At 36.8% G+C, this 288,358-nt stretch overlaps 1 protein-coding gene across 2 annotated transcripts; it reads left to right on the plus strand.

Moving 5' to 3' along the window:
- The first annotated feature begins 13,122 nt into the window (after window positions 1-13,122).
- Window positions 13,123-206,464, plus strand: Sema3d (semaphorin 3D). 2 transcript variants are annotated; one of them, XM_040728654.1, is made up of 19 exons: window positions 13,123-13,493; window positions 20,141-20,285; window positions 82,715-82,902; window positions 101,525-101,685; window positions 122,055-122,117; window positions 132,564-132,683; window positions 138,563-138,656; window positions 140,955-141,083; window positions 152,471-152,613; window positions 165,782-165,896; window positions 166,945-167,014; window positions 170,946-171,090; window positions 180,294-180,516; window positions 182,173-182,261; window positions 184,534-184,575; window positions 186,499-186,656; window positions 189,058-189,122; window positions 195,550-195,689; window positions 202,437-206,464. In XM_040728654.1, the coding sequence occupies exons 2-19, from the start codon at window positions 20,215-20,217 to the stop codon at window positions 202,860-202,862; spliced, it is 2,442 nt and encodes an 813-aa protein (XP_040584588.1). In that variant the 5' UTR covers window positions 13,123-13,493; window positions 20,141-20,214; the 3' UTR covers window positions 202,863-206,464. The 2 variants fall into 2 exon arrangements, with proteins under 2 accessions (XP_040584588.1, XP_005083642.3); XM_005083585.4 differs by lacking the exon at window positions 20,141-20,285.
- The last annotated feature ends 81,894 nt before the right edge of the window (window positions 206,465-288,358 follow it).

Below are 288,358 nucleotides of genomic sequence, written 5' to 3' on the forward strand. Positions count from 1 at the left end.
TCCCTGCCAGAAGCTTGGGACCTGCCACAGTTACAGTCCCCAAATAACACACAGGAGGCTATATTAATTATGAAGCTGTTGACCATTTGCTTGTTTCTTACTGGCTAACCCATAATTGTTAATCTAAGTATTTCTCTTACAGGAGAAAAGGGTCCAGACATCTTATGTCTCTGGTGGGCTACAGTGTCTCTTTCTCCCAGAATCCTGCTCAACTCTTAGTCCCACCTATCTTGCTTCCCTATTGGCCAACAGTGCTTTATTGACATATACACAGGACTTCTCCATCATCTCCTCTTTTACCTTTAACATAGTCAAATTATATATAACAGAACAGTTATCAAATAAGAACATAGATACAATATTGTGCCCATTAACATTTAGTAAGATTTAAAGAAAGTATCATATACCCTATCTTTGTGAGGCTAAAGTCTTATATGTAACTTATCTTTTATCATAACAAGAAAAACTATGATTATAACTATCTGCCTTCAACTCAATCAAAGACCACAGAAGGATAATATATAAACACTAGAGTTGACAGAGACAACTTGCTACCTGGACAGTCACCCCAAGTTCCTCTGTAACGTTGGAACATCAATCTTCAGCCCATAGGCCACATTGTGTCTGGAAGACTTCTCAGCATAGCAGTAAATTTCAAGCTGTCCATCTGCATTGGTAGTCAGTCTGTCAGTCATTTTCTGTGTCCTGCAGAAAGTCTGTCAGACTCTTCCATGAAGCAGGAACCCTGAAGGACTGTTCAGCAGTCACTTTCGTGTGGGTCCTGCATGTCCAGTTTACACAGCAACAGTCAAGCAGTCTAGGCAACAGCATTTCTTGCCCAAATGGCTAACTTGCCATGTTGAAAGCAAACTCCATTATGAGTTTCTTCGATGCCCATCTTCCTCTCAGATGTAATTGATATTCCCAGGAGCAGACGTTTCTCATTGTCAAGAAAAACCCTAAACTATTTTAAATGCCATTTTATGAAGGTCTTTGAAAGGTTTGAAGACTGTCTATCTAGCTCAACTATATCTTTATATAGCTAGAAAACCTGACTTACCTAACTATAAGTTCTGACTGTTAGAAGTAACTATGTATAATCTGTATTTAATTATGTATTCACTTTAAAAGATTAGTATAAACACAACACTTATTATCAATAAATGAAAAACCATACCATACCATAATTCCCTCTTTACCATTTAAAAGAGTTTGGCTGTGATCATTAACCAATTATAAGTAACCCCATTTAAATGAAAACAAAGGTTTATAAACAATATGGGAATTTGCATGTCGCTTATTCCAAACTGCTTCCTGCTGGATGGGGGAGCTGTTCATACCATGGGGATCATGACAAAACTCAGAAACCTTAGACAAGCCCGTTTTTTGTAGTCTGTAAGGCTGCATCATCTTAGCTGTCTTAATGGTTAGAACACCTGGCCTACTACTTCTGGTGGGTCTTGGTTCATCAAACCACAGAAACCTGGAAGGAATCCACAGCTTTCCATTTTCTGTAGAAACAGAAATAAAATATCTTTTCCAAAGTAACATATTCTTATACTTAAATTTTAAAGTCAAGGCATTTTCAAAAGATATAAGTTGAATTAATTCAGCAGCATTTATAATCAAGTGTACTTTAGCAGTTGTTCCTTCCTTAGCAATGAAAAAACTGAAAAACACAATAGCATACAGTATCCAGACTCTCTATGTATTTTCCATCTTTATGTGGTGTCATGACCGCCTCGACCAGCAAGGAAGACACAAGCTCGGACTCTTCTTTATGCAGTTTATTCAGGAACCTTGACCAATCTTCTGACCCTGAGGAGTGCCCTCCCACAGCTTAAAAAGGCCCTTGGGCGACCAACCCCAGTAAGCCATGTGGTGGCAGCAGATAGGTCCACATACGAGGAAGCAAGCCTGATATGCAGCACTTCGCAGCTCTGTACAACGTGGCTTATTTATTTATCTATTATTACTCTATTTCTTTTACATTTATTTATTTCTCTGAGGCAGGGTTTCTCTGGAAATCTGCCTGCCTCTGCCTCTGGAGCAAATCCTACCTGCATACACCACCACAGCTTCTCTATTGATTTACCACTATGTCGTTTTTTTTTTCTCTCTCAATCCTATGTATATTTTTAAACACACTGTAAACCTTTAGAGATTTTTCTTCATCCAAGTCTGACTTTACTCTAAATCTTTATGTTTTTCTGGCCACATGTCTTATCTGTTAAAACCGCGGCTATTTAAACTGCAGTTTTTTCCAAGATGTCATGCGTAAGCGTGAATCCAGCGCACTACCTCTGTCTATGCTGACATCCAGCAAAAGCTGCTGGCTTGAAGATAAGGTCACTGCCACTTCTAGCTGTACATACACACTGTTCAATTGTTATCAGAGCCTCTTAAAAAAAAACAAGTTTTTTTTATTCTGAGCCAGGAAGACTGCCTTAAGTGAGCAGCATGAGTCTCTGTTTGTCTCTAGCATAACAGATAAAAATGCTGCTACCAAGAAGCTGTGCTTCTCTCTGTTCTTTTGTTTCTAAGATCCCTTTAAAGCTTTTGTCGTTCTGTGTGGAAATTCAATCCCACATGCTGACACCTGTGGAAAAGAGGGTGAGAGGCTCTGCTGTTCAGTCTTTTATTCTTTCCCCTGTATACGCCCCCTAGCCACGCCCAAAAGTAGGCATGGCTAGTGGCATAGTTCACTGCCCTGTCTCTAGTCATACCCAAAGTGGGTGTGGTTAGTCGCAAGGTTCTGCCCTTTTGTTACCACATCTGTATGCATCTTTAAAGCACCACGTGGCTAATGGCGGGGTCCTAAGTTTCTGCCTACACATTCTGAATGAGTTGGTCAGAAGATACACTGGGGTTAATAATGCAATGGACATTGAATAGAAAGGAAAAAGAGATAGAAACTATGCAACAACAGAGTGGTTTTAATATCTTCCCCTAAGAAATTCCTGCTAAAATGTGATGATGAAAAAGGTTATAGGATATTTTAAAGGAGATCAACCCATGTAGGTAGTGTTCATGAATGAATTAATGGTACTTTTCTGACCATATTAAGTCTGTGAAACCTTTACATATGCATACAATGCATTTTGATGACATTCAATCCATACTCATCAACTAACTCTTCTCATATGCACCCACCCCCCACCACTGAATCTAATTCATGATTCTCATATGCCCATGAGATTGGTGCCTTCCATTGGAACATAGTTCTTCTACCAGAGACCTCATCTTTCAATAAAACTTGCTTTCCTGAAGCAGTCATCATCTATCCATACATCAACAGCTGGGGATGGAAAACTTGAGCCCCTCACCTCTCCATGCTGAAATGTTTGCTGGTTGATCTTGGGTGGGTCCTATGTGAGCAATGACAGCTGCTATGAGTGCATAATTTCAGAGGGCTTGTCAGTTCCTTTCAGTTTCTGGTTTTATGGTCTTTATGTCCTCTATTTTGAGATAGTCCCTGAGCATTGGAGGAAGAGAGTGTAATGTAGATGTCCCTTTCTTTGTTTAAGACTCCACATGCATGTGTTTTTTTGACTAGTAATGAGTTTCTGCATTAGCTGGTGCACACTGACCGTCTCCTTCTTGTGTGGTTAGATTAGACACAATGAGAACTGGTTGTATAAAGGAGGCTCTTCCCCTAGTCTTTCTCTGTTCTACATGTGTTTGCTTGCTTTTCTTATTTCTTATATTTTTGGTTGTGAGCCTAGCCTTTAACGGCTGAACCATCTCTCCAGCCCTGCTTTTCTTATTTCTACATAATGAGGAACACTAAGATACTATAAGGTCACCCCCATTCAAACTCAGCAACTAAAATATAAAAAAAATGTCAAGGACAAAACAAAAGAAAAGCATCCAGCATAAGGAAAACATTGTGGAGTAATATTATACATGCGGAGAGAACACATGAATGGCTGAGGTTTGTCAAATACATCAGTCTTATTAAATGTAATGGGTTTAAACCACCCACCAAAAGATAAACATTTTTAACTGGCTCAAAGGAATGCTCAATTTTATGCTGAATACATGAAAGAAACTGAAAACAATGGGACCTTGATAAAGGACAAAGAGATGTATACCAGAAAAACATAGCAAATAAAATACAGGTTGAAATACTGTTGACAGAAAAAGTAGAATAGTTTAAAAGGCATTGAAGGTATGACTTAGAGTGTTAAATGCTCTTATATCGAAGAAAAATATGAAACTCTATGTGAGCTAGTGAACAGCTAACTTTTTTTCTCAATTTACACCCATATTAAAGGGGTCTGGATCAGTCCCATGCTGACCTCCCAGCCATCAGTCTGGAGTTCAAGAGCTCCCCTTTGTTCAGGACAGCTGTTTCTGTGGGTCAAACCAGCCCAGTCTTGACCCCTTTGCTCATCAGTCCTCCCTCTCTGTCACTGGGTTCCAGGAGTTCAGCTCAGTGTCTGCCTCTGCTTCCGTCAGTACCTAGATGAAGGATCTGCTTCTCAGACCTCAGACTCTCTGGTAATGGGATTGTAGGCTGGCACTCCCATGATCCATATCTAAAAATCCATATATGAGTGAGTACATACCATGCTTGTATTTTTGTGACTGGGTTACCTCACTCAGGATAGTTTCTTCTAGTGCCATCCATATGCCTGCAAATTTCAAAATTCCATTGTTGTTTTTTCTGCACTGAATAGTACTCCATTGTGTAAATGTACCGCATTTTCTCTATCCACTCTTCAGTTGAGGAGCATCAAGGTTTCTTCCAGGTTCTGGCTATTACAAATAATGCTGCTATGAATATAGTGGAGCAGATGTCCTTGTTATATGAATTTGCATCTTTTGAGTATATGCCTAAGAATTGAATTGCTGGATCTCTGATAATGGGCAGGACAGGTATTAACTACAAAAGAGAAAGAAAAGCCACTAATACTGGGAAAGTTGAGCACTACATTACCCATGAACTACATATTAAGAAGTCAAGTATGTATGTATATATGTACATATACATATATAAACAAAAATATGTATTTAAAAGCTTTGTGATTTAATCTGTTGTGGTAGGATAACATTGTAATTCCCTTGATCTCAAGTGCACAGATATCATAGAAATCAAACTTATGTTTAATCAGACAATAACCTCAAATCGATTTGAAGTTATATTCCCAGCACTTTTTATGTGACTATGATCGATTTTAAGGAAATACAGCTTAAAATGAAAGACAGTTTTAAAAAAAGAACCTCTTCCTCAGAGATTTATTTTTAATTACAGGACTGTAAGGAGGTTAAGTAGTTACCTTTTATTTTTGCATTCACTTATGACTTTGGAGGCTGCATGAGTATGAAGCTCTAAAGACAACTCAAAGGAGTCTGTTTTCTCCTTCCACTGTGGTTTCAAGTTTTATCTACTGAGCAATCTATCTGGGCCCCCTCTTGAGAATTAATATTTGTCCATCTCTTGTAGAATATATACAAAAGAGAGAAAGTAGGAAGTAATGTTTCAAAGGAATGATAATCTAAGCACTATATGTCAGATGTCAGACATTTTTGGCTGATTAGTGACCTAAGAAGAACTGCTTAGATATATAATTTTATATTAACTTCTTAAATTTTTCTTTTCTTTTTTTTTGTTTTTTTTTGGTTTTTATGAGACAGGGTTTCTCTGTATTGTTTTGGAGGCTATCGGTCCAGCCCGGCCTGGAACTCACAGAGATCCTCCTGCCTCTGCCTCCCGAGTGCTGGGATTAAAGGCGTGCGCCACCACCGCCTGGCAATTTTTCTTTTCTTTATTTGAGGGAGTTACACACATGTGGAGATCAGAGCACAGTTTGTTGGAATTGGTTACCTTGTTCAACCACATGGGGCCAAGGAACTGAATACAAACCATGAGGTTTGTTAGCAAGCGCCTTGCCCTCTGAGCCCTCTCATGAACCCTACGCTTTAACACAATTTCTATGGAGGATGTTGAGTAGAGGACTCAGAGAGAAGCTGTAAGGTGAGACACCATGTAGCCAAGGAAGGACCAACAGGTCCTGACCCTTCTCCAGTAGCATAAGACCACATGGAAATACTGATATTATTAGAAATTAGTCAATAATTAAATGACAACTAGCCAGTGAGAATCCCTAGTTGTCCGCCAACAACTTCATGATTAATATGTCATTTTGTTTTTATTTGGGGATAATCCAATGCCGGAGTAAGTGGCACAAAAACATCCATCTTCTAAAGAAAATGTGGTACATTTACGTAATGGAGTATTACTCAGTAGAAAAAAAAATGGGACCTTGAAATTCACAGGCAAATGGATGGAACTAGAAGAAACCATGCTGAGTGAGGTAACCCAGTCACTAAAAGACAAACATGGTATGTATTCACTCATGTATGGATTTTAGATATGGATCAGGATAGTGCCAGTCTGCACTTTCACTGACAGAGAGTCTGGGAAACAAGGAGGACAATAAGAGAGACATACGTGGTACCCTAGAGAAGGGAAAAGGGACAAAATTTCCTGAGCACATTGGGAGCGTGGGGTGGAGGGGAGAGGGAGTTAGGAGAAAGATAAGGGGAGAAGAGGAGGGGAGAGGAAGACGTGAGGGAGCAGGAAGATTGAGTCGGGAGAAGAATAGATGAGAGCAAGAAAAGAGATTCCATAATAGAGGGAGCCATTATAGTTTTAAAGATAAATCTGGCACTAGAGAAATGTCCAGAGATCTACAATGTTGACCCCACCTAACAATCTAAGCAATAGTGGAGAGGCTACCTTAAATGCCCTTCCCCAATAATGAGTTTGATGACTACCTTATATATAATCCTAGAGCCTTCATCCAGTAGCTGATGGAAGCAGAAGCAGACACCCATAGCTAAACACTGGACTGAACTCCTGAAATCCAGTTTTAGAAAGGGAGGAGTGGTGAGCAAAGGGGTTAAGACCAGGCTGGAGGAACCCACAGAAACAACTGACCTTAACAAGGGCCAGGCTCATGGACTCCAGACTGACAGCTAGGAAACCAGCATAGGACAAACCCAGACCTCTGAATGTGGTGTCAGTTTGGAGGCCTGGACAGTATCCAAACAGAGGGATACTTTCTCAGCCTAGACACACAGGGGAGGCCTAGGCCCTGCTCCAAAAGATTTGGCAGACTTTGAAGATCCCCATGGAAGGCCTCACCCTCCCTGGGGAGCAGAAAGGGGATGGGATAGGGAGTTGTTGGGGTCAGGGGAGGATGGAAGGGAGAGGGAACTAGGATTGACATGTAAAACAAGGTTGTTCCCAATTTAAATTTTAAAAAGGAAAATAAAAAGAAACCTCCATCTTCAATTGAAGTGCAAAACCTTTGTCTTCAGGAGTTTTTCCACATTCTGGAGTCTTCTACTTCCTTCATCAGCTGTATTATCTCTTAAGAAGTACAAGTATAATAAAGTTAGAGACAAGTTTTTCATGGTATGGATTATGATAGGCCTTTCATGTAGATGCTTCTTTGACAGTTTCAAAAGGAAATTTGGAAAGCAGCATGTTAGCATACAAAATGATAATTTTAATGATGTGTAAAATAAAAAGAGAATAGGATTTGTAAATGGTATTATAATCATGTTATTATTCATTAAAAAATCCTTACCTATTTCATTAACATTCTTTGCAGATAGTAGATCAATTGGATGTACATCTGTTTAATGAAACTAAATAGAAGAAATAATTTTGTTTCCCTGTAGATTAGAAGAGAAGCAACAATGCTTCCAAACTGTCTTTATTATTTCATATCAGCAAGATGTCGATAATTTTTGCATGGCTTTTCCAAAGCAAGGATATAGATTAGGCATGTGCACTGCCCTACTACTACCCAAAGCAAATCCAGTCAAGAGGTGCGATTTTAAATTATTTTAGTTTACTTGAATAATAATAATAGTACTGTTAATAATATTTGTCACTTTTGTAGATTGGCATAGGGATTGAGCAATGACATCCACTTAGCTATGAAATTACTCCATCATAGTGTGTATACATCAGTTCTTTTAAAACAGCTGAAGCCTCATGGTGTGGTTAGCTGATGTTTCCCTAAGGCTCCTGGGATAAGGGCTCGCTACTGTGCCCCTGAATATATCTGAGGCAGGGAAGTTTTCTAAAAGTACAGAATTATGGAAAGTCTGTTGGTTCTTGCGGCCATGTCGTCAAGGGGATTGTGGTACTCTGGTATCTTCCTCACCTGCCTTTTCAATTCCTTGACATAAGTTGGTAAGAACTAGGAAACAGAATAGCAAGGTTTCTGAAAATCAATAATAATTTAAGCATGACAGTAAACATGGGGCTGAAATTAAGGTAAATAAGCTTATGAGTTTGTTCCATTGCGCACTCCTGCCCCACATGCTGCCCATTCACTGGCACCAGAGAGGCAGAGGAGCAGAGGTGATTGATCAGTCATAGGTGGGAGCCTCCCAAGGTAGGAGACAAAGTGTTCCCCTTATCTCATGTATTTGGTTAAAGTGAAAACAAACCAACTAACGCAGGCACCATTTCCCATTAAACTTTGTCTTGTCTTATCTTTCTGAAAACATTATAAAACTATACTTTAAAACCAGGGCCTATACTACACTTGTTACTTCCTTATTTAAGAATAAACTAGTGTGAAAAGAAAAGGAAAGAAAGAGAATGAAAATCACTATGCTCAAAATTGCTTCATTACATATTGTACTATTTTAATGGAAAAATAAGCATGGTTTCAGAGTCAAAGAAAGAGTAGAGTCACAAACCCAGTAGTGAAGGAAATCATGTATTTTCTCCTATTTGTGGAAACTGATGGTTCAACTTCATCCAAAACAAACCTTGAAGTATAAAGAGAGAAATTCTATCTAATACACATACATGGAAGGCATTTTGATCATATCTGTACAAATCTGGGGTTATTTTGGAAAACCATTCCCTGTTTTTTGTGGATACTGATTTCTTTGTGGTTGAGTAGCTGCCTATGACCTTAAACAAAGCAAAAGTTGTGGAATGCCAGCCTGCTGTCTGAACTGACCTGTGCTTGCTAGTTTGCACAAAGGAATAGTTTCATTCCACTTGGGATATAGGTGTGTTTGGGTTTGGGCAAATAGCAGAGCTCTGTCGATTAGTTTTGAACCAGAACAAATAAGCCACAAGAGGGCATATTTTTCTTCATTTTATCACCCTTGTACAAATAAGGATTACTTCAATTAGGTATCATATGAAACCATCTCACCAGTTTCCTAAAAGTATACAGTGGCCTCAGACAGACTTGAAATGTAAAAGGATGACAAAATGGGAAGTAAAGCAATTGTAAAGAAATACTTAAAAGTATTTCTTTTCAAGTAGTATATAGAAAAAATATTTTCCTTAAACTCTTTCCTGGGGGATTGTTTATTTATATAAGTACACCGTTACTAATAAAAACAAGGTATCATTTATCTAATTTCAAAATCCCTCCTTCTACAACATCCTATGTCAAGTGTGGAAAACATACCCAGCTTCTGATGAATTTCAAAGTCAAAAAGGTTTTTCTTTCCTGAGGTCTCAGGGTTTGTGCCAAAGGGGCTGGACTGTGTTTTTATTTTTATTTTGAAGAACATTCCTACTGAATTTAATTATTCACCACACCCCAACCCAGCTAAGTAAATATAAACCTAAAATTCTGGTCTGGAAAGACTTGAAAAATAGCTGATTTTTTTAAAGACCTTATAGCATAGTGATACATTCTAGACAGGACATTAGGACAGGAACCTAAAGGATTTGGGTGGTCATTCCATCTCTCTTGGCTCTGGTCTCATCATTAGAAGATATCTTACTAGGTGGTCCCTGAGGCTGCTTCTACTTTGAATGTTTGTGATTACTCATGTTATGGGACAGTTCAGAGTGAAGACTTAAAGTGAGGTTTAGACAGCTTTGCCTTCCAATTAACTAACCATAATTATCTACTGTCCTTATCTGATGGTAAGAAGCAGTCGTGTATGTGTAATTAATATGTAAAAGATAAAAGTTAGGTGTGCTCTTCTCAACTACTAGTTAAATGTATGTAATGATTTGATGTTGTAAAAATCTAATGAACTGATAATGAGTGAATTTCTACCATCAAATGAAATAATGTGTGTGTTTGTGTGTGTGTATATACATGTGCATGTGTGTGTATGTGAGTGTGTGTGTGTGTGTGTGTGTGTGTGAGTTGGGGGTGCTTGATACTTATTAAGGAGAAATACCTTATATTATATAAAGTACATGAACCACTTTTAGCTCATGCCATCACTTGTTCTAACTAAACATACATTATCATATGCCCCAGTTTCAGTTTTATCTTTCTGTATTGTCATGTTAATATATGAAAGAACATCCATAAATTAGTATTTATTATAATGTTTTATGTATGGTCACTTTAGAACAAGTTTTATATACATGAGTACTATAGGGCCTGTTTGTTTTTACACTCCATTGTCTTTAATTGTCTCTGGGAATAAATTTTCCAGTGCTACTTTCATCCCTTTTCTCCTTTCAAAATCACTGAAGATCCACTGGTGGAGACAGTACGTTTGATGAAAAAAGTCACAATCTGGCACCTTCAGGGAAGACATCCAAAAGATGAGATCTTGTTAGGTTGACCTTCTAAGCCCAGTAATATCTTCTGTGTGTCACTGTACAGATAGATTCTCTATAGACAATTTGCTTAAACAGTTTTTTAAACACCTGAAAAATGTGTTTTCCCTACCCTACATTTTCCCTTCAGCCTGAAGCAAACACACTAGATAGATAGTTCTAAATGATGATATACATTTCCCATTGTGACTAAGGATTGCTTGCTGAATCCTGAATATCTATCCCTGGTCTCAAGCTAAACTACACAATGAACCATATATTTCAGCAAAACAATGTAAGTGGTTCCCCTTCTCCTAAGTGTTATTGCAAGGATTAAGATAGTGTGTCACTCCATAGGACAGAGAGCCAGTGTCTTTTGATGACAGTAATCTCAGCATTTAAAGCTAACCTGTTGGAGCACAGTACAGTTAATACAACAGAAAAGTTCAGCAACTGAGTGCCCTGGTCATCTGCACTGTTTTCACCAATATGTCCATATGCGCAGATGAGCTGAACACCTAGCAGGTTCAGGATATTATAGGAAGAACTTGAATGCTTAGTAAGCTACAAACTGAGACCATTTGTCATAATTTGGAACCCTGCTTCGTGCTCAAAGTAATTAAAAGGAAAGAAAGCACAGAACGCATGTCCCAGATGTTCTTTTCTCATGGTACGTTCAGAGGCTCTAGCAAATTCAACCAAAATTTAAATTGAGGGTACTTCAAGTTAACAGGGTTCAATGCTAATTCATGGGCATTGTATTAGAGTCTAGGGAAATAAACATACAAACAGCCAACAGGCTGTATTGAATGCAGACACATGCCAAACTTATTATGATATAACATGAAAAGGGTTTCTAATAATACTGAAATCAAAGTGCTTTAGAAAAACAGGAGGGAGTGATTAATGCTAGAGGGTCTTTGTGAAAAGAGTTGAAATGGTAGCAATGAAGAAATGTCCTTCAGTGTTAGGACATTAAACTGGATGGTTTAGGAGGGAGGGGGAAATCCAGAGTTAACAGCAGTTCTAGTTAGATATAGTATTTCAGCCATTAATACAACAAAATATTCAAGAATTAATTAATAATTTGTAAGTGGAGAACTACTTACCATGAACACTCCAAGAGAAAAGGCCCAGCTGTGTTTGGGAAGTTACAAAGAGGTCCACACAAGGAATTAAGAGTTTTGATGAATGTTTAATGATGTAATCAAACAAAACAATACAAACCTAGAAGATAATGCAAGAAACACGCTAAGGTTATGGTTAATTATGAGAGGAATGGCACATTGACAGGGAAATTTCAGAAAGAAGTTGCTATGGGTTGAAATAGTCTGGGAAGATTTCAGTTTTCCTATATGCAATGAGAAAAATTATGGGGTTGGCTGGTGACAGGGAAAGTCAAAGATACAGAGACAAGCAGCATGCGACATAGTAGAGAAACTTGGTCAGAGTTAGGAAACCTAAGCCCCTCATTAGACCGACTCTGCCACCAGCCACCTACAATGTGAAGTGACTCACTTAGCTTCTGTGGTCCCGTTTTCAGCTGCTAGTGGGAGGCTGAATTAAGAGTTTGTTTCATTCCCTTGATTTCTTCCATTACATTGCTCTCGTCTTCCAACTATCCCCAACTAACAAACAGACCCCTTGTCATTTGCTTCAGTTGCACAGAAACCTTGAAGCATCTATTTTTAAACTCAGCACACAGGCAGGAACCGCTGGTTGTTTGGTTTCTAGGGGACTACTTCAAGGGAGCTCTATGTGGCAACTAAGGTCATGGTTAGGAATGGAATTCTATTCATGGTAGGATTTGTCGTGTCGCCGTCTAAAAGACTCAACTGTACAGACCTTCTGCGTGTCCTTGTGTATGGCTCTACACTAGCCTTTGCTTTTTAAGAAATTCATCAAAGTAAGCTATTTATATGTGATTTTCTTGGGATTTCACCTCTAAATTTGGGAGCTTTAGTTTCCACAAAACATATGTCCAGGATTTGTGTTAGTATTCCTCCAAATTATTCTTGTGTGATTAAGGTTTGCAAAAATGTACAAAAGAACGGGGTGGGGGGAAGAGCGAGCACGTTCCCCCACCTCAGGCCAGTTTTGAGGAAAAGGTGAAGATTCCATGTTGTAAACCCTGGTCCTTCTGGGTGCCAGTCACCGAGGAGGATTAATTCGCTCAACCCTTGAGGGCCACTAAATTTAACTGGAGATTTACAAAGAAACACCTGTACTTTTCCAAGGTGTCTGGAGCATTTAGGGTGGCACTGCCCTTGTTGTGTCTTAAGGTATTTTCTGAAAGAGAAGGGAAGACAGGGCTCTCTAAATCACCCAGACCCAGACTGAGACGACACGGGCTGTTTTACTGATTGACAGAATACTCCATCCTCCCCAAAACACTCACAGATCCGGCCGGAACTACCTCCAAGCCCACCCTGGACAGCCCAGCACAGACTGGGAAGGCCTGCGAGGTCTGGAGGAATTGCCAGCACATCATCGGAAGGGGCCGGGAGCTGGGGGAGGAGACTGGAGGGAGAGGTAATCCCTGGCGTTTTGAGCATCCCCTTTTTAGAAAGACGGAGTCTCTCCCAGGACAGCTGCTGTGGTCACACCACAAACTTAAAAGCCGCCCTCCTGCTTGGAGCGTGCCTTTCCTCACCAGGCTCACCGGCCAAAGCGCCAACTGGTGGGTCACAGTCTGCCCGGAGAGACGCTCGGGGGACAGGAGCGCCCCCTGCCTTCCCGCCGGACAGTAGCCGCCGCCTCCGCGCTCCGCCAGGGCCGCCCGCGCCCTGCGGTTCAGCCTGGGCTGAGGCTCCCAAGAACTCGCGCCTGTCTCCGGCGGTCCCGTAGTCTGGGTCACCGCCGGCTGTCCTTTGCTCTCTCCTGAACCAGAGTCGCAGGGAAGGGAAAAACGACCAGAGTTGCCGGCAGAAAGGTAAGTCTGGGTCCGCGTCACCTGCTATCCCAGTGGGAGGGTGATCTGAGGACTTAGTGTTGAGCGAGGATGGTGGCATGTGAGACTGACTGTGGATCCTAAGTAGAAACCCTCAGCGCCTAGCATGTGGGGACCTGAGTCTGAGAAGGCTCCGGAGAGCGCTTGGGGATCAGTTGCGCTATGGGACAGGCTGGGGAGCCCATGGATCCGCTTCCGAGAGAGTGCGACAACTGGGGCACAGTGCCACCAAGCTGCTGTGCTTCAGGGTCTCACTCTGAAGCTCCGGCAGCCAGCACCTCTGAAAGTTTGCTTCCCCGGGGCGCCGCGCCTGAGAAATTTGCCCTCTTCTTGGATACTCCCTCCTGGGTCTAGGCTGGACAGGCAAAGGAACTTAGGGACTTGCTTCCCCAGTCCCTATTATTACAGGTTCATTCAGAGCGGCATTGGTAGGGGCGGTCCCGGATGAATTAAGCAAAGTGCAACTGAAACCAGTTCGCCCCTTTTCCTTTTAGCCCGGGGACACAGATGAAACCAAGGTGGTTGTTTTTTGGTTGTGGAACTTTGGAAAAGGCAGAAACAATGCCTTTTATTCTTTCAAAGAAATCGAGATAAGCGTTATGTTAGAAGTGCGCATCGCTCTTGCTAGGGTGTGGAGGATTTGAAGCCAGATAGCAGCCAGGAAACCTGGCTGGCTGAAAAGAGGCTGTGGTTAAGTGTTCTGCAGCCCGGGAAGCCTCTGTGACCTCAGACATGACACCTACTGGGCATTTAACCCCATGAGCAAGGGCACTATGGAATGTCCCACCAAGTCTACCTCACAGTGGCACACTGCTCTGGCATCCTCGAGGGCTGTTTTCTGAACCAATATGCCTTTCCTGATGACTTGTGCTCAACCTCGTGGGTTGAGTCCACGCCTTTGGAGACTTGACCGGAGGAGGAGACACCCCTGTGTTTTGGCAGGGTTATCTGGAATGTGGGGACTGGGTTAGAGATGCATGTCTGGCAACTGGGGCTGCTGACCTCAGCCATTAGGTATTAACGTTGTCGAGTTAAATTGGCAAACTTTTCACCATTTAGTGTCAAACCCTCATAAAATGCAGTATCCCCACGTGGACCCTTCTTTCTCCACCCAAAACATTCATGTCACATTCCCACTAGCTGGGAGTTCCTATTTGCAGGAGAAAGAAGAAGCAGGAACTATCAGGGAAGGGGTAGGGCAGTCTCAAGATGGAAGGAAAAGGTTTCTCTTAAATATATGCACAGGCACTGGGAAGATGGAGAACTCAACCTACAGAAAGGAGTTTACATGATAAAAGATCCCCAATCCCCAACCCCAGCCCCGGGGTACCTCCACTACTTTTGTGTAACCCATGGCAACTTAGGCCAGGGCAAGAGCAGTCAGAGCCCTCTCCATTTGCCTTATGGAAAGAGGATACGGAAGGGAAGAGAGGGAGGCATATGTCATCACTTTATGGAAGCCTATGCCCCCCCACTCTTTCTAAAGCCAGAAGATGTGCAGTAATGATTAAAATTGGGAGTGATCAGCCATTGCTGGAAGTTGCTTTAGCCTCCTGTTTTCTTGGAGTCCTGGCTTGTGGGGCTTTCACTGACAGACTACTAAGTGATGGCCTGGCCAGGGTCAACGGATGGGAACAGACCTTGACCCTTAAAAGAACAGCCAGGAAATGATGTGCTATGAGATAAGGAGAGGACCAAGAGGTAGCCGAGAGACAATGAAATAGGACTGATTTGGACTGCCAACATTTTGCATGGAATTTATCCACTTATGAAATGGAAAATTGTTGGCAAAGGGAAGTGACATTTATCGGACATCCATTGTGTCCATGTGCTCTATATACTGTTTGAATACACTCAATATTGTGCAAATGGTCTCTTGATGATTAAGAAAGGAAGATTAATATTGTTGCATTTGGCTTTTATGTGGTTAATGAATAAACATACTTCTAGTACATTGAAAAGTGAATGTACTATATCCTCACTCTGTTCATTTTAGAGGTGACATTAATGAGTTAAAATGGTGTTGATATTTGTGAAAAAATAGACATTGCAAAGAGTAAGGCTGTTATAGGGGCTCTTTTGTTTGGTGGTGGTGGCTCTTCTTTCAGGAACCTAAGAAAGCTTCCTATGACTCTACAGAAAGAAAAGTCTTTTCCAAGGTCTATATGAGTAACCATTTATATGTGAAGAACACTAAAGAAATTGGTTGAAGATGGGTACAGAAAAACTAAACTACAGACCTATAGTGTTTACAATATATTCTAGAAAGTATAATGGCTTTAAAGTATTTTTAAAAGAAAAATGTATCCTTATTCAACAGCAACTCTGAAGCTGAGTATACTTGTTTTGATGACAGACCCCTCCCCCAGGAGCTACACTTCAGAAATCTTCAAATTTTGACAATTATTATACTGCCGTATGTGTCTGCTGCTCATTAGAAAGAGGGCTAAAAGTTAGACTCTAGGTTCCCTCTTGCTTATTTCCTGAGGGAGAAGGCTGGTGAAAACTGTCTGTCAAGGCAAATATCTGGGACTATCAGGAAACTAATTAAGATCAGTTGAAACTCCAGGTAAATGACAGAAAAATAATTGCTGGGATTTCCCTGTCACAGAAGTACCTTCACCGGCATTTTTGTAAATGGTTTTTCGTTTTTTGAGACAGGGTTTCTCTGTGGCTCTGGAGGCTGTCCTATACTAGCTCTTGTAGACCAAGCTGGTCTCTTACTCACAGAGATCTGCCTGCCTCTACCTCCTGAGTGCTGGGATTAAAGCCGTGTGCCACCACCACCTAGCCACAGGCAAATTTTACATCATGAACTTGTTCTACATTTTGTAGGGGTGCGTTGCTCAAAGATAAACTGGTTGTTATTACTGTTATCATAGACTTTCATTTTGTATGGGCACAGCTGCAATATGTCAGAGTGAAGATTATTTTTAGTGTCAGAGAAAGTCAAGTGTATTCACAATGACAAAGGCAAAGGAAGAAAATCTGACAGGTTGACACGGTATCACAGGTTTGAACTTGAGTCACTATGTTGTATTGGTTCGGTACCTTCTTTTCCAGACTTGAGGTATACTTATTTGTACTTGTAGTTAAATTAAGGCAGAATCTTTCATGATGTCCAGTTCTTTCCTTTCATATGGTTCATTGCATGGACATAGCATGTTAACTGTCACACAATTTGCAGAAATCACCAGGTGTCTCAGTAGATATCTCCTAGGATTAGTAGAAGCTCTTGGCCCAGCATTCATGTCCTATTTAATAAAGTTGCTGAGCTAAGTTTCCACTATGTTTTTGTGGGTGTGGGCTATCAATTCATCTCAAAAGGAAAGCCAGTGATTGTATTGTAAGAAGTAGTAGCATATCTTTAGATTATTTCAAACAGCTTCGCTTTTTTGGATAAAACAGATGTTGTCTAAATTTGGTCTTCCATCTGGAAGGTCTAATATTTTCATGACCTGTTCATTGGAAATTATCCTTTTAATTTAATAATGTATTTAATAAGCAAGAGGAACTGAAGATCTATTTTGTTAATTGTTATTACTGGCATTTTACTATGATCATATGGAGCTTCACAGATTATCCAAGGAAGGTTAAAAAGTCTTGAAGTCTTTCATATCACAAACCTTGAGACTGAAACAGAGGAAGCTGTCACAGTTAGGGAGTAAGTAGCAGCCACAGTAATAACTATTGACACTTGGAAATATTTGGTGACCACAAAATTAGAATTTTGGGTTGTTTTTTATTTTTTTCAAAATTTTGGCTTTTAAAATTTCTCTTCCTCTAGGAAACTTTGGCCAAGCCCTTCCTTAGAGTTATGTATTCGAAGTTCCATCCCTATTATAGTCAAACAATTCAATTGTTTCTTTGTTTATGTTATTCATAATCCCTGGCTAGGTCATAAGAGTCTGAAGGGAGAAGATCTGTCTTCTCTTAACTTTTAATATCTTTAGTTAATACAGAACAGAGCATACATCACACATTATTGAAATCTAATTAATTATTCTATAGACACTGGCTTTCATTATCTATAATGTTGACAGAATGACTCTAGTTTCATCCTTTATTGTCTTGGTTATAGCAAGGAGGTATTATTCTTGCATTTAAATTTTCCCTTTCATTTAACATATTTAGACACTCGGGGATTAGTGATAACTCAGTAACATAATTATCACACCGGCACTTGAAAGAGTTATATACTACAAAAAATTATTAAATTCTTGAACCTTTTGGAAGAACCTAATTAATTAGGGAAGACCTAATCTATTACATCTGTGAACAGGTTAGTTTAAATTTAATCAGTCAAATATATGGAGAAAAATAGTCAAATAAATTTATTGTAAATAAAATTATACTGATAAACTACTACAATACTTTGGAAGCTATTTTGACTTTTGGTAATGAGAGAGACTAATTATTAGACATTTACATAATTTATCAAGAAACACATACACAATTGTGTTTAGGAAGATTGTACATGTACTAAAATATACCACTCATAAATATTTTGATCCATCACTATCATTATTTTATTATACTTATGTTAAACCATTTTAATAGGAGTGAACCACGCATTTTCAAGCAGCTTACTAGCCTTCTATTAGTAAATCCATTCAGTGTGCTTATTCAATTGTAATACCACATAAGACATACATACAACCTTTAATCTGAAAGGAAGGAGTAAAGGAAAGTGTGAAATGACTCATTGACCATGAGAGTCTTCTCTGGATGATTCTGGTCTTCCCAAATAGACCATGATTCTTAACTTGCATCACCTACTCTTTTGGAAAAGAGAAGCAACCCCCTTTCCATCCCTTGATTCTGGAGCAGCGTTAGTCTAGAAACTTTAGAAACTGCACGACATTAATTACTGGCATTAATGTGGAAATGTTCTTGTAGTTAATCGACAATTATTCTAATGGAACTATTGCACCCTAAAGTAGTGAGACAATAATACACACACACATACACACACACACACACACACACACAAGCACATGCACACGCAAGCACATCCAAATGAAAACAAAAACAAAAACTTAACTATTCAGCTTCTTAAAATAAAGTAAGTTTACTTATGTGGCAAATAAAGTTGTTTAAATATATAAAAGTAACACTGATAATCTATCATCAGGTGGCTGACATTTTTCTCTCTTAAATGAATCATGCACTTTAACTACAACTCCTTAATATTAGACTCTTGAGTACTTTAAACAGACATTAAGGATTATCATGCTGCTTGTAATCCAGGTGAGTTTCCCAACTCCCATTAAAATAAATGAGATAAGTACATATAACTACAACTACAACTATATTGCATAGCTAAAATTACAAGTGGTACATTTCTCAGTAGATATATCCTCTGGACTTACTATAATAAAGAGACTGAACAATAATATAGGCCATAAATTTATCTTTAGCATATATAAACTATTAAAAATGGGACTCAGAAGTTCACTCTTACTCCTGAAATCTCAAAAATACAGTTGCCTAAAACAAGACCTGTCAATGTGCCAATATAGACTAGGACTATTTCATGAGTGCTCAATCCGGGATGAAGAGCTACGGGCACTCAACTACTGTTGAGAATGGGAAAATAGGTTTTCTCCAGGGTTTGAAAGCTCCCAAGTGAGTTATTTAATCCCAAGTAGTCATTTGTAAGCACATATGTGTATGTAAAGTGTGTAGCATTAATTAAAGAAGAGGTAACAAGAGTTAGAGGTAATGAAGGAAGTGGGAAGCTGGAGCGAGTATAGTAAAAGGTGGAAATGATATAAATAGAGTATTCATGTATAAAATTATCAGATATTAAATAGCACAGCTGGATCCATTCCATGTACTGAGGTAAGAACGAGAAACATAATGGCCTTGGAATGAGAAGGACTTCTTTCCAAAAGAACATGGGATGTAGGGGGCAAAGAAAGACTCCACTGTGCAGTAGTAAATTCCCATGAACACTGTCTCACTCTCAGTGTCAACCATGTTGTCAAATTCAACAATGACATTCACAAATCACAAGGACACTATGTACCCTTCATGTGAGTGGATAAAATGTGTATATTGTAAATTGGGCTCTTTCTTAAATCTATAGTCCTGTGATAGCCAGAGGAAAAACTGAAGACAAATTACAATGTTGGAAAATTTAGAAACCTCATACCTACAATAGCATCAATAACTAGGAAAGTCTGAGATATCATTAAACCTTGAAGTGTATAATGAAAATATACTATAGAATTCTTGTGAAAAATTGTGAATAAATTTGGAACTCAGTAATTGATAGTTTCCTTAATGGTTTATTAGGTTGTATTGATTGTCCATATTGATGCAAAATATAGATCATGCAGAAATCTAGTGTGAGTTTTATGGAAATTGCTCTATTTTCTGAATGTTTCTAGAAATGTAAAACTCTTCTAAAGCGTTATGGTTAAAGCATACATTGAGAAAGCATACTGAAGGTGAGCCATTCTGTGGCCATCAGAGTTAAGATCTTTCTCTCTGCCTCTCTGTCTCTGTCTCTGTCTCTCTCTGTCTCTCTGTCTCTCTCTCTCTGTGTCGGTCTGCATGCATGTGTGTTTGTGTGTGTGTGTGTGTGATGTGTATGGGAGTTTATTTTACACACGTCTGTGCAGGAGTCATATATGCTTCCAAGATGGTCAGGAGAAGGCATCAGATCTCCTGCAGCTATAGATGGTTGTGAAATGCCATGTGGTGCCTGGAAACTGAACATGGATCCTCTGAAAGACCATCAAGTATTCTTAATCGCCAAACCATCTTGTAAGTTCCAAGATCTTTTAATTAAATGTTTAATTATTTTTTCCAATTCGAATGTCCTATTGATACTGCTAGATTCTTCTGTTAATAATAAAGATAATAAATCTTATCATCAAGAAGCAAAAGCAGTGATTTAGCTATCCTTATAATTATTTTTTTCTCCAAGAAAGACAGAATACTGAATTGCCAAAATCTTCTAAATCACATTATGGCAGTTTGTCATGAAAATAAAGCTTTATATTAGCAATCAATGAATCAGTCTTAAATGACTGAAGGAATCAGTGCTTTTTCTCTGTATTTCTGCTGCACGCTGACATTGCTGAGATACATCATCATTCCCAGATGTCTTCAATTCTTGACAAAGGCTAGCCTTCCAAAATTCTTATCAATCTCACTGAATGAATACCTAGACTTTTCTCTGTCTTTCAACCACAGGAAATCTACTCTGTCAAATACATTAAAGATTATTATCCATCAAAGTCTATATGGTAATAACTATGCATGACTATGTTGAATGTCAAAGGGTTCCTAGGAGTTTCTACCTTCCATAAAACTTCTTAGAAGCTGCCAGATGGTGGTGCACACTTTTAATCCCAGCACTTGAGAGACAGAGGTGGGTGGATTTCACTGAGTACAACACCAGCCTGGTCTACAAAATGAGTTCCAAGACAGCCATATCTGTTACATGAGAAACCTTTTCTTGAAAAACCATAAAAAAGAACAATTGCCTAGAAGCATAGGCATATTTGTATTTCTGCTGATACATATAGTTGATAGCAAAGAGGGCTTCCATCTGCTACTGGATCAATCATATTTAATGTATACATATATGTATAAGTACTCATGTGTATACATTTTATGCATTTGCATATTATATAATTCTATATTATACATTCACACATTTCTACATGCATGTGTGCATTCATACACATGTATACATTTGTCTTTCTTATCTTTATTTCTTTCTCTAAGAAGAGAGATTTATATATAAAACTTCAACATATCATGCAATGTTCGTGTCTAAAGTTGATATATTTTCTTAAGTTGTTGCTTTGAGTGTCGTTTCAAACATAATTGTGAAATGTGGTGGCACATTCATGGAATCACAGTGAATTGAGAGGCTTAAGGCAGGAGGATGGCAAATCTTGAAGCTAGCGTTGGCATCTTACTAACAAGACTCTATTTCATATCAAGATAGAAGAAAAAGCACTTGTGTGGCCTGCGTGAGACCATATATTCAATCTCTAGAATCACAAAGTGAAACAAGCAAGCAAATGAACAACAGCAACCAAACCCGTGAACACCTGACTTATTGTTTTGTAGGAAACACCTATTACAGTTGAGCCAAAAGCCTTGTCATTTTGCCATCTCTGTTGTTCTACTCTTCACCGTTCTTCATGTTTATAATCATTCAGAAGTGGCCTCTGTTGAACTTGTGTTATACCATGCAATATCTGAAATTTAGCATTGCTTTTTTTTTCTTTAATCGTTTCCCTCTGGTTTAATTTACATGAGTCATTACATAAAACGCACGAGAGATTTTTCTGGGAAAAGTCTGATGACCGGGTTGCAGGATACATGACTAAGAGCCTACCTCTGGTGACATCCCACTGTATTACATGAACGCTGAAACTTGTGAAAAACATTGAAATCAAATGGCTAATTTGATTTGACTCTCACTGGAATTTTAAATTCAGGCTTTCCCTGTTGCAAAAAAATGAAAACTTTCTTAAAATTTTATATTGATCCATGATTGTACATGCTTGGAATCCCAGCACTCAGCAGCTGGAGGCAGGAGGATCAGGAATTCAAGGTCAAACTATGATATATAGTAGATTCAAGACCAGTTAGGTACATGTGACTGTGTCTTAAGAAGCCAAACAAAAGCTATCTGACATGTGATAACTTAACTCATTCAAAATGAGGAATAAAACAATGTAGTATTGTAATGAAAACTTCTTAATTTCAATTGTGGAGACATGTTTAATTCATATTTTGGAAAATCATGTAGTTTTTCTTATAGCCTGTGAACATATTTTAAGTAATTGATGGCTTCTGAATACTTAATTGTAACCCAATTAGTTTCTTTTTAAAATGCTTATAAGTGAAAACATAGCATAAGGTTCTTTGTCCTGACTGGTTCCCATGGCTCCTTCAGTCCCAAATAAACACACAGATGCTATATTATTTATGAATCTGTTGACTGGTGGCTTGGGCTTCTTATTGGCTGTCTTTGTCTTAATTATTAAACCATTTCTTTCTATCTCTGTATTGACACGAAGCTGTAGCTTACCTTGTAAGGCCCCAGAATGGTGTTATTCCTCAGGAAGCATCAAGACTCTGTGTGGTAGGCTCATTCTGCCTATCGTTTCCAGAATTCTCCTTGTCTCCTAGACCTGCCTATCTCCCTACCACATTAACCAAACCGTGTTTTATTCATTAACCAATAAGAGAAACATATATACATGAGGACAACCCCATCATGAAAATAATCTCCAAATATTATTAATTTGAAATCTGACTTCATACACCAGAAGACAAATTCTCTGAATGTTAATACAATTACTGATTTTGGCCTTGATATATTTTTGAATATAGAGTTGATTTTGGCCACATTAACGTCTACCATTTCTTTTTGTTATATTTCCATATGATAAACTAGTCAATGTTTATATATTGTTTTTAATGCAGGTTAGTAGACAGTAAAGGTAGTCAAACTCTTTTGAGTACAATGCTATCTGCATGATAAAAGAATATCAGACACATAATTTACATCTTAAACTGGGAAGTCAATTCAAATCAAGAGGCTTACACTCTGTTTGAAGTCAGGGCTTTTATCACCTGTAAAGTGGCTGTTCAAAAGCACCAATGCCAGATATACAGATGAATAAATAACATCTCTCTGTCTTCGGCTGTATTCACTTTTTGCAGAGTCGTGGGGATTGTTGTCTTAGACTTTTCTGTGATGAGGTTTGGCAGAGAACATTCATTGTTCAGGTTTTTAAAAGGGCAAACTTTTGGCAGGGATAACTTGCATAGAAAAAGAATGTTCTGCTTGCACATGTGTACTCAATAAACCTTCAGAGCGCCTGGGCTAACATATTGTGGGTTTGCTTACCCCAGCCTCCACCCAGGCTCAATAAACCTTCAGAGTGTCTGGGCTAACATACTATCGGTTTGCTTACCCCAGCCCCCAACCAGGTTCTGCACCATGATTGTTTAAAAGCCTTCTATTGATGTACCCCTATCAACACACTTTGTTTGTTATTTCTAGAAACAGTATTTTATTCATATTTCAAAAGTTATTAGTGTTCAATGAACAGTCACTTCATGTCCTGTGTTCTTTCACTCTAAAGTTATTAAAACAGCAGCTATATTGAGGTTTACTTGCCTCCAGTTTTTAGTAGTCACACAATCATAATGTCCATGACAACCATAATGTTTTTCTATATCCATAACTGGGTTCTTTCCAATAGTCAGAAATGAAGATACTGAATTGCCATTAAAGAGAGGCAAAAATTGCCTCTCTCCCTCTCTCCATATATATGGAGAGGAGAGAGGAGGTGGGGGGAGAGGGAGACAGAGAGAAAGAGAGCTGGTGTATGTGTTCATTAGCGCTTTAATAGGTATTAGGATGAGCAACAATCTTTCTCATTTCCCAAGTCAATACACAAAATGAGACAATGTCAGTCACTTGGACCAAAAAATATGAGACTGTGATGCCTGTCTTCTTTTCATATGAGGTTTTTTCTGCATTTAATTCTCTTTTTACTTTAAATGCTTTTGTCTTCTTATGTTGTCATTATAGATTCCAGCCCCTAACCAAAGGTTCCTTCCAATGTTACCCTTAAACTATGACCACTTACATCCAATAAATATTGTCTGAAGAATAATTTTAACTCCAATCCTACTCACCTGTCCAGAAGATAATTCCCTGTCTCCAAGTTCTTCTTGGACTCATTGGTGATTTGCTTTATATCTTTTCTCCATCATCCTGACAGTATTTCTCCACAGCTTGGGCTTGAAAGTTTCACAGTCTCTTATCCTCCCAGTGAAGGTGATTCATTTTCAATCTACTAACTTTCCTTTATCATGCCATGACTGTTTGAATATGGAATGCATCACAAAGCATAGTTTACAATACACTACTTCATTACAAAGTGTATCCCACATATATGCTTCCTATGTGTGTTTCTTCACACGAAATCCAGCTGTTTCTATTGCCCTTTCATTTTTTATTTCAGGAAATATTGATAAACTGAATGTCTGCTATACATTGGGCATGTTATGAGAGTCATTGATGCAAAAAAATGTAAAAGCATAGTTACTGTCCTTAGGTAGATATTCACAAGCATGGGCCAAGGCAAACTTTTCTATCAAATCCAATAAATGGGTTATATCTTCTGAGTCTTTGGCTAAAGTGGTCCTCTAAACTTCCTTAATACTGAGGATTATTTCCAATAGTATTTGTTATTCCTCACAACCTGATTTTAAGACATCACATACATGTGACATAGATCATGGACAAATCTAGCTCCTATTCATCTTGAAGCTTCACCACTACTATATAGTGTTCATAGTATTAGAAGGTGCTCTACAGACTACAAGAGAAGAAAAGTAATCTGTGACAAAAACGCAGTTATGAACTGTTATTAAAAATTGTAAGCTTCTAAAAGATATACTCAACAGTTAAGCAAATATTAGAGTAATCAACCACTCTTTAAAATTAGATTTAAAACACACTCCATGAGAGGGAACCCATACACACGATGTTAATGAGGCTACACCAAGAACCTCAGGTTATATACATCATGGGTCCAGGAGAAAACCTACTTCTATTATTCTGCTTAATGAATATAGAAATAAAATTACTCCACATGGCATAGATCTATATCTATAGATCAGTGCATGCTCAGCCCTCAGCAGAGAAAGTCCTATGCTCTGTTTAATTCTGTCATCATCTTCCTTACCCTCTACTATGAGTTAGCCAGAGTTTTCTTCCCCATGCTGGATTATTTTTGGTCCCAAGGCATTTAACTATAGAACCAAACACCCTAGCTCATCATCTGAAATTAGTCTTGGTTGGTTAACACTTTTATTATAAGGGAAGAGACTTTGTTTGGGAAATGTAAGTTTTAGAGTCTATCATCAGTATAATGTTGAATTATGACCAAAACTAGTCTGAGTTCATTTCCTAGATATGTCATCCACATGGGTTGAATGATGTCTTAGTTTGGGGTTTGGATTTTTATTGCTGTGAAGAGATACATGACAATGATCAAGGCAAATCTCATAAAGAAGACATTTATTTGGGGTGACTCCCTTAGAGTTTCAGAGGTTAAGTCCACTATAACCATGAAAGGGAACGTGGTGGATGCAGGCAGATATGATACTGGAGTGGTAGCTGAGAGTCCTACATTTTTCAGACAACAAAATGTCAACTGGGACACTGGGCAGTATCTGAGCATAGGAATCTTCAATGTCCACCCCACAGAGACACACTTCCTCCAAAATTTCGCTACCCACTCCAGTAAAGCCACATCTTCTAATAGTGCCATTCCTTATGAGATTATGAGGGGCAATTATATTCAAATTACTACCTATGACTTGTATATTTCTCCATTTCTTAGGATTCATAAATCACACAAATCTCATAGAAATATTTTTAGAAATAAATGTTTTTTTGACAAACCAAATGCTGTGTGTCCCATTACAATTGTATCACCTTAACTTGTCTTACAGGGGCTATATTTGTTTATTTTCCATTTCATCTATGTCTTTTACTTTAATCTGACAAAATAGTTCAAGGAACAGTCTTTTGGTTGCCAATTCAAGTATACATTTGGATAACAGAATAATATTTCAAAATTGATTTTCTTCCTCTTCATCCTTTTCCAACTGCAGCTCATGTTCTTGTTTATTCCTTTCTCAGTAGTCTGAAGACCACATTATAGACAATATGATATGTAAGATATGTGTTACAACAAGGAAATGGCTCTATACAAGTTGTTACAGAAGAATCAGATAGTTATAGACACTAAATTTCAACTAACAGTGTCCTAAAACATCCCCATTTTGGTTTCCACCCTGTTTTAATGACATTACTCTATTTTCCTTTCCACTGTTGGGTTTGTAACATTGCCTATTTCCTTGATGTAGTTTTCCATCCCCAAATACAGATACAGATTGTTCAAAAGGCTGCTTGAAAAATCTATGCTTAGATGTCTCTTTTCCTTCTAACACGTGCCAGCTCTCATTTCCATCCTTTTTCCTAGAATATATTCAATGTTTGGCCACTATTTTGTCTCTTTACATCTTCCTGTCAGGTATTGTTCTTGGGACCTTTTATTAAATGGTCTCACTCTCATGACATTCCAGAATATTCTATTTTAGTATGATTTATAAGAAAGTGAAAGGAAACAAAATGATCTAATCCACTGCTCACTCACTTGAAGACCTGGAAATAATCCCAGAATCAAGTAGTCTCATGCCCAGAGACTAGATCGTTTCTAGACCACACACCAGTGCTGAACTAGCCCTACTTGAACTTTCTGGCTATGAAGGGACTGCTGGGGCTGTTTTCATCTACTAAATGTCCAGGGGACTCTGCAAGAAGCCTCAGTACTGTCCTTATGGAATCAAGATCCTAAGGAAAGTTATATCCTCATCTGCCAAGGATCAGGATCAGAGAGAGCTCAGAGATGAATCTCAATCTGTTGGATCTCTGAAGACTTTAGTAGCAAAAGCATGTCTCTATCTCATGCTGCATCATCTTCTTGGCAATGCTCTGGTGTAAAACTAAATAGCAGTGGCAAGTATGTTAATCCATGATATTATTTAATACTTGACTTTCAAGGTCATCACAATTTCTGAGCAAGTGGGATTGAAACTAAATAGTGTTCTGAATTGCTATGCGAAAATATTTTTGAGTGTCCTCAATGTAACAAGCTAAACTATTCTCACAATTATCACTTTTGCTTTTAGTGCTTATCAGTATAAATTATATAACTAATTTTTTAATGTACTCACAAAAGTTAAAATATTTTACAAACAAGGTAAATGTCAATTCTTCTCTAAATATTTTCCAAATAACACAGACCTCATTGCCACGTGGTTCTCGTGGGTATATTCAGTATTGCCCTCTAATTACTGTGATATTATGATACATATGAACTGAGTTTTAACTTATGTATTTATAGCTATAACACTTTTCACAACTCAAGTGATAGAAATGAATCTCCTGTTGCATAGAAAGACATTTCTGAGCTGCCATGTCAGATAGCAGTGGTATGACTCTCTGCAAACAATAAGGATCATAGCTTGGAAAAAGGAATTCTGTGCAGAGAGACCAAAAAAGAATCAGAAGCCATGGTGATAGGCATGGTGGTTTATATTTGTACTGTACACAAAAGAGGTAGCAACAAAAGCATCATGAGTTCAAGACCATCTTTGTATATACAGTAGACGGTGTATTTGATGCTTGCTTGGGTTACGTATGTTCTTGTCTTTAAAAATATTCAGAAGAGGAGGAAGAAAGAGGGAAAGAGAAGACGTGGGGGTGGAGATAAGAGAGACCAGAAGATACACGCCTTCCATCCTGAGTTCCCTTAATTTGTCTATTAGTTCTACCAATGCAATGGAGTCTTCACAAAGTTCCAAGGAACAGAAGTTGGGCAACTAGATAGCTGAACACATGGGGGTTCTTGGTGGGTCGTAAGCAGAAAGTACATGCTCTATGACCCTTCCAACATACCCACTGCATGCATTTCTTTTCATTTATCTTTCATTTATATAATCCTTAATATTAAATCAGTCAGTGTATGGGCCTAAGGTCTATTCATGGTTCAAGAAAACTAATTCAGCTCGTGAAATTTTTGTAAAGGATCTAGATTTGTAGATTGTTGATCATGAGCACTGGGAACGAACTTAGTTTGCTACTGGCATCTGATGTATGTGAGATGACTGCAGTTTTGGAAATTGGACCTTCAACATGTAGGATCTGACACTGTCTCCACACCTCTGTGTTAGGAATGAACTTACTTAGATGTGCTCACTATGGTATTGCTCGTCTGTTAGTGGAGAGAGAGTCCTGTAACTTCTCGGTTAACATAATTGATTTGCTTGTGAATATATAGAGAAAATTTAAAGGTTTTGATGTAGTCATGAGAAAAGGATTTTCTATTCATTCAGAATATATATGCATATATATATATTACATGTCCTATGCATACATATATGGTAGATACATAAGTTTATAGATATGTATTTGTATATGAACTTTATACAAATCATATATTAGATGACACCCTTTTACCGTAAAAATTTTAAGGATAATGTTTGTTGAGGAGTGTCAGAGAAATAAAGAGTTTTAAAGACTGAAGTGGTTATGTAGGTATGATGATGCACACCTACAATCTTAGTACTCTGAAAGAAGAGGATCAAAATTTTAATCCCAGCCTTAGTAACATAGCTTTGTTAGGTCCAGCCTGAGCTACATGAAATGAAACACTGTCTCAAAAAATAAACAAAAGACTGAAGCAGTCAATACAATGTCTGTTTAGTTTTACCCTTCTCTTCCTTCTCTCCAATCCTTTTTGGTCTCTCTCAAACTTACTGTCTCTTTCCATACCATAATGTTATGGTATGGAGTTATCACACCATGTTGATCATTGCTGTGGTTCATAAGCATCCTGGGATAAGACAACTGGTTACTTCCTTCCCTTGGAAGCCTATATGGTAACTTCAGAGTCTATGAAAGCCAATTCTCAAGAATGAGGTGTATAGGTCAGATTCTGCACCAATCCTCTGGCTTCTGTCCTTTGGAGCCAAGACCAAGGTACATAATGTATTTAGAAGAAAATAGAAGCTTGTGTTCAACATCTGGAAGGTGAGCAAATACTACAACAATAGCCTATGATGTCTTGCACAACCCAGACCAACAATCCAAAAGAAGGTTTCTCATGCCTGGTGTTGGGTAATTTTAGTTTGTGGCTCTTTGGGGATAACTGTTAGCATAGATAGGAAAATTTCATTTAACTATGTATGCAAATATATACACAGACTTTTATGTATAATATATGTAACTTTGAGTGAACAGATAAAAATATGATGCCTTATGACTTGTCAGTATCCTTCCTGCTCTTTTCTTCTAAAAGATAATTGTACTATTTTGTGGTATTTTATTTATCATCTAGCATACTAGTCTGTGTGAATTTGATGAATTGTTCTTCCAAAGGTATTTTCAGAAATGAGATAAATCATACTGATTTTCTAAGTTTTTAGAATTTTCCTTGAGGACTTGGCAGGCTAATTATAGGGCTGTTGGGTAGTTATAGAGTCATTAACAAAATACTGCTATTGATCAAGTTAACAATTCTTGCTCCACATCTGTCGCACAGGATTAAAAGCAAATGGGAAAGGTGGGCACAACAAGCTAACAAGTAGGTCTGACAAGAGGAAATCCTGTACTTGCTTCCTTATCCCCAGTGCCTCCTTTCCTTGCTCTTCCATCACTGACACATGATAGGATGATAAGTAGCCAATGTTGTCTGATCCCATGGTGTGTCGTCACTGACTCCCTTACCATATATTTAGTTTGTAAAATAATGCCAAATTGGTTCTAGTAATAAAATCTTGGGTCCACAGTATTGATTCTGATTGGAATTTGTTCCATCCTCTCTGTCTTTGTGTGGTGATATCCTGTCTTTCTAAAGCCCATTCAAGCCTCCCTTCCTCCTTCAGTACACAATCCAGAAAACACATATCCTGAACATTGACCTTGACACACATGCAAGCAACATGCACTAAATCACTTCGCTTTTAACTCCTGTAAATGGGATTCATTTTGTGTGTGTTTCCAAAAGGCTACTGTCTCAGAGACACTGAAGATAAGTCTCTTAGCTAACATTCCTGTCTTGATTTTTAAAACGATCATTTATAAAGTTTTCAATGTTATCTTTTCTATTGGTAAGTTTTTAAACCATGAAAAATATTTAAGTACTCTATTTTACTTCCTTTCTCATCAACTAATTTTCTCTGTAGACTAGAATGTTCAAATGATACAAAATGTCAAAACTGTGAAAGTCAACACAGTCCACTCAGCTCTCAGAAGACAGAACCCTGGAAGTTATTTTATGCCTGCAATTCCAACTCTTTAGAACTCCTCCAACAGTGCACATTTTGTTGAACTTTGTCAGATGAGTACCAGAGGCTTTTTGTTTCTCCTCGTTTTTTTAAAGTTCTAACCCTGGCAATGATTGGAATGTCGGCTTAGTAACACGTCAATCTCAGCACACCTATCTGGCGGTTTTCTAGTTAAGAAATGATGATTGTAAATTTGTCTAAATGGATTCATGTAACTGTTGTATCATAGATCTAAGAACAAATCAACCTGATCAACGGCCTACTCAAATATTTAATTCCACAGAGCACTGGAGATGCGATGATGGGAATTCTTCCCCTTGCTGTTTGCCACCCTCTCTTCTTCCTTCCCGCTGCTCCCTCTCCCTTCCTTCCTTCCTTCAACATGAATGGGTGATTTGTCTATTTTAAGATCACTGCTGAGAATCAAAGCGGAATAGCCCCCGGCTTGAAAAGTTTTTGATCTATAGCTATGGCACACTGGCTACAGTGTGCTCAGAGGTACACACTGGGAAGTCACATGGTAAGTTTCAACTGGAGTCTCTTCACATTCTAGAAAAGGCCAACTTTCTGCTCCTTGGTGATGTCAACGTGTACTTTAGAAATGTGGTGTGTTCTGCAGGACTTGTTGAAACTTGAAGCCAGGTAAGATTGAACTAGTGCACACATGTCAGCAACTACTTCCAGAAGAAAAAAAAATTAGCTTCCTGTCTTACATTCATGGATTGTATTCAGCTACAATTAATTCCAACTACAAATGATTACAATTAAATGTGTGTGATTTATTAATTATATGAAGATTTCTAATTAATCTAACTCTATGTCCTTTTCTGTTTAGAATATATGACTATGTAGACTGTACATTTTATATAATTTTGTGTGTTTATGTGATTATGTATACTATAAATTACATAGAAGATATTGTTGTACATTATAGGTTTAATGGGTTATATTATAGATAGAAGGTAGTGATAATGTTTTGGAAAGTTAAGTAAATTTTTAAGGAAAATATAGTTCTGGGGAAAAAGAAAAAAGCTCTATTGTGCCTTAAAATATATATATATATGTATATATATATATTTAATTACATTAAATGGAAGCAACATACAAGCTAATTTAGAGTTGCCTTTTCTGGTTGTATACTTGGTCTTGGAATTTGCCTGCTTCCTAGTCTGTGTCATTGATTATGCACTGAGTTCTAGGGCAGAAGTCACAACTCTGGCTTCTCCTCAGACACTACCCTGAAACACTTATGGTAGACTCACAACTTGTACGTGTTGAAATATTCTATCACCAGATGCGCATCCCAGGTGTCTTTCATGGTGTTCTGGATAATATCTTAGGATATTCAGAAGGATTCTTCTACAAAACTAGCCAATGTGAACTTTTCTTGTATTTTCTGTCATATGTAAGTATACTCTCATTCATTACTTATCTATTAGTTTTATAAAATTTTCTTCATCTAAGAAACTAAAAATAGAAAAAAATTAGTTTGAATTTAAGTATCATTTGATATTAAATATTGATAATAGAATGTATCTTGTAGAAAAGATGAAGTTGCCTAGAGACTCATGGTCAACTGCATCAATTCACCCTCCCCCCTCCTAAATATGAAGTAATGTGTAACATTTACATGATCACAGAAGTAGATCTTTTGTCACATAGATGTTGGTTTTGTTTTTGTTTTCAACTGTACTACATATTGATTCATAAATTTTTGCTGTTATACTATGACAAAAATGTAGAGAATGCTTTCAAACTATTCTAGTACAGTTGTCCTTTACTTCAAAATAAATGGCCTCATCACAAAAAGCATTTCATCATTTGCCTGGGCAGAATGTACCCACAGTATACTCTCTGTAGGCCTTTGTCTGTGGGAGGTAGAGATTTATCTAAAAAAGTTTCTGCTTTTCATTTCTCATCTGGGTGTGAACAAAGAAAAAGATAACACACAATATCATTCTTTCTTGGTGTGGTCAGCTTTAATAATAGAAACAAAAGATGCATTTCCCAGTGTGCTCATCATAATCCTGCCAGGAAGCAGGTGTTGAGTTATATTTTTCTTTGAAATCACGTACTTATTTATTGCATTATGTCTTTCAGTTGTGGATATTTTCCTGTAGAGGGAAATTCCATCCTTCCTGGAATAATAATCTCCTAAATTTTAAATGAACTTTAAAAGATGTTGCTGAGATGATAAGAGACACACTCTTCTACATAGTTGTGTTTTTATTTTATAGCTACATAGGGACTTGACTGGTAAACTTCTCAAGGGTACTTATATTACACAAAAATAACCCAAGTGGATTTTAAAATAGCAATCACATTCTCACAAAATGAATAGATCTATGTATATTCAGCAACAATATCAGTTCCACAGGTAATTATATTGAAAGAAGAAAATTTATAGTAATTTTTCACCTGTCCCATCTTTCTCATCTGTTTATTCATAACAAAATGCTTTGTGTCTCTATTAGAGTACTTTCACTTTTGGCCATTCTCCACATTTCTAGGAACTCATGTCCTCACTTCATCTACCTAGCCAAAGCTTCTGGATCAGGCATATGGAGTACAAATTTTGAGCTCATTTTAATGCCTCAACCCCTATCTTTTCAGTTTTTACAAAACCATGGGGTTTGTGCTTGATCTCATTCTGGCCTTGGGATCACAGGCAGGTTGTGGTTCACATGTATCTTAAAATCACAGACTGCTTTACACACAGCCTATGCCAGCAAATATTTCTCCAAGACCAGTCCTTCTGTATTTGTTTTCAGACATTTCACTCACATTTTGCAAAAAAAAAAGGAAATTGAAAATCTATGTACATATGCCAGGACTTGCACTGTCACTCAGAGCCTTGCTATGGTCTGGTGCTTGGGGCATAACCAAAAATAACCTGCACACAACACCCTACTCATATTTTCTCACCAACTTACATGTTCTCCATGGAATTTTAAAGCAAAATGGCAAGAATAAACCAGTTGTATGCATTTGTTTGTTTTAGTGCTCCATTTGATATCCTTTGTTTCTGTAATTACCATATAATGAGTGATCTGAAGGATACAAACCAACAAGTAAGACAGTACCCTTCCACCCCAGTTTCTGCTATTTACCAGATTTCAGCCTTGAAAAACTTACCATGGCTCTCTATGCCTGCATTTCAACATCAGTAAAATGACAGTAGCAACACTGTTGGACATCTTGGTTACCAGTAGTATATGAGTCAATGTGTGTTCACATTCAAAATAATGCTTGATTTCTAGTAACCCATCTGAATTTTAGCTGTTGATACCACCACTTTCATTTGCTCTCTATTTTCAGTTAGTTCAGAAAAGTTTTCTAAATTTCTCTCATTTCCATTATCACTGCCAGTACTATATTCAAACCTTTGCAATCTTTTGTCTATGCTGTTTTAGCATCCTTCTAACTCATATTCTAGTTGATGCTTTCTCATTAGACCTGTCTCATTTGATACAGCACATACAACTCATACTCTAGTTGATGCTTTCGCATTAATCCTGCCTGATTTGACACAGCCCAGTCCAGAATCTTTGTCTTTGTCAGGATTGCTTCATTCATAATGCTTATGATCTCATATAAAGTTACACAGTTTAACAAAACTGAGAATGGTAATGAACTGTTAGACATATGTTTTAATACAGGTTTGCATGAATATGTATATGGGGATACAAAATTTGTCCTGTTGAACAATGAAAGTTATGTCTGATAAAGCAATTAATACTGATCATGTGATTAGCCATTGCCATGACTTATCTTGGTTGTCAACTTGACACACTTTGGAAACATAAACCTTAATCTAGCTGCCTCTATCAGTTGGCCTGTGGGCATATCTGTTAAATAGTTTCTTGATTGCTAATTAATGTAGGTGGGCCCAGCCCACTGAAGATGGTGCTATACCTGGGCAGGTGAACCTAGGATATATAAGAAAGCTAGCTAAAGAAACCAGAGGAGGAAAGAAACTGAGCAACTTTCCTTTGTAGTTTCTACCTCTGCTCCTGTTTGAATTCCTGCTATGATTTCTCTAAATCAATGGTTCTCAACTTGTAGGTCTTGACCCCTTTGGAGGTGAACAACACTTAAAAAATGACTGCATGCCTAAGATGATTGTAAAACACAGAATTACATTAAGATCCATAGTAGTAGAAAAATTACAGACAGCAACGAAGATAATTTTATAGCTGGGGGTCACCACAACATGAGGAACTGTATTCGAGTGTCTAGCATTAGAAAGGGTGAGAGCCACTGCTTTAAAAGATGGAATGTTTTCTGGATGTGTAAGACAAACAGACCTTCCTTCCCAAGTTGACTTTAGTCATGATATTCATCAGAGCAACAGAAAGTAAATTAGAACAAACATCTTTTTAACACCTTAGGATTTTTTTAAGTTGTTGAAGTATGTAACATACTGCAGTTGAAGTTCACAGCATAATATCATATTTTATGTTAGGAAGACCACAAGTGGATGTCGCTCCCTTTCAGATTCTCGTACTTTTGGGAGTTCTTTCTTGTTTTTACTTAATAAATCTATGTTTGCTCTGTTCAAAGCATGAAGAAAAAGAGAAGCCCATGTGTCCATTGGAAACATATGCTTCCTTGCTTCTTTTGATTATAAACCAGTGTCGTCTCTAAGTATTTTTGTGAGAATCTATTCCTTACACAACATCTACAGTCTTGTAGGTATGTTTCCCTCAGCTCCATCTTCTGTCCACTAATTATGAATCTCTACTCTACATTTGTTTCTGTTTCATTCTAAGGTGTCAGGAATACTTGATGTCATTTTTTGACCTTCGATATATTTAAAGATATATATCATGGGCTTTTACAAGTCAGCTTATATCTCTTTCAACTTACTGAAAAACCATGGTGGTTTTGGTGCAGTGATGGTGGGTAGTAGGTGCTTTCCTCCTGCTAAGTGGATTCCTTAGTAGGTCGGTAGCCTCATTTGCACATCATTGTCATTATTTGCTCCTACATGGGTGATGGCAGAATCCAATATAAACACCTTGACTTGTCATGACTGGGCTGAGAACTGGCTGTTCAGTCTGACCATGCTTATCTTAGCCTTATGAGAGCATTACATCATTCCTTTCTCATGCCTAATCTCATATGCTTCTTGAAGTATTACATAGTCTCACACTCCAGCTAAAATGGCATCCTTACTATGAAACAACCCTTGATTTTATTCACCCCATCCCTTCTTCATAAGTCACAAAACTTATTATTATTATTATTATTTCATTTATGTTTTGTGTATCTTGTATAGCACTTACATTCTGCTTCAATTTTTGCCTCTTCACTAACATGTTTTATTTCAGAGTATATTATCTATTTGAGTGAATGGCCACATTTACTCACCAGCTATAAATACGATGGAGTTGAATCTTCCATAAGCTTTCTTTTAAAGTCAATATTTAACATTAGAATTGTACACTGCCAAAAATGTCCTGAAGAGTTCCTAAGACAACAGAGAGCAGGTACTATCCATTATTTATGCTCCACCCTGGGGACTGATAGCTAGTCTCTCCAGAGAGTGCACTGGACATTTTCCTTCTGCAGTACATCACTGTAGCCACAGATGAAGTAACTGGCTTGACTTGAGAGGCTGTGTTGTATGAAAAGATCCATGTGTAATTAAACATGAAAATCAAATGCAGCTTGAGGGGACGCTCAGATTGTGAGAACTGAGAAAGAATAAGAAAACTTTATTTTATTAAAAATTCTTAAGGTTACATGGTTCAGAGTCCCGCTTTCTGTCAATGGTAGTTTTCTCAAATCTTGTCTAGCCATTGAGTGGTCAAGAAATTTGGTTTCTCGAGTTTTACAAGATTTTAGAAAAACAGATAGATTGATCCTCACAGTTATAGATTGAAGTATGAATTAAAAAATAAATAACCAGCTGACATAGCTAGTTTAACTCCTGGATAATGAGTGACCACTTGATGAAAGGATATAGGGGTTCACTTCAAGTCTTTCACTGAAGACATTACCTTTGCTAAAACACTGTCTTTTCCTCAAACAGACTTCCATTCAGGTCTCTGCTCTGTATCAGAAAGAGGCTTAAGTTTCTCTGAGCATCAGTCTTAGTACAAGCTAATGGAGATTGAAAAGATATCTATCCCCCAGAGTCTGAAATGAGGCGTGGAAGGTTTACCTTATAGTAGGCACCCCCGAGTTTGGCTATTAATGTCATTGTTAATTGTTAGATCCACAAAGTAAACCTTTAAGGCCACTGGTGTTACTTTATTGGGAGATTAGAAGGAATCATTTTGCTGTTTTTGAATGGCATTCAGACATGTATTGCTTAGTTACTTATTTGAACCACGGATGAAACACTTGGCTGTTTAAAGGCAGTTCTGGGAATGAGAAGAAGGGAACCTCTTTGAGGGAGTTTTGAAGATGGTTTTCTGAATTGGGTCTTTCAGGAATAAATGACTTCTTTGCCCATTTTCCACAAATTTACATTTTTCATAGTAAATTATCTTGGATCTAATGCATTTTAAGTAACATCTCTCAATTTAGCCATCAGTTTTAAATAGTGCAGCCTTTAATTTCTACTCCCCTTTCATCTCTCCATTTTGGATACTTAAAACACAATACTAATTTTGCATTATTTTTCCTCTTATATCCCATTTCACTCTTTCCAGCATGGTAAGTGTTCTCATGACTTTCAAAATTGACCTTTTATCTCAGGCTTTACTCTATGACAACCTCTGGACTCTTTGTTTTAAGATCTTAATTCTCTTACTGAATCTGTGGCAAGTGGTACAGTGTTCTGCTTTTCACTTGTGAAAAACTAAGACATGGAGGGGGGTTAAATAGCTTTTCCATAGTCCTCTTGCCAAGGCCTGTGAGGGGGACTGACCTGGGCAGTTCGATTTCAGATCTCACTGCTCGACACAGTGACTGGCTTTCATGGAGGATTTTAAACAGATTTCTACTTTTATTTTCTACTTGTATTTTGTTTTATATTGATCTATGGTTCAGATTTCTATATGTTTCATTTGTACTTTTGTAATTTCCTTGTCCCCTTCAAGACAGAATTTCGTATTTCTGAATGCACCCACCCTTCGCTGTCCCACATGGTACATCCTTGTCTCCTGTCGTTGGCTCAACACATGGGAAGTCTTTGGCCTCCAAATTCCTGCTGTCCAATGTCCAATGCCTGACTCAGTCTCTTTACTCCTGTCTTTTATTTAAATGCTCTTTTGCTTTCTGCCAGTTCCAACATGCTGTTTGCCTCCCGCTACTGGGACCTTCTGTTGTGCAGATTGCTTGCTCCTTGGCGAAGCAGAGACGTTGTTGCCAAGTGTCTTTTTGAGCTGCTTGTTTTTCAGTGTCTGGAAACTTGACAGGACTTCCTCTATTTTTCCACGTTCCTCCTCATGTTTTGCCACACCCTCCTGGAACACCTTTTCCAGATTATCTTCCTTTTCCTTTCAGCTCCACTCAGCTGCTGCTTCTGTGTCTGCTTGTTCTTAGCATTTCAATCACTTATTAGGGTCAGGTATAGGGTGTCTTTTCCCATCATGACAAGATGTGCATTTTACTCACCTATGGTATATCACTATATGGGAAAATAGTCTTCCTGTGAAAACAAATATTTACTTATGCAAATAAGTGTGACTATTATTTTTGTCACATCTGCTTCTTTATGACCTTTAATAACTGTGTGTAGCAAAGCTGTGGTTTTGCATATGAATAGTTATGCTGGCATGGTGATCAAGTTTATAAATCATGTAAGGATCAGTGTGCAGGGAAGACACCAGGCCCAATAAGCAGAAGATTCAGGTCTTTAATATTTTTGGTTTTCTTGTCACCTTGACCTTGTCTCAGCTACTTATTGGATCCTCAGCCCCATTGTTTGTCCAATGGAGAATGTCTGATAGGGAACTAGAGGAATGTGTCTTAACAGAGATGAAAGGCATGTGTACACTTTTATAAATTATAAGCATGTACATCACAAGTGCAGATTATTATATCACGGGTTCTTAATGCCCCCAAATAATAGTATGTCAACAAGTAAAATATAGAAGCAAAATATGTGACAGATCAATATACCTATTTCAGTTCACTTTTTTATGGTGTATATGGTGTGGCCCAAAATACTGAAAACTGAATTCTACTGGGAATATGGGTAGCTATTAACATAATATCATAATCAAAAAAATATATGTATGGGAAGTTCAGGTTCCTCCCAGGGGATGGACATTACAGAGTAATTTGTTGGAGAAACACAATGACTCAGGAAGTCACACAGCAGCATGTGTTAGTGGGGGTGAATTTCTGCCCAGGAACCCTCTGTTTTCTCTTGTCTTGCACCATCTACTCTTACAGATAGGTACTTCAAGGTTTGATATCTACCCACATGTCTGATTATATATGTGATTAATTTATAATACACTATTTTAAAGTACCCCACTACAAACCCACATAAAGAATCATTGGGAGTGTTATTAAAAGGGCCTACCTCCATTTTTATTTATTTCCTTCTGGAAAATGATGCACTAATTTACCAGCTCAGGCTATCAGTTAATAAGGACTCTGTACAAAGAAAATATGGGGAACAAAGCTCAATTTTTCTTTTGAATTTCCAGTGTTATATTTACATCCCTACCAGAACAGTCCTTTCAGCACTTTGTCTTCCTCATGTTGGGAGAAGAGATTCATCTCTTGTATACTCCCTTTCCTAACATTAGACTAGCCTTCTTTATTTGTTGTTATGCAATTATTATCTGTAACTATTCTCCAGACACCAGGTTAAATATTGCCTTTTCTCCAAAGTGTGTAAATTGTTGATTATTCACAGATAAATTCTTTGCCCATCAACTTGTTGCTCAGTCTGGCTATCTTGTCTAGTGCTTTGATCTTTCATCACAAATCATCTCTGTCTAAATCTTAATCATTCTTCTCTCCAGTCTCTGAACTCCTTCCAGCTACTCTGTACCTCTGGGATAATGAGGTGCCACTTCTGAACACCAGGTGCAGTCCCACCATTCCTGCCTAGGGGGGAGGGTCCTATTACTTCCAGTGCTGCTGCAGGCTTCTTGATCCCAGAGGTGCTCATTAGAGAGGATGCTTGTCTCTACAGGTAGGGATAAGCATGGCTGCAACACTTCTCTCATTCAACTTGCCGTCTGTCTAATCCCTTTTCCAGAAAATAAATCAGAAATCACTTTCTTCCTCTTCCTCTCCTCTCCCCACATGTGTTAATTTTATTTATTCATACTTTCATGATCAAATAGATGTAACTCTGTTCATTACCAATCATTTATCTTGATATGGTGCCAATATCCTCTGAGTTCTACAGTTTCCCCATGCTGATGATAGCAATCTTTCCACTCTACCCACACACACTTTGTAGGCATATCAACCTCCTTTGTTCCTTCTCTCTCTCTCTCTCTCTCTCTCTCTCTCTCTCTCTCTCTCTTTCTCTCCCTCCCCCTCTCTCTCTGTGTGTGTAGTGTAGTGTAGTATATGTACATATGTGTGTATGTTTTAAATGAATAGGTACATAGTTTGACTTTTTATTATTATACCTGAAACTATCTATGAAAATTGCTCAAACAACTGGGTTGTAAATTATTTTTGTTTGAAAGAGTAACAGCTTATTTTTTATTCATAAATTACATTGTTTGTGGGAAGATAGGCTTTATGTGATGTCTCTGAAATAGGCACCATGCAAACATGACTTGTGGTTTGGGTTTTTTTATACCAGTTTGTCAGTCTTGCATTCTCCCTTTTCTCTCTTCTATCCTCTTTTCTTGCTCCTTCATTAGGGTCTTAGATTTCCTGAGATTCCCCAAGTGTGCAAATAGTGGCAGAGAATGAATGTAACATCTATATTCACTATCCTCCTCCCAAGTGGTTAGTTTTATAGCCAAAATGAAGCACAGTCCTGTTGTCACTTGTAACCCCATTTGTGACAAGAGCTGAGTTTAACAAAATGACCATTAAATGAGGACAAGTCTGTATTTTCTTCATGAATAAAAGATTAATAGTTAAGAGAAGTCTGGGAGCAAATTTAGAAAGACCTTGGAGCTTGAAAATGTTTAATTTTGATAGCTAAATCACCTAGCTCTCCCAGTAGTGTACCAGAACATTCAAGCAAAGACCCTTCACCTTTGAATGTAGTTTCTTTGTGATTGGAAGTCTAAAGTGATGGCGGGTGGAAAGGAGCTAGGAAAATATTGCAATGTAACAAACTATGGATAAGGAAATAAAGCATGCAAGGATGAGAGTTTGGAGGAAAATTTGAGTCTTGTCCTACAAGCAAGGTTCCAACTTTAAAATTGGTGATTGGTAAAAAGGTTTTGATTGGGTCTTCCCATCGTGTGTAGATTCATAGTAAATCATGCCTCCTGGTCATCCTTCTGTGGCTGTTAAATGGGCATTTGTAAAGAGTAGCAGGGAAATTTCAGCTTTAATAGCACCCATATTTGCTTTGTACACTTGCCGCTGATTATGGAATTCGGAGCTAAAAGATAGTTACTGCCAAAATAACCAAATGCAAATATTAGGGTCAAGAATAAGTAGGAGAGAAGAAGGACACAAAAGTCGATTTCTGATTTCAATGCAGGGTCTGGAAGGAGAGATCTGCCCCTGAGATGAAGGGGATAGGAAGTAGTGAACACAGAAGACACATAGGATGTCAGAGGTGAAAGAAGCAAAAGTAGGAGGATTATGTATGGAAGAGCATAATAAGATTTTTAATAAGATTTTCTGATCTTATTAAAAATGAAAATGCTAAACAGTAATAAATCACTGTTCCTCAGGACACTGAGCTAAGGTACTGGGCACCGACTGCTGCACAGGTGTTTGAACTCTAGATAGCGCAGCCCCTTAAGCCCACTGCCTTTGTTTTCATCTGATCATGTGCATGTCTGAGAAAATAAAAATTAGATGAAAAATTGGAAGGTAGCTTAAGGAGTATCAAAAGAGTTAAACATGAAGGGATTAGAAGGAGCACTCTATGTCTGTTATATACAGGGTCATGTGTAAAATAAGTCTGTTTAGAGACAGAAAATCACACACACACACACACACACACACACACACACGCAAATGTATTTTTTCAGGAACTTATTCTCACTTGGAAAAATGAATCAAAAGTCTGTTAGTGTTTTCAAGACAACTAGAATCTTTCATTTGGTTACTCTTATTTTGCCGTGTTAGTGTTTTTACAATAATGTCTAAATTTTTAGCTTTTTTATGTGAACAGAATCTGTTTACTGACTGCCAAGATTTAGTAGGTCTTTATTCATTGAAACAAATGAGAATCAAAATTTAACATTGCAAAAAGAAGAGTGGAAAAACTAAGATGTATCTATTTTTTTAATCTGCTAAAATGGCAAGTCTATGTCAGGTACAGTGAGACTTTTTATATTATCTTTCAAAGTGGTTTTTATTCATGAAGTGTGTTAGCCATTCTGAACAGTGAACTACTGTGTTTATCTTTATAAAGAATAAAATAAACCACTATTCCATAGCACTTCTATTTGGGAGCTGTAGTGCCAAGTGTTAATGGCATTGCTATGCTACACAAAGTCCATTTAGAAGCATTTTTAAAAGGCATGCTCTTGTGGGAATAGTCATGAAGTATCCAGAGTCTATGCAATGTTCACTTGGAGCATCTACTGTCATATTATTATCTGCCATATTAGTGCTTTCTCAACAACTACCAAGCAGGCTGGCTAATTGCTGGTCAGCATTTTGTGCACATGTCTAGTCAATCAGTGTGGATGACTTAAAGCTACTTATCATGTGGAGAAAAATAAAATGTCCCCAGCAAAGTCAAGTGTTCATAAGTAATCTGCCTTCTAGAAATGTTTCAATGTTGCATGGAAATTCTGGCCAAATCATAGGTCTAAAGAGACTAGTCATTATCAAAAGACACAATTATTTATTTAGCTTGATAAACAAATGTCTCATATTCTCTGAATTATGTTGGTCACCTTATAATCTTCAGGATAACTGCCTCTCTCACCTCATCTGAAATATTATGTTAAAGTCTATTTTTCAACTATTAAAATTTCATAGACTCCACATATTTAAATACAAACATCCATTCACACACATGCACACACACTCATATACATGTGAGGTGATTAAAGGCCACAGATTTTCAGGAGAAAATTCAACATAATTTAACTTCATGTATATTTGTCCATAAAAATACAACAGTTAAACCTAAGAGCTTTATTTATCTGTAAGTTGTTTATCCAGATCTTTAACAGCTGGGTGTTTAATTTCTGCAGGTTAAGGTGACATGTTCTTCATAGAAGTCTGGGGTAAGATTGGAGGTTTCCATAATTTATTTTCTTCATCCAACCTTCACTATAAATATACATCTACATTAAAATAAGAAATATTTATCTATAGATATTACAACTACAGAAGGTCATTGCTCTATTATTATTCCATTCCTTTAAAAATAATAAAATTGTACCTCAAATTCTATATACGCGATTTATTTACAAATGCTTAATTTGTATGACTCACTGTGCCTTCTCACTGAATCCTGTTTCCCAAGGATTTATGTATTCACACATGTTGCTTTCTTGTCAGAAATGCATACAATTTTACTATAGCTACTGTAGGGGCATAATATGCACCCTAGAGAAGACAATAATATCAAATTACACCACTAGCAAGATTAAAATTAAGATCCTGTACTAGGGGTTGTGTTTAGAGCAGAGCTCTTACTGCTTTTCCAGGATATCTAGGTTCAGGTTCTAGCATCCATATGTAGGACACACTCTCCTTACATCCATTTTCAACCACTCCAAAGTCCTATTCTGGTTGGCATGGGTACTAGACACCCACAAGTTGCATGTACATGCCTGCAGGCAAAACACTCATACATGTAAAATAATACAACCAAACTGAAAATTCCAGTGAGCACTACATTTGCGATTTACTACATTTGAAATGGGCAGTAAGATATGTATTGTTTGTTATTATTAATGTACCCTAATAATATAGTTTTGAATTGTATTTCAGAATGCAAGTGTTTGGATCCTACTAAAATATGTAGAATTTATCCTTGGAAAGATATTATTTTTGTTTTAATCACATGTGTTGGGAAAGGGTGTACAGATGAGTGATTTTTAAAAGGTACAGGATGGGCTAGCCAGTTGGATAAGAGAGTAATGAATTGTCTTGCCAAATCTGATTATTTGAGTTTGACCCTTGGCCCACATGAAGGAAGGAGAAACATCTCTTGCAAGCTGTTCTTTGACCCTGCATGTCTTTCATAGTACACAAGTGCCCCCACACACTCCCAAAAAAAGAACTAATTAATATAAATATACAAACAGGTTGGTTACAGTATCCTTATACGGGTATACAAATGTTTATTGCACACTTCATATTTTCTGTGTCATGAACATTCCAATAATAAAACTTTGAGGAAATGTTTGTATCATCAGAAAGATTATTGCATTATTTTTAAGATCAGTCATCCAGGTAGAATGTGAAGGGAGATGACAGGAGTAACGTGGCATAATACAGTACCAGAAAAATACAAGGTAGTCTGTCTTTTCAAAATAAATACTCTTGAAATTTTAAAATAAGTGAGTTGAGAGTTTACCCAAATGCCTTTCAGATTTGCACACTTTTTTTAAAAAAAGACTTTACCCTTTTCTCTAGATTACATTTTCAATCCTAATTACTTTTTATGGTTGTCTATTACATAGGACTAACCTAAAGTTATCACCTTATGCTGTAATGTTGTCAAAGGACTCATTCTTCTTCACAGAGCTTTCTGGAGCCTTTATGAAGTGCTCTTTATGCCATGCTCTCACTCTCCAGGAAAAGGGAAACAATCTTAGTGCTGTATTTCAAACCATTGACATCCTGACCATGACTTCATTTGCAATAAAAATCACATACTGTGCAAATGCATTTTATAACTCCCCATTTTTTAAGCTTTAGTAAGAAAATGTCTGGTCAACTTTGTGTTGAGAAAGTCATATTCTCCCCCACATAATGGGGTCTGTGTGAGGTTGGATAGCATAGCAAAAGGACAGTCCACAGCTCAATCTTGGAGTTTTCTTCCTTTGAAATCTCCATGCTTTATTCCCTCATATTCTTTTAGTAAAATATTTATGCATTCTGTTGAAAGGCAAGTGTTAGTAGTTGTTAAGTTAAAAAGTTATTATTTAAGCAATGTAATGTCCCAGCCAGTCCTGAGAAAACACACATGAACAGAGAAAATGGCATTAGTTTTTTCTAATGTTTGTAACCTTGGAGAATCCTTCAGTTTGATAGATACAGATGTCTGGAACACTGGGAGTTTCAAAGGATCAAGATGCAGGCAGCATAGAGCAGAAAGAGGAATAAGCACTTCTCTGATGATTATGTTTTGACTGAACTACTAAATTACCAGACATTTGGCCAAACGTTGCTCTGAGTGTATCTGTGAGGTTCTTGTGGATAAGATTAATGTTCCAGTTGGTAGACTAAGTAGAACACATTGCCTTTCGTAATGTAGGTGGATTCATACATCTATCTGAAGATCCAGGGAGAACAAAAACACCACCAGTAGGAGGGAATTTCTTTTTTCATGAATCACTTGAGCTGGAATGTTTATACATATAATTTTCTTATTCTTTGCCCCATGTACTTGAATTGAACCATCTCATTTTGGATCTGGAACCCACACAAATGAAAGTAGAACCATATTTTGGTTTCTTGATCACAAGCCATCAGACTAGGAAGAATCTACATGTCTCTTGCCTGGATGTGAGATACTGGCTTAAAATAGCTGTCCACTGTCAGTTCTCCTGAGTGTCTGGCTAGTAGCTGGAAGTCCAGGGAATATCATTAGTCTCCATAGTCACATGAGCCAGCACATTGAAGCAATCCCCTATTCTATCTCTTCCTTTCAGTACATAGTAAAATAAACATCTAATTGTTTCTCTGGAGAAACCTGGCTAATACAGTCTCTTTGGGTTGTAGTAGGAAAACATACTCCATATGATTTTCAACACAAGTTTTGGATGAGTTGTCCATATCACATGCGAAGTTTTTTCTAGATGTGATCATCTAAGAAATTCTGAACATAAATAATAACTCAGTCTTTGCTGTATAACTTTACTGATTATTTGAAACAGTGAATTTGTGACACAAAATGGTTGTAATGTTCCTTTGATTTTGTAAATCATAAACATGAAGATGTTTTTACTTAGTTCAAAATCACCTGGATATGGCTCTCTAAAAATCAAGCTGAATTGGCAATGCCTAGTTTTTAACAATAGAAGAGTTCCCTTGTCTAAGCCTCTATACTTTAACTCACATCCCCGTGAAAGTTACAGATTAAAATTATGATCTCCCATCTTGTTTTTAGATTAAGAAAATATGCCATATTGGTAACAAGTACATGATAAGTTTTAATCATGACATACATTGATATGTTTTGTAAAATGCATTGTGGGTAGGAATTATATACTTATAAACAGACACACACACACACGCATAGATATATTAAATGTGTTTCAGCTACATAGCCTTAGCAATTTTATATTATTATATTATTATCAGATATGGAAAATTAGTACTGCATGTTATGTTCTGTCAATTTTATTTTTTCAGTATCTTAAAGGCATAGAAGTTACTCTCAGTTTTCTTTCATTGTAAGGTCGTGATTAGGCTTTAAAACCTTTATTTATACTGAACTCATTTCGCATTTTCGAATATTCCTTACATGCACCATGTAAACAGCAGGATTCAAATTTTGCCAGGAAGAAATATATAAATTGTTTATCAAACCTTCTAACTTGGTGATACAATATCAAATTTAGATACAGAAACCTGATTTCTCTCTGCTCCTCATCACAGAGAATGCCCCATTCACTTGCAATATTGTTTATATTTTCTAGTAACAAATGAAAGGAAATTCAACTATAACTCCCTGCAGTAAAATTTGTGTAACAAACAGTTGTTAGACAAAATATTTATAAGATTTGACAGGTCTCACAATGAGTAAATAAATGAATGTCCTAAGATGTCAGCACAGGTGTAAAACAAAATAGGGGAGAGATTAACATGACAGTGGGTAGTTAATCACCCAGAAACTGAAATACAAAGTGACTAGAAAGCACTGTGTATGAGGTCAGAAATACGTTCCTATCTCTTATATATTCAGGGACAGAATCCATAAGAAAAAGCAACTTTATCTGAGAAAATAAAGTAGACCTGTCAAGTGGCCTATTATACATTGATAAGTGAAGTTGTGGGTGAACAAGAACCATGGACTATTTTGTCAAGTAAAAAGCCTAAACCAAACAAAACAACTTTAATTCTTTTTATAGATACTTTAAAAGTATGGAAATTTTCTTAGGGACTTTTAATTTCTCAGTATCTTTGCTTTAAAAATCTAATATAAAGCTAAGATATTCTTGAATGCTTCAGTCAGTCTGATGCAACCAAAAGGAAAAAAAGTTAGTGCTCCAAATTTCAGTGGTACAAGATGTTTTAAGGACATCGAAAACATAGTTGTGACATTAACCATAATAAATTATAGACTAATTATCTTTATCTATTGAATTCTCTCTCTCTATGTCTCTCTATGTCTCTCTCTTTCTCTTTCTCTCTCCCTATGTCTCTCTCTCTCACACACACACACACACATTCATACGCACACATCAATTTTAAAGTCTAACTTTTTATTTCCAATAGAGAAACATACTCATATCTTAATAGAAGCTTTCATTATTATTTCATATTTCTTAAATGAGTCAATTTGTTTTTGTTAAGGCTGTTACTCTACTTTTGCTTGATTTGTTTTGTTTTAATATTGGCATGATAAAATATTTTTAAAATACATATACATGCATAAACTTGGGAACATTTACCTAAGTTATCTTCAAGAAAGAAGAAAGGAAACAACATCCATGCCACCATACCAAAAGGAAAAATAAGAAAAAATGGTTTTAAGTAACACTTTTGCCACTAATCAGTTTGCCATAGAGTTTCTGGAAAAATTACTGTTGTGTGTAACATAGCTTGCCTTTCATACTCACATCCTGTATTATATGAGATGTGTTTGTATGAGTGTCTGGAAATACAATTGTGATCAGAATGCTATTTAAACATTACATTACTTAGCAATTGAAGAACATTCAAGATTCATAGTAAGCTTTTAAATATTATGAGTCAGTTAAGTAGTTTAAAACTTTAGAAACATTATTTCATGTACTATTTTATTTGTCTCCCATATATAATGGAAGGAATTTACAGGAGTAAAAATAACACTGTTCACCTAAGAGCAAATTCAGTGTAAGACAGGTAAGCCCTGGGCTCTTTCCAGTGGAACTTAATAGTAGAACCACAATGAGGACATTGTTATCCAAGGTTTTACCTACCTGGTGCACTCATACATAAACACAGAAAAGTCTAGTGACTTTTCTGGTCATAAACCTAACATGGGCTGCACACAAAGAAGACATCAAAATGAGCATTAGAATTAAGGTAAGAAGTTCACTGGTACATTTTGTACACAAAGTCTCCTTAGAGGTTAACTCTATGAGTGATCCTAGTTGCATAGATATTTCTCTTTTTTATTTTCAAAAGGATGAAATGGAAGGTCTTAGAAAACTTTTAGAATTTTTTTTAGCAGTTCAGTAGTTTGTCTCCATGACATAAGCAGGCCAACATAAAAGGACCAAATGGCTTACTAAGCATTGATGTCCCCATAACCTATTGAAAAACACAATTTAATATATTAATTAATTCTTAAATTGTGATTAAAATACTAAAAAGGTGTGTATGTCTATGGTACATGATTCAACTACTAACATCGTGGATCAGAAGGAAAACTGTGAACTTCATGACCTGTTTAAATAGACCTCCAGGAAACTCTTGGTTTTATTATATTTCCTGCTGAGAAGATACCTCCTTCTGCTCGCAGTTAAGATGAGTTGGAAAGCAATGTGGTGTGTAAACTGAGTTAGCCTGAGCAGTTCATTTAGTGCCTGACCAATGGCCAACCTTGGTTTTAACTTGAACACTCAAAGTTTCTCACTGGATGCCTAACAAAATCACTCATTACTACTGAGTTGCCTTTTGCAATCCAGCTTAGAGTCACAGTGTACACTACTCACTGCCACCCGGACTTACAGTCCTGCTTCTAAAACTTGAGAAGCCAAAAGGCCCATGAGACCAAAGGTACATGGGAAATGTGGTAAAGCAACCATAAAAGTTCTGAACCTTAATATTTAGTCTTGGTATCGTTTAATTCTTCAACGTTAAATCAAAACAAATTTTTCTGAGGATTTACAATATAATAATCTCTTACTCCATGGTGGGTAGGGGTGTGGAGAGGATCTGCAACGAGTTGGAGGCAGGGGAAAGCATAATCATAATATATATTGTATGAAAAAAAATTAAATACAATAAAAAAACTGATGTTAACCTAGAAACAGGCCACACGGGTGGTGCAGAGGGACAATCATCATGTCTTCAGACAATGGGACCTGTGGACTTTTAAGATGTATTTCATTGAAAGGCAGATTTACCTTCTTTTGTGTATAACCTAACACATGACCTTGCAGTGCTCCCAAGAAGGGATTTTGAATGTGTTTTCAGTTTATCTCAATTTTACATTTAAGTAACCCAGTTAACTATACAAACACAGTTTCCCCTTAAAAACAAATATCTTATAGAAATGTGTATTTACTCTCAGCTCATGACCTTGGTGGATTTTCACCCATACTAATAAGAGAATTCAAATATGAGAGTCTTTAAACTAAGTAGTGTTTGCTATCTATTGCTTGTTCAATAAGCCATGAGACCAGGAACACATGCACTGAAAACTCACAATAGAAAATTAAAGCAATGTAAAATGATGAAGAGTCAAGAAAATCAGTTGATTTTTAAGTATTTAAAAAAACAAATGGGATGACAGAAAAATTCTGTACAAAAACTTCAAAATATTTTAGACAGTGTACAATACTGCTGATCATTAACACTGATACTACCTCTCAGTAGCATTCTTGCAACTTTACATTCAAAATTTGATATTCATTTGCCCCAATTATTTCTTCTAAACTGGATTTCCAACAATCTACTTTGCTCCTAGGTGTCCAGAGCAGGGAAAATACTAAGCCATGAGCTCAGTTACAATTGGACACTAGCTAATTTTAACTACAGGTATATTTAGTTTCATTTCAGTTTTTCAGTTTTTCAGTTTAAATCCTTCTCACTAACCATGCAGTAAGATGGCTGAGGTACTGGAATGCCCCACACAGGTCTGAAGAGAAGGCTCAGTGATTAAGAGCACTTTGTTGCTCTCGAATAACCATATTTTGGTTCCCAACATCCACTTGATGGTTTACAAGCATCCTTAATTCTAGTGCAGGGTGTCTGATACCGTCTTCTGATATCTTAGGATGTCAAAGACACACAAAGTACACGTTCACACATAAAATAGAACAGATCTTTCAAATGAAAAAAACCACACAGCCCTCTTAGTGGGAAGGTAGGTGCCTATGGTGTTGTGGTATCTGTTGAAAAACTTCCTCAAATATACATGTATATGAATGACCTTCCTACAAATAAAGGCTCCCTGTGGTTAAAGAGGACATATTGCCTGGATTGTAAGACACAGACTTGTGAATTCTTGTGTATGCATGCAAAATACAAAGCCCAGAAAACAATCAATTAGCCTATACATGCTGAGTGAAAACAACATACATGAAAACAAAAATAAAAAAACAAAGAAAATAACTCATATGAAAATTGAAAATAACAGAAGAAAATTAATGTGCTTTTCAGTTTTCATATAATTTATACCCAGATCTTAAAAATATGATGTATATTGCACATACACATGTATATATGTAAATATATATATGGATATGTGCATGTTTGCAAAATTTAATTCTGAACTGACTGCTGCATTCTTTATTTCACAATCATAATAAATTATTTTCTGAAGTTAGAGGCATGTCTATAGGTAGAGAAGTATTTTCAGTGGGAAATAGAGATGCTTGTAGGGAGACATCATCTCTTCCTCAGGACCACCACTGTGAGTGAACAGTGTTATTACTGTGGTGTTTACTGAAATGCACCTGTTTACCAAGGGCTGAACTCAGTTGCCTACCCTCCTTCCTCTTATTTCGTTTTTTGTATATGTCAAAATATTTTATTTAAATTAAAATCAATCTTATTTTACATACCAATCCCAGTCCCCTCTCCCTCCCTTCCTCCCATTCCCCCATCATCTCCCCTTCCCACCACATCCCCATTCACTCAGTAGAAAGTGTGAAGCTTCCCATGGGGGATCAGCAAAGTCTTTAGCATGCTTTGGGACAGAAACTAGGTCCTCCTCCCTGTGTATCTAGGCTGAGAGTGTATCCCTCCACAGGGAATCGGCTCACAAAGTCCCTTCATGCAATAGGGATAAATTCTGGTTCTACTGCTAGAGACCCCATAGACTGTCTGGCCCGGCAACTGACAACCACATTCAGAGGGTCTCATTCCGTCTCATGTTGGTTCCCCAGCTGTCAGACTGGAGTCCTTACACTCCTACTTGCTCAGATCAGCTGTTTCTGGGGGTTTCCCCAGCGTGGTCATGACCTCTTTGCTCATCACTCTGCCCTCTCTTCAACTGGATTCCAAGAGTTCTGGTCACTGATTAGCTGTGAATCTCTGTTTCTGTTTCAATCAGCTACTGGATGAAGGCTCTATGATGTCATTTAAGGTAGTCATCAATCTCATTATAGGCCGAGGGGAAGTAAGGTACCTTCTCAACTATTGCTTAGATTCTTAGTTGGAGTCATCCTTGTGGATCCCTGGCAATTCCCTAGTTACAGCTTCCTCATTAAGCTGGTAATGGCTCCCTCTATAAAGGTATCTCTTTCTTTGCTCTCCTTCTCTGACCATTCTGATGCCTCAATTTCTCCTTTCCCTTCCCCATCTCCCCTCCTCTTTCTCCTACCTCCATCCTACCTCCCTGTCCTCCCAATTAACTCAGGAGATCTTGTAGCTTTCCCCTTCTCCTGGGTCCATGCATGTCTCTCTCTCTTAGGGTCCTGCTTGCTTCCTAGATTCTCTGGGTTTGTGGATTGTAGGGTCATTATCCTGTGCTCTATGTCTAATATCCACTTAGCAGTGAGTACATACCATGCTTGTCTTTCTGTGTCTGCGTTACCTTACTCAGGTCGGTTTCTTCTAGTTCTATCCATGTGCCTGTGATTTTCAAGATGTCATTGTTTTTTTACTGATGAGTAGTACTCCACTGTGTAAACGTATAATATCTACATTGCTTTATAGAGTGTTTTTTGGGACTTTCTATTCCAATGACAAGGCTTTTGAATTTCCCACAGCAATAAGCTGATGCTGTAAGTAGCTCCTATGATGTTATAGCTAGCAACCAATAGAAAGCAGTTGAAGGGTTTATTTTGTCATTATCCACAAATAAACATTTTTATTGGTTGTTTCTTATTTTACTCCTCCATTTCTTTCAGCTGGCATATCAGTCACTAGGCCAGAATTTTTCCTTCAAACTGTGACTACATTTTTGTCAATATATTGACATATTTTCTCAAATACACTCCTATTAATTAAATTAAAAAACTTTAAATATTACTGTATATGAAATGTGATACTGTGTGTAAAGATTTATATATGTGTATGTGCACACACAAACATACACACAGACAAACACACAGTGAGCAAGCAAGGGAATAGAAAATGAAAATGAACTATAAAGTATTACCAAATATGAAGTCGTTCATTTACAACAGTTGGGTTTTTTACATTTTTAAAATCCCCCAAAGTTTTGTATTCATGTAATAAATAATGTCTTATTTAAATGTTTTATAATTCCCCCTACATATATTTTCATTATTAGATTTCAATACATTTGTTGTTGCATACATTTCTATTGTTTTGCTTTAGTGAGAAAGTTTACATCAGCGTGTTCTATTGCTTTCATGCAAGTCACTGAATTTTTAGCACATCAGTTTTCTTGTAAAGAAGCGTTTAATGAAATAGCAATTTTCTCATTGGCCATATAGCACTGACCTATATAACTAAAAGTAGTCAGTCACTTATTATTGTTATAGCAACAAGTTTTGTCTTTATAAGATACTTAAGTAATAAATATTGACATTATCACCTTTCAACAATAAAAAATATGCCTATATTTGCCCCATGTCTTTATGATGAGAATACCTATATTTTCTATCCCTGGGTAGGGAGATGAAAAATATGATTGTCCTTTTTTAATTCTCAATATTGATTTTAATTTACCATTTTATTATACCACATGTATAATATTTGATTTGGCTATTTAAATATCTTAATTTCATTTTTAGTATGTTTGTATACAATAAATTTTGATGATATTCTCTCCCTGTACCCAACCCCTCCCATATCTTCCCCTGCTCTCTACCTACCAAACTTCATGTTCTCTCTCTCTAACTATGAAACATAAAATAAATAAGAACAAGGTAAAAAACATGCAACCAACAACAAGACACTTCATTTTGGTACATAAATATTTGAAGCTTCTTTTAAATTTAAGCTTGAACTTTACCTCTTAATTTACTTTTAAATTCCACAAGACCTTGTATAGACCAGTTATGTCTGTCTTATCAAACTGAACACTCAAGGCTGGACATTTTGGCTCTTTCCTCGTCAGGGACAGGCATAGCATCACTTTGTTGCCTACACCAGGCTAGTCTTTTAGCAACATCAACTCAGGTAAAACCAGTTCCTTAGACTGGACGCAGAAGAGAGTTTCAAGTTATGCAAGTATAAAATAGAGTTGGAGTTTATCAAAAATAGAAAAAAAAGTGGTGCTTAGAAAAAGAATAAAGCCTGGGTGTGGGATTTTCAGAGAGCAGTTGCAATTAGTGTCTGGAAGGCACATATAAATCATTCTTATGCTTCTTCAGTTATATCTGAAAGGCTTACTGAGAAATTTTTTCTTCTTTATTTCTTTTCCCTTCTCCTGTAGGGTGGCTCCAGACATGCAATCATGGTTGGGATTAAGTCTGATAAATTGAGGAGCCACTGTGTTTGTAGAAAGGAATTAGACATGTCCTTTACTGTGAATGGCTCTTCCAGCCAGATTTTATGAAATTCCAGGTTTACAGCTGGAAAAAGAATCAGTAAATATTGTCTCTATTGAAAATCTTTATTCGACACTAGCAAGAGTCTTCAAACAGACTACACTTGAGAATATTCTCTTCTTCCCACGACTTCATATTTTTCCTTATTTTTCTAGCCTACCTCAGCACAACTGTGTCATACCACTCAGAAACTGGTGGAATGAGGCAGTGCACTGTGAGTCTGAGGTCAGCATATTCTGTATTACACAGAAAACTCTCATTTCACACACAAAAATACCCCCACAAAAACAAATAAACAGAGAGTAACATCTGCATGAAGAAATTATAAAAATGTATATTTGATTTTTTAAACCGAGGCTGAAAAAGGAAATTACAGATCATTTTCATGTGATATTTTGAGGAGTAGGAGATGGCTCACTAGGTAAGTGCTGCGGCATAAGCATGGAGATCTGAGTTTGAAGATTTGCCAGCTGGAACCCCAATGCTGTAATCAGGGAGAAAACTTGCCACTCACTCTCCTGAAAATAAAGTTTGGTTTTAGAGATAGCCTATCATAGTGATGATGAAAACAATAGAAGGATACACATGGTGTTTGCCTCTGGCCTTCATACATGTATACACAGTTGAGAAAATCTGCATGCATGTTATAGACACACACATACACACATACATATGCATGCATCCTTATGCATCTGAGCACTTATACTAAAATATAAATAAAATAAATAGAAATGGTGATCTATGACTTTATTTTTCTCATTTTGACTTAGGAATGCTTTAAATTGCATATCACACATTACATTTGACCAGGAAGTATAATAATATATCATGCAGCAGTGTAGCATACTATATTTATACCATGTATTTATGGTACTTATTTGTTTTACCTGCAGACATCTACTTTGACGAGACTTATAATTTAATTATTATCATTTACTTTAGAGTTTAGAGACAGATGTTTCATTTGTATGGTCTGAGTTTTGTTGTCCTCTGTGCCATTTCAATTCTACTCCTAATTGAAAGTTGCAGAAGCAAGTCATCTTCTTATGACACCTAAGATGAACTTGCTAGAAATCATCTTTGCTGCATGCTAAAGCTGTGTGCAACAGGTAATATGCAAAAGGAGAAAGATTTATCAAGTTAATTGGAGTTGACATATTTTTGATGTCACTATTGTGAACCAAGGTAGCACTGTCTTAACCTCTGTCACTTTCTGAGAGAGCCATCTCAGATCATGAGTATGGTTCAGGAAGAAACATTCCGGAAAAGAATGTATAAGATACATATTTATTTTGAGGAGCTGTCATCAAGCCAAGATAGAGAGGTTAGCCTATTCACATTATATTGTGTGTGGGAATATTTCCAGGGAAAAGGCAAAGAAACCATAAAATTAAAGAAAACATCTATGGGGCTTTCAGACACGCAACAAATGCCATCTCCTTTTCCTTTCTTCTAGAATCTTTCTTTGTGTGTAAACTCTGGGATCTCTAAAATGAAACAAATACAAAAATCCTTTTTTCCCTACTTTCTAAAATTTGCCTGCATTTGCTCTTGAGGTTCAAGTCCAATGCAAAGTGAGTGGAATGCTGCTTTACCATGGAGAATGATTAAATTAAAATGGGACCACCATGAGCTGGATTCCTATTCCCTGGATGTAGTCTGTGTCTTTTATAAATAAATTATGACATCTTTAGAAAGTTTTCATGAAGAGTTTAAAGCACTGCTGTAATTCCTAATCTAGGGAAAGAAAATTGGACTTTAAAACAATCAAAGTCACATGGAGTTAACTGTCGATTCCAAAGTAATAGATAAATTTAAGTACTTGCAAAATTCTTTACTAGAAAGTTACAGTTCACGAATGTAATATGTTACATAAAAGAAAACAACTCCATAATCTCCAACTGAATAAAACATTTACTTAATTTAAAAATGAAGGAGAAATTACACTTATTGGGATACTGGTGTGTAATTGCTTAGAAATTCTACCATGCAAGAAAACAGCTACGATGTAATGCCTATGTGACACATAGATTTCTTTTTCCACCTTCCTTTCTTGTGATGAGGGTTCCCTATGAAATTTAAATAGTATATGCTGAAGCACTGTTTAAATGTGTACTTTGTATTCTTTTCCAATTTTCTTTCTTTGAGTGCAAAGTGCATTCCACACATCATAAATTAATACCGAGAAATCTGAATGTACCCCAATAGAGTCTCTCAGTGATGTCTGGAAAGCCAGGCCCTTGTTGATTCTGTGTGTGGCCACTTTGGTTATTAGTGGGGGTAACTCTGGCCGCCTTGCCCCAGATTTATGAGACTTGGCAAAGGGCTTGAGAAAACAGAGCCCAGTTTGTCTCAGCAGAAAACATTATTAGATACTAAATAAACATTAATTTAGGTAAACTGGTACTACTCAACCCAAAGGAACACGATCTTATTCAGATTTCACTCTGATGGATGAAAAGGCTACATGAGGGGATTTCGTTATAAAAAACCACAAAGAAGGTCCATTTAAGTAATAGCTAAAGCTGTGTCCTAAGGACACCTTCATGATCCTTCCTGGAGAACCTTGATCCTCTGCCAGGGATGGCATGGCTCATGTCTTCTCCCATGGGGGAAAGATCAAGGGAACAGTTGATCTTTTAAAAATAGTTCAGAATACCCAATAGTACAATGATTGATTTTCTCAGGATTCCAAGGAATCTTTGAGAAATAAAGCATATTGGCCCTGAAATAGATTATGGACTGTGACAATTTTGAGATTGAACATGAGGAGGTTAAAGCACTACCAAGAATAACTTGAACTATCATCAAGAAATGAATACCATGAAAAAGATGGGAAAGTGAGTGGCTGATTTGCATGTTAGTGTAAAAAAGAGCACTAAAGTGAGTCCAGTATGACATATTGCATTGGATCCTGGGTTAGGAAAACCAGCTCTGATAGACATTTGAGATAATCTTGAAAATTAAAGTAGATGAATTGCTAAACAATAAAAGTATTTATTAAACATGAAGAAAATTAATTTAGTAAAGTTATAAATTTTGATATTTACTTCAACTACTCCTGAAAAATATATCTTTATGTATGAGTACATAAGTGAAAATATTTGAAAAGATCCAGGAAAATTGCACAGTAACAATTTATATTGGGGTATGGATGAAATACGTTATTTCTATTTTCTTCTTTTTGTGTATCTGTAAATTCAACCTCTCAGTTTTAGATTTGCTGAGCAGTATCTAAGTTGTTTACAAAACATGTAACTGGTCAAAACTAGTTCCTTTCTTTGTTTTATTGATATCAATGAATCTTGAATTATTTTTAGGGTACTAAACTTAAAACAAAGTTTTAAAGGAATGAGTATTCCAAGTCCTCACTATGACTAATAGTCTTTCATTATTAAACCTTTCCCATGAGGGAACCAAAGGAAACCTGGTTTAAATGGATTTTGCTGTTAACAAGGAGTCCTTGGTAATTAAAACTGGTTGATAATGTGGCTTTGCATGCTGTAAGCTATACATTAGAGGGAATAAATAATAGATGTCAGAGTCAGGAAACAAGAATGACAGACTCTGCTGTAGCCTGTCAGACAGAATTGGTGCTGTGGTTGAAGTGACTATGATGAATCTTTTCCATTTTGTTTGTAACACTCATCACATTCTTACACTCTGTGATATAATCTGCCTGCCAGGTTGTTTTCTGGTTCTTACTACTCTGTAAAGTGTATGAGGTATCTCTTCATGTGCTCCTTGTGATGTTTAGAGTACTGAGAAGGGGTTGGAGCAGTTAAAAGACATCCAAGTAATATTTTCTTGAATGGTACAAAAGGAATTAACATTCACAGTACTGGTTTATAGTTTAGTTTTCCACAATAGTTCACATTTATTTTTGTTTGTTTGTTTAAGGTGGGTATGGTACCACAGCTCATGTGTAGAAAGGTCATGGACACCTCTTTTAGAGTCAGTTCTTTCCTTCCACACTGTAGGTCCTATCCCTGAACTCAAGAAGTCACCCTCAATGGCAAGCACTGCTGTCATAGCTCTTGCCCTGTTTCTTTAACATAAACTCTAGTGAAGTGAATATTTTTATCCATATTGAACAACTAATATAAGCTTTCCTATGAGACTGAACTTTGCCTATGCTAGTAATACTTCCATATACACGTTTTAAAATTATAAGACATTCATTACCATTAATCTATAATACACTAATTGTCTGATATTATTTGCAACATATAGATGTATCTAATTTATATTGATTTAATGTTTCCTGTTTTTCTTGTATTCAAACATAGTATTTAATCTTCATATATAGAAACGTCATATGTATTCATTAAGTATATGTGCTATTGTATTTTTGAAATACTTGTTTATTAAAATACTAGACAGATTTTCTATTTTGCCTAGTTCCACAACTGTTAAGTCCCAAGTAAACATACAGAGACTTACATTAATTATAAACAGGTTGACTGATGGCTCGGGCTTCTTACTGAATGGCTCTCTCTTAGTTACTAACCCAATTATATGTATATAATATATTATACATTTTAATTATTAATCCATGTATCTCTACATGGTCTTGACTTACCAGATAATGCCCAAGTATTCTACCTTCCCAGTGACTACATAGCATCTCTCTGGAAGCTTCTATCTGCCTGTCCTCTCCCCAGAATTTTCCTTTTCTATTACCCCCACCTATAATTCCTGCCTGGCTACCAGCCAACAGTGTTTTAGTAAACCAATAAGAAAAACATATATATAGAAAAACATTCCCCATCATCTCCAATTTTCTGTCTGAATAAAAAATGAAGATTTAACTTTAACAGTAAAATTATATATAATGAAACAGTTACTAAGCAAGAACATAGTTAACAATATTTAGTCAATTAATATTTGGCAAAATTTAAAGAAAATATTTTATAATCTATCCTATCTTTCTGAGTCTAACTTGTATTTTATTACAACTAAGGAAAACCATAACCATAACTGTATTTCTTCAACCCCATCACAGACTTCATAAGGATAATATATAAACTCTAGAATTGTCATTTAGGATGTGTATCTTGTTATACAGAAAATAATACAATAATGTCTCAGAAATCTGAAGACTGACAGTTTCCCATTTCTACAACTATGAAGTCGGTAACACCATTAATTTAGGACATGTCATAGTTTCAATAACATCCTCTTTTCAATAAATGTAAAATGATGATGATGGGTACTAATGTGACAATTTCCACTAAATGTAAAAACTACACAATAAATACTGTCAATTGGATTTTTGTAATTACCTTCAGAATGATTTAAAAACTTTTATCTTTAAAAATAGCAGTTATCATAATAGTTTATGAAGAAAAATCTTACATATTAGTGATATTAATTTCAAGATCCTTAAGACTTAAATTTAAAGCATTTACTGACATAATTGTATCTTTATTTTTTACTATGTAAGATAGATTTTTATCTAAATAGGGATTGGTAATTTTGATTAATCTATAATTTTTAGTACTAATTACGGTTAATGATTGATGCTAACATCAAATATTACTTACACATTAATAATAATAAGCACATTGAATAAGTTAAGTTTATTGCTTCATTTTCCTCCTAATATCTCATATAAAGCAAGTGCTCCTCATACACCTGATCAACTCTTCCATCACCTGGGTCTTGGTCATTGGTGTTTGCTCTGTTTTTTAACCTTTGCATAATGGATTGAATCAAGGACCACCGTTCTTGTTGTTATTCATTCAGCTACTTGGACTCCTTCTCCTGCCAACCTCACCTCACTAGTCCTAATGCTTCCTAGGGGCTGCCTACTAAAGTTAGGCATCCAGTAACTTTAATTGTCAAACGTAATCCATTATGGCTGGTGTCTTCTTCAACTTTTAACTTAGCTGCCTTCTCACTAGTTTCACCATGATATCCATTTGACAGATAAATCATATCCAAACCTCCAATCTTAGTCTTCCAACTATCTCCTTTAACTGTTGCACCATGAGAAGCATATGTCTGAATTCTCTATTAATGGTGTCATCTTTGTATCACATGAAGAATCTACCCTTTATTTTTGCCCCCTCCATAGTTAATGCTCTTTCATCAGCTGTGTAAGGAACTTCTCCATAGCTTTATTCTAGTTTAATGACTTAGGCAAATATTTCTATAGACATTTTGTGAAACTAAACCTGAGGTAAAAGTAGTATCAAGCCACTTTGTACAATTTTACAATTAGCTCTTGTCACAGTTTGGAAATGTGCTTTGCTTGCTGTGTGACCTCGGGATCATCTAAGGGAGCAATACTGGAGTGGGGAACTTTGTTTTTAATGTTTATCTTTAGCATATAAAAATCTATTTACACTATGATATGTGTGTGCATATATATACAAACATATGCATATATATATATATTTAACATGAATTTAGAACTGCCAAATTCCTCTCATTAAACTATTTCTTAACATAGTATTTTCCTTAATTTACAAACTCTTTTTTTCTTGCAAAATTTAATTTGTGGCCCATGTAGGATCTATGGGTCAAAAAATACATATTTTGTTTCCTGTATCCCTAAACTCAATAAAACTTTTCACAAAGTATTCGTATATGTCTTTGTTCATGATATATTTAAAAATATTTCCATAACATTCTTTCTAGGATGATTAGAGCATATTAGGTTGGATACTTTCTAATAAATTTAACTGTTTACAAATACATAATAAGTGATAGTGATTACACAGTAACATCATCACATTCTTCCATAAAGAATTCTGTAGAGACTCAGGTTTAAATTTCTGTGATGCTAGATTTAAAACATGGCAGCCATGAAATGCATCTGGGTTCTGCAGGTGTCCCTTCCTGTCTAAACTTCTAATCAGTTCTGAGCTGATTATTGCTATCATATTTATTTTATCTTCTCAGGTTATCCACTTATTACTTAGTATTTTAACTATAGCACTATTATTAACATTGCCATTGGAGCACACACCTGTTAAAGACAGAATATCATTTCTAGTTAGAAGGTAAGACAGAAACAGAACACTTTATTACGTGGTGTTGAAATGTGTTTGGTCAAGAGGTTTACAAAGACTAATCTAATGTGTTAAATCGTATTCTCTGGTCAAAAGAAAGGCACTGAAACTTTACATTCTTATGACTGTAAGATAAACATTTGTGTAAGGTTGCCTTCCTGTTATAGAATATCTGAGAAAACCAATTAAAAGATGTAAAGATTTGTTTTGGCTCAGAGTTACAGATTTCACTTGATGGTCAGTTGCCTCAGCTCTTTGGGGGCTGACAGTGGAACATCTCATGGTGGCCTTGGCCCAAGGATTTCCTTACATAATGGCAACCTTACATTTGAGGAAGAAGAGGGTCTGGGGTCCTATATTCCTTCAAGAATATATTCCCAGTAGCCAAACTTCCTTCAAATAAGATGTATATAATCATAACTGAGAGGTAATGACCTCTCAACTTCATCACAGAATACCAGAGACTAATGCTTCAACAGCTGGCCTTGGAAGACTCTTTAGACCCAAATAGAACAGTATTCAGTAGCACACTGTATTGTTGGTGTTTTATTACACTTTTAGAAGGATGAAGGGGTTTACAAAATGTTTATGATTTTTAAAGTTAACTAATAAGGAAATTTTGTATGCTTTCAGCACACTACAAAATAAAAATCTCAGATGAAGTGACAAGGAATAGATAGAAAAAACCCTGTCTGGAAAAGCCAAAATAAATGAATAAATACATAAATGAATAAATAAATTAATTAAATACAATTTAAAAATTGCATATTTAATAGCCAAGCATGTGCGCAGCATAAGCAGATGCATTTTCTGTGAATTCAAAGCCAGTCTGGGCTAAAGAGCAAGTTTCAGAACATTCAGGAGTACACAGAGAAATCCTGTCTCAAAAAAAAACCCAACAAAACAAACGAAATGAAGAAGAAACATAAGCAGGAAGGAAAAAGAAAGAAGGAGGAGGATGAGGGAAGGAGAAGAGGAGGAAATGAGGAGGAAAGGAAGAAGAAGAAGAAGAAGAAGAAGAAGAAGAAGAAGAAGAAGAAGAAGAAGAAGAAGAAGAAGAAGAAGATCACCCCATTATCTTGAAGTCTTCAGAGTGTCTTTCTCTCAGCTACTGAGTGGTCACAGTTGAGTCACAGGGATCTTGTTCTCTTTACAGCCTTCTTGATTGGGGGTAAAATGGAAATGGTCACCGAAATTTAATTTATGAAAGTGTTAAGTGCAGTTCATGAAAACTTATTGATTTTTACCCACTATGTGGGTGAAACATATAGCATCTATGATATGCTCTGCTCAAATATGGGACTAGATCATTCCTGACATGAAGGAGAGGGTTGCTCTGAGTTTGTCACATTTCTGCCTATTCCATAATAAGATGAAAAAATAAAATCTTATAGATATGTCATTGTTAAAAATACCATTTTATCTTTTACTATCATTTTATAACAGGTTTTCAATTGGTTCATATCTTACTAAAAAGTTAAAGCAATTTGTTCAGGTCACAAGCATATAAATCAGACTTACCTTGCTGAATATCTGTTTTTGATTGGTTATGAACTCTTTGGAAAATCTTAGATTAATAAATTCATTTGAAAGGTCTTTTGTCTTTTGTACAGTTATTTTGAACAATTTTACTCTTCAACAATGTCACATACATATATACCACATTGTGGTGATATTTTCCTCCCCCACCTTCCTTTATTCCCCCATCCCACATTCACCTACATCCATTAGTCATCAACCATATGCCCACTTTCATGTTTATTTTTATTTTTGTTTATACTATACAACCTCTGAGTTTAACCATACCTGGCAGAATGAGCATGAATGTGGAGCTATCTACAAAAGCATGAATAAGTCCTCAATAGCTACATCACTAAAGACAATGAATCCCTCCAATTCAGTAACCCCTAAATTCCACTAGCTCCCCCTAAGTGGGGCTAGATTAACTGATGGTGTTAATGGAGCTCATCCTCCATCCATGACTATATGTTTATAGGTTTAACTGTGGGCAGACAACTGTAGTTTCTGTGAATTCACGCATTCACAGTCATGTTACACCTATAAGATAGCATTTCAGTTCTTTGTTTCCTATCATACATACATCACTCATATTGGTTTGTCTGTTGCACTTCAGTGCTCCCTGACCATTAGAAGACCTTATATGTGCTCCTTTTAAAGCTGATGCTTCAACAATCACTTGCCTTGTTACTTTTCCCACCCATCACACTCTGCACTAACGAGACTTCACCACAAAGGGATGATCCTTTGACTAAGACTTATAATGCCACCAGCCTATGGTTAGAAGGATAAATATTTAGATGACATTTTGACAACATAACCATTTAGCAAATGGGAGTCTCATTTTCCAGTTTTCAAAACAGAAATGTTCATGGCATTGCACTACAGAAACATCTCCGTGGTTACAAGCACTTTCTGCTTTTGTAGATGCATGACTTTGATGCCAGGACACATATGGTGGTTCACAACCATCTGTAATTCCAGTTCTATTGGATTTCATACCCGCTTCTGTCCTTCATGGACACCAGGCATGAGCATGCTATGCTATGCATTCAGGCAACACATTCACATACACAGATCCAGCGTGCGCACACGAGAGAGAGAGAGAGAGAGAGAGAGAGAGAGAGAGAGAGACAGACACAGAGACAGAGACAGAGAGAGATAGAGACAGAGAGAGATAGAGAGAGGCAGAAAAAGACAGAGAGAGACAGAGTCATTATTGTAGATGAAAGTCTTTAGGAAATAGAAAATATGAATAGAAAAATGTTTTCAGCAATGCTCAGACCCTTGAAAAACAAAATGCTTCTCTTCCATTCCTTAGTATGTTCTATTATTCAAAGCCAAATCTCTCAGATTAATTGTTCTCATCACTAATTATATTTTATCAAGTTCTCTCTAACAAATTTTGATGTTACCAGTTAATTAAAAAGATCATTTTAATGAAAATTTCTACAGCCTTGTATTTTCCCAAAGTTTAGTGTTTATTGAGTCATGAGAGAGAGTGGATGCTTGCTATGTCTCCATTTCATTATTTGGGGATTTCCTTTCTATACATTAGTTAAGTTTTTGTTTTGAGTCTAACAAGCTATTATGAGATATTTGAGGTAAATAAAAGAAAAAGCACAATTTCAATGTCCAAAAATCATCTACTGCCTAAAAGTCAAGTATATATTGTGGTTTCCAATTTAGTGTTTTTATGGGATTTCTGAGTGTGCAAACAAGTGAGCCTTTTATTCCTGTGAGTTCTCTTGGGCTATTCCTTTTTTTCTTGTCCAAATTCAATGTGATAATTTCTGTTTTATTTGATTATATTATATATTTTTAAATGAATGAATGAAAACTTGTCCAAAGGAATAAGGTCAACAACTGAACTGTTTCTTGTTCTTTCTTTCTTTCTTTCTTTCTTCCTTCCTTCCTTCCTTTCTTTCTTTCTTTCTTTTTTTGGTTTTTAGAAACAGGGTTTCTCTGTATTGTTTTGAAAGCTGTCCTGGAACTTGCTCTGTAGACCATGCTGGCTTCGAACTCACAGAGATCTGCCTGTCTCTGCCTCCTGAGTACTGGGATTAAAGACATATGCCACCAATGCTCGGCTTGAACTGTTTCCTGTATGTTAGGAGAAGGAAAATCAGTTTTCTACAATGGGTATTTCAACTACCTCAAGAGAGTCCTCACGTTCAGTTGTAGTTGACCAACATATTATGGACTTCCCATATTTTTGTGTGTGTACTGTTATTTGAATACTGTTTTGGTGAGGAATTTTTATTGTTTGTGAGGGGAGAGCAATTTTTTGCATTTGTTTTTTTTTATTTTTTAAGGAAGAAAAGGTTACGTGGGTAGGAATGGAAAGAGGATCCGGAAGGAAACATTGGCACACAAAAAACTAAGTTTTTTTTTTAAGGAATAGGTTAGTCTTTGGATTTGTTAATTAAGGACAGTTGATGTCAAAACTAATCCCAAATTTTAACCCTAAAGATAAAGATAGCTGATTCTCAGAGTGGGGCAGGAGGAAGAGCAAAGGTAAATGCAGCTTTATTTATGATCTAGTTAGGTCACAAAACGCATGTTTTAACTAAGAGCATTGTACATTAGAACTGTACGTCATATATTTATCCTAACAGCCCAGCAGCATAGTTTATCAGTATAACTCAAGGAAGTGCATTGCTTGTTTGCCTCTGTGGTTGGTGGTGAACTGGGATCTGTTGCTTGCTGCCACTGCCCAGCATAGGGAAATAGTATCATTCCATAGACTCTTCACCTGGGGAACGACCCCAGTTCCAAGGTGATGCATGCTTCTACTGAATGTGTAACACATGCTGGTTGAAAAGACAAGAGTGAGAAATTCCAAATGTAAACATCACAAGGTGAAGAGTATTTATGAGATTTTTCCTAAATTAATGAAGTAAAGAAAAGCCTACTATAGTTGTCTTGACAAATACTGAATCAGTGCTTTGACCTGAAACTTATCCAGAAATGCTTTTTAGATGCGATTGGATCAGGGTGAGTAGAACATCCCTCCAGGGAGAATGAAATGAGCATGATTTGGATGGCATGCATTCACTGACCATTTTGTCTGGGACAAGGAGTGCATGCTGAAGAACAGAGAGAAAGCAATTTGTGTAGTTAAAGAGAGAACTTGGATTTCAAGCTGAGGAGTTTATATTTCAAATTAGAAATGCCATTTGGACAGAAAACACATAAAATATCTGGAAATAGTAAGCAATCTTTGGATTCGTGTATACAGAACAAATCCAGAATATCAAATTAGTAAGTCACATACCCAGACAGAGCAAACCTCAGCCTCAGGCCTAGCCTTGAAAATGGAGCAGCATGGCTCCATCAGTGACAGCCAGCTACATACCTCCTTACAGGTGACAGCCTTGGTAAAGAAACTATTTTCTCTCACTCTCCTTTCTGTGGTTTGTATGTTTGTGCATAACTGTGAGTTGCTTCTTGGATGAAAACAGTTTACAATAAATCTGAAGCAGGCTGTCTGTAAATCACTGTACTTGATATGTTCTAGTGGTATCTATCACAAAGAGAGCTACGCTGAGTTGAAAAATTAGTATCTTTAAAAAACCTTATTGGACAGTATACATTCTTCATTAAACAATTTACATATATTTTACATAATAACAATGTGATGCTGATGATACCTGTCTGCATAACATACAGATGCTTCCCAAAACTGAGGGATTAATTACATTCCAAAACTCACATAGATGCTTGTACGAATTAAACTCAGGCCTTCAGCAAGGTTTTTAGTCTATTTAACTCATTATTCTTTCACCATGGCACACATTATACTTGCTTGTTTCTCTTTTTCTCTGTAATAAAATTGGACTAGAGACCCTAGTATAAATTCAAAAGTTTCACTGTTAATGTCAAGATGTATGATGATGGAAATCAGTAAGAGAACTGCCTCCCTCCACCCTGTTTCTGTTCCCAGTTAATACAAGTTTTTTGGAAGCAGTAAAGTATAATTTGCTTTCTAACCAGATGATTTTGTTTTCATCATATTTGAAAGGGAAACACATGGCATAATTGTCCTAAACTCACATAATCATAAAATACAATTTGCAGATTATTGTAAATTTCCTAAAAATATTACTGTCTAGATTTTTAGTATAATGATTGATTGGTAAGGTGAGATAGATAATGTTATCATTAAAACATACTTAGTTTAAATGCGTCATATGTAGCAATTTAAAAGTCCAAGTTCTGTGACTCCTGACTACAGATATTATCACAGGCCCTGAAGGTCAACCCTAAACAGGAATGTACCTGAGGGTTTGTTTGCTAAAGGAGAAGTTTAATTTTACAAGGTATCCGGTCTAACAGCTTTATTGAAGAGTTATATATAAGTTTGATTTATTGATGTGTGAAGGATAAGAAGATAGCTTTTTTCATTGTTCTATAATAAAATATTTGTTGATCTTTTTTTTTGCATTCCAAAAGATGCTTGCATGCATTGCTACAGTCGAGCTTCACATTCCTTCTTGCCCAAGACACCAATAATCTCTATATCACTAAGTTTTTCCTCTAAATTGCTTGCATATTTTACCACTTAGACACTGCTCTCCCATCCCTTTTTTAATCTGGATGTGATTTATTTAGAATAGGTCTGTTCTGTGACTGTAACAGGAGTGGGCACCAAAGACAGAGTCTGTGTGCTTGATGAGTAGTTCCCAAACATGGGCATGCTTTATTCTTACTTTCAATGTCATGTTTTTCTTCTTGATACAAATAACAAATGAAAGGAAGAAAAAAATAGACTAGAAAGACAACTTCGCATAGTTACAGAAAATATGGTTGTCTAGTATAAAATTCTCTCCACTTAAATCATATTAATAGGAAAGACTAAATTTCTCATATTGTTAAAGCAAGCACTTTATGAATATAACTGCAAGTACCAGCAACATACCTTGGCAGGTCACACAACTTGGGAGAACAGAGCTTTGCTGATGTACAATACAGGTTACCCAATGTCTTGTGCTTCTTTGGATATGCTGAATAGATACAGATTTTATAGCAAAGCTACCATTCCTAAATTTCAAAGAAATCTTACTTAGGAAGTGATTAAAACTGGAATTCAATTTTTATTCAAAACTACCTGATTTTAAAGGTCAAATTGTCCCCATTCTTTCCTGGCCTTTCTCTGCCAACAGAAGGCTCTTGAGACATTCTCAAGTGACTCTAAGGAAAACAAGTATCTTCTGAAAACACATGAGGATACTAAGAAGGATACTCAGAATGTCCTTGAGCTACACACACACACACACAGACACACACACACACACACACACAATATGGAATGTAAAAATGAATTAACAAATTTTTAAAAATATAAAATATATTAAAAATCTATCTGTGATGGAGATTATGGTTTTTCCAGAAGTAACAAAGACAGGTTTTGTGAAAGGCAGGAAATGTCATAAATGTCATTTGGAAACATCTTGCAAACTGATTTGGGAAACTCAATGTTTTCAATATTCTTAAAATAGTGTACAACATTTATAATGAAAGATGAAAGTATTAATTTGTACCAGCCTCTTCAATCTTTATACTATCCAAATGAGCCTTCAGAAGAACCTTCAAACTGGCTGGCTGCCACAACAGCTTCTCAATTTTATGAGTGCTAAACCTCTCTGAATACATTTCCTTCAAAGATATTTATTGATCCCAAGTTAAACATTTTTAAATGCTATTTCTTTTCTACTTTGTCTTTACTTTTTCTAATCTTCTAACATTTCCATGCAGTAAAGCTGATAAGTGTGTTCTTTTTGTTCAGATTTAATTTTGGCAGTACATATAGACCCTAAAAAGAAGTGGAGAGAAAATGTGTGTCTGACTATTAAGGCAAGAGGGCTCTTATCTCATTATGCATTGAAAACAGCTTTACAATGCAGGCTGAGAGCAAGAGCCTCAATGCCAAATGATACAAACACATCTGTGTGCATGACAGGGGATCATGGGAGCTTCCAGCTTTTCTTTAACATTCCATTGCCACTTATTGCCTTCAGAAAAGTAGTCACTATTGTTGTATGTGTAAAAAATAGCAGTGCTGTAGCTAATGCTTTGAGCTGTGTGCCAGACATGGGACAAGGTCTCACACTTGATTTTTATCACCAGCACATTTAATAAGAAATAATGATGTATTTTTCTAAATATGAAGTTTGAATTCACAGAAATTAAGTGTAGTCTATGAAAGAATAAAGCCTGTAAGCCTCAAAGTAGGTTTTATACCCAGAGGTCAGATGACCAAGGATTCAGTTCTTAGCCTGCAGCTTGAGCAATCCACAGACAACTCAAGAACTTTACTGTAGGTATGATAACACATAACACAAATAAAGAGTTAGTTGATTGAAGACTTTGAAAGACTAACTGGTAAGCTGAGTTATATATTTTAAAATTCCAGACTTTCCTTTGACTCCTTTAAGAGAATGTGTAATAAAAAGTGATTCTAAAATCTTGGGTTATATATATATATATATATATATGTATATATATATATATATATATAGAGAGAGAGAGAGAGAGAGAGGAGACTGTCCCTTATATTCTAACTCAGGATTCTTTTGGAAGCAGGAAAATCTATGGTTGATTTTTACAACCAGTTGTGTAGATGTAACTAAAGAAGGCTATATGGTGAAATGCTGCTCAGAATTATGAATAGCTAGGATGCTCGGTAAAACGTAAACAGCTCAAATATTCCTGAGGCATATAGCTTCAATAGCCATCGGCAAGAAAGCAAGCGTTTATGAATAAGCAATAGATATGAGGGGGAATTTCTGGCACATACCTTGTCACAAGACTGCATACCAACGCATTCTGCATATATTGCTTACACAATTGTTAACTTGGTTATGTTTACATGTAAATATGTAAGTACAGGAAATACTTCCTCAGATGTATTAAGAGAGTGCAAGTAAAATGGATAAATGTAGTTTTACTCATGAATTCTGAAATTTTGGTTGTTTGTTGTGACAAAGGAGCCTAGGCTGTTCCGGACCTTACTGTCTTTCAGCCTCAACCCCCTCAGTACTGAGCTTGCGTGTATACTCATCATTAGCTCAGGATTCACCATAAGACAGTGTTACAGACATATTTAAAATATTATCTTTTCAATATAAATGTACATATAGATATAATTTAAAATTTTTACCAATGACATGGTAGTATTCAATAATTTTAAGAAATGTGACTTAAAATGATACAAGACTCTGACAGTTTTGTTTTTATCATTTAATCACTACCACTAACTGAATTCTATATTATAAAGGCTCATAATACTTACATATAAACAAAATAAATTTAGTATGAGGTTTAATATTCCATATTAGACAATATAAAGCAGACATATTATGATGATCTAAGGAATGAAATAATTCTAGGAATGTGTTGAAGAAAACATTCAACTTTTGTTAGGCTACCCAGACATTTAGAAATATGTTATGAATAATACTTGGAAAGTTTTAGATCTGAATTTTTTGTAAATGTTACTAAAATATTTTAATGTTTAATATCCCTAGCCATCTGAGAAATGCAAAAGGAAACTACATAGAGGTTGTATCTCACCCCAATGAAAATGGCTGTCATTAAGAAAATAAAAACAATAATGCTGGTGAGAATGCAGGGAAGGGAAATTCTTATAGTGCTTGTGGGATTATAAGCAGATCAACCACTATTGAGATTCTCCAATCTAAAACCTGAAACCAGAATTACTATACAACCCAGTTAAGACACACCTTGGTATCCATGTTAATGAACCTAAGTCAACATACCACATGATTTTTGAGCAGCCATGTTTCAGCAATTTCCTGGAATAAGAAAATGTGACATATTTGTTCAGGTAAACGATTTCTGTGGGTAAAACAAGCCCAATCTTGACCTCTATGTTCATAAATCCTCCATCTCTGTCACTGGGTTCCTTGAGTTCAGCTCAGTAACTGCTATGGGTAACTGCTCAGCTTCCATCAGTCATTAGTTGAAGGTTCTATTTCCCAGACTCTCTGGCAGTGGGACTGTAGGCTGGCACTCCCCTTATTCATGTCTAAAATCCATATATCAGTGAGTACATAGTACATTTGTCTTTTTGTGACTGGGTTACCTCACTCAGGATGGTTTCTTGCAGTGTTGTACATTGGCATGCAAATTTCAAGATTGCATTGTTTTTTTTTTTCCACTGAATAGTCCTCCATTGTGTAAACGTACCACATTTTCTCTATCTACTCTTCAGTTTAGGGGCATGTAGGTTGCTTCCAGGTTCAGGCTATTGCAAATAATGTTGCCATGAATACAGTAAAACAGACATCCTTGTTGTATGAATGTGCATCTTTTGGGTATATGCCTAAGAGTGGAATTGCTGGGTCTTGTAGTAGGCTGATACCCATTTTCCTGAGGAATCTCCATACTCATTTCCAAAGTGGCTGTACGAGTTGGTACTTCCTGTCTCCACTTCCTCTCCAGCATAAACTGTCATTGATGTTTTTATTTTAGCCATTCTGACAGGAGCGAGATGGAATCTCAGGCTTGTTTTGATTTGCGTTTCCCTGATTGCTAGGGATACTGAGAACTTTCATAAATGCCTTTCAGCTATTTTAGACTCCTCTGCTGAGTATTCTCTGTTTAGTTCTGTTGCCCACTTTTTATTTGGATTATATAGTATATTGGAAACTTGATTCTTGAGGTCTTTGTAAATTTTAGAGGTCAGCACTCTGTCAGATGTGGGGCTAGTGAAAATCTTTTCCAATTCTGTTGGCTGCCTTTTTGTCTGATTGACTGTATCCTTTGCCTTACAGAAGCTTCTCAGTTTCAGGAGGTACCATTTATTAATTGTCAATCTCAGTATCTGTGCTACTGGTGTTATGTTCAGAAAGCAGTCGCCTGTACCAGTTCATTCAAGGGTACCTCCCACTTTCTCCTCTAAGAGGTTCAGTGTGGCTGGATTTATGTTGAGGTCTTTGATCCATTTGGACTTAAGTTTTGTGCATGGCAATAGACATGGATTGACACGAGTTCTTCTACATGCCAGCATCCAGTTATGCCAGCACCAATTGTTGAAGATGCTTTCTTTTTACCATTGTATATTTTTTGTGGTTTTTCGAGACAGGGTTTCTCTGTGTAGCCTGTCCTGGAACTAGCTCTGTAGACCAGGCTGGCCTCGAACTCACAGAGATCCGCCTGCCTCTGCTTCCCGAGTGCTGGGATTAAAGGCGTGCACCACCAACGTCCGGCTCCATTGTATATTTTTAACTTCTTTGTCAAAGATCAGGTGTTGATACGTCTGTGGGTTAATATCATGGTGTTCTATTTTATTACATTGGTCTTTCTGTCTGTTTCTGTGCCAATACCAAGCGTTTTTCAGGACTATAGCTCTGTAATAAAGCTTGAAATCAGGGATGGTGTTGCCTCCAGACATTGCTTTGTTGAATAGGGTTGTTTTGGAAATCCTGGGTCTTTTGTTTTTCCATATATAGTTGATTATTGTTATTTCAAGGTCTGTGAAGAATTGTGCTGGGATTTTAATGGGGGGGTTGCATTGAATCTGTAGATTGCTTTTGGCAAGGTTACCATTTTTACTATGTTTATCCTACCAATTCAAGAGCATGGGAGATCTTTCCATTTTCTGGTGTCTTCTTTTTTTTCCATTTTTCAGGACCTCATTTTATTATCTTTTTCCTTTTTTATTGTTATTATTTTCATTTTAAACAGTTTGTTTTACATGTTAATCCCAGTTCCCTCTCCCTCCCCTCCTCCCGCACTCCCCCAACATCCTGCCCAGCCTCCCACCCTATCGCCATTTCCTTCCACATAGGGGATATCTAGGGTCTGTCATTTCACCCAGGGCAGGGTCCAGGCACTCCCCTAAGAGTCCAGGCTGAGAGAGCATCCCTCTTTGGGTTATGGCCACACAATGTCTGTTTAGATTCCAGGGATAAACACTGATCCACTGCTCAGGGACCCATAGGTTGCCCAGGCCTCCTCACTGACTCTCACATTCGGGGTTTCTGGATCAGTCCCATGCTGGCCTCCCAGCTGTCAGTCTGGGGTGCAAGAGCTCTCCCCTGTTCAGATCAGCTGTCTCTACTGTTTTTGCCAGCCCATTCTTTGCCAATTTGCTCACTGCTCCTTTCTGTCTGTCACTTGGTTCCCTGGGTTCAGTTCAGTGTTTAACTGTGGGTGTTTGCCTCTGTTTCCATCAGTCACTGGATGAAGGCTCCAGGATGGTTATAGACATAAAGTTCATTATCAGGAATGGGCATTCAAGGTGGTCTCTCCACTATTGCTTATCTTGCCAAATAGTGTCATCCCTTTAGATCTCTAGAGGTCATACTGATGCCTGACCTATCTTCTAACCTATGATTCCCTCTTCCCCCTATTCTAGCCCCCACTCAACCTTCCTGTTCCTCCATGACCTACTCTCTCTTCCTCTTCTCCCCCCTCTCTTCTTCCCAGCTCCCACTACCCCCCCCCCCCGCACCCCTTGCCGTGTTCCCCATCTGTTCAGAGGATCTTACCTCATTCCTCTTCTCTAAACTCTGTTGCTGGCTTGACCCAGGAGATTTATACAGACTATAACTGGTGACAGTCAAACTTTAGGTCAAAAGAATTTAATAATGACATCATATTAGGTTTAAAAGTAAGACATGTTATCAGGATAATTTAAAATAACAAGTTTTGTTTCAGAAATTACATTTAGTTTTCACTATCACAGGGAAGCCAATGAAGGGACATTAATTGAGTCAGACTTTCAGGAGTAGTAGATGGCCTGGAGCACAAGGCACATTTATGTTATGGATAATTGAACCCAGAGACCTTGTTCTAACCAGGAACATTTTCAAAATTGCATTGTAATATTTATCTATCCATGAAAGATTCAATTACAAACAGAATGGCATTGGAGCAATGTCATTTGAAACATTTTCAACTCAGATGAAATCCATGAACACACATCTTCATCATTGCAACTATAAACAATGAACATTAAAACACAGATGCTGTGTGGTGATGACAAAGTCTACCTCTGTATAATCATCTATTGTTGGAGTCAGAATTGTTATTAATAGTTCTGTATTGTGAATTTGGAATTTCAAATCTGATTTGAAGACTTGGTTTCAGAACTCCATAAGTAACTTTAAATTCCCTTAGAGCACTGCTTATGTTGCATTTGAAAGATAATTCTGTAAGATTTGATTATGTGCAATATATGTTTGAAACATATATTTCTATACTCAAGAGTGAAGGGTATTATTAATAATAATGGTAACATTTAATAAAATTCAAATGAAATGTTTATATGATTTTCCAATGCCACAAGAACACATTGTATTATTCTATATTAATGTAAAATGACACATACTGCAATGAGCTGTAAACTGTCTAAGGATACCCTAATATGAACCATAAGAAACCTTCTTTCAAGATTGTATAGGAGATCAAGAGACATCTAAAATAAGACCAACTATTACTATTGACCTTGCTTGTCTCACAGATGTTCAAGGGAATTCCCTATTACTGAAGACATCACACACCTTGGACACAGAACTTGGAAGATTTGAACTGGATTTGACCTGAAAGACTCTTTGAGATTTAGGCTGTACCCAAATATGGAGTCTATAACCAGAGCAAAACTCAGTATGGCAAAATATCCCCAAATGTGCAATAATGGCAGTCATATTTTGACAGTAACTAACAATTGTCTAATTGACTTAAATCCCACTAAACAGGAAGGCAATCATGCTTGGTACTAAAACTTAGCCAACTACACAATCTCTCATCAAATAATTTTTTCTCTACAATGTATAGAGCTTATTACATAAAATTATAAGGGGTGAAAAATACACAGATGAACAGATCACAAGGTGTTTAACTCCAAAGGATCCATCTACAGCACAACTACGATGGCTAGAACTCAGGGAACATTGCAGAAGAGGGATGGAAAGATTGTAAAAGTCAGAAAGCCAGAGCATCTTTCATGACATTGTGTCTCCTGGAAATGACAGAGAAGCTATATTTTCAATAACTCAACATTGATAGCTTCCTAAAGAAGACCTGAAAAATGACAATATTAGTAGACCTGCAAAGTTGTAAGGAGAAAATTTCACAGAAACCCAAGCCGAGAAAAAGAACTACATACTCTACAGTATTCTGAAATAGTAACATATTATATGCATTAAAAATATACAGGTATTACTTATAATTTCTGGTGATTATAGTTTCGTGTCTCCTGACTTGAACAAGAATATATAAAGGTAACTTTTTTTCCACTAATAAAATTGGAAAGCAATCATCTTTTTTCTGTCTTCCTCCTAGATGCATACTTGCAAACAAACACATACACAACACACACAGAAATGACACTCACAGACACACACACTCACACACACTCACACACACTCACACACACACACACACACACACACAAACACTCCTGAAAAGCAGTTTTAAGCCTAAATGTTCTAGCCTTTAAATCTTCGTGTTTGAAGATTTACTGTATACTTTACTTGTTGTTTCTTGTATAGAATAATTTTCAGTACTAACAATTTATCAGCTTGCCATAAGTATAATAACAAGTTATTATTCATAAATAAGTCACATCAATGAAATTTACATAAAATGTTATATCTCTTGGTACTCAAATAAAAATTTTGATGAGTTACCTTCCATATAATAAGTTTTGGACTTTTTATGTTCCTTAGGGAAATGATACAGGCCTTCTTGAGTGTTAGATTGTGCTTTTGGATCTCTGATTTAGTGGAACAGTGTGTAAAAATCTCATAATCAGAACACTCCCTGTTGGCTCCACATCTGAAGTTCCCCAAGAGTGCTGTTTGTCTCCATGAACATCTGGAATAGATTATACTCAGCTAATTGGCTCCAGGCCGAGCTTGTTACAGACAGTAGCACGCAGTATAACCTGTCCAATTCACTAAATCCACCCACTTTGGGTAACTCACACCTACTTCTATTTATTCACAATTCCTCCCAGATGTAAAACTTATGCACATGTATGTGTGTGTGTATGTGGACAGTCATATATACACATGCACACACACAAAGTCAACAAATATTAATTCATTAGTACATAGGTTATTGACAAGACATTTATTCAAAATCTATGAAAATAAAAGATCAAATACTGAATTTAAAGGTTTGCTGGGAAGGAAAGAATGTTCACAAATAATAGAGTGTAGAGAATGCATTAAATAATAGAATATTACTTACTTTTTAAAAGTTTCTAGTATTTTCAAGACTTTTTTCCTCTGTTTCATTCCTACCCTTTGGTATATGTTTCAGCACGTGTAGGCACTTACCAGAATGTCATCATAGTAAAGCAAGCAATGCTTTGATTTTTAAGTTATTAAACGTTATGAATGAGTGGGTTTATGAGAAACAGTATGGCCACTGTTCACCGAAACCAAGCATCAATCTTTTTAACAGACTATGTTGGAGGCACAGGGCATGTCGTAGCGATTAATGACCAGTTGGAGGAGTAGCTATCTTAGTACATAGCCAAGGGCCATTAACCTCAACTAGTCATTAATTTCCAGAAAATGTCTCAAACTGATGTCATTATTGCTAATAAAATGCACATATGGTGTGTCTTCTTTCTTCCTCTGTATGTAAATGTACATCCCTGTTATATACAATATTACATGTCAAAAAGAAAGCAGTCCTCCAAATGTCCAGGAGCTCAGAAGTCCTCCACTTGATGAGGATTTTAATCTATTCAGTTTATTTTTCCACTCGTCTTTAACTGTTTTCAGAGGGGATAGATAACATCCTTGCATCCCTAGGCTGTGGGTGAGATGGAACCAGATAACAGAAATCTACTCACAGGTAGACAGAGAGAAAAGTGAAAGAACTGTGTGAATGAAAGGAGACACACACTGATGGGAATAATGGGACCAACAGGCACTATCAAGTAAACACCAAAGAGGGTAAATCAATGCATATATCAGTTTTAAAAATGGCATGAGACAAAGAGTTAAAGTTTCTCTTTGGTACCATCCTCATTAAGTCCCATTTGTTCATACACCTTCCCTTCTGTTCAATCACAAACTATATTGCTCTCTGCTTAGCTTTTCTTGACCCCAGAGCCAAGAATCACTATTTCTTGAGTTCCCCCTTATTGTTTCCATCATTTCCTTTGTTCAATGATTAGTCCTCTCTTTAAGCTGCTTTGTATAACATTTCTTTTTCCTCAATTTTGGAAGTACTGTTGTTGTTTTTTAAGCACTTGTATATTGTGCAGGTTAATTTCTGTAAATTTGTGACAAGCTAGAGATAGCTGAGAAGAGAAAACCTAACTGTGGCATTGCCTCCCTTAGTTGTGCCTGTGGGCATGTCGATGGAGAATATTTTTCCTTTTTGTTAATTGATAGAGTAGGCCATAGCTCACTTTTTACCATCCCTGGCCAGGTGGACCTGAGTTATGTAAGAAAAGTAACTGAAGGGGATCCTAGAAGCAAGCACACAGATAGTTTTTCACTTCCTGTCCCCAAGTTCTTGTCTTGAGGCCCTTCCCAGGTTTCCTCCCAACGAGGGATTCTAATATGTAAACTATATGGACCTATATCCTCTGTAATACTCTGGTGTTTATTACAGTAACAAAAAGTAAATAACACAAAAATAATTGCTACTTTTGGAATGAATCTCAATCATCCCCTCACCTTAAAAAGCTGGCTGTAAGCTATGATATAAATGACTGAAAAGAAATTAAATAATATATAATATATAACAAAGTATATCTTTATATGCAAATATCTTTTCAAATCACATAAATATAGTTTAAATGTACATAAAACTGAACCCAGAGGTAGTGATGCATACCAATTTTCTATGAATCTAGCAAAAGGAAAACATGTCTAGCCTGAGAACAATTTTGCTTCTTAGTATGCATGGCACCAGCAAGGGTTACATAGTAAGACTCTGTCTCCATATAAATTCAGTAGAGCCTGGAGAGGTAGCTCACTAGTGCAGAGTGCAGACTGCTCTTGCAGAGGACCTAAATTCAGTTACAAGCCCCCACATCAGAAGGCTTACGACCTATAAATTTACTTTCAGGGTCTTCTGGCCTTTTCAGGTGCCATCCCTGAGTGCCTTTTCAGTTCCATCCATATGCCTGCAAATTTAGTTCATGATGTCATTTTTTACTCACTGAGTAGTACATCATTGTGTAAATGTACTACTGTTGTATTCCATCTTTGTGGGGCTTCAGTCAGATCCAGCTAACTTGCCCAGTTTGTACCTGAGAGGGGGAATGTGGATTGAGAAAGGGCATGTAAAAACACTAAGAAAAAAAAATACAAGATAGAGTCAGGAGGACTATCTAGTGAACACTGAATGCCCCAAGTTCTTCACCATTCTTAAATACCCCAACCAAAAAGGGACACATGGCAAAAGACTTCTTTATCATGTACAAGGAGCAAACAGACTTTTATTCTTTGGTTTTTGTTTGTTTGTTTGTTTGTTTGTTTGTTTGTTTTACGAGACAGGGTTTCTCTGTATTGTTTTGGAGGCTATCAATCTTGCCCGGCCTCGAACTCACAGAGATGCGCCTGTCTCTGCCTCCCGAGTGCTGGGATTAAAGGCGTGAGCCACCAACGCCCAGTTCAGACTTTTATTCTTAATTCTCCAAACATTTGGTAGCCATACCTGAGACTCAGTTTCTCCTTATCTGGCCTTGATGGTAAAGAGTAACCATAACTCAGACCAAGTCTTTTCTTATTTAGATAAGACATCCACGACCAAGATCAAGCCTCCTACAGTAGACACACCTTAGATTGGTAGGTCTTATGGCTTACTTTGGAAGACTAAGGACAATTTTGAACTCTCTGACCTTAAATCAAGATGAAGCAGAACCATCACTGTAAGCCCTGATATACCACATTTTCTATATCCATTCTTCAGTTGAGAGGCAGTTTACCTTGTTTACACATTCTGGTTATTATGAATAATGCTGTTATAAACACAATTCTGCTAATATCCTTGTGATATGAGAGTGCATTCTTTGAATATATGCTCAAGAGTATTGCTGGGTCTTGAGGTAGATTAATTCCCAGTTTTCTGAGAAATTGCCACACTGATTCCCACAACAGCTGTACAAGTTTGCACTCTTATCAGCAATGGAGTAGTGCTCCCCTTACTCGGCATCCTTTCCACCGTAAACTATCATTGGTGTTTTTTATTTTAGCCATTCTGACTGACATAAGATGGTATCTGGTAGTCATTTTGTTTTGCGTTTCCCTGATGGCTGAGGATGTTGGCTGTAAGTGTCTTTCGGCTATTTAAGATTCTTCTGTTGAGAAGTCTGTTTAGATTTGCACCCCACTTTTTAATTGGATTATTTGGCATTTTGATGTCTAGTTTCTTGAGTTCTTTATATATTTTGGAGATAAAGTCTTCTGTCAGATGTGGGGTTGTTGAAGATCTTTTACCAATCTGTAAACTGCTATTTTATGTTACTGTTACCTGAATTATGATAATAGAACCTTCACACAGAAACTGATGGAAGCAGATTCAGAGATCCAAAATTAAGCACTGTGCAGAGCTCCCAGAGTCCAGCTGAAGAGGAGGAGTGATAATATGAGCAAAGGGGGCAAGACCAGTTTGGGGATACCAACAGAAACAGCTGACCTGAGCTAGTGGGAGCTCACTGACTCTAGACTGACATCAGGGAAATCAGGATAGTACCAAACTAGGCCCTCTGATTGTGGCGCCATCTGTGGGGCCACTGGTAGTTGGACCAGAATTTATCCCTAGTACTTAAACTGACTTTTTGGAGACCTTTCTCGTTGGAGGGATACCTTGCTCAGCCTAAATATATGGGGGAGGCTGTTGGTCCTGCCTCAAAGAGTTATCAGACTTCCTTGACTCCCCATGGGAAGCCTTACTACCTTTGAGGAGTGAATAAGATGTAGGGTGGGGGAAGGTGGGGAGAGCAGGAGGAGGGGAGTGGGAACTGGGATTGGAATGCAAAATGAGAAAAGACTGTTTTTCAAATAAACAAGATACAAAGTTGAATAACCAAACATAAACTTATGATAAGTGTTGTCAAGAGCGACAAATACCTAGGGTAAATCTATAAGACATCATTTTCAAGAGCATAAGGACAAACAGAAAAGTTGAAAGGTTGCATTTATTAGACACTGAATAGTTAAAAATGCAATTCAAAACAATTTAATATTTTTAACAGATTATCAAGAGGAATCTGTTTGGGAAATAGCATAACTGTGCTAATCCACTACTTTAAAAATGAGATGGATAAAGTGTTTAGTTGGTAAAATGAAGACCCAGGTTCAAATCCCAGAATCCCAGTAATAAAATAAAAAATCCAGGAATGGCGCTATGCACTTGTAATTTACAGATCTGGAAAAATGAAGTCATAGGACTTGCTTGACAGACAATTTACCCTGCTCAGTAAGTTCCAAACCAGTGAGAAACCCTGCCTAACTAAAAGTTAGGTGGACAGTTTTGAGGAATAACATGCAAGATTGCCCTGTGGCTTCTCTACAGGTATGCACCTGTTTACAAGTGAACATGCACACACACACACACACACACACACACACACGCGCGCGCACACACACACACACAACACGCACACACACACACACACACACGCGTGCACACACACGCGCGCGCGCGCACACACACACGCGCACACACACACGCACACACGCACGCACGCACGCACGCACACACACACACACGCGCACGCACACACACACACACGCACACACACACACACACACAAATACAAAAGTCAAAAAATTTTAATTTTGAGTTATTTCAAATTTATTATTAAATAAAGTATCCATTAGTGTGTTATATTAATATATGCATATTTATAATTTATAAGGGGGTGATGATTTATTTATCATCTTAAATTTGATACATTGTGGGTGAAAGATGTGAGGACATCATTTACATGGACCATAGTTTGCCTATGGAAAATAGGAGACAACCTTCAGGAGCTAATTCTTGCCTTTCATTTGTTGAAAAATGCCCCCTCATTGTTTCTTCTGCACCCCGGGACAGATGGTACTAAGATTAGAGGTGTGTTCTGGATATTGAACTCAGGCTTGTGCTGCAAGCCGTTTCATCCACTAACCGTGTCATCTTCCATGTGTGTGTGTTGTGTGTGTGTGTGTGTGTGTGTGTGTGTGTGTGTTTTGAGATAGCCATTCCATTTTTATTAGGCAGGGATCTCTAGAGAAACAAACCTTATAGGATTTATTGCAATGCCTATAGCTGTAGTCCAACTAGTACAACAATGGCTGCCTAATAACAGAAGGTCCAAGAATCTATCAGAGGCTGGAGATCTAAGCTGTCTTCAATTTGTGTCAGAATCCTAAAGTAGACTCTAATGTCAGTGAAGGAATGAACTTTCTAGCAAAGGTGAGAACAAGCAGGCAGACAGAGAGACAGACAGACAGAAAATGAGAGAGAAAGAGAGAGAGACAGAGAGTCAGAGACACAGAGAGACAGAGAAAGACAGAGACATAGAGACAGAAGGAGAGACAGACAGAGACAGAGACATACAACTTCCTTATTTCGTGTGAATAAAGTGTGGGCCAGATTAAAGGTGGATCTTCTCACCTCAAAAGATGTGGATTACTTTTTTATTTTCTTATCTCAGAACATCCTGATTAAAACTGTATCTTCCACCTTCAAATTATTTCATTAAAAAATCCCTTGCAGTTGTGCTCAGTCATTTGTGTTTTAGTTAACAACAGATGTAATCAAGTTGACAACCAAACAAACCCATCACACTTTTTATCTGTCACAGTATACTCACTTGGGTAAAAACGTCAAAAAGTGTCAAGTAAATCTGAACTAAATAGTTCTAAGTGCACATTTAATAAAATGTTATTTCTAAATATACAAATAAATGTAATCATGCATATATAATACTCCATCTGAAGTAATGTCACATATTATGTAAGGGATAATCCTTAGTGCATAAATTCATATACCTTAAGATTTGATGTTATTTTACTTTTAAGGATGGATTTTACCTTCTGAGATTTAAGGTAACCTTGATATTGAAAGTCTTTAGCCGATCTGGGGTATAGCTTAAAGGCATAAAACTTTCCTAGCATGAAAGTGGCAGTACTAACAAATAAAGGTATGTCACACACTTCAGTATCCTGAATAGCTGATCTCCCTTTAAAAAAATTAGAACGTTAATTAAATGTTCTAAAACTAAAACAAATAAATTTAAAATCTTTGTTCTGAATATTCAATATTAATAACACTGCTTAAAAGAGGATTCACATCCATTATGTATAAAGTTGTCAACAATGAAATACCAATGTTATCTATCTAATAATTTTAAAACTCAAGCACCACATAAGGAATACTTGTTGGCTCCAATCTAGCAGCATCCTTTCTAGTGATTGTTGACTACAAACACAGATGATACCTTAATGGTGAGGCAAGAGAATTAAGACCCCATTATAAATTGAAGATAGCTGGCCTCTACACAAAAAAATACCATGTATTTAGGCATGAATAAGGCAGCCACTAGACCAACTCCTGATCAAATGTTCTGACTCAACTCTTACTTAACCATGTGGCAGAAGAATTATTTAGCTCTGTCCCTGTTTTTCTCAACAGTGACATTATTAAAGAGTTGTGTTTCTCAGATGTCATTAGTGTTATTGTTAAATTATTTGTATTATACAAAACATATTTTGAATACATCTGATATATACATATTTAATAAATGGGTGCATGCGAACTTTTAATTTCAGGTTTAATTTGAATTATTTTTATTTTCAATGTTTCTTACCAAAGAACATCCAGTCTTACTGTGGAAAGTGTAGTTAGTAACTCTTTTCTTCCTCTCATAAATGTCCATATTTTATATTTACAATGTAATATTTCGTGCAGCCTTGCGCTGTGTGGAGCAGATTTACCTGCAGTCATGGTCGAGGGCATGCTTCTATTCTAACTTCTATATCACGGTCATAGCATGGTCTTATCCAATTGCATCAGCCTAAACATCTATAAAGCCTTGGAAGGGGGACACACTGTCTTTTGTCTATTCCCATTTGAGAATCTTTTCCTTTGAGGTTGTTATCAAACACAAATAGAGCTCTTCAAGCACTTCTTCTTTACGAACAGAGCCACCATGCTTTGAAAAAAACAGATAGTGCCCCAGGAAGATACACTTAAAACAAAAACAAAAATACAACAACCTGAGGAGAAGAAAGTTATTCATTAACACAATAGTTGAATTTATACTAATGTATTCATTCTTCCAAATAAAGACAAACTTGAGTTTTATTACTTAGTTCTGACTCAGTTTCTCTGTAATATGTCTGTAAAAACAAAGCAGGAGAAAAGACAAATTATTCTTTGGAAACATGTCATGAATTTAGAAAACTGTTGCTAATTATAGGAGAATATAAGATATTGCCTTGGAGTAGTATTTTTTGTTTTGTTTTGTTTTGTTTTGTTTTTTGAGTCAGGGTTTCTCTGTATTGTTTTGGTGCCTGTCCTGGAACTCGCTCAGTAGACCAGGCTTGTCTTGAACTCACAGAGATCCACCTGCCTCTGCCTCCTGAGTGCTGGGATTAAAGGCACGTGTCAACAATGCCCGGCTTGGAGTAGTATTTTTATTTTCTCCTTTTTCTCTGCTTCTTAGGTTGAGTCGACAGTGCTTGAAAAACAGTATTTTCATCATGAATGTTAATAGAGATGAGATGCCAAGGTCAAGAAGTCAAGATCTTCACCTTCTTCATGCTTGGGTGATGCTAATCACTAGTGTACTGTTTCTTCCTGTCACTGAAACTTCTAAACAAAATATTCCACGTCTGAAGCTAACCTACAAAGGTGAGTTCATAAATATTTTCAATTTTCACCAGGATATCCAAATGTTTTCTTTGAATGCCTGTTTCTTTTATTTAGGATTGTATATTTACTTCTGCGAAGTTACATATGTCAGTAATTGTTTAAATAGAACATAGGCTACAATTATTTCCTTTTGAGAAGTAAATGATACCTAAGCTACTCAAGTAATTTTTTCAGTTGAAATTTATAATGATTAATCTAGTCCACCAGGTCTTTTCAGTTGCATTAAAAATCAAATACATAACAACAGAAAATTCAATACCTTATATGTAACTGTTTCTAATTACTATTACTATCACAAGCTAAAATGTATTTTATAGAGTAAGATATTTATACCTAAAAGTTTCATAGTATACAATGGTCCAGATACCAGTTTTACAAGTTTTGAAATGAGAAGAATCATCATAAGAGACATAAAAATCCAGGGATATCAGTAAAATAAAAAAATCTAAGTTATTTGCTTTTAAATATTTAACTTAATATCAATGGATAATATAAAAACTTTGTTTTGCTTATTTATTATGTGAATATTTGTGTCTTTATATAACTTTTTACAAAATTTCATGTCTAGAATCTTTTTTTTTCTTATGACTTATACTAGTCTTCTTACCACACATTTTAAAAATTCTGCTGGAAAAATAAAAAAAAACATTAAAAGGAACTTTTATTAAAATTAAACTGATAGCTTTAGTATCTTCTATTCTTTAAGATGCCCTCCCCCAGTGAAAATTACTAATGGTGATAAAAGTTAATTATTTTTCAAATGGAAAAGAAAACAAATCTTAATATTCTACTTATTGCATATTCAATATGTTGATATAAATGTTGCAATAAAGCATATTTGTAGGCCTCTTGCCTAGCATGGGCAGAACGTCAGGATCAACCCCCAGCACTGAAAATTAAAAGAGGAAAGTAATGGCATTTGGATTTTATGTTTCTTGTGTTAGGGAGCAGATAATTTTTTTAAATTTTCATATACTTACATGTGGAAAGCCATTTAATATTAATTACATAGAGTAAGCCTTTTTAAAATAAACGATGAACCTCATTGTGAGGTATAATTTATTAGAATTTTGATTCAACAATAATTAAAAGCTGCATTTGAGAATAATATCAATAATTACAGATGATCTATTGTATCCTTCCCCCAAAGCTTGTTGGCTTGAAGCTAAGTGCTGTCTGAAAATAAAAACCAAAGCCAGGGATTTTGACCATGTTAACCTCGTACTCATGATCTTCCTTGCTGAGTGCTGTATTGTTGGTGTTTTACTATTACCTGTTTGCTTTTTGGCCTTTTTGAGGGGCCCACCACCCTGCTCCCAAGTAAATCATACACAGAGGCCTATTTGTAGTTATGAGTACACTGCCTTAGCTTGGCTTGTTTTGAGCCAGCTTTTCTTATCTTAAATTAACCAATCTACCTTTTCCACTTGGCTTTTTCTTTTTTTTATCATTTTTTATTTTAATTTTAAATAGCTTGTTTTACATGTCAATCCCAGTTCCCTCTCCCTCCCCTCCTCCCGCACTCCCCTTCCCCCCCTCCCTCCCATCCTATTGCCAAATCCTTCCACATAGGGGATATCTAGAGTCTGTCATTTTACTCTTGGTAGGGTCAAGGCACTCCCCTAAGAGTCCAGGCTGAGAGAGCATCTCTCTTTGTGCTATAGGCACATGAAAACAGTTTGTATACCAGGGATAGACACTGATCCACAGCTCAGGGCCCCATAGGTTGCCCAGGCCTTCTCACTGACACTCACATTTGGGGGGTCCAGATCAGTTCCATGCTGGCCTCCCCACTGTCGGTCTGGGGTCCAAGAGCACTCCGCTGTTCAGATCAGCTGTCTGCTGGTTTTGCCAGCCCATTCTTTGCCAATTTGCTCATCACTCCTCTCTCTCTGTCACTGGGTTCCTTGGGTTCAGTTCAGTGCTTAGTTGTGTGTTTGCCTCTGCTTCCATCAGTCACAGGATGAAGGCTCCCAGATGGTTATAGACATCAAGTTCATTATCAGGGATGGGCATTCGAGGTGATCCCTCCACTATTGCTTAGCTTACCAATTGGTGTTATCCCTTTAGATCACTCGAGGTCACTCTGGTGCCTGATCTGTCTTCGATCCTATGATTCCCTCTTCCCCCTATTCTACCCCCACCCCCTCAACTTCCTGTTTCCCCATGACCAACTCCCTTCCTTTTTACCCCCTCTATTCTTCCCAGGTCCCACTCCCCCCACCCTCGCCGTGTTCCCCATCAGAGGATCTTGTCTCCATCCTCTTCTCTTGGATACTATGCATATATGCATATCTTTTCGGTTCTTTCCTGTTTCCCAGACTCTCTATCTGTGGAAGTGCAGACTGGCACTATCCTGATCCATATCTAGAATCCATATATGAGTGAGTACATACCGTGTTTGTCTTTTTGCTACTGGGTTACCTCACTCAGGATGGTTTCTTCCAGTGCTATCCATTTCCCTGCGAATTTCAAGATTCCATTGTTTTTTTCTGCTGAGTAATACTCCATTGTGTAAATGTACCACATTTTCTCTATCCACTCTTCAGTTGAGGGGCATCTAGGTTGCTTCCAGGTTCTGGCTATTACAAACAATGCTGCTATGAACATAGTGGAGCAGATGCCCTTGTTGTATGAACCTGCCTCATTTGGATAAATGCCTAAGAGTGGAATTGCTGGGTCTAGTGGTAGATTAATTCCCATTTTCCTGAGGAATCTCCATACTGATTTCCAAAGAGGCTGTATGAGTCGGCATTCCCACCAGCAGTGGAGGAGTGTTCCTTCTTACTTCTGTGTATCTTACTTGCCTTTTCCCATCATTGCTAACTGTCTGACTGGGTGGTTGTCGCCTGGTGTCCTCCTCTCCTTCTCTTGTCCCTCCTTTCTCCTTGGTTCTCCTTTTATTTATAGTCTCTGCCTTCCAGTCCTGCCTCTTCTTGCTAAAGTCTTCCTATTGACCATTTGGCTTTTTATTAAACCATAAGGTGTTTTAGACAAAAAAAGAATCACAGCTTCACAAAGTTATTCAAGTTCAGCATAAATACAAGTTCCACAACTGAAAATAATATTCTACCCCAGTGCTGAGATTGTAGCCTTGTGTCACCAAGACTGTCATGCTCTTTTGGGATACCCCTTTTATTACTTGGGCTCTCTTCATAGCTATATTGAACATCAGGCAGCAGGAATGAGGGAAAGAATCCATACAAGGGTTATCCATTAGAAGGCATGGAACAGACAAACACTTTAGGGACTAAATTCACACAGTAAAACTCAAAGATGCTGAGGTTTACAGGATCTCTGATCAGTCAGATGAAAAACACTCTACTCAGCATTTTGATCACTCAGGTGACATGCTGCAAAAGCCATATTTTGACAGCTGGACTACTTATGCCTGCAATCTCAGGATTTATAAGCCTGAGACATAAAGATAGTAAGATAGTAAATTTAAGTATAGCTTGTGCTATATAGCTAAAACCTGCCTTAAGAGCAAAACAAACTAGACAACTAAATAATAGATAGAATATATATATATATGTATATATATATATAGAGAGAGAGAGAGAGAGAGATGATAGATAGATAGTCGAACTACTATATCTATAAAGGAAAAGATATACTAAACCTATCTCAAATGTCAAATTCTTCTCAAAATGATCCTGATGACATCCAAGCAGATAAAACAATTTTTAGAGAAAAAAAATCAACAATGTCTGAAGTATGACACTGAAACAATCAGATTCTCAATTTGACACTTAGTCTCCCTATACTAAACAGTTAATATGCATGCAAAGATGCTAAAAGTTGGGTAATGACAGCAAGAAAAGCAAACTTAGTGGAAGTGGAACTTGAGATGATACCGTTGCTTACTTAAACAGATAAGAACCCCAAGACGTCTGTTGTGTAATAGCACTCTCCATCAGAATAAAGCCACAGCAAAGAGTTCTTCTTATATTGGTAGGGAAGACTACCCTCCCTCTCCTCAGTTTTGGAGATACAGAGTCTCTGTGTAACTTACGTTAACCTTGCATTCATGACCTTCCTTGCTTAATGCTGAGATTACATCCATGTATCACCAAGCCTGGAAAACTCTTTTTTGATATCCACTCTATTCCTTGAGCTCTCTTCATAACTATGCTGTGATAATATTTCTAAAACCCTAAGCTGGGTTACAAAGATTGCTCAGCAGTTAAGATATCTGAAATTATGAGGACTAGGTTTCAGGTTCCAGTACCCATAGTAACAAATCTGGCCACCTTGAAATTATCTGCAATCACAGCTCTGGGGTGGGTGGAAGTCTGAAGAAGGAGGATTTCTGAGGCTGTTTTCTAGACTAGCTGAAGTGCAAGCCATAGCTTCAGCCAGAGATCCTTCAAAAAGAAATAGAGAGACAGTGACAAAATATGACAGCCTACACTCTCTACTTGCCTCTGAGTATACAATGCCTACTCATACATAAATGAATACAAAAGACTCTCGGGTGTGTTATTGTTGATCAAAGACAGTCATCAAAGCCACATTTTAATGCTTTTATTATGATGGCACACATTTTGCCGATCAATATAATTTGATGACTGCTGATACATAACAGGATACAGTCATGAAACTCAATACTAGAAGCAAATGAATCCCAATTCCATAGCTGAAGAGTCTGGTGAACGTAGGCCTGAGGATTGGCTACTGGTGTCTCTTCATATACAATCCAGGTCTTCCTGAGGAAGCTCCTCCAACTTGGAAGTTTGGACTTCCGTAAAGGCAGTTCAGATCCCAAGTACCTACATCACAAATCATTATAGAAGCAGAAAACATGTGTTTCTTCCCTGATAGTATTATTTGAGAAGTGACAGTTAGACTTATTCTCAAGAGGGGGTTATATAACCTGGACTTCCCAACAATGGTATTAAATTATATATAGTATTGTAGCAATAATAATGTGGCTATACTTGGGAAATCTGGTGGTTACAGGTAATTTTTGTACATACTTTGGTTTTATGAAAGACACTTTTATAATTCAGTGAGGAAATAAAATAAAACAATACTAGAATAACTTACTATCTCTGTGTCAACAATTAATTTCCAAGACAATGGTGATACACACCTTTAATTCCAATTTTTGGGAAGCAGAGGAAGGTGAGGATCTCTGAGTCCACAGCCAGTCTGGTCTACAAAACAAGTTCTAAGAGATCCAGGGCCACACAGAGTAACTTTTTCTTGGAAAGCCTAAAATATCAAAGAGAAATCAATTCCTACCTTTATCCTACAGCATATACAAGATATGAAATACAAATTGGATTATAATCATAAACAAAGAAGATAAATTACACGGTGTTGAAACTAAAAATAATGGAATAACATCTGTGTACCTTAGAATAAGCAATGCCTTCTTAGGCAAAATACTAAATCTCAAAACTGTAACTGTATTAAACTAAATTTCCATAAAATTAAAACATAATCCTATATATCAAAGGTCAGCTATGAAATACTCAGCCAACTCTTTTATTTAAATTACAAACAAGCTTGCTTCACATGTCAATCCCAGCTCCCTCTCCCTCCATTCCTCCCCTGACCCCACCAACGCCCCCAACCACATACTCAGGCCATACTCCACTTGGGTTCTCCAAAGTCCTCCCCCATGTCTCCAGGCTAAGCATGTATCCCTTCATGTGGAATGGGCTCCCAAAGTCCATTTGTTATCCAGGGATAAACACTGATCTATTACCCAAGTCCCCATAGATTGCTGAGGCCTCCTCACTGACACCCAAATTTAGGGGATCTGGATCAGTCACATGCTGGTCTCTGAGCCATCAGTCTGGTTGGTGTCCATGAGCTCCCACTTGTTCAGGTCAGCTGTTTCTGTGGGATTCACTTGCCCTGTCATGGCCCGTTTGCTCATCACTCCTCCCTCTCTGCATCTGGGTTCCAGAAACTCAGTTCAGTGTTTATCTGTAGGAGTCTGCCCCTGCTTCCATCAGCCATTGGATGAAGACTCTAGGATTGTGTATAAGGTAGTCATCATCTCGTTATCCGGGGAGGGCATTTAAGGTAGCCTTTCCACTATTACTTATTTTGCAGTTGGTGTCATCCTGGCAAATCTCAGAAAATCTCACTAGTGCCAGATCTCTCCTCAAACCTGTAATTACTCCCAGTATTATGGAATTTCTCATCCTGCTCTCTATTCTTCCCCCAACTCAAACTTCCTGCTCCCCCATATCCTCCTTTGCCCTCCTCTTCTCTCTTTTCCCTGCTCCATCTCCCTTCTCCTCCTCCCCCCATGCTCCCAATCTGTTCAGGACATCCTGTCCCATTCCTCTTCTCTGGGTACCATGAATATCTTTCTTATGGTCCTCCCTGTTTCCCAGACACTCTGGCAGTGGGATTGAAGGCTGGCATACCCCTGAACCTTGTCTAAAATCCATATATGAGTGAGTACATACCATGTTTGTCTTTTTGTGACTGGGTTACCTCATTCAGGATGGTTTCTTTTAGTGCCATCCATTTGCTTTCAAATTTCCAGATTCCATTGTTTTTTGGGAGCATGGGAAGAGGGGAGACTGGAGAGAGGAGAGGGAGCTGAGAAAATGACACCAACTGGCAAACTAAGTAATAATGGAGAGCTTACCTTAAATGCCCTCCCAGGAGAATGAGATTGACGACTATCTTATATGCCATCCTAGAGTCTTCATCCAGTGGATGATGGAAGCAGAGACAGACACCCACAGCTAAATACTGAACTGAAATCCTGGAACCAAGTTGCAGAGAGGGAGGAGTGCTGAGCAATGGGGTCAAGATGGGCCTGGTGAAACCCATAGAAACTGCAGACCTGAATAAGGGGGAGCTCTTGAACCTCAGACTGATGGCTGAGAGACCAGCATGGGACTGATCCAGACTCCCTAAATTCCTAGCTGACATCCAAGAAGCTGACAGCTAGGGAGCCTCTGCAATCTATGGGGCCTTAGGTAGGAGATCAGTATTTATCCCTGGCATACAAATGGATTTGGGGAGTCCATCCCACATGGAGGGATGCTCTCCCAGTCTGGTCACATGGAGCAAGGCCTAGACCCTGCCCTGGATGAAATGACACTCTGGAGGTTCCCCATAGAGTGCCTCACCCTACCAGGGGAGTTGAATGGTGATTGGGTGCAGGGTTGGGGCACTGGTGAGGGACTGGGGGGGGAGAGTAGAAGTGAGGGAAAGGGAGCTGGAATTGACATGTGAAGCAAGCTTTTCTAATTTAAATTAAAAAAACATAAAAAATAGAAGAGGTTACCTCTATTTCTTTGTTAAATATATTCAGTGATGGGTAATATCGTGTTAGTCAAACTGTTAAGTGCCAACTCTGTAATGAATAAATATATTTATTCTAGTTTATTTATCTATTGATAAATCAAGCAAGCTGAGTACAAAGGGGCCTAGGTCTGCTTTTCTGTTATAAGTGGGGTCCAGGAATCAATAGAATCAGCGTAATCTGGGAACATCTAAGAAATCCAGAAGCTCAGGACTGCTCTGACTTACTGCTCTTAATGACAGTCTGCATATTAGTCAGAATTACAGCTGACTTAAATGGAAGGTACATTCAGAAATACAGTTCTCTAGATGGCTTTGTTTCCCATGTTCTCCTTCCCTTTCAACATGAGCATGTGGATGTCACCACAGGCATCCACAGTTCAGATTCCAGATGGCACATTACCATCTCTACATTACTAACAGACTGTAACAAAATCTGCCTGGATAAGAAGAGGTATATCAGCTAAGCACACATCATCTTGAAAAATCATTGTTTAAAGGCTATTATAGTTTTTTTAATGTGCTGAAATATAGCAACATTTTAGACATTGCTCTTAACAACAGAGGATGCTCGGATTTTTTAAATCACATTTATTTTTGGGTGCATTTTTATTTTTATTTATTGTGTGTGTGTGTGTGTGTGTGTGTGTGTGTGTGTGTGTGTGTTTGCCAAATTCTGTGTGTGGAGGTCATGAAAAAAATGTACAGGAGTCATTGTCTCCACCACCACAGTCCTGGGGATCCAATTCTTGTGGCCCAGATGGAGGGTGAGAGTGCCTTCACCTGATAAACCATCTCATGAGATGGATGAATTGAATCCACAAAATAACCACAAAGAGATTAGAGAGGAACTTTGAATATTGGGAGAAACCTCCAAATGTTTTGAGTAAAATACCCATTAGCATTAGATACTTTTACTACAAAATATACCTAATTTGTGGTTATTGTAAAAATTCAAAAAGGCAGCAACATATGGTAAGGGTTGATGTGATGTGAATCGGGAAGGTGTAGGAGGCAGAACAAAATAAATTTTGAGTATATGTAAGCAATTGAGGAGAACAATGCGAGTCTTACCCTGACTATATGAAGAATAAATATTTGAAGAAGACAGAAATATCCTCTTACTCTTTTGACTTTCTTTTTTCACTGGATATTGGTGATTAGGACATGAAAGTGATATAGTAGAAATGGTAGATATTAACCAGAATCCAAGAAGAGTAAAGAAGTAAGAAAAGGAAGCTAAAGCTGAGTAAAAGGTGGGGTGTGGAGACATAGTTATATCTCTGGAGCAAGAAGGTCAGAAGGATGACATGTTTAGAGGTAAAACTGACAACTAAGAAACTGAGCTGAGACACACCAAGTGGTACTGGGACTTTAAGTGTGCCCGACGTCATTGACCAACAGCACAAAGGTTGTGAGGCATAAACAGCTTATGGGAAACATAAAAAGTTATAAGTGGGAAATATTTTTACTGCTTACACTGTCTTACACTGTGTAACTACTGTGTGTCAGAGAAACGCCTTCTAGGAGGCATATGTGAGAAGGATGATGTCTACTTACTGACCACCTCTACCAACATCAGAGGCCATCATCTGGAGAAAACTCTCATGGATGAGTGACAGTCTTTCTAAATGAAAAGCCAATGTGAAAATTTCCCCAGATCAGTGGAAATGTAAGAGCATGATAAATGAAAACCGGACATATATGTGGCAAATTATTTTAAGTTTCATAATAGCAAGAATGAGGACATGGTTTGAACAACTTCCAGGAAAAACAGAAGGCATGTTCAAAGGCTTGATATACATACAGATGGCTTGAAATGTCTCAGCTGTGACCTACGCCTCACAAATGACTTGCTTCTGATATACATTCACCTAACTTTAAGAGAAATTGATGTTTAAAATTATAAGAATTGTAAAATGTGGTCATTTAAATAACAAGTACAACCCTTTGCTCTCTATTTGGAAGTGGTGTTACTATGAGAAATCTTCTTATTTTGTTATATTTGCTTTACAATTCCAAGCCAAACATATTATGATGTGGATTTCAGAGTTTTCTTTTTGATTAAGTTCATGTACTTGGTTGGAGCACATCCTCACTCAGTAATGAAGTAGAATTCTGATTTTAAGCACTCCTTGAAAATTAAGAAATTCTAAAAGCATTAAAGGAGCCAGGTAAAGAGTTATCATGCTAGGATCAAGCTCCCTCTGAACCATCTGTCCTCTCAGCTACCTATGAGGAAGTGTACTTCCACAGTGGCATTGTTCTCCAGTGAAGTACTACTTATTCACAGGACGATGGGAAATTATGCATCACAGCAAGATTGGAGGAACTTAAAAAGACTCTTTATGAAACTATAGATTTTACCATTCATAAATCATGACTTTCATGTGCTCTAGTTTATATGAAGCATCCACAATTAAAATCTAACCTACTAAAGAGTAGACCTATGAATTAAAAGTACATAGGTAATGTGACAACGTAAATTTGATATAGTCCTATCCCACGTCTTGTCCTGATAGGAACATAGACCTGATGACACAAGAGACTTTCATTCTAATAAATATTTTCTTAAGTTAATTCATCTCATTCTCATTTACAATATTTAATATTCTAAAGCTAAAGCACGGAATTAATACTCAGCATTCCACTGAAGAAGAATAAGAATTCAATTCTGTTGTTATTCTTTCTTGTTGGACTTGCACTTACCAGAAATATTTATAGTGAGAATGTTACCTAGCAAAATGCCAATATGACATACATACAGAATTTTGAAGTAGTTCTTTGTGGGGATTTATATTCAAATAGCATTCTTTCTTTTGTATACTTGGTATTGTTTGAACAGTTGGCTGTATATAGCTAAATGCAGACATGTTGATTGTAATTGGCATTTTCATGTAGCTAATAAAGAGTTACTTGGCAGCCAAAAGCTTTGCTTTTGATTTAAAGACCCTTAAAACTTGTTGAAAGTCAAATAGAACCACTATCAATTAATTTCTACTGCATTGAATCAAAGGGAATAATTTGTTTAGGAATAAAACCTGGGGAATTAAACAAGTACCTGTAAATGCTGAAGGAACTAAATAAGCTACAGCACTTAAGGGTAATTTTTATTTTAAATGAATATTTTTTACATATGCTCAATTTTTAACAAAACTTTGCTTGGGAGTGAATTGATAGCCAAAACCTTTCTGGAAAAAAATTGGAAAAATTTTTGAAGTAACCTCATGGAGGATACTTTTAGGACAGCCACTAAGTCAATATGTAAAGCCCAAGCAATTCAGAATTAGGAGAAACATTAAAGGCAGTATCACAGAGGAGTAGAAGACAAGCTGTAAGCATTATATGCAAATGACTTAAATACACTTCTTGGAAGATCCTATTCTTATGAGTCCTCAGACATTTGACAGCTATTTCCTTGAAGATAAAGAGGAGGGGGTGGGGCAAGAACTTGTGGTGAGCCTCCTGGGTTGGCAGAGGGAGGTGGCTGATGCTTGATCTGCATCTATTTTTAGATGCAAGATTTCCTCCTGCAGAAGTGTGGTCCTTAGATTGTCAGGGAGTGAAATCTGACTTTCTTCAAAGGTGATTTTCTTTTTTAAGTGATGAATCTTCGCCTCTCAAAACCTTGGTGTGTGTGTGTGTGTGTGTGTGTGTGTGTGTGTGTGTGTGTGTAACTCAGCAAATGACTCCTTATAAAGGATGTGCAAAGCCAGCTTCCAGCAGACTTATGAGACAAACTGCCAACTCCTCCCAGTTCAGGATCTCTGGCAGTAAATTTAATTTTTCAAGGGTTTAAGGTCATGTTCATTTAGCACTCAAAAACTGAGGAAGTCTGTGCTGCTTAATCCTAAATTTATTAGATTCAGTATTACTCACCACTCCCTTCCTTTGAGGGGGTAAAAAGGAAGAATGAAGATCATCAGGTCATATGAACTTTAAAGCTGAATGAACAATTGTATTAAAGGACACTAAAAAGGAAATACAAAGAATTCTTTACAAAGCAAGCCTTTATTTCAAACAAAAAAAGCAGGAATTACACAGCCCTTAACCTGTCCTTCACATGGAGTAGCACCAGACCATTTCACCCAAGAGGAGTCCTTGATACCCTAATAGTCATACATGATTACCAAAACATCTCCCATATTTATGATTAGTTAATACCTTACTTGTGTTTTCCCCAAAGGTCAGGGTTTATCTACTTTTAGATGCAAGAGTAGCATTCAGAAGTATAGATGTGAATCCATTTATTATTTGAAAAGTCATGTATCTTAACAAAATTTTAAGATGGGCTAATACCATGAAACTCAGTCCCACACAGAGATGAGGAGGGCATTATTAGGTTTAGTTATATGAGGTTATTTATAGAAAACAAGTCCTTCACAGTCCACATGGCATATCTATTACACAATGGAGTCTTGACCATGCTATCAGCTCTTCCTAACACAAGAATGATATTCAGGAGAGTTTGTCAGAGCTTTCAAAATCAGATTTGATAAGAATACTGACTAACTTTCTTAGTCTGACACAATTTGCCCAGATATAAAATTTGTTGATGAAGCCTACAAAACTCTCTTTTGAAAAATACAAAGACAATGGGTGTCATGGCACATGCAAACAACCTCAGCAAGGACAAGCAGGTAAAAGCAGAAAGTTTCAGAAATGTACGCTCATCTTTGAAAACATGGGGGTGCCAGCCAACCTGGGATTCATGAGACCTGTCTCATAAAGGAGCTAGGTAGGGAAATAACTCTGCTCAAATGTGAGGATGTCAATTCAGATATTCAGAACACACTTACAGCCAAATGTGGTAGCCTGTATTTCTAATCCCAGTGCTTCTGCGGTGAGACAGAACGTAGAGACGAATGATGGAATTTTATGAACTAGCTAGCCCTAAGTACATAGCAGCAGACGAGTAATTCAGGGAAGGTAGAAGTCAAGGAACAACTGATGTTGTCCTCTAACTGACCCCCCACCCTGCCACCCACACACACATTCTTGCACAGAGAAAGCAGGTGGATTTTAAAAGAAAATAAGAAATATGGAAATGAAGAGGGCGAAGGAAGTAAAGAAAAGTGAAAGTATCCACAGGCATGGAATTGCAATTCCTTTATGAGACGTCTGATTCTCACAACCCCTTCTTATTTCTCTATAATGGTTTTTAGATCATGAATTTCCCTGGTGCCTTTCTATCAAATCCAGTGCAGAAGACGGTGTCTGTCTATACTTTAAAAAATAGACAAATGCTGATATATTTAACACATTTATTTTGGAGGTAATTAGATTATAGCCTTTCATGATTATGTGCCTAGTTAAAAAAAAAAGTGTGGATTTGAGTATCTGGGTGAAATTGCGAACTTGGTAGAGGGTGACAGGAGAATAAGAATGCACTGACAAAACAAATGATTAGAAACTTTTGTGGATAAGCTCAAAGTTTATGTGGATCAAGGAAGCCACTTAAGGCCCCAGAGTAAATGCTGCTGATGTCCCAAGCAAGGGTAACCCTGAGTATCTAAGCTCAGAAGACACTTCTGCATGAGTCATGAGAAGGGGAATACTTGTCCTTTTACCAAAGGCAGAGAGGAAAGACATCTTAACGCGAATACAGGGCATACAGATGAGAACAATGCTGACAGTTACATCCCTCATAATTTTCAATTTTAGAAAAGATAAAACTCACAAGTTTGCACACAAAACAGCCAAGTCTTCACTTTTGATTCCTGAAGTTCATGGTGAGTGTCAATTTTAGGGGGAATGATATGGTCTCTAAAGTTATTCTTTTCTAGGTTTTTAGTTGATTATCCCATGGAAACAAGAAATAACTTTGCTGGGTTTGGCAAAAATGCAATAAAGATAAGCATAGGAAGAGGAGCCTCTGTCAGTGTTAGTCCCAAGATCCCTTCCTAGTGTGTCTGTCAGCTTGAGAAATGTTCATCTGTAATGCTTTAGTCTAATTATTTTATTTGGCTATAGAAAGTTCTGAGGCATGCTTTAATCACTTTGATGCTAGCGTTGTCACAGTGCAACATTAAATCATTTGGAAACGATGATACCTCCAGTTAGTCACTATTTTTGCAGCTGTTTTCTTGCTAAGTTTGTTTGAAACCAAACCAAATAGAATTTGTTATGGTGAAATAGAATACAGCAAATGAATATATCAACTTTATTTTCTTCTTGTATCAAGGTAAATTTTATTAAAATACACAGTTCTCATTTGTCTGTCTTCTTGCCCTGAATGGGTGTGTTTCAGGGACTCTACTTGCTTTAGAAATTTCTGAGTAGTCTTTCTGACACCACCAGGTTTCATCATCATCCATTCTGAACTCTGTAGGCATACTTATCTCTCTAACACTCAGGCTGAGTCCTTGCCACTTCCTTGAAAAATAAAATGTCCATGGCTTCCAGTCACCTACGTAATAGCCTAACTCCCCTGCTTGACATCACGGCCCTTGGCTATCTCGACACTGTCTGTATGTCTAGTTTCACTTCTTGTAGTCCCACATATTTTCCGTGTTTAATAGACTGAATTCCATGCTACAAATAGTCATTAAGCACTTAATTTTCACAGACTCTAAGATAGCTACTGGAAACTTAAATAGAACTAAGACTGGTCTTTTTCATGAATTGAACGTATCCTAAGGAATAGCAACAAAACAGAGTTGTTCTCCACCCTTCCCCCTCTGCCCCGGAATAGAAAATTATTTCCAAGACAAATAGAATCATGAAATTGGCAAGGATAATTAAACCTCCATGTATTATGTTCTTTCTAAGCATATATGCCCAAGGATTTATAAAGTAAGAATGGTGTAGGTCACAATAATCAATAATAGTAAATGGAATTTTATCAATAGATTGCATTAAAAGCTGAGTATATAGTCTCTGCCAGATTACCTTATTGAATGGTATTTGGCTATCATGTAGTGACATAACAAGTTACAGTGTTGGTCTGACATGATGAAGACATGTAAGTGGCATATATATTGGGGTGAAATATAGCTCTAGTGTGTTTTGACCTGATGGTTCAACAAGTGTTCACTACTTTAAGTGATTATGAAGCTATGATGTTTGATGTTGGATAGGTAATGGACACATCAGGGAGATGCTAGACAAGTGATTATTCAGAAGGAACATTTGGACCTCTCCTAGGACATACTTCATATTGTTATATATTATTTTAATACAAATAAATATTTTTCACACACAAATACAATAATCTAATCATTTTGCTGGCAGGATTCTCTATTACAATAATGTGAACACCTATCTCAGTGCCTCACATAGGCTATGTAATTTTTGTGTAATAACTATTCTTTTAATATTATCTGAATGCCATAAGTTAACATATATGTTTAACCTTCATATTTATGGCTTCCAAAAAGATATGGTAATGTGTTTCTTCAACAAAAATTGTTTGGCCCAAAGTGAAGGTCAATGTTAATAATCAGAACAACATTTTCTAAGTTTTTCTCATTACGAGTGGTAAGTTTAAGAAATGCTATAGATTGTCTCTCCTACTTGTTGAGAAATTTGTTTAAATTTGGAAATGTTAAGATTTCTTTGCATAGATTTTACAAAACGTGTAAAGAGAACACATCTTCCTCCCTGTAATAGTTACTCAACACATAGCATGTAGTGTGTGCCACCTGTTATGCTAATGTCCATCTCACACTAGCTCCTCTGTTTACAAGCTGACATGAGTTGCCATATAGCTTCTAGTATCTTCATTTTGTCTATTAGGAAGCTGAGACATGGAGGTCAAGGGACTTGTCCTAGATCACTAAATCGCATTGCCAATGATTTGTCAACCACAAAGATGAGACCCTGGTGCTTTGTTCTAAGTCTTGTGCTAGTGTCCTATTACTATTTATGGTAGGTAATGCTGCATTTTGCAGTTTTCATTGCAATCCCTGTTTCAGAATAACCATTAGTTTTGAAAAGCTGAAATCATAAGGGTGTGTGCCACACAAAATACTTCACTAGTTCAGTGAGAATACACTATTGGGAGTCTACTCAAATGCTTTTGACTTTTCACATTTCTGCTTTAACGAAGGGAAATCCCAAGGAATATGCATATTTGCCTAACTGAGTGAAGATTTGTGCAAAATGTAGGCTTTTAAAAGGCTTTAATCATGTCTATCCTAGTCAATCCCTTGATACCATTGCTTTCTTCTAGGTTCTACTTACAACCAGTATGGAATGCTCATTGGAAATGAGCCAAAAATCTAGACCTTTGGCATTTTGAGTTGTAAAATTACATTGTAATATTGTACTTTTCAGATGAAAAGTAATACTGGCCTAAATAGAAATGAGCATAGAGGTCAGTGTCCACCTAGTGTGCATAAATATCCTGTATAAATATTTAGGAAAGAGTTTTGTTTGCTAACTACAAGCAAATTCAAATTTCTGATTGTGTTACACCTTGACATGTTTTTCAAATTCTAAATTAAAAATTTCAATTCTATCTTAGAAATTGAGAAAAATAACAATTATTCAATGGAAAGCAGAAGACAATAGTAACTAATAGTTAATTACTTCAAATTTATCAGCTGTTTTTAAGTTTCACGTGATCAAACTTAATAAAGTGAAAAATTTGTACTACCTTCTTGGTGATCAGTTCTCTGGGATTGTAGAAATATAAGATGCTATTTTAGGTACTTTGGTTGAAAGAAATGTGGTACAAAGCTCTAGTTTAATTAGAAGTTTCTGTTATGATTGTTGCATACCAAAAGCACTGAGCCTACATACAGATGTCAAAGAGAATGAAACTAGGAAATCCAATATAATTATCAGTTTTGACAGCAAAATAGATGACTATAGGATACACATTTTCATTTCATCAAGATGAATGCTTTCATTTGTGAAGTTGTATTTACTTAGTCATTGGAAGGTCACATCCAGCTTTACAGTTTTTATTCTATTTCTAGTTTCAGGTCATATTTCTTTCAGGATTAATTGAACTTTTTATAGCTTTATCTGAAATATACATCTGAACATGGAATGCACATCTGAATTAGCAAAGAAGTGTACTTTTCTGGGAGACAAGATCTCACAGCAAATTCCCTGAACTTTGCCTCTTATAATCTCCACAATGGTCCCTGAGTAATAGCTTTGGGAGCTGTTTTGTAGATGATTCCACTGTTACTGGGTTTCACAACTCTTCCTTTTGTTGGTATGGTTTTCTATCATGGTTTCCTGTTGCAAAGAATACCCATAGAGACTCACCAACATGACTGCCTATACATGAACTGAACAAGGAAAATGGCATGCTACAGTGGATGAGACAATCCCAGGAAGTCTCAAAGAACTACAGACAGCTAAGCAATGTTGAAAGCATAATAATATCTTCCCCAGGGCAGAGTATCAAATTTGTCATCCATCACTAAATGGTCAGCTATGAAGACACACATATAAGTAACATTATCCAGGCAGAGACTGAGCAGGTAGTATTTATGTATTTAGACATGTATATGCATATACATTTGTAAGTACATACATGCATGTAACAATTTATGAAAAAATGGCCATAAACTTAAAAAGATAAAGGAGGACTATATGGGAGAGTTTAAAGGAGAGAAAAGGGAAAAGGCATATAATTACATCATAATCTCAAAAACTATAAAGTAAAAGTGTAGTGAGAGTACAACCATTCAAATAATGTACCAACCTAAACACTATCACAAATGGGAGGAAGCGGTGATGGAGAGCTAACTATGTGGTTTAGAATGCATGCTGTTCTATCAGAGGATGTGACATTATTCCCAGAAACCATAGCTAATAACTGCCTGTAATAAGAATTCCAGGGAGATCTGCCACCTCTGACCTCTGAAGGAACTGCACTCACATGAACATACCTGCCCTGCCCCACTCCCCACACAGTTAAAACTTAAAAAATAAATTTTCAACTTGTTATATTTTTAAAAATATGATTTACGTTCATGAATGTATTGGCTGCATGTGCATCTGGGTACCATGCTGTGCCTGCAAAGGCCACAGGGGAGACCCTTATCTCTTGGAACTGTAATTACAGGTTGTTGTGAACCACCATATGGGTGATAAGAACCCAATCCACATTCTTATGAAAGAATAACAGATGAACTTAACACAAAGTCATTTCTCAAGCTGGTCAAATGAAATTTTACTTAGAAAAGATTTTCTTTCAGACCTGGAAATTAAAACAGATATATAGAATTTATAGACAGGAAAGTAAAAATTTGAAAACATCTGTCTCGTGAGGTAAAAAAAAAAATATCCAAACTGTAAAAGATCTATTAAAACTCAATAGTAAGAAACAACATAACTTTTGAAAGAATAAAATGAAAGGCATTAATATCTACTTTACCAATAAGGACATAAAAATAGCAAATAAGCATATGAACTCGTACACCATACCAGTATCGTCAGAGAAACTCAAATAAGAAAACACAACATTACATGACTAAGATGGCCACATCTACAATGTTGACAACATTGATGCTATTTAGAAGAACACATGAAAATGCATTTATCACTAAAAATACAAATTGATTCAGACATCTTGGAAAGCATTTTGGACAATTTCTAGCAAAACTAAATATGTATCCCAATAATTGTTTCTTGTGCTTTATTCAAAAAACAAAGAATTTATGTGCACAAAACTTTGCATGCATGTATTTCATTTGTAGCTACCAGGACTTGGAAGCAACAAATTAGCCCTATGGGTGAATGGATGAATTACAATATAGGCATACAATGACACAGTACTCACAAAAACAGATATCACATGCTTTTGACGTGAATGATGAAGGACTATTTAGGGAGATGGAAAGGACTAGAAGGTTGGGAGGAGATCCATGGTGGGTAATAGGTGAATATAAGTAATGCGCGATTTGAAATATGAATGAAAATTTAATAATAACCCCATTATTTTTCATACTAAGTAAAATTTTTATGAAGCACAAAAGGAAAAAATGCCATGGCATTTGTGACACAGTTTAAACTTTGGTGATGTAATTGAGTTTATTGTTTTTCCAAATATTACTACAGGGAAATGCTTTAAATTGTAGTTTAAGAACTGCTTTTGCAATGTTTTGTATTTTATAGTTCAAGTCTTGCATTACTTTTTAAAATATATGTTATACACAGAATAGAGCCAATCAAATATTTAGGCCAAATTATGTATTTCTCAAGGAGTATATAGTAAACTTGTTCAAATGTGTCAACACGGGAACTTCCATGCTGCACATGTGGGTTCACAAAGTGGATCAATATGATTATTTGGGCAGGTAAATATATTTCATACTAAGAATTTTCCCTTCCTTTCCCTCTTTTGAATTTCCCATAGACTTGCTGCTTTCAAACAGCTGCATTCCCTTTTTGGGTTCCTCGGAAGGACTGGATTTCCAGACTCTTCTTTTAGATGAGGAGAGGGGCAGGCTGCTACTAGGAGCCAAGGATCATGTCTTCCTGCTCAATCTTGTCGACTTAAACAAAAACTTTAAGAAGGTCAGTTTATTTATATACATCATTGGTGGATTCACTGAACTTCCTCTGTGCCTTATGCCTGTTTTGTGTTAACCGATGCAGTGTCACTCAGGAGGTTTTCTGTGTGTCAAAAACAACAGAAGGCAATTAAAAACATATTGCCTCTGACAAATATTTTATGTGTTTATGGATATTACTATGTATGCATGCTTTTTGGTAAATGGGTATACTATTAAAGCCATTGAAACTATGAATAAAGACAGCAAATATTATAAATGTCTACTTATGTATTAGAAAAGCAAGTGTCTGTAAGGAAGAAATGGCAAATGAATTAATCAAGAATAAAAATGTATTTTGTCCTGAACATGCAGCAATAGAATCAAAATGTCATTCATTTTTCATTAACAAGTATTCCTTTGATCCAGGTCTGTGGTAACATTTTAACATTGTTTCTCCACACTTTTATTTCACATCTGAACAAACTTCTGTTAAGGCCTAATGATTTTGAGCTAATAAAGACTCATGATCTTCCAGTTTTGGGCTGGTTAAGAAGTCGTACTACTTAAAGAAAATATAGAGAAAGTGAAAGATGATGTCTGAGTAAGGTCCCCCAGCAACGATAACCCCACAGATACCAGTCTGGACAGTTCATATAACCAGAAAGTTTCATAAGAACTAAAGATGCTGCATGAGTGACCATGAAGCCTAGTTTTAATATGATAAAAAGAAAAGACATATTAAAGAAGATTTAAAAGAAAAATACCTCCCCAACCCAATTAACTGTGTGGGAGAGGTGCCTCTTACTTGAGTCAGGGAAAAGAAACTAATTCTAGGCTACAGACTTGACCAGTCAGTGAAATTCAGAGATGGGCGTAATTTCTGAAACTCTCTTTCTTAACCCAATTGACCAAAACATGGAACTGTTTCAACACAGAAGCTTTCTCTATCATCTACTGCAAATCCACAGATGATCGAGCAGAGTCGGTGACCTGTCCTGCAGTAGGAGCATTAAAGTTTGCACAGGGTTGTGTCTTTGGTTCACTTTTGGACTCACTTTAATGAAAACCAGAACCAGGCAGAATATAAACACCACATACTGAGGGCAAAGCTCAAAGAAAGGTACTCTAGGCCTGCCCTGAAGATCCCTATGTAAGATATATGCCAAGGAATAGAATCTTTTTGGGGGTCTACGACAATGCCAGTCTTTTCAATCTGTCTCAAGTATCTACCCACTCTCTCCAACTTTTGACAACACAGGTCTAAGGATATTGCAATCAGGTGTCACCCAACTCAGTGAATTAGCCTTGAGATGGTGGTGTATGCCTTTAATCTCAGCACTCAGGGAAGAAGAGGCAAATGGATCTCTGTCAAGTTCAAAGCCTGCCTGGTCTACAGAGTGAGTTGCAGGACACCCAGGTCTACATAGGAAGACTCTGTCTAGAAAAACAAAATAAAACACCTCCCCAAGAAACAAAAAAGAAAGAAAGAAAGAAAGAAAGAAAGAAAGAAAAAAGCCAAGAATTGTCTGTATTAGTTTAGCCCATTGATTCTTAACTGTCTTAATGTTGTTACCGATTAGTACAGTTCCTCATGTTGTGGTGATCCTCAACCATAAATTTATTTTGTTGCTGCTTTACACCTGTGTTTTTGCTATTGTTGTTAGCATAATGTATGTATCTGATATGCAGGATATCATATGTGCAACTACAAAGTATTTACAATGTACAGGCTGAGAACCATTCCCTTAGGTCCAAGTTGGGAAAGATCAACTACCTATCGATAAGCAAGTTCTCCAAGACAATACCTCTAGAACTATCACATATCAGGGGGAAACCAAAGTGACAATGAAATGAATGTGTGTTTTCCTCTGTATCTTTACTAATTATGTTGTAGATCTTATTTTGTGGCTATGACAATTAGGCACTGGCCAGAGTAATATCAATTTTAGTGGCCAAAGGACTGCCTTCATCCACACAATCCCAATGTTTACAACATAGACAAAGATTCAATTTACTGAAGTAAATTAAGATAACACATGGCTTTGCCTTGGAAATCAGTGCTAGCATGGATATGTTCTAATAACTCGTATCCTCAGACCAGTGTCAACAGATTGACTTTTGAACAAGTACTATTTCAAGACTAGTCATGAAACACTAATCTAGTGGACTTCTATTGTGTCCAGCATCACTTCAGTAGGCAGTCAATAGAAATGTGGACTTTTGGCCCTGTCTCTATACATGGGCTCTTGATGCAATGGAGTACTGTAGAAGTGGAGGCCACATACAAAGCACAGTTTCTGGAATTTTTAACACAGTTATGATTCTCAGAAAATTGGACATAATCCCACAATGTCAAACCTCAAGCAGGAGATAGTAGACAAGGTTGATATCTGGGCCCAAGTACATAAGACAATTATTAACAGACTAAAGGAGGAGATAGACTTCCACTCATTGATTGTTAGAGACTCTTATATCCCATTTTGGCAATCCAAAGATCATTCAAACAGAAAACATGAACAGAAATTCAAGAGTTATATTAAATTCTCAACCTGACAAGCATCCATAGAACATTTTTGGTCCAGCATTCCCACTTACATGCTCTCATCAGCACAGAGACTACTCAAGTGGGATCGTAGGCTATTGGAAGTCTCATCAAGTTATGTGAAATGAAAGTCATGTCAGTAATTATTCCTTACTAAAAAAGATAAATCTAGAGGCTTTACACTACCTGATTTCAAAATTTACTGCGAAACTAGAGTCATCAAAATACCATTGCCTTGTCATAAAAACAAACAAATGAGCCAATGGACAAGAACAAGTAAAGCTATTATAGATACCCCATGCATCCGCATTCAGCAGACTTTTAACAGGTGTAAAGGAACTTCATTTGAAAACAAAAACTTGAGTTGTGTGGTAGTGACCCTCAGCTTAAATCCCAGCACTTGGGAGTCAGAGGCAGCTAGATCTCTGAGACTGAAAACAGTATTTTAGGTCTTCGAAAAAAATTTAAAAGGTTAACTGTGAGAAATTCACAATGAAAAAGGTAGAGGAAGGGATTTTGAATGTTACTATCATAAAGAAATGATATATGAGGAGAAAGAGAAATTTAGATCTGATTTAAATATTACCTAATCGTACATGTGAACAAGATAAAATTGGATTTTCCTGGCTTATAAAATTGCCATATTTTGAGCGTAAGTTATTTTTAAAATTGCAAAAGAAATGCATATTGAAACCCAAAAATACAATACCCATCATTCCCTACAAGTTAAGCAGCAGTGCAGAAAATAAAAGATTAGGTGTTACCAATTAGCATTTTCTATGAGTTTAGCAAATATTGTAATATACTGTAAAGCCTATAGATACCAAGGCTTGAGGGATTGAAAACTTTAAATGAAAAAATGTGTGAAGTACTCTTAACCTGTGAGGCTTCTGTGATTTTCAGTTTATTTGTGTTCAGCGAAGAGCAGAAGCCTTGTAAAATTCAGGTAAGTCAGACTCGGTATTGAGTTCTGCTTACAAGCAGTTAACTAGAGATGTTGAACTACCTTATTGCATTCATCTATGACTGTTCTTGAATCATGTATGTGTGAAACACATTTTATGACTAAATATCCGTGACTTTGTTATTTGAATAGGATTTGTTCTTGAGATTTTAGTCTTTGTGTTAATGATTATCTGCACATGTTGTTGCTTGATGAATATAAATAGACTTTCACTTTTTTTCCTCTTCCTTTTTGCCTCCTTGGTTTTACTCCATTGAGATAGGATCTTAATCTGTAGCCCAGGATGACTTACAAGACTTGGTGATTCTCCAGCCGTCACCTCCAGAAGCCTGACATTACAGGTGTGAGATTTCACATCCAGGACCAGACTTCCTTTTCATGCAGTTCATTTTTCTGGATCTGAAGCTCAGTGTTATAGCACTTACATGGCATGCATTAGACCATAAATCCAATCCCCAGTAGTGCCAAAAATGAGACAATAGATTAAATATGTCGAAAAATCATAACATATCTAGCATATGATAGTATAAGAGAAGACATACTGTTTCTATTAAAAATTAATTGTTACATTGATTAATGTTTGTGGCAGTGTATGCACACATACATGTTCATGTCTGAGCACATGTGAAAGACATACATAAAGTTTGTAGCTACATGTAGGATCTCAAACATTCTTTCTTCATCTTTTGGAGACAAAGTGCCTCAGTGTACCTGGAACTGGCTGACTTCGAAGTGTAGTAAGCTGGCCAGGCTCAGGGATCCTTCTGTGCCCACCTGTTCAATGCAGGAATTAAGGATACATACCTCCAAACCAGCTCTGCTATTTGACTGCTGGGATTAGAAACCAAGCACTCTAATCTCTAGATTTCTCCTCACCACTGACTGCTATTTCTTTTATTTTATGTCTTTTTTATTTTTAAATTTAAATTAGAAACAAGGTTGCTTCACATGTCAATTCCAGGTTCCTCTCCCTCTACCTCTCCTCCCATGCCCTCCCACAAACCCCCACAACTCCCCTCCCCCAATCCCCACTCCATTCCTCAGGGAGGGTGAGACCCACCATGGGGTATCCATAGTCTGTCATTTCATCCAAGGCAGGGCCTAGGCCCTCCTCCAAGAGTCCAGGCTGAGAGAGCATCCCTCATTGCAGGATAGGCACCCAAAGTCCATTTTATGCCGGGGATAAATATTGATCTACTACCCAAGGCCCCATAGATTGCCTAGGCCTCCTCACTGACACCCACATTCAGTCTGGATCAGTCTCATGCTGGACTCCCAGCCATCAGTCTGGGATTCAAGAACTCTCCCTTGTTCAGGTCAGCTGTTTCTGTGAGTTACACAAGACCATTCTTGACCCCTATGCTTATCAGTCCTCCCTCTCTGTCACTGGGTTCCTTGAGTTCAGCTCAGTGTTTAACTGTTGGTGTCTTTCTCTGCCTCCATCAGTCATTGGTTGAAGGTTCTGTTTTACAGACTCTGGCACTGGTATTGCAGGCTGGCACTCCCCTGATCCATGTGTAGCAATTGGTTATCAGGTGGCATTTATATGACTGCTACTTCTTTTTAAACAAACCAAACAAAATCCACATATACACGTGTCTGTGTGTCTGTGCATGTGTGTGCGTGAATGTGTGTTTGTACGTGCATGCTTAATGCATCAGTACAACAGGCTCACCCTGCATAATTTACCTAGATGGTTAATCCTTGAATGGAAAGCTTTTGAGTTTTTGTCATTTATCTTTTCAGTAGTTCTATACATTTTTATATCCAATAAGGGAGAGTGAGTTGTTTCTGTTTTTGCTTTTGTGTTTGTTTTGAATGTTCAAACTTGCTAAGTGTCATTGAAAGCAAATGTCTGGACATGTATTCATGGAAGCTGTGTTTCTAGAAGGAATATGTAGAGCTAAAATATTTCCAGGAGGTTTTACCAAATTCTCTTAATTTATTAACTTAGAAGGAAGTCTTTTAAATTTACACATAGTCTTTAGCCTGTGTAATTATTTATGGTAGCATGAAATAAACAGTAGTATATGTGCTAGAATTAAAGGAATTCCCTCTACTCTGATACTATGGTTCCATACTATTTGTTCTTAAGGCTATACATTTTTTATTCATGAATTTATTTTAAAAGTATAAAAACCCCTGGTAGAGATAGATGATATCGGGTTATATCTCAGTTATCAGTAAATATCATAGCAGAAGATGATACTTTCTACAAATGGAACTAAAGAAACAGTTTTAATTTTGCTTTTATACAATCTGACTTGCAATGCATTTTCCCAAATATGTCTTGGTTTAGTATAATAACAAAAAGCAATTCATGCTTTTAAGGGAATCTATTCTTGTTCTCCTCTTTGCCTTCAGGGATTGGAAGAAAAGCTTCATTTATCTGAACTGAGTGCATTAGATCATTGCTTAAAATAATTTGCGATAGTACAACTTCCTTTTGTGACTATTTTAAGTTTAACTTTCTTTGGCAATGTTCCATGCTCAAAATTTGCTAATATTTAATAAGTTAAATGTTTATGAAATATCTAATTCTCTTATGACATTCTTATAATAAATGATTATTTGAGTACTTCATTCAATTAGAGGTTTTCCACATAACAAATTTCTTTATACCTCTCTAAAATGTGTAATTCATACGAAAATCATATATGTGTTCGGAATAGGTTGTGTTTATGTAGGTATTCACCATTTCAATTTGTATAAATCACTCCAATGCTAAAAGGTGCTCAACGGTAGCCAGTAAGTGTTGAGATGTAGTACTTCATCAGTGTTTAGACCTATGGGTTTGTATTGGCTCAGTGCCCTTGGGTAATGATCCCGACTACTCACAGAAGGCAACCACACATGTCGGGGCTCTGATGGCTGAAGGTGTCCTTTGTGCTCTATAGGGTTAAAGCAATCCCCAGCACATAATTGAGTTATGAGAGTCTGGTTACTAATATTTTCCCAAGGGAAATTAAAAAAATGAGTTTTTGCAAAGTACTCGATTGAAGAAAGTAAAATTTATCATACAATGTACATGTCGACATCATATACTAACAACACTGTGTCTATGAGAAGTAGCTATTATAATTCACACTTACACAAGCATTTGTTTATTATGGTAAGAAAAGAAAATGCAACAAAGTTCTATACAAAATGAATTAGGAAATGAGTACTTAATGATTCCATTTGCACTATCTTTACTCTTGATCAGGCTAGCTTTTGAGCCTAGCACAGTGAACCCTGCAGATATAGACTTAGGTTATTGGAACATGTTCATTACCTCTAATATAAATTCTATGAAGACTGTTTGGTTGTCTTTTAAATGTTCTGGAATTTAGTTAAAATATATACCCTTATACTTTTTTGTGTGTTAGCTTGCTTGTGTATGTGTGTGTGTTGAGGGGTGTCTGTATAGAATAAAAGTCCATGGAAATATAAATATAATATATGTCAAGAAATTAATGTTTTATAAATTTAATCAGGATTTCCCAAATTGGTTCTTCAGTAAGAGTATAACCTGCAGAATGATTCTGGGACAGGCTTTGTAACAGTCATTTGGCCTTGTCAGAATTCTATAGGTAACATTCCTTGATAGATACCTTTGCTTAGATTAGGAGATTTGAGCATTTCCTCTTCAAGAAGTCATTTCCCTAACAGTTCTCTGCATGTGGGTGAATGCATTTTTTCTCTGATGTATGAAGCTTCACCATGAGACCGATTATATTACCAAGAGTATTTTGCTTCTAGAGTTTTCAATTGACTTTGACCTAGCTTTTGCTTGAACTTGATCTAATATAACCTCATTGAAACCCCCCATACAAGATTTACTTTTTAATTATTTTAAAGTCTGTCTGTCTGACTATCTGTCTGTCTGTCTCTGTTCTTCTTTGTCTCTTTGAGAATATGCAGGTGCAGCCTAGGTCAGAAAATTTGGATCCCCTGGAACTGCAGTTAGAGAGCGTTATGAGGTGCTGAACCTGATTGCTGGGAATTGAAATAGGTTCCTATGAAGGAAGTGCATGTACTCTTAACAGCTGAGCCATCTTTCAAGCCTAAATTTATAGTGTGTCTCCCTCTCAGGGACTGGAAACCTCATCCCCCATGCCATGTGGAGGATACTCAATGCTACATTAAGAAAGATGATCTCTATCCTCCCATTTTGTTAAGTTGAAGACAAATTTTATTTTGCTTTAAGAGAAAACAACAGGGAAGACAAGCTGTAAGTCTCAGCAATCGCCAGGAGGAGAGTAAGAAGAGGAATAAAAAAAACCTTTGAGTTAGGGTCCCAAAAAGCCAGCATGTTCAGCTGTAGAAGTTGGGAACAGCTGTGTGGGAAGTTGAGTCAGGAGAGTACTTCTGAAGATGAATGATAAAACACGGAGTACTGGCGTAAGCATGCTTCAGCTATTGGAAAGAGACATACAAGGGAAAAGGGGATGAGGAGATTAGAAAGGAAGATCTGTAAGCTACTTGCAACTTTCCACTTTTGCTCATGGCTCCTGTCTGTTTCATGGGAAGCCTTTTACCATGGCTGTGCTTGATCCCATGGGAAGCCATCATATGTCTGTGCATACTCTGGGTGTGTTGGCTAGTGCCACTTTAGCCACAGAGCATGTCCACTGATATCACTATCATTTATTGTCCTGTACCTTTAGTCATTAACTAGAAGGAAATCTGGAGAGCAGGAGCTATCTTATGATCCCCAAGGCCCTTTCCCTAACAAGCTGTCCGAGGGGCCCTGTAGCATCAAGTGAGCTTGCTCAGACAAAACCCAGTTCCTCCAGGGGAAACAGAAATTTCAGATATCTGCTTTTCTAGTCTGTTATTGTTTGGACATGGATGGGATAATCTAAATGAGCCATGCCAATCAAATTTGAAAATTTTTGCATCTTTGAGCTACACTTCACATAAGATTTTTCTCAGTTAAAATTTCTCTTTGATCATCAAATTATACCATCCAACCCATAAAATAAGGTCTCAGAAGAATGCTGTTTTAACTTCAAAATGCCATGGAAGAGTTACTGTACATCATTCATGAAGAATTCCCATTGGAATTGCCTGCATAAGAAAATACAAATAGCCTTGTTATTAACATATAAAATATTAATTGAAAATATCAAATGCACTTTTCTCTTTCATATCATATTACCTATGATTTTCAGTAGTATTTTTGGGAATTTTGTCTAAGTACAATATAATACACACGTTGAACCATTTTTAAAACTATATACAGAATTCAATTAGCTGGTTTATTTGGAAATAATGCCTAATCAGCTTTATCCCTTTATTCAATTTATTTTTAAATTATTTCCTATTGAAACTGATATTTTGAAATTAAATATATGCCTTTAATCCAAGTACTTGGGAGGCAGAGGGAGGTGGATCAATATGAGTTCAAAGCCAAGCCTGGTCTACAAAGCGAGTTCCAGGACAGCCTCCAAAACAATACAGAGAAAACCTGTCTCGAAAAACCAAAAAAATTTAAATATGTACATAATGTTCAGTGTATTTATGCAGTAGTAATCCAAAGTGAATTGCCCCTTTGTCTTTTAGCTAAGATGAAGTGTAAAAATGGAAAAAATTATTTCTTAGGTTGACAGGTTATGCAAGCTTATAATTCTATCACTAGGAATATTGACTCAGGAGGATTCTGGATGAACCAGGTCAGCCTTAACTAAATAATGAGACACAGCAAACACACGCACACACATACACACACACACACACACAGAGAGAGAGAGAGAGAGAGAGAGAGAGAGAGAGAGAGAGAGAGAGAGAGAGAGAGAGAGAGAGAGAGAGAAAGAGCAAAAATAGTTTTACTTAAAATAAAAAGAGAAGCTTGCTAACTGGATCCCAACAAAGACTTATTACTTAATATCTGTATTTACAGGTTTACAGGCAAAGTCAGTATAGAGCTTAATTTTTCTCTGTACAGCATCTTAAATTTATTTTTCATGTAAAACTATTTTTATGCTTATGGAAAAATTGTTTAATGGGACAAAATAATAAATGTGCCCTGGTTTAAAAAACAAAAAGGCTTCATGTAATTTCAAAGGGTGATGACAGTGTATCAAAGCAACACAAATTTTTAATCCTCCTTCACACAACTACTTGTTTTTGTTAAATAACCTGAGACAATTTATTTTGCTATAGTAAAACATGGAACCTGACAATTATTTAAGATCTTCATCTCTGTGGTTATTGAACAACAACAACAAGCAAATAAAACCAGGATCTTAAGTTAAAACTTTTAAACTCCAGGGAAATCAAAAGTTGTAACTAGACTCTAAAGTGATGTTAAGCTTATCATTATGAGAGAATTTTCTTCCATATTCCAAGGATGATGTCCCTACCAAGAAAACTGAGGAATTACAAAAGTACTTAATGTAGTTGAAGGGCATCAAATTTTGCCCTTATTTTAGCACTTATGAAACAGTTGAGTTTGTAACTATAAATCTAGTATTTTGCTGAAGTGTTTAAGTGCCCATCTTTACAAACATGAAAATAACCTTGGCTATTTCCCTTTCCTCAGGGAAGTTCCAACAAAGTTGTATATGAAAGAATCCTGCCCTGGCTTTTTGTGCTCAGTATAATAAGAAATTCTTTTATATATAAGAATGCCCTCTGACTGGAGTTCCTTCCACTCCCTCCGTGGCTGCACAAAGCTACTGTGCACAATGCTTCATTGTGTGAGCTTGTTATATACAGAGAAGATAACCAGAGTAAATACCTCTTCACTAAGGTTGCTAGGGATGAAAGAAAGACACCACTTTTCTTATTTAATACATGAAATTAAGAGAATATAAGTCCTCGGAACTAAGCAGATACCATAATAAAAAGGGTTTTTTTAAATAAATATCTGACAACCTACTTGCTTTCATGCTGTCTAATCTTTTCCCATTGCCTACTGAGTATGAGCTGTCCTGTAATCAGAGCTATAAAACAATTACCCCGTTCATGTTTATGCTGGCTCCTCAGCTCAGTGCCAATATGCAGGCCCCATCTGGTCACTGTAATGGACTCTGAGACTAAGAGCAGACAGCTCAGTCTCCCTACAGAACTCTGGCCAGAATGCCTTTATTTCCAATTACAAGGGAAATTAAAAAAAAATAATTCTTCAATGCTCAGTATGTGCACATTGCAGGTTATAAAGACAGTAGGAAGAGGGAATGCCCATTCCACTGGTCATAACTAGTTACTCAACTCCAATAAGTCATAGACTCCTTAAGAAGGTAATGGAGTATAACAGTATATCTTGAAAATACACAAGAAGGACTAGGAAGGAAAAGATGAGCAAGGACTGAATGCAGGCATTGACACGAGTTATGAAAGCAGATATAAAGCTGTTTCTCTAGTCCTAATTATCATAGACCACAACCTGAATGGCTTTGGGATTGACCTGACGTGGGTGATGGGAATTAACAAACCTACAGGCATATCTGCAGAAAAGGAAGGGTTGGGGGATCTGTGTGCGCTGATGGAGATGCAGCAACAGCCTGGAAACTGGATGCATTCATTACAGACAGCTGAGTGGGAAGCAGGCTAGCAAATTTAATGGTGGTCCCTGCAGTCCTATGGGGGGAGAAAGCTGTGGTTGGTATTTTCTGCATATACTGTTAGCATAAATATTCTAACGAGGGAAAGGGCCTGCCATTAAATGGGCTGAGTCATTGCAGTCCTTGAAATGTCAGTGAAAATTACACATTCACTAGAGAAAATAACTGCTCCACAGTCATGGATACTGTGGGTTTGGTGGAAAAGAGATTGAAATATATGCACTAAGGAACATATAACATGTAATCTGAAGGTCCACAGATTCCTTTCCAAAGGATATTTTAACTGCGTAGTGGCCCATTTTGTTGTAAAGAAGTGGGATATGGTTAATTTGGGTGTGTGATACCTGTTATTTTTTTTGAATGGCTTTCGATATAAAGCTGATAAAAATTTTAGAAGTTAAAAAGGAAGAAATGGAAAATTATTTCTTATAGAATTTTTAGGAATGAATAGACAAGAGTAATTGGGACATAAGTGAAACATCACCCAAACATTCGTGTGTTTCTTAGAAGTAATTTTAATTTCTTTGCTAGTGCTCTTCTCTATTGCGACATAAACTTTTGATAATCTATCACTGTATTCTTCTCCTCTTCCAGATGATGCAGGTACTGCTGAGAATAAATAGGTCAGGCTGCCTGTTTTCACACTGTATCTGATTATATAAAAAAAGGAAACAAATACTTTTGAATTGTTGTGTTTAGTGCTCAAATCCTTTATCACACCTCATTAGCTCAACATTTTCCAACTTTGTTACAAACAATCATACATTTCCATTCTACCCCTTGATAGAAATATCTGCCTTCTCTGGGGTTCTGAATTTTCTTTAATTAAGTTTTATGAACACATTGCAACTTCCTCTCTGGTGTCCTATTCAGTATTTTGGTATCTCTGAATTAGGTCAAAGGACATTTGACCAGCCTCATGCTTGCTAACTTGAGTCAATTAAAGTGCCTCTTAAAAATGAAACAAAGAGCAGATATAATTAGGATTTCCTTTGGATGTTGTTATAAGTACTTATCGTTGTTTGAATGTTTTTGTAGTTTCCCTAACCTTAGCTACTTAAAAACAAATTGTGTGACATTTTCACCTTAGTAAATGACAACTGTAAATGAATTATGTGAGTTGTAAAAAAATGACACTAATTAATCTTATAATTTATGAATGAAACAATATTGTAGTATTTTCTTTGTAAGTTTCTTGACTAATTATTTTTCAAATTTTAGAAAAATGGTCATGAAATTTAAAATTTTAAAAAAGTCATACATATGAAAGCTAAAGCATGAGACCTATTTTCAAATTCAATTATGAAACTATTATTATATTTTTAAAAATATATTTTAGGCATAATTTTATGGCTTATGAGTGAATATAAAGAGGCATGGAAAATAATTTTCATTTAATAAAAATGATCTTTCTTCATGCTGGAAATGTGAAATAGAAACTAAGCAAATATTTTACACATTGATATTTTAAACCTCCTAAACAGCATGAAAAATACTTTGAAAATGAATGATTATGAAATATTGTAATGGCTACATGACATAGTGACGTATGATAGTTAAAAGTATATTAGAGAATATAGGTACCTAATTATGGTTGTTTTAAAATGTTAGCTTCCATAAGTCAAGGATCTTTGTAAAAATTTACATGCTTCTGTTTGCAAGTTTCTATTATCAAATAAATGAATAAAAATTCTAATTTTTCATTGGTGGTTTGGTCATTGGTTAAGCTCCATATATATAAGCAGAGATTCTTGGACTCCCCTAAATCTCAAAAAGTAGCTCACAATTATTGTCTGCCCTGCAGACAAAGTAGAAACATTAGATATACACTTGTAATCAGGGATATAAGAGAAAACTACAGTTCCAAAGATCATTGTTACAAATGATAGTTTCAAATAGCTTGTACATAATCCAAGTCACACTAATGCTCTGTGGGAATACTCCATATCAGTCATGATACAGACATGACACAATGTATCTCACTGCTTTTCATATGGGTCTTTGCTAAGTGAAAGAAATGATCCTTAAATTACTTTGTATGAGAGCTACAGATTTGTGTGCTTTGTTTTTTTGCCTGCTTAATGCAACTTCTAATATGCTAGAATTGTGTCTGAGATATTAAGTACAAGAAGATACATATAATATTTAATTACTAATAAAATTGGAGAGCAGTAAATTTGTTGATAGCCAGTGTTCCAAAGTCATTCACATTGCCTAATGACTAAGAGAACTGACTTTTATAGATAATATACTATTATATCCTTAAACATGATTCTATTAAATAGGCTACTTTGATATACACTCACTGAACTATTTATTGATCTAAGTTCTCTTGAACTTAGATATACAAGTGTAAGCTTGAGACTATATTTATATATTATTCCCCCCTCTCTCTGATCTCTAGCCTTCATTGTAGTTTATGTATATGTATATATATATATTTAACATCAAATAATTATTGAAAAACAAAATAGTTTCTTGAGTATACCTTTGCTGTTGGGATGTAACTATGCATATTCTTTGTACTCTACTAGGGCATATATATTACATTTTGTCTCATTAGATTTTTTTTATGTATACTGGATTAAGGATATATCTATTGTTTAAATTATTTACTAATTACCACTCGCAATGGTACAGTTTAGTGGCACAAAACCATATTCCAGCTTTTGGCAGACAGGACCACGGGTATTAGAAGTTACAGTTGATTCTTGACTAAATACCAGTCGGAGGTAGATTATTCAACTATGTAAACATTTGATTCTAATACATAAAAAATATGTAAAAGAAAGTATCTCTCGAAATCACAACTAAGATGACATGTCCTAAATATTACTATAATGTATTTTTTTCTAATATTTTGATTTTAAAAGACAAATCCTCACAGACTTTTATTTGTTGAGGTAATTATGTTTGTGAATCCAAAGTAACTGACAACATTTTGTTAAGGCAAGATATAATGTCAACATATCAATCTTCAATGTTTTGAACAGTGTACTATTACTGTATATCAAAATGTCTTCTTTGTAGCCTTATGTTAGGATTCTTGTGCATTGTGCAAATAAATCAAAGATTACTTCTGTTTCTATCAAATACTAAACATTGTGAGACTGAAGGTGAATGATGAAAAGAACTTCTGAACTGACACACTTATACTAGCATAGATTAGAAGATTTATATAAAATGGTTTCTGTGGTTAAACAAATTATCAGTGCTTACATGACATATACTTTCAGGCCAAACTCAAAACATTCTTTGAAGTGGTAATTAGCTTTATTGCATCACCAACTAAGTTGACACAACTCAATTTACAATTGTTAATTGCCAAAAAAATATAACCAAGACATTAAATTTAGCTATGAGCCCCACACAGTTATAGTGGGAGATTTCAACACACCACTCTCACCACTAGACAAGAATACCAGACAGAAACTCAACAAAGAAGCAAAGGGCATCACTATCCCTGACCTCAAGCTCTATTATAGAGCTATAGTCCTGAAAACAGCTTGGTATTGGCACAAAAATAGACAGGCAGACCAATGGAATCGAATTGAAAATCCGGGTATTAACCCACACACGTACGAACATCTGATCTTTGACAAAGAAGCTAAAAATATACAATGGAATAAAGAAAGCATCTTCAACAAATGGTGCTGGCATAATTGGAGACTGGCATGTAGAAGAATGTGGACCGATCCATGTTTATCGCCATGCACAAAACTTAAGTCCAAATGGATCAAAGACCTCAACATAAATCCAGCCACACTGAAACTCTTAGAAGAGAAAGTGGGTGGTACCCTTGAACGAATTGGTACAGGAGACAGCTTCCTGAACATAACACCAGTAGCACAGACAGTGAGATCAACAATTAATAAATGGGACCTACTGAAACTGAGAAGCTTCTGTAAGGCAAAGGACACAGTCAGCAAGACAAAAAGGCAGCCCACAGAATGGGAAAAAATATTCACTAATCCCACATCTGACAGAGGGTTGATCTCCAAAATTTACAATGATCTCAAGAAGCAAGTCTCCAAAACAGCAAAGACCCAATTAAGAAGTGGGCTGCAGAACTAAATAGAGAGTTTTCAATAAAGGAGTCTAAAATGGCTGAGAGGCACTTGAGAAAGTGCTCAACATCCTTAGCCATCCGGGAAATGCAAATCAAAGCAACTCTGAGATACCATCTCACTCCTGTCAGAATGGCTAAAATCAAAAACACCAATGACAATTTATGCTGGAGAGGATGTGGTGAAAGGGGGACACTCCTCCATTGCTGGTGGGAGTGCCAACTGGTTCAGCCACTTTGGAAATCAGTATGGAGATTCCTCAGAAAAATGGGAATAAACCTACCACAAGACCCAGCAACTGCACTCTTAGGCATATATCCAAAAGATGCCCATCCATATAACAAAGATGTCTGTTCCACTATGTTCATAGCAGCTTTATTTGTAATAGCCAGAACTTGGAAGCAACCTAGATGTCCCTCACCCGAAGAGTGGATAGAGAAAATGTGGTACATCTACACAATGGAGTACTATTCAGCAGAAAAAAATAATGGAATCATGAGATTCGCAGGCAAATGGATGACACTAGAAGAAACCATCCTGAGTGAGGTAACCCAGTCACAAAAAGAGAAACATGGCATGTACTCTCTCATATATGGATTTTAGACATAGATCTGGGGAGTGCCAGCCTACAATCCTATGGCCAGAGAGTCTGGGAAACAGAAACTTCATTTACTGGCTGGTTAAGTACTGAGCTGAACTCAAGAAAGCCAGTATCAGAGAGGGAGGACTGATGATCAAAGGGATTAAGACTGGGCTGGTTGAACCCCCAGAAACAGCTGACCAGACAAAGGTTAACTCTTGAATCCCAGGCATCAGCCTGGGAATCCAGCATGGGACTGATCAAGACCCCCTGAATCTGGGTGTCAGTGAGGAGGCCTAGGTAATCTATTGAGCCTTGGACAGCAGATCAGTACCCATCACAAGTATACACACGGTCTCTGGACTCCCATAGAACAATGTGAGGTGCACTCTCACCCTGAACTCTTGGGGAAGGGTCTAGGCCCTGCCCTATATGAAATGACAGACTATGGACACCCCCATGGAGGGCTTCACCCTCCCTGGGGGAATGAGGGGATAACGGGGGAGGGGATGGGGGGAGGGCACGGGAGGAGGGGAGGGAAAGGGAGAGGGACCTCGTACTGACTTGTGAAGCAACCTTGTGTCTTATCTAAATTTAAAATGGAAAAAAAATATTAATTAAAAAATTTATACGGGAAAAAAATTTAGCTATGAAAGTATTAGGAGCAAGTCTTGGAAATGATCACTCAAGAATGATTTAGAAAGACAGATGGCCAGCAGCACTCCTTAGTTTTCCATTGCTATATAGCTTCTTCCTGAACACTTTCTTCTCACTTTTTGTAGCCCATGGAAACAAAGTAATTATTTGGTAGACTTTTCTCCCTGAGTAAATATGATCCCTTTCATCAGGCTCTGGGACTGGCTTGTACAAGGCCTTCAGATGTGTCCACCCAGTGTACACAAGGAACAGCACCTATGCCATAGCAACATTGAAACTGTCCTAAAGTGTATACTGGGACTGAAAAGATTGTCTCAGTGTTTTGTCATCACTGAAGAAGTTTTTGGTTTTAGATATCCCAAACATCAGTTTTAAATTCAATTTTGAAGATATAATTTAATTCAAGTTTTACTAACTTAACCATTTAGTTCACTAGTTTTATAAAGAAAAAAAAATCCCATGTTTATATTTGTGATCCTTGGAACTCATATACTTATGTAAAATGTATATATTTGTACTTTTTAACTACCATATTAATATCACCAACCTACATAGGTTTAAACAAAGCTATAAATATTTGTAATAAATTTCTTCTTATACTACTACTAAATCTGACCATTACTGAAATTAAAATAAATAGACTGATTTATTGAAATACAAAGAAATGTTAGTCTAAACTAATGATCTAGTAAGCACAAGGAATTAAAAAATAAAACCAGATCATGGGTGTGTATCTTCTTTCAGACCATGATAGGCTGCTGACCTTTGCAAAAGTGAGGATTCACTTTAAGAAAAAGTTTATGTAGCATTTCTGTTCTTTGTGGCTTGTTTTTGTTTTTTAAATCTTTTATTCATGTTACATACCAACTACAGTAATCCCAACCTCCCTTCTTCCTGCTCCCCCACCTTTCCCCTATGTACACCCAACTAGCCCTTAGAAAGCGTAAGAATTCCCATGGGTAGTCAACAACATCTTATCATATAGCCATGGCTATCCTGGTCCTCAGTATATAAACCTCAAGTTGGTCCTTTATTCACAAAGGCTAGCTTGCCTTTGTCTTGCAAGCGCTGGAGTTAAGTTGTGAACCACCATGCTGGTTAGTACTTTTGTATTAACAATATGAAGTTTAAGAAATTATTCTATAACAACAAAGGTGGCACCAAAACTGCAATAAATAAAAACAGTTCATAACTAGTTCATGAACACAGAGGTGTAGCAAAGATGGTAAATTCACAGTATTACTATTTTTTTTTTTTTTGGTTTTACGAGACAGGGTTTCTCTGTATTGTTTTGGAGGCTGTCGGTCCAGCCTGGCCTCGAACTCACAGAGATCCGCCTGCCTCTGCCTCCCGAGTGCTGGGATTAAAGGCGTGCACCACCACCGCCCGGCTCACAGTATTACTATTAAAAGAGAAAAAAATACCTAGTACAGTATTTTTGTACTAGCTGATAAAACAAAAGAAAAAAAATGTAAATAAGTTTATAGAATTTTTGACAGATCCAGACTATTCTGTTTTTTAACCAGTTTATTGATGCATTTAGGACATCATGATTCAGGCGTTTTTCATACACTATTGCCTACCTGTTAGTAAATGTATATTTTATGTTTTGATTGATTAAATATAATTATGCTATAAATGTCCCAAAATGCACAAAACCCTCATCATAATGTAGAACAACCTACATGCTTCTTCTACTCATCATCTTAAATAAAGTTCTCTCTCTCCCTTCCTTCCTATTCATCTATCTGTCTGTCTGTCTGTCTGTCTATCTATCTATCTATCTATTCATCCATCTATTGTGCATCTACCATCTCTCTGTCCCCTCATTCCTATCTTTCCTTTCTCTTCATTCATTAACTTCTTTTCCTCTCTCTCCCTTTGTTGTCCCTCCCTCTCTCACTTCCACTCACTCTTCCCTCATACTTTCCTTCCTCCATTCCTTCCCTCCTCCTTATTTCTTCCCTCCTTCCTTCTATCTCCATTTGTTTCTTGTCAAGGGAAACCTTTTCCTTCAGAGAAGCCTTCCCGCCAGCCTGTTCCAGAGCCATATCAGTCCCAAATAAACACACAGGAGGCTATATTAATTATGAAGTTGTTGGCCTTGCTTGTTTCTTACTGGTTAGCTCTGACTTAAGTATTTATCCCTTAATTGATAATCTAAGTATTTCTCTTACCGGAGAACTTTCCGGGCTTCCTACCCCATGGCGTTACATCTTGACTCTCTATGTTTCTCCTTCCCAGAGTCCATCTGGACTCCTAGTCCCACCTATCTTGGTTCGCTATTGGCCAACAGTGCTTTATTGACAAATACACAAGACTTCCCCCATCAGTTTCTCTCACATTTTTTTTCTTGCAATGATGTTTAGAAACAAAGTCTTCTGTATCCCAGGCTGGTACCAAACTCCATATCTTCTTACATGGACCTTCTTGCTACTGAGATTACAGCATGTTGCAACATGCCAGCTTGGATAACTATTTTATTTACCATCTCTATTTCATGTTCCTATCACTGTGTAATTTGGGTCTGTTTTTCACCTGATATTGAGTTACTAAGTTCCTTCCATATTTATTTCCATGACTTTCATCCAGTGATATTTGGTTTATGGCTATTAGGTGAAATTATATGAAAGGAGAATGACACAACTTTAACACATTTTGGAGTAAACAGAATTTCTGGATCCTTTAGTGTCTCATACATCAAGGTGAATTCATCACCTGAGCACATGGTTTGCTTGCTCATTGTTCTGTATACAGCACTGGTGTGCAGATTACAACACCGATTCGTACATTACAGATATTTTCTCTAAATATAGCAGACTTTCATTGTCTTGAAATTTCTGTATTTATATTTTATTGTATTTGTCCATTAAGAAAGAGTTTTGCGTGTTATCTTCTGTTCTTCTTGGCTCAGAGAATTTTTACTCCAGATTGCACAATGAAGATAATATTATAAAAGCCTAGTGACATCTAAATACTTTGCATACTTCAGGCTTAACCAGGGGCTCCATCATAACACCATAGAGAGAGTACACTTTTCCTTCAGCCATTAAAACATTTTTCTGCAAGTACCAGTGTGAAACAGTAAAAGATTGTGGGCATGAGTGAAATTGTGTTATCTACACCCATCTCATGTTGCTTACTTCTTCCTGGCCACAGGCAACATAAATCCTATGCTCCTGTGAGTTATAATGCAGCACCATAATGATTTGAACTCTGCTTTGCAAACCCATTCTGACAGTATATCAAAACTTTTTAAAAGGAAAAGAAAGAGATAAACAAGAAATGCATAGAATATTTTCTGAATCATCACTTATTACTGCCAAAACCAAAGTATGTTTAGGGGAGGAGGGGCCTCTTCGCATCCACCCTTTGCCCAAACTACCTTTGCTATGTAACTGTTAGGATTCTCATATTTGGTGATATAAAATTTGGATCAGATTATCATTATCTATTTTTGTGCCTTTTATGTTTTATTTCATTGCTATGTGATTAAGCTTTTTGATATGAAAATGAAGACAGGAAGTATGTCGCTTTTTAGGGATATTAAGATATTTAAATAAGATGTCATTCTAAAATACTTGGTTTTTGCCAGATGTGTCTGAGCTCCATGCATGCTAAATGTGGCAAACAAATGACTCTAGTCCTTGGCTGGGAGTAACAGGCTGTGTGAGTGATTAAGAGTTGTTTCTACCATCTCAACACACATTTCTATAAGGCACCACAACTTAGACAAACTTGAGGAATGCAACAAATGCTAACTTAAAGTTCTGTTCACATCACAATAGGAAGATGCAGTCCATTGAGGATAACTTATTTATTACTGCATGCATTAAAATCAAGAAAGTTAATAAAAATGAATGGCCTCTCACAGTTTTCATTCAGAAAATTTTACAGAAATGTTTTGGAAAATATTTCTATGTGGACTCCAATGCCATGGTTGATGTTTATTCTTTAGCATTACTAATTCTCTTTTCGAATTAGATGTTTTGAATTTGCCTATTCTAATTTACCTTCATATGTTCTTTCAGATTTATTGGCCTGCTGCTAAAGAAAGAGTGGAACTATGTAAATTAGCTGGAAAAGATGCCAATGTAAGTATGAAACTTTAAAATTACCTCCTCAAATTGGACACTAACTGTCTAGTAAATTTTATATTCACTTTTGTTGAATAATAGCATTAGTATGTTACTTTTACTTAAACTAACATTCTCTTACAGATTATTATGGTAAACAGTACAGTGATTCATAACTGCAACTCCAACATTTGAAAGTAGAAGCAGAAAAAACAGGTGTTCAAGGCTAGCCTCTGTAATATGGTGAATTTTAGAGCAATCAACCCTACATAAAACTCTACTGGAAAAATTCAGAAACAACAAAAAAGATTAATCTGATATAAAATATTGTTGCCTTACAAAAAGCAACACTAATTTTTACAATAGCCCAAAGATAGCAAAGGTATATGTTCTAACATAACTCTCAATGTTGTTATTTTCTTAAGAAAACCAGATTAGAAACAAATCAATATATTCAATATATATCATAAGGAAAAAATCTATACTTTATGTTTGTGTATATTTGTTTTGTAAATGTCAACAAAATCATCAGTTAGCAACATAAATGTGCAACAGACATCTTCTTTCATTCCTGCTAAGGCTGAATTTTCAGCACACATATGACTAATTTTAAGTGGTGATACAGAAAGAGTGGGATGAGAAGGTGGAGGACACTGGTATAAGAGTTACAAGTAGCTCACTTAAAATTTAGCAATTGCACAAAGTCACTCAAAGTATAAACATGTGGTCTTATAGATATTTCTAGGATGGTACGATGGCTCTTGCCTCACTAGGGTGTCTGTGGCAGAAAGATTTCCACAATTTCGGGAGCAGCCTGAGGTACGAAAAGCATTCCTTCTCCAAAAAATTGAAACAAGCAAATGGAAAATTCAGGGTTGAACTGCATAGAGCCTGACTGTTACAGGTCCTCAGTCAGGTAGACCAAACTGTCGGTGTTTGTTGAGTTGTGCCTGGATTACTTGTCAGTGTGTGGCTTGTACTGCAGAATTCCTTCCATCCTCTTCTTCCTCCTTCATCCACATTCTCTGACCAGGCTAGGTGTTCTCTCTTGAGTCCTGTCTTCTGGCCCTTTCTTGATCCCTTTCTTGATGGGCAGAAACATTCTTTTTGAACAAAATCAATATATGTTGAACTTTAGTGAAGAGAACAGTGGTCCCAGTCTTAGACCAAAATGTGAATATCTTGTAGTTTCTTTTGCAAAAACCTTTAACAACAATAACACTGAGTGTTAAGCTGTGTGCTGGTTTCATACTTAAAATTGAAAAATGTCTTTTATGTGGAAGCATAATTAGATTAAAAAGTAAAGATGATTAAAGTTCAGCAGTGTTACACAAGATACAAGATGCACTGAGAAACTGAAAAGCCTAAGAACCTGAATTAAGCTGGTTTACTTGGTTATTCACTTACGTATCAAGTAAGGAGAGAAGAAGAGCTGGGTAGCATGAATATGTCAAATAGGGTAGTGCTTCCTATAATTACAACTACTTAGAACCTGGCAGTAGGGGTATTAGAAATTGGTGTATTACCTGGGATGTTTAGTAAGACCCTATCTCAAAAAAATCAAGTGTAGTGGCAGAGCACTTGAATAGTATGTACGGGAATCTAGTTTTAATCACACAGACTATTAAAAACAAAATAAAACAATAAAACAAAAGTATATAGCCTATATGTATACAACACATAAGTAAAACATAAGTCTGTCCTCCAGGACATTTCTTTCCAGTAAAGAACAGTGATCTGACCGACATTATCACCTTTTTGTATTAAGTGTACAAACCAAAATAATCAAAACAAAAGCAAGTATATGTGCAGTCTCACCTCATTTTACATCCTGTTACATCAAATTTGATTCCTTTGAAACACACTTGAGTTAACAGAAGTATGTTAGGAAATGTTAGCATCGAATGCATTAGGAGAGAGTTTGCATTGATTGTACTAGGAAGAAAACAGATTGCACTCTTCTGGATATATTCCTCTTCCCCTGTGCCATGAATGTCTTCACCCCGTTCAAGCTCTCCACAGTGAAAAATTGCTCATTGATTAAGAAGTAACACAATTGCTCATTGAACTTGTTAGGATAAAGTAATTTGGTTATAACATTTTTCAAAATTATTTGTCAAATAAGCACTGGTGACATGGCAGAAACACTGTGAATAATTTTATGTTTTGTGAGTCATCTATATTTTGCATTTGATGAAGAAGTAAAGAAGGAAAATTGTCTTTGGTTTACTGCAATAAGCTAATGTCAGTTTTCCCATGAGTTACAGGAAGAGTAACCTGTGAATGTCAGGAAGTGGGGCTTTTTATTGGAAGAGGGTTCTCCCTTCAGTCTGTTCACAAAGTTACACAGCAACTTCAGGGCCTTTCTTGTTCAGTTAAGGCAAGGGTGGATTATGAGCTGGTAATCTCTTCTAACTTTTAAGCATGTCTTCTGCTAACCATGGATTTGAGACACAGAGAGATTTTCCATTTTTAACAGGTCTATAAAATTTAATGTTGTTATCACAAAGGCAAGAAGGGTTGTCTCCTTACTTTCAGTGCAATGTTTTAAAACAGTGGTCCATTTTAGAGCTGTTCACAAACACCACTTTTGTTACCTTGTTTAAGGAACTTTTTCCTATGTCTTACAGTTATAATCTCATTTGATCTCCATTTTCATGGAAAAAACTAAAGCCAGAAAAAACCAAATGGCTCATTCAATATCACAGACCTGTTCAATGGTGAAGTCAGATACTCAAGCCAGAAGCCTGAGCACATCCTCCCAACACTATAAAGTCTACGTAATAGGTTTACACACCTTTTTTACAATTCAGTTTTCTATTTACTATCACTATAACATTGATCCTCATTTTGGAGAGTGTTGCACTGGTTTTTATGAAGAGAAAGCAAGCGAATCTATGGATTCATTGACTTCTTTGTTTGCTTCTAGCTGATGTTTCTTTCTCTCTTTCTAGTAATTTTTACCCACTTCCAAAGAGTATGTTTAGGATTAACAAGTGTTTAGAAAGACTGTTCATTTACTAAAAGGTACTATATAACTGCAAAGTAGTGAATTATTTACTGTTAACTAATCAGGATGGAAGGGAATGGAAGGCAGAGGGAGTGGTGACTATTATACTCCCTTAAACAGTCATCCAGTTTAATCCAAGGAAGGAAAGGATGGCAAGAAGAGGCTATTAGTGTTTTGTTTTTGTTTTGAAGAAGGCTGTTAAAAGTAAGTCAGAGGGGAATGATTTAGTGTTGTCTATAAAACTACTCAGTATAGGCAAAAGAAAGTAAAGATGAAGTTAGCTTGGGCTATCTGTTAGTTTAGGCACAGAGGTGCCAATCTTAACAGTGACTCATAACCAAGATTAAAAAGCGTCTTCCTGCTATAAAATTCTACAATTATATACTCCTGTATTTTTACTTTTTAAGTCTAAAACTAAATGTTTTCATTGTAAAAGCTGAATAAGATATATGTGATATAATAGTAACTTTTTTTTTGAGACAGGGTTTCTCTGTGGCTTTGGAGGCCATCCTGGAACTAGCTCTTGTAGACCAGGCTGGTCACAAACTCACAGAGATCTGCCTGCCTCTGCCTCCCAAGTGCTTGAATTAAAGGCATAAGCCACCATGCCCGGGATAAAGAGTCACTTTTTTAAGTATATCCTTCTCTCCTGTAGTGATTAGCCAGGGACAGCAGGTGACATTGCAATGTGCATCCTGTAGTTTATTTACTTACACTGTAAACACAGTCTCTCCTAACAGTTTTTTGTCACTTTGCAAAGTGCTATAGCCTTTCCTATGTCACAAACTTTTTCAGGTGCCATTTCAATACCCCTCTGCATTCCTCTGCACATCCTGTCATGAATGTCCTAGTACTAGACTCTTGGTGCATTCCCAGTATTTCCTAGGGTTACAAATGATCCTGTGTGCGAGAATCCACATATAAAGACTGAGGAGATCATTGTCTGCTGAGTAGTCTTTTTCTAGTCAAGGACTTAAAACTCCTTGTATCCATGAAGTAAAATTGACCTTCAGGAAACTGATGATGCACTCCCAGCGGGAGTACATGGTTAAAAGATGTGTTTTTCTCTGTCCCGGCTACTGATGGATAGAGCATACAGTGAAAGTACAGTGTTAAGGCATGGAAGTGTAAAATAAATGTATTCAACTTTTGCTAACAAAAGGAAAACTATGTTTTAGCTTGAAATTCTTTAATTACTACAAGTGTTATATAAGCTTATTCCTTTAAATGGCTGATCATTGCAATAGCTTGTATCTTTTTGATTGCCATTTTTATTGATTATTTACAGATTTATAAACATAGACAGGTATGTGTGTTTATAATATTAACAAGCACTATATGATATATGCTTAAATGTGTTCCCTCATAGAAAATTATTTACTGGTTTTAGAGTTTTATTTTTTTGGATAGAGACACTGTGGCCATGGAAAATATTATAATTGGGGTAACTTGCAGTTTCACAGGTTTACTCTATTATCATAATGTTGGAAAATATGGCAGCGTGCAGGAATACAGGAATTTACTTAAATGTTTTAAGACAAAGCAGATTTCTGCATACAGGGTTTCATCTGAGAAATTCATCTGGAAATTACCACAAGGAAGTAGGAGATAAGCACCAGGTCTAGTTGTCTATGATTTTGACATTTTTTAAAGATTTTTTTATTTAAATTAGAAACAAGGTTGCTTAACATGTCAATCTCAGCTCCCTTTCCTCCTGTCCTCCCATGGTGCCCCGCCAACCCCTCAGTCCACCACCCAATCCCCAATCCAATGAGGGCCTCCATGGGGAATCTCCAGAGTCTCTCATTTCGACCAAGGCAGAGCCTAGGCCCTTCACTAAGATTCCAGGCTGAGAGACCATCCTTCATTGTGGGATAGGCACCCAAACTCCATTTGTATGCCAGGGTAAATATTGATCTACTACCCAAGGCATAATAGATTGCCTAGGCCTCCTCATTGACACCCACATTCAAGAGGTCTGGATGAGTCCTGTGCTGGCCTCCAAGCCACCAGTCTGTGGTCCAAGAACTCCCCATTGTTCAGGTCAGCTGTTTCTGTGGGCTAAACCAGCCCAGTCTTGACCCCTTTGCTAATCAGTCCTCCCTCTCTGTCACTGGGTTCCCGGAGTTCGGTTCAGTGTTTAGCTGTGGTTGTCTGCCTCTGCTTCCTTCAGTAATTGGTTAAAGGTTCTCGGATAGCATATAAGGAAGTGGTTGAACTCATTTTCAGGCAAGGGCACTTAAGCTAGTCTCTTCACTTAGTGTTCCAGTTGGTGTCATCCTTGTAGATCTCTGGAAATCTCCCTTCCCCCCCCCATGCTCCCAATCTGTTCAGGAGATCTTGCCTCATTCTGCTTCTCTGGGGTACCATGCATATCTCTCTTAGGGTCCTACCTGTTTCTCACAGACTCTCTGGCAGTGGGGTTGTAGACTGGCACTCCCCTGATCCATGTCTAAAATCCATGAGTGAGGACATGCCATATTTGTCTTTTGTAACTGAGTTACCATACTCGGGATGGCTTCTCGTGCCATCCATTTGCCTTCAAATTTCAAGATTCCATTTTTTTTAACGGCTGAATAGTACTCCATTGTGTAAATGTACCATATTTTCTCTATCCACTCTTCAGTTGAGGGGCATCTAGGTTGCTTCCAAGTTCTGGCTATTACAAATAATGTTGCTATTATTACAGAGGAACAGACGTCCTTGTATAAATGTGTATGTTTTGGGTATATGCCTAAGAGTGTAATTGCTGGGTTTTGTGGGAGACTGATTCCCATTTTCATGAGGACTCTCCCTACTGATTTCCAAAGTGGCTGTATGAGTTGGCACTCCCACCAACAGTGGAGCAATGTTCCCCTTTCTCCATAACCTCTCCAGCATAAAATTGTTGTTTTTTATTTTATCCATTCTGACAGAAGTAAGATGGCATCTCAGAGTTGTTTTGATTTGCATTTCCCTGATGGCTTGGGATGTTGAGCACTTTCTCAAGTGCCTCTCAGCCATTTTAGACTACTCCATTGAGAATTCTCTATTTAGTTCTGTAGCCCACTTTTTAATTAGATCCTTTGGTGTTTTGGAGACTTGCTTCTTGATGTCTTTGTAAATTTTGGAGATTAGTCAACTGTCAAATGTGGGGCTAGTGAATATCTTTTCCCATTCTGTTGGATGCCTTTTTGTCTTGTTGACTGTGTCCTTTGACTTACAGAAGTTTCTCAGTTTCAGGAGGTACCATTTATTAATTGTTGATCTCACTGTCTGTGCTACTGATGCTATGTTCAGCAAATAATCTCCTGTGCCAATTCATTCAAGGGTACCTCCCTCTTTCTCTTCTAAGAGGTTCAGGGTGGATGGATTTATGTTGAGGTCTTTGATGCATTTGGGCTTGAGTTTTATGCATGGCTTAGACATGGATCTATCTGCAATCTTCTACATGCCAGCATCCAGTTTTGCCAGCACATTTGTTGAAGATGCTTTCTTTTTTTCCATTGTTTAATTTTATCTTCTTTGTCGAAGATCAGGTGTTCATACGAGTATGGGTTAATATCGGGGTGTTCATTTTGATTACATTGGTCTACCTGTCTATTTTTGTGCCAATACCAAGATCTTTCCATGACTATAGCTCTATAATAGAGTTTGAAGTCAGGGATGGTGATGCCTCCAGATGTTGCTTTATTGAACAGGGTTGTTTTGGCTGTCCTGGGTCTTTGTTTTTACATATAAGGTCCCAGCAAAATTTTTCACAGAACTTGAAAGAGCAATAGTTGTTCCTGCGATTAATCTCCACACTTGGGATGCTGAGGTAGGTTACTCTGTAAATCAAGGCCATTCTCGGCTACATAGCAAGTTCAAGACCAGCTTGAGCTACATACAGCTTAGCTTCAAACTGGAAAAAAGCACAATAGCAAACCATTTAAGTAAAGCAAACCAAAATTAAGTATTATCACAATATTGTGCAAAATACATGGAAAGATAAAACCACACTTTATGTATGGGGGAAATACTCAGTGCACAACATTTATTTATCATGCTCAACTCCCTTCTAACTTTGGGTTCAGTACACAGCATTGCCAAAACAAAGCTAAACACATCAAGGACTTCTCAGTCATGAGTGTCTTCCCATAGCTCATACAAATGACTCAGTTTAGCTTTTGTGAGCAATCATAGTGTTCACACTACGTGCACATTAAGTTGTGCTGCATTTGATTTGGATGTCAAAAGTCTGGTTTGTTGCCATCTGTTTAGTTACCTGTGTAGAAAACAATATTTTACTTTTTCATTAATGGTCTCTTATGTATGTGTTAATTTGCTGTTATGTTTATCTCACTCTTATGTAGATGGATGCATATGAAGCACAAAATGTTAAAAGTTATCATATTACTTGAATTAGGAAGTTCCCATTGGATTGATGAATTGGTCCAGTGTGTAAAGTAATTTGTGACAAGCTGAAAGGAGGACTAAATTCAGTCTCCCAACTCCCCATGATGAAAGAATAGAACAGATTCATGATCTGGCCTCTGACCAGAGCACATGCACTGTGACCACAGAAATGCTATTCATATCAGTACATTATACATAAATGAAAAGCAATAACAAAATAATAATAATTAATAGTAACAATTTGATGCTGTTTCTTGTTCAGACACGACTATACACACTTTCTAGTAGGAGATGGGTGGTTTGAGTGAAAGGGAGTTAGATGAGAAGAATAAAAATAACAGGAGAAACCCAATGCTTTTCCAAACAGTATCATTTGTGTGCATCAGCTGCCATTGTGAAATGATGAGTTAGCCAGTTCAGGGAAAGTTTAAAAAGCTGCTTCTCAAAGTTATCCTTCTTCATGCCCCAGAGAATCATGCCACCATCAATAGCCTGGCAAGTCACTGAGTGAATTAAACCCAGTTAATTATTGATCATGCCACTTAAAAAAAACTTTGAAACTTTGTGCTTAAAAAGAAAGCAGCACATAATCTCTGAGATTTAAAAACATAAAGACATGAATTAAAAGGGCATTGTAAAGTGCAAGTGTTTTTTTTTGTTTAATTGTCTGCTCTAGGCAAAATGCAAAGTCATAGATCTTATCTTTTTATGATCTAATTACATCTTTCCTTCCCTTCGGCAATGAATGCAGCTCTTAGGGAACTGCCCTCTGCCAACACCCCCCACAACACTTCAGGAATGACATTTCCTAACCTGTAGCAGGTAACCCCGGACTTACACATACTATGTTGTATTTCATGTCAGTGTAGCCGGAAAGTTAATCCTAAAATGACTCCCAGAAAAGGTAATGATAGGGAATAATCTAGATATGATTCTGGGTTTTTTTGTTCTGTAATCATTAAAACATCACACACACATCTTCAACTTCATGCTGGTCCCTACTTGTCTTTTTAAACAGTGCTGCCTCAAATAGATCCATATCATCCAGATTTTATAGTGTATACCTGGAAGGGGAGTTGTTTTATTGATTTATGCAAGCATTTCTTTAACAGCCTTCAAAACTGCTATCTAATTTCTATCACTATGTGGTAAATGAACCATTTGGTAAAGTGTTTAAATAACTGGCAGTGAGTAAATGCTGCCTTATTCTAAAATTACAACTTTCACCTCCTGCCTCTGTACCATTGCTGGTGCAAAACAAAAGATCAAAGTAACATGATAAATCTTCAGAAACAGAATAAAGGCTGGGAATACATAAAACTCCCTTCTTAACCAGATGCCATGGTTAAATTTTTTTTTGTCGTGATCACAAATGATTTTACACTTTTTTCCATTGGCTTTTCTCCTATTACTTTGTCTCCATCGTTTAAAACCATTACTATATTTTCTTTCTGAATCCATCCTTCTGAGTTAGTTGTTCTAGTACTGCCATGTCCGGTACAAACCACAACTGCCCAATTTTTCCTTATGTATTTAAGATTTATTCATTTTTGTTTTATGTGTGTGTGTGTGTGTTTCTGCATTTCTGTATGTGCTGTGTGTGTGCAATTTCCTATGGCAGTGAGAAGAGGGTGTCAGACCACCTGGAGCTGGAGTTACAGGGGGTTATTGATGTCTGTGGAAATGTAGAGACAGAGAGACATGGAATTCTGACCTTCAAGAAGTGGCACAGGATATATTAGTACAGAAAACAAAAGGCGCCTCTCTCCCACAGAAATTGTTGCAGCCTTAAGTTTATGTGTCTCTCCTGCAGAAAATTGTTTGCCAAAAACAGGAGAAACTATCTTTTCTGGGATGAAGGAGTTGAGGAAGAGAAAGGCAATCTGAAATCTTTGTCTGAATCTTGTTTTATACTGAGGCACTTTATCAGTGTGAGTCATGAAATGTGGGTTCTGGGAACATTCTCTGTCATCAGGACCTCCCATTGCCCAAGAGTGACCATGCTTTATTGGTGAGATCCCTGGCAAGTAAGGAATGGGAAAATTGGGCTTTTCCTAAATTCTTACTTTTCAATTGATCATCATTTGCCTGCCTTGAGTACAGGATAAGTGTTTAGAGTGTATGTGAAAAATTCTATGGATCTGTGGGGTAATGAATCATGCAGCCATGCTTGAGAAAGTGTTTCCACCTAGGCATGGTATTTTGCAGTTCTAATTCCAGAACTTGGTAGTCCACGACTGGCTGGGGCCTACTCTGAACTTAAGGGTAGCCTTATTGAATTCCTGGCTGGTTTTGGCTATACTGTGACATTACCACTCTTAAATTAAAGAAAAGTTGCTTCCAACAATTTTGCAGAGATAGATTCACTTACAGTAAGTAACGTAATTTAATCTATGATGACCTGAATGAATATTCTAAATTGTTCTTTATAAGAATTGCCATATGCTAGAAAATCAATTATAAAACAATACTAAAAATATTAAAAATGTAAAGAATATTTTAGGTATAAGCATGTGCAAAAATAAGAATGTAAGTCTTCAATAGTTTGCTGGAAGAAAATGTGGTTGAGGAAAGAGCCAGCATGAAGTAATCTGTTTGTAAGACTTTCATTTTCTAGAAGTAAAGGGACTCCACGGTGGGAATGCAGATGTAGGAAGCATACATGAGTCCAGTGTTTTACTTGGTGTACTCTGGACAGTTTGAATAGTAGACAGTAAGACCTCCAGGGGCTGGGCTATGTGTTCACCTCAGAGTAAGAGAGTTTTCGTGTTCTGTGATAAATTTTGTCTTTCCCATTCTGCATATATTCATTCTCTGGGCCTCACTGAATACAACTGTAGAGCTTTCTGTACTACGCTTTAACTAGCTGCAAAAGTATAATTTCAAGAAGTTTTAAAATCACTCTTTTCCCACAATTTCTGTATGTGTTTTTCATTTTTTAAGTCAACTGTTCAAGCCTTTTAAATAAATCTTTCTATATTTACTTATTTTAGATAATTAATGCATTCTCAAAACAAAGAAAATGAAGGATTGTCTTTTAATCATATGCTAATACTTTTCATTTTTATACCCAATAGACAGAATGTGCAAATTTCATCCGAGTTCTTCAACCCTATAATAAGACTCATGCTTATGTGTGTGGAACTGGAGCATTTCATCCACTATGTGGATATATTGATCTTGGAGCCAACAAGGAGGTAATGAAACATTAGAAAATACAATTTACTATAATACCTATACCACAAAATGTACAAGTTTGAGTAAACATATCTTATGAGTTATATAAGAATTCATGTTTCTAAACATTTCATAGAGTACACATTAATACATTTTACTTATCAAATAAGAGTTTTCTAGTAAAACCACTTCTAAATGGAGACATAAAATTTACCATGTAAACTATTATAAACAACTGTTTTTATGGACTCTGCATATGCCTTCATTATTCTTTTAATGATATTTGTATATACACTCATTGACATATATGTTTACAATTTATAATGCTTTATAAACACATTTTACATATTTGATCTTAAAATGACATTATATATTATTAATAATTTCATTTTGTTCTTGATATGTGTTAACTGATATATGTGTTAACAACAGTGAACTGTAGCTAACTACAACTTCTATTGTCTCCTTGACATTATGTACATACTCACACTGAAATAATTGGTTTCTCTGAGTTAAACTCATGGGATAGATGTAAATGGTGTATTAGTAAAGATTAACTTATTACAGATGTCAATGAGCATTTCTAATAAAGGAGGAACATGCAGATTTCAGAATTTTTTTCTGATTTTTTCAGGTTACTTATTTTATTAAAATGGCAGCATGCATATATTCTTTCTTTACTTGTCTTTTTTTTTCTTTTTTATTGAAACTAAAACCAAGCTTGTTTTACATGTCAATCCCAGTTCCCTTTCCCTTCCCTCCTCCCTTGCCCCCTACTGACCCCCTATCCCATCCCCTTTCTGCTCCCCAGGGAGGGTGAGGGCTTCTATTGTGGATGTCCCAAGTCTGTCACATCATTTAGAGCAGGGCCTAGGTCCTCTCCAGTGTGTCTAGATTGAAAGAGTATCCCTCTATGTGGAATTGGATCCCAAAGTCCATTCCTATACTAGGAATAAATACTGATCCACTACCAGAGCACAGGAGTCAATACCAGGCTAGAGAAACCCATGGAATCAGCTATCCTGAACAATAGGGAGCTCATGGACCCCAGACTGATAACTGGGAAGCCAGCATAGGACTGATCCATACTCACTGCATGTGGGTGTTCATTAGGAGGCCTAGGCAAACTATGGGGCATCTGGTAGTGGATTAGATTTCAGAATTTTAATTAAAATGAAATTTCCAAGTTCTCTGTGTCATAGATTGCTATGCACATTGCATGCATTTTGGCTTTGAAATTTCACAAACACTGAGGTTACTACCACTATAATCCATAATAAATAGGGTAGTAAAAATAATTTTGTTGGTGTATCATAAACAATGAAGTAATGAGCTCAACCAAGCAGTGTCTGTCCAAAACCAGCATGACCAGATGAGCTTTAGCTGTGTACCCTATATACTGGTTCTTTGCAAGCATTGTCCTCATGTTTATGCATGTATTTCCTGTGTAGAACCATACATATTTGCAGTCTTTTCCTGGGCTTATGAAAAGGTTTTTATGCTAATTTAATGGATGCATGTGGAGATCAGACCTTAGACTGTGGCCAGACAGAATTTCCTCTCTGCCAGACTCATCTAACCAACCTTGACTCAACTGCTTAAAAATAATGCAACCCCGATAGATAAATTCTGAACAGCTCAGAGATTTGGCAACTGAATCCATCATTCTTTGTTGCTGATGTAATGCTGTCCTGCCTGGCTATGATGAATGGCAATATATAACAGTAGCACAAGGTATAATTACTTGAGCACCCCACAGCTTGCGTATGTATTTAGGCCTGAGGCTAAAAGCCAAATTCACAACCTGCCCAGGAAGCAAACAGTATCCTCTAACTCTTAAAGTCAAGCTCCCTAAAAGGGAATTTCGATGTAGCTAATTACTTAGCTTGGGACTTGTCAAGAAGGTCAGGACGTCAAATTTACAAGTTTTTGTAATAAGGGAATTATGGGAGCACAGGGATAGTGAGACTTGACACTTTCAGCTGATCTGGCTCTGTGGTTTTAGTATAGCAATGCTAATTTGAAGACATTTTTTATTTCTAGAAGTTTACAGGCCCTTTCAGATTCAAATAGATAAAATTACTTGGAAAGAGAATGAGAAGAGGGAACAGTGTATGCAAAGGGGTGGAGCAAGCCACCTACTGTAGTCAGCCAGGCAGTGTGTTTGTCCCAATGAGAGCATTAAGTGGGAAAACAAATACTCTTTTTTTATTTTAATTTTAAATAGCTTGTTTTACATATCAATCCCAGTTCCCTCTCCCTCCCCTCCTCCAGCACCTCCCCATCATCCCCCCCAGCCTTAACGATATGCCTCATGCCCAGCAGTAGATGCCAACAGAAAATGAACTCAACAGTTGAAGTTTCTTGTCTCATAATGTCATGTCAGGGCTTTTCTTAAAAATAAAAGCTATTCGAGTCCAGCCTGGTCTACAGAGCAAGTTCCAGGACAGCCTCCAAACAACAGAGAGAAAACCTGTCCTGAAAAACCAAAAAATAAATAAATAAATAATAATAAACATAAAGTAAAATAAAAGCTATGATTTTTATTTTAATATAAATTATATATGTGCATACATATGATATCATAATATATATAGTACATAAAATTACATTGATGTTCTATAACTTTCAGAATGTTTGAATCTAATAACTGCTTTTGCCAAGCATGTTGGTGTACACATATAATTCCAGTAGTTGGGGGGTAGAAGTAGTAGAGTCAGAGGACATGGCATCAAAGAGTCAGTGTGGACGAGATAAGACCAGCTTCGATTTTAAACCAAGGAAAGAAAGAAAGAAAAAGAATTGGAAATAGAGTTGCCCTTCTAGGGCTGAACAGCTCAGTATTCAAGTGGGGCATAAGTTGATAGTCACTGTGTTTCACATGGTAATTAATTAAACTTTTCCTTCAAACCTCTTATCAGTTTTCTTCCCTCACAGTTTTTTTTATCTTTTATTACATTTTAAGGTGTGTGTGTGTGTGTGTGTGTGTGTGTGTGCGCGCACTTGCTCGCACACATGTGTGCTTGTGCATGCGTGAGTGCACATGCACCATTTTTGTGCTATGGAGCATGTGTGGAGGTCAAATATCAGCTTTAAGGGAAAGGACTGTGTCTTTCCATAATGGTAGAACTGAGGATGGCACTCCTGTCAGCTTTGCAACATTTGTGACACTGAGCCATCTTGACCACTGAGTCACCTAACAGCACATAACAACATTTCTACATGTGCAGTTCAAAGAGGTACATTTTAGGAATTAATTAAACTAAAGGGATTATGTGAAGTGTATCCTACAAAATGCAGTTTAGAAACTTAGAGTCTCATGTGAACCATGCTGTCTTGGGAAACACATTAAATCATCAGTTAATTTCATTTACTTTCCCTGGAGCTGATTGGGAAGGGAAAAACTTGCGCTCTTGCTGTGTCCTTCTCCAAGATTTTACAGGAAAATTTCTTGTCTGCAATTCCCATAAATGCAAAGACTGGGGCTTCTCTTTGCAATTTCATAGTGTTGTATTTAAAAAGAAAAGTCTATGCAATTGTCAGTTTATCTAGTAATATTTTTCTAGGGATCCACGCATGGGCGCACGAGCACACACACACACACACACACACACACACACACGCAAACAAACACACACATGGGGTCAAAATTCTGTTTCCCTTTCCAGTATCCCATTTGATGCCTTAGAGTCCACAGGTTTGTTTAGCCAGTAGCAAATAGTATGCTGTTAGTGGTTGGTAACATGTGACAGCCACAACATACAGACCCCCCACCCCCCACTCTCCCAAACCCCTACTCTCTGTCACTCCCTAGTCACTGTTGGGGATCCTAATGCATTCTTCTTGGGTCTTTTTCTGCTGCTAGAGCCCACCATCATTTTTTCCTTTGGCGACCCTAAATAAATTAAAGGCTTTCATGTCTGATCATGTCACACCATCACATTAAGACTACACAAACAGTACAATTTTAAATCCATGAGGCTAAACTCCTGAGAATGTATTTGTTACTAGCCATAGTTGTATGACCCTGAGTCAAGTACATACCCTTCTGCTCTGACAGTTCCATATGCAAAGCTGGATTTATTAATGTAGTTACATAGCAAATTTGGGGTGAGAATTTAGTAGATAATATGAGCAAGTGCCTGTTTGCTCACTAATGCCCTTTTCAACTATTAGGAATCATTATTTGCATTAAAACATGTCTCTTTTAATTTATGGAATACCAATTGCTAACCAGCCTCATTTCAATTGCTGCTACTATTTTTTTTAGTGAGACAATAGTTACTATTAGCCTTGTCCAAAAGAGGAAAAGACCACAAAAACGGTGACAACGTAATTCAGAAATTAACCAGGTGTCTTCTGTCCTTTCCGCTTCACTACTTGCTTTCGGTGTAATACCAGTGTATGGCTCTTTCGTGATGTAAGAGTAATCTGTTATGCCTGTAGTGTGGGTTTCTCTTCCGATGACATTGACTGAGTTGTCTCTCTAGCTGCTGGAAGGTGGTGTTGTCATTGTTATAAGGCACTGGAGATCAAGAGGCTGTGTTCATTATTCATTATTCATGCGTATTATTCTTGGAAAGTTCTATGTAAGATGATTTTCCTCTGAATATCAAAAGACTGCCAATGTCATTTTGTCTGTGGCCACTATTACAAAAATAATGCTTCTGCCAAAATAACTATGTGTCTTCCATGTGCAGTGTTTTCATAATAGTGAAAATATTACAACACAACTTTTTCCCCTCACATTTGTCAATATCTCTGAAAATGCACTGCTTATTTGCAGACACTTGTATGTTATTAAGCATTTTTAAAAGTCACTGGTCTTAGAGAATCCGGTGCTTACTCTCACAAATAATGATTATCATGCCAGAAATGCAAATATTACATAGCAAATTCTTGGATTTTTGCTTTTTAGATCTAGACGAGGTATTTTTATTTTGTTCCTGAGACAGAATAGTATGAAATTCTTTGTATGGAAAGACAGCCCAGATCTTCTGATTTTCTTGCCTCTGCTTATAAGGTACCAGTCTCACAGGTATGCACCACCATATCAGAAAGCAAATTTAGTTCACGTACAGCCTCATAAAGCTCTGTAATCTCTGTGCTTCCTGCTGGACGATCAGAAGTAGAGACAAGAATATGCTCGGAAGCTCATGACCCACACTCTGTCTCAAACAAGATAGGGACATTTAAATAGTGAGAGAAATTCTAGTTTTATTAGCCTAAGTAAATTATTGAACTTGTGCTGGGAGTACATCTCAGTTGGTGAAGTTCTTGTTGTGAGAGCATGCAGACCTAAACTCTGGTCCCTAGACCTACATTCACACAAATGTTGCATACATCTGTAAACCCAGCACTGACAATATGGAGACCTATAGTCCCTGAGCTTGCTGGCCAGCCACATTAGCCAAATTGGTTAGCTCCAGGTTCAGTGTGAAACCCTGTCCCCAAAACTAACAACACAACTAAGGAAGACATGTGACATAATGTCTGACCTCTACATTTATGATTACACAAGCAAGCATCTTCAGGAATATGTGCACACGCATGCTAAAACAGATACATACATAAACAATACATGAAGGACAAAGTGCAATCTTTGAAAATACTGGTAATTTGTGTTGTATTTGTACTGACAGTGGTCCTGACGAATGCATTTTGAGTAAAATGTTGCTTCAACCTGAACGCTTATTGAACCTCTTTGGAAAGAGGAAACAAAATTCAGCATGGAGTCTTTCAAGATTCAATGGTGCCTAAAGAGTTAAATCCCAGCATGATGCCTGTGCTGTGTGCTTGGTTCATGTTTATCCAGTTAATGAATGGGAACCAATTCTTATCTGCTCTGTTCTTGCTGACTGTGATACATTTAAAAATGTCACTGTGTTTCTTACCACAGGAACTCATATTTAAACTAGACATGCACAGCTTGGAGTCTGGCAGGCTGAAATGTCCCTTTGATCCTCAGCAGCCTTTTGCTTCAGTAATGACAGGTAAGACCAGGGCAAACAAGTCTTAAGTCTAAGTGACTTTTGGAAAAGGCCTCTGTAGACTAAACCACATTTTCTAACTGAATTGAGGATAATTTTGGATTAGCCCTTCCCCACATGTCGGTGCCAGTCTCTCTATATGAACATCATCATCCGTGGAGTGAATGAGGTGACAGCATTCCTTCATGTCTGCACAGAGGCTTTTTAAACAAATGTCTGACTGAACTCACTCTAAGACAAATATCATTCTTCTTTGTTCCAAAAAACCTTCTACTTACCTGGGATTTTGCTAATACTCAGCTTTGACTTTTCTTTACTCAGGAAGGGTGTCACATATAGAAACACTTAAGTAGGGAAATGAATGAACAATGAAGCAAGATACAAAATACAGTTATATAACACCAAAGCATCTTTTCTCCCATATTTCTGTTAATGGAAATCTGAGAGGTTTCTCTCTCTCTCTCTCTCTCTCTCTCTCTCTCTCTCTCTCTCTCTCTCTCTCTCTCTCTCTCTCTCTCTCTCTCTCTCCTCACACCTGTAGCCCCATCTGGCTTTGTATTTATCTTAAATTCTCATAGAAGAGGCTGTCTGGCTGAAAGAAGGTAGTGCTGTGTTGTGACCTGAAGAGCATCAACAGGGTCTTGGAGTCATGAACATTATAAGTAAGCTTTTTTTTTTCTGGTTGGTTCATGACTCTAGTCTTTTCTTATTTAACTCATCTATTAAATATTTGACTAGATGATAAAAGGGAAGCATCATGACATTTTAATTTCCACATAGTGAGAACCAGGAACTTTGCTTTGATATGAGTGTGTGTTTTGAAATTATACACACCATGTTTGTTTCTTCTCAGTAGATGCCGTGGATGATTTTCATCTGTTAAACAATATAAAGGCACCATTAATAAAAATGAAACAAAAATCATAAGGATGTGGATGACCCTGCCTAGAAATCCCTGTATAACTCTAAAAATAAACATGACAGCTTTTAATCCTGGATACTGAGATCAGAATTATGGCTAAAACACACGTTGTCTGACAACTCATTGACATACAGTCTAATAAATTTCAAAGGCTTCCTTTTCATTTAGTTTCCTCTTAAGCTTTTTATTGATGTTATCACTTGTTCCTCTGTGTTTTAAGGTTTTAACTCAGTAAAAATTGGCATGTATCTGATATATTAGCAAGGTGTCTTTCAATGGTGGAGATGGCATGCTACCTGCACCAACCTTATGTCACAGGGTTCCATCATTTCACATACAGTCTTTTGAAGATCATGCTTCCAAAAATAACTTACACTTCAATGAAGATATTGTTTTTGTCCACTACATAGTTATGTAAGAAGTTTGAATGATCTATGCAGATTAGCCAATTTGACTTTATGTTTTTGAGTGTAACCCAAAGAAGCTTCCTGTGGAAGTCTCTTGAAGTAGCAGGGTTTTAGCTCTCCAAAGTACCACATATCATGCTGCAGGGACAGCCTCCTTCCTGACTGCTCCCCAGTGCTCTGACAAGCAGTACAACAGAGGACATTGCTCCCAAACCAGTTCACATTTGCCCCTCCTTGTCTCTTTCCCTAGACTCCTGCTCTTTCTTCTTCTACTCCTGTGTTTCTGCCTCTGCTCTCTCCTCCTCCTCACTTTCTGCAGCTTCTCCCCGATTCCAGCTCCCACTCTCTCCTTTCTCCTCTCCCCTCTCTTCCTCTAGTCTCTATTATTCCTCCTTCTCTCCTCGATGAAGCCTTCACTTCATTTGGTATAGGACCAAAAGTTTAGGATGCAGCAAGAGCACAATCTTCCCCTTGTTTATCAGCGCTTTGCAGACATGGTCATCTCAAGGAATGCAACATGTTATAATTACAAGGAATGACGTCAGTGTTGAAACCTCCTTTTCAGCAGGGGCTGGACAAAGAGAAGCTGTGGTCACTGAGGTTGTGTCGGTTAAGTAAAATACTAATTGAGCCATCCGTTCTCATTTAACATTTAATTTTCAGTATTGTGACAGTTGCTACGAAATCAAACTCCTAGTTGCGATTTCCCACTGCTTACTGCAGATAAATGTCAAAGAAGAGTATATCCAAAAAAAGTTGATGAGGTGAAATCAGAATTCTTGGCCTTTAGGAAATCCTGCTTTCTAGCCTCAGTTAATTGGGTTACTTCTCCACCTAAGCTAATTCTTCAAAACGGGAAAAAATATGTGTGTATGAAGCACACGTTCTAGTGTTAAGCAGTCCACATGCTGGGAGTTGTAAGGACCTCTCCTTCTGTCACCTTAGCTGTGCTGTTTGCTTTGCTCCTTGCAGATGAGTACCTCTACTCTGGAACAGCTTCTGATTTCCTTGGCAAAGACACTGCCTTCACCAGGTCCCTTGGGCTGACACACGACCCCCATTACATCAGAACTGATATTTCCGAACACTACTGGCTCAATGGTTAGTGATGTTTCTCTTCTGTTTATTTTGTCTTTGCTGTAAGAAAACTAAGGAGCTTATTATTATGCATTCAGATGTGCTTGGGGAGAGTTGAGATTTTACAACATTTAAAAATACATTTGAAAGGATTTCACATTGAATTAGACAAATCTCCAGAAAAATGTGTGTGTGTGTGTGTGTGTGTGTGTGTGTGTGTGTGTGTGTATAGCTGATATTTATTGTGTGCTACATCTTTGGCACTCTTTGCGCTATAATAAGTGTGTTACTTTGTAAAAGTTCACAATGACATTTGAGACATTATCACTTTAACACTTTATTTTTAAAGATGAGTAAAGTGTAGATGTGATGACTTGAGTGATTTGATCACAGTCTCACAGCAGAGCTGGGCTTTGTATGGGCAACCTCAGTTCTATGTTTTAATTACCAAGCTTATTAGCCTAATGGAAAGTAAATATACAGCAATGCTAACTTCTTTGTTGCATTCTAATTATCATGTAAAATGCTATATGTTCTAATAACACACTATATATAGATCAAAGTAGTTAGCATGCTCCATTTCTTATCATGTGCTATCATACATAAATTTAATAGCTTAATGCTTGCTTCTGCTGCTAAAATTTATGTTTGGGTTTTGAAATAGCACTGCAAGATTTTAAAATACTGATCATGATATTGTTTTGCTGAAGTATTATTGTATTTAAATTTTATGTGGCATTTGTGGTTTTAAAAGCAGGAAAAAATCCCTAAAGAATTTATGCGGTTACTTCAATGATTAATACTATTTCACCCACTGTCTTACTTTATTCAATTTACTGGGAGAAATAACACACAATTTCATTTCAACAGTCAGATCGCATTTACCACTGACACCAAAATTAGTGAAGTTAGCAGAGGAGAACAAGAGAGGCTTCCACTATCTTCCTATCTCTGAGTGACTTTTGAACAGTGACAACATAAACAAAAGAAAAGATGCTTTTAAAACATTCCTTTCCTCAAAACCTGTAAATCAGTTTGTTTACATAGTAAAGTGATTTCCAAAGTAGCCAAAAAAGAAAATCCTCCTAAAAGTTAATGGGTTTTGGAATTACTTGATTTGAGAGCAACTTCATGGACTGCCTCTTTGACACCTGCTTAGATAAATATTCTCAGGGTTAAAAAACAAAGGGTAAACGCCAGAGCATGGTGATGCATGCCTTTAATCCCAACACTTGGGAGGGAGAGGAAGGTGGATCTCTGTGAGTTCGAGACCAGCCTAGTCTACAAGAGCTAGTTCCAGAACTGCCTCCAAAGCCACAGAGAAACTCTATCTCGGAAGAAAAAAAAGGGGTAAAATTGTATCATTCTATTCAGAAATGGCAAATATCCTCAGAGAGTCTGTCAGGAGAAAGTCTTGTCATTCTTCATCATAACATGTCCATAATGAAAGTCTATGTATGCAATTTTTATTTGTCTGGAATGCTATTTTTATTGCTATTTGAATAGAAATACAAAATGGACACCTTTCCAATGGCCTGGCACTTCCCTCAATAAACAACTTCGAAGTCTTTTGCGCACAGAGTGCTATTCCATCCAACAGACCTAGGTATAGGCAGAAGAAGGTGGTTGACCCCGGGGACAAGGAATGTGTGCTAAGCATGGAGTGTCAGGTAGTGAACACGGAGGTGAATCATTCTCATGAATTTGAGCAAAGTTATTGATAATTTTCTCTTTAATCAGGGGAAGTGTGTATGTGTGTTTCTTTCAACATTATTCAGCAATACACTGAAGAACAAAAGGCAGTATTACAGATAGGTGAAGAAGACCATGGTGAGAATGAATACAAATGAGTGAGAGGAAACAGAAAAAATGTAGCAATAGTTAGGAGGCCATGAAAATCTGCTGCAAAGAATATGTAGGAGGGGCGATATTCGTTTGTGACAAAGTAATTCCAAAGCACTTAGGCTTCATTTAAGGCAGAAACCAAAGAGATAAAGCGGTGGGGATAGTAGAAGAGATGCATGGTAGACTTTTCAGTGGAACAAATTTAGCTAAATTATTAATAATTCGGAAAGTTAACACTCATGAATAAAGTCAATCTAGACAATATTTACTGGTTAATAATCAAAGTGACCAAAAAGATATGGTTTTCAGACACTTCAGTCATTATCGCATTCTTCAACTGTGTCAACTTATATACCCACAAAAATACACAAACAAGTCTGTTTTATTTTTGAACACAAGTATGTACTCTTCAGTCTTGATTATCACTTATCCACATGCTGGTGTGTAAGCTTACCACCACAGGTGTCATTATTGCTGAAAGTAGGAGAAAGAAGTAGGAGGAAGGACAGAAGGCCTATACGTTCTGTACGTTTCCCCATGGCTCTTCAACATTTAAACTATTCACTACTTTTTCCTTCTTTCTCTTTTTTTCCATTGAGCTTACCCTGCTTGGTGATCTCCACTGTAATATATGCTGTTTCCTGGAACTGTGACTCAATTAGTCTCCTTTAAGTGGTGTAAAGAGAGGCTTTTTCCTTGAGAGGAGCCTTCTCGTCAGCCTGGTTCTAGAGCCGCAATAGTCCCAAATAAACACACGGGAGGCTATATTAATTATGAAGCTGTTGGCCTTGCTTGTTTCTTACTGGCTAGCTCTGACTTAAGTAATTACCCTATAATTGTTAATCTAAGTATGTTTTTACCGGAGAATAGTTCCAGGCTTCCTACCCCATGGCGTTACATGTCGACTCTCTTGTGTTTCTCCTTCCCAGAATCCTCCTGGACTCGTAGTCCCACCTATCTAGATTCCTATTGGCTCAACAGTGCTTTATTGACAAAGGACTTCCCCAACAAAGTGGCATTAAAATATTTATAAGTTTGAATTCCATTCTTATATTAGACATTATTGTTTTATAGAAAAATAATATCAAACCGAGGCATCATACAACTAGTTTTCTGTATTAACTAATTTTGTTAGTGCTACAACAAAACACCCTACAAAAGTAATGTAAGGAAGGAAGAGTTTCTTGGGTCTCACAGTTCAAAGGAGTCATGCACACCTGTAGGTCAGTGATGGCATCGGGAACTTGAGGCTGTTGCTCACACTGCATCTGCAGTCAGGAAGCATCAAGAGATGAATGCTGTTGTTGGCTCCTTTGTTCCATTTTATTGCGTCTTGGAGAGTAGTCCAAGGAATGAGGTCACTCACTTTTAAATGGATTGTTCCACTTCAGTTACCCAAATCTGTAAAACTCTCACAGACAGGCTTTTGTGCATGGTGATAATTCATCCCACTAAGACTACAACACAAAGTGGCCATCATACTCACTCTGGGATTTGGTTCTTTAATGGCCTTTCCCTTTAGTTCATCTAAAAGTCTGTGAGTAAGTTTTTGATATATTGCTTTGCAGTTGAGCTGCCCCTCAGTGCCAGTTTCCTGATGTTATGTGAGTTCTCTGAGCTTCCTCCACCTGTTTACCTTATATTTGTCTTTGATCCCTTCCTCCCCTTCAGCTACTCTGTCTAATCATCAAGAAGCACCTCCAATTCCTTCAAAGCTACCGTTGACCTTGCTCTTCCTATAGTCACCAGCCTCCAGAATCCTCATTGCCTCATAGAGATTTTATTGCCCCCATTTGATTGTTTGCTAATTTTCCTCACTTTCATCTCTCTCTTTACATTTTTTTTAATGTAACATACATGGTAGACATGATCTTGGGCACCTCGACAGTGTAATTCTGTTTAATGACACTATCTTGATAAAATTACTATTTGCTTGTTACTTTCAGGGCATTACTAGAAGCCAGATACTTAGATACTTAAGTAGAAAGTTAAAGTACAGTGGAAGCTAAAATACATCTGTCCAGCTCTGAATGCTCACCTGTTTCCAGGGTATGTGATACAGTCTTGACGATACAGGCATGGTCTTCGTATTCTGGCCCCATGTAATGCTCCATATGGGGCTAAAGCAAACCAAGGATGTGGATCTGCTAGCAAATGTGGAAACTGACAGAGAAAATGTGTTTATCTCAGAAGTGGGGGAGGCCTCGGCAGTCTGAGCAGAACTGTGTAAGTGTGAGCAGCAGGTCAGACATTTGCGGAGGGAGGGAAAACAGAGTGAAAGTGGCCCACTGTTTCTAGAAACCCATTCAGTACTCCTTGGTCCATGAAAATAAGGTCAGAGCAAAGGAAGAAATTATAGAAACTATGTAACATTCCCATGATGAGGAGTGAACTGATGAATGAAGGCAAAATATTGGCTTTGTCAGAGAGCATTTCTATTCTGTATCATGAGAAATGGCCATTTTGTACTCACGTTCAGAACATGGCCCAAAGACAAAAGCTAGTGAGATTTTTTTCTGGCTGAGTTAAGAGTTTTAAAGATCAGAACACAGATGAACTGTTCTAACTGATGGGAATGGATGTTGATTTAGAATCTATTTTTTAAACCTTATCCTTCACAAATTGAGATGGAGTGGGACATTGACTGCCTTTTTGTAGTAGTTATGAGAATGAAAACCGTTTCTGAATTAACTCTGGATCTGGCACAGAATGGGTAGAGACATGGGCTTCTCTGTCTAAGATTCAGGCACCAAGTATGATAAACACTGACCACCAAGAAAGATTTAAGTTTAAAGTAGCACTTACAAAACGCAAACAGAGCTGGGCATGAGCCGCAGAAGTAGTACATCCTTCTCCATACACAGTAGTCTAGACTCAATTCCTGGCACTAATAAATTTGCCTCCTTATTTTTTTCTAACCGTTTATCAGCAATTCAGTGGCCATATCAGCTGGAGGACAACATCATTTTGAAGGGTAAAGATATAAAAGTTTCATTCGGTACAGTAATATATAGATATGTCTGATTTAAATTATTGTTGCTTATTAACACATGTATAATATCCTACAATTACACATTGCAATGTATTTATGAATTTTCTTCATTATTTGCATTGTATATTGATAAGAAACTTGCTGCTGAGGTTCACAAGGCTTTAATGGGTTGGAAAAAGTGATGGATAATCAATTATCATGTAGATGACTTCCCCTTCTGTACATGTCATTACATCTGTGTATCATTTACTTCTTTGGTTTTTTTGTTTGTTTGGTTTTTGTTTTTTGTTTTTTTTTCAAGACAGGGTTTTCTGTGTCTTTGGAGGCTGTCCTGGAACTAGCTGTTGTAGACCAGGCTGGTCTCAAATTCACAGAGATCCACCTGCCTCTGCCTCCCCAGATGCTGGCGGCATCATTTACTTCTTGTGACCTACATTTGCTTGCAGGGCTTGCTTCTATTGTCAGTTCAAATTCCAATTGTTTTATGTGCATGCGACATGCTAAATTCTTCTAAACCTAATACAACATGTAGATTAAGTAAAATATTAAAAGGAAATGTAATATTCATTTTGTATTTAATTGATTATATATATGTATATATATTATTTTAACATTATGATTATGAATTTTTTTCTGTATACTTTAGCTTCTGGACCACTAGGGAATTCAAAGTCCTTAAAGGTACACCATGTAGTGTCCTGTGCCCCACTTGTCAGCAGCCAGAATGGGAACAGCTACCTCTCCCCTGATAAGACTCTGTAGGACCACACAGCTCTCTTTGGTGACTCAAGAAGTATGACTCCAGGCTGGGAGTTGTTGGTGAACGCCTTTAATCACAGCACTTGGGAGGCAGAGACAGGCAGATCTCTGTGAGATAAAGGCCAGCCTGGTCAACAGAGTGAGCTCCAGGACAGGCTCCAAAACAATACATAGAAACCCTGTCACGAAAAACCAAAATAAATAAATAAATACATAAATACATAAATAAATACATAAATACATAAATAAAATAAAAAAGAAGTATGACTCCTCAGAGCTGAGTTCTTCCTTGAGTTTGAAGGTTCCCTCTTAATTGATCTATCAGAATACAGAATAACAGAACTAAAACCCCTTTGGCAATTCAAGGCAAAGTCCAAGCTGACCTCATTCCCTCAACAAAAGCATTAAATACATTATAATCTTTAACTACAGAGGCAGGGACACAGTGACAAGACAGGGTGGTTGCTCAAATGGGGTTGAGCTTTTGTTAGAAACTCAGGATGGAACAAAGAATGTCACCACTAAGAAAATGAAAACAAGTAATGAACATTGGATTCATTTGTTTTTGTATTTTTGGGAGTAGCTGGTAAAATTTGGTTTAAATTTTCATTTCTACCATATTAGAGGGGGCTTTAATTTAAAGTTTCTGTTGAGACTCTCTGTTGTCTGTAAATTCTCCCACATGAAAGAAGAAGTTAAGGCAACTGGAAGAAGATATAAGAAGAAATAAGAGGCAATTAGAAAATCACTGGCAATTAAGTACTACAGTAGGTGTGATGATCCTGTGAAAAAGAGGCTTGTGGGAGAAAGAAAAATATTGTGTTCTCTATGATGAATTTTTGTCGTCTTCAGTTGGCAGTACCTTGTGGTGTCATGCTAGAATTTCAGTTGTGAAAACACACAGTTTCGAACTCTGTCCCTATTAGGACATATGTTTTAAGTTCCAGAAGAGGGGGTCGTTCTATAATAAAGCCCAGGTGTCTATAGCAATGATTTTAAATTGTTGAGTTCAACAACCATGCAATAATTAAATGATAGTTATTTTTATTCAAATTTGGCTGGAAATCAGGAAAGAACTTCTATAATAAAATGCTAACAATAGTGCTATAAGACAGAGCCTCAGTGTAATCTACAAGAAAGCAATGCCTTGTTCTCAAAACTTGCATTTATTTTTAGCTTGCAAGCATGTTTATTGTTTAAATCACAGAACAGAGTACTACTTGATACTAACTCTTCTTTTCTGTAATTAGATTTCTTCATATAATAAACATTTGGCTTAGACTTTCCCACCATTCCCTTCAAAAACAATTTTCTTCCAAGACTCATAAAAGAACCACATTTAAGAACTCAATAAAAATCAACAACGACTGAATAGCACCAAGTCATGTATGTTGCATGCTATATGTTACCTCTCAGATAAGGCTCAGTGCTTGCAATGCTCTGATAATCGCTTCCATTGGTGTCATACGAATTCCTGAAATATGGGCTGCTATTACACTTTACTTGCTGCTCATTTCTGGGGGTGCTCTCTGGAAGCAGCTACATGTTGGTTTTCATTTTCGAAAAGGTTGCCCTGTGCATGCCTTCAGCACAGCCTCAACATGCCCCATATTGTAGTCATGGTTTGCCTGTGAGACTTGGTTTTGCCGATCTGATAGGAAGGGCAGAGAAGCGCTCCAATGGTTCTTTATTATCATCTGTGTAAAGATTACCCAATAAACACCCATTTATCATTTATCTTGGACCTAATGAAATCTCTACACTGTGCCTTTGCCTAGAGGTCTGTACTTTCTTCAGAACTTCTGTGTTCTAATCTTCTTTACATAGTTTGTTTCTGTAAATAAACAATCAACTGACTCAAATCATTTTAGGTAATCATTCTTCCCCTTCCTGTCTGCTCCTCTACAAAAATTTTATAAAATCAATAAATTAATTATTTTTTTTGCTATAGGGACTTATTCTATAGGCCACACTTGCCTACACTTACTATGTGAGCTAAGATTGTCTTGAACTCACAGCAGTCCTCCTGTAACATCATTCAAAGTACTGTTGCTACAGGTTTGAGTAACCATGCCCAGCTTGAAGGATATTTTATACACAATTTCCTCCTTTCAGTTTGTTTTCATTTTATTTGGTATTTTCTGTTTTAAACGATGAAGTCTTCATTATCTTTCTACAGAAAGGATTGTAAATTATCAGGTTTTGTTGTTTGTTTGTGTGGTTCGTTGCGTGGTTAGGTTTTTTGTTTTGTTTTGTTTTTTTGTTTTGGTTAGATTTGACACAGGGTCTCACTATGCAGCTCTGTCTGTCCTGAAACTCCCTATATAATCCAAGTTGGGCCCATACTCGCAGAAATCCTCCTGCTTCTCCCACCCCCACTGTCAACATCCCATAACTAATTACAGGCATTAAAGATGATGCCACCATACCTGGCAAGAATGTGAATTTTATACAACTGTATAAATATCTCATGATTTTAAGTTTTCATTATAAATTGTGTCAATGAGCTACAGCAATGAGCACAGCAATAAAGATAATTGTCTGCTCTTCCAAAGGATCTGTGTTCAAACCCTAGCAGGAGAACAATAAGTAGTTTACAATCAAAGATAACTTCAGTTCCAGGTGATGCAAGGCCATTTTCTGATCTCTGTGTGCAGCATGCATGTAAATGATACACAGATAGACATGCTAGCAAAACACCCGTGCACATAAGAAAGTAGAATAGAATACAATGAAATAGAATGATAATTAAAATTAAGAAATAAGCTCATGTCAGTTTCATAGATCCAAAAAATATAGTAACATTTCAAGAGATTACTGCTTTCCATTTCAGTCCTACTATATATTATGTTCCCTCTAATTCTGTTTTAAGATCCTGTATTTATCTAAACAACAAGGGCCAATCATGCTCCAATGATTTCTAAATAATTTGTCTTAGCCTCTTTGAGCTCACCCTAAGTACTAAGTATTTATTCAATCCTTGTTCTCTCTCTCATTCGGTCATACATCTTCATCATTGGCCATGGACTATTAATAGGTCTAGATATTCTCTGTCTCCATCTACAGAGTGGCCATATCCATGTTAGTTACTTGTGAACCCAGATAATTAAAAACATCTCATAAAGGGTTGTTTTCTTTTAGTGTTCATGTCTCTAAATAAACTGGAGATTTTTATCTAGTTTGGCAGCATTGCATTAGAGACCGTTAAAGCATTCTATGGAATGTCATCAATCCCCAGTTCTGTGTTTATAGGAATGCCATCATTTTCCACATTGATGCTCCCCACCAACTTTTTTTTTTGAAAAAGCGTTTCTCTGTGTAACAACTTGACTGTCCTGAAACTCCCCCAGTAGACCAGGCTGACCTCGAACTCATAGAGATCAGTCTTCCTCTGTATATATGTGCATCCTTTGGTTATATGCCTAAGAGTGGAATTGATGGATCTTATGGTAGACTGATTCCTATTTTCCAGAGGAATCTCCATACTGATGTCCAAAGTGACTGTATGAGTTGGCACTCCCACCAGCAGTAGAGAAGTGTTCCCCTTTCTCCATATCCTATCCAGCATTAACTTGTGTGCTTTTCTAAAAATAACTTTCACGTGATATTCTGGGTCTTGATCAAAGCTGCACTGTGAAGAATATAAGAGTTCACTGGCAAATAATGAGGAGTAAAGAGAAGTTTGTGCAGGCATTTCTCTCTTCTCTTTTCTCAGGACACAAAACTTGGACAGGAGACAAAGGATTGGTTAGGAAAGATTAGGCTGATAAGAGAGCTACCCATTACTTGATATACAGATGTGTGTGTGCAATGTGCTTCTACATGTGAGTATGTGAGCATGAGTGTGTGTGTGTGTGTGTATTTTGTTTTTTACAGACTTATTATCAGGCTGACTTACAGTTAAACGAAACAACTGGAACTGCCCAATTCTTTCTAAACCAGGTATTAGAAATTTTATCTGACTTGGAAGAGGTGCAAAGGGGTATTACCTTTTGGGCTGCAAATACTTGGTCACTGGCCGTATGTGAGGGATACCTTTCTAGGGCAGGGAAGACAGGATTTGTTAACTGGAATAATTTGATGTCATTACTGCTAGTACATAATATGCTTAGGTTTCACAGTCATTGTTCTCATAATCCTGACAATATAAGCCTTACAACCTGCATCCTCATAAAATCACATTGATCCTTTCCTTGCATTGTGATTTTGTGGTGCTGATGATGGGACCCAGACTTAATGCATGTTTAAATCTGCTCTATCCTTCAGCCACCCACAGCTAAACACTGAACTGAACTTCTGGAACCCAGTTGCAGAGAGGGAGGAATGATGAGCAAAGGGGTTAAGACTAGGAGGGTGAAACCCACAGAAACAGCTGATGTAAATAAGGGGAGCTCATAGACCCCAGACTGATAGTTGAGAGGCAAGCATGGTACTGATCTAGACCCCCTGAAAGTTGGTATCAGTGAGGAGGTCTCAACATTCTTTGGGGCCTCAGGCAATACATCAGCATCCAGGTGGACTTTGGGAGCCCATTCCACGTGGAGGGATGCTGTCTCAGCCTGGACACATGGGAGAGGGCTTAGACCCTGCCCCAGATGATATGACAGACTTTGGAGATCCCTCATGAAGGGCCTCACCCTCAGAGAGTGGAGTCGGGATTGGGAGGGGTGTTGGGGCAGGGTTGAAGGGGGACAGAGGAGGAGGGAAGGGAGAGGGAGCTGGGATTGACATATGAAGCAAACTTGTTTCTAATTTAAATTTAAAATAAATTAAATAGATTAAAAATCTGCTCTACCACTGAGATATCTCCAGTCCTTTGTGTGTTTTCTATGTTGGAGAGAGAATTTCACTAAATTACAAAGAGTTAGACCTTGAACTCCCCGTGTATGCCTTATACTTGTGATCTTCCAGAATACCTGATGTTGTAAGCTTGTACTACCTGGGTTAATTATAATTTACATTTGTTGAACATCAGGCACTACTAGATAATATTCAATACCACTAGACAAATAACATTAGGAGCTTCATGTTATGTGAAAAAATCCCTGGCCTGTAATTCACGTCTTGAACTTTTGACTAAGATCATGTGTACAAAATTGCCTGAGATCACCTTTAAAATATAAACCCAGAAAGAGGATCTCTAGGGCATATGCTGAAAACTACATAGGCAGTATTTGTTATTTTCATCCCACATCTGGTGAATTTCACAGAGTACAGTAAAGAATATCACAGCTTTCATAAGCAATGACAGTTAGGTTTCCCTAAGTTTGTTAAAATCACATGGTTATTACATAGAGGTAGTCTCATTACAAAGAGGACACAAAATCATACAATCTTTAGAAGGAAAAAGACTTTCAAGGTGAGTCTTCTGCACTTCATTTAGTCAACAACAGACCACGTATACTCTATATACAATGCAATCTCATTAGTTTGCATTGCCTAGGGACATCTTGGCCAAGTATATTCATGTACCATATTTGCATAGTTATGATGAAATCATTGAACAATATATTTCTTTAGAATATATCCCTGTGATTACATGATCTGTGACTGATTTAGTGGAAATTACTGACAGTCATATACCCCATTCACTGTCTTTCATACTCCTGAAATTACTCATGTACTTGTTCATTCATTCTTTGTGCTAATACTAGTGCCCACACTGTACCATGTTTATCTGCACATTTTGTTTCCTACATTTGACTCTCAGTTTGACTCTCATTTGCTAGTTGTTTCATATACTGAAGTCCCAGAGATGACTCTGGCTGGGTTATTTTATTGTTTTAACTTATAACGGTGTTTATTTCCCAAACAGGAGCAAAATTTATTGGAACATTCCCTATTCCAGACACCTACAATCCAGATGATGATAAAATATATTTCTTCTTTCGGGAATCATCCCAGGAAGGCAGTACATCAGACAGAAGCATTCTTTCAAGAGTTGGGAGAGTGTGTAAGGTAAAATTCATTTATTTTTTAAGATCCCTATCTATATGCATGAAGTAATCCGTCTTCATCCATTATTGATAAAATTGTAAGATGAGTTCACATTTTGTAGATGTGTAATTTTTTATTTTTTATTTAAATTAGAAACATGCATGCTTCAAATGTCAATGCCAGACCCCACTCTGCTTCTCCCTCCCAGACCCACCCCCAACCCCCATCACTAGCCCAATACCCACATCTTTCCCAGGGAGGATGAAGCCCTCTTGGCGGGATCTCCAGAGTCTGTCAATTCATCCAGGGCAGGACTTAGGCCCTTCCCCATGTTTCCAGGATGAGAGAGCATCCCTTCATGTGGAATGGGATTCTAAAGTTCATTTGTATGCCATGGTGAACAGTAATCTACTACCCAAGGTCCCAGAGATTTCTGAGGCCTTCTCACTGACACTACATTCATGGAGTTTGGATCAGTCCTCTGTTGGCCTCTCAGCCATCAGTCTGGGGTTCCAGAGATACCCCTTGTCCAGTCAGCTGTCTTTGTGGGTTTTACCAGCACGGTCCTGACCCCTTTGCTCATCAGGAAGACCGCTCACTGTCCTGATGCCCAGAGGGAAAATGTTATCATGTAACATTAGACAATCTCATGTTAAAATTGAATAATCACTAGAGTAACTTAACCACTAACAAAATCATTTCTGTAATTTTATAAATACACACCACATATGCAACAACCATGTCTTTTGTTTGGAACAACTGAGTTTGAAATACAGTAATATCTTATTATATTAAATGCTTCCTATGTCATTAATCTAGAGTAAGTTCTGAGAGAAAAATGAAGAAAAGATAACTAAAATATAAAATGTTATATTAATGAAATATCCAATTAGTTGTGATTATTGCCATTTTATGTAAGTTATACTAACCACATTAACTGCTTGAGACATTTACATTTTGTTCCATCAGGGCTTTTAGTTGACTGCCTATGGACTTTATAGACTAGAGACAGCACTGGAGGCAAATTCTTGATGTCTGAATGTATGCATTCTTCCTGGATTTGCCTCTGCCGAAAGAATTTTCCTGAGGAGACATAAATCAGTTATGAGCAAGAGCTGTTAAGTTAATAAATACCTTCTTCGGGAATCTTTCTTTGGTCTTAAACAAACTTTTCATTTTCTTCCATATAAGCCTGTCACTTTTTGTTTCATTCTGTACCCTCAGGCTTCTGAACACTTCCAGGGACAGGAATACAAACCATCACCACACTTGAAATTGCTAATGACAATATGTCTTTTGAATAAAGCCGACTTTTGAGCCCAGACCATTCTTTACCTCTTATCCTAGCCAATAATGCTGTCTCTCCCACTGATCCTTTTCCCCCCACAGGGGACAGATTCTCTAAAAGATATCCTCATTCTCTCAGAGTTCAAAACTCTGCAGTCTTTTTTCAAAGCCTCCTGCTAGGCTGAATGGCCATGCCTGGAGTGCTCTTAGTATGTTAGTGTACTGAAGCATGCCTTATAACAACAGTATAATGACCCTGAAAGCCATGCAGTAGATTGACACTTAGTATAAGTGAAGTATGTTAAATATGTCAGAAGGGGTTTACGAGCACTAAATGCATTTCATGAGTCTTTTTGAAAAACGTGTATGACAGGTGTTCTGTTTGTGAGGAAGTTCAATGTTTGTTTCTTAATGGATAAAATTTATTTTACTGAATTTTTTGTAACAAAATTAAGTTTTATTTTGGTGTAAATGAATCATAAATGTGGATGAATATGTCAGCCCTTGTCACAGTTGTAAATTTATATATAAAAACTATAGACAGGGTTCCAAGCATTAATTATGGGATGCTCTTTTTAGCCGTGAAAAATACTCCTGCAAAACTAAAAAGGCAGAAAAAATGCAGTAAATGAGTCTTTCCAACTCAAAAAAGCCTCTGAGGCTACACTGTAAGATTCTGTCATCTAATCAGTCTATCAAATCATGAGAGCAAATAATGATGTGATGAATCAGAGACTTTTTATTCAGTGTGTCTCATCTCTTAATCGTTCTTTTAACAGGGTGACATCTTAAGAATACTCACTATAGCTGTGGCCAAATATCCATGATGCCTAGTTCTTAGTGCTTTCTTTTCAATTTAATAACAGTACATTCAACTCATATTCACTCTTACTTTATATGTTACTTTAACATAAAACAATTCTTCTGATATTTTTTGCATTTTATTCTATTTTGTGGGTATTTCCCTTACTTGGAAAATATCTTAATATTATTTTTCTACTGTTTTTATAAAGTGATAACAAAAAACCATGTCTTTATCATGAAACAAGATTGAATTTGATAATTATAAGAATATGATCTAGAAGGAAGATGTCATAGGAGCCAGAATTAAGAGTAACCAGTGGAAGCCTTTTGGATTGAACAGGCTTTGTTCTAATAGCCTGAGCGTCCTTCATCCTGCTTTTTTTGCACATGTTTCCCACAGTCCATATTTGGAAGCACAAAGGTTTTGTTCTTGCTGCCATTGTTTGCTCTCATATTTAACCAATACTTTGACACAAAGAGGAACCTATGGCAGTTTAAGAATTTTCTGCCTCTTTTGTTATTCAACTTTTGAAATTGTGTTATATTGACATGGAAAATCTGTTTTCTTGACTTATTTGGCATAAAATTATTGATAAGGAAAAGGTTTGTGTTATAGATCACACTTTCTATCTCTCTCACACACACAAACACACATGAAGATTAAAGATTGTTCAAGAAAAAGGTTGACATGTTTAATATTATAATCCAGTCATACATTTTATTTGAATATTTTACCAATAGTAACAAAGTATGACTTCCCTAGAACACACAATACATTGATACTAAGTTGTTATCCTTTTTTAAAAAATCTCAGTGTACATATAAAAGACATTCATCCTATGAGATGATATAAATCAGTCATATGAGAACTCTAAGCTATCAGTGAAGTTTCAAAATGTCTTATAAAGGGAATGATTGAAATGAATCCTATAGTGTGAACAGGACTATGCTGCATGGAGAAATGGAGGACAAGGATTTCATGCAGCATTTGACAGGGTAGATCATGTTCTTGGAATGCTGAAATCTTGTATCAAAAATTCAAAGCATGTGTCAAGGGAACAATGTGTTTGTTATAAATTAGGTGACAAAAAGTCTTGTTTGCATGTTATCAAGTGAGAACATGATCCTAGGCAATAATGAGTTATTCAATATTTAAGGTACAGAGGGACAAGATGGATATATTTAACCCACATTTAAAGAATGCATCTGGATTGGAAATGCTTGGGATTAGAAAGCCATTGGACCCAACATAGTATGAATAAAGTCATGAAGGACTCTTTAGGAGATATTTCAAAGAGAATTGCTTTGTACACATCTAAAGTACAAAAACATTATCATTGTCTTGTTGGTAGTTGGGTACAAACTAGTGTAATCCATGATCATGGTTATGTTCATACCTGCGGTATTTAATGAGTAATCACATGCTGTTATGTTGAAATATGGCTATCAAGACAAAGAGATGAATTCACAATGCATCCTTGCTCCCATTCCAGAAATTATATCGGCATCACATGGTTAGGTGTCTCTCAGGTAGTATCATCCTAGATGACACTTGTCATCCAGATAAGTACTCCTATGCGCTTGATAACTGGCTTTTAGAAGACAAGACATGGGTCTCGACAATGGAGAAATGGTGCATTCCTTTATGAAATAGTAAAGAGCATAGATGCTATATTGGGACATTCTTTGGGTGATGTGGCTTTGGAATATGTTATCATATTAACCTACTTATGAAACTGAGGCTTGTAGAGTCTCATTTCTAGAGGTTGAAAGCTGCTAGTATATTGTTGGCTTTTGAGTCATGGAAGTAACAAATTGCTCAGAAATATTTGTAGGTAAGACGAAACACAAAGAATCCAAAGGGACTGTAACAATTTTAAGAAAGAGGTAAATTTCCACAAAAATAGTTGGAGAAAAATTTGTTTTGTGGTGTAGTAGGATGGGAAGGAGAGTTACCACCAGTCATGGCAATGAGGTTTTGATAAAACACACACACACACAACTACACAGCTGTCTCCAGATTCTGGCTATTACAAATAATGCTACAGTCAACATAATTGGGCAAATGTCCTTGTGGTATAAGTGTGCATTCTTTGGGAATATGCCCAAAAGTTGTATCATTGGGTCTGGAGTTAGATTAATGTCCCATTTTCTGAGAACCCCCCCCCATACTGATGTGCTCAGTGCCTGTACAAGTTTGAACTCCTACCAGCAGCTTAAACTTTATGGAGACAGAGGAGGAGTGGCTTGGGCAGGAAGTGGGTAGAAGGAAGCTGGGGGAGGGAAAGAGAGAAGAGGAGGGAGAGAAAACTGTGGTTGATATGTAAACTAAATAAAAAAGTTAATTCATAAATGCAGTTGTGGGTGGGTGCACATATCCATAATCCTAGTACTCAGGAGTCTGTTGCAGGTAAATGAAATAGAATTGGCAGGAAGGGGTATGTATATGTGGATGGGATGGGAGGAGAAGAGGAAAGAAGGACAAAGAAACAAAGCAGGTTTCAATGATGTTACAGTCCAAAAAAAATCACCTATGGCCATGGCTGAAAAGCCAGGATTTGACAGTCAACATATAAGTGATGACTGCTGCTTAGGGGATAGAAACATTAAACTTAATACCTGCCTCCTACCTCTTCTCACTTTCTCCATTTTTAACCTATACAATGCAAATACCCATATCTTCTATGAATATTGTGCCAGAAAAAAGTAACACTTAAATGAGAGCATTGGATTTACATGTGACATGTGCTTAATTGATGATTGAAATGAATTTCTGGGTGTTAGGATGTAACAAGTTAATAATGTAGGAGACGTACACATGAAGAATGTAAAACCTAGTCATAGTACTTGAAAATGTGCACTCACACATATCATGTATCCTATGCATAGACTTTTGCAACATATTCAACTCAGTATCTCTTAGAAGCTGAAGAAGGTGGCAGTAGTATCCTCTGTGTTATCCACCAAATTGTATTGGCATGCAATGGTATCATATTATGCTTCCATTTGTTTTGTTGAATTGAAGACAATATTTCACTCTGAAAACCAGACTATGTTATCCACACTGACTTCAAACTCTCATAATCCCCTCATTTCTACTTTCTAACTGCTGGGATTTCAGACGTGCATCGTCATGCCCAGCTGATATTGTGTTAGTTGTAAATATGGAAAGTACTGAGATTTTTGTTGTCATTATAAGAAAAGATTTATTTTGTTATTTTTATTTATCTGTAATGTATTTCTGTGGGAATGCATGTTACATGTCACAGGAACTCACAGAGACCAGAAGGCATTGAATCTCCTGGAGCTGGAATTACAGGGTGCCACGAGTCACTGTAGATGAGTACTGGAAATTAAACTCTGGCCCTCTGAAAGAGCAACAAGTGCTTTTAAACACTAAGCCATTTTCTAGCTCTCTGATTTGTTCTCAGTTATAGACATACTTGTAGTTTGTAAATATATTTCTGAACACAGTCAAAGTATCTTGGAACCATATCTAATTAAAGTTTATTGATAAGAACCATATAACTTTTGTCTGAGAGATGTCCAAGGGACAGCTATCAATTAACTGAGAAATTAATTTTGAATGACAATATTAATCAGTAAGATCTGAGAGGAATTCCTTTATATGAAGACTCCCTTTCAAACTAAGAATGGCTTCTATCATACAAAGCATTCTTCCTAACAAGTTATCTTTAAACTTTTCTTAAGATTGTGACTTTCTAGTCCAACCAATTAGCAATTCGTTCATATTTAAAATAGGGTGCTTGGCCTAAATGATTTATAAAATCCGTGCTATGCTCTATTTAATTCTTCAATCTTGTTGAACTGTAAATATTTTGAAGTGCTACGTAGGCCATCTTACACCCTAGTGACTTTCTGTCATTCATGGTAAATTATTTATATCTCCATGGTGAGGAATTACACACTGACTGATCAGTCACAGCAGCATGAGGTAAACTATGGAAAGATGTCTATTTACTTTGCAATGCAGATACCACTGTATCTATACAATCCCTCCGTTCCCCCGCCGTGTGTGTGTGTGTGTGTGTGTGTGTGTGTGTGTGTGTCTTATTAATGCAGGGGAAAAATACCAGTCCCTTTCCTGAGGCTAGCTGGCAGGTTTGCACCTCAAAGGGTATTTTGCTTACTCGTGGATTCCCTTCATTTTTGGAAGCATTGTGGCGGGCTTACTTATGCAGCCCACTGTGGGCTCCAGCTGCAGGCCATGCCAGTTCTCTTTTTTGTTTGGAGCATTTCCTTTTGTCCATGCCAGGAATTCAATTTGGATGGCCCTTTCACATAACTTGCCCAGGGCTCTCTTTAATAGCTGCTTGCTTCGACTCCACCAGCATTGTCTACTTTGATATATGGCCCTATTTGGACAATCACTGCCTTTGAAGATCTGTTTTTGAGGTTGATGACACTTTCTGTATTTATTGATCTCCACTGAGCTGTGGGTTTTTGTGCTTACGTTGAGCGTGTCACTTACAACCTGAGTGAGAGATTTAGTGCCCACAGTTACAGATGTGCTTTTGCAGTATAGTTCCATCTGTTTTCCTGTCAGACAAATAATGTTTGCTGTGCTGTAGCTTTAAAAACAAAAATTAGGAAGCCTGGGCACTAAAAGCCTCCTCTGGTGGTATACCCAACCTAACCAGCTGGTGCTTAGGAGCGAAGTTCTTTAGTATAATGAGTTATCTACGCCCTGCATCTCTAACATTCTTTCTAGGTTTCAGATATAGTTTGAGAAACAGTTTCTCCTTTGTGCATTGATGCTCTCCTATGGAAAATCACAAGCAGTTGCCTGTAAATATTATTTCAGAAACAAACTAAAGCAGAAAGAAAACTTTTCCTTGAAAATCTCTGTGGGCATTTTATACCCAACAAGGTATAAAACTAGGCATGGTGGTGCATGTTTGTAACCCCAGTACTTGGGAGATAGAGGCAGGAGGATCAGAAATTTAAAGTCATCCTCTGCTGCATAGTGAGTTCTAGGCCAGCCTGAGCTACATGAGATGATTTCCAATTAAGAAAGCAAATAAACAAGCAAAAATAATAATAACAACAAGAAAACCATGTTTAGTATTAATGGAATTACTTCATGGGAATGCAGAATTTTAAAATCAATAGATGCCAGAGAACAATACACTCCAAAAAATTAAGACAATAAGAGTTAGATTACAGACTCACCTTTGAAAAATTTTAGTATATGCCCAGTGTTGTTTATCTGTGTTCTTGTGCAAGGGGGTGAAGGAGGGATTTTCCAAAGCATTAAAAACATACATTTTCTCTGTGCTATCCTCTCCAGTTGCTGCCATCAACAATATTTATTCTTGTATTACACTTGGAATAACAAAACTAGTCTTGTTTTGAAGTATGTTGTAAAATTTATAGACGGGCGTTAGTGGCTCATGCCTTTAATCTCAGCACTCAGGAAGCAGAGGCAATCAGATCTCTGTGAGTTCGAAGCCAGCCTGGTCTACAGAGTGAGTTCCAAGAAAGACTCCAAAACAATACAGAGAAACCCTGCCTTGAAAAAAACAAAAAAAATTATAGTAGTTTGCAATAAATGAAAATATCTACTATTGATGTCTCTTGGAGGAAAATACACAAGTCGACTATAGCCCATTATTAAAAGTCATAAAATAACACTAGGGAGAGAGTAACATTATCATTTTGACTTAATGGACGTTCTATTTCAATGTATCATATTCTTTGTTTGATGTGTCATTGGTCATAAAAAGCCCCATCTAGCAAGCTTTAAATAGTCATGTGCTGAAATATGTTATCAAATATTCTACAGAATGTCACTGTTCAAGGAGATAGTGAATGGCTGCACAGCAACTGCCCAATTGACTCCTTTCTGTGCCTTCTCTGTCTTCACCAAGCTATTTTTAGGGACAGACTTAGATTTTGAGAACTTAAAAAACATGGTCTACATGTTTCTATGTAAGTGAATAAAAATGCTAAGGACATTTCATTTCAAGATGTCTTAAAAGCTTAAAACAGTAATTATATCATTAGAGAAATAAAGTGAAACCTGGAATAAGGTTCCCAAAGCCTCATTTGACATATACCATGTAAATTAAAATATATCAATGGCCCTGCTGATGAAGCCACTTGCCATCAAGCATGAGAACGCAAGGGTTGAAGGGGAGAACTGATTTCTTCAAATTGTCCTCTGATCTTTATATGCATTCTGTGTCTCTCATGATCTCCCCCTGAAAAAATTAAAACCCATATCAATGCACTACAAAGAGAGCTTTAATGAGAATATTTCTGTACTCTGAAGGATCTAATTATGATAGTGAATCTCTAACCCACACATAAATGAGAAAACAGTGCTGCTCTCCCTGCTTCCTACTCTACGTCTGCAATAAGTTGTAGCTGTGGTTTCCTGTGACTGCTTCATTGGAAGAGCATCAAAATTATTCTCATTAATAAAAAGGAAATTTTGGATATAGTAACAATTTTAATTAAGAATTGCCTCAGTCTTCACGGTATAACATACTTGACAATCCTCTCAGGTAGGTTGTAGAAACAAATGTTGAAGCCTTAGTGACTGACATAGGAAGAGTGAAATGCCACAAAACAAAAGGAATTATTTATTCTCCCGAGAGACTGGGGTTATAGAGACGTGTGTCTTTGGAGGCTGTCAGAACAACTCCTCTTCCATTTACCAACATCGGATCTATTGGGACCAACTCTCCATTGCTTTCAAGGATACCAGGGGCTTTTCTGATGCTTACGATCTCAAGTAAGTTCCAGGTAGCTTCACAACCAAGAACCCTTATCCCCATAGTTGACAGGTGAGATAACTTAGATGGCAAAAAAAATATACATACACAAATCACTAAGAAAAAGGGCAGAGAAGAAAACTAGCCACTTGCTTGTATAAAACATGTGTGGTTTGTTGACATCAGTTATTTTTAAAACTACACAGACTTCATACATGAATGCAAACATTCTACTAACTCAGCACATCCCCATCCCTTGAACACAGAATTTCAATATATTCTCAATAGCCTTGGCAATTTCATTGATTTTCAGAATTTAGCAACACAATGTAAAATCAATTCATGTATTTTCATAGATATTTTTCCCAAAACATAGATGAAAGTCTTAATATATGTTGCTGAGAGATCCTTAATAGTGACATTTTGTACACTAAAACAATCTTTAGCATATGAACCCAGGATGGTAACCTAAAGGTCACAAGAAACACTCGATAAAAGCTCATGTGTGACAGCCTAGAGCTATTTTTCATGTCAGTTTAATATGTATGTAAACTTAAATTTGCTTACAAAGAGGAAAGATGCTCTGTCCATTAGGCTGTATCATGACTGATCCACTTATTAGTAAATGCAAGCAATTCGTAATCTGTTGTAAAAACCCAAGCAAATGACTACACACTGGCACTCTCCTTATTCACCACCCTGGAGGGGCAGAGAGTTCAGGCATGTTTACCTTCATCTCTTTGTTACTTTCATGTGCATCTTTGTGTAGAGGACCTAATAACAAAGGAGCCGTGATAAATAGAGTGGAGGCACACAGAAGTGACTGGTGACCACGAGCTGCCGATTCTGACATCTCAATAATAAATCTTTTGTGTCAGTGAGACTGCTGGCTTCTGGAGAGCTTCACAAAAATAAGCTAAGACGTGACAATTTAGTACAAGACTGATTACCTCCTTTCAGCTCTCTTCTGGGCTCAAAGCTCTCAGAGGGGATTCTGTGGATTTGCAAACAAACACAGGGGTTGACAGCTGGACAACAAAGTCAGACTGATACTTCCTTGCAGAAGAAATACAAAGTCTAGTGTACTGAACTTCCCTCCCAGTGCTCCAGGTTTCTCTGACAGTTACTGTCCAGTAACTAGTGCTTACTGAGAACATTGTGCTAAAGTTGCGCTTGATCCTCTGATGATAGCAGGTGACTTTGAATTGATTTGTTCTCTTTGTTTACATGTTGAGCTCCCTAAGGAACTGGACAAGGCAAGAGCAGTCAAAGATTATTCCTTTTAAGAGACTGCAATTTTTATTTAGCTAATTAAAAAATTAACATTCCTTTTTTAATGAATAAATTTGGACTAGTGGGTTGGAATCTTTTCATTTTTGCTATAGATAAGAATTGAAAATGGAATCATGACAATGTTACAATATGGACACTTGTTGACATTTTATATACCAGGATATTTAGAAAAGAGTGGCACTTTCTGAGACATGAACATTTAAAACTGTATAGTTAAGTCTGCCTTTACATCTTCAGAGATACCAGAATCATCAAATAGAATACTGTTTGAGCAGTAATACTCAAATAATAAATATGCATAATAGCTATTTAAGAGCAGTTATATTTGGACTTAAGATTCAATGGAGGTATGTCTATGTGGATTTGAACACCACTCCTGGTATAAGTGCTACTTTGCTGGGCATTGGTGGTTCACATCTTTAATACCAGCACTTGGGAGGCAGAGGCACATAGATCTCTGTGAGTTCAAGGTCACCCTAGTCTACAGATTGAGTGCCAGGATAGGCTCCAAAGCTACACAGAGAAACCCTGCCTCAAAAAAAAGGAAAAACAGAACAAAATGAAACATAACTAAAGAGCAGTTATAGACATTTGTTTTACTTGAGTGGCATTATTATGCTATGTGGTTTTCATAAAGACAAATATAATTATTTCATTTCTTTTCTAATTACAATGCTTGAGCACTACTTCATTATATGCTTAATAACACTCAGGCACCTTGGCCTTGTATGAAAGCCTCCCTTGGTCTTCCCCTAATTTACTTTTCTAACATTTTCCTTCACCAGTTTAATTGATCCCAGTTCTCATCGAAACAAGCTTTGTCTTGGTTCTCTGGGTGTGTTTTGTATTGCATTTTGCTCCTAATTTCCAGCCCCCGGGGCATTTCTGCAGCTCATCTCTACATGTACCCCAACACTGCCTGCCAGTGAAAAGACATAGAATCCAATCTGCCTCTTCCCAAACACCTCATTTGGTTTTCTCAGTGTGTACAACCTCCAGCAGAGGCTCTATCTCTTTGGCCCTCTAAACCTTTTAAAGAATTTGCCAATTTTATTTGTAACAATGGTTATTTCTTAAGTACCATATTGGCAGTGCTGTAAAGAATATTCTGATCAGCAAAGGCACTAAAAAGTTGATTTTCTGGTTCTAACTTAGAATATCTAAAAGTTAAATGCTGTTGTAGATCTTATTGTCATCAAAAGTCAGAAATTCTAAACTGCATGACAAAAAAAAAAACCAAGATAAAAATCACCCCAAAACCTCCTCTTCTGTTTCTCCCGATTTTAAGCACTTTCTGAGTGTTCCATTGCTTTTTATTGTGTATAAGCATATACGTATGAATATATGGTTATATATGTAACTGATAGATCTATCCTATTGTTGATACTACCTTGGAATCATTTAAGCTGTAAGAAAAGAAACAGCTGCTGGACAGTGATACACACATTTAATCCCAGCTCTCAGAATGCAGAGGAAGGTGGATTTTGGCTACCTCAAGCCAACACAGTCTGCATAGTGAGTTCTAGGCCATCCAGGACAACAAAATGAGACCCTGTGTCAAAATTTAAAAAAAAACAAGTGTGACAAAAGTATGTGAAATGTTATTATGATTTGTCCATGAAGTTTTTTATTCAAGAAAGATACCTCTAAAGTTTAAAATTGTCCTTCAACTTATAGTGTTGTTTCTTTTAAATCTAAAATAAATCAAGAAAAGAAAAATTATTACTACAGTTTACTGATCAAGAGCTATCCCTGGAAAATCATCGAAGTGTAATTGATAAAGTAAATGAAATTAAAAAATGAGAGCTAACCCTGTTCAACAGGAAGGAATGTAAAAGATGAGTCACAATGAGTGTTGCATGTAGTGTCACTCTGTGCTTTATCTTAAGTTTCCTGAAGATAGGAGGCTACCTGGTCTTCCTTCTGTGTATCATTCCTTTTCTGAAGAATATATGTATATGTGTGTACTTGTTTATATACAATATGTTCAATTTTCCTGCTTAGAGTAGTCATTCAGACATTCTCCTCCAATTTAGTTTAGATTACAAATATTAGGCAGAGAAGGTAGGTACTAGATATTCAAATGTCCAACTTGTCAATTAACTTTTCATTAACTTTCTAGAATTTGGGATGAGAAAAGACAAAAGATTTAGGTAACATATTTAAAAATAATTAGATTGATGGAAAATGTATTCAAGAATACTTTTTATTGAAACAAAATGCCTAGTGTATGCATTCCATGAATCATTTTCATTTTATTTATTATAAGCACAGGAAAAAGCTAGCTTCAAATACATTTTTAAAATCTTATAAATGTAATGTATAAAGGGACATAATTCTGTTTATTTTTTTATTTGATATGGATGTTTATGTTTGGTTCAATGTTCCAAATAATTTTAAATAAAAAAAAACTTCTGAGAAGAATTAATGCATGGAAATGTAGGTTAATATTGAAAATTATTTTCATATGTTTGTGAGTGAATACTCATGATTCCTTGATGTTTAATTAGTACTACATCAATTTGAGAAAGGCCGTTTTTTACTCTATAATGAAGCCTATTTCTAAAACATGCAAATTTTGTTCTTAAATACATAAATGATACATAAGTCATTCTAACAGCTATTGAACTCAGTTGCCTGGCACTATACTAAACACATTACACAAAACTTTCCATTTGATCATCAAAATAACTGAATTTCAAGACATTAATCATATTTTATCAATGACAAAATAGAGACATATTAGCATTTTATAGGTCATGGAGCAAAAACTTGGCAGACACAGCATTTGATTCCAGCCTGCTTTAATTACTGCAGTCTTGAATGCATCTACTCACTCACGAGAGTTAAATTGCTTGCATTGCATTCATTTAACCATAAGAAAACATTTATGGTTGAGTGACAAACTAACTTTTCCATTATTGAGTAGTTGAAGTAAATACTCAGGCTTTGTGCATTCTAAAAGGTAGTGTTTATAAGTTACTACCTGTAATGCCTACTGGGTTTAGTAAGTTGCAGATTCCTATTGGTAACATTTTACCCTTTTTTGTTTTCCATTATTTTAGAATGATGTAGGTGGGCAACGAAGTCTGATAAACAAATGGACCACTTTTCTTAAAGCCAGACTGATTTGCTCAATTCCTGGAAGCGATGGAGCAGATACTCATTTTGATGAACTCCGTAAGTTACGTGTCCCTTGTTCTTAGAAAAGTCTTGCTACCTATAAGCAACTCAGCATTTATTTTACCATCATATGTGCAGATATATACATTCACAAATAAGCTCAGGCTCAAGTTATCCTTTCTAAATTTATATTAGAACACACAAAGCTTATGTTTTGCTCTCAATCTGGATGCACAACATAGTGAAGTGTTCCTGTGTTTGAGAGATCCTTAAATTTAATAAAGGAAACAGAATTGCACTAATTGGAAGATGTGAGCCATGAGACTTGAAAGTCTATCCATGTGATCCTCTTCCTCCCTTTTTCTTGGTAGGAGCAATCTTCTACAGGTAGAAGAACCTGGATTCTTTATTCCTAGGATGCCCTCTGCTGGGGAGTGTGGAAGATTTGTTACCATGGTCATCTGACTCAAACCACATTTAGAGATGCTGCAGACAGATTTCTTTTCATGTCTTCTTTTTTATCCCTCTCAGTTCTAGTTATGGAAAGACTGTACTTGCTTATCAAGTCAACATCATTAGTTTTTATCTACTAATTTTATTTTCAAGCATGCTAAATGATTAATTCCTCCAATTACTTAATCAGTATTTCATGCTTTACTCATATGAAAATAAACACGCCATGTCTTGCATAATCCTGCAAAGCATTCTAACACTACGTTACTGTCGGTGCTGTAGTCACTGCGCATGAAGACATTTTCATATTGAAACACTAGGCTGAAGTCATTACAGCACATTTTTTTAAACTGCTGGGTCATATCTTCCTTTAGTCTGTGGTTTCCATTTTATATGAAATCACATATTCTTAATTGAAAATAGTCATGCAAACTGCCAACTGATTTATCTCATTTACACTTGGTTGACGCATACCACTAAGAGGTTAAGTCATGTAGTTGAAGAAGCTTTTACCCTTAAGTTCTTAATGTTGTAGTGATTCATCTTTATTTTGTATGCTGCTTAGAGTTCTTGAATTATTATATATTACTAAAAAGCAAATGCAACGCTGACCAACAAAAATTATGCTACATAATTATTTTTCCATTAACAGAAGACATTTATTTACTCCCTACGAGAGATGAAAGAAATCCTGTAGTATATGGAGTCTTCACCACAACCAGGTAGGTTGAACATTCCTTTTTTAAGTTCTTTTTTAGACATATGAAGACATTTATTATAAGGAATTAGGTTACAGTATCATGGGGCTTTGCTAGGCAATTCCAAAATCTAAAAGGCTGGCTGTTGGCAAAAGGCAGGTAAACTGAATTCTCAGATTGGCCCAAATTGCTTCAGTGGCAGAATCTGAGCATATCCTTGCTGGGTTTTAGAAGATCTGTGAATTTATTCAATCAAATTCGCCCAGATTATCAAGGATAATGTCCCTAAAAATCACGTGATCAAGTCCTTTGATCATATCTATTAAATACATTTATCTGAGCCACTAGCTATGTTTTTGCATAATTGGAGATGTTAGCCTGGTGAAATTGACACACCAGAAAGGCCACCAGAGTGTATGTGGTTTGCCTGTGGTGGATAAGGAGGCTCTTTGCTGCCATGTCAAACTCATATCTGGCCAGTCCGATGAGAGTCCATTCTTTACTTTCTTAATTCAAGTTTTAAAAAGAGTTTTGTTTTGTCTTGCTATATATGTATATATATATATAATATTTATATGTTTGTGTCTTTGTGTACAAATATGCAAATATGTGTTGATGCCTATAGAGGCCAGAATAGGACATCTAATATTTTGAAGTGGGATTTACAGGCAGATATGCCTGCAGTGGGTGCCAGAAACCAAATTCTGGTTCTCTGCAAGAACAGCATGCAGTCTAATCTCCTGAGCCATCTCTCCTGCCCCAAAGAGAATGCTTTCAGTTCTTTAAAATTTTCATTCTTATGAGACAAATAATTGTTGACTTGTTTGTTTCACCAACATTTGCATACTAATACTCTCCACTGAGCTTCATCCCCACACTAGTATAGGTATAGCAGTTATTTTTGTCATCATTGTGACCAGACAACCAAAAAGAAGCAACTTTTAAGAGAAATGACTCAACTTTCAAAGATGTAATCCATTATGGTATGCTTCAGGAGCTTGCTCACACTTGAGAGAATTATGAAACAAAGCAAGACTAGGGCCAGAATCAAAGTTGGGCTATATTCATCAAGGCCTACTCCCCAGAGATCCACGTTCTCTGTTGAGGTCCCGCCTCCCGAATGTTGTACAACCTCCCAAAATAGCACTACCAACTTGGGAACAGTTATTAGAAAACATGAGTCTGTTAGGGGTATCATAATCTAGATGATCCTTTTAATTTTCCTTCACAGTTCCATAACACACATATTTATTGAGCTGGTTATTGTGTTTCTTAGAAAGTTATTCACTTCATTCTCTTTATACCAGCATGGTAACCACTATGCTAATTACCACAGATAACTTTCACCCAGTCCCTAGTCCATTCCTGTTATTTTCAGGATTTTTCTCTTATACATGACACATCAATGACTCACCTGAGCTTGTGCCACTGCACAAATGAACAAACATATCTCTAAAGTGAAGTCATGGAATATAATTGCTAGGTATAAAAAATTATGTATATAATGTCCATAATTAGTACTTTCCAGAGGTGTGACCCTAGAGGTGGTACTAAACAAATACATGAAGTACTGAGTTCATTGATGAAGCTGTAATCCATCACTGGATGGAGCTCTGCTGCCTCAACCTATCAAATCACAACTTCCTTGGCACCTGCACAGGTAGATGTGGCTGCTCTGACCTGTCCACTAAAGTGTCCTCTACAATTCAGTGGCCCATTCTTATCAATAAGACCAGACTGAAGCCTGTCATCATTTGTATGCCTATATGCTTGTCTGGTTAATGCATAAGTGCTGCCTTGTAATATCACTGAGGTTCTGTGACTTCCATAAGTTTGTAACAGCAGCTATAAGCCTTTCATAAATGTGTGGTCCCTCCTGTTTTCATCCTATTCCATTCAATTATTCATTTTGACTCTCTTTATATACACAGACACTTACATTGCATGCCTAGAATATGTCTCGGTTTTTCATATATCTTCCTTTAACTCAATGTGCTTTGACATTAATTTCTGAGGACTTGAATATATTGTTATCAATAGTGAAAGAAATGACTGTGCTACCTCCCTTTGAATACATTTCTGCAATTTACAGTTTATTTAGTTCCATAGCAAGAACATAATCAGCTGGAATACATCAGAGTATATGAATAATTGTGAGACTTAAGGTGGAAATTTTAACATGAACATTAGAAAGACACCCTAAGAGCTGTTGTTTGGGAACATATTTTCCTATTAATGTGCAATGACTATATAAAAATGCAAGAGGAGGATCAATGATTGCATTGGCTCATGTATCTCAGTTCTAGTATTCTTGGCCCCTTTCCATGCAAAATCTTTCTTTGAAGTTGATGTGTGTTCTACATACAGATGTAGATATGTGCCAGGGACACAAAGCCCCAAGACACTTCTTTCATTTTTTTTCTTCCCCTATCAAGTTTCTGCCCACCCAGAGTGTGAAGTTACAAATCAGCTCTTTGTTCCTAGTGCTCTTTGTTGTTTTATTTTTAATATTGCCCTGAAGACTGAGGTAATTTTGGAATGTATATCATATCCTTTGTCTAGTGAAAAGAGATAATTAGCCTTTAATAATGGTGCATTATTTTTAAAATATGATCTGCAGATATGTGGTTACTATCACAATGTCACTTTCCTCCTGTCTGCCTGTATACCATTACCTTCTGATGTTTCCCACTGACACCATTCCAAGAATATTCATGATTGAGCTTTTTGTGCTAAAGAATCATTATACGTGTAAAACCAGGATGGCATCATTTGGTCAGAAAGGTTCATATTACTTTTAAGAACAGGCTTCCAAGAAAGTACATTTTTCATTTCTGAAATAAAGGAAAAAAAGAAAGAAAAAGAAATGAAAAGAAATACCTGAAGGGTGCTAATACTTGTCATCTTAGTCTTGTGAATTTTTTAAAATTCCTTTGAAAATCATAGCCGCTTAGTATTTCTACTGAAACCACATGATTATGACCACATTGGGTATTAAGCAGCTGACTATAATCCATAAGCTCACTTCAAAAAATTAAATTTTATTTCTGCCTTAAAACTTGTTTTAACAAAATCATGTGAACAACGTTTTCCGTACCTAAACTCGGAATGCGCTCTCAGTTTTAGTAGATGGATAAAGGACAGGAAGTTGGTTTTGTCAGCAAACACTCGTGTACATAGGCATGACAACCTTAGTCCTGTCCCAACACATGGTTGAAAAGAGAATTGAATTTGTCCCTTCCTCAGAATTACGTATCATACAAAACACAATAATAACAAAAGAAGAAATTTTAGAATGATAGTTAACCCGTATGGCTTTTCATGTATCCAAATGATTACTATTTTAAACAAAGTAATATAACTTCATATTTTAAGCTCTTCGTATTATAACGATTTCAAAAACTAAACAATATGAGAGTAAGCATCATACTTAATCATTTCTATCCTACAGTTTATTCTGGATCAGTGGCTCTCAACCTGTACATTATGGGTGCTTTTAGGTTGCAAATAAGATATCCTGCATATCAGATATTTACATTATTATTCATAACAGTAGGAAAATTACAGCTATTGGGGGTTACCACGACATGAGGACCTGGATTCAGCATTAGGAAGGTCGATAACCACAGTTATAAATGGTTCCTATTAACTATTAGGTGCCAGTGTGGAGCTCACCTGTTCCCTGAGGATTCCTGATGATCCACTTGGCATCCCTCTCAATCCCTTTTTGCTGCATGCTTCCATTTCCTACCTGTAAGGCAGTCATCATCGTCATCGTCATCATCATCATCATCACGTGTTAGTCTGAATGACTTGCCTATAAACTCCTTCGAGACATAGGCATATATTTTGGCAGTGCCAGTCTACTGGAATGCGCCACTGAATTTCCACACAACTCTTGGATGCAGATATGTGCTCACTGGGTGAATGACTGGGCCACGTTCCTTTCTTTCAGCTCCATCTTCAAAGGCTCCGCTGTCTGTGTGTACAGCATGGCTGACATAAGAGCAGTTTTTAATGGCCCATATGCTCACAAGGAAAGTGCAGACCATCGTTGGGTCCAGTATGATGGAAGGATACCTTATCCCCGACCTGGAACGGTATGTACCCAACTAAATAACTGAATTATTTTCTTAATTCCATATGCAATTCTTTATTCCATTATTACCAGCTATGCCATTTCTTAAAGTCACATATGCTGTCAATTTTGAAGTAATTGTTATTTTTGTATAGCAATATACCAGTATTTCCAATATTCAAATGAATTGAATTAAAAAAATTTGAATAATTTTAAGTACTAAGGAACACACTGCCTGTATTGTGATGGTTGCATTGTGATGGCATTACAAAATTTAGCTCAGATATGTCAATTTAGCTGTTCAGAATGCAAATTTTGTAAATTAGATGAAAATGCCAATTGAGCAATTGTTTTGTTTCTATATCTCTGCACATATCTTACATACATCTCTAGAATTTCTTAGTGTCTGCTTCTTTTAAAGGATCTATTGTTTTAAAGTGATTCATTTAACTGATCTCCTTTCTTGATATGCATCTGTCTCTTTTTTATTATGCTGAACTTTTGAAATAATATACAATTCTTAGAGCGGGAGAAATTCACAATAACTGGGGTACAAGACAATTTGATGGCATATATTGTAATCACAGCAGCCTGGAGGATGTATTAAGATTTGAATTTGAGGCCATTACCTAAGCAGGTTCGAAAGGGAAGCTACTGGAAGAAGGAGGAAGTGTAGGGGAGGACGATTCTTTTTAGTCCACATTTATTTTCAAATGGTGTAAATCATATAAAGGTGGATGACGAAAGGTAAAATATATTTTACAATTTATACATTTGCTTAAAAAGAAAAATTGGCTCGGAAGATGGTTCTTTTAACTGTGAAAGCATGAGCGATTGTGTTTGAATCCCTGGAAACCAGACAAAAAGCTGGGTGTGCTCAGCAGTGATGGCACATGTCTTTAATGCCAGCACTAGGGAGGCAGAAGCAGGCAGATCTCTGAGCTCAAACCTAACCTGATCTGCAGAGTGAGTTTTGGGACAGCCAGGGCTACACACAGACACCCTGTCTCAGGGAAAAAAAATCTGGATGCTGCTGCAGTACATGCCTGCAATCACTCCCACTGCTGAGAGGCAGAGATAGAAAGATCCCCTGTACTTTCTGGCTAGCCATTCTAGAAATGCCTGGGCTTTAGGGTCAATGAGAAACACTGTCTTAAAAAAATAAGGCATAAAGTCCTTGAAGACACCTCTACTGACTTCAGGTTTTATATGCAGGTGCACAGATATACATGTAAACATGTACATGAGCACACGAATGCATAACCACAAAAACCGAAGTGAACACATCTGTATATGTTGTGTGAATGAGAGATACTTAGTGTCAAAAAAGTTCGTATCTTGCATATCTATTTAAGGATAGTTCTATATGTTTCCACAATAACATCTAAAATAATCATCAAAAGAAATTGATTTAAACCTTCAAATTCTACTGAATATTGCCTTTTCGTGCTTATTCTTAAGAGGAAATAACTGGCATTTGGGCTTTATTAATTATCTTCCTGTTACATAGTGTATAGTATATCTAAAGTTGTATATATTATTATGAAATAATTTGTATTTTCTTATAATTATTCCTCAATATAAATTTGTTTCCCTGATATTCTGCCTTGATCATTAGGCATTCACTATACTTAATTATTTCCTTAATTATTTTGGATGTGTTTGTTATTTTTGTCGATTTTTTATATTTATATTATGTTGCTGTTTCTTTTTTATTTGGAAAGAGAGTGACTTTTTGAGGGAAAATGTGAAAACACCAGAGAGAGCTCCTTAAGAGATCAAAGAAATGATTACAATTACATCTAGATTAGAGAACCAGTGAGTTTCTCAGTGTCACTTACATGGGTGAAAGATTTCTTTCTGGAGCCTGGGTGACCTCAGGCAGCCAGATCACTGAGAAACCCCACCTCACCCATGATATAACCTCTTACATTTTTAACTTTAGAATAACCCACCATGCAGCAGAGAGCTAAAGGTTGTATTACAGGCATGTAGAGATCATTAATCTTGTTTGAAATGATGTGTCCATTGATTCCAATGCTCTCCTTTCTCTTTGACAGCCACCTCATTTTTCTTTGGTTCTACGAATTTAACTTTGTATAAGTAAATCGTAGACTTCTGTGGGTGGATTGGTTAAACCAACATCATACAAAAAGCTCTTTCATGTGACATATGGTAAAATTTCTTCCCTTTTTATGGGTAATCATATTCCAGTGTGTGTGTGTGTGTGTGTGTGTGTGTGTGTGTGTGTGTGTGTGTGTGTGTGTGTCTGTGCTGGAAAACTAATTATCTATTCTTCTGTAAGACTACATTTAGTTGTTACTCATATTTGCTACTTGGAATATGATTGCTACAAACCTAGGAATGATCATATGCCTTTTTGATACTGATTTGAATTCAAGCCATCACAGTGCCCCTCCTCCCCAATTATCTGGGTATTATAAGTGTAAGAATTTGGAACAGGGAAAATCTACATTAATTGCAATAAATAATTTTCACTCACAGACACAACCACTGCATCTTGTCATACTCGTTAATTGAAAACAATTATGGAAATTATTCCATACCAACATTGCTTTGTACCTATAACATGAGTGAAAGAAACTGCAGTAATGTTTGCTCTCACCATCTTCTCAGCTACTGCCTGAAAAAGCTGCAAATATTATAGAAGTATTACAGAATAGTTATTAAATATCGCATGTCTAAACTCATAGTCATTTCTCAGAAATGGCAATTGGTATCTCTCACAAAACCAGAAAAGGCATATGTTAGTGTTTTTCTTGAGTGATAAGAGAAGAGACAAAATATGTCAAATATACTGGTCTCTACTGCAATATATTCAAAATAGCTGTAACAAAATTTTGAAATGGCTAAAAAATGCATAGGTTTTCTATTTCTTTTTTTTATCAGTTATTTTTCAATGATTATTATTTTATTTTTATAATGATCATTCTGTTTCTACGTTGCAAAAATTTGTGATTTATTTAAAATGAATTAATTTTAATTGTAATGCTGACATTGAGTTAGAAATCTATTACACAAGTGTTTTTACCAAATGAATCTTACCACTTTAAGTAACCACATTCATAAAAATCAGTGAAATTAAGTTTCACAGACTATCAAGTGACTACCCTTGTAAAATTTGAGAATGTAAGAGTTAGAATGAGTGATAGAGACATCATAACTCACCCTCATATTACACTTGGGGAAACCAGTATCCAAAATAATTAAATAGCCTACCCAATCTCATATTACCCAACCAACAAAATGAAGGGGCCTGCTGGTTAGAGTTTTATTGTCAGTTCTTTCTTTGCCCTTTGATATAATATTTACCTCTCTCCTAGAATTCCCCATATAAGTATATATCTGCACACGTATCGGAAATTAGTTACATTTATTTTATATCATCTTCTGCCACAGTCTCCAGTCTCAGCTTATTAAAAGTACAAAACTATACAGCTATATTCTTCCTCCAATTCAGAAATTTTATATAAAACTATAACTGAATATTCCATATGATTTGGACATTTTGATATATACTTACATGTTGTCTCATTACATTCTTTTCATTGTTTTGAGACAGAGTATTATGTAACCCAGAGAATCCTCAAACTTTCTACGTAGTCAAAAATGGCCTTGAATTCTTAACTCTCCTAACCCTTCTGGTCCTCCTTCTCAAGTGCTAGGATGACAGATATGTCCTAACACACCCAACATAATTCATATATATTTAGGATATAATGATAGCATTGATTTATTAGCACAGTTGTGCAAATGAGGAATATCAACTACCACTCATGCATGTTCATGGTCTCATAACTTCTATAGGGATAGATTTATCTTAAGCTATATGCAGAGCTGCATATATATTGTAGCTTCTGAGTGATAAGCAAAACAACTAGAATCTTGCATTGTTTCTCCTTGCTCTGGTCTGTCTCCTACACAACTATTATGAAGCTCTGTAGCCTTTCAATACTTAATAAATTTATTTGAATACAGGGAAATATTTCTAACTTCAGTGAAAGATTTGCTTACACAATTCGTTTTCTATACATTGGCTCGGGTCTTTACTTTTGTATTTTCTGTGTCCATACTATTTTTATGATTGGACACTGAGTTGATATCCCTGTAGGGACCTCAGTTAAATGCTTACAGGCATGGGGTCATTCACATCTTCTTTAATTTTCTTGGTTTTGATAAAGTGATGTTCCTCTGTGGACCAATGCCAAATCTCAATTCCTAGTCCATGATGCTCTAAGTTAATAAACCTGCACACTCAAAAATATTTTACCTCAGTGATTCTTCTGCCCTCAGGTGTCTGAAGAGAGCAGCTACTGAACAAACCAGGTTTTGTTCAGACAGATATTTAGAAGCTTTACTTTCCTGTTTGGCTTGGTTCTGTGAGGTTCTGACTGAAACAAAATATCCAAACAAAACAAAACAATAAAGAATGGTAAAAATCAGACATAGAAGCACAACTGGAACCAGGATAAAACAATAATCTGAAAAATGCTTCAGTCTCAGGAAGATTTGCAAAGGGCAATTTCAATTTTAAGATGTGATTTATCAGGAATAATTTAGTAGAGTTTTAGTACATAAATAAGTTTATTTTTACAGTTTTATTCTGTACTGGCATGGAATATGTGTGTTTTCTGTTTCTATTTGTATGTGTTGTGTGTACACATGTGTGCATATGCATCTGGAAGCCGGAAGTTGATGTTGGGTGTCCTTTTCTATCATTCTCCATATATTATTATTTTGGAGACAGAGTTTCTTGGTGAATGTTGAGTTCACCAATTTGGCCAGACATCTATATCTTGCCAGCAAGCCCCAGGCCTCCATCTGTCTCTGTATCTGCAGTGCTGGGTAACAGGTGTGTTCAAACAAACCTGATTTATCATGTAACTACTCAGGGTTGGATCTCAGGCCCCCATGCTTGTGTGGCTAGCACATTATTGACCGAACTATCCTCCCAGTCCTGATAAGGCATTTTTGTAATTGCACATTAATGTCAAGTGCTGCCCATTGTTTACTCAGAAGTAGACTTCAGTTTTAAACCTTTCTTCTGTCCATAGCTGAAAAGAACATTGGCTTTTACAAGGTAGATACGATCCACTACCCTTAAACTATTTTGTTCAGGTTTGCAAATTTTGTAAAAATGGTAATTTGCTTTTAATTAATTTGACTTCTTTTACTCTCAACTTATTCTTATTCATTTTTCCTCAATATATATTTTTATTTAAATTAGAAACATGAATGCTTCACATGTCAATCCCAATTCATTTTAATCATCAAAATAAATGCTTATTCTAATTCTCTATTTTATTGATAAAGACTAAATGGAATCAGTTAATATAATTCATTTTTATAATCTTATTTTTCCAGATGAATACTCTTCAATTATAACTGATGCACATACTGTAAGAACTCTGTGAGTTTCTTTTTTCTTTCCTTCTTTTTTTAAATTTGTTTTTCAAGACAGGGTTTCTCTTTATTGTTTTGGAGGTTGTCCTGGCATTCACTCTGTAGACCAGGCTGGCCTCGAACTCACAGACATCAGCCTGCCTCTGCCTCCCGAGTGCTGGGATTAAAGGTGTGCACCAACAATGCCCAGCTAAATTCTGTGAATTTCTTAGTTTGAAAGTTTTCTGTAGAGCTGTATCTCAGGAAACATAACTCCCTAAACCTAAAGGTTCCGGGGAGTGACACAACAGACATCATGACCTCACTGGACTTAGTTGATCTACCTGCTTCTCCAAAAACAATGAGAGGCAACTTATTTTAAATATACATTCACCTTTCTCACTGGTTTTCAGCTGTTTAAAAGGAGCACCTTCTGCTAAACTGCTCACTGTATTCAATAGTATCTTGATTTGTTGTTGTTAGGGGGGGTTTCTGTAAGGGAAAGGGCATCTGAAGACAGAGGATCAGGGCTCAAAATGTTCAAATTCATTGGTTTAATTTTTGTATGGTTTATTTAGCCTAAGGGCTTTATATTTAGGCAAATCTCCCTTCCTCCTCTCTAATATCTAGAACAGGCTCTTTCTTTTCCCATCTATTTCAGACTGATGCTTGGAGGAATAACCAGGGGAACAAAATTCCACTTACGAAATTTCCATTTTCAAATGATAATAAAAATCCGACTTCTATCTACCTATCACACGTAAAGCGTTGTGCTTGTTTCCCCCCTTTGCCCAGTGGAAAGCACAGTTTGGTCTTTCTTGAGTTATGACTTCTGATGCATTAGTCACTGCTCTGATTTGTTAGACAGGACCTGCAGAAAGCAGTCAGCAGCACTGAGTGGAGAAACTTTTCCCAGCTGTCTGGTGCCTTGCCACAACAACGTTCTCTCACCGAATTAAAATAATTTTTTTCCTTCTGGTCCTATCCATTGCTTTACACTGCCCTCCTGAAGGCCCTGAATAAACCTGCCAAGTATTACAGAGCCACACCTACCCAAGTGCAGCAGCCTGACATTGCCTGGCCAGCAGGGCTGGTTGCTGTACGCCCGAGGGTGTTTCTGGGCTGGCTCTCTTCTCTCTTCAACTTTTGTGATGTATCCAGCAATAGGATGGCATTGTGAAGTCTGACTACATGCTTTCTGCTCTATCTTTTTCTTCTCTCACAGTTTAAACTGTCAGAAGAATTTTTTTCGTAGAGCAAGGGGAATATAGTTAACCAATCTGGATCCCTGATTTTCATAGGTGGTGAAAAAAAATGCTAGGAAAACACAGGAAGAAATAAAATATGCTGTGTGCGGTCAGATAGTTAGATGAATTATGACAATAGTTACAAACTTAAAAGAATATATGCATACCCCACAGTAACACCTAGATATACAACTTCAGTGGGGGTCTTTGAAAGCAAATTAATGACCAAATATGGCTTTCCTTAAATGTGGTATTTCTTTACATGTTTTGTTTGTTTTCCCTTTATGGGGCTTTCTTTCCTGCTTTACCTACATAGCTTCTGGGCATCTTCACTTGAGTCTTACCAAAGTGAATGTCCCTGGATTGAATGTACTAAAACAACACTATTCAGTTCATCCTGTCCTGCCTTAAACCTCAGGGAGTAATTACACTCTGAAACCACTTTCCCTGAGCTGGCACAGAGCTGAGGACCTGAGATCACTCTTAGCAACCAGGGGCCAAGTGTCTCAGCCGAACACTGGCAGCATGCCACAGGGGAATCTTCCCTAAGAAAAAAATGTATTTCCAAAAATCTTTCTGTAACTGTCAATAGAAACCAGGTTTACCCTTCTCTCTTTTTATCCTTTAGATTTTATTACATGAGAATCTTTGGGAACCTATGAGAGGCAGGCTGGAAGGAACAGTGCCAACCAATGATTGCTAAACGATAAGATCTTCAATAAGTTGCAGTGTCTTAGAGAATATTTTAAAATCTGATACCAAACATTGTGGCTTGAATATCATGAATTATGTCCTTTGAAATTCTGACTAGTGTATAACTACTGATATAAAGTCTAAGGAGATTTTTTCCCCTTAAGTTGAAGCGTTCTTTCCATCATGTGATGTAGCCAAAATCTTGCTTTTAATTACAAATTGTACTGAAGGTGTTATGAGATGTGTGTCCCTTCAGAAATGGCCATTGAGTAAGACTCAAATGTTCATCTATAATTGGCAAAGAGCTCAATATTATCTATGTCTATATCCATTTCAAATCTGATTCAATCTACTTAATATAGGGCTCCTCCCACTATCAAGTTTACAGATTCTCCTTGTATAAAGGGGAAATGTAGAAAGCATTGAGGAGACGCAGAGACTTCGGTCTGCAGACCAACTTCCAGTGGCAGGCAAATGGCTAATGGTGCAGGACATTGATCTGTCAGACAGACCTGAGACAAGTATCTAGACACCCGGAAAGGATATGTTTCTTAATGGAAAACCTGGAAGACTTTAGTAAAAGATACTCACTAACAGGTCTTTTAAAAACTGAATACAACTTCTTTGGTAGACACTCTGCTTCATAGTGAGTCATTACGATTTTATGGGTATGAAATTTAGAGCTTTCAGTTACTCCAGAATCTTCAGCTAATGTCCCTCTTAACCTCTGAGAAGGACACTTTTGAAATACGGGCATGAATCTAATTAGTTCCTAATATAAATGAATTTCATCAGTGTCAACTTTTTCAGAAAAATTTAGGATTTTTGTTTAGTTTTAGTTTTTATTTTATTTTGATAATGCCAACATACTTTTAATACAGGCTTTATCTGATGGCATTCACTCTATTCTATATACTTATGTTGATTAAAATAGTTTTTATTCTAAAAACAATACTTCTCCATTAAGATTTGAAATGTGATGATCTTAGCCTTCTACTAAAGGTTAGGATGCAGCTTTTGAAACATAAATTAAATTTATGATATGAAATATTAGATGCCTTGTAAGACATTCAAATTGAAATGCCATTCCTTCTTTGGATAACTGAACATCAAATTCAGTGAATTTGTATCAAGTTGGGCTTGATATAAATTAAGTGTGACCACCAGAGGGCAGTTGATGCTAACTCTTTCTTTAATATGTGCTCCCCAGGAAACTGTTTTAGGCAGCTCTGGGAAGTGGCCTGGATTAGTGGAACTGTGCAGGGAAGGGCAAATTCTAAGTTTCACACCAGCTATAGTTAATTTTGCAACTTGTTGATTTGTTCCTTCTAATTTTTAATAAATGTAGCTAAATTGGAAGGGAATCCTAAATTTATTTAAAATTAATAATAAAGTTTTCACACACATTCTTGTGTTTACAGATCATTTTCATACCAGTTTCTTCAATGTAAGTTTCTAGTACCATCATTAGAAACTTATTGTGAGGTAATGAGATTTGGTTTCTTTCTATAACATAGGTTGGCCTCGAAATCTGTATTAGTCTTGGCTGCCCCTGAGCCTGGATGCTCCTGTGCTTACCCTGTACCGGGCCTAGAGATGTGTACCATCACTCCTGATTAGAAAAGTTCATCTTTATTCAAAAAAATAATCTTTTTTAAGAAAGGAAGATTACACTGGGTAAATTTTAGAAAATTCATTTAATGTCACATAATTTTGCATGTTTTTGTGAATAAAGCCTGATTTCACACTACTGGAGGTAGACTGCGTTTATTGCACACTGGTGTGATTCCCCGCTACTCTGTCATCTGTTTACCGTTGCCCATGGCACGCACCTCTGAGGAGTGTGTGCAGTACGTTTATTCTTATACGCATTCCTTTTCAGTGTCCAAGCAGAACCTATGATCCGCTGATTAAATCCACCCGAGACTTTCCTGATGATGTCATCAGTTTCATAAGGCGGCACCCGGTGATGTATAAGTCAGTGTACCCAGTGGCAGGAGCACCAACCTTCAAGAGAATCAATGTGGACTACAGACTGACGCAGATAGTGGTGGATCACGTAGTCGCTGAAGACGGACAGTATGATGTTATGTTTCTCGGAACAGGTACCCTCAAACCACACTTTCATTCAAAGAAACTGAAGTGGTCAGTAATGGGATAAAAAAAAGCAAAAATTTCCAAAATATTTGTCAGCCAAATTCAAGCAAATATCAGTTAATAATACCTTGCCTGTTTCCTGAAATTGTTTAGCCTGTGCAATTAAATGATGACCAGAAATAGGTGTAAACATTTACATGTGCATTTATACATACATGCACACATTTTACATAATGAATTGTTGCTTATTTTGTGATTGCCAAAATTAAGAAAAACATTATGTAATAACATTTTTCTAGTGGCAGTAAAGACAGCATGCACTCTCAGAACTCCATCCTGTATTACACATACAACCTAATAAGCTGAAAATTTCTGTGGTAGAAATTAATGAGTTTAAATGCTAGATGTTTTATTGGAACAGTTTCTTAAGAATGTGAGACAACTTTAGAATTACTTTGTTTTGAATACTCAATGGTTTTGCAGAATTAAGCTTATTAGGAAAGATCCTGTCAGAGCTAGGGCCTTTGGGCGCCAGCTGTCGAGCCTGATTATGTTACAGATGGCAAGTGCAAACCCCAGATAATCTAAGGGATGCTCCATTTCCGAGACTGCAGAGATGACTATTTAAGGGTTAGAGCTTTAATTAGTATGTTATTAATTCTCAAGAGCTAAATTTAATTTGCTCTGGCCATCCAAAGCTGGTTCATAGGTCCTTAGCAGTTCACTGCCACAAAAAGGCCTCAGCCACTAGATGGTACTACATAACCTTTCCTAAGAAAAACATGGTGGCTTCAAAAAGTAAATGTTGTATTGCAAAAATGTATTTAGCAGTTTTGAATAATACAGAGTCATGTTTTAAAAATTAAGCAATCTAGGCAATTTTCTAAACATAGTGATATTACTATATGTCCCTATTCTCAATCCCCACTGCTCAGAATTTTAAAGACATGTTTTTAATAGAGTAATTTGAACGTGGCAACTCTATTTTTGTTTCTTTTTGTTTTTTTTTTGTAATGAACTTTTAATTATCTTTCTATACTAGTATGCTACACAACCACAGGGCACTCATTATATGATTATTTAAGCTACCTTCTCTAAGCATAATTTTGTTATGTATCATTAAACTCAGTTTCTTTTAAGCTTGGGCTGAAATAACTAGAATAAACTGTAATTTTTAAACCATTAACAATTATTCTGAAAACACATGATAGCTGAAGGACTGATTAGTTTCACCATGGAAAGATACATTTGTTTCCTGGCCTATTTTAGTAACATTTTGGAAGACTATAATCTCACTTTGTATGTGTTTATAGTAAATTAGATACAATTTCTAAGTAAATCTTATTGAAGTGAAAATGTATATGTTATTATAAATTTTATTTTGGCATAGTTTGACATCTAAAAAATAAAATCCAAAATTTGTTTCACTTTTGGTATTTCAACCAATATTTAAATTGGTAATATATACATATAAATAGTTATAAATATATATATACATATTTATATATATAGGCTTCATTTCTCACTGCTTTACTTGGGCAGATTTCTAGGAAAGCATCCAGAGGAGAATATAAGGGAAAGTTTTAAGATTTTTCAAGGTACATGCACTCAACTAAATATGGAAACAGGAAGAGTGGGTGTTTATGTGTCCATGCTCTTTGCAGACATTGGAACGGTCCTCAAAGTTGTCAGCATTTCCAAGGAGAAGTGGAGTATGGAAGAGGTAGTGCTGGAGGAGCTTCAGGTGTTCAAGGTGAGAGGGGACCCAAGGCTCCAGGCAGAGGTTGAGGTCTGGCAGCGCTGTTCATGCACACTTTGTCTTTCCTCTGTTTTTTTTTCACTGGAGAAGGGCTCGAAATGAGCTTCCACTGTTGCAATGGCCTAAGCATTAGAGCAGGTCATAAGCAAGTAGGAAAGGCATTCACTTCCACTGCTGAACACCACTGACAGAAACCCCTGAGGTCGCCTCTCCTACTGCATTCTCCAAGCATATGGTCAGTCTAGTGGCCACGTGGACTGAAAGCCTGGTATCTCTTACTACCCCGATGCCTCCATACTTTATGATTGTAACTTCGCAATTATTTCCCAAATGGATTTGAGAAACTAGATAAGTTTATGAATCATGTATAGGATCTACTGTACTGAAAAAAATTAAACTATAACAAGTTATGCATGCCACAATCCTCTCACCTCTCAAAGGGGGTTGGAGACCTGGAGGAAGAGTTCGTTTTGAATTTGTTTATTAAATACATTTTAATGTAGTAGGCATTCTATGTAGCTACTTATTTCATGAAAAATAAGACATTAGAAATAATGTTATATTTCTTAGAAAATTTCTTCTCTTATGTCTTTGTTTTGTTTTTAAAAGTTTATTAAAAACTGTTTCCATGCAAACATCCATTGCCTGGAAGGAGATGAGCCCTCCACTGTGAAGGGCTAAAGTTAAATATCATGCTGGGTTTCCAGGATCCTGTTTACATTGTGATGATAATAGTGGTCAAGAAGTTAACTAGAACAAGACCTGCTATCTGGCCTCTTCCAAAACAAAATCCTGGGTGGTTCCTAAGGGAAAACTTGACACAAAACATAAGGGTGAATGAACAGAGGCTTAGGGAGTTTCTTCTCTCTCTCTCTCCCTCTCTCTCTCTCTCTCTCTCTCTCTCTCTTTCTCTCTCTCTCTCTCTCTCTCTCTCTCTCACACACACACACACACACACACACTCAAATGCAAGATAACAAATCTTCTCCAATGGATCTTAGAGTTAAGGATGAACTATTATCCTAGTAACCATAGTTGACTCTTTCTCTCTTTCTTTCTTTCTTTCTTTCTTTCTTTCTTTCTTTCTTTCTTTCTCTCTCTCTTTCTTTCTTTCTTTCTTTCTTTCATTCTTTCTTCCTTTCTTTCTCCCTCTCTCTTTCTTCCCTCCTTCTTTCTTTCTCTCTCTCTTTCTTCTACTTCCTCCTCCTCCTCCTCTTATCCATCCATCTAGCTATTGATTAGTTTATCTCTATGTTTTAGTGCTGCAGATGAAACCTGTGGCTTTTCACATGCAAAAAATTTACCATTGGGTTTTGTCCCCCAAACTCTCCTCCCATCTCATCTCCTCTCCTCTCCTCTCCTCTCCTCTCCTCTCCTCTCCTCTCCTCTCCTCTCCTCGCCTTGCCTCTCCTCTCCTCTCAATTTTCTCCTAACTCTACCTATCTCCTTTCTGTCTTTAGCAACTTTATTGAGGTAAAATGCATACAAAAGCAAACCAAAACTCAAATATAATTTAATGAGCATGATCATGTTTTTAAAATTAGGAACAACCAAAAATTTATTGGAACAAGTTTTTACCTTCATTTTTTTCTTTTGTAGATCATCTTAAGTATCTAACATCTACAGTTTGTAAATTAGTACATAAAAGCAATAAATGAATAAGTTAGAGATAGATAATAGATATATAAGATACCTTTAAATGTTGCCTTTCCTTTTTTGTTTGTTTGTTCGTTGGCTTGCTTTCTACTCATACTTTTGGTCTTACTAGAAGGAAAATCTGACCCAAATCATGAAATTGCACATGCTGATATTTTGAGGAATCACATAAAGAATATTACCATCAACAAATAGAACTATAACTTTTCAAATTCTGCTACTTTGATGCATTTTGAATGTTCGATGCAAGTAATATCAGAATGGAGCAATAAATATGGAGATGTTCTTGTCTGCAGTATTGGGAATTATATGCCAGCATTAAGAAAGGCACATTTAGAACAAAGTGAAAACTTTTGAAGAACTAGGAAGCATTTTCCGTATATCATTTCCTCAGACAGTTGGCTAGGTTTTCTCTTTTAAAATACATCAAGCCTTTTTGTCAAGTCTAGTAAAGTAGAATCAATACACATTGAAAGAAAATGGCAAACAATAAGGTAAATTTTCTTCTCACTGATAATTCTGGACAGCCAAGCTTGGTGTAAGCTAAAACAACATACTGATTATCATAAAGATGTGAAAGTTTTTATTGACATTTTGCTTCTGTTTGCAGCACCCAACAGCCATCTTGAACATGGAGTTGTCACTGAAGCAGGTACTTTGTAATTTCTGTTTAACAATTAACTTCCTAATCCTGAAGTTCCTGGAATCAAAGTTGATTTGCATAAACATTGAAACTGGAGAATGGTAGTTAAGTTGTTAATAATTCAGAAAGTTAAAGGTTGACTGTTTCTTCTCTGATGATCAGAAATCATTGCTTCAGCTGTACATGGAGAGAATGGACAGAAGCATATTAATGGAATAGTGAACAGTGTGTGCTCCCTTCCTTTGCCTCTAAAAAAGAGTGGATGTCTGTTATCCTGAGATTGCATTTCTTCTTAAGTCATAAGACATATATTTAAGATGCCAGTCTCAAGCTTAAAAGGTTGTTAATTGGGGAATCTAGAATTTCAAATATGAACAATGGCACACAATACTGAAGAGTTAACCTTCAAGACTTAACTCAATAACAAACTCTGAACAAGTTCTCTCAACTGGAAAACTCTCTTGTTTGTTATGATTTTAAATTTATTTAATTCTACTTGCTTAGTGAGGGTTGGCATCAAACCCTGGGTTTACACCCATTAAGCAAGTTAATGAGTGCTTTTCTGGGGACAGGATCTTATTATCTGACTCAGACACCACCTCCTAAATACTGTTTGCTGATAGGCATGAGCAAAAGCTGGTTTCCTTTTTCTTAATGCAGGGGATTAACCCTAGGCCATTGCAAATGCTAGACAAACACTTCATCTCTTCTACCACTGAACTATATATCCCCATCATGCTGTAAGTTTAAATAGAATGCTACATGCCAATGTTTTAAGCAAAGCAGTGTAAGTGTTAATGGTGGCCAATTTCAATAATCATAAATATATATAGCATGATTCACAGTTCCCTTGAATTATAATCCACATCCCGATTGACTAGAGTTAGACTTACCATTCCATTTCTACAATACACCCTCCAGATTTAAGACAGTCATCTGATAACATAGGTTCCATATTAAGTCATTGCTACAATTAAACTTAGTAACCTAGTTATTAGAGGAAAGTGTGAATGGGTTTGCTTCTGACGTCTTTTTTGTATTTATTCATTCAATAGCATTTGTTACTAGAATTCCTGCTAGTGTGCACTGAAGATGCAGAAAAGAATGAGTGGCATAGTGTTAATCTCCACTCCAGAAACTCTGGGCAGGGCTCACAGAGAGGAAAGCACTCTACATGTGACAATGTAGAGTAATAGCTGAGGTTTTTACCAGAAAGAAAATGGGAAGACATTAACTTGAAAAGGAATCAGAATGACCAAGGAAAGAGAAGTACGAAAAGATGTAGACAAACTGAGTCATGAATGAGGTAGTTAACCAGATAAATAAGAGAGGGATAGAATGAAGGAATAAGAACATAAAAATTAAGAGTCTACACCTGTTTCTATTAAGTGTGTATAAAATTTGACTCAAAACATATGTGTGCTTGGGTCAAGTCTACCTGGTGATGTCTGCATAGAGATACCAAACTTTCACTCTCCCAATTGTGACCCATACTCTTCTAGGGATCTTAAAATAGTGCCAGGGATCTCTTTTAGTCATCCATCATGCTGAGAGGCATGACATAGGCATGCCGTCAATGTTGCCTGTAATATCCATGCATCTATGCTTGCTGGAACCTATCGAAGTATAACTTCTATTATTGAGAAAGAATTTGACATCTTAATTCCACAGACTAGCAGCTGGTTTTTGACCTTCCTAAATTATCACCAAGCCTACTTTGGCTTTTTAAAATGTTGCCCATTTCATTATCGACAACTTTAAAACAGAGTCTGGCTAGGGGTAGAAGAAGTTGACTTGCTTTATCCTTCCTCACAATTATCCATTAGTGTTTACAGGGAGCAGGACACTCACAGAAGGAGTGGTTACAAAACGGTGGTTCTCAAGACTAATGTGGGCAATGGGGCTGATTCATTTCTTCTGCTTGATTTGTAGCAACAGTTATACGTTGGTTCCTGGGATGGATTGGTTCAGCTCTCCTTGCACAGATGTGACACTTATGGGAAAGCATGTGCAGATTGCTGTCTTGCCAGAGACCCCTACTGTGCTTGGGATGGAAATGCTTGCTCAAGATATGCTCCCACTTCCAAAAGGTCAGGGCGCTCCTCCCTCCCACATGAAGTTTCTCACATGGAAGCCTTGTCTCATAGTTTAAATTACAGACAAATAGAAAATTTGGTCCATGGAACGTATGTTATAATTAAAATACTCAATCATTTTTATTTAATTTAAAGTATTGAAGACAGAACAGATGTTCTGAAATTGTGAAATGCAGAACCTTAAAAAATTCTGATAAATTATATACCATATTTTTAACAGTCAACCATGGTGGTTCATGCATGTAATCTCACAACTCAAGAGACTGAGGCAGGAGAATTCCATGTGTTCCAGAATAGCCTGAGCTATATAGTGACATCCTGTATACCTTGAAAAATTGTTCTTATTAACTATTTTTTCCTACATTCCTTCTCTCAGATTTCTAAATATACACATATTCACATCTAGTGTTTTGCAAGACATTTATAAGTAATAATGTTTGTAGAAGTCCAGACACAGCCCACAGTGCAAACAGAGACTTGGTTCCATTTTATTTTTCTGTAATAACTATAATTTGTCAATTTCTGTCACTCAGATCATCTTCACCATCAAGCTTTCTCCTTCATATTGGTAGCTTTTTATTTTATAAACACTTGAAAATATCCATTGTGTTGTTCTACATACACAAGTAAAAGTTTGATGACTATTTGTCATCAATTTTTTTAATGTACATATTAGTAACTACTTCTAAGGTGTTATTCAAAGTATATGTTCTCCATGGTGAAATTGCCAACAAATTATGCTAGCCTTTAAATTATTTTCATTTTTAGTCATTTTTCTCACTTTTGGTGTCTTTTGGTGTTCTAAGTAAGAACATGTAATAGTTTCACTACCACATTTATTTAATTTTAAATATTTCACTGATTTGTCAAATTCTAAACATCAGGACTCAAAGATTATAGATACTAATTGTAATCAGCATATTTTGGTTAAAACTGAGACACATTTTGTGTTTTTTAAAGTCCATAAATTAAGAATAAGTAGGTAAATATGATTATTTGGAGTCAAAAACTGCCAACATTTTGTTAAACTTTTCTGTCCAAAATAGACTCATCTCATTGAGTCCTTGGGGAATTCTTTTCTAGAAGCTGAAAAAGTAGAGTGCTCATTTCTTGGCAATAAATGTTCACTTTGATTAATTGATCCTGTTGCTGAAGAAGCCAAGATTGAAAAACATTCATGACCTTATGTTCCTTATAGTATCATAATTTTTTTCTTCCTGTATTTCCCAAGACTGTATCTCTGATCTTACAGACATGCCACTGTGATGTGATCCCTTACCTAACATAATGTCCATCAGAGGCTACAGTTTTGTACAATGAATGACTCTTTTCCAAGGTTGTCATCTGGTCAGCTTTGCCCCTAGGGAGGACCCCAAGCATCTGAGAAAGTTTACTGCTGTTTCTCTGATCTCTCAAGTGACAACATGGACTGGAGAGAGAGGCTGGGAAAGAGGAATCTAGAGGATTTAGCAATATTGTTAGATAGAAATAAGAAATCCTGGTGTTTTGTGACATAGGGTAGACTAAAAGTAATAACAATGAACTGTATAGTTCAAACAAACCAGGAGGTATTTTGAATATCTTTATTGCAAAATGTATTTAAAGAGATAGATACATTTAACCCAATTGCAACATCTCTCAATTATATATGTGTGTATCAAAATTTATGTAATAGCATGTTAATATGTGCAGTATTAAGGCTTTTGTATGTGTATGAAAATAATCTGTGTTTAAATTAAAAGTAGACAATGACAATGAAACTATATTAACGCATAAGACGTATTTAGATTGAGTAGAAAATTGGCATTTCTTTTTAAATAGATATTGATTTCTCTTGAGAAAAAATATGTAACATAATGCAAAATCTCTTGTATTATTTTTGCTATTACAAAGATAGCTACATGTTTATTGATAATAATAACATGTATGCATGTATTCAGTATTGAACTTGTAGTTTCTGATTGAGCAGAATTTATTGAATAAAATGTGTAATAGAATGAACCCAGACATTAGGAAGTTTCTTTATTTGTACTTTCCTAATCACTGAAACACTTTTGGATATTATGATTTTGACAGGAAGGAGGGGAAAAAGAGTTATTCCTGTGTTTCTTCTATAAACCTGGCTCTTAGTCATGTTCAACCTGTTCATATGAATAATTTGTTAAGTTAGAGGAGAAAAAAGAAATAAAATGAAATTCTGATCATAATGCCTAGCAGGATTTGTCGTTGGGAATTTTTTACCACGAGAATTCAAATTAATGTTCGATTGATGGAAACTCTGATCTGCTTTTTGGGTGTGTAGTAAGTTTGTATCTGTCAGTGATAGCATGAGGCACAACCTTTCTTTATTCCAATTATATGTGAAGATCTAATTAGCCTAATCTTCTTTCCATAGACGAGCTAGACGCCAGGATGTAAAGTATGGGGACCCAATCACTCAGTGCTGGGACATAGAAGACAGTAAGTATAGGCTTCATGCCCATTTCTTAGCACTTAAAATGATAAGCCTAGTCTTCCCGTATCTATTTTAAATTACTATATGAATCTAAACAACCATATATACAACTATCTCATTTTGTATAATGCTTATGTTCTGGAAAAGCAACAGGAGTTTTATGAACCAATACCCTGTCTACTTGCCTAAGTGAATAATCCTTTGTTAAATCATGATTTGTTTCATATGTCTTTTACTTTCCTGCGCCATAGCATGTTTCTTCTCTAGTGCCTTATACATCCTTGTAAAGTTTGAGGATTCTGTTAGAGGCAAACAAGGGTTTACCCCAAACATTTGAGAATCCTGAGAAAACTAAAGACCTCCCAGGGAGGTCTGATAAAAAAAAAATGGTGCTTACTAGAGAAAAGTTTTAGGTCGTCTGCACTTTATTTACATTCACTCATTTTTGTATGCATTCAAGTAGTAAATGCGCATTGCATGAGTTACTAATGTACTTAATTGATCTGTGTATACTGTAAGGCAAAGAAATTCCTTAGAGTGCTTATGCCCTCTGGACGGGATGCCATAGCAACAATTAGTAATACAGATTTTAGTAAAAGGAGAGGTTGCTACAGGCTAGTTAGTTCAGAAGAAAATATTTACAGAGCAGAAGATCTTGAAAATCTGAATAGGGAGAGGTAAGATGGTAGACAGGGGGTTTGCTGAGTGAGTATGAAAATGGGGATAGAATGAAACTAAAAACTATAGACAACTCTGAGATTTCATTGTCTTCCAATTTTTCCCTCCCCCCAATCCAACATACACACACCTCTTTTTGAGATAGGATCTCATTATATAGACTGGCATGCTGCTCTGGAACTTGATTAGCTATGTAAACCAGGCTGACCTTTAACTCAGAGAGATCATCCTTCTCTGCTTCCTGAGTGCTGAAATTTTACACACATAAATTCTTTTATCCCGTTGTTACTGACCAAAAAGACATAACTCTTAATAGTGTATAACTGGTGGGCTAACAGTCATTTCTTCATTGGAAAGCATGGGAGTGCTTTTAACTCTTGAGCTCTTCTTTCTGCAAAGAAAATTCTGGTGTAGAATAGAGTATGTGCCTTTTCTAATATGAAAATGATTCAGTATTATGTCCATTGTTTAGTTTGGTGAACATCATTGCATTCTATGAATTCAATCCTTTATACATATAAATCAACCAATATACCAAGGGCCATTTTGACACTAGAGGATATGTTAATAAACAGAACACTATCTATGTACCCCTGGACTTTATATTAACATGTCTTTTAGGGAGAAGGACAAGCATAAAACAGGAAAAATAATGCTATATCAGATGATGCCAAGTGTCACAAAGCAAATGAACCAAGTATAGTTATTTACTCAGGCACTCACAGCAATTGTCTCCTCTTCACCATGCCCCATTCTTGCTATACACCATTGCACAAGATCTCTCTAAATCATAATCTTGCCCATTCCATTCCTGTTGAGGTCACAGCAACTTCTTCCATTTTGAATCCAATAGACAATTTTCAGTTTTGATTTTCATATAATCTCTGATTCTTTCTTCTTTGCTCATGCTTCCCAATTAGGAAGTTTTGTGGATTTACCTAACATCCTTGTTAACTTGAGGCAATAATTGGCTGTTGACTTGTATCAAAAAATCACCAGATACAACAAATCAAACCTGCTTGTGCTCAGAGAGATGGTATTCTGCACACTTACACTGCTGTGAGATTGTGTCTTTCTGGTCAACATCTTACCTTGCAGATTAAGCCTTCTCTATTTTCTTAAATTTCCTTTCCATCCTACACTTACAGTGTGGCAGGACGTCAAACCATTTTCTTATTCTATATTTGTTGGTTTGTTATCCTTAATGTAGCCATAGATTCTACTTGACTCTCAAATTCACAGTTAACTTTCCATTTGTTAGGTATGAGTGTCTGCATTCCTCCACAGAAACTGCACTTGAATGCACATTGATCATCTACAGTGAATGACTGAGAAAGAATTTTTGTTTTCATGTTTTTCAGATAATTTCATAATAGCAAATGGTGCCACCTTTCACACAACTGAGGTGAAAAGCAGCTAGGAATCTTATTGGTACCTCTCTTTCTTTCACAGTCTATAACTTACCTCTTCATAATCCTTCTGACAGTAAGGCTGAACTCCACCTATTCTTATGGCCATCAGTGGCAGCAAAGTTGTGGTTCCTCTTCAGGAGCTTCTTTTCCAATTTCTCTGCTGCAACACTTTCTCCTTGTCAGTCTATAATCAATTCAATATCCGGAATAGTCCTTGTTAAAAACTCCAGTAGGCCTCCACTGCTCTTGGGAGTGCCAACTTGTACAGCCACTTTGGAAATCAGTATGGGGATTCCTCAGAAAAATGGGAGTAAACCTACCACAAGACCCAGCAACTCCACTCTTAGGCATATATCCAAAGATGCCTATTCATTAAACAAGAATGTCTGTTCGCCTATGTTCATAGCTGCATTATTTGTAATAGCCAGAACTTGGAAGCATCCTAGATGCCCCTCAAATGAAGAGTGGATAGAGAAAATGTGGGTACATTTACACAATGGAGTACTATTCAGAAAGAAAAAAACCCAATGGAATCCTGAAACTTGCAGGCAAATGGATGGCACTAGAAGAAACCATCCTGAGTGAGGTAACCCAGTCACAAAAAGAGAAACATGGCATGTACTCTCTCATATATGGATTTTAGACATAGATCTGGGGAGGGCCAGCCTACAATCCCATGGCCAGAAAGTCTGGGAAACAGAACCTTCATTCAGTGGCTGATGGAAGAAGAGGCACACTCCCATGGCTAAGCACTGAGCTGAACTCAAGAAATCCAGTGACAGAGAGGGAGGACTGATGACCAAAGGCATTAAGACTGGGCTGGTTTAACCCTCAGAAACAGCTAACCTGACAAGGGTTAGCTCATTTATCCCAGGCTGGTGCCTGATAATCCAGTATGGGACTGAGGAAGACCCCCTGACTGGGGGTGTCAGTGAGGAGGCCTAGGTAATCTATTGAGCCTTGGGCAGTAGATCAGTATTCATCCCAAGTATACACATGGACTTTGGACTCCCATCCAACAATGTGAGATGCACTCTCACCCTGAACTCTTGGGGGAGGGTCTGGGCCCTGCCCTGGATGAAATGACAGACTGTGAACACCCCATGGATGGCCTCACCCTCCCTAGGGAAATGAGGGGATATTGGGGGAGTGGGGGGAAGGCACCGGAGGAGGATATGGACACGGAGAGGCAACTGGAATTGACATGTGAAGTTACCTTGTTTCTAATTTAAATTTAAATTTAAAAATAAAAAATCTTTAAAAAATATTAAAAATTATAATGAAAATACAGCACACGTGATACTGCTAACTCAGAAAACAAAGATAAATACTTCAAAAAATAAAAAATAGACCTCACAGAAATTGTAATATCATTTTACTAATGATGAATTTGACAAATTATAGGCAGAAAGTCAACCTTGGCAAAGAACGAGCAATCATCCGGGAAACAGAACCTTCATTCAATGGTTGATGGAAGAAGAGGCAGACTCCCACAGCTAAACACTGAGCTGAACTCAAGAAATCCAGTAACAGAGAGGGAGGACTGATAAGCAAAGGGGTTAAGACTGGGCGGGTTTAAACCCTAGAAACAGCTGACCTGACAAGGATTAGCTCTTGAATCCCAGACTGATGGCTGGGAATCCAGCATGGGACTGATCAAGACCCCTGAATGTGGGTGTCAGTGAGGAGGCCTAGGTAATCTATTGAGCCTTTGGTAGGAGATCAGTACTTATCCCTGGTATAAAAATGGACTTTGGACTCCCATCCAACAATGAGAGATGCACTCTCACCCTGAACTCTTGGGGGAGCGTCTGGGCCCTGCCCTGGATGAAATGACCGACTATGAACACCCCCATGGAGGGCCTCACCCTCTCTGGGGAAATGAGGGGATAATGGAGGGGTTGGTGGGAGGGTGCAGGAGGAGGGGAGGGAAAGGAAGAGGGACCTGGACCTGACATGTGAAGCAACCTTGTTTCTAATTTAAATTTAAATTAAAAAAAAACTCCAGTCGGTTTGTTATACTAGAATCATTTTACCAGCTTCTTAGATAATTAGTGAAATTTCACTGCTCCCTCCCTGGCCTCTAAGACCCTGTTAGGCTCCTTCTTGCCAGTCAACTTGCATACCTCCCTCACCTACTGCTTCACTGTTCACTCACTGGCTTTCACTTGTTAAGGGGGACCAATCATGTCCTGCCTTGGGTCTATTTATGTTTCTGAAACTTGACGGTCATAGTCTCTTCAGGAATGCACAAAGCCATACTTTCTGTAGGGGCCAGCCAAAGAAACACATTCTGAGCAGAGCCAAAGAAACCCACTTTGGCCCTGCAACCAGAAGCCTGACCCTATAAGCAGTGCCAAAGAAACACATTTTGTCCCTGGAATCAGAGAAAGTGAAAGAAATACACCCTGGCCCTAAAACTAGAGCCAAAAAGCTAAGAAGGGCCAGAGAAATAAACATACTTTGGCCCTGAAACAAGAGCCAAATCTGACCCCAACCCTTTGCAAAGAACTAACCAATCCCTGAACTGGAGATCTAGCCATCCTAAACTCAGGGATTGAAATCTGACGAATCCCCACCCTGGAAAACTCATCCCCTCCTAAGAATCCCTATGTAAATCCTGTGTCTGTTCACCTTGTGGCTGTTCTGGCTGCCTGTCTGACCTCTGCCACCCTGGCAGAGGGCAGCCACTCTCCTGGATTCTTGTCTCCCAATAAATCTCTTGAATGAGATTTGGGTGAGACCTTCTGCGGAGCAGAGTAGGACTATAACACTTTTCACTGGGGTAAACCTTCCCCTGGCAAACCGAAGTTGTCACACTGGAGGCGAACTGGAGCTGAACTGTAACAACTTGGCCAGGAAACTGGCTGATACACTGGGGAAGTCTTTCGTTGAAGCAGGGCTGTAAGCTGCCATGCTTACTGTGACCTGTGGTATTCCTTGGCTCCCGAATGCCAGAATACCTTTCTATCCAACCTGTAACACTCAGCATTCTTTAGCTCCTAAGTATCATAATCCATCCCTTTACATTACATCTGATCAGCTAAAATGCTTACACTTTCTCATCCTCTTATACTGATACAGCGATTCCTCAGAGACACATTCCCACTCATCCTATCTGATAAATTTTCTGTCTTTCTCTTTGATATTTAGCTGTTAGTCATTTTGTGTGCTTTGCTTTGGGATTCCCCAAGGTTCCATAACCTTTAGTCCTTTGTTGGTGCCTAAAATACTGAGTTAGCTTACCTGTAGAAGGGAATATATATATATATATATTATTGAAAAGTGCATGTTTGAGCCAGGCTGTACCGTCATCGTTCTTTGACTTGATGAATTTGAGCTACAGATTTTATATGCCACATAGGACACAGCCTTTTAGTACACTGGCTAGAATGTACTTTAGATACAGTAGCTGAAGTAATAAAAATCTGCCATACTACTCCTTAACATCTCATTGACTGACTTTTACTAAATACATGCATGTTAGGTGAAAAGTATCTCCAAATCAAAATGGTTGACTGTGTAAACAAGCTCTCCAGTCTTAACCAGGCCGTCAATCTTGTTCGCGTCAAGTTTCATCAAGCCTGGACTTTTCTACTTATTGTGCTGATTGCAGATATCTAAAGTTCTAAACATTGTCCTGACAACTCAATGTACCAATTTAAATAGAACCTCTCGTTCTCTGTCTCTCTCTTTGTGCATGTACATTTGCATCTGCGGGTCTGTCTGTCTGTTCATCTGTGACTTTTCAAACTAGACTTCTGGGGCTGAAGGGATTACTTAATAGTAAAATTCGTGGGCTGCTCTTCTATAAAAACTCCCAGAATGTACCAGCAGTTAACAAGCATCTGCAATTCAAGCCCTGGGTGATCTGCCACCTTCTTCTGGCTGCTGTAGGAATTGGATGCATGTGGTTTATATGTACGGGAAGGCAAAACACCAATACACATAAAAGTAAAATGTAAAAAATATGTAAATCAATCAATAAATTACTACTCCAGTACTAACAACAGAATGGGATGTAACATTAAAACACTGAAAGACATAAAAGTTATTTAATGAAGAGATGCAATGTTAAGAGTTACATACAATAAATTGTTATTTCTTTAAAAAAATTGTGGTGTGACCATGAAAAACTAAAATGGTGATACAGATGTAGTTTAAAGATCACTCTGTTGGACAGTATTTGGTTCTCAGGTAACCGTATTTTAGCCTGAATTTCCTTTCTCTTTTGTAATGTGTTTGACTCTTCCCTGGTGACATCTGTTCTGAATCAACCTATTTTCCCATTTCATTTAAAATCAGGTCAAGGTTAATCTCTAATGCTATGTTTGCTTTCTAGACATTAGTCATGAAACAGCTGATGAAAAGGTGATTTTCGGAATTGAATTTAATTCAACTTTTCTGGAGTGCATACCTAAATCCCAACAAGCCTCTGTTAAGTGGTATGTCCAGCGGTCAGGTGATGAGCATCGGGAGGAGGTAAGCAATCATCAGCAAGGATGCTGTTGTCAAACTGAAGTAAAACTATTCCTTATTAGATATGCCCCATCCTGAGTGTCGTAGAGCACTCTCCTCACTGTTCTACCAAAGAAAGGTAGGAGTTTATACCCACTAACAACAGAGGTTACAATTGGTTGGAGATAAGAACAGGGTTATTTGCTGAAAATATAGCATTGATACACATTTTTAAAATATATTCACATGTTTTTTTTCTTTCAAACTTATGTATCTTAAAGAATTTCAAGACATTTTCTAATAAGAACACAAAATTTTAATAACCATGGTAAAATTTCTAAATTTTAGCTACTACTGAGTTTAATCTAGGTCACAAAATGAAACATTTCCAGAAATATCTATTCCTGTAATATTGTATCATAAGAGTTAATTGGATAAAATTGGTCATTTGGGCATATACAGATTTTCAGATTTATGTATTTAAGTATTAAATCTTAAGTCAATGGAGAGAATTGGAATTAAAATATGTTATGAACATTTTATGACATAGATAAATCATGTATGGTACATAATTTAATGAGATTATTTTAGACGATATTATAAATCTTAGATTAGTATTGTCAATATTATGAAGCAAAAGCTACATTGTTGAATTGATTGTTATTAGGTTTTCTACTAAAGAAGAAAAAGAATCAAATGGCAGGGCTTGAGAGATAATTGAATGATTAAGAGAATCATCAAGTCTTCCAAAGGGCCCAGATTCAGTTCTCAGCACCCACTTTGGGCGGCTTACAACTGGTGCAACCCAAGTTCTAGGGGATCCCATGCCCTCTCTGACCTCTGTGGCATAACCCACCTCAGGCTCACATGTAATATTTAATAAACATATTAAATAATCTATTGATACCTTATTGACATTTACAATTTTTATATTGCACAAAAGATACTGTGATGACTGGAAGACCGAATGTGCCCCTAGTAGATACGACTTACTGTGTCATAAAGTATTCATGACATATTGCAATCACAAGTATGTGTTAAGAAAATTCACCAAAAAATAGAGCCATAAGCATCACTTATCTCTCTATTGACTGAAGCTTTTTTTGTTTTGTTTTGTTTTGTTTTTTTGTTTTTGTTTTTCGAGACAGGGTTTCTCTCTATTGTTTTGGAGGCCGGGCTGGAACTCGCTCTGTAGACCAGGCTGGCCTCAAACACACAGAGACCCGCCCGCCGCTGCCTCCTCAGTGCTTGGATTAAAGGTGTGTGCCACCAACACCCAGCTATTGACTGAAGCTTAATACATAAATACATGAAACTAGAAATTTGCATATGCCTATTGACTCTATTCTCTATGATGTTACATATCAATAAAACTTTAAGTCACTAGCCATAAATTCTAACTCAGTCAGGGAAAATACACACACAATCTTTAAGACTATCATCTATTTTTCTAATCTATCTATTTTTCTAGTACTATATCTGAAGTAGCAATGGTTATTCTACTTCAAAATACAAGCCCTTGTCCGTTATCCAAGAAATACTGAATGTTTTCTGCATCTTCAGATGTAAATTTAATTTGGTTATTCTTTTATATTTCAATGTTACATGAGTTGAAGTAATCTTTAGATTTTTATAGCTACTGGGGTGTGACTTCCCTTTCTATTAAATATAATTACTTAGAGAGTTATTTGTCCCCCATAGCAAATTAAATCTGACCTTTAGAATGAAAACTGCAGTACTGGTTGAGGTGTTCTTCCAGCTATAAGTACCCGTATTTGCCTAAGATACACCTACATTCTTCATTTTTCTGAGATTTCTATGCGTTGTTTTAATATACCTTACAGTACTATATCACATATCATGATGGTCCCATGCTCCATGAATTTCAATGGAGCAGAAACAATGTATTTATTGAATTTTGCTGAAAAGCATGCTCCCTGCAATGTTTCAACTGGTATTTTCATCTGTCTTTGCAAATGGGTAGTTTCCCATTGTCCAGGACCATGCAGTGCTGTTTCCTGAGTATAGGAACAGAGCCACATCCCGGCTGCACTTGAAGCATGTTGCCCTGCGGGATGCCTTGTGTTCCTCACTCGTAAGGTCACCAGTTGGAATCTTTCCTCTGCTCATAAAAAGCCCTGGGGATAGACCATGGTCTCCTGGGCTACTGATGCTGTCACCAGGTTATTCTGTGCCAGGAGGAGCCGATTCCTCACTGAGCAACGTCTCAGTTGGGTGCTTTCGGGAGGTCATGAGTTACTTATCTGCTGACTTTCTTATAATGCTGGTCTTGAAACTGATGGCATTTATGCTTCTGTTGAACTTTGCGGATAACTTTAATGAAGAAAAGACGCTGTCCTTCATGCCATTTGCCATACTGTTTTCTCTTGGTGGAGCTGAACGCTTTTAAAGCGTCTTCCAGTATCGGCATTTTCCATCTGTAGGTCTTTGTTTTCCTTTCGTTCTTTCTGTTATGAGAGCAAATAAATGGATTTAAGCTTGTAATAACACACAAGGAGCCATGAGACCACTTAGTGTAGACACCCATGAATGATATTTTGGGTTTATTCGGTTCCAGTACTCATCATTGCCCTGATAGTATTTTCGAGCTTCTTCTCGTGAACAGTAAGCATGCCTTTGTCTCTCCTTCATCCACAAAGATTCCACAGTAAATAACAGATGCTCTCTAAATTGCCCATATTTTCTGGTAATAAAAAAAAAGGTTCCTTTTACATCTGAATATTTGTTTTTTCTATTTAGTTAGGACAAATTCCTCAAAACAAAAGAAGTTGGAGACATTGGCCTTTATACTGTTTGATTGTCGTTTAATGTCACCATAGAGGCATATGTACCTCACAGAACCAGAGATTTTACGGTATATAAAATTTAAGAAACCTTTAGCCATTTGGAAATTGCACGCGCGCGCGCACACACACACACACACACACACACACACACACACACACAGTTCTCTTAAGAAATACTTCCTTCAATAATAGCGCATAGGAGCAACTATTGTCATACTTCTTACCTGTGTGTTTCCATTAGTTACTTTTTGTAAAGTATGTTAGGTGTCCATTGTTTGGGTTGTTAGCAGATTCACTTAAAAATATTCCCTTGGGCCATTTATACATTACAGAAGTCAATAATTTCATAGTAATACTTTAAATAGCTTAATTATATATCTTTTGTTTCTAATAGTTTTTAATATTTCTACAAAAGCTTGATATTTGATATAGGCAAATCTACTTATTACTAATTATCCTAACTACTCTGCTTAGAAACTTCTCCCACTGCCAGGCCTTGGTGGCACACGCCTTTAATCCCTACACTCAGGAGGCAGAGCAGGCAGATCACTGTGAGTTCCAGAACAGTATCCAAAACAACATAGAACAATACAGAGAAACCCTGTCTCAAAAAACAAAACAAAACAAAAGAATAAAATAAACTTCTTCCACAATGAGACACCAATATGTATTTCCAGATTGTTTTATATTTTTATATTTACATTGATTGAAAGTTAAAAAGTTATTCTAGCAGTTATACATAAATTTTGTTTCTTAAAAGAATGAGCCAATTATTTTAGTCATACCTTCTTTTGCTTTTTGCCTCAAAATGATTACTTGTTTTCTGTTATATTAATAAATATTTCATCATGTAGCATATTTGGAAAAACCTAAAAAATGCATACAATTTTGTGCTTATGTTATTTTGGCTTCTTCACATATTAAGCTAGAAGGGTATTCAATATTTCTCTTAAATACAAACACGTTTATAGACTTTCATATTTTTCATCATGAGAGTGTTCTTCCTTATTTAACACTGATTTCCCTCTGGTAATATCTTATGTTTGCTGGAGAAAGGTATATTCTTGAAGCTGTAGTTTCTTCTAAGACACAAGAAATGCGTTAGGCCCTCCAGATTCTCTTAATAAATAATAAGGTACCTCTCATCTTCACTTGCTGTTTACTTTCTGAATGTCCTTCATCATTTTTTGTCCTTCCCTTTTGAAAGGAATTGTCTTTCATTGAAGAGTTCCATTTACAATGCCAAGCATACAATCCTTGCTCGCATTAGGCAAATGGATAGCAGACTCTAACTGAAGAATGGTTTGGGATCTTAAATTTAGGGAAGTTTTGCTTAGCACTTCTAGAGTGGAGAGAGTTCCATGAATTAGGATCAGTGATCAGAAATGATGTCTTTGAGAGGAGTCCGGTTTTCTCGGCTGACTGCGTGCCATGTGATTTGGAACTGAGGATGTCTTATCCCCACACAAGATGAAAACATTATAGAGAAATAACGATCAGTAAGTGACTGTTGGCCATCTAATTAACTCCTGGGTCACAGATTTTTAATCTATAAATTGCAGGAATCTGCTCAATGTGGAAATCAAAATCTGTGTATTACAGATTCCACTGTGCTAAAACTATACTTTGAAATGTTGGAAAAGAAACAAAAATTCATTAAAGAACCTGGTAGATCTTAGGTAAATCAATGTAGCAAATAAATAAATAAATAAACCAAGCACATTTTAAGATAAAGTAGTGATAAAGTGAAGGACCATGCCCTAGGAATGAAATGCTCCGTGTTTATGGAATGTCTAGTCCCATAGGGATTGAGCTAACATGACGTGGAGTCAAGGAAACTCTGTCTCCGGACAAAGCTTCATAAATAGGATACAAAAAGAGAAGGACAAAATAGCTATAGGGTGTTGCCCAGTGTGATGAAGCTACAATCATATTTTCTTCCCGTTGGAAGACTAAAGAAAACAAGAGAAAGCACCCAAATGGAACTGTGACAGTGTCTGAGGGCCAAAATGACTGAAGCCTGAGCCACACGCAGATAGAGACCACAGAGAGGTCTTTAACATGGAGAGATGCCCCAGACTACAGCTAGCCATGTGTCATGCTGAGGGCTTCAGGGCATTTTTGGTGAAGGAAACCAGAAACTGCAAAGATGAAACCCTTTGTACAACACAGCAGCTACAGTGATGCTGATACATCACATTTTAACATCCAAATTCACCATGTGCTATTCAGGAACTAATAGGTGAGAAACACTGGGGAAGATAAATGAATCATACAAGTAAGTGACCAGACAAGAAGCCAGCATCCAAGTTCACAGATCCAGTGTTTTCAGACATACGATGGATTTATACTTTTTAAACATTTAAAGTAAAATTATTTAAAATGAAGGCTTCCGTATTCTGTGTTACATATGAAACTGCTATTCTTGTTAAGCAGTATCCCTACAGAAATATACAAATACATATCCACATTTATTCTAGGCAGGAAGCTTCTATGGTTTGAGAATTTAAGTTAATTTGAGGTTAGTTTGCACTGTGATAGCATTTTAAGATGTCATGGCTATTTGATTGTATGCAGTGGGAAAGGAAAACATATCCAGCTCACCAAACAGTCTAAGGAAAGCACACAAACAAGCAACCAAGCAAAGACCTAATGGTATGAACTCGGTGCAGTGCAAGGCAGGCCTGGAGACTATACAGCCTCATTAACCAAGGATCTGAGCTGTGACCTGCCTTTGGCCTCCACTGGTTCCCTGCCAGCTGCACTTTTCTGGCACCAAGGGTGGCTTGCCATGTACTTGTTAGTGAACTGGGCTGGTAGCCAAAGATGTTTCTTTCCCTTTTCTCATATTTCCAGAATAAGAGAGATTTTTTCCTACATACTTTTCACATAAGAATGTGGAGTATCGTCTACCCACTGTGAATAAATTTAATTTAGCTGTCTTTGTGCCTCTCTCCTTTCCATCGGCTTGCAGTCTACAGTTCTGGGACAGATGTGCAAACTGGGAATTCTTCCAGGTTTTCTTTGTTGTTGTTGTTGTTGTTCGACGTCATGCCTAACCACTCAACAATACTGCACATTTCAACAAGGCCCTTGTGTCGATAAACATGCCCAGCTATGTTGAAGATAGCTCATTACTCACACAATTTGTGAGCAGGGCTAGCTGAATATTTGCATTCCTTCTCAGTGTTCACTTCGTCAAAGGGTTGAGCATTACATTTCAGGGGAGGTTCATCCTCGCCACTGTGCCTCCTCACACTTTAAATCTCATTACTGATGTTAGATAGAGTATTTGAAGCTATGGCAATAATTCCCACCAATGTGGCAGCCCAGTATCACTTGGACAAGTAAATGACAACAGGGAAATTAGTTTTAGACAACGCTAGCTTTCACAGTACAGGCCTGTTTAGTTACAGCTCTGATGTCCAAAGTCTTCACCATGGTTTTCCAATTCAGTTTCTCATTCTCATAAACTGTGCATGCCATTTGTTTTCCTGGTGACATGAAGAATGTAGAGCCAACACCATTGTTCTCCTATCTATCACAGGTAGTACACACTCTGAGTTCTTTGATTGATTAGTGACTATTCATAAAATCTCCCTTGAAATTGTTTGTGATCCTAGGCCATTGATTTCCATCTGTAATATCGGCACATGTTGCTTCATAACATCGCTTTTATTTCATGGTTCCCCACAGCATTTCATTCTTATTTCTGCACTGGAGAGAAAAACAAATGCAGAGAAATCAGGGTATGGCCTGGGTGCCACTGTTTTAGCTGATTGCTGATTCTTTTTATTTTTATTTTTTAACCACCTTCATCTATGGCTGACAATGTCATGTCTGATGACAGAAAGTTGAAGAATATATCTTTTAGGTTCATCTAAGTAAAACTATGTGGTCTGTTTTCATTTTCTTATGGCTCTCTGTTTCTAATTTATTACCTACATTTTTTTTCAACCTGCAGTTGAAACCCGATGAAAGGATCATCAAAACAGACTATGGGCTACTGATTCGAAGTCTGCAGAAAAAGGACTCTGGGATGTATTACTGCAAAGCACAGGAGCACACTTTCATCCACACCGTGGTGAAGCTGACTTTGAATGTCATTGAGAATGAACAGATGGAAAATACCCAAAGGGCAGAGCACCAAGAGGGGCAGGTCAAGGATCTATTGGCTGAGTCACGGTTGAGATACAAAGACTACATCCAAATCCTTAGCAGCCCAAACTTCAGCCTGGACCAGTACTGTGAACAGATGTGGTACAGGGAGAAGCGGAGACAGCGCAACAAGGGCAGCCCAAAGTGGAAACACGTGCAGGAAATAAAGAAGAAACGTAATCGGCGGCATCACAGAGACCCGGATGAGCTCCATAGAGCTGTAGCTACATAGTTTTCTATTTAATTTAAAGAGAAAAGTATTTACCTGCCTGAAAAATACTGTCTTCTATCTTGTACATCCCTCATACCAATTAATACATGCCTTCTAAGGAGTGTCATTAAGGCACAGAATGATAGACTGGATAAGACTGTCTGTGGTAGATATGTGTTCATCTGGACCAGCTTTCTGAGAACAGCAAAGTCAAGAATTGTCCTCAGAATGGGAGGCTTACATTTTGAATTTAACATCATATATAGAAGTAAGCTGAACGAACATCATCAGGAAGATGCTTTATTCCCCAAGCACATCTGCTATACATGGAGTTTATCATGCAGTTGCCTATGTTCTTATAATCAGTTAAGTCATTCCATTCTAGAACTGGTGATGTTACAGGAATTGTAGGAGAGGAACAAATTAAAACAGTATGTTAGTAAGAGGAATGTTCTCAAGGATCCACCATCCCAGACTTGGACCAGGTCTGAGGATTTAGAAAGGTAACTGTTGCTTCTTTCAGGACAAGCTACATCTAGGGTGCTGCAGCAGTACTTTTATGTGAGGTTGTTAATGGTCCTATCAAGGTTCCCTGTGACTGGTCAAGAGAAACAGGTTCACAGACAGAACCTAATGCTTAACGGTATGTTCTAGAATAAAATATGCACAATTCATGTTTTAAAAACATGGGGAAATATTTTAATATATTAAGAGAGACATGGTGTTCACAATATCCCAGACGGGACTAGGAGACAGACAGAAAGAGCCATAAATTATGGCTCTGAGGAAAACTTATGTTGCATGAGAAGGCAGCAAACCACAAGCAAACTTGATAGAATGTAACGGAACTCTTTCCACTGGTGCATAACTATCTCCCACTTGTAATGTATCAGTTTAAAACAATCTAGATATAACGACCTGTTGGCAAAAGCTCAAGTGAAAGTAAAATTTGTAAAGAATTATGGGATGGCAATATTTTATTTATAACCGATGTATTTCTGTGTTCTCTTTTTTCTAAGTATTTATCATATTCTGTATATTGTTTGCATTTACATCTTTATTTGATTATATTTGAGAGAATAGGAGAAAACAATGTGTAATACATACAGAGATAAACAGATGATCAAGGTAGGGAGTGGTGAATTTTGCTGAATGATAAGTACAAAATTTTGATGACGGGAAGGGTTAAGTTAACTCTTTGACGTTCTTTTCTTCACACAAATTTTCTGAATTTCCTAGGTGCCACAATGTAGTTCAAGCAACATTGTTTTAGCAGTTTCACAACAAGTAAGTCTGCCACATGTAAAGAAAACAAACAGCATTATATAAATACTACTTGTATTTTGTTAGTATGTTTCAAATTGAACTTTCCATCTGAACATTGCTTCCATGCCAATCTCAGCACAACTCACCTTTCCTCCCTCCAGTACAAAGCCCTTTCTTAGCCTTCCTGTTTGACCTTTTCACACTCTTTATAGTGTGAAATGAACAATTAGTCACTTCCTTACAAAGAATGCGGCTTTTTAGAGAACCGATAGACCTTGCTTGCTTCTCATGCATTTTACACACTTTGGAAGAAGTCTGTGAGAAGCCTGTGTGATTAAAGACCAATGTTACAGAGTCAATCTCTTCATTCATAGTATCCTCAGGAACTTTCATTCATTTAATCTGTTCAATAACATTGGTCGCCTATCTCAAAGACATCAAACTTAGCTGTGAGGGCCGGGTAGAATAATGAGTATTTGTAGATGCTTCATGCTAAGGAAAGGGAAAAGTGAAAGAAATACTTTAATAAGTGAACCAGAATGAATTGCATCTCCAGAAGAAATACATACAAATACTTGTGCATTTGTTTGATTAGTAATAAAATACCACACAAGGGTGCTTATCTATTAGGTTTCTGGGAGTCCTACAAACTCAAAGCAACTTAAAGTGGGCATGCTTCATTTAAAAAATACTTGCAGATTGTTGTCTATCAAAAAGTAATACCCTAATATGGATGGTATTGAAAAAGCACACAAGGTTCTAACATTTGTATTGACTACAGAAAGTTAGTTTTTTCTAGATAAGAATGCCCAAACAATTTTCTAATTACTTAGTTCAAAAGCAATTCATTTCTATCCATATTCTGGAAATCTATTTTACAGCCTAGGTTTAAAATTCTGACTGCTTTGGATACAAAACTACTACTGATGAATAAAATATATTATAAAACTATTAGTAAAATAATGTTACATAATAAAAGTGGGGACTAAGGTTAAGTGTATTTTAAAGCACTAATTGTATCTAAACCCTTAGAAGAGTGCGAATGCTCTATGCTGACACAAGCAATGTTTGTCTCCTAACCACTGAGGCTGAAGAAACTCTGATGAGAAAGTAGAACATTGCTCTAAGTTTCAAATATTCAAAGACGCCAGATCTCTCATAACAGACTCTATCATACCTACTTAATCATTGTTTATATTTTTCTTTGTCTTCAATGTATGTCTTTATCTTTCCCATGTATTTTTGCTGAACTTTTATTCCAGTCATTTGTGCTGCTAAATGTAATTGTGTCCAGCTGAATTCATTTGCATTTAATTATTGGGAATTTTAAGAGTTTGTTTAGAAATGAAAAATCTAAATAATCAATTATGTAAAAATACATTTTTTTCTTTCCTAACGAGCTCAAAACTCTACATTGACATGATTGAGTAAACATTTCAGAAGAAACAATCAAATTACTTAACAAAATTCAAAATAGTCATAGAAAAATCAGCAATTAGTAGAAGCCACAACAACTCTCCAGGTATCATTGACAATTCCAGCATCTTTTGTTCAAGGTAAGACTTGCTCCCAAAAATGCTGACCATGGTATGGTAATGCATTTAGAGGTTGTTTTTTTTTTTATAACTTGACTCTTTGTATATTATTACATGCTATTTCTACCGTATTGGTGGCTTCAGCTAGAAGACAGCAAGAGTGACTGCTTTTTGAAATAACATAACCGAGACTGAGTTCCCAGGACAGCTTATGTCATTTCATTCACATGAAAAAATAAAATTAAATAAGACCATTCAATAAATAGTGATTTTTTTCTTAAACATACATCTAAGGCATAGCTCACACATTTCACTAAAAACAAAGAAAGTGAAATTGAGAATCTCCTTTCTTTGGAGTGACCATTTGTTGCCACATTTGTCAAATTTGTCACAGTGTGTTATAACTGCAAAGCCTTTGGGAAAGACGCATAGTTTTTATAAATAGAAAAATATTCTTCCCATAGCAAATTATCATAATTTTACAATTTTCATTTTGTTTGTGAGGCTGAAAAAGCATGATATTTAAAATTCCCAGAGTCTGAAAATAAAAAAAAACTAAGAGCAGAAAAATGCACAGGTATTGTAACTCTTCTTAATTATTTTGTAATATAATGTATTGATGAAAATTTTGAAACATAACTTTTTTGGGAAAGAAAATAAACTTGTCAGAATCCACAGGAAAATTTAACTCTAGCATTGTAAGTAGTTAGCAATCAGTTTTGAATCTTTCTACTATAAAACAAATGTAGTCTTGTAGCATAACAGTTAAAATTGTTAAATGTATATTTTGTTTGTATTATAATAAATATGAGCTTCAGTGTCTATTCTATTATTATAAACAATGTTATACTTACAAAAACTTTCTTTTTTGGCTTTAAATATTGTTATCAGATTTTCTATAGCAAATTGAACTTAAAAAAATAAAAGAAGATAGTCCTGAAAAAATTAGATATTTTATTTTATTTTATTTATGTAATAATTACTTTTGTGAAACAAAAACAAAATGCATTTATCCCATTTGATAAAATTATATAAGCTTAATTGTGATATAGTTTAATTTTTTTCCTGAGGGGAGCAAAATTACCACATGTAACTACTATCTTATAACTCAAAGATTAAAATACTAATCTATAATTCAATATAGATATATATTAGCCTAATTTATTAAAGAAGTTAAGGTGAGGCTTTATTATGGTTTCTTGCATTCCTTTCTAACGTGGAATACTCAAAATTTATATTTTATCTTTGCAAGTAGAAGACAGTATAACATTCCCACAAAAATCTAGAAATATGGTGTGGAAAACTATAAATTTTTGTGATGGTCCTGAAAAGGTAACACATAGTTTGTAAGATCTTTGATGTAGTCTATATATAGCAAGCTACCATAAATGAGGTAACTTGTCAGCAGAAGAATTTTTCCTCAGTGGTCTGGGTGTGGGAAGTGTAAGACATTCAAAATACTAGTAGTTTTTGCGACTGGCCGGGGCCAGTTTGCCTTCCCATTGTATTCTCCTGTGATGGGAGAGGCAAACAAGCCATTTGGTTTATGTTTTAAAAGGCACCCATTCAGTTTTCAGGACTCTACACTCTTCAGTTAACCACTTCACTGAGTTTCCTGCTTATAATACCATCAATTTGTGGTTAGATTTTTAACATCAAAGATGAGTTGAGGTGGAAGGGAACTTTTGCTATGCAGCAGAACTCCAGGTCATAGATCACGCACAAAACACTGCTGTAAATAAGAAAAAAAAAACAGAAAGAAGGCTAACAATTGAGAAAATGCAGTAGTGACTCACTGTTTGAAACATGAAGATATTTGAGTATTCTCTAGCAAGAAAAATCAAGAGTACAGTATTAAGTTGAGAATGGATAAGCTTTGTCAGACCACCAGCTGCTTGTGCTGGGTGGCATAATTTCATGGAGAAACACTTATCCAGGAGAGAAAGTTATAAATGAAGTGTCCCTTCATTAACACGGAAGTTATACAGACATAGTAGTATGCACTGTTTTTTTACACACTCTTGGAGAATGATAAAATAATGTTCATGCATAAAAATGCACATAATCTCAGAATCAAATTTCTGCAAATAACATATAACTTGGAAAAACTTCTCCATGGGGGGGAGGATAAGTATGATAGGTATTATCAAGAATGTTTATAGCAGGTTTAATTATAACAACAAGGAGAGAACAATGGAAATGTTCAGTTTCAGTGCATACAGGCATTTAAATAAGTTGTGCTGTGTCTAACAACAGAAAGATCTCAGAAACATAACTTCAAAGGAGAGGAACTCAAACATTTTTGGAATGCAAACAGAATTTTACAATTTTTATCAAGTTTAAAAAAGCAAATGATACTGCTTATGAACATTTATACTCATATGTAAATATACATATGCAAGAAGTAAACATAAAAATTTTCTGGTGAAGTTAAGCACTTAATTCAAGCCAGAGTTTCCCCTAAGATGCAAAGCAGAGGGTGAGACTATGGAAAGCTAGAGCATTTTCAGTAAAATTTCATATCCTAAAAAATGTCTAAATTCAACACAGTAAAATGTTGAAATTTGGCTACATTGGCTATTGGGTAAAAATCTATTCTGAACACAGTTCTATGTATTTGGGTAGCTCATAATAGAAAGTAGATTATACATGCAATAGGAAGGCAACAAGACAAGTAGTAGATAAGAGGTTAAAAGATCAATAAGGGTACAAATTCCTCAACAGTGAATGCTGGAAAGTTTGAGAAAAAGGAAAAAGGCTCACGTGGTTTTAGAAACACAACGTTGCACCTCGAGTTATTCTTCCATCACAGAATTTCTCCCTGACACCTGACCATTTTAAACATGTGTCATTTGGGACCTCAGTGGCCTAGGATCCTGTCCCAGGATGAGGCCTTCTCCTAAGTACCACCGTATTATAATGGGACTGCTTATGGCAGGAAGAACCCAGGAATACAAATTTAATATGCTGTAAGAATCACAAAGATGACTTGGCAGGTTTTAGATTCAGAGCTGATTATAAAATGTAGACCCCCTTTCCTCTAGCTCGCATAGTACATATTCATAACAATCCATTCTCTTTATTTAACTCAAGGGGTGAAGAAATGTCTCAGCGTCTCGTTATCTTTATATGGTTTTTCACATAATTTTTTCTTAAGGAAGGATTACATATTTTTTCCTCCTCCCGATCCACAATAAGCATTTTTATGTGTAGGAATAGGCCAAATATGCTATAATTTGAACTTTGCCAATTTTCTGGGTTCATGCATTCTGCTGGTGAGAAGTTTATACAGACATGTGCTATAAAGTGAGAAGAAACTGAAAACTGTTTACCACATGGGAAGCACTTCTTCAGAATCAGGAAAGGGGTTATTTCCTGGCCACATACTGCTAAGCCTTCTATATGTTGAAACAAATTACTATTGGGCAATTATCTCCAATTATTTAATTATATAATAATTACATCCCTCTCTTATTGGTTGTTTTGCTATTGAAAAATAAATAAAAACTGTGACTCGCTCAGGGTGATCTGTGTTTGCTATAGTGTTGCAGACATTCAGTGGCCAGAGGCAAAGTTGGACTTGAGAATAACTGCACTTTGTTCATGTGTTGAAATTACAGAGAGCTAAGCTACAGGGCAACAAATTGCTTCAGAACTGTCTAAGGCTACATTTAGTATAACTCTATAGATAGAGATATCTAGGCATTTTTCAACACATGGCATAAAGTGATTTTATCCATTTATATGAGAAATAAACTCAAAATGGTGAAAACGACACCATGATTTCAGTGTTATGTAACTCCATGTTATCAAGATTTCACCTAAAAATAACAGGAAACCCAGTAGGGAAACTTGTTAGGGACAGGAGGTCATGGACTCTTAAGTCTAAGATGTAAAGCCTGGTGCTCAGAGAGTGTGATTTATGGGTTTGGTGTTCATGGTATAGAAAATCAGGATTATTTTGTTCTTACTGGTTTCTAGAAAAAACAAACAGAGTAATAGAGAGCCCACTGAGTAGAAGCAAACAGGAAATGAAAAGCCAATGGTCTACATGGGACCCAAGTTACAGCACATCTTCAGATAAGTCATTTATTTTCAGTGAAGTGCTTAAAATACATGAGTTTTCCTTTTCTTTTTCATATAGTAGACTGAAATTCTCAGAGAGTACGTCTCTATTTTAGATAACTACTTCAATTTCTAGCAACAAATGACCGTTGAGCTGTAAGACAAAGCAACGAAGAGGTTTCTTTAACACTATTAGGATTCATAATTTAAGAAATGAGTAAGAAAAAGTAAATCCACCAAATGGAAGCATTTTCTAAAATTTCTCCCGCATGTGCTCCTTTTTAAATCAAATTGTTAAACTGATGAAAGTCTATTTTCATTTTGAGTATTCATCTGTTTTGAAGCAAACAATTATGAAATGGTCTTAGAGTCTTCTCTGTGTTCGCCCCTGTGATTCAGGTGGGCTCAGTGCTATAATCTTCCTCCGAACAGATAGACAAAGGACCCATATAGTTTGTAATGGATTTTCTTTATACATAGGCACTTAAAAGCAGTCTTTGAAGGAAGCTACAAAGCTTGAAATTCATGGCACATTCAAGTTCAGATAGATTTTTCCTGACAGTCTTGGTTACTATTTTGAATTGTTTTCTTTTTTGCCCTAGTGTTTTCTGGTTTGATTTACCTTCAAGGGCACATAAGTTTTAAATAGAACAGAGTGGAGATGCTAAGCAGGACCAAAGAAAAAAAGGAGCCATTGCAGTCATCTGGTACCCAGGCACCATTTGGGATATATGAATTTCAGTACACCAGTGCCCCTCACACAAGACTCAAATGACATGGTCAGTGGTCAATAGCTCCCTCTACACACACAAATAGAAGGTGCCTTATTCTAATGTCTAGACCTGGAAATAAGGGCCTTCTTGTATTAAAGAGAAAATCCTATTTTACAATGAAAAGGAGGCCAGTCTAATCACAAACAGCAAAAATAAATGGGATGGACTTATGGATAAAAATTGAATTAGAAAAGGTGTCTCCTTAATTTGTTTTTATATGGTTCCCAATCCAAATTTTCTCCTCTAAAAATCTTGCATACATGTGATGAAACCGGGTTTGTTAGGATTGCTAAGAGTCAGAAAGTTAGAAATGGAGACAGATTCCAAATGCTACAGTTGAATAATTTCCTATCTGCCTTTTCCTCCTTTTCAAGCACTGACTTTCCTTCTTAGATAAACCTGAGCCTGCCCTGCCCTTGCAGTAAGCGTTAAGGACACAAAGCTTGCTCACAGATCATCGAAAGATTAAAAATGGAAGAAGGTCAGGGGCATTAAGCTGGGTTCAAAATCTAGTGAACTGAGGACAGTGAGTGGAATTAGAACTTCCTTCCCTACTTGAAGCGAAGCAAGCTGAAAGGTTAGCTGATATAAACACACACAAACTTTTATCATTGTTTTCTACATAGATGCATGTTGAGTTGTACACAAACAAGCAGCTCCTAGGAAAACACCAGCTAGTTTAAACAATATTAAGGCTTTTGTCTGGATGAAAAGATTCTGTTTTGTACAAGGACTTATGTCACCCCGGAGGAATTTTGTTCTCATTAAATACAGAAAGGAATGAATGTCTTCGGATCCAGTTGTTTCTTTCCCAGTATACCCACCTCCAAGGTGTATCTGCTGACTTACATGTTACTGAAAGTTTCCATTTCTATCTTTTCTTGTATTGTTCTTTCATCTGACATCATCATCTAGGATAATGTTCAGAGGACAAATTTTCTCTGAATCTGATGAACTGCCCTCAACTTCCCTTCTGTATCGAAAGGGAACTTTGTGTTTTGTGTTACAGAATTTTCTTGAGATAAATATTAAACTGGTCCTTCAAATTCCAGTTCAGAATGAGAGCCAGGAAAATCTCTGTAGTACTATTTCACATACATCTTACTTGTGTTCATGTCATCTCTAAAATACAATTGATTAGGGCATATTATTCATATTTACATATTTCCAGGTTAAACAGTAAAAAATACAGTACATTTATTTCACCATTAATATGCATTGTTTATTTCAGTTGAGCTCTAATATGAAATAATAGCACTAGTTTGACTTTACTATGAACCAAAGGTTATGCCTGCAACTTGATAATAAGCAGAACTGTGTTTTTGAGTCTCGCATAGAAACAAACATTCCTAGTAATTCATAAGACTTGACTGTCTTTTCCTTTGTAATTCTGTAAGGACAAACAACCAGCAAAGTAATTCAACCGTTCACATTTGATATTATTTAAAGTTTTAAACCTATTTATGAATCACTGTTTTGTATATTGTGAATTAATTTTACTTAATTAAAAAGCATAAAATTATTACATTCCAATATGTTAAGACTTATCTATGGCCGGGCATTGGTGGCATATGCCTTTAATCCCAGCACTCAGGAGGCAGAGGCAGGCAGATCTCTGTGAGTTCGAGGCCAGCCTGGTCTACAGAGAGAGCTCCAGGACAGTCTCCAAAACAATACAGAGAAACCCTGTCTCTAAAAAAACCAAAAAAAAAAAAAAAGACTTATCTATGATTTATAGGATGCTGACATGAACCAGGGAAGTAAAAAAAAAGAGATCCACACTGCACATGCTTTGACAATTCATCTTGGTTTCCAATTTAGTCTCACTGGAGGAAGCCAAACCTAGCATAGAAGCAAATTCTGGCATCTTATGCCAACTCAGCAACCTGGATAAGGTTCTGGTTTGTCCCTTCCGGTCCACTCCAAGGACACTTCATGAAACAATATGAAAATAATTGTGTAATTAATTATAAGGAACAAAGGAAAATAAGAGTACTTAATCTCATTATACTGCTGAGCAAATACAGATGTTAATGGGTTCAAGGACAGAGGGGTATGTGTCTTAAGAATAATACAAAACTTCCCTTAGATCAACAGAGAAAATTACTTTGATTCAATGAAAATTAAGAAAAGAAAATCTAATGGAAAGAAGGAATATTATATGTTCTAAATGCTAAATAAAACAATGCAAGTGTGGGCTGAAATGATATTTATAGCAAGGAACTAAAAACATATACTAATAAATCAAAAAATGATGAAGTCAATATGGGGTTTTAAAATGCCAGCAAGTAATTATGCACAAGAAATAAACTAAAAACTAATAAGGAAATGGTAAAACCACATGTAGAAATGAGAACAAATGAATCAAAAGGAAATTAAAATGCGGTGTTAGTGTTTCAACTGTGATTAAACACAACATGGTCAGTTCAGACTTGCATAACAGACTGTAAAGATGCTATACCGGGCCAGGTGTTGGTGGCGCATGCCTTTAATCCCAGCATTCAGGAGGTAGAGGCAGGCCGATCTCTGTGATTTCGAGACCAGCCTGGTCTACAGACCTAGTTCCAGGACAGCCTCCAAAGCCACAGAGAAACCCTGTCTCTGAAAAAAAAAGATGCTATACTGGGGGCCATGTTTGAAACAATTGTTTCTCAGTCTATCAAATTATTGTAAACTTTTTAATATACAGTTAGGTTTCTGCTTTGCTTTTTAAAAATGCTTTTTATTAATGATGTTTTAAATGTTTTGTAAATGAAAACAATGGTATTAGATTTTTGAATAATGATAGAAATATGGACATATCTTTAAAACTAAATGAATTACATACCATAGGATCACAACAAAACTGGCAAATTTCAAGAAAAATAGATATATATGTTGAGTTTATTGGCTAGTAGAGCACATTAAACAGGAGTTTATAGTACAGTAATCAAGTAAATGTAGAACAAAGTCAAGTACATGATATATCTTATCACTATAACAAACAGTGATAATGCACACATTCAAACACACAAAAGAGATCTGCAAAACAATTAGCATATTAACCTATAAAGAAAAATCTGAAAAATATCCATGACCAATATCTACAGGTTATATTTTTTTACTATAAAGTAATACAAATTATAAAGTTTTAAAAAATAGCTTGAAGTCTTACTTTTGGGAGAGACATATTAATTTGCTAACTATTCCTGATTCTTAGGCATTTAAAAAGTAATAATCATTAAGAAATGCTTATAATAAATGCCAATGTTTAAAAGCAAAATATATAACAAACAAAACAATTTAGTAAGAAACAAATATTTAAAAATATAAGTTAAAAACAATATAATCAGTAAGTATTCAACTCAGCATTTTTTTATTGACACAACATGAAATATAAGATAAAATAAGAAGGATCACATAAAAGTTGGACAAGACTACTTAACAGAAGGATTTGAGCCCTAAGAGAAGGCAGAAGAATCATAGACTCATTCACTCACACACTCCACAGTCCCAAAAGAATGCAAAATTGAGTGCCACTTAGTGGTGGTGCACACCTTTAATCCCAGGACTTGGGAGTCAAAGTTAGGCGGATCTCTGTGAGTTAAAGGCCAGCTTGATTTACAGAGGACATTCCAGGACAGCCAGAGCTGTTACACAGATAAGCCATGTTTCAAAGACACAACAAACAAAATACTAAAAAGAAAGTTATAATATATTAAAGTGCATAAAATGTACATGTGTAAAAGAGAAGAAAGAATATACATGAATAGTATTCAATTAAATAAATTATGAGAAAAATAAAATATTAATAACCTGTGTAATTGGCTTATTTGAATGAGTTAATGAGATAGAAAAATTTTTGATTAAAAACCATGAAGAAAATGTAAACACATAAAAAATCAGAATAAAATGTGAAATAACTGTAATTACAAAATAATGTTTGCCAAAAGCCCACAAATACTATAAAAATTTAAATAATTACTTTGATACTATTCACAACACCTAACATCATGAATATAACTTTAATTCCCATCAACTGATGAATGAATGAAGTAAGCATGGTTCTTATATTCAGTCAAGTTTCTCTATACGTTAGTCAATATATACTTTATACACAATTGAAATGATTTACTAAATTAGCTTCCTTTGGAATAGCATTGATTGCTGAGTTACACCTGAGAAGCTGAAGAGCTGGGAGATAATTGCTCAGTCAATGAGTCTGGGAGCTGCCACAGTCAGAGTAGTCACAGGTGACTGTGTCACACTATAAAGGCTATGAACCCGGAATTCAATAAGTCCATGTGTTTGGGTGCCTAGGCAGTCCAAATCTGGTAATGAAAACATGAGATTTATCTGTAGAGTCACTGGTTTTCAAAAACTATGAAAACCTAGAAACATTGTTTCTGATATCAGCGACATAATCATCATTGCTACCACCATCATCATCATTGCCACCACTACAATCATCACCAGCAGCAGCAGCAGCAGCAGCAGCAGCAGCAGCAGCAGCAGCAGCAGCAGCAGCAACAGAATCTAAAGGAAAATTGCTCAAAAGGTAAAAGGGAAGGACAGACCAGCAAAAGGTGAACGTCTGATGGCAGATGCTCTTCTTTATACGTGTTTCTCTTATTAGTTGATAAATAAAACATCATTTGGTCAATAGCAGCAGGAAGATAGGTGGGGCTAGGAGACGAGGAGAATAGTGGGAAAGTTAGGCAGAGCGAGACTGTGAAAACTTGCCATGTAGAGACTGGGAGGATAGGATGTTCCCAGTGTTCTCTGGTAAGATAAGTCCATGTGGAAATACATACATCTATAGAAATGGTTTAGTAATTAAGACAGAACTAGCCAATAAGAAGTCCTAGCTATGGGCCAACAGTTTAATAATTAATATAAGTCTTTGTGTGCTAATTTGTGGCTGAAGCATGGTGGAACCAGGCAGGAAAGATGCTCTGGTAACAACCTTCCTTTTGTCTTGTTTGTTTTCTTTTTTTCATAAATCTGGTTGCTACCAAGAGAGATGGTCCACATTTGTGTTGGGTCATCCCACACTAGTTAAGGCAAGCACAGTTACTCTTTTGCTGAGGTCACAAACTCAGGTGATTCTGCTTTGTGGTAAGTTGACATTAAAACCAACCAGCGTTTTGTAATCTCAATTTTATTTTAAGACTGAACTATTCTATTATTGACAACATTTTATAACCTTTCTTAAAAATAACTTGCAAATTAAAGAAATCACATACCAAAATTAACTGAACCCAAAGTATATACATACCTCAATTAACTTCTGATTTGAATAGTTTTTCTGAAAGTCGAACTCAGAGATCTGCCTGCTTATGCCTCCCTATTACTGGGCTAAAAGACCCATGCCTCCACTGCCTAGCTTAAATTTAACATCTTGTCATATAAATTAGCATATAAGTTGTTTTGCCATCCTGATTCCCAGTGTATGCAAAAGAAGAAACAAAATACTGAACTCCATATTTTTGTTAAAAATATATGAAACCCATAAAACATAAAGTTATGTAAAAAAGCAATAATACACATTCCTAGAGCCACCATGTAGAAAGGCATTTATTATTCACTGAATAACATTGTTCATGGGACCTTGCAGATATGGCTGAGTGTGTAAGGCATTGGAAGTGCAAGTGTGAGGATCTGAATCTGGATCTCAGAACCTGTGTTAAGGCCAGGTTAGCTGCTTGAGCAAGTCTGACCCTAGTTCTGGGACTTTGGACACTAGACGATAGTTGGGCTTACTGGCCTGCCAATCTAGCAAGCCATCAAGCTTTCAATACGTGACCCTGTCCCAAAAATTCAGTCATTGAAAATAAGACAGGACTTGGACCTCCAACCTATCCTGGGCTTAAAATATAGCCATGCACAATGTGTGCCTGCAGGCAATCATATACTTATGTGTATATGTGTGTGCAAAACATGTAATTCTAGTATATAGGGGACTAAGGCAGGCAATTCACCTTGAGTTCAAGCCCACTTTGTCTATCTAATGAATTCAAAGGCAGTATGGCCCTGCAGAGTGTGACCCTGCCTGTGCTAGTCAGTTTTTGGCAGCTTGACACAAACTAGGATCACTTGTGGAGAGAAACCTTCCATTGAGGAATTGCCTCCATCATACTGATCTCTTGGTATATCTATGGGCTCTTTCCCAGATTGTTAATTGGTACAGGAGGGCCCAGACCACTGTGGACAGCACTAGCTCTAGGCAGGTGGACGTGGGTTGTAGAGTTAAAGTAGATGCGGAAGTCATGGTGAACAAACATTAAGCAGCCTTCCTCCACAGCCTTTGCTTCAATTCCTGCCCTTTCTTCCTTTGATGATAGTCTGCAAGATATGAGTCCAATAAACTCAAGATACTCTGCTTAGTGTTTTAGCAGAGCAACAGAGATGAAAACTAGAACACTATTTGTGCACAAACTTGTGCAAGAGAAAGAGACAGAGAGAAAGGGAAAAAGAAAGAATGAGTGAGAGACATTGCCAAGTATGTTCACAGCAGTATAATGTGCAGAGCCACAAATAACAAAAAATAGAAAATTCTTGTATGGCTATAAAAGTAATTAAATTGCAGAATATTAATCACCTGGATTTCTAAATATAGACAATAATTAATAAACTATAACTACACTAAATTGATCAAGCTTCAAAAATAATGGAAAATATTCACCAAATTTATTTCTATTGGAAACAATAAGGAAACAAAATTGTGTTCATCATAGTTCATTCTTGTACATAAAAGGAAATATCAGAAAGTAAGAAAGGACTTCTTAGTTTCTAATGTCCATATCAGACTGGGGAGGCAGTTACAGAGGTCCATGCAATTTCTGTCGATAGACTGTTGTCACTATACACTAAAATGAGTAAATAACATAAGCAAAACTACATTAAAAAACAAATACATTTTCTAGTAAGTAGAAGGGCTTTGGTTTGATGCTAGAATCAGCCAAAAAGCCTTGCATGGAGGCCTCTATGATCAGGATAGATTAAGTGAACATTGTATACATGGGTTAATCATCTCCAAATTACTCTATAAATGCAATGCAATCTCCATCAGAATAGGCATGGAACACTTAGAGTGAGTTTTCTAGTTACTAAAGAGCTAAGTTAATTTATAACAACATGTGAATAGAGTAGTCCTACCTAAGTAGACACTGTGTCATCATACAAAGCTATGTAATACCAGTTAGCATGTTTCTGAATAAGACAGATAAATGGGTCAGTGTAGCTAAAAAGTGAACACAGAGTATCAACCCAAAATGAAGAAGTTATGAAAATGGTGAAACTAGAACAGAAGTCAATGAAGAAGTAGTGCAATTTGTATTTTCTTTGGGTCACCAAGCATCTCTGAAATAAAGACATGGAGACTTATGTATGCTTGGCCTTAGCTTAGGCTTGACCCACCACCTCTTTAACTTAATTTAACCTGTTTCTATTAGTCTATGTTTTGCCTTGGGCCTTTTTACCTTTCTTTCATCCTGTGTGTTCTACTTTCCTGCTTTCTCCATATCTGGCTGACTGGCCCCTGGAGTTTCTGTGTTGCCTCCTTTTCTTTCTTCCTCAAGCATAAATTCCTCTGCCTAAATCCTCCCTGCCCAGAAATTCCAACCATGCATCCTCCTTCGCTATTGGCGATTTAGCTTTTTATTAGACTAACTAGGTGCCTTAAGTAGGCAAAGTAAAACAGTAACACATCTTTACATAATTAAACGATTGCAACACACCTTTACATAGTTAAACATTCTGCAACATAAATGAATGCAACACATCTTTGCATAGTTAAACAAATATTCTATAGTAAATAGAAACTCCATTTAGTGCCATAGATCATAAGAACTTTTAGATGGTTTAATGATCTGCCCACAAAATTATAGAAAATAATATGTTTAATTATAAAAACAGTGACTCTCAGTAAATCAAACATTTGTGAGGCTGAGGCAAGATTTTACATATATTATCTGAGGCCACATGGCAGAAGTGCCAAAGTTTCAATACATTCTGGTAGGGTGGAGCTGTCCTACCATCCTTTACTTCTGAAGAAGTTTTAAGCAAGTGCTTACACTATCTCTCTGCTAGAAGAATGGGCAAACCACATTAACACAGGTAGAAGATGATACTTAAGTAAACTATGAGATAACAAACTCAGACACTCATACTCCTTTTCAGTTGTAGCATGTGTTTACATGTGTGTTTTGCTTATATTGCTATGATAAACATCATGGCCAAAAACAACTTGAGAAAAGCAGCTCCAGGTTACAGTCTATCACTAATGCAGATCAAGTCAGGAATTAAAGAAGAATTTGGAGGCAGGAATTAAAGACATAGCCATGAAGGAATGATAATCAAGGGTTTGCACCTCATGGCATGCTTAGTATCCTATGCATCCGGAACTGTGACGATATATTAATATATTATTTATGATTTGTTAAAGCTTACCTGGGGATTCAGAAAAGCAAAGCCAGCCTCAAGTTATAGCAGTCAGGCACTGGTGATACACACCTTTAATCCCAGCAGCCAGAAGCTAGGATGTGGTGGTACACATCTTTAATCTTAGCACTGGGGATTAAGAGGTGCATGGATCTCTGTGAAGCCAAGGCCACTCAGATATACACGAGATTGATCTAGTCCTAAAGAGAAACAGCTCACACAAAGATGATCTCAGCACCTGGAGCCACATGCCTTTAAACCAGCAATAGGGAGATATATAAGACTGGAGCAAGGTCTCAGTAACAGGTATTCATTCTCCAGCCACACTGAAGATAGGAAGCATTTATTCTACAGCCACATTGAGAATAGGAACACCCCAGCCATCTTAGAGGTAAGAACTCTCTGGTAGCCTGACTGCTTTGATTCTTTGATCTTCAGGTTGAAACCCAATATCTGTCTCTCAGTCTTTTAATTTTCATGCAGCACCAAACCACCTACCCAGGAGTGGCACCACACACAATGGCCTGGATGCTGTGACATCAATATTTAATCAAGAATATGTCCAAAAATCTTTGCTATGGCCAGTCTTATGGAAGCATTTTCTCAATTGAGCTTTCATTTTCTCAGGTGACTCTAGCTTGTATCAAATTGACAAAACAAAAAACAAAACTCACCAGAGAGAGAGAGAGAATTTCTTTTATTTATATCCTTTACCTGAGATGATGTCGCCTGCTTCAACTTCCCTAACTCTAGAATGACCAGTATGCATTACCTTGTCTATGTATATACAATTCAATGATTTTCTGTATCATTGCATTCTCATAGGTTTAGTACGAAAAATATAGAATAACAGGATAATAATTATGGCACAAGGTAAAATTTATTTATAATTTTGTTAATATTTTGATTAGTTTTTCATTCACATCTGTGAAGTTGCAGTCATTCACTTATACTTAGTAGCTTTTGTTTTAACATTATTTTTTCACAGGTAAGATCAGTTATGCTATCCAGAGTGAATATCAACTAAATATCAAATAAAGGCTCCTTTCCAGATCTGAGAGGGTCTGTTAGTTAAAAGTTATTGCTCTTCTGACTAGAATTAAAGAATAACAGTAACTGTAGAAGTCAAATGAATTATGATTCTACTTTAAGGCATATTATATAGAACACCTCTGCTGGAGGCTTGGAGAACTCGATTCCACTATCAGTCTAGGCAGAGATCACTTTCTGTCCAGGAAGCCAAGTTTCTAGACAGGATGTCTGTCAGCGATTCTGTCAGTGGAAGCAAGCTGTTCTTTTCTCAAGAACATTATGCACATATTTATGAGTGTATCCTATCTAACTCAGGTACAGGACTAGAAAATTTCAATTGATGACACACAGAAAAGTGGATTTTACAAGACTTAGCAAGCAACTCATGTAATCAGCATTTTTAAAACAATAGACTGGAGGGAATGTCTTGTTTTGATACTAACTTACTGGAGCAAAACTAGGAAAAGAAATGATACAAGTATGGTGACTAATAAATTTATAATAATGAATATTAATTAGGAGGGATATGTGGCAAAGTACCCACATCTCTGCAGAAATGGAGATATCCCAAAGGCAATGGACTAGACATAGTTCCCATAGGCCAGCAATCTGCTCAGAATCAGACTTACAGCTCCAAATCAAGTGTGTACAGGTCTATATAGATTGTTTAAGGTAAAGGTTTGTTCACTGTTCTGATCTGTTCTGCTTTGTGGGTATGTGAGGAAACAAATGAATTAGCTCAGGCAAAGGGTCAGAAGTTGCTTCTTTGCTCCTGTCTTGGTATCTTTTTTTTCCATCCAGTCCTTGTGGTTTTTTCTAAAATAGCCCCACTACACTGTATCTTTTCTGGCTGTTCTGTCACAGTTTAGCAGCTTGCTAATGTTCAGCAAGATAGTCCTTTGGTTTGTACAACCTGTGTTAACTCATTTGGCTCCTCAGTGACAAGATTCTATGGACTCTGCTGTTAATAAGCAGTTCACAATAAACTCCAACAGTTCTGTAGAACGAAAAGGCCAACACAAAGTGCCAGCACAGCTGTTGTATAGTAGTGACCGGTGTCCTTGCTCATAGCCACCAATCTCCCTGTGAGTATGCATGATATGGAACAAAAGAGATCTCAGGTCTCTTTATAAAAGCATTAGTCCCCTTCCTGAAGTCTATGTTCTCATGATCTTAAGCACCTCCCTAAAATCCCACATTGAAATAGCCCCATGATGGACACTGGGTTTCAGTATATTTAGAATGTGGAGGGAACACAACCATTTGTTCTTTAAAGCTCACACCTTTTTAAGTTGAAGATGATTACATTTGCAGAAGAGAATAAGCTGCATGTATGGTGTCTACCATATTACCACACACGGGTACCGTATGACTTAATCTAATAGGTGTTGTGAATGTTTAACATAACAAGACTTTCAGTAGAAGTGTAAACTTGTGAGTAGAGGAAGGGAATGAATTGATGAAACAAAGAGTGTACCTTTAGACAATCAACACAATTGGCAGAGATATCAGGCTAAAGACAAGGAAGAAGGAAACAAAGGCCTCAAATCCAGTGATCAATTCTTAGGCTAATGCAGGCATATGAATATGGAAATCTAGTACTTCAGACAATCACATGGAAAATTATATCAAGTTTGACTGAGCTTTACTGAATGTAGACTTTTACTTTGGCAAGCATATTCAACTTTTGGCCCAAAGACTTCAAAGGGTATATCCATGAGTATGGCCAAATGCAAAATTTTAAACCTAGTTAAAACATTGTGAGATACTTAAATTTCTTTCTTGTAATGAATTGTACAGTTGTCAATGATGAGCTTTGTAGATGACAATGTGTTCATGCCACAGAATCAAAACTTTAGACTCCCTGGCTAAAGAAAGAAATAGCCTACTGCTAGAAGAACAAGAAGAAATAAATCAAAGCTGAGTCAAATGATTGACTTTCAAATGTCCATTATATTGGCTGGAGATCGTGTTGAATGCAAGAAAGAGAATGAAGACATGGGTACAGATGTAAGACAATCATGCCTTCCTCTTTTATCACTGTTAGATGGAAAATTGTTTTTCGTTCCTCTAAGAATTGGGTCATGGCCTAGGGAATGCCAATGAATAACCTGTCCTTTCTCTTATGTTATCTTAAACTTCACTTCTTACAGCAAGGGCAAGATTTCTAACTAAGATCAAACTCCTTTACATTTACAGTTGTGTTTCTCCAGACCATTTCAGCAAATGGTGCCATTAATGCTTTATAACCATTTTCAGTTTAGAAGAAAGGGCCTTAAAGTTGTTTGGCTTAGTCTTGAAAATTACTCTCTCAAAATACCAATACCAACTGTTGGACATCAAATTCTCTTTAAACTTCTGATACTGATGCTGGATACTGAACTAGGTTCTTTGAAAGAGCAGCAATTGCTCTGAAAATCTGAGCCATCTTCCTGGGTCCCGTCTTTGCTTTCTCTTTTTTGTTGTTGTTTTTATGAGGTAAAACCATTCCAATTGCGGGCCCAAACCAGCATCAATATGACTCATTATAATGCAGACACAGATGGAAAAGATACCTCTAAAATCAGTTGGTTCAAACAATACATCATTCTGATCAAGATACAATTTCAAAGGGAGCCTAAAGATGATAGATGGTTGAGTGCCTTATGCTGGTGAAAGTTGGTAAACAGTCAGCCTCCAAATACACTAGCATGTGAACATGATGTCAGTAACTTGCATAAGATGACAAAAAAATTCCAGTGTTCAGGACATAAAACAAAGAGGCATGCGTTGAGTGGTGTTTGGAGACACCTGATCACCAAGCAATGAGTCATAAAGACTTACAATTCAAAGAGGCAATTCTGTATAATGAACTTCTCCAGCTAATTTGCATTTGGCAGCAGCAGTGTAGACACTTCACTACCCTTACTGGATGAAGATCAGCGAAGAAGAGTTGATGGTAACTTGCACCTTGGCCAGTTTTGTCAAAGTGTGACGTTTTCATTTGTATCCCCCGGGGCTTCTGGAGTGTTCTAGCTTGCCATCTGATCCTCATCAAAACCGTGGGAGGAAGAGGAAGTGACACTGGCCACAGACAAATTACTAAGGGAAGTCTATCAGTGTATCAGCTGGGTGCATCCTGCTTTAACATGAGCATAACCAGAAACTTATAACTCTCCCCCACCTACATCATGAGGAAATTCCCCAAATACTGATTTTATTTTCTGCAAAATAACTTAATTTTTAGAAAGATTCTCCTAATTTTCAGCTGTGATCATGATAGGAAGGGGTGGTAGAAACACCCTACAAGGAGAATGTCGTCCCATTTACTAGCTATGTTTAGGCATTTCTAAGATTAAAACAGTGGAGGTTTTAAGAAGAGAGGAAAGGCTTTTCTATTTCCCATTAGAATTTTAAAACACAAACGTGAATAATTTTTCTTTTCCCAAAGTAATGAAAACTGTCAGATACAGTTTTTTTTCAACTTTCCCTTGACCTGTATTATGTTAAATGTATTCTCAATTATTTAAAATATGCCTTGGAAATTTAGGCTGTCTGCTCATAGTCTTGAAGTTATCCATTTTAGCCATTTGAAAGTTCTCATTTTCAGCATCACTTACTAATCCTCTGGTTATAGACTCTACAGTCGTATATTTCCAAGGTGAAGTACCTACACATTGTTGCACACTTTTCTTCTCTACATTCCTCAAACCACAGAGAATGTGTACAACGGGGACATTTTGTTCTGTCTTGTTTTGTCCCATTTCCCAAACTGAAGATTAGTGTCTCCAACTAAATGAATTTTATAGGTGAATTGGATAAAATGTGCATTTGTTGTAAGCAATTATTTATAATTTAAAATCACTACATATTTGTAATAGACAGACTAACTTATCTTGTATACATAACAACATTAAGTGGTTAAAACAAACTGAATTTTCACACCCATTAATTCTCACACATGCAACACTTAAAATCCAACCACTAAATTCAAATACATAACATTATTATTAACTATAGTCACCATGTTTCACAATAATTCTCTTGCAATTATCCTCCTATCTCACTAATTATTTTTTTTCACCAATATCTTCCCAAGTCCCTACTTTACCCAAGTCCCTACTAACAACATTCTACTCTATGCTTCTATGGGGTTGGTTTTTCTATATCTCCTCCTTAGTTTTCATCAGCAGCGCCATACCCATTAGGCTTATGCATGTTGTCACAAATGGCAGGCTTTTTAAAGGTCAGAACTGAGTAACATTATGCATACCTACCACATTTCCTTTGTCTATTTATAAATTATAGACATGGGGTAAGTTTGTGTGTTTATTATTGTAAATGGTGCTACAATAAACATGGAGTCAGAATTCTTGAAGATTAGAATACATGAAATTCCCCTTCATTGGCACTTCCCCCACTCATGTGCTCTTTCTTCCATTTGTACTGCCTAGTTTCTGGTTTTGACTGTCAGAAATACTGCTTTATGGTCTCAAACAGATTAAGTACTGTCATTTCTGTGAATTCTTCTCTGAGCTCTCCAGACATCACTGTTAGAGACTTTATCTTCATTACTCAAGTGAGTTATAGTGAATCCTTGTCATTTGTGGTGTTTGCATTTGAAGATTGTTATATTTTTAATACAATTCATTTGTAGCACCTAAATCAATACTTACAACACTTTTCCAATTAATTGTGGCTATATGTATAAGCTTGTTTTGGCATGCCATATGATCAAGTGTCCAATGTTAACAAAAGAATAATATATATATATACACACACATATATATATATATGTGTGTGTATGTATATGCTAATATATTAACAAAGACATACATTAAAATATATTGACTGACTGGCAAAAATGCTTTATTATTACATATAATTCTATAAACCTAATCTTATATCCCCAAAGTAGCCATTCAGTGTTAAACTGTGTTCACAATGACTTTATAGACTATTACTATAACTAATAACACAAGTTAAGTATGTAAATATTTGTTTGAATGTTTACATATGAATTTTTAGTTGTTGTTGCTCTATTCTTTTGGTTATATTTTACCAAGGCCTAAATAATTTTTGAAACATACCAGATTCCTAATAAACATTCAGTAAGTGTGTGTATGTGTGTGTGTGTATGTGTGTGTGTGTGTGTGTGTGTGTGTGTGTGTGTATGTAAAAGAGAGAGGGGTGAGAAAGGAGTCAGCCACATGCCATGGATTGAAAGTGGTGGTCAGAGAATAACTTTTGGGAGCTGACTTTGCTTTCTACTGTGTTGAAGCAGGGTCTCTTGCTATTTCTGCTACCTTCTGAACTCCACTAAGGTCGGCTTGACTGTTTTCATGCAGTAACATTAACCATGACCATCAACATGGTCTCAGGCAGCAGCACACCTGTCTGGCTTCCTTGGTCTGCACTGCCAAAGGAATCATGTTGAAGTTCACATTGTGAATGTGTGTGGTCCATGCTGTCCCTGGAAACTATGTGGAAGTCTATGATTTGTGCTGCAGCTTGCCTTTATGAGTGGGGAAGTTTCTTTTGCAGTTTATAGATGACTGCATCCCCATAATTGTGAATGAGAGTGAATTGAATGTTTCTGTGGCAAACCCTCTGCCCCACAAAAATAAAAATGAAAATAAAAGGAGAAACAGTTTAGACAGGAAGATATTAAAGAAGGTCCCTTAAATTGTGCTAAAGATGGCCGTGCCGTGGTGGCGCACGCCTTTAATCCCAGCACTCGGGAGGCAGAGGCAGGCAGATCTCTGTGAGTTCGAGGCTGGGCTGGACCGATAGCCTCCAAAACAATACAGAGAAACCCTGTCTCGAAAAAACCAAAAAAAAAATTGTGCTAAAGATGCAGCAGTGAGCTCTTCACAGTTGATGGCTTCTGGCAGGGATTGGGTGGGGGAAGAACGCAAGTATCTCTAAGGGACTGGCCATGGGGAATTTGACCATGCTCCAGTGGATACATGGGCTATGCAAATGGGGGTGTATTTTATGAATTCCCAAAAAATTCAAGAAAAATATTAATGTTAGGAAAAATTAAAAAGTGACCAAAAATAATTTTAATCAAGGCAACAAACAATCCTTGTCTCCCTTCATATCAACTTAAAGAATCTGCTTTCTCTTTCCTTTTCTTGTTTTTCTTATGTTCAGTGAAAGTGAGATATTGTCCCAATGTACCTCATGCTGTCCTGAGCTTACTGATCAAGATCTTGTCTCCTGGGAAACTCTTCAATCCTCTATACCAGTGGGGTGACAAATATGTGCCACTGCATTGTGTTTATGAGTTTTAGAGATGGGACTTAGGTCCTCAAGGTTGGCCACTAGACACATTATACCTAGTGAACACTCACCCAAGTCTGCTAGCCTGTCATTCTACCTGGATGCCTTCTCCTTCCTCCTCCTCCTTCCCCACCACTGAAATCCAGGGCCCTGCAAACGCTAGAGCAATTGTCACTGAACCACATTCCTGGCCATTCCCATTATTTTCCTCAGAGTAGTGCTTCTCAACCTATGTGTCATGACCCCTTTGGGGAGTCACATATCAGATATTTACAGCATGATTCATATCAGTATCAAAATTACAATCATGAAATAGTGACAAAATACTTTTATGACTGATGGTCACCACAGCCTGCGTCACTGTATCATAAGCTGTCACATTAGGAAGGCTGAGATCCACTGCTGTAAACAAAGACAGATGTTAACCCTAAGCATTAAGCCCTCTGATTTTAAGCATGATATATTTAGCTAAAGAAGACAATGTGAACTATGTTCAGTGACCATCCATTGTTCATATGACATAAAATATTAAATCTCTGCTTCTTGGTAGCCACTGTTTATGAGAATAGGAAAGTGAATAGGAAATCCTCCTTCCTTATAGATCTCTGTAGTACAGTTCAAAACACTGAAGACAAATAGTTGTGTGGGTGAGATTTTCTTCCTCTTAACTTACGGACTCAGGACTCATACCAATGGGTCTCCCTAATATTAACTCTTCTTAGAGCTGAATAATTAAGTCATCTCAAAGAAGGTTTTGAAACAGATAAAGGCTAAACATTTAAAATATGCACATGCTGAGACAAGAAAATTCATTACACAGGAAACCATAACAGCGAAGAGAGCAGAAGCTGTTTAAAGAAGAGATGCAATGGAAAACGAGGACTTTGGCTTCCCCTTGCTGCTTGCTGTCAGGTTTTAGGAACTGAGAATGCTAAAACTGGACATTTCTTTTCCTAGAGCAAAGTTTATAATATTCAGTGACAACTTATTTTTACAACAAACACCGATAAATACATCCCCTTCACAAAATGTGACAATAATTCTGTGTAATTAAATTAATGAAAATTTTATATTGGTTTTAAAACCAGTCTCTAGGAATAGCAATAATAAGACTTTGGTGCATTTTGTATTACCTTCTCATTGGTAAAATTTTTGTTTACAATTTATGTTCTAAACAGCTTAAAAACATTTCCAAATGAAAGGTTAATTCCGTTTTGCATAAACATCTTATTAATTTTTCCTCTGGTTCAGGCTTTATCAGTTGTATTTGCAGTCTGGTCTTATTTGCTGAGCCAAGTGCTCCTATATCACTTTCACAGCCAACCCTTCCCTCAAAACACTAGTGTGCCTTGCACCTTGCTGAAATATTTACTTTGGTTAACAGCAAGTATATATTCACCAAAAAGTCTTCAGTCAATCCCTGATTTCACTTTAACAGTGGATAAACATTAGATTCAAATTCCTTTCACTTATTTTATTTATACATGAGTGTGTTTTGTATACATAAAAATAGATAAACACAGATAAAAGGAAACAAACGTTTTCCATTTCTGTTTTTTTTGTATGAGTATAAATTCATTAGCTTATGCAAAAGTGCTGTACACTCTAGAGCAGTAAGGAGATAGGATAAATTTTCTGGGCATACAATTGTGTAACAATGGCCATCTTCCATTGTTGTACATGTTTATGTGATATAATATATTTGAATACTTATCCTGGAAACAATTCCTGAAAACTAGTGTAGCAACAGACACTAACAGGTTAAGGGTATATCACTTACCTTATCTTGCTCAGGTTTTATTCATACAAGTGTTGTTATAGCGCTTGCTTAACTCCGATTCTAAAATAGTCTGAAAAAAAGTTCAATATGCATGAAATTGAAATGAAATTTAAGTAAACTGCAGATATAATTAAATTTTGGGATGACTAAAAATTCAACAAAATTAGCTGACGATGAAAGTTTTTGAAATTTTCTTTTAAAAACATCTAAAACCTAGAAGATCTCCAATATCTACCAAGTTTGGAAGCACTCGTGATTGTAGCTTTAGAGAACCTGAATGATGTGTCACTTAAAATGAGAGTAATTCTTATCACTCTCATCCAATTAGTGACTAATGGCAGAAATAAGGATAATCTTAACTTATTTTGCTACTACCGTGCATGTGCTTGTAGACAGTGTGGAGTCCTTCTATTACTTCTGAATTGTGTTTTTCTGGGCATGTCATTAAAATGCCTACTTTCTTTACTACATCCTATTCGGAGTCAAAGGTCAATAACAGGATTTTCTTTCTGTGTGAGAAAAGAAGGCAGTTTGAAGAATGAGATTAGATTATTTCCTATTGACTAAGCCCTTCATATAACCGTTTAGAACAAGGTCACAGGTCTTAAGTTAGTTACATGCTGTTTCTTGGCCAGTCCTTGTTTGAATTGTTGAGAGAAACTCATCATATGTGAACTTTTCTAAAAAAAAAATGCTAAGCGAGGCTTTAAGTCTCTGTTCTAAGCCTACTCTCTTCTGTCCTGGAAGGGAATGAGACACAAAGTACATCTAACTCTGATAACTGGCAGTTTATGAAAATTTCCAGATTATATAGATAAAAGGAGATGTTATGCTAAATAATTTCATTATCTTGTAGGCTATCTTAAAATTACTACAAACCATAACTATTTACATGTAATTTTTTTAATAATCATTATGGAAAATGTTTTGGTTCTTTAGAAACCATCTACATTTCTCTAGATGAGAAAATTCTCTTTCCTCCTCACTAGTCTTAATGGAAAAATTCCAAGGTAACTTAAAAATAAAAAGTAACATCACCACTAAAAGCTAAAAGTATTTGTGATTGCAGACCTCTCATATATTCTGTAGTTTTTGTCTTACCTAGGTTATGGGTAATTGATATTATTTGATATTTTCCCAATATTATTTTAGATTGGAGGAAGTTGTGAAAAAAAACCCTCACAAATATCATCTATTCAAAGAGAAACCAAAGGGAAAAGGTAACTGAGTGGAGTGTCAATCCTGAAAGAATGTACTTGGAGTGTGCTTGAATTGTGTGGTCAAACACAATAACAAAAATCACCTGTGTCATCAGTAGCCTTTACAGAAAAATCTCTCACCTGTGAAGCTTTTGATACTGACATTGTCTGGGCTCTCCCCTTGAGACTATTGATACAATACAGTATGTTCACATTATCAGTATTTTCCACCTGAGAGAAACCCAACCCAGTGTTTGACAGGGTCCAACCCTCCCACATTTCCTTGATTAAGTCAGTAATCTCAACTGCTAAAGGGAATCTTTATAAAGAGGTGAGAGCAAACAAAGAATGCCAGCATACAAATGATGATAGGGTACTGAAAAAGATAATTCCTGGGCAGCTGACTGCTGGTATCTAGTTCTAGTGTTTCCCAATAGCACAAATAACCATTGCCGATTATAAACAATAACCAGAGGTAGACACTTGTGTAATGTGAGTGACAGAAGCAACAACACTCTACGTTTAATCTTGAAAGGAAAAAAGAGAGACGTACAAAATACAATTAACTTCAAAGACACAAGTTTTTCTTCTTACAAAATGAGAGAATATGCTTTGTTTTGTGGATCAATGACAGCTCTAGATTTGCTCTAATAATCTCAACACTTTGATTAAAAAAAAAACTAACCCACTCTCCTACTTCACTACTGTTCCTAATAGCATTCAATAAAAAGAAATCTTGCCTCCTTGATCCTGACTTGTAATAATGAAGATTAAGCAAAAATACTGAAATAGACTATACATCAAACCTTATTTTCCAGGTACCCCATGTGTCTAGTGCAAAGAAAATGAATACAACAGGTCAGTTTCTGTATGTCAAGGATGGCCAGCTTTCACACCATTGTGAATCATCAGAGGATGCACTTCTTTTATGAACCCCTTCTTGAGCAAATACATAAAAATAAAACTAAGAGCAGAGGACATCACAAGGCAAGAAAGGCTTTGAGTTTAATGTTCTTTTTTAAACACAGAGCTTTAAGAGAGTATGGACGTCAGAAAATTACGTGAAAGTACTACTTGAACAATAGAGTATTCTTGATGAGAAAAGTGAGGATAGTCAAATGTGATTTTTCCATATACAGGTATACAATGGATGTATAAGTTCAGGCCTCAGGAGTGAATCCAACTTGCATGCCTCTTGCCAAGCTTGGGTCTTGTCATGTGAACCTGCATCTACGCAGAGGAAAAGAAGCATTTTGATCACAAATCTCCATTCATTCAACAAGCACTAAGGTCAAACAGGTTAGTGTCAGACATGAAAAATAGTCTATGTCAACTGTTTTCCCATGAAATGGGATTCAAAATATGAGGTGCTCAGATCCACAGCTAGTCATCATTTGGCCACCCCGGTAAGACCTCAGAAAGCTGAACACTGTAAGTCAGTATTCCCTAGCTATAAAAACTGAATTGCTTAACCTGATTACCACACATTTCATAAGTCTTCCATGACATAATAAAGGCTTTGTTCTCTCTGAATTAAAATAATGCAGACATTCCAACAGTATCTTTTTCCCATGATGTTCCTAGTATATCTGAACTGAAGATCTAATGAACAAGCTTACACCCTACAGTTTTCTAGATTTAATAAGCCATGTAATATTCTCCTAGTTTTATTTTCTCTGGTAATATCTTATAACTCTTCTAAAACTCCTTGTGCATCTTAATCCATAGAATCACCAAGTTTCAAACACCATAATTGTTGGTTTAATTGTCATCATTATTACTTTCAACATCATGGCTATCATTATAAATGCATTGCAGGAGTTAGAGAAATGGCTCAACAGTTAAGAGCACTGGCGGCTCTTCCAGAGGACCCAAGTTCAATTCCCATCACACAATGACAAATTACAATTGTCCGTAACTCCAGTTCTAGGGGACATGACACCCATGGCAAAACACCAATGAACATAAAATAAAAAGCAAAATAAAGATAAATTTAAGAAAAGAAGGAAAATTTGTATCTTCTCCAAAAAAAAAAAACCCGACAACAACAAATGCATTGCCTATGAAGAACTGAACAACTACTATGTATATCTGCTGAGATAAAAACTTTAATACCAGCAATGTAAATATGTGGTTAATTTCAAGTTAATTGTTTGAGAGTATTGAAAATCTCTAGTAAGATGTTACAGTTTACTTGTACTGAAATCCAGGAGGAAAGTTTTTGTTTTTGTTTTTGACAGGGTTTCTCCAGCTGTCCTGGAAGTAAGTCTCTTTTCTAGAGCAGGCTGTCCTCAAACTCACAGAGACTTTCCTGCTGCTGACTCCGGAGTGACTTCTTCTTCCTTTTACTTTGTAACTCTTTGTGTGAACCACAATTTCAGTGTGTCCATTAAACCAATTCCACTTTCAAATTTCCCCTTGAGTTGTTTTCTTAAATTTACCTTTTAATATCTGAATACAATTAAAGTGTTTCCATAGTGAGCTTCAGATGTGACACTTTTGTGTGTAGAGTGAGGGAAGGAAATGAAACAAATAAAATCACTATACAACATCAGAAACCAAAATGAACAGCGATTTGGTTACTATCGCCCTAAGCCTCATTTTACTGACTCTTCCTTTGGTTAGTTATGCTTTCTCGGTAATATTTTTATCCCAGCTCCTGGGGCCTCCATCAGAGTCTTCTAAATATGCTCATCCTTTCCCTCTCTTCTCTACAGCAGCTTGGTAGGTATCCAACCGCTTCATTCTTTAACAAACGTCAACCCAAGTTCTTATAGTCTGGCTGAAAATTAAGCATGAAGATCAGCAGAAGCAGGAAGTCTGAAATTCCTAAGTGTGAACCAGTTAGGGCTAACAACTGTAAACTGCAGAAATTTCACTAACTTAATATGAAGGGGAATGAGTGACTTGCAAAGTCATGAGAACTTCACTGACTTCATACAACTCCTTCCTGAGGCAGAAATGTGTGCCGCACTTTTATGTTCATAGCTGAAAATGGAGTTCACTAAAATAGAAACTTCATTTTCCCAAAACTTAGTGTAAACACATTGATTTAATGCTGTTGTCTTCACTCTATTCTTCTATTCAGTGATTTCCATTCTATGTCATTTTCTTCCCCAACTTTTGGTACAAATTCCCGTTCACAGTATCCCCACCATAGTGTTTCATTCAGAACAGGCAATCCAGTAATCTGAAGTTTGATCTTTTACGTTGTCAGAGTAAATCACACCCTGAAGGGTTTTACTCCCTTTCTGATCTAACAGAATTTTTTTCCTCCATACTTAATTTGAGCATTATCTTGACTAACATCATTCACAATTCTAAAGTTCATCAGACTTGAAACTCAAGGGCAATGCCAACTCCAAATGTGTTTTACAATAGTTCAGAGATTATATTTCAACACAGGCATGTTAAGCCTACTCTTGGGATAAGCCATTAAAGTTCACATTTCTTTTTCTGAATAAGACTTATTTATTCTAAAACATTCCCCACAAGTGTGAAGTCCCAACTAATTTTACACAAACACTTTGATCTCACATATCTCTTTCTCTACTTAACCAAGTTCTGTCTCAGTAAAAGAGACCAACGAAAAGATAAAAGGCTGGTTAAGTTGCATGTTTCTTTCCTGAGTTCCCTTGAGAACCAAAACACAGAATCATATAGATGCTGTTCTCTTTAAAGATAAAAGGAGACGCTGTTTCCCCACATGGTCAATAAATCATATTAAGTCTAAGACCCAGAGCAAGATGGACATGAGCAGGAGACATGAGAATGAGTTTGAAGAGTGTGAGATTCAGCCAATTGCACCCTAATGTCAAGCCAAGATCAGTGGAAATAATCATGCTGACGTCTGACAGACGAGGTCAAAGGGTAGAATCTAATGACTCATAGTCTGATTTTTCAGTCTCATTGAGCAGGTGCTTAATAAGGAGTTATTATTTGTTATGTTTTAAAGAATTGAGAGCAATGTAAGATGTGCAATGATTCCTGCCCTGGCTCTGGTGAGAACATTGTAACCTTTTTGTTAAGGACAATTATGTGGAGGTCATTACTTTGTCAGAGCTGATTTCTTTCCCTTAGAAAAATATGGAATGCAAACATATCAAGTTTCAGGGAACTGGTAATGTCACAGATGATTCTTCTATGATTACAAAGGAGGACAAGGCTGAGGTCAGCAGAAGGGGTCCTGAATGTATGGTTGATTAGAAAGACATTTCACTGCAGCATCTGAAAGGCAACCAGAAAATGGAGAGAGGTCTCCAAATGTCCACCAGGACTTCATCAATAAGAAGGAAGAGGGCAATCGTGAGATTGAACAGAAGAGAATGGAGACATTTACACAGCAAATGTTATTATTGTGGACTGCAGGGGGCTTAAATTAACTAGAATGTATGGACACGCAAAGACCATAGCCAAGGATGGCAAGTTTGCTCAGCAGATCCTTTCCCTTTTCGTAATTTGCATTTTTCTCCTTTATGACCTTGTGTCAATTCATAAATTCAACACTTTGAAAATTCAACAGATTAAAAAGATGAGTAGGTTTGGTGCATGGCAATATACATGGATCTATCTGCAGTCTTCTACATGAAAGCATACAGTTATGACAGCACCATTTGTTGAAGATGCTGTCTTTTTTCCATTGTAAAATTTTAGCTTCTTTGTCAAAAATCAAGTGTTCATAGGTGTGTGAGTTAATATATCAGGGTTTTGAATTCAATTCCATTGGTCTACCTGTCTATTTTTGCACCAATACCAAGCTGTTTTCAGGACTATAACTAAATAACACAGCTTGAAGTCATGGATGGTGATGTCTCTAGAAGTTCCTTTATTGTACAGGGTTGTTTTGGCTATCCTGGGTATTTTGCTTTCCCATATAAAGTTGAATATAGTTTTTCAAAGTCTGTGAAAAATTATGCCGGTATTTTGATGGGGATTGCATTGAACCTGTGGATTGCTTTTGGCAAGATTGCCATTTTTACTATGTTGATCATAATTATTCAAGACCATGGGAGATCTATCCATTTGCTGGTATCTTGTTTAATTTGTTTCTTTAAAGACTCAAAGTTCTTGCAATACAGGTCTTTCACTTGTTTGGTTAGTGTTACTCAAAGATAGTTTATGCTGTTTGTGGCTATTGTAAAGGGTGATGTTTCTCTGATTTCTTTCTCATCCCATTTATTGTGTGTATATAATAGGGCTACTAATTTGTATGAGTTAATCTTGTATCCTGCAACTTTGTTTATCAGCTGTAGGAGTTCCCTGGTAGAGTTTTTCAGGTCCCTTATGAAAACTATCATACCATCTGCAAATAGTAAAAGTTGGACTACTTCCTTTCCAGATTGTATCCCCTTTATCTTCTTTTGTTGCCTTATCGCTGTAGCTAGTACAATATTGAAGAGACATGGAGAGAGGGGACACACTTTTCTTGTTTCTTATTTCAGAGGAATTGTGTTGGGTTTCTCTCCATTTAATTTGATGTTTGCTGTTGGTTTACTGTATATTGTTTTTATTATGTTCAAGTATGTTTCCATTTTCCATAATCTCTCCAGGACCTTTATCATGAAAGGGTGTTAGGTTGTGTTAAAGGCTTTTTGCAGCATAAAGTGAGATGTCCATGTGGTTTTTCTTTTGTAGCTTGCTTATATGGTAGATTACATTAATGGATTTTCATATCATGAACCATCCCTGCATCCCTGGGATGAAACCTACTTGATCATGTTGGATGATTTTTCTGATGTGTTCTTGGATTTGATTTGCCAGTATTTTACTGAGTATTTTTGCATCAATGTAATCAGTGATATGACTCAAAGACCTCCACACAAATCCAGATACACTGAACCTCTTAGAAGAGAGAATGAGAGGTACCCTTCAAGGAATTGATACAGGAGACTGCCTCATGAACATAACACCAGTAGCATAGACCCTGAGATTGACAACTAAAAATGGGAATTCCTAAAACTGAGAAGCTTCTGTAAGGCAAAGTACACAGCAAACAAGACAAATCGACATCCCACAGAATGGGAAAAGATATTCACTAACTCACATCTCACAGAGGGTGAATTTAGATCTCTAAAGTTTAGAAACTCAAGATGCAAGCCTCCAAAACACCAAAGGATCCAATTAAAAAGTGGTGTACAGAACTAAATACAGAATTCAAAATAGAGGAGTCTAAAATGGCTGATAGACATTTAAGAAAGTGCTCAACATCCTTAGCCATCAGGGAAATGCAAATCAACACAACTCTGAGATACCATCTTACTCCTGTCAGAATGGTTAAAAATCAAAAACACCAGGGACAGTTGATGCTGGATAGGATGTGGAGAAAGGGGAACACTCCTCCACTGCTGGTGTGAGTACAAACTCTTACAGCCACTTTGGAAATCAGTATGGAGGTACTTCAGGAAAATGGAAATCAGTCTACCACAGGATCCAGCAGTTCCACTCTTAGGCATATACCCAAAAGATGCACATTCATACAACAAGTGCAACTGTTCCACTATGTTCATAGCAGTATTATTTGTAACAGCCAGAACCTGGAAGCAACCTAGATGCCCCTCAACTGAAGAATAGATAGAGAAAATGTGGTACATATTTACAATAGAGTAATACTCAGTGGAAAAAATGGAATCTTGAAATCTACAGGCAGATGGATGACACTAGAAGAAACCATCCTGAGTGAGGTAACCTAGTCACAAAAAGGCAAACATGGTATGTATTCACTCATTTACAGATTTTAGACATGGACCTGGGGAGTGCCAGCCTACAAATTCCCTGATAAACAGGGAGGACCCTAAGAAAGATAGACATGGTACCCCTGAGAAGGAGAATGCAATATAATCTCTTGAGCTGATTGGGAGCATGGGGGAGGGGAGAGGGAGCAGGAAGAAAGAGAGAGGAAGAAGACGAGGGATGTAGAGTACATGGGAAATGGGGAAGCAGGAAGGTTTAGTTGCAGGAAGAGTAGAGAGTAGGATGAGAGATACCATAATAGAGGGAGTCTTTATAGATTTGAGGAGAAATTTGGCACTAGTGAGATTTCCAGAGATCTTCAAGAATGACACCAACTGGCAATCTAAGAAATAGTGGAGAGGCTACCTTAAATGCCCTTCCCTGATAATGACATTGACGACTAACTTATATGCTACTCTAGAGAATTCTTCCAGTGGCTGAGGAAAGCAGAAGCAGACACCCACAGCTGAACAGTGACCTTAACTCCTGGAACCGAGTTGCAGAGAAAGAGGAGTGATGAGCAAAGGGGTCAAGACCAGGCTGGTGAAACCCACAGAAACAGCTCATATACAACAGACAGATGGATGAGAAGCCAGTATGGGTCAGGGACTGGTGGGGGGCGGGGGAGAAGAGGAGGGAGAGAGTGCTGGGATTGACAAGTAAGCTTGTTTCTAATTTAAATAAAGAAAAATCTGGAAATAAAATGAAAAAAAAGATGGGTAGGGGCTTTCTTCCCAGTGTCTGCACTGACTGGGACCACTTTTGTTGATCCTGCCTCTTAATTTCACTCTATTTGGTATTAAGGTGACAACATACAATTATAAAATTTCCAGTAATAATCTTTGTGAAAAGCATTAGGAACACTCCCAAGTAACTTTTCATTAATGCACCTCTTTACTGTAATTACCATTCTTATTTTATATGTAAATTTTGTACTAGATGAATGAGACTAAAGAGTCATTCATTGGGTATGATGCCAGCCTTTATAGTATTAATGTGAAGATGAATAGGAAGATGAAGTGAATATTTCTTGACAGGTTCACTCACTACTAGAACACCAATCTCCAAGATGTCTGCTAGTAAGTCATGTCATCTGGGGTTTATGCGTTTGTGAATTATGCTGAACCTTAAATCTATGCTGGCATGTGACTCACTTTAATACAGTCAGGCAGCAACTCTGCTGTGAGCCTCAGCTCACAAAAAAAGCCTGAAGTTTGTAATACTGAAGGAATATTCAACAAATCATAGCAACTGCATGTGAAGAAAGGAAGACCCTGGGAGTACAGAGGAGGTAAGCACTATAAGGCAGGTAGGGTCTACAAGGCGCATAGAGTTATAGGGGTGTCAGGACAGCAGAGGAGGTTTTAGGGTCTTCAGGAATGGAAGGAATATCGTAAAGGTAGGTCACATATGGATCTGAGCACCCAGTATATGGCCAGTAGCTCACTCCAATGAGCCTCCAATTGAACATCCCAGCCTCAATATCTTTAGTTCACCTTGGAACAGAGACACTGAGTTAAGAGGAGAAATGATTACAAACTGACAGACTTAGGACACTATTTGTATTTGACATCACCATGTAAGGACTAGTCGGTTGTCCAGTAGTATGTAACTGAAATGGACAAGTCAATCAAGTGAAGCTCTGCTATTGGCTGAGATCTCCAGTAACCATTGGTACCCACTCCTCACTTGAAAAGTTGCTACAATGCCTTAAAATGCATTTCAAAATCTATGTAATACAAATATTTTTGTTACTTTGGCTAAATAATCTTCCTTGGATCAATATCATTTACATTAACTGTTGTAATACATATTGTGTTATCAGATTGGCCTCTCTGTCAGGATATATCCTGTTAGTTATTTCATATAGATATACCTCTAGAAAGAAAATTGAAAGGCATCTTATTAATGATTTAAGTCTGTTAGGTGCTGCAATGGTAATGAGATTGGTTCTATTGGGCTGAATAGAATGATACTAATTTACTTATTGAAATGCAGTACCTACAAAACCTCAAAAATTATGCATGTGATTGCATTTGATTTGTTGCAGAGAATGAAACAGAACTGCTGAAACTCCATTTATACAAGCTGTTTTAAATGTCACATTCCACCTGCAAGCACAAGTGTATAATATCCACCATTATTAATGTTTGACATCAGTATGGCTCATGTGTTACAAAGAATGGCCTATGCTACCCCTAATTGTCTGTTTATTGACTAATTTCTTTTCTTCATTTTAGGATCTCTTCTTGTATACAATGTCTTTTCACTGTGTTTTATTTCTTTGGAAGGAATATTGACAAATTATAATAAGAAATACTTAAAGGGTGAATGAGATAGTTGTGAGTGCTAAGGAACAGGAAGTGATCTTGAACAGCTAGAAGTCAAATAGAAACATACGTCATTGATCATACCAGTGCAATCAACTCTGGATCACATTTGGAGGACAAAGGGAATTTCTATTCCTAAAGAAAAAATAAATAAGAATCAAAAGTAATATAAGGATTGGGAATTTTGCAGAGAATGTACAATAAGGGCTTAACATTTTTTATAGTAGGATCTCCCCCTAAGTAATACAAATTTCAACTCAAATGAAGACATATTTATTAGGACTTATATATACTATCCAGTCAATATGAACTAAATAACTAATACGTTGAAGGATGTAGTTTCTATCTTAATATTATTAATCATAAAAAATAGGATGTGGTAAGGTGTAATAGAGAAAAATATGTAGGTGTTTTTAAGGGCTTAAATGTAGCATTACATATCCACCTGAAAATTAGGAAAGTTTCCAGCAATCGAGCTGGTATCAGAGGAAAACAGCCAACGCCAAGGCTGGCACAGTAGCATGACCTCATAATAACTGTGGAAACAGCTCTCAACATCACAGGTTCTGAAATGTTATTTGTCGCTGACCCCGAATGAGTCCGCTTGGGAATCAATCAATTCAAAGCCAAGAAAAATTGTAAAGAAACATAAGCTATAAAGGAAAGTATTAATTGTTTTGAGAATTAAAACTGTCAGGCACACTTTGTGTGGAAAACTTAAATGGAAATCAATACACTAAAAGATGGTTTGGTAAATCGTGCATGCGAGAATGGAGACAGGTGTTTCTGTTGGTTAAATGCGGAAAGTGTTTCGCCTAGAGAACTTTGGAATAGGCTTTAAAAACTGAAAGTATCAAAAGGTATACCTAGTCCCTAGGTAAATGTGTCAAAAGAGTCAGGCTTAATGCAGGTTTGAGGACACAATAAACAATCAGGGATTCCTGAGATGGCTGTTATTTGTTTAGTCATATTTTTTCCTACTCTGGTTCTGGTTAGCCATTTCACACTCATCTCTCCTCATCTGGGGCCTCATAAAGTATTTGTCACCAAGAAGACAATTAAAAATAAGCTTGTTCCACACAAGTCAAGAGGAGGTGATGGAAGGAAATTCGAAGCTAATGGGAACAGTGTGCTTTCGACTAATTTGGCTCTCAAAAAAGAGAAATATTTATTCATTTGAAGTAATATTCTAATAAAAATTCCCTTTGTTGTCCATGAATGTGTGTTTGTGTGCGTGTGTTTATTTTTAAAAACGAGTATTTGAGAAAGCTACAGTGTCTTTTACAGTGGTTCTGTGCCCTGCTCTCAATTAAATGGAAAGAATTAGAGACAACAGCACAAAAGAAGGCTCCTGGGGTGCCTGTTGTCAAGAGGCTCAGTTGGTATTTATAAGTAAAAAAATGAAAAAGAAGGCGTCATAAATGTAAACAGGGGAGGTCCAAGGCTAAGTAAGTCACAGCACTGTCTCTGTGGACTGAGTTAAGCCCCTTAACAACTTCTCTGTTTTATTCTCTCCATCTGTTTTACCAGACTATTGGGAGGATTATTTAGTTAATGTTGAGGACTCTATTTATCAATTCCACCAAAAGTCTGCTGTTTAATGATGAGAGAACTCTACACGATGCTGTGGGACTATCACACGGGTGAACAACAGCATTATTTTCAGCTAAGTCCTTTAGAGACCCACAGGACAAAACATGATATGCAGTTCTCAGAGCATTTGGAATTGTGTTTCAATAATTATTTCTCCCTCTAACTCCCCCAAGTCAATTGTGTTTTCCACTCTGTGGGTTCAACTAGCAATTTGTTTTTTATGACAGTGGGATTTTTGAGTGGTCTCGACATTATCCGGAAAAAGATTCCTCTAAATAGAAATTACAGCACACAAGGTACTGTGGAGGTGGTAACTTAGCTTCCATGAAGCTGTGTGAGGGAGTCCTTAACTTTTACAGCTTACTCAAAATCTTTCCCTTTTCCTTTAGTGAAAGAAACAGTCCAGTTTTTAGTAATTTGATCTCACACCACAGACTGGGAAGTCCGGGTGTGTCCCATCTAAATGCAATTTTCTCTAGGATAAAAAACAGAAGAAAGGAAGAATTTGATACAGTAACATGTGCTGAAGAGTTCAGTGGGAATCTTTCCTGTAAATCAGGCCTCACACAAACTCTGTTTTCTTCCCCCAGGTATCTGTAATAATTTTCACACTCATTAGACATACGAATATGGCAAAATGTCCTTTAACCCACCTCTCATTCATTCTACAGCACAGTGACTCTCTTGGCGATCTGAAATGCAACATGAGCCTCTATCAAAGAAACGACCACAGGGAGGAGGAATATTCCAGGACACTTTTAATCTGTGTTGCTAGCTCAGCCCCGTAATAAATGCTAGGAAATAAAGCCTCTGTGGAAAGGAAACCTCATTCTGAGGTTAATCAGTTATTTTAGGCCAATAGAGATCATCTGGGAAATTACCTCTGTCCTCTGAGGTGATAGCATCATGGTCTCTCACAGTCTGGTCTAGTAACAATCCCCAAGAACTGGCCATGCTGCATTGCTCCAAGGCTCAGGCCCAGCTTCGGGTAAGTCTGAAGGCATTATTAAGCATCATTTAGAATCTGGGCCTGGGGCTAGGCTCAAGCTCCTCAGTCAGGATATTGGCATGTTTCCTTCTTAATTTGTGTTTACACAACAGTGGCTTAAGTGAGTTCAGATAGTCTCCCAGAAATCTGGCCTGTTCCCTTTGTGGGTTTCATTTGTACTCTCCAGAGTATTTCTGGGTATTGTAGTTCTGAAGCCAGGTTGAGATGGGATTTCAGACATTATTGGAAAGAGTTCTTTTTTATAATTTGTGTTTTAAATGGCAATCTTAAAGTGAAAGCCCTTACTTGAAAATGAAAACACTGATTTGTGGTCTTTATTGTAGGTTTTCATCTCAATAGAGTGTGCTTGGAATGACTTCAGAGTGGGGCCCAGTAATTTCTACATATTAATTCAAGAGCTTAGTGTCATGTCAAAGTCATAAACACAGTTAATTTCTGATGGCTTATAACATGGAGAGTGGCATAAAATATTAATGAGGAATTAGCAGGGACTCAAAGGATATTTTCATTTAAAAACTACTATGTGTGTATATGTGTGCCATGTGTGTTCAGATGCCCCAGCCCTTCAAAATCCAAAAGTGTGTTTCAGATCCTCTAGAGCAGCAGGTAAAGGCAATTGTAACCCTCCTAATTTAGGAGATTTTGGTCAGTATTTTATTGGCATAAGAGAGAAGCAAACAGAGGGAACATTTATATACATGTGGTATACTATACAATTAGAGCAGAGGCAGGAGACTTTTCAATGTCCAAATCTTATTCATAGTGCTTTCTTTTTAAACTGACAGTATTCCATTTAATTTGTGCAGAATATTTAGAATAACTTACAGATCATAGAACACTAAAACTAAATATTAAATAAGTGTAATTCTTCGCATGAATAACATTTTTGTGGTGAGAACTTTTACCAACCTCTCCTTGAATTTCTCAAGAATACAATTTATAATTAATCACAGTCATTGTGGAGACAAAAAGTTTTAAAAGATTCATTGCTGCTTTCTAACTAAACTGTTTCTCTTCTTTGACTCCTGGTACATCCCAAGCCCCCAAGCTCCCATTTACAGCATGCCCAGTAACCTTATTTCATCATTCTATTCTCAATTTTACTGAGATCAACATCTTTTGGTGTCTAGTTGTGAATGACTATACACTTTGTTTTTATGTCCTTGATTTATTTTACTTAGCATAAGGATTTCTAGGACTTTCCCTGTTGCCAAAAACAGTTTTTTTCTTTGTTTTAATGTTATAGTTGTAGTTCAGTATTATAGAACTATAGTCTCTTTATCCATTCACTAACTCATGGGAACTTAGGTCAGTTCCATGGCTCTCATATTGATTTCTTCTCTATTGGTGACAGTACTACCAAAAACACAGGAGGAAAAATGTCATGATAACATGCTGATTTAATTTTCTGTGGGTATGTACCCAGGAAAGTGTTTGTACTTTGCCATCTGAAGAACTTGCATACCTTTTCCTAAAATAGCTGAATTAATGTATATATCCATCAACAAGATGTAAGAGTTTTCTTTAATCCACAACCTTCCAACTGTCATTATCTTTATGCTTTTTTAATAAATTACTTCTTACTGGAGTCAAGTGATAGCTTAGTCATTTTGGTACGTTTTTCTGATAGTCAGTGATTTTGAGCATATTTTTTTCACTTACCTAATGGTCACTTATATACCTTATATTTTTTTAATGTTCATATCTATCACCCATTCTAAGTTCAGTATTTTGTTGTTGTTAGATTGTTCAAATTCCTTACATATTTTGGGTAATAACAGCTAATCATATGACCAGTGTGAAAATATGTTCTCCCATTCTGTACTGTGCCACTTTACTCTGTCCATTATTTGTTGAAAAGAAGGATTTAGTTTGATGCAACTTACTTGTCTGTGTTTGATTCCTTTTAACTTGGATTCATATCCAAATATCTTATTGAAATTGTTGCAATATTGATTTTTCATGTATTGTGTGTGTGTGTGTGTGTGTGTGTGTGTGTGTGTGTGTGTGTGTTAGTTTCCTGGTTTTGGTATCCCAATTAAGTGAATGATCCTTGTCTGTGGATGTTTTTGCATTTGACATGAGATGTGTCTGGTTTAATTCATGAGAAAATTTAGGCCCAATCTTTGATGCATCATTCATTAATGACATGCTGTCTTTACCCTGCCTGTGTTGGTACCTTTGACTGCATTCAGCTGGTTATCAAGTAATGGATGTATTTCTATACTTGCTACTCTGTTTTGTTCTTTTGTGTGTCTGATTTGCATTTGTATTTGTCAGCAGAATTATGTTTCAATTACTGTAAGTTCATTGGAGAAAGCTGGTTGCTGTAAATATTTTCAAGCACTTATATACCAGGAGATGCTACAGGTCAAATGCTTGTAGGTCGTCATGCACAGAAGAGAGACCCTGTGTGGCTACAGATCCCACAGCCAGGGAATATGTCATGGCATAGAACTTATGTTGGAAAGGGGTCTTGAGAAATGATGATTGTGATTGTGTATTATCTTCTTCCATATTAATTTAATTCTGCCATATTTGTTTGGTACTCTATTCCATGATGGCTTTAAGTCAACAGAAATTAAGTCAGAGTCTTCTGCATACAGTAAGCATTGTTTCTTATGAATTATACAAGAAAAATATTATCAACAAACTGTTAGCTCTCATGTTATTTTTATTTCTCTTTGTATGCTTTACTACACGAAGAGCTGTATGAGTCTTCTATCTTAGTTGAGGTCGAATCAGAAACTTATCTACATTTCATTGAATACATGCACCATACCTAAGAGTGTATTATGTTTACTATGTACCTTGGCACAGAGTCAAGTTTGACAATAATTTGAGGTTTTCTAATTTACGTGTATTACCTTTTTATAATGAGTTCAAATATACCTTTGCCAGGAATTTGAACACATTATCAATGTGGAATATGAAAATGAATAATAGTAAGTGCCAAGTGAACACACTGAGTAAGAACCTTGCAAAGAAGGAATGCTAGTTGTTCTGAAAACTAAAACTTGGGAGAAAAAATGTGGGAATTGAATTTCCTATTGTGACTCAGGTCAGTGTAGAAAACTCTTGGAAAAATCTATTGAAATTGGGTAAAAAATTCTATTGAAATGAAATGTAGAATAATCTCCCAAACCTCACCTGAGGCTAGCCTGGTTCAACACACATGTTATTGTAGTCATGAGCTTACATGCTTTCTATAAGGACTTGTTCTGCCTTACCTAGCAAGCTATTTCTAGTGTTCAATATCCATCAAATATCCTGGTGAAAAGAATGACCATTAGAACACAGACCTGAAATTTTAGTAATGATCTCATAGCCTGCAACCAGACCACATCTTCCCTGAAATTCTCCCTGGGATGGAGTTAAGAATATGTCCTAAGATCAGACAAGATCAGGAGCATTCATAGTAGTATGGCAGTATGAACACTTGGTTTTTGACAAAGAAGCTAAAATTATAAATAGAAAAAAGAAGCCATCTTCAACAAATGGTGCTGGCATAACTCATGCTGGCATGTAGAAGACTGCAGATAGATTCATGTCTATTGCCATGCACAAAACTTAAGTCCAAGTGGATTAAAGAGCTTAACATGAATCCAGTCACACTGAACCTCTTATAAGAGAGAGTGGGGTGCACCCTTGAAAGAACTGGTACAGGAGACAGCTTCCTGAACATAACACCAGTAGCACAGACAATGAGATCGACAATTAATAAATGGAACCTCCTGAAACTGAGAAGCTTCTTCAAGGCAAAGGACACAGTCAACAGGACAGAAAGGCAGCCCACAGAATGGGAAAATATATTCATTAACCCCACATCTTGCAGAGGGCTGATCTTAAAAATCTACTCAAGAAGCATATCTGCAAAGCACCAAAGTGGGGTACAGAACTAAATAGAGAATTCTCAATAGAAGAGTCTAAAATGGCTGAAAGACACTTAAGAAAGTGCTCAGTATCCCTAGCAACCAGGGAAATGCAAATCAAAACAGCTCTGAGATACCATCTTACTCCTGCCAGCTGATAGCTGGAGAGGATGTGGAAAAAGGGGAACACTCCTCCACTGCTGGTTGGAGTGCCAACTCTTACAGCTGCTAAGGAAATCAGCATGGGGATTACTCAGGAAAATGGGAACCAATCTACCACAAGAACCAGATATTCTACCCTTAGACATATACCCAGAAGATGCACATTCATACAGCAAGGATGTCTCTTCCACTATGTTTATAGCAGCACTATTTGTAATAGCCAGAACCTGGAAGCAACCTAGATACCCCTCAACTGAAGAGTGAATACAGAATATGTGGTACATTTACACAATGGAGTACTACTAAATGGAAAATAACAATGGAATCTTGAAATTTGCATGCAAATGGACGGCACTAGAAGAAACCATCCTAAGTGAGGTAACCAAGTCACAAAGTTATGTACTCACTCGTATATAGAATTTATACATGGATCAGGGGAGTGCCAGCCTACAAATTCCACTGACAGAGAGTTTGGCAAACAGGAAGGACCCTAAGTGAGATACGCCAGAGAAGGTGGAATGAGGCAAGATCTCCTGAGCATATTAGGAGAATGAGGGGGAAGTGGACAGGGAGCCACGAAAAAGACAGGGGGAGAAGAAGAGGGGCTGAGAAGGAGATGTGGGAGCAGGAAGTTTGAGTTGGGGGAAGAATAGAGGAGAGCAGGATGAGAAATACCATAACAGCAGGAGTCATTCTAGGTTTGAAGGGATATCTGGCACTGGTGAGATTTCCAGAGATCTACAAAGATGCTACCAACTGGCAAACTAAGGAACGGTGGAGAGACTACCATAAATGCCCCTCCCAGATAATGATTTGATGACTATCTTATATACCATCCTAGAACCTCCATCCAGTGACAGACAGAAGCAGAAGCAGACACCCACAGCTAAATACTGAACTGAACTCCTGGAAACAGTGACAGAGAGGGAGGACTGATGGGCAAAAGGGTCAAGACTGAGCTGGTGAAACCCAAAGGAAACATCTGACCCAATCAAGGGGGAGATCTTGGACTCCAGACTGATGGCTGAGAGGCCAACATGGGACTGATCCAGACCCCTCGAATAGCCTTACTGTTTTGCATTTCTTCTTTGAAAGGAGTTATTTACAAGAAGTTATATGCTTTATTTACAATAAAATAACTGCACTAGGACCAAGTTCCTTATCATCAGTGCTCACCTCCCTCCACACCTTCTTCCCCTCCTCATGGTCTTAATCTTCTGTCTTCTTGCTTCTTTTCAGCCTTGGTACCTTTTGTTATCGTATCGGGTTTTCCTTTAGCTCCAAGCAACATTATCTCCTTCCTATTCTCCTTGTGCCCAGGAGCTCTGTCTTCTTGAGGTTGCTTGTCACCTGCGACAGCGTTGTCCGTACTCTCTCCCACTTCCTGCACATCACTAGAGAAAAAGCTGGAATTTCTTCCACATTCTGTGGACCAAGCTCACCACAGAAGGAGGTTTTTTGGGAACACTGGGACTCTTGAACTTCATTTTGATTTCACAATTTGGTAGGTCCTCAAATTTTCTCTTTTAGCAGACATAGTCTGCGTCACCTCTCTGAGCACAAATGTAAAAAGCTAAGAAGTGACGATAGCATCTTTGCTTCCTGGGATTCGGACAAGTTTAATCACAGAACGAGGAACACACTGGGTCTCTGCACTTCCGAGGATCCCCCTTGCCCTTCCTCAAGCACAGTCACCAAGTCCAGTCAGGCTCCCACTTACCCAAGGCTATTTCTTGTGGTGTTCAGTTTGCTGATAAATAAGGTCGGTAGAGCAAGAGACACATGCAGAGCCATTACTCTCCACTTTGCCAACTTGTATTTCTAAATGATTGAAAAAGGTATTAATAAAGCAATATATTTGAAATGTGCTATCTTTACATAAGGAACAAGATATTTGAAAGGGGGAGATAAAGGATTTCAAATACATATTTTTGTTGCCCAAATTTTGATCCAAGTAATATGTCTAAAACTCTTAAATATAAAACTCTTAAATTATGTTGTAACAAAGAGCCCAAATAAAAATGGAATTAATGATAAAAAGATACTTCTCAATGATACCTTATATGCAGAGCCTCACTAACACTCAGATCAATCTTATGTCTCAAATTTCAGAAAGTGGAATTTCTTGAGATAGTCTATATTTTTCTTAGGTAAGCCCAGCCCCTCTGTGAAAACAAGATGTAGCACCAAGCATTTGCCTTTAGTCAATATATGATGGTGAGCATCCAGATACACATGGCAATATCATCACACAGTCTCTAAGGGTGTTTCTTCCTGAATACTGCCGGTGATAAAGTGTGTGTGTGTGTGTGTGTGTGTGTGTGTGTGTGTGTGTAGTGTTGAGAGAATTTGGCTGATGCAAATTTTAAAACAGAAACCTTCTAAAGTACACCAAGCCAACCTTGGATCAGAACCTTGTTGATCACTGTCATAGAGGAAGAGTTGCTTGTTATAGCTAAGAAAAAGAGAGACCACAGTGAGATTACCTAGGTGCCTTCCTTTCTGACACAGTGAATGCTCTTCAAAGAGGAGAACTGCTCTGTGGCATATTGCTAGCCATATGGGAAGCATTTTGCTCTTTGACTGATGACACCAAATTTGACTTTAATTTCTCCTTCAGAAAATATTTGTACCATGTAGTGAGTTGCTCAGCAACACCTTCAGAACAGGAAGTTAATAAAAATTCTAAATATAATTTGGGTATTTATAAGAGAAGCTGAACAAGAAATTATGTGAGATAAACGTGAGCTATGTCTCACAAATACTTATTTCTGAAGTCCTTTTTAAATATCTGTGAGAATTGTTTTATTTCATATCATATATACATATGTTCTACATGATTCTAACACAGACACAGAGAAGACACACACACAGAGACACACAGATTACACAGACTCACAGAAGACACACACACACAGATGACAAACATATTCAGACACTCAGATGAGACACACATACACACACAGTCACACAGATGACATACACACACACCACATACATACTTGTTCATTCTTTTTTTTCTGTACAAACCTATTTTGGTTCTGTTACTCTATGTTAATTAATTTAGTAAAACAAAACATTATGAGTTTCATTTTTCCTGTATTTAGACAGCATTTGTCTCAACAATACTTATTTATTTATATATGAGATAGGCTTTCTAAATAGTTGCTGTGGCCTAAAAGATTGTCTTTTCAGTGTGTTTATCTACTTGCATTCTAGTTTATTTTAGTGACCTACAAGCCTGATTTTAAACAAATTCTTATTCAAAATACTTTAGTTTTGCATGTCAATAATGTTGGTATGGTCACATATCATTTGTGTATTGATATTCCTTTCCTGAAATATTACTTTAAAATAAATAATGGGTCTAAAGAGATTGCTAAATTGGTAAGTTAAAACAAAAGAACCTGAAGCTGAATGTCCAACACCCATATGAGTGTGGTGTGTTGAAGGAAAGGATACTTCAGGATGGATGGCCAGCTAATTTCTATGAATTATAGAGCTCTGAATTCATTGAGAGACATAGTCTCAAAAATACAGTGGAAATTGACTGAGAAATGTAGAATTGTTCCCTCCATGCAATATACACACTTGAACACATATACAGATAATCTATACAATAATTACAATTTTCACAGCCAACCCTACTACCTATTATAGAGAATTCATTTTCAACATTGTATTATTAGAATGGTGATTTAAATGAATTTAAAAATTCTCTGTGATCCTAGGTTTTATTTTAGTTTTATTTTTATATATTGGGATTATCTTCTAAATTTTACTCTGAGGCCTTTTGTTTTAATTACAACTTCATATCACCTGAAAATTATCTGGTACAGGGTTCTGCCTCATCACATCCAAGGGAGATGATATCACTGAAGCATCTTTTTACATGGAAGGAAATAGTATTGTCAACATGCCTATTGCTATAATATGTAAAGTCTATAGTTAAATTATACTACTGACTTATACCAAGTCTTACTCATGGTCACACCTCTTATACCTCTATTAACCTTTAGGATTTTACAATCTGTTAGGCATGGATACACATCTGTTCAACAGACCAAAGTTATACCTAGCCACCTGTCTAAATATTTTGAAGGCTGCTAGTAAAAATACCTTGAGTGTATAAAACAGTGTTTACCTTCATTTTAGGATAAGCATACTCTTTATGCACCCCAATCCTCAGGGCCCTGTTTTCAATAACTCATGCAATTTACAGTGGCAGGTAGTTGAATGTTAGTTTGGGTGTGGCTTAACATTTTAGGTTAAAATGCATTCCATCATTTAATAGATAGGGACATATCATGGGACTGTATCATGAAGATTATGTGAAAGTATCAAGATTCTAAGTATAATATGAATATTAACACATTTAAATAACTTGTTGCATTTACTTCAAAGTCCTATGTAAGGGAATTGGCTAAGTAGTACTCTCATTTAAGATTTTTTTCATTATTTCCATAAACACTCTATGTTCACAAAACCTGATAATGTGAAAAAAGAAGGATATTAGATAGTAGAGGTATACTTTTAACTGGAAAGTCTGCCTTTCTATGAAATATGAATGGAACTTACTAGATTTATACACAATAACTATGCACATATATGATGAATTTTCTTATTTCACAATGAAGAGGGAGCTTAGCTTCTTAGATCACTATGAACCTGAACTAAGATTTGTTTAGGGGGAATGTGGAGCATTTGAAGCACATTAAATTCACTAAGCTCAGGATTGTATAAGATTTAGGAAAAAAATAGGGGTCATCTTTGCTAGCCTATAATGTCTATAGAAGATATTATAGGATCAGTTTGAAAAGACAGACAAAAGAGTCCCAGTCTGCATTATGAACAAATATCAAGTATTATTTTTTATATATGTGAGGGAGAATTTCTTGGCCATGAAGCTTAAAAATATATTTAAAAATGTATAGCATGCCTTTAATTTCCAGTAATAGGGGTTGTTTATTGTTTTTATTACTAAGTGACTAGAAATATTTTTTAAAAGTTTCATCTTGTTCATTGGTATACATGTAGAAATTTCTCCCTCTGCTGAAGAATTATATTACAAAATTTCCTACAAAATATATGTTTTTAGATATAGACTCCATGACAAAGGCTCAGGTTTAAATGCCTGCAGAAGCTCAGAATATTTGGAACGAGGTTCCTCTGTCCAATGACAAATGCATTTTTCATTAAAGATTACAATTTTTTACACTCCACTCCCCAGGGAAAGTGAGGCCTTCCCTGGGAAATCTTTAAAGTCTATCATATCATCCTAATGGGGTGGGAGTTTGGGGAGGCAAGGGAGGGGCAAGGGAGGATGGGAGGGTAAGAGAGCTGGGATTGACATGTCAAGAAAGCTTGTTTCTAGTTTAAATAAAATGATAAAATTAGAAATAAAAATGACAATTTTTATATATTATATTTTTTACATTACCTTTTATATTTGAATCATTTTCTATGAATATAAGATATCAATAAAGAATCTCCATGCACATTGTTATAGTCATATGAAATCTATTTATCCTCAACAATAATATTCAATACATTGTGTGTATTTACACACAAATATACCTTGGAAAGATTTACTAGATAAGATTTGTTAAGAACAATCCATGTGTCACCTTCAAACACTTACAAATAAAGATTTCTTTATGTTTTATTTCATACATTGTTGACAGCCTAACATATTTAAAAAGTAGTAACAAGTTTATATAGGTGAGATGTTACAGGTATAGCTTCTGATTACTTCTGATATTATTAAGAGACACGATCTCGCATCAAAGCCTCTGACCCTCTGAGTCTTACAATCTTTCTCACCCTCTCAGCAATGTAGTCCTAGCCTTAGGTGAAAAGGTGCTTTGGAGATGTGTCCATTGGTTCTGGGCTCCACAACTCTGTAGTTTGATTGGTGTGGTATTTGTACTGGTCTTGGGCCATTGCTAAAAGAAGTTTCATTTATGAGTGGTGAAGACTATATTTATTTGTGAGCATAAGGATATATGTTTATATACCATTGTTAGGAATTATCCTTGTTAGTAAATTAGTGATTGTAGATTTGTAGATTCTCCTCCAAGATCCAAATCTTTATTAGCTCCAGGCAGTTGACCAGGTTTCCAGTACCAGGCATATTATTCCTCTTGTTGAGCAGGTCTTAAGATTAGAGACTTGGTGTTTAGCATGATTATCCACGTGTGAGCTGAACAAGGCTGACACCAATGGGTATGTAAAGCTGGGTGAGGGGAAGCTCACAATCCTCAGCCTTTCACAAAGAACTACAAAGTAAAGATAGAAGTAGGTGAGACATTCCTCTCCAGTAATGAGCTCAAAAGTTGGTAGTCCAGTGCCAAACAGTCAGCTCTGAAAACATACACACATAGAACTCAATAGGTTGTGTTTAGGAATATATGTATATAAAAATACATATGTGCATGCAATAGCAATTAATGAATAAGATGGCATGAATTTGAAGAAGGGCAGAGAGAGGTTCATAGGAGGATTTGGAGAAGGGAAAGGGGAAAGAGAAACGTTTTAATTAAATTATAATCTCAAAAATAAAAAGTAACAAGGTAACCAGCTTTAAAATAAGATGGAAGTAAAATTTATAAGTACTTGCTTTACATTCTCTAGATCATGGCATTTTCCCTTAAAAAAATAAATACACATACATTTTCCATTGCAGATGGAAAGACACAGGCACACAGTTTTCTGGATTCTTTCCTTTTTGTTTTACTGGCTGTTCTGTAGCACTGTGATTAAAATATCAGCAAGTGGGATACAATTATGTTGTCAGAGGATCCAAAGTGAACAGATTTGTTTCTGCTTCACTGCTCCTCATAATTCACAAGCTCGTCCCTTTAATACAGGTGTTTGCAGTTATCAATCACAGAGCCTCTCAACCAACTTTCACTGACTTGTTGATGCAAGAAGCTCATCTGCCTCAAGCAATTGGTTTAACAGCACTTGTAATTCAGAGAGGAACGTTTTATGTTGTCTCTGTTAAAACATTAAAGTTATTATTCTCTTCCAGAGATATGGACGGAGAGGGGGCCAAAGTTATGAGCTCCCAGTGGAAATTACTGGTGCTAGGAAAGATCAGAACAGGCAAGTGTGCACTTATCACCAGCTTCCTAAAGACTTGTTCCCACTCATGTTTACCCCTCCCTTTGAGATGGGAAGTTACTATACCATTGATGACAGCCTGTTATGCCAGTTGGAATGTGAACAGCTTGTATAACCAGTGTTTCCTCAGTCCAGGCTGGGCTAAGGATTCAGCAGTGTCCCAAAATAATGAGAATGGTTCAAATTTAACTGTGCAAAATTGAGAGTTGTGGGTCTCTTCGGATGGCTGTAAGCCATGTTAGCATTTCCTGTTAGGAACAGTCTCAAAATGCTTTCCAGGATAATCCAGACTGTATACAATTCACAGCTTTGGTGACTCTTTCCATGGGAGCTGAAGTTACAGATGACATTCATGACATGCTATTCAAGAGTATTTCCCATTCTCTCCTCACAAATACACTATCCCTGTAAGGATTCTAATACCACATGGCTGGGTATTTAGATTTGCTGGTGAAGGCCTCCTAATTTTCTATTCATTATAAGAAAGTGTTCATGTGAGGAAATTCATTATGTAACCCCTTTTAAATACATATCTGTGTGTATTTGCATTGTTATGAAACCATCCCTTGGTGCCAAGAATATTGCTGCAATCTCAGATGGAAAAACTACTCAGGAAAGAGCGACTCTGCATTCCTTACACGCCATTCCCACTCTACTGTCCCTGAAAAGTACCAATCTCTGTGGATTGACTGCTCTAGGTATGTCATAACTGGAAGATTAAGGTATTATCATTTTCTTGTGTCTGAAATATTTAACAGAATACTAATTAAAGCCTTTGAGGGTCATCCAAATACATAGTGTTAAATACATTAGGATACAGAGCTAGCACATTGAGACAATCCTTTCTCCAATTGCTGGCCATTATTTACAAAGTTTGGGTAATTCACAGCCAACTGGTAATGATTATTTCAGGCAGGGATCAACTTGTTGTATAGATTATCCCCCAGTGGAGAGGAGGTGAGGGGGTGGATGAACTGAGTTTTCACTTGAAGGAATTGCAAGAAATTCATCTCATGTTTTTACAACATATTCAGCTGTTCTCAAGTCAGTTGCAGGATACCATGATCAGAAAAAGAAAATCATTTGGCTGCTGCTGAGGCCTAGGACTTTCCCTCACTGTCTTCTGATGGCTGCCTAGTTTGTAGTATTTTAACTAAACAATGCCTCTAAGCAGAGGACACCTGGACTTGGAAAGCAATCAAATGACTTAGCTTATTATCTGTGGCTTTTATTTCTTTGTTTTCTTTCTTTTCAGACCATAGAAGTCGGATAGGTGTGCACAGCTTCACTTGGGTCATCCTCATCCTGGCCCAGTCCTGAAACTCAGATGAAAGTCCCTCTGATAAATTTTTGATGACTGTTCTGATGGAGTGTTCCCCTGTATTTGGTCTGAGCTTGCCTTGTTATGGAAAGTGGGTTTCTTTAGTGGCAGGTTATTTCCCCAACAGCTAGCAAAGCATTATTTAATACCAGTGCTTTCATGGGCACTGAGCCCATCATTGTTTTGAGGATAAAAGAGTTCAGGTGTTTTGTTTTGATTATAATGATTGGGTGTGTCTGTGTGGGAGTTTCCAAAAGAAATTGGCATGTTAATCTATGGTCCAAGGAGGGAAGATATACCTTCAGTGTGGGTGTTCATCATCCAATCTGCTGGAGGTCCAGAAGGAAGAAGAACTCAGAAGACTGAATTGGCTCTTTCTTATGGACTGTGATGCTGTTTTTCTGATTTGGGATGTCAGCAACTTCCCCTGAGGCTCTAGGACAGTGGTTCAAAACCTTCTTAATGCTACAAGTTAATACCTCATGCTGTGGTGACACCCCAAGCATAAAATTATTTTGGTTGCTACTTCATAACCATAACTTTTCTGTTGTTAAGAACCATAATGTAAAAAATTTGCAAATACAGGTTTGACAAAGGAGTCACAACCCCTAAGTTTGGGGCACTTCAGATTCAGAGAGAACCACTTGGCTGAGTGTCCTGGTTCACAGTCTTGCAAATAACCTCTTATAGCACTTCTTATAATCAAGCAGTCCAATTCCTTTGGGAAATCTTTCTCATACAGTCCACTATAGACCTGGCTGTGTCTGTCTGCAGAACTGTAACTAAAACACCTCAGTTGTTCTCTCTTCAGGTTTTATCAATGGAATGTATATCCTAATAAATTTGTTTTTAATTTTCATTTTTGTTATTGTTCATAATTATTTTGAGATCTTTCTTTCATTTGTAAGTCAGAATAATTTTTCCTAAGTAATATATAGTCCCTTAAATAACTGACAATATATCAAACTCCTGACTGTTAACATATATTTCTACTCTCTGGGATCTTCTGGCCTAGGGATGGCAGGCAGGTTGTCTCACCCCCAGAGGACCAGTCAACCAGGAGCCTGCTGAGAATGCAGGTGTATTCCCACCCCTACTCAGGGCAGAGGTGAGCTCTGTCAACCCTGGATAACACCTCCTTCTGCATGTGCTCTCTGGGATCTCCTGGACTGGGGACTTCAGGCAGCTCAACTCACCACATGCTCACCAAGCAACCTGAAGTCTGCTGATAGGACTGTGCTAAAGTTCCCATCCACCAGAAGAGCAAGTGCCTCAGAGCCTCCTGTACCCACCAGGAGGCAACAGAGTATTGGACCTGCATGCACCCACTTGAAGAGAACTTTGGACCCATACCCACAAGGAGAGGAAGAGACCCCACCTGTACCCACTGGAAGAAGGGATGTAAAGATGGCATTATAAGAACAGAGTCAACAACAGAAAAACCATATGATGCCACCAGAGTTTAGGGACTCTACACCAGCAAGACCTGAACATCCCAACACAGATGAAGCAGAAGAGAATGACCTTAAAAATAACTTCATGGAGATGATGGAGACCCTAAAAGAGGAAATGAGAAAATTCTTTAAAGAAATGGAAGAAAAGACGAAACAAAATTTGTGAGAAACAATTCAAACAGTGCAAAGCTGTAATAGAGAAAATAAAAAAAACACAGTCTGAAGAAATGCTGGCTATACAAAAGGTGTGTAAACAATCAGAAACTACAGATGCAAGCATAACCAAGTGAATATGAAACTTGGAAGAGAGAACCTCAGGCGTTGAAAATTCACTAGGAGAAATAGATTCATTGACCAAAGAAAATCTTAAGTCCAACAAATCCCTAACACAAAATATCCAGGAAATATGGGACACCATGAAAAGACTAAATCTAAGAATAATAGGTATAGAAGAAGATGAAGAAACCCAATTCAAAGGTGCAGAAAACATATTCAACAAAATCATAGAAGAAAACTCCCCCAACCTAAAGAAAGATATGTAATGAAAACAAGAAGCCTACAGAACACCAGAGTGGACCACAAGAAAAAGTCCCCTCACCAAATAATAATCAAAATCCCCAACATACAGAATAAAGAACGAATATTAAGAGTAGCAAAGGAAAAAGGCCAAGAAACATATAATGGCATACCTATCAGAATCACACTTGACTTCTCTGTGGAAATTCTGAAAGTCAAAAGGTCCTGAATATATATTCTACAAACACTAAGAGACCACGCATGCCAGACAAGATTACTATATCCAGCAAAGCTTTCAATCACTATAGATCGAGAAAACAAGATATTCTAAGACAAAACCAGATTTATATACATATCCACTAATACAGCCCTACAGAACATACTGGAAGGAAAACTTCAACTTAAGAAAGGTAACTAAAAACACAACAACATACGCAATAGATAATTCAGCTTTACCAAAAGCCAAAAGAAAAAGCATGGTAAATCCACAAAAAATAACACCACCAACAACAAATGAAAAACACTCCCTGGTCCTTAATCTCTCTCAATATTAATGTTCTTAATTTGCCTGTAAAAAGACACAGGGTAACAGAATGAATATAAAGATAAAATCCATTCTTCTGATGCATATAAGAAGCACACTTGAACTTCAAAGACAGATATTACCTCAGAGTAAAGGGTTGGGATAAGTTTTTCCTATCAGTGGAACCCAAGAAACATGCTGGAGTAGCTATCCTAGTATCAAAAAAGTTAGACTTCAAACTAAAATCAATTAACAGAGATGAAGAAGGTCATTTCATATTCATCACAGGAAAAAAACATCAGAAAGAAAGCTAAATTCTGAACATCTATGTGCCAAATAAAAAGGAACCCACGTTCTAAAAAGAAACATTACTAAAATTAAAATCATGCATAAGACCTCACACAGTTATAGTGGGAGACTTCAACAACCGACACTAACCACTGTACAGGACTACCAGACAGAAACTTAACAAAGGAACTCATAGAAGTTATGACAAAATTAAATTTAATAGGCATCTATAGAACATGGCACAATTGCACTATTCCTTGGTCAAGGAAGAAATAAAGAAAGAAATTAAAGATTTCCTAGGATTCATTGAAAATGAAGGCACAACATACCCAAACCGATGGGATACTTTGAAAGCAGTACTAAGAGGAAAGTACATACCACTAAGTGCCCACATGAAGAAACTGGAGAATAATCACACTAGAGAATTAACAACACAACCGAAAGCTCTAGAACAAAAAGAAGCAAACTCACCCCAGAGGAGCAGACATCAGGAAATAATCAAATTGAAATGAATAAAGCCAAAACCAGGAAAACAATACAAAGAATCAATGTAAGAAAGAGTTGGTTCTTCAAGAAGATCAATAAGATAGACAAACCTTTATCCAAATTAACCAAAAGGCAGAGACAGAACATGCAAATTAACAAAATCAGGAATGAAAAGGGGGACATAACAACGGACACAGAGGAAATCCAGAGAATCTCCAGGACATGCTTTGAAAACTTGTACTCCACAAAATTTGAAAACTTAAAGGAAATAGACAATTTTCTGGACAGATATCATTTACCAAACTCAAGTCAAGAACAGATAAGCAATTTAAACAGACCTACAAACCTAATGAAATAGAAGCAGTCATCAAAAGTCTCCCAAACAAAGAAGCCCAGGCCCAGATGGCTTCAATGCAGAATTCTACCAGAAATTCAAAGAAGAGCTAATTCCAATACTCCTCAAAGTGTTCCAAACAATACAAGCAATAGGTTTGTTTCCAAACTTTTTTACCAGGTTATAAGGACCTTAGTACCCAAGTCACACAAAGACACAACTAAGAAAGAGATGTACAGACTGATATCACTCATGAACATTGATGAAAACATACCCAATAAAATACTAACAAATCAAATACAAGAACACATCAGAAAAATCATCCACCATGATCAAGTAGGATTCCTCCCAGGGAAGCAGGAATACTTCAATATACAAAAATCTATCAATGTAATGTACCACATAAACAAACTGCAAAAGAAAAACCACTTGATCATCTCACATGATACTGAAAAAAAGACATTGGTGAAATCCAACACCCCTTCATGATAAAGGTCTTGGAAAGAACAGGGATGACAGGAATATAACTGAACATAATATAAGCAATATAGAGTAAGCCAACAGCCAACATCAAACTAAATGGAGAGAAACTCAACACAATTCCTCTAAAATCAGTAACAAGACAAGGCTGTCCAGTCTCTCCATATCTCTTCAATTTTGTACTTGAAGTTCTAGCTAGAGCAATAAGACAGCAAAAGGAGATCAAAGGAATACAATTTGGGAAGAAAGCAATCAAACTTTCACTCTTTGCAGATGATATGATAGTTTTCATAAGTGACCTGAAAAACTCTACCAGGGAACTCCTACAGCTGAGAAACACCTTCATCAAAGTGGCAGGATACAAGATTAACTCAAAAAATCTGTATCACTATTATATACAGATGATAAATGGGCTGAGAAAGAAATCAGAGAAACATCACACTTTACTGTCGCCACAAACAGCATAAAATATCTTGGGATAATGCTAACAAAACAAGTGGAAAACCTGTATAGCAAGAACTTTGAAACTTTAAAGAATGAAATTAAAGAAGATATCAGAAAATGGAAAGATCTCCCATGATCTTGGATAGGTAGGATCAACGTAGTAAAAAGCAATCTATAAATTCAATGTGATCCCCATCAAAATACTGGCACAATTCTTAACCGACCATGAGAGAAAAATAATCAACTTTATATGGAAAAGCAAAAAACAAAGGATAATCAAAACAACTTTGTACATTAAAGAAAATTTTGGAGGCATCATCAAGCTCTATTATAGAGCTTTAGTACTGAAAGCAGCTTGGTATTGGCCCAAGAATAGAAATGTATACCAATAGAATATAATTGAAAACCCTGATATTAATCCACACACTTACAAACACTTGATTTTTGACAAAGAAGCTAAAATTACACAATGGAGAAATGAAAGTATATTCAATAAATTGTGCTGGCATAACAGGTTGCTGGCATCTAGAAGACTGCAAATAGATCCATGTGTATTGCAAGGCACAAAACATGAGTCCAAATGGATGAAAGACTTCAACATAAATCCAACCACACAGAAACTCGTAGAAGAGAAGCTGGGAGGTAACATTTAACAAATTGGTACAGGAGACTGCTTCCTGAACTTATCACCAGTAGCACAGACCCTGAGATGACAATAAATGGGACCTCCAGAAACTGAGAAGTTTCTGCAAGGCAAAGGACACAGCAAAGAAGACAAAAAGACACAGAATGGGAAAAAATATTCACTAATCCCACATCTGACAGAGGGTTGATATCCAAAATTTACAAATAACTCAAGAAGCAAGTCTCCAAAACACCAAAGGATCCAATTAAAAGGGCATCTGTTTCACTATGTTCATAGCAGCATTATTTGTAATAGCCAGAACCTGGAAACAACCCATATGCCCCTCAAATGTGGTATAATCACACAATGGAGTTCTACTCAGTGGAAAAAAATCAATGGAGTTTTGAAATTTGAAGGAACTTGGATGGCACTAGAAGAAACTATGCTGAGTGAGGTAACCCAGTCACTAAAGAACAATCATGGTGTGGACTCACTCATATATGGATTTTAGACATGAAGCAGGGGACTGCCAGCCTACAATCCCACTACCAGAGAGTCTAGAAATCAGGGAGGACCCTAAGGGAGATATACATGGTACTCCAGAGAATGGGAATGGGACAGAATCTCCAGAGTGGACTGGGAGCATAGGAGCAAGCTGGAGAAAGTGTGGGGGAGAATAAGCGGGGAGGGGTTGACATGGAGGAAAAGGATGGTTGACTTGTGGGAAGAATAGAGGAGAGAAGTATGGGAGATACCATTACAGAGGGAGTCATTATAGGTTTGAGGAAAGATCTGGCACTAGTGTGCTTTACAGAGATCTACAAGGATGACACCAACTGGCAATCTAAGCAATAGTAGAGAGGCTACCTTAAATAACCTTCCCTGATAATGAAATTCATGACTACCTTGTATGTCATCCTAGAGCTTTCATCTAGTATCCAGTGTCTGATGGAAGCAGAGGTAGACACCCACAGTTAAACACTGAACTGAACTCCTGGAAACCAGTTGCAAAGAGGGAGGAGTGATGAGGAAAGGGGTCAAGACTGGGCTCATGAAACCCACAGGCACAGCTGACCTGAACAAGGGTGAGCTCGTGGACCCCAGATTGATGTCTGAGAGGAAAGCATGGGACTGATCCAGACCCCCTGAATGTGGGTGTCAGTGAGGATACCTCGGTAATCTCTGGGGCCTCAGGTAGTAGATCGGTATTTATCCCTGGCATCCAAATGGACTTTGGGAGACCATTCTACATGGAAGGATGCTCTATCAGCCTGGACACATGGTGTAGGGACAAGGCCCTGCCCCGGAGTATATGACAGACTTTGGAGATCACCCATGAAGAGCCTGAACCTCCCTGGAGAATGGAGTGTGGAGAGTTGGCTGGGGTGGAGGGGAGCAGAGGAGGTGGGTAGGGAGAGGGAGCTGGGATTGACATGTGAAGCAAGCTTGTTTCTAATTAAAACAAACATACATTTCTAATGAGTTCTGTGGATCTTTCAAGTCCCAAGAGTTTCTTGTATTATTTCAGTAAGATTGGGCCACATACCTGGCTTACTTGAAACAATAAGTTGACTGACATAGTTTTGATGAAGAAGGTCTAAAATCAAAGTATGAGCAGGGTAGCATTCCCTCTGCAGGTTCTCAGGGAAGGAATTTTCCTGTTGTTTTTGACATCCTGTAATTCTCTCTCTGAAGCTGCTGAATTCCACATTGACAGTTTTGCCCCACTGTTTATACATGATCCTCACTTTTATTGTCTACCGCAGTCCCCCTTTGTTTTCCTCCAACAAAATTGAGTGTAGGGTTTTTGTGAAGTCCAGGATGATTCCATTTGGGAAAAAAGAAGGCATTTTATTTACTATCATTACAACATTAAACATTATTTTTGCTTTATCCATTTGCGGCTTTGGTGTTCCAGCATAATACTTCCTAGAGGGAATAGCGTGTCACAGGAATAACTTGTGATTCCTTGGACTGTTGAGTGGCTGAGAGGACAATTGGTGCAGCAAACTTTGTGAATCCCCTCTCTTCAGTAATATTATTGGTGAGAAGCAGCTGCTCAAATGCCTTTGTGTTCGGAGTCCTCAAAAACTCAGTCATGCATGTAAGGGCAACATTCCCAGGATTATGTACAGAAATGGTTTTGTATCTGGACTTCTCAGCACCCCATGCACCCTATCTCTCACCTGAAGGTAAATGACTCAGAAGTCCTGGAAAAGAATGTAAGAACGCTATGGATAATTCCTATGTGTTGACTCTGTCAACTTAAGGAGCAAGTTGAGGCTGAGCAGTCAAAGTGAGGAGGCCACCTGGAGAAGGAAGGACATATTCTAGGTGGGCAGAATGAGTGTTCCTGACAGGCATCTGAAGAATCTGGGTTTTATAAATGAATAACACGGAGGAGGTTACAGCAAAATAGTTATTACAGTTGCACTGGCAACTAGAATAGTAAAGGAAACTGGTCACTGGTCATGTATGTTATACAGTCTAAGTAATTGTTATAAAATCAGGGAAAGACAAATACTGGTTATTTATGGTTGTTATGGAACCAGAGTGTCCACAGAAACTTGCAAAGCTAGGTCAGGATGACTGAGTAACTGCAGACTTATGGCTGTTGCTTCATTCACAGCAAAATAAAAAATTATGCCCTCATTTTCCTGACGTCTCAAACACTTTCTCAAATGGAAGGCATGTCTGACAACCAAGAATATCTGTGCTAGACATTTACATGAATAAGAAAGCTATTATGGCAAGCAATTGAGATTTGAAATTTACTGTAGTTAATATTAAGCTAGTGTGTATAGAAAATGGTATGTTGAAGGAAGATATACCCATAAGCACAAGTTAAGGTATGTCCCACTAACTTAGTTGTCATATGCAAATTTTTTCAAAAATACATATCCTAGGTTGGGTAGCTTGAGATCAGTCACATGAAGCAACAGTATTATACACTTAACTATTTTAATAACAAGGATTGAGCCAGATGATTTTTGAGACCACACAGAACTGATTGAAATTTTCATTCTAAACACGTGCAGAATAAAAAACATATTTAGAGTGTTACCATTAGACAAGGAGCTAGGACATTACTCATTCAATGTCATGGCTGACACAAGCTTTGCTAGAATCTTATTTAAGTAGTATATTCTAGAACCTTATAATTTGTCCAAAGGGACTCAATTATATGTATCCTAATACATAATACATTCAAAATCTAGAAGGAAGGATATGACTAAAAGTGATTTTCACATGAAGTTCATTTGGGTAAAAACTGCAGAAAAGCTAGAAAATGTCTCAGAAAATTCTACTGACAAGGTCTAAAATGTCTCCAAGGGCATAACTTCATACAGTCAAACAGTGGTTTTAGAAAGGTATATAAGTATCAAGAATATTTTCTATCATAACCATCAGGGATGTCATTGTGAAAGAAGGATGTTGTTGGTGGCAAAGCTCAAATTCTGAAAAAGGTAAACAGACTGAGACAGAACTCAGACACCATGCCAATGCAGCATAGAATTGGTTGTATAGTTCTCCACTCTGCTTCTCTGTGAGTTTTCACATTTCTACACTGAAGAGACTTGCCTTCTAGTGGTGTCAATATCAGCTTCAGACAAATGATCAAGCTTGGCCAGAGAAACTTTAGTGGAAAATAATAAAAGCAGAGACTTTAAAAATGTTTGTATTGCTGCAGATTGTCTCATTCCCCATTAATAAATAATGGTGTGAACATGTCCTGGGGAATAACTTTCCTCAGAAGCTGTAAAGACATGAGCGTTAAACTGAACTTCACCTAAAACCTGGACCCAAAATAAGGTGATGTACAAACTGAAACAGGGTTACATAAATTTTTTGCAAAAGTGTGAGTAAGTAAAACCAGTTCCCTATGCTCTGATCTAAGAGAAGGTGGCATTGTTTGTATCATTATTGTGGCAATGATTGACTAATGAAGAGATAATTAAAATAAAATTCTAATCTGCCAGAGATTATTTCCTTTTAATTTCCTCTCAAAATTACTAACGAAGTGCAAATCACTAAGGAGGACTTAATTATACTATCTTTGGTATTGTTATATTCTTTTTAATAATTTTCACTTCTCCAACTACTAAGAAGTCTTCTTGCAAACTCATTTTACACAGTTCTTTTAAATTGCTAATTACATTGTACATATTCATTTTTATTTTGCACAAATTGAAAGCAATATATTTCTTAGAACTTTCACAGAAACTAATACACTGTTAGATCTAGAAGTAAGTGATATATGTACTTTTTCTTCACTCTAAAAATAGTTTTGTTCCATCACACATATGGAGTAGTTGCCTTCCTCCTTTGGACACACACATGGCACATAGATAAGTGTTTTCTCCTATCAATACAATAAGGTTGAACATTCTTTACTATGTTTCCTTTTGAACTATAGACAAAGCTTTTGCTTGTTGTATACTTAAGAGTGAAGAGGCTTTGAAATTATGCTATTTTCTTTCTCTCTCCACCCTTTTATACTATTGTGTTTAGCACATTTTCTTTACTATATGGACCATGACTGAGGAGATAGATAATTAGATAATAAAAAGAACTAGTTTATGAATCTGGTTTCTCTTTGTTGTAAGCTAAAGTTCTTTCCATGTTGAAACCACTTCTCTCGTTTGCTTGTGTAGTTAGATTTTCCCCAAAGTTTAGGTGAGTGGCTTGGAATGACAGTGATATTATTGACATGCTGTCTGTTCAGTGAGAAACCCATTGGAAGGCACTGAACTACTGAAGAAGACACCACATGTTGACCTCTCTCCTGGACACATGTAAATACAAATATATATCCTCACAAATGCACATAGATATAATAATGATAACTAAAAATAACATGTACTAGTTACTCACTAGGAACATTATTTGTATAGAGTGTTTCCATTTTGTTGACTCTTGATATGGATATTAAATCCAAATGCAATATCTTCCTGGTGAACAAAACATCATTTACAGTTGGCACTTTGTTTGACTTTAAAAAGTCACATCCACTTGGCTTGAGATAAAAACATCTGAGGAGAATACTTTAATGTTACTCAAAGAAAAGAACTTACTCTCCCAATCCCCTTTATGCTCATGTCCATCACTATTTCCTATGAGTTGCATGTGTCAGCGCAAAGAATGAGGCACATAGACAAAAAGGAAAAGAAAACACAAATAATAGTTAAAACAAGATTTCATGGCCTGTAATTCCCACAGACTTTAGCAAGCATTGAATCTAATCTGCATTACAAAATAGTCTATGTAAATGTTTAGACACTGAGGCAGGGAAGGATAAAATTTTATTTAAAGTAGAGAAAATCAATTTAGTTGAATACAGTTTGATGACAACTGGACTTCATTCAAATCAATTTCCCCCAAGTGAAAATAAAAACACTCTTCCTCTTAAGAATAATTATGCAAAATTCTTTGCCTCTGATACATTGTGAGGGTTTTTTTGGCATAAGTAACTGAGAAAACAATATAATTTGAATCTACTTTGTGTAACAAAAAGTACTATAGAAATTCTAGAAGAAAAAAGTTATTGAGATACAAATTAGTTTATAAGAAAACACTAACAGAAAATACAATTTGTTCTTTTAAAAATGTCACTTCTAAGCCTCTGTGTAATAATTATTAAATTAAATTACACTTAAAAAGGATTTATAAAGTCTAGGAATTTCCAATTATAAAGAAAGTGAGTATAAATGTTTGAGTCTGTCCATGTTATATGCACACTCAAGTTAATTTTGAAACCAGTTGTCTTGAACTCCTACTTATTATATTCTCACATATTAATTCAGAGCAATATATCTCTACATTGTAAAATTCGTAGAAACCAGGTTCCTAGGCAATATGGATAAAGTAAGATTTATATATATATATGGAATAATAACATTTGCCTTTCACATTTACTTGGTTAACTTGACTGAATATACAGCTGTGTAAAAGACAAAATTAAAACAGAAAATTAAAAAATAAGGTATCCCAGCATTTAAAGGTCTCTCATCATATTCTCTGGACAGAGTCCTGTTGACTCTACAAATATGACGTACATATGCTATCTTAGATGGTACTGTCCTGGCTAGTTCAAGAACAAGGGTGGTGTTGGGGGTTCCTGGAGTAGACCCAGATTTTACTTTCTGAGAGGAATGTGTTAGTCTATCTAATATTTTCCATGACTATTATTTATCTTCTAGAACATTATTTTTGCTTTTATGGGCAGGACCAAAGTATGCTCTTGGGAAGTAATGATTTTGCTTCTGATAAAAATTGTCCCCTTGGCAACATTTGATAGCAGATCATCCCTAGTGTTCCATTGCATTCCTTATCCATCTCACAAGAGACTTCCATCATTGGAGTCTTCATGCATCTCACAAGATATGCATGTCATTCTGGCCTACCTTCAGGAAGGATTCTGTGATACCACTTTAGTAAAAATGCTCCTTAGCATTGGTGATTGCTCTTAGATTTTCCATCAGTGGAAGCTCATCCTGCTCCTTTCCTACAATTTCCTTCTTTGCGTTATTTACTTGCAATTGAGATTGGTATTCACTCCAACAGTAGGTGCAATCTCTACATGATTGGAGTCCCAGTAGTGTCTGTCTTACTCTTTAATATGCATTATGAGCAGGTTTTTTCTTTGGTGGATAATGTGTAAATTTTGAGCAACTCCCCCACATAAATTATAAATTTGAAGAACTATTGTTTATTTTAATTTTTGTACAACAGAGCAACGTTGTCAGTTCTTCTTTGGTGTTTCTTCAGAATGTATTTCCCTAATGATGACTTGTACACGCGAGTGCATGTGTGTTTGTGTGTGTGTGTTAATGTGTGTGTGTGTGTGTGTGTGTGTGTGTGCTGTTCAATCTCTCTGAGGCTCATAAACAGCTATGCCAAGCATCCTTAGATACAATTTTCAAGCTATATTGTCTTCAGTGCTAGCCATCATGTGCCTTATGGAAAAGGAGGCTTATTGTGTGTAGTTCATCTTCACATTATTTTAAATTTTATTACTGCGTATTTTTTCTGTGATCTCAAGTTTATTAAGGTGACTTACTTGCTATTATTATTGACTATTCATGGAATCAATATTCGCTTCCAAACTTGCCAATATGTAGAAAGTTAGGCAGGTATTCTACTTCTTGGCACCACGGTGAGAGTTATAACAAGTGTATTTCTCCCTTATAATACTATTACTACTGTTTCTACTTTTCTTTTTTTATTATTTATTTTTAAATTTAAATTTAAATTAGAAACAAGGTTGCTTCCCAAATCAGTTCCAGGTCTCTCTCCATTTCCCTCCCCTCCTCCCGTGCCCTCCCTCCAATGCCCCCCAATATCCCCTCATTTCCCCAGGGAGGGTGAGGCCCTCCTTGGGGCTGTCCATAGTCTGTGATTTCATCCAGGGCATGGCCTAGACCCTCCCCCCAAGAGTTCAGGGTGAGAGTGCATCTCACATTGTTGCATGGGAGTCCAAAGTTCATTTGTATACTCAGGATAAATACTGATCTACTGCCCAAGGCTCAATAGATTAGCTAGGTCTCCTCACTGACACCCACATTCAGGGTGTCTTGATCAATCCCATGATGGATTCCCAGGCATCAGCCTGGGATTCAAGAGTTAACCCTTGTCAGTTCAACTGTTTCTGGGGGTTAAACCAGCCCAGTCTTAATCCCTTTGGTCATCAGTCCTCCCTCTCTGTTACTGACTTTCTTGAGTTCAGCTCAGTGCTTAGCCGTGGGAGTCTGCCTCTTCTTCCATCAGCCACTGAATGAAGGTTCTGTTTCCCAGACTCTCTGGCCATGGGATTGTAGGCTGGCACTGTACCAATTCGTTCAAGGGTACCACCCACTTTCTCTTCTAAGAGGTTCAGTGTGGCTGGATTTATGTTGATGTCTTTGATCCATTTGGACTTAAGTTTTGTGCATGGCGATAGACATGGATCGATCCGCATTCTTCTACATGCCAGCCTCCAGTTATGCCAGCACCATTTGTTGAAGATGCTTTCTTTTTTTCCATTGTATATTTTTAGCTTCTTTGTCAAAGATCAGATGTTCATACATTTGTGGGTTAATATCAGGGCTTTAAATTCGATTCCACTGGTCTACCTGTCTATTTTTGTGCCAATACCAAGCTGTTTTCAGGACTATAGCTCTATAATAGAGCTTGAAGTCAGAGATGGTGATGCCTCTGGACGTTGCCTTGTTGACCAGGGTTGTTTTGACTATCCTGGGTCTTTTGTTTTTCCATACAAAATTTATCATTATTCTTTCAAGGTCTGTGAAGAATTGTGCTGGGATATTAATGGGGATTGCATTGAATCTGTAGATTGCTTTTGGCAGGATTGCCATTTTTACTACATTGATCCTACCTATCCAAGGGCATGGGAGATCTTTCCATTTTCTGTGGGCTTCTTTAATTTCTTTCTTTAAAGACTCAAAGTTCTTGCGATACAAGTCTTTCACTTGTTTGGTTAGTGATACCCCAAGGTATTTTATGTTGTTTGTGGCATTTATAAAGGGTGATATTTCTCTGATTTCTTTCTCAGCCCTTTTATCATCTGTGTATAGTAGGGCTACTGATTTTCTTGAGTTGATCTTGTAGCCTGCCACTTTGCTGAAGGTGTTAATCAGCTGTAAGAGTTCCCTGATAGAGTTCTTTGAGTCATTTATGTAAACTATCATATCATTTGCAAATAGTGAAAGTTTGACCTCTTCCTCCACAATTTGTATCTACTTGATTCCCTTTTGTTGTCTCCTGGCTCTGGCTAGAACTTCAAGTACCATGTTGAAAAGGTATGGAGAGAGTGAACAGCTTTGTCTTGTTCCTGATTTTAGAGGAACTGCGTTGAGTTTCTGTTCATTTAGTTTGATGTTGGCTGTTCGTTTACTGTATATAGGTTTTATTATGTTTAGGTATGTTCCTGTTATCCCAGATCTCTCCAAGACCTTATCATTAAGGGGTATTGGATTTTGTCAAAGGATTTTTCTTCATCTAGTGAGATGATCATGTGATTTTTGGTTTTCAGCTTGTTTATATGGTGGATTACCTTGATGGATTTTCGTATGTTGAACCATCCCTGCATCCCTGGGATGGAACCTACTTGATCGTGGTGAATGATTGTTTTGATGTGTTCTTGGATCTGATTTGCCAGTATTTTACTGAGTATTTTAGCATCAGTGTTCATGAGGGATATTGGTCTGAAGTTCTCTTTCTTAGTTGTGTCTTTGTGTGGCTTGGGGATCAAGGTTATTGAAGGCTCTTAGAAAGTGTTTGGTAAAGACCCTTCTGCTTCTATTGCGTGGAATACTTTGAGAAGAATTGGTATAAGCTGTTCTTTGAATTTCTTGTAAAATTCTGCACTTTGATTTTCTCAAAGAATCAACTCTTCGTTGCATTGATTCTTTGTATTGTTTTCTTAGTTTCTACTTTATTGATTGTTTCTACTTTTATTTGTCCCCCTTTTTCTATTAATATCTTTGCTCTGTTTTGAAACTGGGAAAAGGAATAGCAGTTGATTACAGTAATCTGTTTCCCTATTATTCTGATTTTTTAATGTGGGCAACAAATGCCAAACTAATATTACATAACAAATAACCATGCATTTATTTCCTTTTGAAAATTATTATCCAGAAGAGCTACAGGCTACTTTCTAGCTCAAGGCTGAAAATTATATTTAAACATGAACAGAGACTTTCCACAACTCTGTTGTATGAACAGCTACCCAGACATAATTTTCTAAATGCTTTGGAGATTAAGGCATCAAGGCAAAAACCACTCAGTCATTTCTGGAACTTCTGGGAAAGTTCATTTTCTATAGCAATTCTCCTGGGAATAGTTCTACATGGAACAAGTAAAGAAATACATAACACCCACTTCTGTGTCCTTCATGATCATCTGGTAGAATAAGTTGGTGATGGGTTAAAAAGAGTCAACATTTATCAGCCATCTTCCTAGCATCTGTCCACCAAGACTTTAATTAATTCTACACTGCTCAGTCTTTTAATATATTGTATATAACAACAATATAACAGAAGATAATTAATAAAATAAACACCTATGTATACATATATTGGTCTTTTGAGGATGTCTACTCTTCCTATTTACATGGTAATATAGCAACAAAACAATGCCTTTAATTGTGAATTTCCCCAAAATTAAAGACTTTTATTAAAATATTTGAACAATTACCCTAGTATTTCTTCATATCATATTTAGTGATTACATAATATGCAATGCACCATGCCAAGCATTTTCTCTCATTTAATTGTGGTAGTTATTTATACAGCAAGGACATTGTATTCCTAAGATATGTTGTAAATACTTTTTTATTAGTTTGATAAATGTATTTGAACATATGTTTCTGATTTATGCATATTTAAAATTAGCAGTCATTTATTTTTATGAGTTGAATTATCATTTATGCTTTAAATTTAAATTTGGATTCTGAATCTAAATCATAGAAAAGTTGAGTGAAATCTTGAATAGATAGGAATATGAAGAAGTTAATATACATCCAACATGAATACAATTGTGGATGTATTATCATATGACTCTTAAGGGCAGATATTAATTCTCATCATAAATTCCAAAACATAAATAAAATATGTTTAATTTGTGATTTATAAAAGAAAGCAAGGGAAAAATAAACAAAAATAAAACTTGGAACTAGATGGTAATTAATTTTTCTAGCTGAATTGCCAATGTTCTCTACAAGTATAAGGGCTCAAATATGTTTCGTGTTTAATTCCCAAACATAGACAGTTCAAATAGTCAGCAGGCTAATCTATAATTTTCCATTCTTCCAAATTCTTGATTTTTTTTATAACTGAAAAAACCGGATGAAATGTTATTACTTTTCCAAAACACAGAAACACTGTTTAGGGGTGTGATTTGCTAAAGGGAATCAACTGCAGTAATAACAGCTTTGTGTCACACTACATCCTGCTTTATCGGGTGTCCAGGTTTTATGCATGCTCACAGTACAGAGCAGATGACAAGTTGAAGTTGACCAGACCCTTTGTAGAAGCCAAATATGTTGCTTCTAGCCAACATAGTAAGAGCATTATTCGTGTGAGTGACAACCTCATGACACTGATGGTAGGTAGTCAAAATGAATACTTACCACGGGATTGTTTTCTGTAGTGGTTTTATTTGGGATGATTAGTGTGTGAGTGTGTAGGGGGGTATGTATGCCTATATGTGAGGTGTGCTAATGAGTTCAAATGAGGACATATGTGTTACTTATGTCTAATTGTTTAATGATAGAATTATACTTGTGCAAATGTGTATTTATTTGTTCCTGACAGTAGCATACTTTACTATATTAAACTCACATTCCACTTCTTCATTAGAAAACCCAAAATAGGTAAGTTTACTTGAAAAATAACAGAGAGATATTTTATTTAAAACATCTTTTATAAACATTTACTTTAATAATCTCTCTAAGCTTGTTAGTGATGAATGTTTCTGAAATTCAGCATTAATATAAAAGAGATTCTCTACAGTTATACCATTAAGATGCTCTGCATTATACTGTAAAATAATTAGACAGTGGAAACTCAGGGGAATTTGAAAAAAAATCATTTTGGTAATCAAACGGTCATGATTTTACATTGCAGAAGCTAAAGATTGTTTAATGCCATGAAACATAAGACAAAACATCTGAGCAAGATCAGGCAAACTATTACTGAATTCCACTCCATAATTCATATTATTCAGCTCTTTGGTTCACTTTCATCTTATAAATCATTAAATCACTACCATCCAGTCACTGTCTGCCTTTTATAAATATTTCTAAACACAATTATTATTCTCTATGTATCATTTGTACGCATGTTGAAAATGGAATGCCAGCGTTTCTTGGAACCAATATGTCCATATTGTTGATATTTAGAAGAAAAGATGAAAAGAAATGGAAAATGGAAAAGTCTTTGATATTTGGGCAATTTCTCATGAATGAAAATAATAATCATACGCAGTATACTACTTTTTAAAGAACTGTGAATCATGATAGGAAGTTTGAAACTCCAAAATAACAAAACTTAACTGTAACTTGTTTGACCCTCACATTTATTCAGAGACAAACCCAGGCAACTCAGTCTTCAACTGACATAAAAAATGCTTTATTTACAAAGAAACACACTCCCTGGTATTACTTATGTTTAAAATATGTTTATCATCCCTGTTCCTCAGTCCCTAGTTTGCAGTTCCAAGTTCCTTAGAGCAAGATACATCCTGAGAAATGTATCTCTGGACAAACGGCACGCCACCTCATGGTACACCCAAAGGAAGTATACCCAAAGCTGTCACACACCTAGGGTTATTTTATAGCCATCATTACATATGAGGTCATTGTTGATTGAAATAATGTTATGTAGCCCATGATTCTAATATATCAGTGTACTGAAGTATACACACATTCAGAATAAATCACTCTGTTCAAAATATGTTATGGTGACAGATAAGAAAACACATGGATGTATTTATTTGCTCTACTCCCAATGATCATGTAAAGTACTTCCAACAACTTTAAATATCAATAGAACAATGAGACAATGTTCAGACAATTTGAGAATTTCCATCTCCAGACACCATAGGCACAGAAGCTGCCCATAGCCGTTCATCTGCAATGGTTGGCTGCGCAGAACTGACCCAGTATCCCCATCCAGACGCCTAAGCCCATGTACAACATCCAGTTCAAAATTCTGAAGGTGGGCAACTCCACTTGTTACAACTAGTGCAAGATTGGGAGTGACCCTGCAACCTCTGAAAACGGGGTCATGGTGGTCCTAAAGCACAGATTTGGTCACCAAAAGCCATCAGCTGCTTGGATGAGGACTACTACCTGCCAGACACATGTTCCCCAAGGACAAGTACCTCCATGATCTGTACGTGGGGGCCAGGCAAAGAGAAAGTGTGATTTGTGTGAATTTGTGGTGAACAGGAAGTGGACACATTCCACCCAAAGCTCCTGAGCCCCACACTGCCAGAAGTGATAGAGACTACTGACTTTTTCAACTACCACCACTACAGCTGCAAAAGGAAAGAAAGAAAGAAAGAAAGAAGGAAGGGAGAAATGGAGGGAGAGAAGGAAGGAGGGAAGGGAGAGGGGAGAAAGGGTAGGAGGGAGGGATGGACTGAAGAAGGAAAGAAAGACAGAAAGAATTTGACTTTATTTTGTGCTGAAATTCATACTTAAGACTCTGAAAAATCCCTCATGGAAGGCCTTACCCTCCCTTGGGAGCAGAGGGGGCATGAAGTGGAGTGGGGTTGGTGGTTGGGGGTATTGGGGGTCCTGGGGAGGAGGGGAGGGAGAGGGACCTGGGAGAAATATGTGTAAAAATTAAAATAAAATCTTAAAAATACAAAGTCCAATGCTGAGAGTTTAGCAATGGATGTGGGAAGAAGGGGCACTGTGCCAATAAATCACAAGGTTCTGGCAGGCTATGCCCTTCTTCCCCATTCCCTTTGTTTTGATAAACAAACAAACAAACAAACAAACACATAATCCACTAGGTTGCATTCCTGCAACTAGCCACTGAGGTCTATCCCCTTATTTGGTCACTTCCTCCGCCTGAGTCTGACTCCCGAGGTCCAGCAATCAGAAGCCCCCTTTGGTTCACCAAATTGACAAGCCCAATTAAAATTAAACACTTCATCCTAACAAGTTAGGGGTTTCTCCTTTGCCTTTATAGACCATCATTTGCCTATGGGCCAAGTCTTTCTCATCTCCATCCAGAGGCAGTTCTTTGTCCCTTCAGTATGAATATCCCTGCCCTTTTCCCTTGTCTTCCTTCCCTTCCCTGATCTCCTATCTCCTTTACCACCACATCATAGTCCATTCTAAAACAGACCTGCTCCCCTTTTTGTCTTTTTAAGAACGCCATCTGCAAGGTTATTTGCTGCTGTTTTCTTCCTGAGTCAGAAAGCAGCCACTTCAATTTTTCATCCCCACTTAATAAAGGGTCTCTCTGAGATTCTGTGGTTGTTGCCTAATCTGGGGACTGGAGGGAGTGCCGCCCTGCAATGTGCAGAAGTCCCTCTTCACAGGGTCTTTGTGAGATCATTAACACAGTAAGAGAGAGTTCTCATCACTGAGATGAGTGCTGTCAAAGTCAGGTCCTGCAGAGAAAACGTGTGTGCAAGTCTTCCAATATGCCGTCTTTGTTTAAAACGGCACACATGGACTAAGACATGACATTTTTGTTCTTGAAAATATCAGGTAAAGGAATTAGACAGAACTATTAGTTTATAAAAATGAATGTTTTTAATTCTGTATTTGGAAGGAATGATGATGACCAGAGTGGGCGTTGGCAAACACTAAGGCAGCAGGGAGCTACTTAGACAGGAAAGAAAGCAGTTCTAACTCAGTTATGACGCACTAACTCTAGGTCTATGGGTTTTGGAAACTGGATGGTAATCTACTGACCAAAGCTGTGTGAGGACATTTACAAATGCAGCCTTCTTGTGTTGCTGTTGACCAGGTGGAAACATTGTGTATAAGATGCATGTGGATAGGAGTCTGGTAATTCAACTTTTTCTAAAATATCATAATGAATTATGGAGCGATTGACTAAATAAAACAGAGTGCCCACAAGAATGCGCAGACAAGAATACTGGAGAAGAGGGAAAGCCATTTGGCTTGTTTAAGATCTAGTCTGTTAGAAACAGTCAAGTAGATACCATCAGAAGAGGCCTTTAAGTTTAGTTTGTACAAATGCTTACTAGATTGAAATAGGTATTTATATATATTGGCTCTGTCTGTCTTCCTGCTACAAAATTTCCTGTGACATAACCATGCCATCATTGTTTTTCCTTAGCCATTTTAAAATTTCTCAATACTTCTGGACACCAATACTTCTGGAGCTATAATAATTCATGATAAATTAGAGACAATATGTATGGTTTAAATTTTAGTACATGTGCGTGTGGGATTTTTTTTCTGTTGGTCCCTCAAACACATTAGTATTTTCTCAGAAGTGTATTTTTTCTTAGGGGCAAAACCATATTAGCATGCTAACCCTAGTTAATAAAATTTAATTTCCTATGATTAATTTTATCTCCAAGTGGGAGTTTTCTTAAGTGTAATTCAACGTGTAAACTTAATAAATTTCCAAATCATTATCACTTTTTGATGTTGACCTGATTTTGTGTTATAATACATACAGTATATGGACTTCTTTTCCTTACATACAGATAATGTAGGCACTGTGGAATACTCTGATATAATTAGCCCTACAGCAATATGGTGTCATGGCCAGAGAAGCCATTTCATTAGGAGTAAACAGCGACACACAGACATTCTTTATTCTTTGGTATAAGTCATGAAATGATATAAATGTGAGTGTGAAAAATATAAGGACCGTCTTCCTTGAATCTCATCCTTTATTCAAGAAGAAGTTAACTGGTGGCTTAACTAAGAACTGGTGGGTTTTGTAATGCAGAGTTGTATGTTTGACCCAATATGGATGGAAGATAACAGAATTATAGTTTATATGGTGCCACATGGACTGCACTGCTTTCTCTTAGTGTGAATACTTAGCTACCATCTTTCTTTCTGTTTTCATAATCCAATAATGAAAATTGTCATTTTTCCAGTAGTTATATTGGATGGTAAGGAGTAGATGAATAGACAATTAAGGATTGAATGAATAAAGACAATAATATATAAATCAGAACAAATAAGAAATAATATATAAATCAGAGCAAAGAAAAAGGAAGAAAGATGAAAGGGGAGTTATTATTTTCTAAAAATGTACTTACGCTGTAGTTTGTGCTCTGGGTATAATCAGCCAGGTAACTTTTAAAATACCTTTATCGTCTTGGGCACCATAAAATTCAGTGTGAACTTTATCAAGTCCTTTAAGTTTCGTGTTTCTTAAAATGTTAAACTATTTAGCCAGGTTATTTTTTATTAAAGTTTATTTATTTAGTTTAGAAACAATCATTGGTATATTTTATTCAGCCTTGGGTATCTTCTCTTCATACTCCAGTATGCCCTCACTCTAAGCCCCCTAGATTCTTCCTGTCTTACTATAATGTTCAGCTTCTGCTTACTACCTCATACAAAAGATTCCTTCCATTTTCTATCTTTTTGTGTGAATTTAAACCATGTCTAGAAACCAAATATTGTTTGGCATAACAAACTCCCCTAACATTCAGTGGTATAAAATAACAATCACTTATTGTTTTTTATCAAATTCTATGAGCTGACTTCCACAGGCTGCAGTGGAGAAAGCTAATTTGTGGTATCTTATTGCCAGTAGATCATGTGGATGGAGAGGATGAAGACAGTTTGACCAAGGTCTTGGGCTTCCATTTGCTTCTTTCCCTAGTGAGCTGCTGAAACTGACATATCTACCATGATTCTTTTTTTTTCTTTATTTTTATTCATTTTGTATACAAAACACAGTTCTCCATCCCCTCTTCGCTCTCCCCCTCCATTTACCCCAGACATACCCCCCATACACCTCAGAAAGGGTGAGGCCTACATTCGGGAGTCAACAAAGCTTCTAACATGATTCTTCACATGACCTGCCCAAGGATAGGTTACCAGCTTCTCTATGTGGCTGCCTCCCTTGTTTTTTGTTTTTTGTTTTATTCAATCTTCACAAAGCACAATAATCTCAGTTTGTTAGAATTTTAAAATTTCTATTGTGAAAATAAGAATTCCAAGGATTAACAGGTGACCTTGAATGTATGAAACACCATATATGCCAACGCTTTTGGCTCCCTAGGCTCAGGTCTGGCTCAGTGCTAGAGGGGACTGTATATGGCTTGAATGTCTGTTCCTTGGGCTTAGCAGGGACCATTGGGGACTAAATAGCACAATGCCTGTTACACTAACAAAGGAGATGGCTAGAGGCCAAGACTTTCCAGATAATGTTAGAATGTTTCTGGGAAATTGAAACTTATAACTTTGATTTAAAAACTCATGATCTTTTTTTGCATTTACTACTGTGTAACTTTCTTATTATCTCCATCATGTTTGGACAAAACAACATTTATCCCTTTGTCCTTTTTGTGGCAAATTTTGTAAAGACCTAGGGGAATCTTACACATGCATTTTAGATGCCAGTCTAAAATGATGTTTGACTTTTCTTCCCTTGGAGGATATCAAGGGAAGAAAAATTCAGTTCTTAGACTTAATTATAATCTTGTCCTCCTGTCTTCTCACTTTTTTTACTATGTAATTATGTGAATGACATGCATGTTTAAAACAAACATCATATATTTTGGAATTCTAACCTAGTTAATATATTTCATTGTTAAAATCAAGCTTTTTTAAAACTAAGGTTTTTATTTGATAAGTCAGAAAAAATAATGGAAGCTTGCAAAGCACATCTTAGGAATTCTGAACACATAGATGTCTTTACATTAAACCTGTATTTTAGAAAGAGTAGACACACAGGGGACACACTGTATAGGATGTTGATTCTCTTCTAATGAAACGCTCTGTCAACTGCGACATTCTGGGCACATGTAGAACACATGAGGTGACTAAAAAGGCTAATAGGAAAAATATCATTGATATTCAAACAACAGGAACCTTATTTTGCTTATCAAATTGGAGTAGGAATATTGTATCTAGGGACACAAAGGCCCTTAAGGCCTTTAAGTCATTCACAGAATAAGAAAATTGAAAGGACAAAATGCCATGATAATCAATTAAGGGAGGAAAGAAAACAGCATGGCACAGATGGGAAACAAAAGATTCAAGCAAAAGCTTCAAGCAAAAGATTCAAGAAGGCAGCCATGATGCCCCGATGTGTACTGCTTAGCAGACATTTTGCATAAACAAGGATGGATTGTTTTAGTTTCACAGTCAGAGTATATTTTCTTTCCCCTTGTTCTGTGCATGTACATCAGTACAAATGATTTCCATATTGGAATAAATGGCATGGCTATAGATACAGGTGGAAGAAATCGTCCGCTGGTAGTTTTCCCATTAATTCAAACCAGAAACAATCTGTCTCCACTCACCTTCTCCTCTTCTTTTGGTTCTTTAATAATTTTCTCTAGGTTCAATCACATTGGAACAGCTACAGCTGTGAAACACATCCACAGGGAAAAGGAGAATAAAGGTCTAGGTGTATTCATTAGGCAGTCATGACCATGGATGTCTGTTTTCTGAAGTTCCTGTGGAACACTAACAGATTGCTAGTCCTGTCAATGTGTATACTTATATTTGTCTCTGTGCATGTATTTTTAAGTGTGTGTGTGTGTGTGTGTGTGTGTGTGTGTATGTGTGTGCACATTCATGGGAGTGTGATATATACTCATGTCTATAACTGAAGTCAATTTTCATTCTTGGCCATCATTGAAGCATGCTGTTTAGAGGAACATTGGAAGTACACACATGGTTTTGGAGGGAAATTAATTTGAAGAGAGTTTTATCTAACAAAAATAGTCATAATTCTATCATTTTTTCACTTTGGTTAGGAATGAAGTTCAAAATTGAGTCCTCCTATAATCTTACCTTCTTTGTTGTGAGCAGAAGGCTTGGATAAGGAGGACTCCCCTTTGATCTGAATGTCTGACAGAGAGTGAATGGTTGTGACCACACAAGGTTAAAACTGTCGGAAGTAAACTTTTAGGAGGGAAATGATTAAACAATTTCCTTACAAATATGATCTTTTAAGAAGCATGTCCTTGCAAAATACTACACACCCTTACAGTGTTCTAATAAAACCAAACTGGAAACCTCAGCGTTTTGTGCAAGATGTTTTGTGAGCAAGGTATTTGAAAGGTATCAGAACTATAAGTGAAACCAGATGGAGACAATTGCTCGAGTGCCAATAACAGGCCTGGCTCAGGACAGGCATGCCTGGCTGCAGCGGTCAGGCCACGACTTTGTTCTTTATAGCTCCTCTCAAAACAATATCCATCAAAAGGTGCCAATTGGGTTTATAGGTGGTAGGAGCTCTATGTTTATGAAGGGTTGTTATTAAATATGTGCATGTAATATTGAGTGTTTAAATATTCATTACGCATGCTCTCACTACGTCTAACAAGAAGATACACTTGGGAACATGATCAAGATCAGCGAAGTCTGGCAGTCATTAAGTGTGTAAGAATAAGATCATTTCTGTCCTATGACACTCATACTAGGATGGAGAAGGAACAAACAAAATGAGAGGACAAGAAAGAAAGAAATGTACAATCCATTACAACTCTTGTACTCATGCGTATTTTACTCATGCAGGTTATAAATAAAGTCTCCCATGAGATGTATCTTTGTTTCACATGGATTTTTCTATGTGGCCCTGGTTGGTGGGGTATTCTGTATTTAGTCTAGGCTAACCACTCAAGAAAATCCTCCTACTTCAGGTTTCCAGAAGTTGGAATTTTAGAAGTGGCTGACGTAGCAACTTCATAATATTTTTAAAGTTGCTGCTCTTATATAAAAACAAGTACAAGTACAAATAGTGGAAACAGGGACTTGGAGAAATAACATGTTAAGAACACTCCTGCATTTATTCAGACAAATAATGAGGAATCAATGAATCTTATTTCAAATATTAAGAAGTGTTTTAAGTATTAAAAATTGTACACAATATCCTGTCTTGTAGTAACATGGGAGCTGAGAGAAATTTTCCAATTTTTATTACTGTGTGTTAACTGTACATAATAATGGAATTCACAATGACATTATCATATTGAACACTCATTACCACCTTAATCCCTCCTGAATTGCTTCCTTTTCCACATTGCCCTCTTTTTACTTGCAAGTATTTGATTCCCACATTCTGTATATGATAGAAAGTATGAAATAATTTTTCACCCTGAGTATGTCTTATTTCGGCTACAAAAATGTTTCATCTTCAGTGCTATATATTTTTTCTGAAAAAAATGATATTCTTTTTGATAGCTGAATTATACTTTATTGTATATTTATATTTGTGGTGATACATTTTTATGACTAATAAACATCAGACAAGCAAAATACCCAAGGGAGTAGATTTTACTTCTACCCAACTGAAATGGCTATCCAGTCTCCACAAATCCTCAGAAGGAAAAACTCTCAGTTCCTGTCTCCTCCTCCATTTATTCCTTTCTCTGGTAAGCCATATCACTCCTGTCTCAACCTCCCTAGTGCTGGTATTAACGGTGTGTGTTCCTAAGTGCTGGGATCAAAGGCATGAACTCTCTTACTCTTTCAGACTGATTCAATTTCATGTAGCCCTGGGTGACCTTGAATTCAAATAGAGCCATCTGCCTTTGTCTCCTGAGTCCTGGAGGTAAAGATGTGTGCCACCAGTGCCTGAATTCTATGACTAACTAATAGGGCTACTTGCTATTTTGATCTCCAGTTTCTTTAATAAATCATGAACAATATATTACCACATATGTTGCCTTTTGTTTCTTCAGCGACTGATGGGCATGCAGTCTGATATCAGGCTGGCTAGTTTGGATATTGCTAAAATAAACATAGGTGTGTATGTTAAAAAGGAAGTGATTTATATTATATTAAAATATCTACATTTTTATTACATCAAGATGGAGGAGAAAGTAAGATGTACATTCTTTAATATGACTACTCAGATGCATTATTGTTGATAAAGCATGTAACTGTACCCACATCTTCTGTAAATGCATAAAACAATATATACATAGGTGAAAGCAGAATGTCATGTTTGGAAACCATTAGCAATTAGCATTAGTTTTAGTTATTGCTACTATTGTATGTTAATGTTTATTCACCTTATTTATAAAATTCAGACTCATAACTGTTTAGATTTACTTTTATTTGTTTCAAACAAAAGGAAACTTCAAAATTTTAGAACGCCTTTTGAAAACTTCTTTTAATTTAAATTAAAACTATGAATGTCATTTTCTCCTTTTCTTTCCTCTCTCCCATGACTCCTACCTCCAATTCCTCCCATCTTTTGATTCTACAATTTCTGTCGTTTCTCTTCTTGTTCCTCTTTAAATTATTATGACTATATATACATATACATATATTAATGAATGTATATGTATACAATCTGATGAACCCAGGTAGTATTCTTCCTGTGTATTTAATTTCAGAGTTAAACATTTTGTATTGAATAGACAATTAGGGGTTCACCTCTGGGAAGGACAAATTCTCCCTCTTTCAGCAATAGTTAGGAGTACAAGCTGCTGAGATTCCCTGCTTCCTTATTAGCATGTCTGTTGGAATAATCATCGTATAGGTCTTGTTTAGGCAATCATACTATTGAGGTATCATGAGCATAGCTTCCCTGCTGTTTCCTGGAGACACACATTCACAGCAGACTTAATGATCCTCTTGCCCTTCAGCCCCAGTCTCACCCTCCCGAAAACACATATACACTGTTTTTAAAATTCCTAGTCTCATATGCAAGACTTGAGTTTTAGAAGCATCAGTTAGGACTAGTCATTCTGTGATCAGCTAATCTGAGAATGTTGGCATCTTGTCCTATTTAATGGCTTCTGTCCATTGCAAAGAGAAGCTTTTTAGATGTGGGATGAGAGCTACATTTATTTGTGGATATAGAGATAAAATTTAGAATGCAGATAGGAATCCTGCTCGTCTAGTAAAGTGGTGATAGTAGGTTCAATTTGAACACTCTTTATTTGGTAGCTCTACATAGCTTTCCAATGTTTCTTAAGTAAAGAAATATAGTTGTTGGCTACCTCTAATATATGAGTGCCACTGTTGGACTTTCATGGATATCTTGCTGTGTTGGTCATTATTCTGGTTCACAGGCATTGCAAATGGGTTGCACTATGGAGTCATACCTCATGTGGTAGCTTGCATAGTGCTACTGGTATTGCAGAGCTAGACCACAGAGAGGAGACATTCAGATGTGGACTATAATGACAAATTTTTATATGTTGAACCATCCCGGTATCTCAGGGATGAAGCCTACTTGATCATGGTGGATTATCTTTTATGTATTTTTGGATGTGGTTTACCAATATTTTACTGAGTATTTTTGCATCAATGTTCACGATGGAGATTGGTCTGTAGTTCTCTGCATTGTTAAGTCTTTATATGGTAACTGTGGCTTCATAGAAAGAATTTGGCAATGTTCCTTCTGTTTCTATTGTGTGGAACATTTTGAAGAGTATTGGTATTAGTTCTTCTTTAAAAGTCTGGTAAAATTTTGCATTAAAACCATCTGGCCCAGGCCTTTTTTGGTTGGGAGATTTTAATGACTGCTTCTATTTTTTAGGGGTTATATCTCTATTTAAATTGTTTCACTGATCATACCTTAAGTTTGGTAAGTGATATCTATTGAGAAATTTTTCCATTTTTGATGGGGGAAGTCCTGTGTATATGGCAATAAAGCACTATTGGTCAATAGGGAAGCAAGATAGGTGGGACTAGGAGTCCAGGAGGACTCTGGGTAGGAGAAACACAGGGAGTCATCATGTAGCCTGCCAGAAACTTAAGCTGTCTGTCCTGTAAGAGAAATACTTAGATGTGTTATGAGGGAAAGAACACAACATTTTCCCCAAAACTGTCTACTAATACCTTGGAAAGAAAAGGAATGGAAGGTTGATGTAAGGAGATTTTGACTTGAACACTGAAGGATAAGGAGCATGCCATAGAAAGCTATAGAGAGAATGTGGATACAGTAAAATGCCTGAGTCTAAACAGTATAGTGTCAAGAAGCAAGAGGAAAATGAGAGTACTCATAGAGTGAGATAATGCCAAATATGGAGACAGGTGGGTACCATCAAAGCCTAAAATTTCATGGTAACACTTGAAATTTCCCTTACCTCTCCCTCTCATCCTCACTCCCTGCCAGGCCACCCCCTACAGACTCCCCAAGGATAATCAGGCCTCAGGCAGACTTTTCTTTTTTTAATTTTTAAAAATTATTTTAATTTTAAATAGCTTGTTTTACATGTCAAGACCAGTTCCCTCTCCCTCCCCTCCTCCCGCACCCCCCCGCCACCCCCCTAGCCTCCCACCCTATCACCATTTTCAGGAAGACCTTTCTTTGAAAAGTAATTGTCCAACTGGGGGAGTCCATGATGTTCCTAGATCTCTACCACATCAGCCCAGAGAATACATTCAGGCAAGACAGTCACAGCGGGGCACTTACAAATCCCACAATAAGTAATCAATTCTTCATCCAGACTCACCCTCCCCCCCCCTACACACACCAGATTGGTAGAAAGAGGCAGGTGTGAAAAGCTCTAATACTGTGTCAAGTTCATCTTACTTGTAAATATATGTTCTAATACTAAATTTATTTGACTTAAAGGTTCATATTATCATAAAAGATCAGTAAACTGTAGTTTTTCCTGAGTTTTCTACCAAGGGTAGGTAAATGTTGTGTTGAAAATTTACATTGAAGAATAATGGGAGATGAAATTAAGTTTTATTTTGATTATATAATAAATTAAGCTGTCCCCTTCAATAGCTGCATATCAAAAGAGCAAAGGAATTATCTACATGTATTGAGTGAATATTCAAGGAGACGAGCGCTTTGATAAGTGAGCTATTGGCTACGTTTGGAAGCCACTGTGTGGGGTAACTTGTGGTCAGCTTTATAGAACAGAAGATAGTTCTGAGGGCTGGCCAGGTGTATATTGAGGAAGAAGGAAATCATTGGAGAAGCCAGTTAAGATCTTCCAAAATATGGTGTTGTCAGTCAGGAACTGTCACCGAAATATTTAGGGAATAGATTATTGTAGTGTAGAGAGATATGGACTGGATGAGGAAATGAGGACCGTCAGATGATTTTATGGTCGTCCTTTTTGGATACTAAAAGGTAATATAATATCAAGTATTTTATTTGTTCCATGATATGTTCAGTATGTTTAGATAAAATATTCAATTATCATCCACTAAGGTAAAGCTATCATAGAAATAAAAACTGAATTTTTTTCACATGATCATGGCATGCATTGATGTTAGCCTATGAGTGATATTTACATAAAGGAGACTATAAAGTCAGTGTTAAATTTATATACTAGAAAATGTCCCCAGATGATTTACAAATGGATTTCAGTATTCTATAGCATCACTTCAGTGAGACATTGTAACTTTAACACAGGAATGAGAGAGAAAAAGAACGTCATAATGGTAAATAGAGAAGCCAGTTGTGATGGCACACGCTTGTAGGAATTGCTCCAGAGGCAGAGGCAGGAAGATTTCCAAAGAGAAACCCTGTCTCAGACAAAAATAAATAAATCAAAGTAAAAGAAATAAAGTAATAATAGATAAATAAATATGCCACGTAAAGATGGAAAATACACAGAGATTCTGGAGACTGTACGCTATTGTGTTTTTCAGTTTTTTGATTGCTAAGGAAGGAACATCGACTAAAGGACACTTGATTTTAAATGCTGCTGAATTAACTCAGCTTATATATTTCAAAAATGCTTTGACCTCTAACTTTAAGTATAAGGACCAGTTGCTTGGGAAAAGAGTTTTTGTTTATGTTTCTACCGAAAATGCAAAGCTGAGGATTCCCTCCAGGCTTCTATGGTTTGATGAACCAAGGCCCCTGGAAGCAATGGCCCAAGTGATTCAACATCTAAAACAGCTAAGACCCTCCCCCTGAAGATAAGGACTTATACAGGTTTCTGAGTTTTGTCATGATCCACATGGTATGAACAGGCCCTGCTTCCAGCACGAAGCAGTTGGAATGAGTGACGTCCAAATCCCCATATTGTTTATAAATCTTTGTTTTCATTTGAAGGGAATTGCTTACAATTGGTTAATGATCACAACCAATCTCTTTTTAAAGGAAAAATGGGATTATGGTATGGAAATGAGTACTTTGTATTGGTATGGTTTTTCATTTACTGATACAAATTCAAGGCCAATTTTGTGATGTTTATATTTCTCCACTTGATTAAGTATTCTGTTTATACTAATCTTTTAAAACATAATGCATAATTGAATATAGATTATAGATAGTTACTTATGATAGTCAGAACTTATAGTTAGGTTAGTTAGGTTTTCTAGATATATAGAAATATATTTGAGATAGACAGTCTTCAAATCTTTTAAAGACCTTCAGAAAATGGCATTTAAAATGGTTTAGGGTTTTTCTTGACAATGAGAAATGTCTGCTCCTGGCAGCACCAATTACGTCTGAGAGGAAGATGGGCATTGAAGAAACTTATTATGCAGTTTGCTTTCAACATGGCAATATTAGCCATTTGGGCAAGAAACTGCTCTTGCCTAGACTGCTTGACTGTTGCTGTATAAACTGGACATGCAGAACCCACAGGAAAGTGACTGCTGAACTCAAACAGTCCTTCAGGGTTCCTGATTCTTGGAAGAATCTGCGAGACTTTCTGCAGGACACAGAAAAATGACTGACAGACTGCCAATGCAGACGGACAGTTTAAAATTTCCTGCTTTGCTGAGAAGTCTTCTAGACACACTCTGACCTATTGGCTGAAGATGGATGCCCCAACATTACAGAGGAACTCCGGGTGACTGTGTAGGTAGCAAGATGGCTCTGTCAATCCTCGTGTATATGTATTATCCTTCTGTGGTCTTTGATGGAGTTAAAGACAGATAGTTATCATCATAGTTTTCCTTAGTTATGATAAAAGATAAGCCTTAAGGAAATTTGAACTCACTATGTTGGTATGTATGATATCTTCTTTAAATCTTGCTAAATGTTGATAGACAAAAAAAAAATGTGTTCTTACTTGATAACTGTTCTGTCATATATAATTTGACTATGTTAAAGTTAAGACCTTTCCTTTTGTTTAGACAGAAAAGAGGAGATGATGGGGGAAGTCCTGTGTATATGTCAATAAAGCACTTTTGGCCAATAGGTAAGCAAGATAGGTGGGGGCTAGGAGTCCAGGAGGACTCTGGGTAGGAGAAACACAGGGCGTCATCATGTAGCCCGCCAGAGAATTAAGATGTCTGTCCTATAAGAGAAATACTTAGATGTGTTAAATACTAAGTCAGAGCTAGCCAGTAAGAAATAAGCATCTCTCTACACATTCTAAATGTTGTGAAATACAGGTTTTTGAAATATGACCTATGACTGTCTAAAATCAAAACAAACAAAATCCAGGTTGTAAGTCCACCAAACAACTAAATACGGCTTTTAAAAACCAAACAGATCCACTGCAAAAACAATCAGTAATTTTAACCACCAAGCCATCTCCCCATCTCTGTTGGTTTTCATTTAAATGCTGCTATTATTAGAGAATGATCTCTTGTTTTGATATGGTGTTTCATTAAAATATGGTGTTATTTATTTCTTTATGTATTTGAATTTACTCACCTATTAACATAGATCTCAAATCGAGAATGTGGTGATCTTTTATTTTTCTTGCTTTGTGATTTTAGGGACTTCAAATGACAGTGCTCTAGCAGGCTCATTATGTGTGTCTAAACATCCTTTACTGATAACAAGTTTAACCAATCATGCATTAAGGTGATGACCAGTCAATTCTTCGATGCAATAGACAGTAGTCCTCCCCATAACTTGACAGTAATGGGAGTGATTATGCTTAGATACTACATGAATGTCCAGTTTCCCACACTTTAGATAATGGCTTGAACATTGTTATTTGCATTGTAACCCTGGAGACATTATTTTTCATGCCATATTCATTCATTTTTTTATAACATTTGGGCTCTTTTATTACAAAAGCTTTCCATTTTGCAAATAATGACTATATAGTTTTTTACTTTTCTGTTTTCAATTCGTTTGCATTTCATATTTGTGCTCTTTCCTATATACTTTCTTTTTCCACTTTATTTTGGGAATTATGGTTGCTTGACTCAGTATCATTCACATAGCATCATAAAGTATATTAATTTTCTAAATACATGTGACAACATTTATGTCTGTGTGTTATTTTCTGGCTACTTATATGAAAATTGTATGATATTTCTTTGAAAGTCTTTGGAAGTTTTTACACAAGTACTCCCTTATTTACTCACTCATGAAATATATTTGTTGTATTTACTGTAATGCTTATGACTCTCATCTCATTACTTTCATATTGTTTTTTTTTTCAAAGTTAGCTCTTCCTGAATTCCCACTCCAAAATTTGGTATCATTATCTTTTCTGGAGGTTGCACATGATCATTTCACTCAGCAAACACTGTTGTTTTCTAAAATAATAGAGGAAGTATAAACTGACCTCAAAATGTCTTCTTAGGGTATAGATGAAACATGGAAGGAGCAACGTGTTACTTCTTCTTTGAATTGTATAGGGCTGCTTGTGTTTTACATAGGCAGATAAATAGAAAATCACTTTTCCCACATCACTTGCAAAGAATAAAAATGATGAACAGTTGAGAAGTCATCCATGATTGATACAAAGTACACAGACTAAATCATATTCTTTGTTTTAAGACATGAGTCACTAAAATGTTTCTATCACCTTGATAACTTTAGTTATCAATTTCATACATGGAAAACTAGAATCCATACAGACTGTGGACTAGCTCCAAAGGAGTTTGCTCTGAAGTGAAGAAATAATTATGCTGTTTTGTGATTATGGAAGGAGGGTGACTTGCATCAACACAATCGACATTATGTCCCACGTCACAGATCTTTGAGAGAGAAAATCTCAATGATTTTATGTGGTTTTAGAAATCACTGTATTGACTTAAAACACATAATTTGTTTAAACAGTTGGACATACAATCCTCTTCACAGTTTTATGATAACTTTCTACAGAAAAGAATAATGATTTTTATTGATAAACACGAAGCTTTTCTAATAATAGAGGGAAAAGTTATGTTTTATTTATGTATTAAAATGCTGAACATGAGAGACATATAGATTATAATTATTCCAGTTCAAAACAAGTCTACAATTCTCCCTGTTCTTAAAGAAATGAAATGTGGCTACAATTTAACTTGGAAAAAAAGCCTATTAAAAGTATGTCTATTACACATAATAGACATGTGGAAATGGCCCTTGACTCAAGTGAACTTGCACATACAGTTCAGTTATTGTAGTCTTGTGAACACTGAGATCAAAAGCATCCTTGGGATTGAATAGTGCAAGGATTGTTCCAGCTGTAGGAGAAGAGTTTGTCCTCATTTGCCATGATGTGCAGAGTCCCTTCGTTGTTTTTAACACGTGCAGAAAACATGATGGATCGCATTTTAGTTAGTGACTGGTATCTAATTAACTTTGATGTTCAAATAAGTTTTCTTCCTCACATTTTTTTATGGTTTCAACTGGTGTTCTTTGTTATTCCAGCCAATGCTAGCTAGCTTTCAGATGATTGATTTTTATTTAGCTTATTTCAGAGGCATTAAAGTACTTAGCCACATCCTTTAAAACAAAGAAAGAACCTTACTGAATTCATGGACCATTCATTGTTCAATAAAAATAAACCTTTGCAAAGTAGGCTTAAGGTTCCAAATGTCTAGCTGAAGAAGTCCTATAAAAACTTATATTATGAAGCCAAAGTAAAAAGTCATTTATTATATGATATAATAACTGATTCAGAAATATTATTTTGATAAATTATTTTCTCTGGCATTATGAGTAAATTATAAGGGGGTATAAAATATAAAAGTTTACTGCTTTTTTAGTTAGGTTCATTAAGTATTATATGGATTAGCATGGTTAGATGTTTACATATTTAAAGCAATACAACAAAAATTGCAGCAGCATTATCATAATGACTAAACTTTTTTCTTTATAAAAATAACATGGAGCTGGCTCGTTTGTCTAGGGGTATGATTCTCGGGTTTGGGTCAGAAAAATAAAATGGTTTTGTCTCCCTCTACTTCCCCCAGTTCCTCCCCTCTTACTCTCCTGTTCAGATCCACTCCCTCTCTTTGTCTAATTAGAAAAGAACAGGTTTGTAAGAGATAATAGACAAACATGACAGAATAAAATATAATAAGATAAAACAAACACCTAATACCAGAGTTGGACAAGACAAGCCAACAGAAAATTAATGGAGTCCCAAAGAAGGCACAAGCATCAGAGACCCACTGATTTACACATTCAGAACATTCAGGAGTTCCAAAGTAGTACTACAGTGGAAACTGTAATAGGTATACAGAGGACCTGGTGCAACACAGGACCTGTGTTGGCCCTGTAATTGCTGCTTCAATCTTGGTTAGTTGCATGTGTTTTTTTTTTCAGTTATTTTAGAAGGTCTTGTTCTCTTGGTGTTCTCTTTCCCCTTTCTCTCCCCTAACTCCTTTTGCCTTCTTTCTTGTTGTTATGGTAGTGAGCTCAGAGGCTTTTAGTGTCCACTTAAAACAGCAAAGTGGATCCAATGTATCCTGCTTAATCATTTTGCAAAAGACTCTACTGGTTCTCACACAGTTTTTATATATACTACATATAGCAAATGAAATATGTGTAAACTGACTGTTACCAGTAAGTCAAAAGCAGATTCAACGTAGTAATGGGTTGTTAGTTTATTACTCCATGAAGGTCATTGGCCCTAACCATGCATTCATTGTTCCAGGGTCTACTGTCTTAGATGGATGAGTAAAACTAATTTTGTCTGCAGGTCACAGTCATGTACTTAGAAAGCAGCTGCCTATGCATACCCACGTGTTAACTTTCTTAAGATTCTAGGACAAAGAAGTCCCTTTCCTAGAGATCCACAGGCTCTCTTGCCTCCATTTAGACTGCTAAGCCACTCTACACTGCCATCATTCTTCTGTGTTTCTCATAATTCGTGGTTTATAAACTTAAAAGACATCCTCAAAAGACCCCACAGGATTACATAAATGCATGTGGAGACACAACTCTATTCTTGAAAGTATATTGAATGGTATCACAGTCACATACATATTGACATATGACCTTTCTGATGTCTCTAAAAAGGTGTTATTAAGGAAAAGTTGACACATTTAAAAGTTGATTTTGTATACTATTTAGAGCAAATCAGAACATCTTTTTTGGTTTTTATTATTTCATTATTCCTCACAAATAATGAGGCCAAAGTGGAGA

Source organism: Mesocricetus auratus, unplaced genomic scaffold (assembly GCF_017639785.1).
Source record: "Mesocricetus auratus isolate SY011 unplaced genomic scaffold, BCM_Maur_2.0 Super-Scaffold_100019, whole genome shotgun sequence".
NCBI lineage: Eukaryota > Metazoa > Chordata > Mammalia > Rodentia > Cricetidae > Mesocricetus > Mesocricetus auratus.

Excerpts from the sequence above, each read along its gene's own strand:
- Sema3d (XM_040728654.1), top strand. The coding sequence starts at position 20,215 with ATGTGGTGCCTGGAAACTGAACATGGATCCTCTGAAAGACCATCAAGT. Across the intron at positions 141,084-152,470 it reads CGAACACTACTGGCTCAATG|GAGCAAAATTTATTGGAACA; the intron begins GTTAGTGATGTT and ends TTTCCCAAACAG. Across the intron at positions 186,657-189,057 it reads TATGCTCCCACTTCCAAAAG|ACGAGCTAGACGCCAGGATG; the intron begins GTCAGGGCGCTC and ends TTCTTTCCATAG.